Raw genomic sequence first — 272,059 nt, 5'->3', positions numbered from 1 at the left:
GTTATTTGAAGTCCCTTCACAGGCCCCATGCAAACTAATACCTTGACACAGAAGTGAACCACTTAGTGACCTTGCACAATTATTGCCACTAAGAAACACATTCTGGCCTTTATTACTGACACATGCGTGTGTATAGGGCAAGTTCCATGTTGACTTAATGTAACTTTTACCCAACCTTTCATACTGGCCTGCCTGTATATATTTTTGGCAGTATTGAAACCTGAAAGTTGATATCGGAATATTAATTATCCCGTGTATTATCCATTCAATGACAGGTCGCTCTGACATTGTCAATGGTAATCTCTCGAGTTTCTCAATGCTCAGAATTGTATAATCAGCACCCTTCTGTGCCATACTGATTTGTTTATCAGTAAGGTTAAAGATATTAAATAGTGACGTTGTGTTGATTAAACGCCAAGGCACATAGCCTGAACGCAGATTTTGTAACGTCCAGCCAAGCTGTACAATAGAACGCAATTGGGACTGACCGTGTTGTAACAACAGTAAGTCTTGCGATATTATGTCGATTGCTGAAGACACAATGCTGTCCAGAGAATAAATCCTGGAGGACAGAGTCATTAACCCATTGTCCACCACAGAAAGTGATTTTTCCAAATTAATACGGTCAATTTCCCGTATTTTCTCTGCTGTCTCAATTTGAATTACTTTCCAGGCTTCGTTATAAGCTGCATATATAGAGGCCGCTATGAAACGTTTTTGACGGTGTTTGCGTGGTCCCATGATGAAATCACGCAAGTCAGCACCTTCTGTAAGTAAAGTTAGGTGTTGCTTAATTTCTGCCAGTGTGGATGTTTGTAGCCATTGAAGGCAGAGCTTGCCCACACTGTATGTGGTAATTATCCCTGGATGTTGTCTTTGGGAATATCTAGGGTCTGGCCTGGTCAAAGTGAACCCCTGTATTTTGTTCAGGAATCTGTCTTGACAGTTATTTGTATCTGTGGGCCAGATCAACCATTGTTTCCAATCAGGATGTTTTCTGATTTGGTTTAATATATGGTTTACGTCTATCTCAACATCTATAGAGCTGTTGCTGTTTGTTGTTGGTTTAGGAATAGACGGTTTGTTTAAATCTTTGATTTTGGCTAAGCCAAGACAGGTAGTTTGTTGAATAGTGTCGTTCAAAAATATAATTTGTTCTGGGATCATGCAGGCTCTAAACAATGATTCTATACCTTGTACTTGCCAATCTTTTGTACCCCAAACTGTTTTCGTTTCAATGTTATTGTTCCAGAAATCAAACCCAAATGTATTCATTTGTTCAAAAAATGAATCTGAATATATCAATTTTGTGTTTGTAAGCATGGTCTTCATACCTGTCTTATTTGACAATTTGAAATAAAATGTTTCTGCATTACTTGTGTTAAACCCTGAAAAGTATGAATATTTATCATAAAATGTTTTTGAGCTCCCTTTCGGAGGAGTAGCACAATGTTCCCATTGATTATAATTTAAAACATTTCTAGGTTGTGCAGATTTATGTAGGTAATGGTTACCATAGTGGTTATAGCAGAACATTTCATCATAATTAGACGAACCCTGCAAATAATCATGTTCTGTAAATTTAGCAGACATCACTAAGTCAGACATCATATTATTAATACTTTCAAAGTCCCAATCATCAGCAAATGTGCTAGGTTTTACAAAGTCACTTAATGATATCTTAAATTGGTGTGGATATTTCAGGATCTCAACCGGACCATAGATTTCGTAATCAGTTTTGTCCCATGCTACACCGCCAGGTATAGGATTGGCTGTGAAGTTGACTGAAGAAAGTTCTCTTTTCTTGACGTGTGAAGATGTGTGTGGTTTAAGGACCAAGTTGATTTTCTGGCTTGCTGTGTCCATTGTAGCATATTTTCCCTCAATGAAATGTCCCAAGCATATTACCATGATGAGCCAAAATATGAGGACAAATGCACCTAATGCCACCCAAATTTCAATCCATGGAGAAATCAGATAAGTTGCTTTCAGTTGTTGAAAAAGTTCCTTTGCTTTCTGTTTGAAAGTTTTTGTTGATGGCTGTTTCTTAGATTCACTCTGATCTTCGGATGAATCATCGAAGTTGATGAAGTAGCCGGATGCTGTTCTGTCTATTGTTCCAATTGCTTCTGGATTACTTTTTGTTCTAGAAGTTTCCTTTGTTTCATCAGCATAGTCATATGTTACTTCATTGTAGGTCGGTGTGTCTCGACTAAAACTTTTTATTTGGGTTTTTAGAGGTTTAAGTTCCATTGCTTTGTTGCATAGTCCTTGTTGATGTTCTGTAGGCACTTCGAATGTGATTAGCCTCTTAGTTTGAACCTCTGTATTTGTAGCAAACCTTGGTGTTCTACTACTTATCGGGAGTCCACTTGGCCTACTGTTTGTTATCGGCCACATGATTGTGGTTTTACCAGGTCGATTGATACAACTCTGTTCTCCTTTTTACCAGCAAGGGGCGGTAGTACCACTGATCTTGTCCCGTTGCTAGACAAGACAGGAACTGCTTTTCTGTAAGAAGGCCCAAATTCCTTCTTTACCGCGATCTTCTCTCTGACTAGTCAAGATCTAAGATCAGCATTCTAGTCCCAAACAATAGTTCGTACGGACTGAAACCTTTCAGAGAATTTCTTGGCAGGTTATTTAGACTGCGTTGGACACTTATTAGATGTTTGACCCACCCAGCTCCCGAACCTAATACCTTTGCTGTTATAGATTGCTCTCTGCCTTTGGTTTTTTCTTTACACCATCCCGTATCCCTCAGGAAGGAAGTGAGAAGATTCCCGCAAATGCAATGCTCATTCTGGCCAGGCACTCCCCATAAGCCCGAGAGTTAATGGAAAGATATTGGTCAGTACGTAGCATGCTTCTAGCGTATATGCCATTATAGACTTGCAAATCTTGATATAACAGTTCTGGCGTCAGCCGAAAGTTGGGGTCTACATTATAAGTGAAAACTAGTCTCTATATGTTAATACGACGCATTATTCATATTGGCATTATTTTTTATTGTTGATCCATTCTGGTGTGAAACGCCAAGGTAATATACCGTTTCTTTCGCCACTGCGATTTCTGTTACAGTTTGGGCAGTTTTTTACAAAAATGTGATGATGCAGGCGCATGCCTGGCCACCAGTACACTGATTGTAATTCTTCCAGAGAATCTTTTAATTTGAGGTGTCTGAGACCCTCGCCCATATGTGCGTCTGCTATTAACAAGCCTCTCCTGTCCGTGTTTGGAATTACTCTATCCCCCACTCCAGGGATTCGAGCAAAAGGAACAGGGTTTGCATCGATTCTGTATGTATAATTGAGTGGGTAATTGATCGGTAGTGCTGAGCAGTCGCCTTTTGATGACGTTTTCACCGCCAGCATTGTTTCACCGTCAATGTATTTTACTGCACGCTTTTTTCTAGCTACGGAAGCCGATTCAGTTGCTACCGCTGTGGCTGTCTCAGCCAATAAATTCCCTGCAACGTGAACGCCATCACGCTGATGACTCAGTGAGTGTATCACGTGAGTCTTTGGTTGTTCTTTCTGTAAAAGAACTATTTGTTCCCAAAGCACTTTTTGCTTTATTGTTGCACCTGTGTCATCTTTGTAACCGTTTTGAATCCATTTCTGTAAATCGTTATTGTATGATTTGACGCAGTAATACGAATCGCACACTATAAGTGTCGGGAATTCGCGATCGGCATTATCTAGCGCCATTTTTAACGCTATGATTTCAGTTTGTTGTTCTGAATTATTTTCCACTGAGTGTGATTTTGTCAATAGAGGTCTTAGTTTACCTCCGCGCCACACTTCTTTTGTAATTTCACATGTGGCGTTGTATGCTTGTTCTCCCCACCCTGGTGGTTGAGCATAGCCGTCTGTATAAATTACATCATGCACTGGGACAGGAACAGACTAATTTGCATATAGCCAGGTTCTGCGCTGGGATGGTGCAGTGAGCTAAAAAACGGTGATGGATTAAAACCATGATCTCTTGACTTGGTAAGAGTATTCTGCATCATTCAGAAACTCTGTCCATCACCACCCCCCTTTTCCAAAATCGGTTTTATCCACACTATGTGTGGGAGGGTATACTGAGACGTGAGTCCCTTGCTCATTGCACCATCAGGATTCAAGCAAACCGGGCCGAAGAAGGCTGTGATGCCAGAAACCGGTCCCCGGGAGCTTGTTTCCTTCCCAGTATAAGAATTGGCTTGGTAGTTTGGTTTGCCCTGTTCCCATCATGCACTGGGACAGGAACAGACTAATTTGCATATAGCCAGGTTCTGAGCTGGGATGGTGCAGTGACCTAAAAAACGGTGATGGATTAAAACCATGATCTCTTGACTTGGTAAGAGTATTCTGCAGCATTCAGAAACTCTGTCCATCACCACCCCCCTTTTCCTAAATTACACAGGCGTACTGTCGTAAGGGCAGAATGTCGATTGGCAGAGGGTATTCTCTCTCATATTCTAGATATTTTAAGTCTTTCATTTCCGGGTCAAAATAGTATTTCACTTTGTCTGTAGCAACAGAATTTACCCATTGTAACCATTCTGGATTCAGTGCCGTTGTCGGTAAATTACATGGGGTTGTTAATGCCTCGAAAGCTGGTTTTGCTGTTCTGACTGTAACCTGTCTACCGTCAGCTAGGTATTTTTCTTTTGCTACAGCAGTTTGAACCGCATGAACAATGTTTTCCTTAGTGCTGAACCTTTTTTCAGCCTCTGTGTACAAGTGTGATTTGGATGCAATTGGTACCTTTTCTCCCTCATTAGAGGTCAGGTATGTGAATCCGCATCTACCTGGGATGACTCGAATCACAAGGTTGCGTGTGTTATCACGTGTTTGTAATTTTGTTTTAATTAACATGTCTGTTTGTAAGGATCTCAAAATTTCTGTGTGTTTTTGAGTCCAATTGATTTTTTTGAAATCTGGTTTTATTAGATCATAAAGGGGTTTGACCCTTTCTGCGTAATTTATAATATAAGTTCTTCCGAAATTTAGGAAGCCTAGAATTGATTGTAAGTTTTTTAGTGTTCTAGGTGCTTGGATTACAGCACATTTCTCTAGGAAATTGTCAGCCAGGCTTTTGCCTTCACTTGATAGTTCATATCCTAAAAACAGGACTGTTAGATGGGCAATTCTAGACTTTTTAAAGTTGAATTTGTAACCCTCTGCTGCGAACCCAAGTATTATGGTGTTCACTCTCTTCAAGTGAGTATCCAAGTCATCATCTGTTAGGTAGATGTCGTCGACATAGGATAATGCCTCGTCATCATATGTTTGTAGTAACTCTGTTACTCTCGCTGAGAATAATCCTGGGCTGTTCTTGAACCCCTGGGGCAAACGACAGAAATTTTTTTGAGCGCCATTTATTGAGAACGCGGTCAAATATCTGCTCTCTGGTGCTATATTCTGACAAAAGAATCCATTAGAGATGTCTAATGTTGTTTTGTATTTTTTGCGCACTATGTTATTCATTAGTGCAGCACTATGCGAGTTTTGCACTGCAAAGGTTTTTCAACATGAGTTAAGGTGTCTGTAGTCCAAAACAAGACGATATGAATTGTCTGGTTTGGAGACAGGAAACAAAGGATTGTTCATTTGAGAGGTGCAAGTTTCAATCACCCCCTAGTATTCAAGTTGATCTAGGATCTCTTTTACCTGTTTTTTAGCTTCTTGCTTAATTGGGTACTGCCTCTGTGCAGTGGGTTGTGATTTTAACTGGATTTTGTGAGGAGGAGAGTCCTCATCCCATCCTACATGATTTTTATATAAAGCAGGAGCTTGAGCTACTGCCCACTTTCTTGCAAGTGTATATTTTTTATGAATTGGAATATGATTTGAGAAGGCAGGCATAATTATTTCTTCGCCATGAGGGCACTCCCTGAAAAATTCTGGTGGCCAGTCTCTTTCAGCTAGAAGGATGTCATAGCCCTTGGAGAGATTATCCCAAAAGAGTCCCCTTATTTTTCTAGTCTTATCCCCCTCTATACGCAATGTTATTTCATATATTTTATGAGGTTTGCTAACTCTGGTATCTGCAGTTTCCACTTGAATGTATTCATTCGTGTCCACTGTCTCCAGATGATTCATAAGGACTTTGCGTGCTATGCTCACTTCTGCTGCGCTGTCTAGCATTGTCTGAGCCCATTCTCCGTTTTTCAGCTGTGTCCTCAGTATTCTCGGCATTGTTGAATACTTTAATACTGGCTACCTTCTTCTTTGGAAACTGTAATTTTTTATTTGGATGAGCAGGTTCCTTGTCTTTGGACTTGACGTGCCCTTCCCTGGGTTCCGATCGTCCTCTTCTTTCCAATTTCTGCGAGGAAGTCTGAAAAGATTGAGAGGGACGTGTATCAAAATCTTGATATCTATCAGGTTTTTTTATGTTATCCCTATTTCTAAGGTTGTATATTTTCACAGAGGGCTCCCTTTGGGGAGACTTGCGCCCTTGGTCCGGAGATCTTTCTCTCCGCCGAGGAGACCTTCCTCTGGACTGGAATCTTTTTTCTTTTGGATTGGATTGTTTATTTCCATCCCAGCTCTTCTTTTGACTGTTTAGATTATTTTTAATAAATACCTTTTCAGGACTTTCAATTAGTTGGGGCTTCACTGGTATTCCACCCAAACTATCTCTACCTAGTTCTTCATAGGATTTTTCTATAATTCTGGCAATTTCAGATGGTTGGTCTGCTACATCTGTCTCTTTTAACCTCTGGCGGATCGCCACATTTGCTCCTTCTCCTTTTATGTTGGCTAGTAATATTGCCGAGACCTGCTTGAAGTCTTTCAGTAATTTCATACCGAGAGTTAAAGCGGGTTCTGGACCGTATTCATCTTGAATTTGTTTTAGCACATCTGGTATTACTGACATGGATGGAACTCCATGTGTTTTTGTGTAAATGGAAGCGAAGACTGTACCCCAAGTGTCACAGTCCTCCACGTGTGGTGCGATTCCCATTGGAAGACAGATAGTCAGAATCCTGTGTTTCTCAAGAGGAGTGGTATCTGGAAATACCGCCTCTATTTGAGTTATTTTTTGTGCTAGCCAGAATGGAATTTGTTCTCGTTTAGCTGGTACTTTACCCAGACAGGACTGTATGTTCTGTGGTGTAATTTTATTTGTGTTCCCCTGATGAGGGGTCAGCTGTGGAATTTTAATTACTGGTTGGACAGTTGAAGTCCGCATTACATATTGGACTAATTGTCTATGTATTTTAATTAATTGTTTTAGATGTACTAAAAGATCTGGTGCAGGCATTTCTTCAATGTCTGGATGTGGTGTGTATCCGGCTAGGACCGGCCACGTTGCTCCTGGTCTACGTAGTGGACCGAGCCTGGTGATGTGATTGTTATGTTTTAGGGCGCCATTAAACAAGAGCAAATGCTCTTGGAATTTGAGTGGTACTTCCACATCCTCGAAAGGAGTGTACTCATCAGGAGGTTCCTCTATTTTGTAATAGTGGAAGTCCTTTGTTACAGCGTTTGCTGCTGGAAAATGTATCCATGAATAGAATACCTCTGTCTGCCGATACTCGTGTGCCTCAATTACGAATATGACTGTACCACCTCTCGGTGTCAGTCCATTTTCTATAAGTTTTAAAGTTATAGATTTTCTTATGTTGACCGGGATGAGTTTTATATCCGGGTCATTTTCCTGCAGAGTATTATCAGCTGCTATGAGTTCAGCTGTTACTCTGGCTGTCTCCCTTTCTTCTTCACTGTCTACCATTTTACTGACAGGAAGGTTATTCTGTTTGTTTGCAGATCAGGTTTCTTATGGAAACAAAGATTAGATGCACAATATTTTGGAACAGTGTATCCTTCAACGTTGAATAGACCAAGAACCTTACATAGGAGTTTCCTCTCTATGAAGTTTGGCGGATATGACCTTTTACCCACTCCAGACGTCTTTGGAGTATTATGGAAAAAAGGGGTTCTGTGTGAAAAAGCACGACTGAGTTACTCTAATGTCTTGCGTTAGTTTTATCGCCTATCCAAACGGTTGGGCGCCATTTAGTGTAGTTCCTATTATCCCAATAGGCTCTGCGCATTGGAATAATACCTTCAATAGTATAGACCTAGGGCATAGGTTAACTAGGTCTTCTACTGACGATATTAGACTTAAAGTTTAGTGTTTGCCAGCTAGCTCAGAGTTCACTAGAAACTTTCTCGAATAGGCAGGGAGGAGTTTAACCTCTCTGGATAGACAAGAAGGGATTTAGTTTCTGACAACCATAGAACATGACAACTTTGCTCTCCCCTAATCAAGAGTGTATCTCTAGAGTCGTGTGAAAACAAAAGACAACTTATTTTACTCAGTCAGTTCAGTGCATTCTTAGTTTCACCAGATTGTAGAGAAAAGGAAGAGACGGGCGTGTTCAATAAAGGATGTTATTTATTGATCAGTCTCTTTTCTCGTACAAGAGAAATGAATCGCTATTATTGCAATACTTATAGTTAAGTAAAGTGCATACAGTAAAAACAGAATTATAAAATAATGCTGGAAAAGCATTGATATGGTTTCTGAGCCATATGATACTTAAAAATGGATAAAATAGATATATACATATATACAGTTGCCTAAACGTACTCAACTGGTGCTTCTAACCACGCCTACCCCAGTGTACCTGACCTAAGCCTAATACGTGGGCGGGAGTAGATAAGTAGCAGTTTAAGTTAAGTTTGTTTTGCCAAGGGACTGACTCAAGAATTCTCTGTAAGGGGTTATTCAGTTCTGTACCTGAGACCTAGAAGTCTGGAGGGCTGGTATCTCTCATCTCAGGTCTTGATATTCCAGCTGCCTGCGAGGGCGGCTTGGAAGCGCCGGAGCTGGATTTCTCGGCAGGAGAAAGGCAGCGTGTCCTTCTCAGCGCGTCAGGAAGGCGGGGCAGCGTCTGTGGGCTTCGCTCTCAGCTGGGCTCCTCAGCACGTCTCGCTGCTCCAATCTCGTCACCACCGCGTGTGTTTGCTTAAGGCAATGTCGGTAATATTTATACCTGAAAGGTGCCGAGATTGACGTAAGGATGGACATATATACGTCAATAAGGATGTCATACGGACTGGTCGTTAGCACATTCTTTACTGAAGTTCTCGGTGGAATCAAAACAATGGCGGCAGGGATTTTCACAGGTTGTCATAGGTTTGATTTGTTATGAGAACTCCGTATGCCTATTAGGGGCTGGAGGAATAGTGCGTGCCTAATGAGGTGGCGTGCGCTATGACCTAATCAGATAACGCGCTTCTGTGCCGTGGTGTGGATAATCAGATAACGGGTTTTTGCGCCGTTGGGTGGCTGATAGTTAATTATTAACCAGACCAGGGTCAGAAATAGGGGGATCGATACAGTACCTATAGGAATACGCCACAATATTTCAGGCAGAGATCCCAGTTCATCGGGCCAGGCAGCAAGCGGGTCATAATGTTTTCAATCGCCACACATGAGTATTTCCGTTTTGGAAGCATTCAATTTGAGATGGCGCCAAGTCATCCACTGATCCATGGCTCTGAGACAACTGAAAATCGGAGAGTTTCCAATTTCTTTGGGGCATTCCAGTTGAATGAGTATTTGTGTGTCATCTTTATAGTTATAGCACTTGAGGTGAAATTGATTGATCAGTACAGGTAACAACTTCATGTAGATGTTGAAAAGCATGGGCGAGATGATAGAGCCTTGCTTTTGTGGAGTATGGTTTGGACGAGAAAGGTGGGGTATGGATGACATCAGTTCTGTTGCGAAGGTAGGACGCGATCCAGTCTAGAGCAGTACCCTCTATGCTGGCTTCGTAGAGTCTTTGTTTCAGAGTGTCATGGTCAACTGTGTTGAAGGCAGCAGAGCAGTCCAATAGGTTCTTCAGGTCATCCCAGATGGCAAGGAGGGCAGATTCTGTGCCTCTTCCCGGACGGAATCCTGTTTGGAAGTCTGAAAGTATGGCATTCTCTTCAATGAATTGTGACATCTGGGCGAACGCTGCTCTTTTTATCAGTTTGCACAGGAAAGGTCCATTTGTCAAGGGTCTTTAGTTGTCAGGCTTCAGTGTGTCCAAGTTTTTTTTCTTCAGTAAAGGGCGTATGTATGACTTTTTTAGTTCTGGAAATATTCTGGTAGTTAAGGAATCGTTAATGATGCTTCTTACTGGAGTGGCAGCAGAGGTTGTTAAAAGAATTGTCTTGAAAGTTTGCGGTGGACACTGGTCAGAAGGGCTGCCGGCAGGCCTGCTTGCTTTGACCAGGTCCTTAAATTCATTGAGTGAGATGTGTTGGAAGGAACGGAGAGGCTACAATGGTGTTCCAATTATATAACAACCAAGGCTACACACAAGGTGCACCTGACAAATGACTTCCCTCTTGGTTCACTAATAGCATTCTTTTCAGAATAGGGGCAGCATGCAAGTTTCCAAGATCATGTTTGAAAATTATCACTGCTAATAAATGCCTCTCAATGCAGTGACACTCTGATCTACTAAGGTAAAACTCTCATGCATGTAAATAAAATACACTTGTTTTCAGAGAGTTTAAAACTAAAGCTATCTTTAAAACTAAAGGTATTCCTAAAGATAAGTTGTCTAGGGCTCTTTCTTTTCTTTCTTATGGGTTACTTTAGCTAATGTGTAAAACGTGTAAATAAAATATGCCTGTTTGTTTTGCAGCTTTCTGAATTTTCCTGCTCGGTTAAATGAACAGCAACTCACTGTTTGAGTATCTCTGCTTCAATTTATAGGTAATTTAAGCAGAGCATTAATCTCTAATACAAGCAGCTGCTATTACAGTACAGCACTAATTTGTAAGCCCTTCTAAAACCTCACTTCCAAGGGTTTCCAACCTCAAACTATTTTGCTAATTCCAATTCAAACCAAACATTTTATTAACAATTTTGATTTCAACCATAAACAGTTCTCAGGGTTGTTCAAGAATGGGCCCAGCTGCCCCACGTGTTAAAATCTATATTTTTGTACAAAGAAGGCTTTTAACATGGATTTAGTGGAAACCCCTTCGAATTTCTGGGTGAAACAGTTTAATAATTGTGTCACTGCAAATAATCTAGAAAACCATTTACTTATTTTCCTTTGAATGTTAATTTGCATTCACATCGCTCGAAGACAGTTAGAAGACTCTTTGGAGTTTTAGGTCACTTAAATTCCAAACAACCTTTATATTTTTTACTAAGAGACACAGTTTGTGTTTTGTCAGTACAAATAAACAAATGTTTCATACTGTATATGTACTTGGTGCCTGAAGTTACCTTTGTATCCCAAATAAGGCAGTTTCGATGATTAACACATCATACGCATACAAAAGAACGTTGACATGACTACCATGCATTTTGGTGGATAGCCAAGGGCTCATCTTTTTGTGTAAGAGAGATCTGACAAAAAGAACAAAAGTAAAACTGGAGCATGAACACAACCTTGCTTCAGGTCATTGGTTCACTCCCAATTTTACATCATGATCACTTTAAACAGATATCAGTGAGAAGGGCAGTAAACATTGATAGGAACTCTTAGGGGATACCTAATCTGTTACATAAAAGATTATGTCCTACTGAAGCAATAGCAGATCAAATATCCTATGTCAGTGTGCTCCATTGACAGTCCTGTAACATATATAAAACAGTTCTTTCAGAACAGCATTCATATTGCAAATTAGAATTATCAATACTGGTGGAACCATTGCTAGAGATACACATGAAAAACTACCTTCAAATGATGTGTCCTCTGTGGTCATAGTGTCACATCGGGAACAATTTGTATGGTCAGGAGGCTCCTGTGAGGTCCAGAAACTTCTTTGTCTGAAGAGCTTTCAATCCTTGGGGAGAGGAGTTGGCCTAACGGCTAGGGCGCTCGTCCTCGGACCTGGGGATCTGGGTTCGAGTCTCGGTAACGACGCCAAAAACCTCCTGTGATTCTGGGCAAATCAATTATTCTCCCCGTGCCTAAAATCAAAGTGTGTCCTCATGTAACGTAACTGGAAAATATGTAAAGCGCTCTGATACCTGATTCGGATCCGGTCTAGTTCGCGCTATATAAAACTCTTCCAAAAAAAAATCCTATGTAGGCAGACAGGGGTGGTGGTTGTTTCCCACACTGCGGCACAGGAAGCTAGAAAAATAAAATGGTAATAAAAGGATCTAATTACCATTTTCTTTTTCCGGTTTTCTACCAAATGGGCAGGGCAGCTGATTGGCAGCATTGACGAGTGGCCCCTTCAGTATAAACTCTGCATGTGGGTTTGGCCGGGTACCTTGCTAGGGCCAAACCAACATGCGCAATTCAAACTCTGGGTTGGAGAGCAGGCCTTCAGGATTCTTCTGAGCACTGAGGCAGCGTGCTCCAGCCAATCCAGATGCTTCATTCATGCAGCATGAGAGCAGAGTCTGGATTGGATGAGGACCTATGGGAGCTGTGGGACCTCATGCTCGGAGAAGTCTGGAGCAGGGAACTTGAGAACACCAAGAACAGGTGGCAGGCTAAGGTAAGTGAAACATTTAATGTTTATTTGTATGTATGTTTTTTAATTGTAGTTATGTTGACTCACCATTTTTGTGGGTCACCAGCTGCCACTGCAGGCAGGGACCCTGGATGGTCCTGAAATAAATATAAGGAAACTTCCTTACAATCCACTGGTGTTATGTTCTGTATTTGTGTATAAAAAACAATAATACTGCTTCATAGGACCTTCAGTGGCGGGACAAGCCTGTTGTCCCCCTTGCATCAAGGTCTCGTCTGGTTTAGTAACCTGAGATCTATTCACCGCAGCCTGAATATTCAGTTTCCAGTGAGGAAATATCATGCTTTTTATTCATAAATACAGAACATAGCACCAAGTAGTTGCTTATTTGCATTTGCATGCAGTGTGTGTGAAGGCATACCACTTTGCGTTTTCAATGTTTTTGAAGTAGGGGTTGTCTCAGGGAGTGTAGTTCCTTGGTCCTGACCAAAGCCAAAGGGAAGGGTGGCTTGAAACATGTAGAGCGATTAGAAAGTAGGATCATTAAATCAAAACATACATTCTACTGTTCTTCCCCTTTTCAATCATACCATCTGAACGGTGGAATAAAACATAGGTTTTCCTACCAAACAGGTAAACGCCTCAAACTCTTATCCCCCATCACATTGTGTATACCATACAGTGTTCCCGTGTAACACACAGGTAGCAGCATGACCCATTCGCTCCAGAACCATCTAAAAACCTGGGTAGCTTGAGGTTTTCGCTTTCTCTAACAGTTTATTACTCACACCTTCAGACCTCCATGGTCCTACTATGAACCTATCATCTTTTGATGCATACAAATACCCAGCAGCCACCTTCCTACTTGCAGTTCCTTCATTTATTAAGTGTATCACTTGATTAAATTGGTTCAAAGACCAAACACTTGCCATCCCCACAGCCACCTTTGCTGGTCCAGTTTCACGTTTAAGTTTCCAATTAGTATTACTACACATTTGCGGTGCAGCGACTTCTGGACTCCAGAAACCATTTTAAATCTCAAGGGCTAAAAAAATTGAATAGAATGTGGCTGTAGTCACACCTATTTCAATCAAAAAGACAACAAGGATAATCTGTAGCGATGACAGAATACATAGAAAACTCTGGTGACAGCATCCTAAAACCCACGAAAACAGAATAAGCACAATACCCTGGGAACACATGCATCTTAAAATCTACAAAAACAGAAGGGAGACATCACTTTTAAGAAATTATAATATACTTTGAACACAGAAACCCTTTACACAGATCAATTGTAGGAATGCACTGGTGAAGCACTCAAAAATATTTGAAAATATGGGGAAGGTGGGAAGAGGATATACAAGAGCAATGAAGATTTAGGTTCCGTAAACCGATGTAGAAAAGTAACAAATTAAACTAATGAGTACAGATGACTAGTATCTACCCAAACGATGAATAATATGTGCGGCCAAGACAGAGACAGATGCGCCGCGTCTTGGCGAACTATGGAGAAGATATATAGGAGTGCAGCTGAGACAGTGTTATAAAATACTATGTGTATGAATTTAATTGAATTTATTAACTGTACAATTAATTAAAATCATTACAGTACAAACAATCCGCATAAACAGCTAAACAATGATACAAACGTTCATTTGTGATAAATAAACTATGTGTATGTTTTAATGTGAGATTCATCTGGGGTAGAAAACTTTGGTCTAATATGCCATCAATTGTAATGTTAATCCGGTGGTACTATCTCTTCAGTTACATATGTGTTGCTTTTAAATTTAGACAATTCTGCTCATAATTTTGCTGGAGTTTCATGATCACCTTGCTTTTGGGGACAAAAAAGCAAAGATTGCAAACAAAGGTGTTATAATGTTTGAAAAGCAAGAAAATGTGTTACAAAACAAATTGTGAGAATGGAATGCACAAAGCCAATCTCTCTCTCTCGCACCCACTCTTGTCCACCCCTCAACCCACCGTCATGGTATCCTGTGCACAGAAAACAAGGAATGGAAATCAAACACAGCCCCACAACATAAGGCTTTTGTACAGGAATATTAACTGCAAAATTAGACTCAACCCATCCCCGGGTTCTTGAGTGAAAGAACAGTAAATGAACGCACTCCAGGGCATCTTCTACATGAGAACAGCAATTATAACTACACTCAACAATGACAGTAGGCATTTGTGAGCCAAAGCTCCAGAACCACCTAACCTACAGTCAACACACAACAGGGTATCTTGTTGTCCAGATCAACAAATGCAACCAAAATAAGGATATCTTGTGCACCAGAATTACAAATGCAGTTCACTCTCAGTCCAAACAATATGGGTTACAAAGAACGTGCTCATAAGACCAAAGTCAACACCACTCTCAACAGTTAAAATACAATATAATGACAATCATTAAAATGAGAGGCGCAAACACCCAAGATAGCACATGACCTCTTTGCTGCTGCGCAATACCTGCAATTGCCGGTCATGTCTCAGAATTTGTTGTTATTAGACTCTGAAATGTCCCATGATGCCTGCAGTCAAATGGTGGCCTTGGTAGAGACATCTTGAAGACATGCAGCTCAGCTGCTACCTTAGCTCTTTTTACTTTTCCAGTCAATGGTATCAATTTAACATTTGCTTTTGTTACGCGATTACAGTGGATTTTATGATTATTTGGCTGGGTGATCCAGTAATCACATTTTTGGCAATTATAGCCATATTTAATAGTTTCCTAGCTACATTTGTCAGAGCGTTGTATTGCAAGGAAAAGGCAGTCAAGTATTTTGCAGAGTCTGTCATCCATTTCTTTGGGTACAAGGAGGAGGTGATTACGTCATTCAAGAGTGTCACTGGAGTTCCATTGCGTGCACTGGAGGTGCAATAGATTCTCGAGGACACTTCCACATGTCTAATAAACAGCAGTTTATGTGTTCCCTGGATTATGAAAGCATTCGTTTGTAATAATCAAGAGTTTCTCCAATTAATTAGTTTGGGATTGGAATTAGATAGCCACTCACATTTACACAGAAAAGACTTGAAGCCCAACAGATTAAATGTTCCAGCTCATGTGACTTCCAGAATATCGTGGTACAAGAACATAGAGGGACAATATATTGAAAAGTAATTGCACTTAGGGGCGCATAGGGGTACTATTCCTACCTCCACATCTACATACCTCGAAAATATGTGTACTGCATAGGTACATATATGTGGAGTTAGGTAGGAAATCTGAATTTACCTGTCAATTTTTTTTTCTAATAGCTTGCCCTCAATGTTGTGTCCCATCCAGTGCTTAATTTGAGCCGATGGTTTCCAATTAATCATCAACATAGCGCTTTTCATGAGCACCAGGTAAGGACACATTAATTTACGGGGAGAGTAAGTGACTTGCCCAGAATCACAGGATGTTATGTTATGTTATGTTATAATTTTGTTGAGCGCGCAGCTGCCTCAGCTAAGGGGCGTCCCGGCGCTGTCAGTCTAATTGTACAAGATAGCTGAAGAAGGACAAGGAAGCAGAGTCCCTAAGTCAGTGGAAAAAGGAAGGTCTTGATGGCTTTCCGAAAAATCAATATGTCCTCTATACCACGAATGAAGACTGGCAAAGAATTCCACAATTTAGCCGCCAAGAGCCGAAATGAACGGCCCCCGGTACGGCAAAGTTTAGTCCTTGGTATAGTTACCAGATGTTGACCCGAGGAACGCAAACTACGTTGGGGAATGTATGGGGTTAGAAGAGGGCGAAGTAGCTCAGGGCTGGTACCTTTTAGGATTTTAAACGCCATACAAAGAGTTTTAGACTGGATTCTTACTTCGATCGGTAGCCAGTGTAAGGCTCTAATAGTGGCTCTGGCTGAACATCTACTTGGGAGTCCCACTAGTGCATGGGCTGCCGAGTTTTGGACTCGTTGGAGCCGTAAAATCTCGGCTTTGTTTGCGCCTAAAAGTAGAACGCTCGCATAGTCCAGGCGCGATAAAATCGTAGCCAGGACAATGAGCTGCCGGACTGGCGCATTAAAGAACTTCAGGATAGGGTGGAGACCTCTCAACAAACCCACACAAGTCGCTGCCACCTTCTTCGTGTGGGTCTGAAAGTTGAGACCCGCATCCAGCCAAACTCCCAAGTTCTTAACCACTGGCTTAGATGTTGGCATGGAGCCCAGCGAGGCCGGCCACCAGTGCTCATTCCAGAGGGAAATGTTTTTCCCAACCAACATCACTTCCGTTTTACTGGCGTTTAGCTGTAAACAGTTGTCAGCCATCCACTGAGCAACTGCAGCCATCCCATCTCTGAACCTCATAGCTGCTATAAAGGGGCCTTCTGCTAAAGTAATAACCAGCTGAGTATCGTCAGCATACGATACCAGCGTTAGGCCCCAATCTCTTGCCACAACCGCAAGCGGTTGTACATAGAGATTGAACAGAGTCGGGCTCAACGCAGAGCCCTGCGGAACCCCTTGGCCGATGTAATAGGCTTGAGATAAGAATGGCGGAGCCGAAACCCGGAAGGATCTGTCAGACAGGAATGCACGAAACCATTCCAAAGCCCGACCCGTAATCCCTATTGCCTCCAGGCGGTACAACAAGATGTCATGAGACACCGTATCAAAGGCAGCGCTAAGATCTAATAGTATAAGCGCTGCACTCTGACCGGCGTCAAGAATCGTTCTTAAATGCTCAGTGGTGGCCAACAAGGCAGACTCGGTACTGTGACCTGATCTAAAGCCGTTTTGCGACGGGTCCAGGATGTTGTTAAGGGTCATGTGCCAAGATAGCACCTCGTTCACATGTGCCTCTGCCAGTTTGGCGACCCACGGAAGCAAAGAAATTGGCCTGAAGCTGTCTGGAGATGAAGGATCCAGTGTGGGCTTTTTAATAATAGGAGAGACCCAAGCCTGTTTCCAGGCCAAGGGTACTTTGGCCGTGGCAAAAGATAGATTAAGTATATATCCTAACAGCTGCTGAACAAGCTCCATAGATTCCATAAATTGCGACGGCCTCATAGGGTCCGCTGGAGATCCCGATTTGACCTTTTTACAGAGTTTCACGAGTTCCTCACAAGGAATCACGGGAATAGCAGTCAAGGTAGAAACCCCCTCACTGACCATGACAGAGCTCGGGACAGAGGAGAGCTGCGGGAATGTAGCATACATTTTCTGCACTTTATTTATAAAGAAAGAGGCAAGCTCCTCACATTGCTGTGCCGATTTTACATAGGAGCCCGAAGCTTTGATGTTCTTCAGCTCCTGGACAATCTTGAAAATGCATTTCGTGGGGTTGGAACTATCCCTAATTTCTTCGGCATAAAATTAGGCACGTGTGGAGCAGATCATTTTGTGATAGTATTTTAGTTTGGCCAGATAAACAGTTTTAAGGCCATCTTCATAATTCCTTCTCCATATCCGTTCGGCTCTTTTACATTCCTTTCTAAGGGCTCTCAGAGCCTCCGAATATCATGGATTGGAGACCGTGCTACGCCCCTTAACCCATCTAGCTGGAATGAAGGCATCAAAGACCCTCCCCATTCCAATCACAGAAGGCGGTATAAGCTACCTCAGGATCAACCAAATCCCCGACAGGAAACTCTCCCAGAAAGGCGTGAAACTCATTTAGTTGGAGTTTATGCCAAGGCCTTTTAAACGCCAAAATAGTCCTATCAATCCTAGGAGATTCGACTATCTTCCAGCTGGCTTTAATTAAATAATGGTCTGTCCAACCCATAGGTATAGGCTGATCAATCTGTACTGCTGGGATATTGGAAAAGATAGGATCCAGTATATGTCCTGCTGCGTGAGTGGCATCATGTACCAACAAGTCAAGTTGAAAGGCTGCCAAGTCTGCTAGCAGATTACAAATAGCCTGATCCAGTGTTTGATCACAGTGGAGATTTAGGTCTCCTAAAATAGAGAAATTAGCGGATCTCACCACTAGTGAGCTGACTAGCTCTAACAGAGCTTCGCTAAACTTAGAGGCAGGACCCGGAGGATGGTAGATGTAGAGCCCTGAGAATGTAAAGTGCGGGCTTATTTCAAGCCTAAAACGAGCACATTCGCAACCGCATAAATTCTCCATCACAAAAGAACAGGGATACTGCGCTTTGTATATGACAGCTATTCCGCCTCCCCTAGAGTCCCTGTTAAGAGTCTTAATCAAGTACCCTTCCGGAAGAGACAGACCGATTATCCCTGACGAATCGTCACGCAGCCACGTTTCACAAATAAAAAGGACATCAGGAGACTCATCACTAATTAACGTGTAGACTTCCATATAGTGTTTCGCAAGCGAACGCACTTTTAATTGAAGAACAGTAAACAGCGTTTGTCTCCCTAAGACTAAGGCCTGTCGGACCCGAGAAGGAGTACACGTAGAAAATGCACAGGACTGACAGTTCAAACTTGTCTCACCTAGCTGGGGTGGCAACTCCGTACAGATCCCGTCAGTAGGCTGTAATGTCATAAGCTCCTCTCTATCATATTTACGGAAAGGAAGCCGACCCCGACCAGGGGTACTGGCGATTGACTGGCGATGACGGGCGCAGACGGGCGCAGACGGGCTTGCCTTTGGCGCACCGCTGGAATGCCCGCTGCGCCCGCCCGCTGCGCCGTCGGGGCCACATACACATTATATAGAGTCAAGGGGAGCAGGGACGACGAACAACTATAACGCTGCACTGGTATCCACCCAAGATGGCGGCACCGTTTCTGCAAGCGCGCTAGTACACAGAAGATTCCTCTTAGTAGGAATCGGAGTTGGAGGTGCAGGTAAAGCGCTAAAGATAAAATAATGAACACAGCAGTTAAAATTGCCAAAAAGAACAAAAACACAGTCGAAATGAAGATTTTTAAATTTTACTCAATGTCAGCCTAGAACCCCCGGCTCAGGGGAGCAGAGTACAATTATGACAAAGCACACAAGATTTAGCCGAAATTTAAATACTACAGGGGGGCAACGTGGAGAATCAAACCAGGTTCCTCAGGTCCGAAGTCAGCAGCTCTGGCCATTATGCCATATCCTCGCCCCGCTTTCATGGTTAGGAGTTGTTTTCTGTTTTAGGCGGCGCTAACAGGAGAAATGGGCTGGTGCAAGCTGCCTCCTGATGAGAGCCCCGGCACTTATTGTTTTACAAATTAACCACTGGTCCCATCGATATTCTGGGGTTGGTATTCAGGGTGCACACCCTTGCACACTGGCGACAGGGAAGGTAATACACACCTATGTAGTCTGAACATGCTTTGGGAAGCTGAAGGACAGCTCCCTTGCCTGATGGCTTGGCATGCTGCTGCAGGCTCATGCCCAGACTGTGAGAGATGAGAAACCACACTTAGGGACTCATTAGGATGGCGGACGGAAGAGCTACCGCGGCCCTGGAGTACGCGGAAAATGCCTTTTCCGTGTCCGCCTGCCGCGGACACTCTGTCCGCCATATCAGGATAGGAAAAAGTGTCAAATTTCCGTCCGCGGCGGAAAAGCACGCACCGCCGCCCAACTACACCCGACCACGCGGTGGACGGAACGAATCCTGAGACTCCGCCGTACGTACTGACGTCTAAGACCGTCCCCCAAATCAAGATGGCGGAAAATACACATAAAACCGCTGCTGAAAAACAACCTGTCTGAACACGGCGGATTCCCCACAGCGAAGAAAAGATACATAGCAGAGATACCCACCACAAGCTGCTCGCCACCATGGACCCAGCGCTACACGCCTTCCCGATGCTCTTCGCGATCCACCACATCCTAGTCTTGGCCCACCATGGACGCCGACGCAGGTAAGGCACAAACCATTGGCTGCATGAAGGGGAATACCTGCAAGGGTCGTGACGTAGGGAGGGAGAGTGTCATGTTACCGAAACCACTGATGAGAAGCAAATAGAAATACACATTTGTAGTACGCAAACATGAATGACAACGACAAACCACGAGACATGATTGACTACCTTTATTGCACATAATAGTGGTATAATCCCAGTGTATGCGTGAGCATGGGCAAAGTGGGCACCAGAGCATGAACATCAGAGGCAGCACATCAGAGGGCAGAATGCAGTATCAGAACAGCAACAGGGCATTGTGGACAACATAGCAGGTACATCAGAGGCAGCACGTGAGACGTCAGAATGCAGTATCAGAACAGCAACAGGGCATTGTGCTTAACAGAGCAGGTACATCATTGGCAGTAAAAGAGAGGGCAGAATGCAGTATCAGAACAGCAACAGGGCATTGTGGACTACAGAGCAGGTACATCAGAGGCAGCACATCAGAGGCCAGAATGCAGTATCAGAACAGCAACAGGGCATTGTGGACAACAGAGCAGGTACATCAGAGGCAGCACGTGAGAGGGGCAAAGTGCATCAACAGTCCATTGCACTGACCATGTCCATCAGAGGCAGCACGTGAGAGGGGCAAAGTGCATCAACAGTCCATTGCACTGACCATGTCCATCAGAGGCAGCACATCAGAGGGCAGAATGCAGTATCAGAACAGCAACAGGGCATTGTGCTTAACAGAGCAGGTACATCAGAGGCAGCACAAGTACGTGTCCCAACCAACCCGTCCCAGGGACCACAACAGTGCAAGGCAGTTCTCAATGGACAATGGACACACCATGTGAAATAACATGTGAGTGAAGTGATCAGCACCTCACATCACAGAATCAGGTGGACTGCGTGAACTACCTGCCTCGGACACACTGCCAGCACCAGCAACAGGAGTGTGAGACACAGCCACAGCCCGAGTGACAGACACATGGGCCACAGACCCAGACACACTGCCAGCACCAGAAACAGGAATGTGAGACACAGCCACAGCCCGAGTGACAGACACATGGGCCACAGACCCAGACACACTGCCAGCACCAGCAACAGGAGTGTGAGACACAGCCACAGCCCGAGTGACCGACACATGGGCCACAGACCCAGACACACTGCCAGCACCAGCAACAGGAATGTGAGACACAGCCACAGATGTAGTCACTGACACGTGAGCCACTGACCCAGACAGACTGCCAGCACCAGAAACAGGAGTGTGCAACACAGCCACAGATCTACTCACTGACACATGAGCCATAGACCCAGATACACTGCCAGGACCTGCAACAAGAGAGGGCACAACTGAGACTGTGCTACTATATGATGCATGACAGCAAACAACAGACACAGTGGCACTATCTGATACATGAGAGTCAACTGCACCTGCGCCACTAGGACCACTGAAATGATGAGCCACAGGGCTGTATGGGCAAGGAGGCAGGGTGGCCCTGGGAGCTGGGGATAGCTGACCTTGAGCGACATCGGGGTGGGCAGGTGTCAATGGTGTGTGTCTGCGTTTCTTAGGGATATGTGAGTGCACCGTGGACAGGACAGGACTGGCAAGTGGTGGTGACTCTAAACAAATATCACCCACCATAGGTGGAGCATCTGCAGCCGGGGATCGGGTTTCTGGGGTCGTGCTGGAGCCTGCTTGTCGTTTGCTGTGTGCCTGCCGCCTGGACTCAGAATCATGTGTGATGGGGGATGCAACAACAGGGGACTCCCTCCTCTGCTTCTGACTGGCCTGGATGGGAGTGGAGGTATGGGGGGACTCCGCCGCGGAGACATCTGTTTGGCGTTCAGTCGAAAACATCAGCCGCAGTGCAGCCAGGGGTGATGTATGCCTGTCCTTGATTGCGCCATTGTCCATGGTAGAAGCCTTGTCCGTAGGATGTGCCTTATCCGTAGGTGGAGTGTTGTCTCTGGATTTTGCCTGTGCCCTGGTCGGTGCCCTGTTCCTGCCAGCAGACTTTTCGTTTGTGGTGTACCTGTCTCCAGTAGACACCTGCTCTCTGTGTGTGTCCCTGCCCTTGGGAGATGGACCTTGCTCTGTTGTGTGCCTGTCCTTGGGAGTCTCCCTGCTCTTAGGAGGTGCCTTTGTCTTTTGACTGTCCTTGTCCCTGTCCTTGGGAGTGGCCCTTTCCTCTGTTGTGGGCCTGCCCTTGGGAGTCTCCCTGCTCTTAGGAGGTGCCTTTGTCTTTTGACTGTCCTTGTCCCTGTCCTTGGGAGTGGCCCTTTCCTCTGTTGTGGGCCTGCCCTTGGGAGTCTCCCTGCTCTTAGGAGGTGCCTTTGTCTTTTGACTGTCCTTGTCCGTGTCCTTGGGAGTGGCCCTTTCCTCTGTTGTGGGCCTGCCCTTGGGAGTCTCCCTGCTCTTAGGAGGTGCCTTTGTCTTTTGACTCTCCTTGTCCCTGTCCTTGGGAGTGGCCCTTTCCTCTGTTGTGGGCCTGCCCTTGGGAGTCTCCCTGCTCTTAGGAGGTGCCTTTGTCTTTTGACTGGCCTTGTCCGTGTCCTTGGGAGTGGCCCTTTCCTCGGTTGTGGGCCTGCCCTTGGGACTTTCCCTGCTCTTAGGAGGTGCCTTTGTCTTTTGAGTGGCCTTGTCCAAGGGACTGTCCATGGACTTGTGAGTATCCCTTGCCTTGGGAGTACCTTTTGTGTTGAATGCCTGTGTAGCTTCTGAAGGCATGTCCCCCAACAACACTTGTGGATCTTGTGTGTGTACTCCAGTGTATCTGACGTTGTCTTCGTGAACAGATTTTGCTGACCTAGGGGATGGGGTATGTGCCCTGTGTGCCCTGACGTGCTGTCTGACGCTGCTTCTAGTGCAATAACCTGTATTTGAGTCCTGCTCAGAATAATCACTACCCCCTGAGACATCCAGTGGTGTAGATGGGGAAACAGAAGTAGCACCCTGTCCATGCGACTGTACTATTGCAGACGACACACTGCTTGCCAATGACTGGACTGTCTTGTGTAGACCAGCAAGATCGCCATGCATCCCTTCCATGAATGCCACCACCTGCCCCAACTTCCTATCATGGTCTTGGAAAGCATTTGTCATATTGGTCTGCCCCACACACAGCTGTCGCAGCAGATCAACGGCCTCAGCACACAGTGCATTTTGGCTCACCGTGGCAAGGGCAGCGGTGCCTGCACCGAACGCCACTCTGCTCCCCCTACTCCTGCGGGCACGAACAGTACATGGTGCAGTTTGCGGAAGTGTGGGCCCTGTGTGCTGTGTTCCGACAGAAGGTGATGATTGCCCACTCCCAGTCTGTGACAACAGTGCTGGCTCACCAAGATTTTCAGAAGATGAGGACGATGGTGTCTCCACATGCGAGTCCTCAGGGACGGTCCTGTCCCCCTCTCCAGCGCTGCCCTCCTCTGTGTCAGTCGGCGTGTGTGCGAAGTCTGACCCGGACTCATTTCCTCGACTAATCTCCTCCGTCTGTGGCTGAGTGTCCTCTGTCATAGCTGAAATGCACATAAAAGAGGTGTAAGTCATGGGCACACTCACGTACAGAAGGACAAGGATTCCCAAATTCCATAGCTGACAAAGTTCTTGTAGCCCCCATCCTGCACACGGCCCACCTCTACCAGTCATCCTCACATTACATAAGCGTTGGTGGCCGTGACACATGTACAGCATGCGGACAGGGCAGGAACACGTACATCTGCACACATTTCTTTCCATGGGGCCACGGACCACTAGGGCATGTGCTTCAACACTAAACTACTAAGCAAGTGGCGTGTCAACATGGCGGACCTGGATGTCAAATGACACCCACCCAATGGGACCAACATGGCATCACAGAGATACATACGCACCACGGAACTCAATACTGTGTCTGTGCACCAATACATGCATTGCACTCACAAGTTTCCTACACAGACAGTATGCTCACCGCTAGTTTGCTGTTGATCGACACTCAGCCGTTCGGACAGGTCAGGATGCGTCACTGCAATGATACGGTGCATGAGAGGGGTCATGGAGCGTCGGGCCAGACGTGGCGTCCTTGGAATCATCCCCAGTGTCACTTCCGCTACATTCTTGCTCAGCCTGGAAATGTCGTCCCAGCGTTTGTGGCAGTGTGTATGTTGTCTGTTGCACACCCCCAATGCCCTTACCTCACGTGCAATGCTCCTCCACACGTCCTTGCGAAGGTGCAGCTTGACCTACCATGATGGGAGACAAAAGGGTGTAAGGCAGTGGACAGTTGGCCTGTCACACAGATAGGGGCAACACGTATCTGTCATCCGCCATGCACAATCCGGAAAATATGTCGAGCCCACACTACACAGCTAAGATTGCAGTAGGCAGGATCATTTGGCCCCCTCATGCACACCAACATGTCCCACACTGCACTTACCACCTGTCCGGGTGCGCCGTAGAGGCGTCCATAGTTGCGGAGAACACCGTCCACGAGGACATCAAGCTCCGCGGCGGTGAAGGGACGAGACCGGATCTCTTTGCCTCTAGACATGGCAAGATCACGGAGTATGGCACTAGAACAGCAGTCAGTGGTCAGCTCAGCAGCAGCAGCAGGTCGAGGTGATGGTCACAGGCAGCAGTCGGTGGTCAGCTCAGCAGCAGCAGGTCGAGGTGATGGTCACAGGCAGCAGTCGGTGGTCAGCTCAGCAGCAGCAGGTTGAGGTGATGGTCACAGGCAGCAATCGGTGGTCAGCTCAGCAGCAGCAGCAGGTCGAGGTGAACAGGCAGCACTGGTCCCCTGGGTAGGATGTGTGCTTTTGGACAACACACATATATAGGGCCCTCAGCACGTGTCAGTGGCATACGTCGACAGCAATTGGTCAGCCCTGGATGCGTGTTCGTAAAAGGGCCAATGACTGGCCCTGGTGTTGAGGTGCACTGCTTCCGCTACTTTCGATTGGGCATACGCGGCCAGCGTCCCTCTTCCCATTGGCTGCATGTGCACGGACCGTCACGGTCACACATCGGCAACCGCACGTGCTAGCTTCAGGACGGATGCTTCAGTTGCAACAATGTTCAATCACTGGCGCCACCATGGCGGTGCACGTACTCAGCGGGGGAGGTGCAGGCCTATACACCCTTCAGATGTACTCAATGCACATGGCAGTTCATGTCCCCTCTTACAGTCACATTGCATCATCCAACGTACACCGGCCGGAGCGGGCGGGCCTAGGCCGGCCGTGCCGGCCATGTCCACAACCGCCGTGCCAGGCCGGGCCTAGGACGGCCGTGCCGGCCATGTCCTCAACCGCCGTGCCAGCCATGTCCACAACCGCCGTGCCAGGCCGGGCCTAGGACGGCGGTTGTGGACATGGCCGGCACGGCCGTCCTAGGCCCGCCCGCTCCGGCCGGTGTACGGTGGATGATGCAATGTGACTGTAAGAGGGGACATGAACTGCCATGTGCATTGAGAACATCTGAAGGGTGTATAGGCCTGCACCTCCCCCGCTGAGTACGTGCACCGCCATGGTGGCGCCAGTGATACAACATTGTTGCAACTGAAGCTTCCGTGCAGGAAGCTTGCACGTGCGGTTGCCGATGTGTGCCCGTGACGGTCGTGCACATGCAGCCAATGGGAAGAGGGACGCTAGCCGCGTATGGCCATTGGAAAGTAGCGGAAGCTGTGCACCGCCATGGCGGGGCCAATGATTTTATCTTGTCAGACGCTGCACCGTGATGTGTTGTCTGCAGTTGCGTCATGAGGGTTGTGAGCGTGATAGGGAAACTTCATATGTCATTCACTATTCCATGTGTGTCCATACTATGCCCATCGGTGGGCACACAATGTGCAACAGACGTGCATTTTGACGTGTTGACGTCGGCTGTGACCCTACAGACGTTATTACATCTTCACAACTACACAGTACATCACGGCTGTATGGCCAAATTATGAATCTGTTGTCAGTGTGTGGTTCTGGCGAGGTGACTACAATGGTGGTGGTAAACATGCATTCAGTGTATGTGTCTTGGATGTTGTGTCACCATGCATGTAATTACCGTATGCTCTACATTATTGGTGTTGGCATTGGTGCATGATGACATGGTGAGTGTGTATCATTTACGTTTGTGTGCATGCACTTGCATGTGTGTCTGTGATGTGGCTTCTAAACATTAGGGTCAAGACACACGTATTGCCAGTAATGTTCACATGTGACTAAGTTGCGTTGTACGTGTTGACACACTTCCTGTGGCAAGTGGCTGCACATTGTTAAAGGGCCACTCCGTATTGTATTAACTATCAGAGATGTCACACTTATGACCATACTCCTAAATATTTTTGTTCTTGATAATGTTGGCTTACATGTGATGGAGTTGCAGACGTATGCGTCGTTTGTAAGTTGACTCAAGTTATATCTCTCTCCCACACAGGAGGGCTCCAAATGTGCATCGGCCATACACTGTGCTGGAAGATATGGTTGACGAGGAGGTGATTAGGAAATTCCGGCTGGATCGACGTCGGTTGATGGAGCTTGTTGCCCAATTGTCTCCTCATCTGCAGCCACGTAGGACGTATCCTGTTCTATTACACCCACTGCAAAGGTTATGGCGGCACTACATTTCTTTGCTACTGGCACCTTTCAGTACACAGTTGGATATGCCGGGGGGATGTCACAGTCCATGTTCAGCACGGTACTTCGGGATGTTTTAAGAGCTATGATGCTCTACAAGAATGACTACATCCATTTCCCACGGCAGGAAGAGTTGCCAGCAGTCAAAGCAGACTTCTATGCACTGGGCCAGATACCACACGTAGTGGGTTCAATTGATGGCACACATATCGCTATCATTCCACCACGGGCACGTGAGCAGGTTTTTAGGAATCGCAAGCACTTCCATTCGCTGAACGTGCAGGTGGTGTGCCTGGCAAACAACATCATCTCCCATGTGTGTGCAAGATTTCCAGGCTCCGCACATGATGCCCACATCATGCGGAGCAGCATTGTCCCCCAACTGATGGCAAATCTGCGACCCGGTCAAGCGTGGCTTGTTGGTGAGTGTGCAGTGTGGACTTTAGTGATCTCTGTGTGGCATGGGGTACCCACCATATCTTGTTGTGATATTTGTGTCTGTCATCCCCCTACATAGGCGACTCGGCGTACCCAAACAGGCCCTGGCTCCTGAGTCCCCTACGTAATCCTACGACAGCGGGTGAAATGCGCTACAATCATGCCCATGGAAGGACACGTCGAGTGATTGAACGTACCTTTGGACTGCTAAAGTCTAGGTTTCGGTGCCTGGATAAGACCGGAGGGGCCCTGCCTTACTCACAAGGAAAAGTATGCAGGATCGTGATTGCCTGCTGCATGCTCCACAACCTGGCCGTGCGCAATGACATTGAACTGCTCTTGGACCCTGAAGACGAAGAAGTTCCTAGGCCTCCCATCCCACCCATGTCGACTGATGAGGATAGTGGTGAGGAGGAAGGTGTGGACCAGAGGCGCCAGCTCATTGATCGCTACTTCCCTTGAATGTGAGTAACTACCTCTTGTGCCTGTTGACAATGCCTTATGTATGTTTGCTGGTGTTGTGTGGATGTGGGGTGCATCAGCTGTGTGTTCTGGTTTGTGATGGTTGCATATGTGTGTCTTCATTTCTTTGGACATACAAGTCTCCATGATGTGTGTCCTCTCATCCCATGCTTTTGTGATGAGTGTAGTTTGTGGAATGTTGCTGTGCAGTGTGTTGTGATGTGTGTGAATCTGTTTCCTGACGTGTGTTTGCTGTCTCTGATTTTCCCTAGGTCACTCCTGCAGCGCCATGATTCTGTACGACTAGGATCCCTGCACCTGTTTACGTCTGTTTCTGAAGGCAATCTTGTGAATAAACATGGAGGCAAAACATCATTGAGTGTGTAAGTGACATTTATTTACAGGTTGTGCATTTGTGCTGGTGATTATTTACAAGTAGGTGGGGGGGAGGGCATTGGAGTTGAAGGTAATGGCAGATGAAATGTCCGTGCTGACACCACATTGGGGGGTGTCAGGCTAGTCCAGCAGACCAGTGGCAATGATAGTCTATGTGGGACAGAATACTTTGCAGGGTGAATGTCTGGCACAGGCAGTGACAAAGTCATTGGCGGCCCCTCTTGGAGCGTGTGGATGGCGCTCCAACACTGCTCTCACCCACTTCCAGCCTCGGGCGGCCCCTCCGTCTTTGAGGTGGAACTGAGTCAGCTGGGGGTGTAGGTTGTTCATGGGCCACATCCGTCGCCAGGGGCACAGGTGGTGGTGGCGGTGGCGGTGGAGGTGGAGGTGGAGGTGACGGTGGCGATGGAGGTGGAGGTGACGGTGGCGGTGGCGCAACGACAACTGGTGGAGGGGGAGTGGGGTTGTTCCGGGCAATCCATTCCCTCCACATTGTTGTCTGCTGGCCCATGATGTGCACTATCTGGCCTAGGTACCCCGAAATTTCGCGCAACATGTTCGTGTTGTCCACCGAGTCCTGGTGTGCACGATCTGCATGTTCCTGGGAACGGTCGTATGACGCCTGGCACCTGGCTAGGGCTTGAAGGTACTCTGCCACAGGATGGGGTAGCTGTCCTTCCTCTGTGCGGCGGAGTGTGGGTCGCCTGATTGCCTGATGTGCCGTCGCCTCTCTCCTTTGTGGCCCACTCACCCTACTTGGGTGTGAGGCCGTTGGACCTGCGTCGTGTGCTGGGTTAGGCAGGGTGGCACAGGCAGGAGTGGTGGTACTGGTGGTACTGGTGGTGGTGGTGGTGGTGGGGAGTCTGCAGATGACTGAGGCAGGTGTCGCTGGAGTCACACATGCGACGGTTGTCGGGCCCGGGAGTCCCTGTGAGCCAGATGGCCCTGGTTGTGTGCTTGGCCCCGCACCATCCCCTGCACCGGAGCTGCCTGTGTCATCGTCCCCAGAGAGTCCGGTATGTGTGGGAGGCGATTCTTGCGGCCGGGTGCTGGTTTCCCCAGTCAGTTCACGATCACCTGAGGGACAAGATTGAGCTGGCCAGTAATGTGGACATTACATGTTCATATCGATTTGTTAACATTTCTGTGTCCTGTCGCGCACACCCCACACACCCCACCCACCACCACCACCGCCCTCCCTGTGAACATGGGGGCCTGTTGGGACTTGTAGTTGTGAGCTCTCACACACCCCACCCACCACCACCACCGCCCTCCCTGTGAACATGGGGGCCTGTTGGGACTTGTAGTTGTGAGCTCTCACATACCCCACCCACCACCACCACCGCCCTCCCTGTGAACATGGGGGCCTGTTGGTAGCCATGTACATATTGGTGAGTATGTGTCCGACGTGCATGGGTTGGGGCGTAGGAGATGTGTCTACTCAGTTGTGTGAGCCTGACCATGTCGTACTGATCGTGGTGCTTGGTTTGTACTTACCAGCCTCTTCTCCTTCCTCAAGTCCGTCTAGGCTCTCTGGGTGAAGTATGACCAGCACCTTCTCCTCCCAATCGGTGTAGGGTATGGGCTCCGGGGGTGTTGCACCACCAGTATGATTGGCTCTTGCATTGTTTTTGGCGCGGATGCCTTTGACCCTGGTCTTCAGGTCATGCCACCGCCTCTGAATATTTACAACAAGGGGTGGTGAGGGACAGAGTCTCTGAATTAAGCAGAATACTCTCACCCAGTCAAGAGATCAGGGCTAGATCCAACACCGTTTTTTAGCTCACTGCACCATCCCAGTTTCAGAACCTGGCTGTATGCAAATTAGTCTGTTGCTGTCCCAGTGCATGATGGGAACAGGGCAAACCAAACTACAAAAGCCAATTCTTACACTGGGAAGGAAACAAGCTTCCGGGGACCGGTTTCTGGCATTGCAGCCGTCTTCGGCCCGGCTTGCTTGAATCCTGATGGTGCAATGAGCAAGGGACTCATGTCTGAGTATACCCTTCCACGCTTAGGGTGGACAAAAATATTTACAACAAGGGGTGGTGAGGGACAGAGTCTCTGAATTAAGCAGAATACTCTCACCCAGTCAAGAGATCAGGGCTAGATCCAACACCGTTTTTTAGCTCACTGCACCATCCCAGTTTCAGAACCTGGCTGTATGCAAATTAGTCTGTTGCTGTCCCAGTGCATGATGGGAACAGGGCAAACCAAACTACAAAAGCCAATTCTTACACTGGGAAGGAAACAAGCTTCCGGGGACCGGTTTCTGGCATTGCAGCCGTCTTCGGCCCGGCTTGCTTGAATCCTGATGGTGCAATGAGCAAGGGACTCATGTCTGAGTATACCCTTCCACGCTTAGGGTGGACAAAAATATTTACAACAAGGGGTGGTGAGGGACAGAGTCTCTGAATTAAGCAGAATACTCTCACCCAGTCAAGAGATCAGGGCTAGATCCAACACCGTTTTTTAGCTCACTGCACCATCCCAGTTTCAGAACCTGGCTGTATGCAAATTAGTCTGTTGCTGTCCCAGTGCATGATGGGAACAGGGCAAACCAAACTACAAAAGCCAATTCTTACACTGGGAAGGAAACAAGCTTCCGGGGACCGGTTTCTGGCATTGCAGCCGTCTTCGGCCCGGCTTGCTTGAATCCTGATGGTGCAATGAGCAAGGGACTCATGTCTGAGTATACCCTTCCACGCTTAGGGTGGAAAAAAATATTTACAACAAGGGGTGGTGAGGGACAGAGTCTCTGAATTAAGCAGAATACTCTCACCCAGTCAAGAGATCAGGGCTAGATCCAACACCGTTTTTTAGCTCACTGCACCATCCCAGTTTCAGAACCTGGCTGTATGCAAATTAGTCTGTTGCTGTCCCAGTGCATGATGGGAACAGGGCAAACCAAACTACAAAAGCCAATTCTTACACCTCTGAATGTCGTGCTTCGTCCTTGGCACGGCCCCTGACGCATTCACCCGACTGACGATTCTGTCCCACATGTGATTCTTTTGCGCCACGGAAGTCTGCTGGACTTGGGCCCCGAAGATGTGGGGCTCAACACGGATGATTTCATCTACAATCACCTTCAACTCCGTCTCCGTGAATTTAGGTTTTTTTTTGGGTGCCATGGTGTGTGGTGCTCAGTGTGTGGGTTGAGTGAGTTGGGGGGTGCAGGTGTGTGGTGTGTGATGTGTAGGAATGGTATGGTGGGTGTTTGTGTGGTGGGTGTGGTAGGGTGGTGGTTGTGTGTCTTCTATTTGAGTAAGCTGTATATCGATTAGGGCCTCTTGCTAGCAGCAATGCTGTGATGCAAAGGATTATGGTAGTGGGTGGGGGTCATTTTATAGTCGTGTCTCAATGGTTGTTGGCAGTCAGGTGGTAGGTGGGCGTGTTGACTAGTGTGCATTATTGGGTACGGGGGGGTGTCATGGTGGCTTGTGCTTGGTGTTGGTGTATCAGGTGGGGGGGTTGTCAATTATCGTATGTTGGCTAATAACTTGCGGTACACTTTCTGACATTTGTTTGACGTTAGGGATGTTGTGCGTGTTGGCCTTCCGCAGTGATGCACTGTTTATCGTTACATTCTTTCCGCCGCGGACGTGGATGGCTGTGCGTACCGTGGTACAGGCGGATTTATCCTAATTGCGGACACGGAGTTTTCACAGGTATGGCGGTAAATGTGTATTTTTCCGCGGTCATTGCCGTCCGCGGCCGTGGCTGTTCATTAGGCTCCGTCCGCCGCGGACGGAGTTAGATGTGTTCCGTCCACCGCGGGCGGTGTTTGTTATGATCCGTCCGCCGCGGTCGGAGTTTCGTGACATGAATATCCTAATCGCAACCACGGATTCTCCGCGGCGCGGCCGGTAGTAACATTTCCCCGACCATGGCGGACAGTGCCCGTTTCCGTCCGCTATCCTAATCGACCCCTTAATGCAGAGCTACAAAACACCACAGAACATTTCACTCTGTGGCTCCCAACGTTATGGAGACTCGTCGTGCCACACCATTATTTCTATCTAAGGTACCCATGAGCCTGTTGGAATAAATCGACATAATTAAAGCATCTGCCTTTCGTAATTAGTGAATTTGCTAGTACTGAGCTGTTATGGCCCAGATATTAGGAGATTGTTTGATTATATTTAATGGAAGGATTATTCGTATAGTGAATGTACACTAAGGTTTCTTGGCGCTGCAGAGGTTACAACAACAACAGCAATAAGATAAGAGCAAGTTTATCAAGTTAATGGAGTATAAAGAGTAAAGTTGCCAATGTCTTGCCAGCCATCCTGAGCGTTGGCCAGGAGCATCTCACGGGTCTGTAGCAGCTGAGACAACTGTAAAGAGCTAGAGGAAACAAGGTAGATGCACTGAAAGAAAGTTATCTAATCCTGACCAAAAGCCCCAAATGCTTCCATCTAGATTGAGCTCTCTCAGGCCATGCACTGGAGTTTTGACCACTGCCAGACTTTTCTCCATGAGTCACTTTTAAATCAGTTTAGATTAACCCTTGTTTTCTAACACCCAGGAAGGTTAATACATACCGGTTCATAGTGTCAGTTGTGGGTGCCTAATTGCTACTCTCCCACTACGGATTGTGGCAAAGTGTGCTGAATCTTTTGTTGTAGGTATTGTATTGTATTGTAATTGCATTTATATAGCACTTACTAACCCTGACGAGGCGTCAAAGCACTTTTTTGGCGAGTAGCACGCTACTCCGGGACCCATAGAGGATTAGTGTTGAATTATTATAGTGAAATACGAAAGTTATTTTTAGTGGCGGATAGGTTAGTCAGTTATTTGGATTTAGAAGGATAGCAGAAGGATAGAAGAGGAAAAAAAGTTTGTATTTATATAGCGCCTGTTACCCCTGATGGGGTGTTTAAAGTGCTTTTGTTTGGAGAGTAGCACGCTACTCTGGCCATTAAGTGTCCCTCTTGCCTTCCATTTTGGGGGACCAGGACTATAAGGGCCTAGAAGCCCTATGCCTCAGTACTTTACATGCACCATCATTTATTTATTTTCTTTTTGATGCCGTAAGGCCTGCAAAGCACCTTCTTGAGATCCAGCACATTCAAATCCCCTGTAACTCTTCGGTTGTCAAGACACTAAGGGGCACAGGCATCAAAATTTTTGTCATCGCAAACGTACTAATTAGCAGAATCGGCCCGTTTGCAAATGCAAAAAATGCTTTTCAGATGCAGCAAACCCTATTTTGCGCAAAATGGGTTTGAGATTCGTTATTAGGAAGGGGTGTGTTTAGGGACACCCTTCCTAATACCAAATTGCTTTGGTATGTAGGAATGTTTTGTCACCGAAATGAGGTTGCAAAACATTCACATTTTACCGCCGACTTTAAGTAGATGGTAACCCATTCGCAAATGGGAAGGTTGTGAATGTTTGTTACAGCGTTTTTTAAGAGCAGGCAGTGGTCTCACGGACCACTGCCTACTTTTAAAAAATGAAAAGAAAACTTTTCATTTTACTTTTTGTAAAGCATCTCGTTTTCCTTTAAGGAAAATGAGTTGCTTTACAAAAAGAAAGATTGCTTTATTTAAAAGCAATCACGGACATGGTGGTCTGCTGACCTTAGCAGGCCACCATCCCCGTGATTTTTGAGATTCCTGGGGGGTCGCAAATTGCGTTCTTCCTCGTTAATATTAAGGAGGTAGAGCGATTTGCGAACCCCTAGGAATTGCTATCTGAAACTCTTTGGGTTTCATACCTTGTAAATTTCGATTACTTAATTGCGATTCTCAGGAATCCGCAATTATGTATTCCCAATTTACAATTTTGATGCATGTAGCCCATAGCCCTGTAAGCAGGAGTGAGGCATTCTCACATTGGCTTTAAAAACTAAACAAATATAACCATGGTTTGCCCGATCTCAATTCTGTTTTACATGCATGAGGATGCTCTCTTGGAGGTTTCCTAGATCTCCTTCTGAGGTCACACATCTTTTAGAGCACACCAGTTTTTTCATCTCACAGAAGGTGCTGGGCGCTTCCATGAACAGAAGCCAAGCTGGACCAGAGAAGGGTGATCCTGCAGTGAGTCCAGCATCAACAGGAGGCGCCCCTTGTAAATGTAAATGTAAATGTACAGGAATTTATATAGCGCAAATCACCAAGCGGTTTCTAAGCGCTTGCTTAGGGAACCCGTCCTGGTATTCCCCTGTGAGATAACCCCGGCAGGGTATCCGCAAAGTGAAAGCCAGGCATCCCGCCACCCCTTAATGCCATGCCATAATCGTAGCCCAAATCCACGTTGCATGGTCGATTGTAAAGCAGTCTCCACCAGGATGTTGAGAAAGGGGATGGAAAGACAGTCCTTGCATTGCTAAGAGTTGCCAAGCACCAAGGTACTCACACCCGGCATTGGATGATGGACACCCACTTGGCTTCATACGGTACTCATTGTAAGGCTGAGAAAATCATAGAAGTTGTAGGACATCTTTACAAAGTAAAGGAAGCAGTCAATGTTGGCAATTGCCCAAGATTGTTTTCTAGCCCATCTTTTTTTTGCCATTCCAAACAGAAAGCAGTCATCCAAATCAGCCTTCGTCCTGTGCCAGTAAAAACAGTCCAACAAAGGAAAAGGCCTTTACAACACGGGCTAAGCCACATATGCTGTTTCCTCACAAGCGCAACCACGCATAAGCCTATCCCATAAGTCTAGATGCTGGAATGGGTGGGCCCAGGAACAGGAAGGATCAGGAGAGGACGCAGTGAGGGGATAGTTTTTAAGTGTTGGGGTAGTCTTTAGGGCTGGAGTCTGGGTTGTTTTCAGGACTCGGGGGTCGGGGACATTTTTAGGGCTCAGGAGGGTCAGGGTAGTTTTTAGGGCTCAGAGGGGAGGTCAGGGTAGTTTTTAAGGCTTGGGGTCCTGGGTACTTTTTAGGGCTCGGCAGTTTTTAGGGCTATGGCGGGGGTCGTTAGCTTTTAAGGCTGGAGGACAGGGTAATTTTTAGGGCTTGGAGGGTGAGGTCGTTTTTAGGGCTCAGGAGAGGTCAAGGTAGTTTTTAGGGCTCACGGGGGGCATGGGTGTGAACTTTATCACACATCCCTTTACCAGTCATCCCTTTACCACGAAATTGCGTGGTAGAAGAATGCGTGGCAAAGGCACGGATGGCCAAGGAATGTGTTGCTCAGACACATTTGTGGGGAGGGCAGCGTTGTAGAGGCACGCGTGGTTTAGCCACGCGTGCCTCTATCATACAACTGTCGGCCGACACAGGCCACCCCACTCAAACAGCTTGAATGGTGTGGTACAACGAGCACAAGACCCACGTTTGGGCATACCGTTTGTGCATAGGGCGTCTACTGCAACAAACAGCAATGTGATGAGGGGAAGTTAGAATTCATCTTAGCCAAACACATTGGACAGGAATGAGGCCTGAGTGATCGAGGTTTTTTTTGCAGAACCACTCGGAAAACCGATTAATACAAAATAAGTACACAGAGCAGCTACCACACCAAACAGCTGGTGCTCCTGTCATCAGCTTGCAGTGCAGTGAAGTCCACACCAAATCGCTGGTGATCCTCATCAGCTTGCAGTGAAGTCCACAACACTATTAGATGATTATTCAAAGCTTCTCGTAGGATGACTAGATGTTATGTTCACAAAAGTCAAAACAAAAAAAAGCACTGTCATGAGTTAGATATGACTGACTTGAGGTGATGGAAATCATATTTAAAACAAACGGATTTTCTGGTAAAAAAAAGAAGCATTGAAAAATTCTCCTTTATTAGCTGCTTAGCTGCTGGGTTTTACAGTAGAGACTCTCTCACCCCCTCCTTTTTTCCTCACCTGGCTCATCCTGGTTTGCGTTTCCAATCTTTCCTTTTAGCACTTTCAACTGTCCTTTCATCTTTTTGATATTTTATTTCTCATTGGTCCTCACCTCATCCATCCTGTAAATATCCCTAACACCGAACTCTTTCTTCTTTCTGGGTCGCCATGCCATAGACTTTTTTTTCGTCAACAATCTGTATGCCGAGTTGCTTTTTCATTGACATACAATGAATACATTCCCCACAGGATAACGAAGTGTTTAATGAGACATGTGCCTATTAATGTTTTTGTAAAGGTTGTGATTTCTAAAAAGGTGTCGCTAATGTGGTTAAGAACAGAAAAAATTATTTAGTTTAATTCTCTGTGGAGCTCTGAAAACTCCAATTAGAGATGCGCTCAATGCGCATGACCAACCTTATTATTAATTACTGGCCCAAATGGCGCTACTGCCTCATACTTAGGCTCCTAAACATTGCCAGTTGCACCCAATACTGCTTACAGTGGTCCATTTAGGACAGTTACAAATGGTACTTGTGCCCATCACTGAATCCTGAAAGACTCGGACCACCATCTCCCCAGTCTCTTGAACACGATGATTCTCAACGACGCCCACGTCCTCCCCTTAAGGCACAATCCGCATTGGGCTTGACAACCTTTAACCGTTTATACCCTTCCAAACCTTTTTGGTCCCCAATAGCACTGGCGCCCCTCTTCGTTCACTGCCCCAGGGTGTATTTACGGACCAAGGGCCATATTATGAAGAAAGGGCGATACGTTATCGCCGCTTTTATCGGCAGGAAACTGCCGCTAAAGCGGAGATAATGGGCTTGATAATATGCCCTTGTGAATTCCCATAGAGGTCCAGTTTCTGGTGTTAACCTGGGCTTCTATGGGAATTCACAAGGGCATATTATCAAGCCCATTATGGCCGCTTAAGCGGCACTTTCCTGCAGATAAAAGCGGCGATAATGTATCGCCCTTTCTTGATAATATGGCCCCAAATTCTAGACTGAACCAAAAGTCCACTCCCCAAGTCTACAAGCAACTGTTGGAAAAAGTTGACGCACACCGCTTACACACCTCATTTCCGCCCCTTGCAATGACGTCAAAGCAGCCTTTGACATTCATTTTTTCCTGTAATACTGCAACGCCCTCCTATGTGTTCATTTTGCGTTGCTATTATCTGCCAAATGCTCACTATCAACAAGGAGTTGCCTTTCCGGCTAACCCGGGAGTAGCACAAGGACCTACGCAATGGGGAGCATTGGAGAACAGATGTCTTTTCGAGGGGTTACTGACGATGAAGTGGTCCTGAATAAGAAACAGATGTACTGGCGAAGCAATCAACAGGTGACCATCTAGCATCATGCATTTCTTCCTTTAGGGAATCCTTTGGCATGGCCAGTGCTATCTGGCTGGTGTTACTGTGCCAGTGAATGTGACCTGCTCCAATCCAGTTATCAGGCAGCACAGCTTACTCTTGAGCACTGTCAGGGGCACCCAGCTCCCGACAGACACATTTTAAGTCCTAAATAGACTGGCAAAGGGCCATAAAACAGGGCGCCACCATCCCCCGTGCTTCACCGGTGTCACCTAGCAGGGAAAGGGTTAACTCTCTTCCAGTAGGTGCGGTTACCATTGTTTACTGGCTGTTTACAGGAAGCATCCCAACAGCTGTTCCCTTCTCTCTTTTGTTCACAAACGTCTGCACACAAATCACCTCCCGTCCACGGAGCCCCTTTTGTGTGGTGGCCATTGTCAGTCTCGGAGTGGAATTAAAGATTGCACCTGTTTGCTCGCATGCGGGAAACGTCCTTCAGGGCTGGGCTGGGCTGGGGGCGCAGGTGCTGAAAGGAGAGCGACAAATCACCCTGTCCGGGGTCTCCCACGTGGAAATTAAGATCATGTCTCGCACCACGGTGGGTATCATCCCTTGTCCTAAAAAGACCGTCTTTAATATTGACACAGTTGTAAAATGTGTTTTTCAGAATGACTTGGCACACGAGGCTTGAAAATTGCCTTCAAATTCCATCTTGCAGGTCTGTGCAGATCCAGCAATGGACCGCCACAAAGGGCCAGTTCTAAATCCTGACACCCCAACCACATTCACATTCTAGTCCGCAGACTTCAAGCACTACAGCCCTCTCGCACATTGCCGAAACTGCTCGCCAACAGGGACCTCGCAAACAACCCTCTGTTCAAGAACTGGCACCTGCTCCAATTCTTTGTAAAGGCCCCTCTGATTTGACTAGGACAATTCTCAGCTATTCTAGCACGGGCACACATTCTCTGGTGTGACAAAGGGACCATAATCCAAAATGTTTTGAAGAAATTCTAAAACCAAGACAAGTTCACTCAGCTCTGTCAAAGTATGCAGTGCTGACATGCAGACTCCTCTGATATTTCAAAACTGGACGTCTACTGAGCTCTGTCCAAACAAGTCTACTGAGCTCTGCCCAATCAAGTCTACTGAGCTCTGCCCAAAAAAGTCTACTGAGCTCTGCCCAATCAAGACTCCTGAGTTCTGTGCAATCAAGCCTCCCGAGCTCTGTCCAATCAAGTCTACTGAGCTCTGTCCACTCAAATCTGCTGAGCTCTGTCCAAACAAGTCTACAGAGTTCTGTCCAATCAAGTCTCCAGAGTCCTGTGCAATCAAGACTCCTGAGCTCTGTTCAATCAAGTCTATTGAGCTCTGTCCAATCAAGTCTTCTGAGCTCTGTCCAATCAAGTCTACTGAGCTCTGTCCAATCAAGTCTACTGAGCTCTGTCCAAACAAGTCTACTGAGCTCTGCCCAATCAAGTCTACCGGGCTCTGCCCAATCAAGTCTCCTGAGTTCTGTGCAATCAAGTCTCCCGAGCTCTGTCCAATCAAGTCTACTGAGCTCTGTCCACTCAAATCTGCTGAGCTCTGTCCAAACAAGTCTACAGAGTTCTGTCCAATCAAGTCTCCAGAGTCCTGTTCAATCAAGTCTCCTGAGCTCTGTTCAATCAAGTCTCCTGAGCTCTGTCCAATCAAGTCTTCTGAGCTCTGTCCAAACACGTCTACAGAGTTCTGTCCAATCAAGTCTCCAGAGTCCTGTGCAATCAAGTCTCCTGAGCTCTGTTCAATCAAGTCTCCTGAGCTCTGTCCAATCAAGTCTTCTGAGCTCTGTCCAATCAAGTCTTCTGCGCTCTGTCCAATCAAGTCTCCTGAGCTCTGTCCAATCAAGTCTTCTGAGCTCTGTCCAATCAAGTCTTCTGCGCTCTGTCCAATCAAGTCTGCTGAGCTCTGTCCAAACAAGTCTACTAAGTTCTGTCCAATCAAGTCTCCTGAGTCCTGTGCAATCAAGTCTCCTGAGGTCTGTCCAATCAAGTCTACTGACCTCTGTCTAATCAAACCACTCTTTACAAATGGTCTTTTGCCTTGCCATACCAACCTGTGCCTCACTATGCTATACGTGTCAATGCTTTTGTATTCCAAGAGGAATTTATGGGGCGCCGTCTGTGTAATGTATTGAGCATACTTGACTTAAGCAAGGTATTGTCTGCAAGCTCGTTTGACTGGCGGCAGCAAATGTGATCTCATTACATAACAGCCTGATCCTTGTTTTGTGACACAAACTCACTCTCTTAAAAAACGAAGTCTAAGTTGTATTTAGTAAAACAAACTTTTTAGCATCGGTATTCGTCACGTATGACGAAATAAGTGAAGCATTGGAGAATCACTTATCAGCTGAAAATTGATTAGTATATGCAAAACCAGCAGAATGGAATAGATCAGTCACACAAAAAGGCAGGTTAACAAAAATAGCACAGCTTTGATTGGAAATATTTATGAAAATCACTTTAGTACAGGGAAATTGCGACTCAAATAGAGATTTCCAAAAACTGTGGGAAGGAGGTGCCAACAATTAAACAACACCCAAAGTGCAACACTACATTTCATCAAGTACCCCACCCTCCCCCTGTACGCCATGGTTGGACAAATGTGAGCACAATGAGATCAGACGAAGAGAAGTGCAGAATAATTAAGCAGTGAGTTAATTTCTCACGCCAACGTAAGGAGTAATTTTAATGATAGGCCCAGGCTCGGTAAGTAATATTTAGACATCTTTGATTAACTGCAACTACTCCAAGGCAGACTGCGCAATCGGGAAATCGCAATCAATGTGCAGACCTTCTGTGGCCTATGTATGCTTGCCTCTGGAATCTAACACTCCACTATACCAGTGGCAAGTGGTGCATCCAGAAGTGGATTGTCAAGATCCTTCCACATGTCCCCAGATGTAAAGATATTCAGAATCAGAGCCCCTATCTAAGTCTCAAGAAAACCTGCAGAACTGCCGAACACAAAGTCCACATTTCATGGGAGAGAGTTCTTTGCATGTGTTAGTTGCTGTGTGGGTGGAACTCAGGGCTGGACTGGCTGTAGCAGGCACCGGGCATTTCCCTGGTGGGCCAGAGGGGTGAGGCCGGTTTTGTGCCCGCTGGCGCCGGTTTTGTCCCTGTGGGCCAGTTTTGCAGCAGTGCTGCAATATCAGCCCCCTGTAACAAAAGCAGGCGCAGCACTTCTTGCTAGCACCACCCCCCACTCCCAGGACCAGCCGTGCAGCATTCTGCTAGGGCTAGTTGCTGTTCCCAAGTCTGTCCCTGGTGGAACTCTTAAAATGAGATGCTACGCCTAGTGCGAACAATGCATTTATCAGACCAGGAAATCCCAAAACATATTTCTCACCATCTAATAGATGTTCCATGCAGAGCACATGCCCACAGATGAAGTGGCATGCTTTTTGGGGAGCATGCATGACGCATGCATGTTCTACAGTTCAGCACTATCTCGCTGGAAGCAAGAAGTGACCTTGGAGAAGGGCGACTTCGTACATCAAGATACAGTAGGCATGATACAACAAGCATATATAACACAAGTCCTGTGCACACATTATAATGAGTTAATCATGCAGGTTTTTTTCGATGAAGACTACAGAGCATAGATCATAAGTAATGAGACAAGGTAGACACATGTGGATAGTTTCTTTAGGTGTATTAGGCCCTCCTATTCTGGAAGGGTGACTTCAAGACAAAAAACAACCAGCCGACACGTGTTTCATCAAGCGAGCCATTAGCTCGTGACTCTTCAGGGCTGTGATCAATGAAAGTGTAACGAGTTTGGGTAGCCGGAGATAATTCCAACCCAGCGTTAACGGGTTAAATACCCTTGGATTGTCGTTGAAAGTTCACAGGAAAGTAAAACAACAGGCGGTTACATCCGTCGTTTATTTGGCAGTCTGAAATGCAGATGCCGATGGGGATAGAATCGTGGTGTTTCTCATCCGTGTGGGAGAAACACAGATGAGAAACACCACAACAATCCATGGTTATTTAACCCGTTAATGCCGGGTTAGAATTATCACCGGCTACCCATACCAGCATAGGCGCCACTTTTTCTTGTACACTCCAAAACCCTACACGGAATCCATGATACAACAAGCATTTGCAATGCAATAGGTCTCGCATTAGGAAAGTGTGAGCTATTGGTATTGTAAATGACATTTTTTTTTAATATGTGTTAGCTTTGAAAATACATAAATTAATAGCATTGTTATTCACAAAGCCAATAGCTTACACTTTCCTAATGCGAGTCCTATTTGGCTATGGCAATGCTTGTTGGTAGCAAGCAAGGACAGTGCTGTTGTGGTGCTGAGTGATGCTGTTGTGGTGCTGAGTGATGATGTGGTTGGGCTGAGTGATGTGGTCGTGTCCCAGACTGATGTGGTGGTGTCCCAGAGTGAAGTGGTGGTGCCCCCGAGTGATGTGGTGGTGTCCCAGAGTGATGTGGTGGTGTCCCCGAGTGAAGTGGTGGTGTCCCAGAGTGAAGTGGTGGTGTCCCAGAGTGATGTGGTGGTGTCCCCGAGTGATGTGGTGGTGTCCCTGAGTGATGTGGTGGTGTCCCCGAGTGATGTGGTGGTGTCCCCGAGTGATGTGGTGGTGTCCCCGAGTGATGTGGTGGTGTCCCTGAGTGATGTGGTGGTCTCCCTGAGTGATGTGGTGGTGCCCCTGAGTGATGTGGTGGTGTCGTAGAGTGATGTGGTGGTGTCCTAGACTGATGTGGTGGTGTTGTGAGGCATGCAGCCGTGTGAGGCGTGCAGCAGTGTGTGGCGTGCAGCAGTGTGTGGCGTGCAGCAGTGTGTGGCGTGCAGCAGTGTGTGGCGTGCAGCAGTGTGTGGCGTGCAGCAGTGTGTGGCGTGCAGCAGTGTGAGGCATGCAGCAGTGTGCAGTGTGCAGCAGTGTGAGGCGTGCAGCAGTGTGAGGCGTGCAGCAGTGTGCAGCAAGCAGCACTCAGTAATGCAGCCGTGTGCAGCCGTGTGAGGCTGTGCAGCAGTGTGAGACGTGCAGCACTGTGCGGCGTGCAGCACTGTGCGGCGTGCAGCACTGTGTGGCGTGCAGCACTGTGTGGCGTGCAGCAGTGTGAGGCGTGCAGCAGAGTGAGGCGTGCAGCAGTGTGAGGCGTGCAGTAGTAGAGAGAGAGAGAGAGAGAGAGGTAGAGAGAGAGGTAGAGAGGTAGAGGTAGAGAGAGAGGGGGAGAGAGAGAGGGGTAGAGAGAGGGAGAGAGATGTAGAGAGAGATGTAGAGAGAGAGAGATGTAGAGAGAGAGAGATGTAGAGAGAGAGAGAGATAGAGAGAGAGAGAGGTAGAGAGAGAGAGAGGTAGAGAGAGAGAGGTAGAAAGAGAGAGGTAGAGAGAGAGGTAGAGAGAGAGAGGTAGAGAGAGAGAGAGGTAGAGAGAGAGAGGTAGAGAGACAGAGGTAGAGAGAGAGGGGGAGAGAGAGAGGGGTAGAGAGAGGGAGAGAGATGTAGAGAGAGATGTAGAGAGAGAGAGATGTAGAGAGAGAGAGATGTAGAGAGAGAGAGAGATAGAGAGAGAGAGGTAGAGAGAGAGAGAGGTAGAGAGAGAGATAGGTAGAGAGAGAGGTAGAGAGAGAGAGGTAGAGAGAGAGAGAGGTAGAGAGAGAGAGGTAGAGAGACAGAGGTAGAGAGAGAGGGGGAGAGAGAGAGGGGTAGAGAGAGGGAGAGAGATGTAGAGAGAGATGTAGAGAGAGAGAGATGTAGAGAGAGAGAGAGAGATAGAGAGAGAGAGAGGTAGAGAGAGAGAGAGGTAGAGAGAGAGAGAGGTAGAAAGAGAGAGGTAGAGAGAGAGGTAGAGAGAGAGAGGTAGAGAGAGAGAGAGGTAGAGAGAGAGAGGTAGAGAGACAGAGGTAGAGAGAGAGGGGGAGAGAGAGAGGGGTAGAGAGAGAGAGAGGTAGAGAGAGATGTAGAGAGAGATGTAGAGAGAGATGTAGAGAGAGAGAGATGTAGAGAGAGAGAGAGATAGAGAGAGAGAGAGGTAGAGAGAGAGAGAGGTAGAGAGAGAGAGAGGTAGAAAGAGAGAGGTAGAGAGAGAGGTAGAGAGAGAGAGGTAGAGAGAGAGAGAGGTAGAGAGAGAGAGGTAGAGAGACAGAGGTAGAGAGAGAGGGGGAGAGAGAGAGGGGTAGAGAGAGGGAGAGAGATGTAGAGAGAGATGTAGAGAGAGAGAGATGTAGAGAGAGAGAGATGTAGAGAGAGAGAGAGATAGAGAGAGAGAGGTAGAGAGAGAGAGAGGTAGAGAGAGAGAGAGGTAGAGAGAGAGGTAGAGAGAGAGAGGTAGAGAGAGAGAGGTAGAGAGAGAGAGGTAGAGAGACAGAGGTAGAGAGACAGAGGTAGAGGTAGAGAAAGGTAGAGAGGTAGAGAGAGAGGTAGAGGTAGAGAGAGAGAGAGAGACAGAGAGGTGGCGAGAGGTTGAAATGCAGATGTTCACCCTGGTACAAGTTATAAATCTTTGCAGTGTTTTGGGCATTTTTTTAAGTGATTTTTTTTTTACATGATTGTGAACACATTCATGCCTCCCGCCCTGACGACTTTGCCACAAGTGCACAACGAGTCGATGTGGGTAAGACAAAGAATGGCAGCTCAGCTTTTCACGTCTTTCCAATAACAACAAACTGAGCACGGGTGAATTTTGACAAAACAAATCAAGTTACTTACTGGTTAGCGCTGAGAACAAGCTACACACATAGGGAGTAAACAACAGCGTTAGTATTTTTGAAACAACTTCTAATATTAGCAGTAGCAGCATTAGTATTTAGAAAGCAACTTATAATATAAGCAGTAACGAGTGAGCATACAAACTAGGAAACACTAATATTGGTGAGTTTCAGAAGCATATGCAAAGAGGAAATGTTTAAAAGAGGTAATTACTGTTGGCGGGACATGTTTAACACATTTTAACTATTTGCTTTGCAGTACAGAATGTGTAGTAGCGACAAATGAAGCAGCTTTAGTTGCAATGTGTGCCTAATCAAAGGGTTTTGTGAGAAAAGCAAAGCGATGAAAGGAAGAAATAAAGGAAATATTAAAAGACGAACTAAACTGCAAGCAGCAGTTGGTGTGTTGCGTGTTAGTGTAACATCCATATTTGTATGTACCGTAAAATAGCAGCCTTAAGTTAAATTTGCATAAAAAACTATAATTCTGCGACCAAAGAAGTATACTAGCTAGATAACAAATGTAGTAAAGTATGAGGAAGTATATAAAGTGTAGTATGTAAAGCAGGGAAAAATGGTGAGGAACGCTAGCGGTAGTTTGTACGTGAAATGCATGCTTGGAGCGAAAGGTTTTTATTAAAAGCAATGGAGTATTGCAACGGTAAAAAAAAGGAAACTGAAAACTATCTGTAAAGCTGTGGCATATTACTATCTGTGGGGGGGGAGGAGCGGCTTTGAAGTCCGATGCGAAGCACTGATGCGGCGGGCTGGGGAGCGGCAGCTTTGAAGTCCGATGCAATGCAGACAAATGGTGGAGCAGGGGAGCGGCGTTCATTTGAAGTCGGAAGGGTGGGGAGGGAACGAGCATATGGGGAAAAATGGTGAGGAACGCTAGCGGTAGTTTGTACGTGAAATGCATGCTTGGAGCGAAAGGTTTTTATTAAAAGCAAAGGAGTATTGCAACGGTAAAAAAGGAAACTGAAAAAAAACTTGGGCACATTGGTCCCTAGAGATCCCCCCCCCCACTTTGACATGCAGACGTCCTTTCAGGTGAGTTGAGTGGTGGCAGGATGGCCAGCAGGGTCGCATTCTGAAGCAGAGTCCGGAACGCCCAGGCTCCTGCGAGTGAGAGTAATGTCCCAGGAGAAAGAAGAAAGGAGTGATATCCCACGATACGCTCAAAGACATGGCCCATACTTGTAGGTGCTATTTGGGGGCTAATGTATTCACCGACAAATGGACAGAGAGAGTTCTCTGAGAGATGCCCTGAGAAAGTCACCAAGATATGGGGGATCGTTTTTTATTTAAAATGAAGGGCCATCACTACCATTAGTGCCACAGGTGCAGTGTTACTTGGAACAAGGGTGTAAGGCCACTGTGCCACAATTATGGTGGTTTTACTAGCAAAAGTCACCCTTGATGTGCAGGGAACAGGGCCCAAACAACAAGTAGAGGGGGCGGGGGAAGGTTGAGACGTGAGGCTTCTTTACCTTTTGTTTTTTTAATTTCAAAAAGGGGTAGACAGGCTGCTATGGGCCTCAGGCCAGGAATAATGGCCCTGAGAAGCGGGAAGAGGAGGTAGCCTTCATAGGGCTGTAGGTATTATTAGTGCAGCAGGTGTACTGGCACCGAAGCCCAGTGGTGGGAGGGGCCAACTAAACCCAAATTATGGTTGTTGTACTATTCTTCTTTGCTCGCATTAGGGCCCAGTGCACCCTTGCTATGCCAGTATTGCTTTGGGACTAGTACCAATAGCCCAAGGGAGGGGAATACTGAAGCACAGGAGACACCTTAGCCTCATACAGAGGGGGATGGGGCAAGCTCTGGGAACATGTTTTTAATAAAGTGAAGAGGAGAGGAGGCTGCCCTCTTCGTCAGAGAGTAGATATCATTCCTGAAGCAGGAAAAGTGGCCCTGGGGCCCACTGCATCACAATCATGACTGTTTTACTTTCGAAATGAGGCAGGGTGCCTTTACTAGAGCATAGGAAACCCTTGCAGTATAGTGGGGGCAACACATGGGAGCCCATATTTTTCAGGAAGGGACAGAAAGTTTGTTTCAGGATTGGATTGGCTGGCAAACAAGGTGCATGAAGGGGTGGAAAAGGCCGCGAAAAGACAGCCTGCTATTCTGGGAAGCACTATATTTAACACAGCAGGTGCATGTGCATTCCGACCAAGCCATGTGAGGGGCTCATAACACTCCAATTACGTAAGTAATGTTTATTGGTCAACTTTATTTGACATATTTGAACTTTTATAATTCTCACATTTAGTGCAGGTTGCGAGCTACAGAAAAGTGCCCCTGAAATTATTTCATAATCTCCACCCCCTGCGCTCAGCCCTGTCACTCCCACTCCCCCAAACCTTGCCTTTAGAATTCCGAATGAAACATTCTCCTGTATATACACACAAGTTGACTGGTCCTACAGATTGACACACAAGCTCAAAGATCAGAACCATAAGCAAAATATTACTTAGCATAGTAAATAACAAGAATATCACCTAATATGGACAAAGAAAGAGAGCTCCCTCTCCCTGGACAGGATGCAGATAGGGCTCCAGGGGGTGGGTTTCCTGGACCGATGTAACAATCTACATATTAGTGAGCAACATATCTTTTCAGCTATATACACATGGCCACTCGAAATGTATGGAAAAATGTTCTATCATTCACTGGTTCAATGTGACATAGCAAAAAGTTATCTGTGACCCATACTCCATGAGCACATTTAATGAGAGTGCAAAAATGTAAAGTGGTGTGATCATAACTGTTACAGAATACTTCTGGTGAACATATATTAACTTTTCTTGTACTCTTTCTTCCCCTACCTCAGCTTACAATATGCTTCCTATTTATGTGGCATGGGACAAGTCTTAGGGACTTATTAAGAGTCTGGTGGTCCACGGACTACCAGACTCGCGAGGGAGCAGTGGTCTTCCGCCTCCCCTATTATGATCAGGGTGGTCGGGCCACCCTGGGACCACCGCAACCGCCAGCCATCAGAGATCGGTGGCACAGCAGTCTTGAAGCCGCAATATGCTTTGCCCTGCCAAGCATATTACGAGTTTCGTCAAACTACACTTTCCGTTGTGGTGCGACTGCCATGTAAAGTGTCGCAGTGAGGAAACAAAGGGGGCCCTATGGGGCACTCTGGTGCCTCAAGCCTTGTGGAGGCACACAAGGGGGCATAACATGAGCCCCCTGTGTGCATGCACCCCAGAACCAGCATGGTATGGACTGCAGCAGTCCATGCCCTGTAGGTACTGCCTTTGCCATTCCATTGCAGTGCCTATGAACCGCCCGCCAGACCAGGAGAAAACTCCTGATCAGGCGGGATGTTCCGACACTGGTTTGGCGGTGTGGGAGCGGGATGGTCCCACTCCCAAACCGCCAAACTTAAAGACCCTTAGACTTTAATCAACCACTTGAATCTTGTGCATGATCCTGCACCTCCCTCTATCACCAATATACTACTTAAAATGGAAGCCTCCTGGCTCTCCACTGCTGGCAGTGAACGCCACGATCACCTCCTCCAAAGCGGATGTCACCTGGAAAAGTCACTTGATTTTACGCCCACAGTGTACAGATGTTTAAGTCAGTCTGCCTGCAGAATGATCAAAAGTAATTAGCAGTCGAAGTTTGTTGTGACCAACGTCACTCTGCAGCTGTACATGTACTACTTCACTGTTAGACCTGGCACCATTGGCGTGGGTCTCCCGTGCATTTCTTTGCTGTGCCTCATGTGTTCTTGCTGGTGTTAGATGCTTTAGGCACTGTGCCACTGCCAAAGTGCGAGTGCTCCCTACTGTAAATTGATGTATTAATTAGTGGTTCCATGATTGGATGTTTGGTTTACTTGTCAGACCCTAGTACAGTGCACTGAGTGTGCCCAGGGCGTGTAAATCCAAATGCTGCTAGTGGGCTTGCAGCACTGGTTGTGCCACCCACAGAAGCGCCTTGTAAAACGTGTCTAATGTCTGCCATTGCAGAGCCTGCATGCAGTCTGGTACTGTCATGCTGACTGGGCAAGTGCACCCACTTGCCAGTCCCTAAACCTTCCCTGTTCTTCATATTAGTCACCCCTATGGTAGGCCCAAGGGCAGGGTGCATTGCAAGTATAAGGTAGAACAAGCCCTGATGTGTGTGGCATGTCCGAATAGCGAATTACAGCCATTTTCATTTTTCACTATTGCAAGGCTACCTGTTCTCCATAGGCCAGAATGGGCTGTTAGAATTATTACACTTTAAAATCCTAGCAGACTCAGAGAACATGGTAGAAATTTGAGTTTAGTATGCCTGGACTCAGAATAATAAAATACATCTTTTAGTGAAGTTTATTTTAATCTGTGTTTGCAAATACCACATTTAGAAAGTAGGTATTTGCTTGCCTAACCATTTGAAACTGCTTCTGTGGGGTTGTGTATTCCTTGTCTGGGTTGTGTGTGATAGGGCTGGGAAATTCCAGGAGACAGTCTGGGGCTGCCCAGTGGTGAATAGGGAGATCTGCATCTAGATGGGAGGGAATAGTTGCACCCGGGACCTCTATAGGGCTGGGCCTTCCCTCTACAATGCTGGCTCCACCCCCTGTGGTGTGTATGATGTCTCCGTCCTGCACACTGAAAGAAGAGGAGGAAGACTGTCAACAAAGTGCTCCAGGACTGTACGTGCCTTCCCCAATGCTGGCTCCACCTCCTGTGGGGTGTCTGATGTGCCTGCCCTGTGCTGTGAAAGGGAAGGAGAAGTCTGGTAAACAGAGTGCTTCAGAACTGGCTTGAACTGGTCTCCAAGGGCTTGGAAGAGAGCTTCCCCCCTGACCGAAGTCCCAGGACCAGTGGACTTCAACAGCCTTTGTGAATTGCTGCTGGAAACAAGTGGCTACAGAGGCAGCAAGCTGTGACTGACTCTCACGACCGGCCCGGTGTCCTGTAAGCACTGCATCAAGCAACGTCCGCCTCGAACAACGCTAGCTCTGCGCTCACCGGCTCCATCAACGAGCCGTAGCCTGCACCGCGACTGGAAGGACACCGTGACGCGCAACGCCTCGCTACACCAAATTGAACTGGTCTGACCGACGCGGTCACTGCTGTGGACTTCGAGTCCTGTGACGGCACCGGAGTTGGGCACAACCTTGCGACGCACTGCCCGACTCGCACCGCTGTCCGGTCTGACCGACGCCAGCTCCCGAACTCCGACTCGTTCGCCGCACCGCAAGCTGCAAGCACCGCATCAAAGCACCGTCTCGCCCTGCAACGCAAGCCTTGGATCCACCGACTCTGTCAACGGGCCGCTGCCTGCACCTCATCGAGGGACAACGCGTCCTGCAACGCTTCCTTTCTGCAACGCGACGATCACCGGAACCGGCTCGCACGTCCGTGCCGGCCGCCCCAAGTAAAAGGTACTGTGACTGAGTCGGTTGACCATTTGAGTGGGCCCGTACCGACGTGGTCTGCTGGATTTGCTAGACTCTGTTATTTTTAACAATGCTGTAACCCATCAGGGCTACCGACTCGCACAGAACTTTGATTTAAGCCTTTGAACCTGAACTCTTGAAACTTAATAGTACTGTGGATTCTTTTTGTCGTTTATTGGTCGTGTGATAACTCAATATAAAGTATACTTATTTTTGATATAAAACCTGTGTGGTGTCCATTTGTAGTCTTGTCACTGGGTTACTGTATGTGGTCACAACTGCCTAACTTACATCGTCTCTGAAATAAGCCTTGACTGCTCGCGTCACGCCACCTAGAGGGTGAGCAGGCGTTATTTTGAGAGAGTAATTCCCTTGCACTGACTAGAGGAGAGGGTCCCTGCTTGTCACAAGTACCTACCTGTGCCAACCAGACACCCCGAATTCTAACATTGGAAGCCAAGTGGAAAGGATTCCAAATTTGCATTTGTGACTCATGTACAGTGATTGGTGAACACTACTTAGTGAGTGCAGACCATAACGCAGCCATGTACTTCTGATACTTGTTTTGGCCAGAGATCTCCATTTTTTTTAAAAGCCATGCCTGGTTCAGTCAGAATGGAAAAGGCAGCATCCATTGCATCTATTGACTGTGATTGGGAGGAAGAGAAACTAGAAAGCTACACCAACAACCAGCTCAAGAGCTTCTGCAAAAGTTTAAAATTTCAGTGGCCGGAATCTCCAAAAAGGAGCAATACCATAATGCGCTGTGGGCCTGGGTGGAAGCAAGGAATGCCCCTGGTGATTTAGTGAATTATGAGGATGCAGAGGAGCAGCTTGGTGGGCCACTGGGTCCTGAGAGGAGGGGTGTGCCCTCCCCAGTGGGTAGCAGTGTTTCTGCCCGAGGTCTGTCCCCAGAAGAGTTGGCAGACAGAAAAGAAAACAGGATGCATGAAATGGAGATGGCCAAACTCAAATTGAATGGGCAACTGGAGCTAGAAAGCAAGAAGATGGCTCTAGAGGAAAAGAGATTGCAATTGGAGCATGACAAAGTTTTGAGGGAGTTGGATCTGAAAACCAGGATTCTAGAGATTTCTCCCTCTGGAAGCAGCACGCCGTCAGCACCTGGGGAAGGTAGAGTGTACATCCCCAAAGATGTGGTAAAGGAGTTTTTTTAAGAATGATGATATTGGGCAGTGGTTCAGAGCCTATGAGGTAGCCCTATCTTCCCACTGGGACCCTGAGAGAGATTGAGGAGCGGGGTTGTGGGGAAGGTTCCTTAGTGAGGGGCAGGACACACTGTTGGACTTGCCTTCTGAAGTCCATAATTCCTATGGCCACATGAAAGAGGCACTCATGACTAGGTATGGTTTGACCCCTGAACTCTATAGGCAGAGGTTCAGGAAGTGCAAGAAGATAGAAAATAGTACCTGGGTAGACTATATCACTTTCTGTTGCAGAGCATTGGATGGTTGGGTAAAGGGCAACAAAGTTAATGATTTTCAAGGTCTCTTGGATTTGATTGCATGGGAGCACTTGTCTGATAATTGTTTTCCAGAGCTGCGGCAGCACCTGATTGATAGCAAGCTGACTAACCCTAGGAAGCTTGCTGAGGAGGCGGACCGCTGGGTCAGTACCAGTGTCCACAAGGGTCACGTGGGAGTCTCAGCCAAATGTGGGCAGGGTCCCCAGCAGAAGAGTGAGGGGGGGGACAGGGGTTAGCAGAGGGAGTTCCGCAGAGGGCCCCAAAGTAATTCCCAAGGGAACCAAGGGAAAGGTTCTCAGCCTCCCCCTGAGAAAAAGCCAGTGGTCCCGACAGGTAATCCTGTTCCAAAGGGACCCTTGAAATGTAACAGATGTGGGGACCTGGGTCATAAGGCTACTGATACCAGGTGCCGCTTGTTTGGTAAACCAGCACCCACTGGTGCTCCGCCCCAGCAGATGGCTAGTGCAGCCTTTGGGGAGAAGGTAGAAGTCCAAGTTGGGTGGGGTACCGCAGAGATGTCCCTTGTCTCTTTAGGAGACTGTGAGGTGGTCCAAAGAATCAGCTGCCCAACAACACTAAGAAATATGGGCAGTGGGTGACCATCAATGGCCAAAAGGTGGAGGCTCCTAGAGACACAGGAGCCAGTGTGACAGCTGTCAGGTGTCACCTGGTGTCTCAAGAGCAGGTTGTCCCACATGCATTCTGCCGAGTCGTTAACTCCGACAACACAGAGTCATTGTCCAATGGCTCAGGTTCCCTTTGAGTGGGAAGGGGGTCTTTGGTACTCTTCAGGTAGCTGTGAGGCCCGCCATGCCTGTTGACTGTTTGTTGGGGAACGATTTGGAGAGCTCACATTGGGAGAAGGTGGAGCAGAGTACTCACCGGAGGATGGTGGGTCTGCCTGACTGGGCCTGCGTGACCACCCGGTCAATGGCAGCCAGTAGGGGTGCTCAAGAGGACCTGGAGCCTGAAAGGGATGCCCATGAACCTGACTTAGAGAGAAGAGGCAGGGGGCACGGGAAACCAGCCCGAAGTTCCCGCGGCCCAGGAGGAGGTAGACCCTGAGGGGGCTGCCCTGGAGCCTACCGGGGAACAGGTAGCTGAACTGGGGGACCTGCCTGAGCTGACCAATTGGCAGCAAGAAGGAGGCCCCTCCAGGGAGGATTCTGCAGGGAGCAGAGAGAATACCCTTCTCTTGAGGGCTTGCGGCAGCAGGCTGCAAGCCAGGCAGCAGGTGATCAGTCTGGGTCACATTGGATCTACTGGGAGAATGGTCTCCTGTATAGTGAGCCTAAGTTTGCTGAGCCTGGGTCAGCCTGTGTGCTGGTGGTACCCCAGAGCTTCAGAGCCTTCCTACTGGGGCTGGCTCATGTTGTGCCATTGGCAGGACATTTGGGGCAGGACAAGACCTTTGAGAGGCTTGTCACTCACTTTCATTGGCCCCAAACGCGCAGAGTTCAGACACTCATTGCCGGACCGGTCAGACTTGCCAGGCCAGTGGAAGGAAGCAGATTTCCTTTCCAACCATTCCCTGTGGTCAGTACCCCCTTTGAGCGGGTGGGGATTGACATTGTGGGGCCACTGGACACCAAGACAGCCATGGGCAACAGGTACATCCTGGTCTTGGAGGACCATGCCACCCGGTACCCGGAAGCCATACCTCTGAGGACAGTGACGGCACCCTTGGTGGTACGAGCACTGATGAGAATTTTCTCACGAGTAGGATTCCCTCGAGAGGTTGTGTCTGACCGGGGCACCAACTTCATTTCTAAGTACATGAAGTCCCTGTGGCAGGAGTGTGGGGTAACTTACAAGTTCACCACTCCTTACCACCCCCAAGGAAATGGGTTGGTTGAAAGGTTCAACCGAACCCTGAAGGGCACGATTATGGGTCTTGAGGAACCCATGAAGCGTAAGTGGGACGTCCTCTTACCATGCCTGTTGTTTGCATACCTAGAGGTGCCACAGAAATCTCTAGGGTTCAGTCCCTTTGAGCTTCTCTATGGACACTCAGTCAGTGTCAGGTCAAGGAAAGCTGGGAGCAATCTCCCAGGAAACCTCCCCAGGATGTATATAGCTACATGCTGGCCTTCAGGAACCAGACTAGGCGTTTCAGGCAACTCGCTGAGGCGAATCTGGAAGCCACCCAGGAGGAGATGAAGCGGTGGTACGACCAGAATGCCACTCTGGTAGAGCTTCAACCTGGTCATAAAGTGTGGGTCATGGGTCCAGTGGAGCCCTGTGCGCTCCAGGATAAGTGGACCGGACCATTTGAGGTTGTGGAGCGCAAGAGTCCAGTTACCTACTTGGTGGACTTGTGGTCTCCCAGGAACCCCTTGAGGGTCCTGCATGTCAACCGCCTTAAACCCCACTTAGAGAGGTCTAAAGTGGGCATGCTCTTGGCGACAGATGCTGGAATAGAGGAGACTGAGCCTCTTCCTGACCTCCTGGCGGCCACAGAGCAAGATGGGTCAGTGGATGGTGTTAACTGCTCTTTCACCCTGACCCCTGAGCAACAGAATGACTGCCGCCAGTTGCTGGGACAGTTTTCTAATCTGCTCTCCCTGGTTCCTAGTATCATAGATTGGTGCGTCCATGATGTGGATACAGGAGACAGCTTACCTGTGAAGCACAAGTCTTACAGAGTAACTGACAGGGTAAGGGCTTGCATCAAAGAGGAGGTCTCAAAGATGCTTGCACTAGGGGTGATTGAGTCCTCCAGTAGTCCTTGGGCCAGCCCAGTGATCTTGGTCCCAAAGGCTGCGGTGCCGGGTGCCACACCCGAACTCCGGTTCTGTGTGGACTACCCAGGGCTCAATTCGGTCACGAAGACCGACGCGCACCCCATCCCCAGAGCCGATGAGCTTATTGATCGGCTATGGGCTGCACGGTACCTCAGCACGTTTGACTTGACGTCTGGGTATTGGCAGATCGCCTTGACTGATGGGGCAAAGGAGAGGTCAGCATTCTCCACACCAGATGGGCATTTCCAGTTCCGTGTTATGCCCTTTGGGATGAAGAATGCCCCTGCCACCTTTCAGAGTTTGGTCAACCGGGTGTTGCTTGAACTGAATGACTTCAGTGCTGCCTACCTGGATGACATCGCAGTGTTCAGTGTCACTTGGGAGGAACATCTGCGCCACCTCTGGGAAGTGTTGTTGGCACTGCGGAAGGCAGACCTCACAATCAAGGCGAGTAAGTGCCAGATCGGGCAGGGTTCTGTGGTGTACTTGGGACACCAAGTTGGGAGCGGCCAGGTGGCACCCCTACAACCCAAGATTGAAACCATCCTGGCTTGGGAACCCCCAAAAACCCAGACAAAGGTGAGGGCCTTTTTAGGACTCACAGGGTACTACAGGAGGTTTGTCAAGGGGTATGGCAAAATGGTTGCACCCTTGACAGAGCTGACTTCCAAGAAGCAGCCCAAGAAAGTGATTTGGACTGACACCTGTCAGAAAGCTTTTGAGGCCCTGAAAGCTGCCATGTGCACAGCGCCCGTGCTCCTGGCACCCAACTTCTCCAAAGAGTTCATCGTTCAAACAGACGGTTCAGAGCATGGTGTGGGGGCTGTTTTGTCACAGATGAATGAAGAGGGCCTAGATCAACCTGTAGCCTTTATCAGTAGGAAGTTACTTCCACGGGAACAGAGGTGGAGTGCTATTGAGCTGAGGCATTTGCTGTGGTCTGGGCACTGAAGAAGCTGATACCATACCTGTTTGGGACTCACTTCGGGTTCAGACAGACGACAGGCCCCTCAGATGATTGATGCAGATGAGGGGTGAGAATCCAAAGCGGTTGAGGTGATCCATTTCCCTACAGGGTATGGACTTTACGGTGGAACACCACCCTGGTACAGAACACGCCAACGCTGATGGTCTGTCCAGATGTTTCCGCCTTAGTGATGAGAACTCCCAGGAGGTAGGGTAGTTCTCCCCACTTTTCAGCTGGAGGGTACACGTGTTAGACCTGGCACCATTGGCATGGGTCTCCCTTCCATTTTTTTGCTGTGCCTCATATGTTTTTGCTGGTGTTAGATGCTTTGGGCACTCTGCCACTGCTGTCCAGTGCCACAGTGCGAGTGCTCCCTACCGTAAATTGATGTATTGATTAGTGGTTCCATGATTGGATGTTTGGTTTACTTGTCAGACCCTAGTACAGTGCACTAAGTGTGCCCAGGGCGTGTAAATCCAAATGCTGCTAGTGGGCGTGCAGCACTGGTTGTGCCACCCACAGAAGCGGCCTTGTAAAACGTGTCTAAGGTCTGCCATTGCAGAGCCTGCGTGCAGTCTGGTACGGTCATGCTGACTGGGCAAGTGCACCCACTTGCCAGTCCCTAAACCTTCCCTTTTCTTCATATTAGTCACCCCAATGGTAGGCCCAAAGGCAGGGTGCATTGCAAGTATAAGGTAGGACAAGCCCTGATGTGTGTGGCATGTCTGAATAGTGAATTACAGCCATTTTTGTTTTTCACTATTGCAAGGCTACCTGTTCTCCATAGGCCAGAATGGGCTGTTAGAATTATTACACTTTATAATCAATCAATCAAGACATTTATATTGCGCACTACTCACCCGGAGGGTCTCAAGGCGCTAGGGGAGGGGGGGGGGTCCGCTACTGCTCGAACAGCCAGGTCTTGAGCTGCTTCCTGAAGGCGAGGTGATCTTGGGTCAGGCGGACGTGGGTCGGGAGGGAGTTCCAGGTCTTGGCGGCCAGGTAGGAGAAGGACCTTCCTCCTGTTGTGGCTCTGCGGATGCGGGGGACGGCGGCGAGGGCGTGGCTGGTCGATCGTAGCTGGCAGGTGGGAGTGTAGAAGTTGATGCGGCTGTTGAGGTATCTCGGGCCTTGTTTGTGTAGGGCTTTGTGTGCGTGGGTGAGGAGACGGAAGGTGATTCTCTTGTTGATCGGGAGCCAGTGCAGGTCTCTCAGATGTCCGGAGATGTGGCTGTGTAGGGGGATGTCGAGGATGAGTCTGGCTGAGGCGTTTTGGATTCGCTGGAGTCTATTCTGGAGCTTGGCGGTGGTTCCGGCGTAGAGGGTGTTGCCGTAGTCCAGTCGGCTGGTGACGAGGGCCTGGGTGACCGTCTTCCTGGTCTCGGTGGGGATCCACCGGAAGATCTTACGTAGCATGCGCAGGATATTGAAGCAGGACGAGCAGACTCAGAGAACATGGTAGAATTTCGAGTTTAGTATGCCTGGAATCAGAATAATAAAATACATCATTTAGTGAAGTTTATTTTAATATTCTGTGTTTGCAAATACCACTTTTCGAAAGTAGGTTTTTGCTTGCCTAACCATTTGAGCCGGCCTCTGCGAGGTTGTGTATTCCTTGTCTGGGTTGTGTGTGACAGGGCTGGGGAATTCCAGGAGACAGTCTGGGGCTGCCCGGTGGTGAATAGGGAGATCTGCATCTAGATGGGAGGGAGGAGTTGCACCTGGGACCTGAATAGGGCTGGGCCTTCCCTCTACAATGCTAGCTCCACCCCCTGTGGTGTGTCTGATGTCTCTGCCCTGCACACTGAAAGAAGAGGAGGAAGACTGTCAACAAAGTGCTCCAGGACTGTACTTGCCTTCCCCAATGCTGGCTCCACCTCCTGTGGGGCGTCTGATGTGCCTGCCCTGTGCTGTGAAAGGAAAGGAGAAGTCTGGTAAACAGAGTGCTTCAGAACTGGCTTGAACTGGGCACAGGCCCCTCTCCCCTCAGAGAAGAAAGGGTTTGGGGGTATAAGTATTGGGACCTTGATCCCATGAAATTAGATCACTTCTGGACTTACAAGACAAAACCTCTGCTGAGGAGAAGGAACCTGAAGAAACTGAGGAGAGACTATTCCCAAGCTGAAATGTTGCTTGAGGGGGATTGGCCTGCAGTGGTTGCCAGACTGCCAAAGAGAGGAGAAAGAACTTTGTGGACTTTTCTTTCAACTTGTGCAAAAATCTCCAAGGGCTTGAAGAGAGCTTGTCCCCTGGCCGAAGTGCCAGGACCAGTGGACTTCACCAGCCTTTGTGAATTGCTGCTAGAAACAAGTGGCTACAGAGGCAGGGAGCTGTGACCGACTCTCACGACCGGCCCGGTGTCCTGTAGGCACCACACCAAGCAACCTCCGTCTCGAACAACGCAAGCTCTGCGCTCACCGACTCCATCAACGAGCCCTAGCCTGCACCGCGACTGGAAGGACACTGCGACGTGCAACGCCTCGCTACACCGAATCGAACTGGTCTGACCGACGCCGTCACTGCTGCTGACTTCGAGTCCTGTGACCGCACCGGAGTTGGGCCGATCTCGCACCGCTGTCACCGGAAACGGCTCGCATGTCCGTGCCGACCGCCGCAAGTAAAAGGTACTGTGACTGAGTCTGTCGACCATTTGAGTGGGCCCATACCGACGCGTTCTACTGGATTTGCTAGACTCTGTTATTTTTAACAACGCTGTAGCCCGTCCGGGCTACCGACTCGCACAGCACTTTGATTTAAGCCTTTTAACCTGGACTGTTGAAATGTAATACTACTGTGGATTCTTTTTGTTGTTTATTGGTCTTGTGATAACTCTATATAAAGTATACTTTTTTTTAAATATAAAACCTGTGTGGTGTCCATTTATAGTGTAATCACAGGGTTACTGTATGTGGTCACAACTGCTTAACTTACATCGCCTCTGAAATAAGCCTTGACTGCTCGCGCCACGCCGCCTAGAGGGTGAGCAGGGGTTATTTTGAGAGAGTAATTCCCTTGCCCTGACTAGAGGAGAGGGTCCCTGCTTGTCACAAGTACCTACCTGTGCCAAACAGAGACCCCCAATTCAAACATTCACATATTGAAGAAAGAGGTTGACTCTTGTTATCAGCACTGCATGTCAGTTCAGATGGGCCAAACACTGGCCAAGTTGATGTCACTACCAACATATCCAAAACAACTGCATGGCCTATAGCTGTCTCTGCTGCAGTGAGAACATTGCTTACTCAAACCCACTGGATTAGGAAGCTATTGGGGGGTCCACTGATATTAGTCAATTAGCAGTGCTTGTTGTGTATAACTTTTTCGAAAAGAGGATTAAACATTTATAAGTGACCTCATGACTTTTTCCATACCAGACTATTATAGTTAATTAACGACTTGGAAGCCACTGTAACAGAAGCGACGAAAGGTCCCTACCTTATTGGGCAGAGGTGCTCTAAAGGGAAAGGAACTACCAAATACACATGATAAATCCTCAGAGGCCTCAGAAGGGAGCTCTTGAGGTCCAAACCAAAGTCTGTATGTGCAACTGCATGTGACTAATGTACCATCAAATGCCTTCATTTGATATGTTCTCATTTCCTAGATTGATGTACGGTATGATTTTATTTCTGTGATCAATATATTTTAACATATGCATCAGATGACATAGCCTTAGTCACACACCAGAAATAATCCTGCTTTTGCAACCATGATAATGTTGATTGTACTACAGAATGTCAACAGCAACAACGTTGGGCAATAGTAATATCGAGGACAGAATATCGAGGGGCAAAATTTTGAAAAGGAGGTTTATACAACGAAGTACACATTTACTATTCTTGACTCCACATCTATGTACCTTGAAGATATATGTACTACATAGGTACATATATGTGGAGGCAGGTATGGAAATCTAGGCATATCGGTCAATATTTTATTTTTGATATTCAGCCCTCAATATTCTGACCTATCGATATTTTTGATTTGATATTCAGGGGGCACACCATAATGTCTATTGCTATTAATATGGAATCATATGCTCCAGTCCCCTTATGAAGAATTGTTTCATTACATGTGCTGCAGAAGCATCTTCCATATCGGAGAATGGAGCAAAAGTGGAACACAATATTAATCTTCATGTGTAACGGTGTCAAGTTTTGGAACGTGATCTGCATATGCGCTTTTTGAACGCCTACACTTACAATGAGATAGTACATATATATATCAAACAAACTGACAGTGTTGTTTTTCTACAAGTGTAGGAAGTACATCTATATCCGAGACTTAACTGTAGTATCTAAAGTCCATCAAGACAAAGGGCCTGATTTAGATCTCAGTGGATGGTTTACTCTGTCACAATGGTGACGGATATCCCTTCCGCCGAAATATAAATCCCATAGTATATAGGATATCCGTCACCTTTGTGACGGAGTAACCTGTCTGCCGAGATCTAAATCAGGCTCCAAAGCATTACCTTACTAAATCGTATCCACGGGCCCGATTCACAAAGGATTTTGTATACTTTGGTTGAAATTAGGAGCGAAAAACCTTCGTTTGAGTGTAAACACATGTTTTATATTAAAAAACGTGAATTCACACTCAAAAGATCTTGAACACTTTGGAACTTACATGGTGTAATACTATGTGAGAGTACATCAGCTCACAGGTGAGGGGATACTTGCCTTAATGCATGAAAACCCACAAACTAACAAGTTTGCGTGTGTATATTCACAAACGTTTGCGGGACCGTTTCCACACTGCAGATCGTCTAAGGTGTGTTATACTCAAGATCAAGATTAAAAAAAACTGTGCTTAATTTGTAAAAATACATAAGTACGTCCATGCGCCTCAAGATTTTCTCATGAGCCATTCCACCAGCACCACCAAATGTCGGGTTTGCAGAATACTAAAGCTGCCTATTCTTGATTCCACCTCATGCCTGTTTCTACCACCACTCTCCACTTCTCATCTCGCTTGAAGATTCTTTTTTTCCCTGCTTTATTCCTTTGTCACGGTTTTAACACCATCCTCTTCCTCCTTCTCACCATCGTTTCTGCCTTTCTCTTTTTCTAGGCCAATGTCTGATGAGAAATAGCAAGCCCAGGACCCCAAAAATGAGAGTCACTTCCTACCACAGACCAAATTAAGCACTTTGTACATCTTTGTCTAGGCAGAAATGGGAAAAGAGCCCCTGAATAACAGGTGAGTAGGAGAAGGAGTTTCTCCCCGTGAATAAATAGTTTCCTCTGGAGAAACAGAAAAAGTTACTAAGTGCAAATACCCTTAAGCAGGATATTCTCATGCAGCAAATGGACAGTTCCTACAATTAAGGCCTGCGAAATGCTTTTTCTGGGGCGTAACTTTAATTTCTCACAGGATTTCAGAGCTACTCCTTGAAGCTACGGCAGTCACAGTTTCCCGTAAGTATTTATGGTTTGTTTTGCGAATTTCAACATATTGGTATTTATTCACAACTTAGGAGCAGACCCATAGGAGTACATTTTTGACTTTTGTTAATAAGGTCCTATGTATGCATGTATTTAGATGAATTACTAATTTCGCATTCACTTTTTCAAGTTGTAACCATAAGGCGAAGGTTCATGTTTTGCTTTTTCGAACAAGCATCATATTAATGGCCGGTCACAAATCTAAATATCACTGATAGCTTCTGTTATGGAATTACTACGATGAAAAGCCCTGATGCCTGATCAGTCCTGGTCTGGTACTAAACAAAAATCATGAATATATAAATAAAAAATGTTGCCCGGATAATTTATTCTGTTTAAAAATAGATGGCTGCTTTTCCATTCCAATATGGTCCATGTTACAAATAAGAACATTTGCTTTATCTTTCAAAAAAAGAAGTTACTGTAACCCTTTACATGATCACTGGGATATCATTTTCATGTCTGATGCTAGGAAGCCTCATTATGTGCCCACAGAGAAGATATAGTAACTGATTAAAAGGCTCGGATCTATACAGTCTCATGTTCATGTATTACTTGATTGGACTAGAACAGACATACATTTAATTTAGGGTGATTTATTGACACGTAAATCAAAATCAGTAATGGAAAAGAAGTTACCCTTACAAAGGTCTAAATCCGCAAACCGCTCCAAGAGTGGGTTTAGTGACTGCTAGGGGAGGAGTTACAGGGGAAATGTACCCCAGTAATGTCACCATAAATAACAGCTGCCGTGGGTTCCACAGCCCCAGCTTTCCTCCTTCTGAAGTCTCAGGCTCCCTCTTAGGACTAGCATTGTCCTGTTTATTCTGGTTGGCCCAGTCCAGTCTCCATATAGCAGTTTTTTGGACATCCATGCCGTCGTAAGGTTGAGGGTGTGGATATAAAGCACCATGCTTCTCATGTTGACTGGCTGTCTGGTCTTCGCTGGTTTGGTCCTATATATTTCTGGGGCATGTATCCAGGTTTACTGATTATATCTGTATTCATGTAGGGCCGAAGGACCTCTGGAACTCGCACGCGCCCATCCTGTGATGAAAAGAAGGGATGAAGTGAAGCTGTCCAGTAACCCAGGAAGACCAGAATCTTTAGTTCTCAACCACCTCCTGAACAACAAGCATAACATGGCAATGTGAGAAGGCTACATTCGCCTAGAGTGAATCGGCTGTACTATAGCGAAAGAGGAAGTTAATTTCAGCACTATATGCAAACTATAGCCACTCTACTAGAAAATGTTCTATGTTCTCACTATAACATTTGAGCTAGCAACAGATTGCATTCTAAAAATATAACAGGGGCCCTTGACTAATATAGACATAGTTGAGATCAAGTGGGTGGGCCATTGCACTGTGGTCTTCAATTAAACCTTGCCATTCCCCAAAAATAATATTTTGCCACTCACAAAGACATCTGCACAATCAAATCTGAAACAGGCTCCAAAGGAGCACTACAAAAACCATGAGGTAGGTTGCCCGCTACATCTCAAAACATCACATTAGTAAGACCCTACGTGGGCTGCAAGTCAAAGTATGGCAAACAATATACAGTGAATTGTTTGAGGCCAGCAGGTGGAGGTGAAAACTGGCAACGCAATTGTGATACTTGGAGTAGTGGATTCAGGTAGATGATGAAAGGTCGCTTTTAAGGAGTTCCTTGAATTAGTGTAGTTTGATTTAGCTCCGACTTGGGGGTCATGGTTTTCCACAATTTGGGATCCAATACTCCATGGATGGTCAGCTACCTTTTAACCATTTGAATGGGTGCTGTTAGTTCATGGGCTACAAAAACTACAAAGGTTTCTATTGGTATTGTAGTGTGGGGCAGTTTTTGTAGATGTGTCGAGCCTTTGTTACTGTAGGCATTATGGCTAACGCAGTTTGTCTTGAATTTGATCTTAGCATGCACTGAGAGCTTTAACAATGCTTTTAGGGCTAGTGTGGTATGGCCAACCCATTGAAAGTCAAGCAACATCTTGTCAGTTTAATTTTGGAATCTGTTTATGAATTTGTTAATCAACATCTTTGGGAATACCAAGCAGTTCATCATACAGTAGTCTGTGTGTCCCATCAATAGACATCTTATTAGCTCATTTCACAGTTGAGGGAGAGAGACAATTCAATGTTTCCACCATTTAGGCAACAAGAGCTTTTCTTCTTCCATGGGTGCATGTAGTCCAGACAATTGGTGACGTTAGACAAACTCTTTGAATTGATTCCTAGATGGATACAGATTTTAGAGTAATCTGTGTTCGTCTGGAAATGGATCCTACAGTGGACTAATAATTATGACAAGGAAGAAACACACAAGTAAAACAGCAGGGATAGTGCAGAGCCTTGGGAGACACCACACTGCAGTTCATGGGAGGAGCAGTCTGAGTCTGTTAGACAAACCAGTGGAGTTTGGCCAGAGAGGAATGAAGTAATCCAATTTACAGCACTTTCAGAAATTCCGTACTATTCTTCAATTTTGATAAGCATAATACTATGGTTGACAATGTCATAAGCTGCCAGGAGGCAGCTTATGACATTGCACCCTTGAAATTGCATTCTCATTTTGCGATTCCTTAATTGCGAATCGCAAAATGAGAATGCCTTCACATTCATTCCTATGGGCCTCTAGGCCCATAGGAATCAATGGAAAGGGATTCCTTAATTGCGATTCGCAAATTGTGAATCGCAATTAAGGAAAATTAAGAAGTTACAAATAAAATTGCGATTTCTTGATGCATAGCTGTTTGCGAATTCTTAAATGCGATTCCTTAATTTTCGCAATTAGGAATTCGCAAACGGGAACATTGATGCATGTGGCCGGTAGTGTTTATTTCTAACCTTTGCTGGGTTCATCAATGTGCTGCATATTGATATTGTGATAGATGAGAACCCTTCTCCTACCCCCTTAAGCTTGTTTTCATAGATTTGACAGAGTAGGTCAATGACAAAGATAGATGTTGGAGCGGAACCGTGCTCTTCATGTGGACAGATGACATCATTGACAGCAAAGAGTTCAAGCTGGCTCTGATTGTTGTTTCAGTATCTGATTTTGTTATGCTGCTCGAGGGTTTTAAAAAAAAAATCTTAAGACTTCACAGGACAGCTGCACTGACTCTGTGTTTAACATTGACAGAGCCTCCTGCAGCAAATCCTTCTTGATTTTGAGGCAGACATTAAGAATTTGCGCGATTTCAAATTCATTAATGTTGAAAGAACACATCTATCTTTCAAGATGGCTGTGTCAAGTCCGGAGTCTTGTCTGAGATATGGGTTGACAATGGTTTAGAAGGGATGCTGATATTTATCAATGGTGAAGACCTAAGACATCTTGGAGGAAGAGGTCCAGTTGTTCTAGTCATCAATTCAGAAATAATAAGAGAATAGTTGTTCTTTCCTGCGAGTTATCTATTCTATTTTGGCCCAACTGAGGCAATGGAAACCACTCTTGAAGAATTGAATTTCACTTTGAGCACTCAACACAGGGGGATGTATTAAAACAACCTAGTCAATGAATTTGACTTATTGACACTAATGTCCCTCTGCCCCAAACTGTAAAACCCTGACTCCTACTTTCAAAGGGAGAGGTACCGGGTCTTTTATAGACCATATTTTAATTTCTTCCTCCTCCCAGTCCCATTTTCAGAGGTTTACCATCAAGGACAGCAGTTACAGTGATCACAAACCCTTTGTGCATACCTTTGCGGTGTATTTCTATCCAGCAAATCTAGGGGAAGGGTACTAGGAACTCCAAGACCTATAGACGGTGGGCGCCGCCTTAAATGGTCCCAGATCGACCCAGAGGCTTTCTACAGGGAGGTGAGAGACTCTTGTGTAGCTGAACTTGCCCTATGTGTCCAACCGGAGAGTCTACCAAGGGATGTTCTCAATGCTTTCAGCTCCATCTCACGTAATGCAGGGGAACTCTTAAGGGCTCCAGCTTGTAAGGTATTTAATTCAAACCCAAGATGGTTTGATTCCTCTTGCTCCCTGGCAGCACATAAGTTAAAGGAGGCCTTGAAAGCTGTTCCGAGAAACCACCCATTCACACAGGCTTGTCGTTCAGGATACAAGCAGGCCCTAGCTACCCGTAAGAGAGCTCTGAAGTAGACGGCATGGATGGAGCTGTTAGAGTCGAGTACTTTAAGGAATGGCACACGGTTTTGGGGCAATATCAACAGACCTCTGTTCTCCAAAGATACAGGCTATACCCTAGGCTCCCACATCACAGAAGAAGAATGGGTGGCCCACTTTCAATACATGTTCAAGGGTTCTATGGGTCACCACGACCAGTCACCCCAGGCAACAAACACTGACTATCTGGTCTTTGAGTTAACAGAGGTAGAGGTGGGAATTGCGGGCCTAACCTGTAATAAGGCTCCTGGACTGGACGGAATTCCGCCGGACCTTTACAAATCGGATCCTTCCTTTTAGGCCCAGATCCTGGTGGCTGTATTGAATGGAGTGGCCAGGAACAGTAGCCCGAATCCTGGGCCATCTCCACTATTGTGCCAGTGTTCGAAAAGGGGGACGAAACAGTACGCACTGCTACCGACCTATTTCTCTCATTGACTCTGTAACTAAGGTGGTGTGTGGGGTACTACTGCAAAGATTATCTTTATGGGCAGAGGAGCACAACATTAGCGCTGACACTCAATATGGGTTTCGTGCAGGGAGGTCTACTATGGCCCAATGTTTAAACCTTTATCTGATCCTTGGCAAGTACTTGATGGCCCGCCCAGGTACGATCTACATGGCCTTCATGGACCTTTCCTCTGCGTTTGACTGTGTAAACCGGGTCAAATTGTGGCAGTCAATGAGGGCCATGGGGGTGGAGACCCTATCGTGGACTTTCTAATAGATCTGCAAAGGGATACTATGGAAAACAGCAGATATGCACAGGATCTTCGGGTTTCCAGGGATTTCAATATTTAAAGAGGGGTGAGGCAGGGCTGTATTTTGGCCCCTTCCTGTTTAACCTATACATCAATGATCTTGAAGGAGCCTTGGTAGCCACGGGGGCCAATTTTTCGCATGTGGGTCGCCGGGGTCTCCCCGTCCTCCTGTATGCGGATGACTCTGTCCTGATATCGAGAACCGCTAGAGGACTCCAGTCTCTATTAGATGCATTCTTGAATTTTATGAGGTCCCGTGACTTAGCGATCAATAATGCAAAATTCTATGTTTTGCAGGTAGGGGCGCGTCCCACGAAAAAGTATTATTTTTCCGTAGGTACTGCTAAGGTCCCCACAACTTCAGTTTTTTCATACCTGGGGGTCCTGTTGGATGATCGTCTGAAGTGGGGCAACTTATTCTAAGGAAAAAGGGGTAGCTCATCCGAACAACTGCCGCTATTTTCGGCTTTTCTGCTAAGATGGGCAAGCGCCCAGTTGCAGCCATGCTGAAAATTTATCAGGCTAAGGGTGTGTCAACTGCATGTTATGGTAGTGAAGTCTTGGGGTATACCACAGCAAATGTGCTGCAGGTGGTAGAGAATAACTTTCTAAAGCGCCTGCTGGGAATGCCAACCGGTATATCGAACCTGATAGCTCATGAAGAACTGGGGGGGCCTTTTTTATGTGATACTCTTGCCTTGCATCCCCTGGTGTTTTGGCTTCAGTGCTGGCCAAACAAGGAGCTAAAACTCAACCAGCAGATTCTAACGGACTGTATGACCCAGGAACATATATCCAGAATTCCATGGTTGAAGTATGTTAGAGGTCGCTTTACAAAGTTGTGTCACCCAGAACACTTTTTAAAACTTTCAACCATAATAAAAAAGGACGTGGAACTGGGCAAGAAAGCATTTATTTGCACCAGGAAGCTAGAAAGAGATGAACCGGAACTATGCAAACCAAGCGTCTGTAAATTTCTGACCCTAAAAACCCACCCACTGACCGAGCCATACCTTTTGGGAACACTGACCCCCTATGAGCGGTTTTTACTGTCCAGGTTTCGCCTCGATTTTTTCCATCTTTTAATTGCTGTTCCGAAAGGGTGTAGCAGAGGACAGGTGTTAGCACCCTGTGGCTGCGACAACTTGTCTACACAGGATTTGCTACACTTCATGTACCTCTGCAAATTCTATGAAGTACCTTGGAGACATTTTTTACTCCCCCTTTTAAAGAGGCTTAACTTTAATCTGGTTCGCCCAGCACTTTTGTATTTGCAGCTGTTGAAACCAGACTGTATAATCTTCTTTGTAGGTTATCTGAAATCTTTGGTGAGAACCAGGGCCTGCCTGGAATATTGGTTATTTTAGGGGGAGGAGGTACTCATAGTCCCATGGTTTGTCTCTTGTGTGTTCTCTGTTTTAAGTACAGAAATATATTTATCGCACTTGTCATATCTTATTCGTAACCTTTTTTGTTTTATGGCTATGTACTGTTTGTGAGAAAGTGGCATCTTTTTTGCATTGGTATGCCTCCACTTTTTGCTGAACTGCTGATGTGCTTTGACTGAGTGTGTCCTGGGCTCCTGCCAATCAGGTGCCCAGGGCCTGTGTTCCTTCCCTAAAACTGTGTTGAAATCAAAACCCAAATGGCATCTCTGGCCACCTGTCTATGTTCAGAACCTTAACCTCACCAGTCGAGTACTCACCTGAAAGCAGATAACTCACTGTCCTTCCATAGTCTAACATTGCCTAGTTTTCACTGAAATTTCTTCTAAGTTTCGATTTTTGCAACTTTAAAATATTCCTCTAAAATCAGCCGAATAACGATTTCCGAAATACTCTCCTGGGATCAGGAGAGAAGCCAGTGCTGTACTTTCTAGTTCATTGCTAAACCGTGAAAGTAACCTTAACTGTACTTACCAGTTACCTGCATTTTCTTCGATAGGAAACCATTGACTGTTTTTCTCTGAAATTTCTTCTAAGTGTCGATTTTTGCAAATTTCAAATATTCCTTAAAAATCATACCAACTGCTGAAACGTAAATACTTACCTGTCTTAGGTAGAGGTCCCAGTGCTGGATCTAGGAGTCCAGTACTGGATTACAAAAGTAACGAGAACCTACTTTACCTGTGACTTGAATTTCCTTTCATAGGATAACATTGCTAGTTTTTCTCTGAAAAGTTTCTAAGTGTCAACTTTGAAAATACATTAATATCCTTTAAAAAGTACAACTGTAACCAAAACGCTTTTACTTAACTGTTAACAGCTTAGGTCTCGGGACTGAATCCAGGATCCAGTCCCGTGGTTGGTAAAGTAATCCTGAAAGTAATCTATTGCATATTTATAGAAAAACCCATTGAGCTCAATGTTAAATTGTGTTTAGAATTGTGTTGCCTATTGCAACCCCAGTAACTATTGTACTTACTAAGTCTATTGCCTGTCTGCAAACTAATTACCCAAAGTCACTCATATTGAGAAAAATATATTTTGATACCTGTTGGTTCTAAAATAAAACAACTATATCTTTTGATAGAAAAACAATTGGCCTAGGGTTCAGTTTTTGAGTGTGTGAAACCTTTTGCTGACTGAGTGTGTACAACAAATGCTTTACACTGTCCTCTGATACTGCCTTACTGCTCGACCAAGCTACCACATTAGAGAGTAAGGTCAGATCTGACTTTAACCTCTGTTATACCTCTGGGAATTGGGGACTCCATACACACTGTACCTTACTTTGGTCCAGTACATATAGAGCCACTTACTTACACTGTTAACTTTTTGAATGTATTTCTGTTATGAGATGTGTATATATACTGTGACTTTTATGGTTTTCACATTGTAAAACCGAATAAAGTTTTATGAAATGAAATTAATTTCTTCACAGCTCTCGCAAAGAACAATCTATGAAAATAAGCCTGATAATCTTAGACACAAACAGATGGTAAGCTGAGCATTTCTTCTCCTTATGCTCCTGTGGAAGGCATGAACAACAAAAATGATGGTTGTTCTTTCATGAGTCAAGCTATCCTGGCTGAAGACGGCTGATAGCCAGAAACCGGTCCTAGGATGCTTGATTCCGGTCCAGGAAAGACATGGCTTGGCAGTTCGGGCTGGACTGTTCCCATGAGGCACAGGGTCAAGGCTGATTTGCATATGGCCATGTCTGAACTGGGGTGGTGTGGAGTGCAAAGAAACGATGGATTTAGGCCCAGATCTCTGTACTGGGGTGAATGTATGACATTGTTCTGCATTCTGTCCATCAACTGTTGGTTTTGCTTTTGTTAGAGAGGTGGCATGGTAGAAAACATGTGTAGTCCATTACAGCTTCTGAGACAGAAAGGCCAAGGAAATCACAAAATAGAAGAACAGTTTTTGCTCTGCAGCCTAGCATACAATTCCTCCATACTGCTGCTGTCTCGAACTATGGTGACAAATGTCCTTGCAAGCCCACACATGCTTTGTTTAAACATATAAATTCAATACAAGACAATTAGATGTACCTTCTGCTCTAAATGGCAGACAATAACTAATGAAAAAGGGCACATTTACCTCTGCTACTGAAATAAAAATCAAGGTCAACAGCGTTTTTCAGAACCATGAAAGGTACAGACTTTACAGAAAAACAAGGAAGCATCATAGGGCTAAGCACACAAAGAACCTTCCTAGCGAGCTGGGGTGATGGGGCACAAACAATCCCTAGCGCTGGGAAAAAACAAATAAAAGACATAGGCCATAATGGTTCAATGGCAATGCGTTCAGTAAAACTATGGGTGCATGGAAAAAGGCTAGATTCAATGAAAATCCTACAGTCTTGAAACCCTGATGCACAGCTGTTATGTGGGCTTTTCAGTGATCACTAAAAGCCACAAACATTCAGACGGACTCACCTTCAACTGGTTGGATTCAAGAATTGCAATTATCATGCGGGGGACAGCACACGCGGTCCCATTCACCTGTGGAGAAAGAAGGCAGTGAGAATGTGGTCAACAGGAGTTACATAGCACAGATAGGCTACTTGAAGAGGCAGAAAACAGCAAGGACATTCACAAAAGCAGCAAGATTAAGTGATAATGGGCAGTCACAAGTGTGAGTTTGTGTAAAGGTGTGTTCATACAGGAGTCACCACTTCCCTCACTTCATTCATGCTCTATGTCCCATACCCACCCCCCACTGTGCCGCCTGATCCTTCTCCCATGCCAGGGTTCTGGAAGCTTGCTTACAGTATACGCGTATCGAAGATCCCCAGATGCTCCATGGTACATGATGTTCAAACGCCGGCTTTGGTAATCAGTGCAGTTGGATGCACTGGAGATCTGATGAGGAAAAAATGAACGGCCTTATTAAAAAATATGTCCTGAGTGTCTGACACAGACAATCTAACACCTGTTCTATGCAGCATCAGAGTTCTGCCACTGCAATCCAGAGGTTGCATGGCTGCACCAAAGGACACATATTGCTAGCAATTAAGAGCTTTCCTCCCTCTGCCTGAGAGGGTATCTTGCAGTGATAAATGAATGTGGGATACTAAATAGTTTCGGAATGTTTCTTTTAGGGTAGCATGATAGCCCAATACCCTCCCCACTTGTCTGCAGTCCCAACCAATTGTCCTCGGGATTCCTGCAGCAGCACCACAGCCCTGTCAGAATCTGATATTCTTCGACTGCCAACACATTTTTTAAAACTAGTGCTTTTTTCCACTGACCAACTAATAGTCTTGTGCAACAGTGTCGTGTCACTTTCACAAGGTCATGCTTTCACAGTTAGTGCAAAATAATTAAATTGTTGCAATATAATGTCATGGCTAAATTGATTAAATTGTCTTGTAAAGAACTGTACAAACCACATTAAATAAAGACTCAAAACAGGGGACAGTATGCTGTGGTTCATTTGGCTCATCTGATCTGTTCTGGTACCCTGCACCATGAGCTACGAGCACCAGGGATTAAATTGGCTGGTAGAACATGCAACTGCAATTGTCATGGTTTTGGTTTCCTCTTCTTAACCTTACTCATCAATTGGCCTATCCAGTGTGAAAGCTGTTTGTCTCACCTCTCCATACTTTCCTCTGCCAGGCATCCAGGCTTCGATATCATATTTCCTATTCGCGGGTAGTCCCAACTCCTGTGTAGGCATATCTAGGATCCTGTATGCAATAAGGCAAAATGTTTATTTACTAAAACAACACTGAATGTTCAGCTGGGATGAATAGCAAGAGCTGGCCTCAACCACATAAAACCTACAGCAGCAATTCAAGGCTTCATTCTCAGAAACAGACACTTTAAAACCATCTACATACAGGGTTCAGATTTTAAAAAGACGTGAAAGTGCTGATGTGTGTTATAAGAACCTAGCCTTTCATAAACAGGGCACACAAAAGAGCTTGTGAGATACTGTAAAATCTCCCCAATGGAGCAGGCAGACACGTTGGTTTCTGCTGATGTGTTGTAGGCCTCGATTGTCATCCTACAGGTAAAAGTACTATGACCATTTCCGGGTCACAACCTCTCACAAGGCAATGTTCACAGGTACCAGTGTTTGAAACAGTGCATTGCTCTCAGAGAAGCAGAAAAAGCAAAACGTTTGGGCGCATTACAATCTCTAAGAGGTAGAGATGAAAAAGTTACTTACTCTGTAAAAATATTTCTGGCGGATATAAAATCTTCCCGTTAATTCATCACCCTATGAATTCTCCCCAAGGCTCCTGGTAGATCCGGAACACTTTTCCCTAGCTGTGACTTTCCAGCACGGTCATATTATTCCAGCTACAAATCACACTCCAGCATGTGATATCACTATAGTATATTAGCAGCAACCGTCATCCTTGCGTCAGTTCCTGAATCTTTCTTGGTGCCCCCTTGATTAACAACATTATCAAATAAAGCAAGTAATGATAATCATAACACTCACTCATTAGGGAGGAGGGAGGGTGCTGTGGAATCTGCAGGAAGATTATGTACCCATGAGAAATATTGTTGTAAGTAACTTTTCCTACTGATGGATACATCTTCATGCAGATTCCTCACGAAAAGTTGAACCTCCGTCGGAGGACAGATTTGGTAATGTCTGTTAACTAAGGCAGTCATACAACATAGCGCAGGCAAAGTAGTGATTTACTCCATGCTTGGCAGAAGTATATAGAAGAAGGATGACCACGTACAATCCCTGCAGTTGTTGGTTACTGGGACACCTCCAGAAAGAGCAATGGAAGCAACCATGGCTCCTGTGAAATAAGCACGGATGCCCAACAGAGGATCTTTCTCCTCGAGCAAATCTTGATGTGGAAGAGGACCCAAGCACAAAATGATGTGCTTCATGACCTCATTGGCCTCTGCTCCAGCGAAGCCCACAAAGTGCTGATCATCAACTGTCCTGTCACATGTGGTCAGTGTAGTATCATACCAAGGCCTGGGATCCAGCCTATGCAGACGTTCCACCACCCTAACTGGATGTGGAGGAGGAAAGAAGATGGAACAGTGACAGACTGTACCATATGAAAAGCTGAAACAACCTTGGATAAGACAGATGGGCTTGTACGAACTCCATCTCATCCAGGTAGATACTGTGAAGGGTGAATGAACTGGAAGAGCCTGAAGTTCTCCAAGTCTACGAGCAGAATTAATTACTGCCAACAGAACTGTCTTTAGAGTAAGACGCTGAACCAGCGAACTGTGTATTGGCTTAAATGTAGATGCCATCATGAAAGTTAATACAAGGTACAAATCCAACTGAAGCACATGAACCACAGTGGGAGTTAGCAAGTAAAGCAAAACTTTAAGAAACCACGCTACTAGTAGGGACATAAGCAGGGGACGTTGGTCAAGTATACAAATAAATGCAGAAACTACTGCCAGGTAGCCTTTAATCCCAGCCATAGATATATCCAGCTGAGCAGAGAACAATGCAAATCATAATACTCTGGAAAGGTGAGAATTAAAGGGTCGAACGCCTTTCTCACTCACAATGAATACACTTGTTACAGGGGTCTGTGCAGATAGATTTGGTAGCAGACTTCTTGGCCACCAAGATGACCTATGGGACCTGATTAGGATGGAAAAAGAATTGTGGAAGGTACCTCTGAATTCCACGCATGCAACTGAAGCATGGTGGCCTGGGGTTGTGGCCCTCTCCAGCCTGCAACAAACACAGGTCCACTGTGTTCAAGTAGGGAGCAGGTGGCTGAATGTTAAGTAGCAACATATCAGTGTACCAGATACTCCTCACTCAGTCTGGAATGTTAGAAACAGCTGTGCCTGATCCTCTTGCACTTTACGCAGTAGTTTGGACAAAAGTGGGATCAGTGGATGTATGCATAGCAGGCCCAGAGACCAGGTGAACCTGAAACATCCCCCAGAGAACCATTAGGAGGGAAGTGTATGTCAAGTGAGGGCACTTAGTTGTTCTGGGTCTTTTCTAAGAGATTTTCAAATGGAGATCCCTATCCAGGCCCCTATCTGGAGTCACCTGCCTCAGTCATGTCGGGATGCACCTCCCACCTGTGGACCTTCAGTGAGAGGTGACTTAGTGCATCCGGTCTCACATCGATGGAGACTGCAAGATGAGCCGCTAACAGGCAGGTTCCTTTTGTTGCATTCACCTCCACAGGTGAATTACCTCCCTACATAAGGTCCAAGGTCCCACACCACCCTGTCTGTTGCTATAATTGACAGTAGTGATAATCTCTAATAGAACTTTGGTGTTGTTTCTCAAGGCAGAAAGAAGAAAGGCCTGCAAAGTGAGACAACTGCATGCAACTCAAGAATATTTATGTGTGGGATTTGCTCTGGCGTGGTCCAAAAGAACCTCACCGTGCTGTCACACAGATGAGCACTGTCGCATAGCAAAACTGCAGCTGTGACAACAGTAACTTTTACTGGTGTGGGCTAAATTGGCGGCCCTTCACAAGTTTGGAGGGGCCCACCCACCAGTGCAGATCCAGATGCACTGAAGATCTGAAACGGAGTGGAAAAGCTTTGCCAGTGCTGAAGCACGGTCACATCAGGGCTCACTGGCGGATTTTATCTGCCTTCCTGCATGAGGCACCAACAGGATGCAAAAGGCCATGATGCCCAGCAAGTGTATAACCTATTGGAGCAGGGTCCAAATTGGCGACAGAAAATCTAATTCATCACCTGAATATCTTTGATCCTCTACGGAGGAAGCAAGGCCTTCATCTCAATTAAAAGTACCACACCTGAAGGAATGTAGTGGTGGGGAGAAGAAGGGAAAGATGTAGCCACTGGGAATTACCTGGATGACCTAGCAATCTGTTGTGACCTTTGCCCGATTGATGACAAAATATGAGAGTCTCCCTTCCACCGGAAGATAGTGCGGAGAAGGGAAGGAATTAGAGGGGTTTATAAGTGGCAGAACCTGCAAATGATGCTGGAGGCTGGATCTGCTGATGCGGCTTGTGATGTTGTCCTCTAGATCCACTTTGGCTGTGAAATGAGTGGTACGGCTGTCTCTGAAGCACCTGTACTGCTGTATAGTAACCACAGAACTTGCAGAACTGCTTGTAGAACTGTGGGGAGACTAAGGTGTGAGTTGCAGACCTGCTGTTCTTGAAGTGTCATAGGGAGGGGTCAGCCTCTACAAGAAGACACTCACTGTCAAAGGAAATGTCAGTAAGTGTAGCTTGGATTTTCCAGAGAAGCCAGTGGAATGCAACCAGGAATGCTGACGCAGCATGCTAGCCTTGTTCACATATTGAACGATGTTCGCAGAATCTAGGCCACACTTTAAGATCTACTTTGAGGCATTCAGAACATCATACAGAACTTTTTTTTTCATATGGTCTGGCTTTAAAAACTGTGTTTTGCCAGCTCCTACAAAGTATGAAGATATTGGCCTAGAAGGCAGGAGTCATTAGCACTGCAGAGTGCCAAACTGCGAGGTAAACATTTTTCTCACTAAGGCATCACGTTTCTGGGATTTCCTTTTCTGGGATTTCCTGTCCGGGTGTGCCTTTGGAAAGGCACTGGCATTCTGTTTCAATGACTATGTCTGAACAACCACTCTCTATAGTGATGGGGAAAGAACAAAAAAGTGTAGAACACCTGGAGCGGATCTACGACACAGGGTAATCGGTCTTGACTGCTGGACCTGAAAAGGTCTTCTCCCATGCAGCTATGGGAGGCTCTGGGAGGGCATCATCAAACACAAGTAACGTCTCTGTCACAATGTTTGATTTCACTTCTCCTGAAGGTAAAAGCATTTCCAAGGCTTCTTCATCTGAGGTGGGGCCAGTGGGATAGAGAATGCCACCTGCTAGCGACGTATCCACTCCACTGTCATTTTGTAAGTGCAGATATGTACCAACACCTGTATTATAAGAAGGCAGGAGTTATCCATCCTCTGTTCGGCCATAGTCTTTGTCTTCCATAGCATAGCCAAGGCATCTGAATCTGAGCCCAGCATTGAGGGAGGGGCTCATAACGCTGAATATTAAAACTAACCAAGCTGATATTTTTCTTCTTATATGATCCCCCTTTTTGCAAGATGCCCCCTGTCCTTCTCCCTTCGTTCACTTAGATGTTTGCTTCTTCCTCATTACCATGATTATACTCACTACACTGCCCTACCCTTCTTTCTTCCCTACGCTGTATTTTCCGTCTTTCTTACCTTCTTTTTCTCTGTTCTTCCCTTCCTCTCTTTACTTTCTTCCTTCTACAGCTTACTCTCACATCTCCCACTTTCTTTTTCGACCTCTCTTAATTATTATTCATAAGTATTGTTTGCTGTTGGTGCGTGTATCACAATCAGTATTTGTATCTTTTTTTGGGTATAAGCTGAAACAGCATGTCACTGTATTTGCTGTTAATTCTCAGTTCTTAATTTTATCAATAAAAGAATTCATACATAAAACAAAATAATGAACCTTGATGCAGAAAGGCCCATGCAAATGTGGGATATCACATTAGCCAGGTTCAACATAGTCCACAGTGTTGGAGTCTATGGAGATGTGACATTGGGAGGCATCTGGATAAGAGCTGCCAGAGTCACCAAGCCCAGCCTCTCTCCTGGGGAGGAGGCCAGGTGGTGGCAACACAGTCCTGAAGATAACCAGCATTCCAAGATGTATTTCCTGAACAAGGTTGGCAAATGGACCAGGAAACTCCAGTCTCATCTTTTCTGATGCGAGAGTCTTGTCCAATGATGAGGGAGAGTCTGGCATCTGGGAACAACACTGAGACTCTGAAGGGTCCAGAGAGCAAAACCTTTTTCTGGAGGAAGAAGACTTCTTCCTATAGTGCTGCCTTTTTTGTCTCTTAGCAGAATGTTCCCAGGAAGGCAACTTTTCTGTACGAGAGGGCGAGCACTTGGGTCTCTCCCTACATGCCTTATTCAAAAATAACTTGTCCGCCTGCTCTCTAAAGTCCTTTGAGTGATGGAGGCACAGGGTCAATAGATGGTGTCATCATGCGCCGACCCCAGACACGATATGCTGATGTCAATGGGGGTCAGTGAAAGATATCGTCTTGTAATCTCTTCTACAAGGCTTGAATCCAAAAATCTTGAGTGGATAAATTTGACCTAGTTGTTGGGGTTAGCTGAGAACATGTTATGTTGGCGATGACGGAGGAACAGACCACATCAAAGAGGTATGGAAAAACAGGAACTGCAGCCAGTTGACTCCAGTGATGTCAAGTCCGCAGGTCAGGTCGAAGATGGAGCAGCAAGGTACCACCTATTAGCGGTGTATGAGCACTGTCACAGTTGTTGTGAAGCGGTGTGCTCCCACCCCTGTTGTGTATTTTTAAGGACTCCCGTGAGTCTCTGGGCTGATGAGCTCGTGGATGTTGCACCTGCGCGCCAAGGAGCGGTACCTGACCTGAAGATGATTTTGGCCACCTATTCAGCAAACCCCTAAAACCAGTCTGTAATCTCTACTGACGAAGGTTAATGAACCTGAAACACCGGTGTCTAGAGATCAGCACCATCTGCGCCAACATTGGCGAAACACTCGATAAACTTTTCAACATGGCGAACTACCAGAAGACTGCATTACCCAGAATGCCAGGGGCGAACCTTGCCTGATAGGTGAAGCGGTGTGCTCCCACCCCTGTTGTGTATTTTTAAGGACTCCCGTGAGTCTCTGGGCTGACGAGCTCGTGGATGTTGCACCTGCGCGCCAAGGAGCGGTACCTGACCTGAAGATGATTTTGGCCACCTATTCAGCAAACCCCTAAAACCAGTCTGTAATCTCTACTGACGAAGGTTAATGAACCTGAAACACCGGTGTCTAGAGATCAGCACCATCTGCGCCAACATTGGCGAAACACTCGATAAACTTTTCAACATGGCGAACTACCAGAAGACTGCATTACCCAGAATTCCAGGGGCGAACCTTGCCTGATAGGTGAAGCGGTGTGCTCCCACCCCTGTTGTGTATTTTTAAGGACTCCCGTGAGTCTCTGGGCTGACGAGCTCGTGGATGTTGCACCTGCGCGCCAAGGAGCGGTACCTGACCTGAAGATGATTTTGGCCACCTATTCAGCAAACCCCTAAAACCAGTCTGTAATCTCTACTGACGAAGGTTAATGAACCTGAAACACCGGTGTCTAGAGATCAGCACCATCTGCGCCAACATTGGCGAAACACTCGATAAACTTTTCAACATGGCGAACTACCAGAAGACTGCATTACCCAGAATGCCAGGGGCGAACCTTGCCTGATAGGTGAAGCTGTGTGCTCCCACCCCTGTTGTGTATTTTTAAGGACTCCCGTGAGTCTCTGGGCTGACGAGCTCGTGGATGTTGCACCTGCGCGCCAAGGAGCGGTACCTGACCTGAAGATGATTTTGGCCACCTATTCAGCAAACCCCTAAAACCAGTCTGTAATCTCTACTGACGAAGGTTAATGAACCTGAAACACCGGTGTCTAGAAATCAGCACCATCTGCGCCAACATTGGCGAAACACTCGATAAACTTTTCAACATGGCGAACTACCAGAAGACTGCATTACCCAGAATGCCAGGGGCGAACCTTGCCTGATAGGTGAAGCGGTGTGCTCCCACCCCTGTTGTGTATTTTTAAGGACTCCCGTGAGTCTCTGGGCTGACGAGCTCGTGGATGTTGCACCTGCGCGCCAAGGAGCGGTACCTGACCTGAAGATGATTTTGGCCACCTATTCAGCAAACCCCTAAAACCAGTCTGTAATCTCTACTGACGAAGGTTAATGAACCTGAAACACCGGTGTCTAGAGATCAGCACCATCTGCGCCAACATTGGCGAAACACTCGATAAACTTTTCAACATGGCGAACTACCAGAAGACTGCATTACCCAGAATGCCGGGGGCGAACCTTGCCTGATAGGTGAAGCGGTGTGCTCCCACCCCTGTTGTGTATTTTTAAGGACTCCCGTGAGTCTCTGGGCTGACGAGCTCGTGGATGTTGCACCTGCGCGCCAAGGAGCGGTACCTGACCTGAAGATGATTTTGGCCACCTATTCAGCAAACCCCTAAAACCAGTCTGTAATCTCTACTGACGAAGGTTAATGAACCTGAAACACCGGTGTCTAGAGATCAGCACCATCTGCGCCAACATTGGCGAAACACTCGATAAACTTTTCAACATGGCGAACTACCAGAAGACTGCATTACCCAGAATGCCAGGGGCGAACCTTGCCTGATAGGTGAAGCGGTGTGCTCCCACCCCTGTTGTGTATTTTTAAGGACTCCCGTGAGTCTCTGGGCTGACGAGCTCGTGGATGTTGCACCTGCGCGCCAAGGAGCGGTACCTGACCTGAAGATGATTTTGGCCACCTATTCAGCAAACCCCTAAAACCAGTCTGTAATCTCTACTGACGAAGGTTAATGAACCTGAAACACCGGTGTCTAGAGATCAGCACCATCTGCGCCAACATTGGCGAAACACTCGATAAACTTTTCAACATGGCGAACTACCAGAAGACTGCATTACCCAGAATGCCAGGGGCGAACCTTGCCTGATAGGTGAAGCGGTGTGCTCCCACCCCTGTTGTGTACAGTTGTTGTTATGTATTACCCATATAGAGGTCTTCCACATTTATAAACCCTTTTCTACATTACTGCTGGTAGCCCCGCCTGAATCACTGAAGTTCTCACGGCTGACTATCATGTATGGGGTGGCCACTAATGTAATCTTGTCTGATATGGTTACTATTACAGCACCAACAATATTAGTAGCTTAGGAGTATTTTCATTGAACATAAGTAGCTCCTATTACAGAAAAGGTTGGAAACCCCTCATTTAAAGGCGGGAGTGTATCTATAGCATCCCCTGTTTGGAGAAGTAGACGCAACATTTGTGGACAGATATTGACTCTCACATGTAATGAAGTTCCAAGTCTGAGAAGATCTCCTTCTGAAGAGTAACAAACTCATCTAGCAGCTCCTGGCTCTCTGTTCCACTCTCATTCGCAGTCACTGCAAACATCTCCACCTGGTCACACATCGGAGGGAAAGGGAAACAAAAAGTGTCATTAGAGTCCGCGTCTGTGTGTATCTACATATGCATGTTTAAGAAGCCTTAAACACTGGACTGAATATGCGTGCATAGGAAGGTCACTAAAGAGTGTAATTTGAAGAGATGGGATGACTTTCACATGTAGCGGTGTAGTAAACCTGGGAGAGAGAGGAGGGTGCAATCAATTAAGACCTGGTGTTCCTGTGAAGCAATCTCTCCCACACGTTGACCTGTGACTCACCTTGGTGAAGTGATGGACCCTGTAAAGACCCCAGGGTTCTCGGCCAGTATCTGTCTCAGCTCTATAACAGGTGCTGCAGCAAACAGTGCTAGACGAGAGACCAGGGAAAGAAAGAGAGTAAAATGTGAAATGGTCACTGACCAAAGAGAGGAAACAATAGACTGAATGACTACTAACTGACATCTCATAGAAGAGAAGAACCAGAAGCAAGCTCAGAAAAGCAGAACCTACAATACAGAGTGAACATCCGTCTCAGAAGCAATTAAGAATGGTGCCATCACAAGGAAGGAAAAGGGAACACTTCAAAATATTGCAAATTACTGCCACGTCTTTTGGAAATGATAGGAGAGTACAGCAGAGAAGGGCAACCCCCTACTGAAAGTGGCCAAAGCCTGCACTTTTACATGTGTGTATCACAGTCCTCTGGAACCCTGCAACATCTGACCAAGAAGACAGTGTTCTCCTAAACAAACTGCACTATTCTAGAAGGAAAGATGTGGCATTTCAGTTAAATGATTACGCGGATATTTCACAAATGAGGTAAGATAGGCATAGGCACAGTAGTTTCCACTGAATAATTTTCTTATGGTAAGAATGATTTCCTTGCACATTTGTGAGAGCCGTCCACTCTTAGGCTCTGATGAATTTTATTACCAGTGCACATCTGTAACACAATAGATATGTTTGTAAATTCATCTTTGAGTCCTTGGTTTCTGTAACCAGATATATGGAGTGATGAAGCTGCAACAGGGAGCAGTTGAGCCAAAACAGAGGATGGAAGTTGAAATTATCTGACTGGATCCAGCAAAACAGTTTGCAAACATAGCTTGGCCAAAATGAACAATGGCTGTAGAACTTGTGCCACGAGTTTAGTAATTAGAAAAGGCATGAGGAATATACCAACTTGAATAGGAATATAGGTAAGGGGCCATCAATTCGGTCATTGATCCTAAAAGAAAAACCCCTCTGGTGTGAGACAATAGTCAGGTTCTAGAGTTTTGAACATCCCAGTCTGAAGGGTGGTGAGGAGCACACCCGGTTAGATCTCCTCAGCTCCATGAGGTAAAGTGCGTCGCACCCCCGTCAGAGAAAAGGAGAACATTAAGGGGTCTCTAACTCTTTTACATGATCTCCTCCAGGTTGAAAGTGTTAAGAGCCTGACTAAGCTGCCAGAGAAACTCTTATCTGCTGGGGGATGGAGATCAATATACATGAAAAATAACATTAAAAATAGGAGTTGAAGTGAAATAAAAACCAGAAAAAAACAGAAATTCACCAGTTCAAGTTTAGAACACTTACTATAATCTGTACCTTCGTCATGCATTACTTATGACTTCACTTATATCACTCAAGACAATGTTAAACTATGTAAATGATGGCATCTCTAATTACATCATTCATGGCATCACTGAAGACATCATCGATTTAAAAAACGACATTGGTTAGTAAAGGGTCTCTAATCATAACATAATAATAATAATAATAATACGGCCATTTATTGAGCGCAAAACAGCTACCTGCCAAAAGGAGGTGTCCCGGCGCTAAAGCGACAAGTGACAGCAAGTAAAAAAAGTCAGACATGAGCCATCCAGCGGAATTAATCCAAGTTAAAAAGCCAAGTTTTAACTGCCTTCCTGAATAGGCATTCTGATTCAATTTGCCGCAAGGCAGGCGGTAAAGAATTCCAGAGTTTAGCCACTCTTGCTACAAAAGATCTGCCGCCCCAATGCTCCTTCCTAACTCGTGAGGTGACCAGCAGATTTTGATTGTTGGACCGCAATAGGCGAGTCTGTTTGTAGGCAGATAGTCGTTGTTTCAAATATCTGGGACAGAGAACATGGAATGAACGAAAAGCCAAGGTTAGTGCCTTAAATGTAATTCTGTTGGCCACGGGTAGCCAGTGAAGTTCCTTAATATGTGGAGAGATATGTTGTTGCATGGGTACGCGTCTAATCAGTCGTGCTGCCGTGTTTTGAACCAATTGCTGTCTCTTAACCATGTAGGCAGGTAGGCCACTTCTCAAACCATGAAGTAGCCCCTTTGACTAACTAGCGTAAGATTGAACCCTTATGTTTTTCTTTTGTACCACTGTGCACTACTATGTACAATTCGTGTTTTAGCCACCCCACTATCGTAATCAAGTGCGAACCCCACCCTAATGGCACCACCAGTGCCATTACACTCTAGCCGCTCATAGCCAGCACCTACACCGCTATAGAGCCGGCAACCAACTGTATATATATTATACAGCCAAGTGACTCTAACCTTTTTCCATGTATGTTTTGTCTCTGTCCTATATGTTATATGTATAGGTGTTTTCTTGAGATGGGAATTCCCCACTCACACATAGAAAAACACTTTAGGGCGTGTATACACATAGTCTGGATATACACTCACTAGTTTTAACTGCACACACCTTCTTATCTTTTTTACCCGTCCTGAAGAAAGCCAGCATAGTAATAAGGCACTGGCTGAAACATGTTGACACTCCCCAGGATGTGGGAGGTCGTAACTCGCCTCTAACATCCAATAGCCTTATTTTTAACCGCTGACGGTGACCCAGCTATTAAAGTGTATCTGCCCTCGGGCACTGGGATCCCCGCCAAGCCGTTTTAAATTCACAATCCTTAACAGTCTTCACCGCACACACAGCGACATACCTGCTCCACTGTCTTCAGGCGTCGAAGCACACCCGGGACACGCTAGGTGTCACTGGGTGGGCCCGATGATGAAGCATGCCACCAACTAGGTTGGTGGGTGAGGGCTTTATGAGCACACCTACCAGGTGCCACAAACCGTTGACAAAGCATACTTGAGTCCCTGATAAATTTAATACAATTTATTTTCTTTTGATTATTTAGCTAGTCCAATTTTGATTTATTGACAGGCCCGGATAAAGGCCATTCGCGTAGTCCAGCCTACACGTCACAGTTGCATGAATTACGGTTCAACAGCAGTTTTCTGGTAGCAGGTGTAAACATTTCCTCATGTACCTCAATTTCCAATTTTCCAAAGCAGGAGGATGTTCCTTGTTGAATTTGAGAGGAAAAAGACAGATCAGCCTCCCATTGTACTCCTAGATTTTTAGCAGTGCCTGTTGGGGTGGGTGGTATCCCTATTACCTGCGGCCACCACAGGTCCGAGTCTGGAGGCTTGTTGGACCCAAAAAACATCACCTCTGTATTTTCAGCGTTTAATTTTAATTTATTATTGTTCATCCAAACTGCAACATCTGTGAGACAATTCTTGAAACTTTTAATGGAATCAGCCAACTGGTCTTTAAAAGGGAACACCAGCTGGGTGTCATCGGCATAAGATATTGCCTTGACCCCTCAGTTGGCAATGAGTTAAAACAGGGGGACCAAATAGATGTCGAACAGTAGTGGGCTTAAACCTGATCCTTGGGGCACCCCACACCACAAGCGCCTCTGCTCAGACTGAAAAGGTTGTAAAGCCACCCTTTGAGTCCGCTCGTGGAGGACTGACCTCACCCACTCAAGGGCGGTTCCCCTAATGCCGAAGTCGTGAAGGCGTTGAACCAAAATATCATGATCTACTGTATCAAATGCCGCAGATAGGTCCAGGAGCACCAGCATAGATGATGCCCCCGAATCTCCCGCTGCCTTCACTGATTCAGCCACCTCTACAAGGGCCGTTTCTGTACTAAAGCCGGCGTGAAAGCCAGATTGAGTGTTGTGTAAAATGTTATTGCTCTATGAAAATGTAGCCAGTTGTCGCTGGACAACCTTTTCCAGCATCTTGGCTGGTGCCAGCAGTAGCGAAATAGGTCTATAGTTAGACAAAACCCCAGCATCAACATTGGGTTTTTTCTCCAGAGGCTGAAGTGTGGCATGCTTCCATTAATCAGGGAAGGTGCCAGAACATAGCCAGAAATTACTGTGATTACATGTGTCGGTCCATATAATAGATATGTACTAGAGCCAAGTGTGGTTGTGGTTGTGGATGGGCGGGGGTGAGATGGAGCATGGTTCCCTACGAAGATTTTGCCACAAATAGTACTGCTTCTTAAACCAGATGAAGGATAAACACACCCGGCGTGAGATGCAAAGGGACGTTTTAAAGTATGTTCTGCCTAAGTGGTAAAGCTTCTTGCCAAACATCTTTGAGAAAAGTCAAAGATTCTGTTCAGAATCGATTATCCATTTCTACACGTTTGGCCAAAAAACCAAGTGAATACATTTTCAAAGTCGCTATACATAGCTACCATCAAAGTGGATGTTAAGGGAAGATTTATAAGATTTTCTTATTTAGATGCAAGCTTCCATTATGTTTTTGAGTAATTTCGCATGGTTCACGAAAGAATGCTGCAGGAGCGACCACTTACACATGTTTTAAATCACAGTGCTATTTTAATCATGGCTCTGAAGTCAAGTGTAATCCTGTTCATCTCAGCAAGGTGTATAGTATACTTTACAAAACGAATGAGAGTTGTCCGTTGCACCTTGATAAAAGTGCCCCATCATGTCATTTCAGCAATATAAATCTATATATCTATAACTGCACTTTATTTTTTGTTTTTTTCAGTAAATTTCTGTGTTTTTTTCACATTCTATGTTGAGCATACACCTAATCCTTTGCGTGTAACCATCCCTCCATGTCAATGTAAATGTAAATGTCATGGTACTTATAGAGCGCACTGTCACCAGACGGTCACCTTGCGGTGTCGCCTATTCGGCTTCCTGGCGCTGATACTCATACCGCTGTGGAACCCCTCCTGGCTTTCTCTGTGAAGTGTCCACTCCTGGGCACCCCCAGGGTGAAGCCGGGCATCCTTAGCGCTGTTGGGGCCGGTGTGGAGGCTAAGCAAGCTATTGCCCAGAGTTGCAGCGTGGGGCCCGTGATTAGAATAGGCACCGAGGCGAGAATTAACAGGTCCGAGGAAGTTGAGCCCGAGACCCCGCCGAGGCGGAAATCGAATCCTGGTCCCTGGCCAGAACTTTGCATCAGGGTCTGCTGCTCTAACCATTGAGCCACACTCCTCCATGGCCCATAGTCTTTGGCTGACCTCAGCAGAGGGTTGGACACTAGGCCTTTACTTGGGATTGTGGGTGACCTGTGCCCAACATTTCATGGGCAGCCAAACCCCCGCTGTGACTAGTGTTAGGCCCTGTGAAGTGGGTGTTGGCTTAAGGGCCATGTAGTACTCACTCTACTCGCCTATGTGCCCCTTGCAACTTTTTTTCAGGACTCTGGGACAGGATCCCGAGTCCTGCAGTGACATATGCAACATTTGTCAGCTCTCCTGTTGAGGCCAGCCAGTCCACTGAGTATTCTACTCTGGATCTGTGGTATCGGCCAATTAGAAACTCACATTTTTTAATTTTGAGACCACAGCACTAGATTGCTCCGACATTTAACCCCTTCCTGCCCACTCAAGCAACTTTTTTAAATGTGAATTTCTCAAAAACCACAGAATGGATTTACACCAAATGACAAAAAGCATGCTTTCTGCGTAAAATTCAAACTTTGTGCCAAATTTGGTGCAATTCTGTTCAGTTGTTTTTCGATATCAGTGAGCAAACTTTCCTAGTGAGATTAAAATGTGAAATCTTACTCTGGGGTACACCTCATTTTCTTGACACCTGTCTGACAGGTCAGGGGAAACTTTTTCACAAAGGAGCCAAAGCTGATATCACTTCTTTTTATATTTTAAAGTTGTGTGAAAATTCTTCAAAAGTTGACAAGTTATTAACAAAACAAAAAGTGCATATGCTGTAGAAAGTCTGATATGTATAGTGCAACCCCTGAGCCTTCTCAGGGGAGTGTAAATGACAGGAAGGGGGCGAGAAGAGTTCTGCTTAGATTTCTTTAGGACAATGATCGAGACGACTCCGGGATCTCTAATGGGACCAAACTTTGATTTGGACTAGTCACATCCTGGAGTGTTCCAGTACTGGATGATGTAAAGTTTCGCCTTGCGGTCTCATAGGGCCTTCTGGTACATTGAGGCGGCAGTCTCCACAAGCCTTAGAGTCGTGGGTCGACTCCAGGCCAATCTGATGATGATCTGTCACAAACATTTGCTTGCAACAGTCCATACAGGCTTAAACTCTGTCGTTCTGGGAGGTGACAAGTACCTTGCACACTGTAAAAAGAAATTCTTTGATTGAGATAAGGTCTCAGAGAGACAAGTGACAGCTCTGGATCGCACATGGTGGCTCGTAAAGAAAGGAACTGGCATTACCAAGTGGGAGTGGCACCTGTATAAGCTAGGCATGTCTTTTCTGGAGTAGAGTAGAACGGTGTCAGTGCAGAGCCTCATGGCGCGACCTACAGCACAGGTACTGGTGAAACGGATTCGGGTCCAGTCTGGCACCTGGGGAATATTCAAAAGTCAAGGAATCTGCAGCTAGACAGAACTCCTACCAGAAATCCTCATTTACCATGGAAACTACCTCTGGTGAATAAACTAGATCTGAAAAAAAGTCCAAGAAACCATAACAAAATTACATTTCTACAGACCTAGAACCTAATGGGTGTCTAATCCCATAGAGATTTGTCTTTCTGAATCAATGACTGAATGAGGGCCCCCAGTTTTTTATGTGTAGATACAATACGTCAGCCCAACCCCAAAGTTTAAAAAGGTCCACAACAGTAGAAAGAAGATAACTTGCATAAAGACTTGATGTCGGCCTAAGGATTTTTGCCACCTCCTCCCAATTTAGATCTCCTTCGGCCTTTAAACGTGTGGGTTGCAGAGTGGAGAAAAAGACAGGGGTCAAACTGACCCTCTAGGGGTAAGTCACAGAGACTGAGTCAGTACTGAGACCACTTCAGACCTGGCAAAAAATAATTCAGGGCTATTGGCTTATGAGCACCCTTCCGCTCCTCTTTGACGTCTCATAAATCAAGAAATACGATAGCAATATCCTTATAAAGTAGTCATTACATACAGCATAGACATGAAATAAAATTTCATACAATATAAAAATGAAAGAAAATTATGGTAATGCTATTTAAACATTAGTACAGGTTATCATGAAGAATTTGACCTAAACAAATTTCATTACGGGGCTATCATATGATATCATATCTTCTCTCTATCAATATCCAGAACTGTGTTCAATTGCCCCTACCATTCCTCACGCTAGCCATGAGTTGGATAAGAGGAAAGTGAGAGCACAGTCCATGTGTTACAAATGTTACTTGCTCGTAGGCAGGGTACTGGTCAATTAATCATAGTGTCACAGGCCATCTGATATATTATCCCCCGAAGGTGATAAGTCCATTGATTTTTGTGCACAACCGTGTGTAGAAACACATCCCTGGACAGTGTCAATTTGAAAGGTGGTGTACACCACATAATCTTACTTTCTCACATTTCCAAGGTTGTGTCTGGAATCCAGGTTGTGAAATACTTAACCAGAAGGTAAGGAAATAACAGTGTCTGAATTCTACATTCTTCAAGCACAATGTTGACCCTCTTGTGACATGCCTAAAAATGAGCACTAGTAATAATCATTCACAAATATATCATTTCTCTGTAAATAGATTATAAACATCCCACATCAATTAAGCCTTCATATCCTGATAATTATGGATATTAACTGTAAGGTTTTTCTGTGTCCCAAATCAGGGGTCAAACAAACTGATTTATGATGGACAAGTACCTGAAGGCCACAGGTGGTCCTTAACAGTGTCAGTGTGAGGAGCAAAAAGACATGAACAGCGTAGCACTCATGATTAAAAAATATAATCCAGAGGGCAACAGAGCCTTAGAAGCCTGTTTTGTGGTTCTGTTACCATTAGTAACAAAGGGCCTTTTTTGGGAATTAAGCATTTTAAATTATTCCAAGTAAACCTACTAATCTCTCACAACATCCAAGTAGTGGTAGTCCTCTCTTTTTTAGAATATTAAATATAAAAAGAGGAAGGTGGTGTATGTAAAAATCTGGATAAGCACCAGGCTTCACATTTACAGAACATTGCAAAAAGTTTAATTTTACATTTAGTTTCTTTATTTATATACACTTTATTAATATGTTTATATCACTTTATTTCCTAAGCGGTCGCAAACCTCCTAAATAGGCTTTGTGGACCTTAGTGGTTATCGGATCACAGGTTAAGAACCCCCGTCCTAATCAGCTCTAGAAAAATAAACTACCCTATCTTACTGAAGAAGGCGACATCTTGACTACTCGAGTGTGGTAGGTGGGTGCACTGCCATTAGTATTGGAATCTCTGACGTTAAGACATTTGCAGGTGATCCCGAATGCAGCTGCTAAAACTTCAGGGGTGCTCCTAGATTTTGTTATACCACCCTTATGGAACACCACTATATTTAGTGCAGACACGTTATAAGAATATAGGCTGCTAGGGCGTAGGTAAAGAAATGGAGTAAGAAAATGTAGGGTTCCTTTGTTTCCACCGGTGGTAAACAAAGCATTAATATCAAAGTGCTTCCAAGTTTTACAGTGAACGGGCAGTAACGTCATTCGCCGCAGTAACTATAGAGGTAACAACATCTCATGTGAAGTCAGCTGCTTCACTTACAACATAAGAGATGGAGTTTGGTGTAATCAAGGGGATACACGAGGATGGCCAATGGTTTACATGGTTAAGATGCCTCCAACCTCAAAGGGAGTCAAAGCTATGACATTGAAGAATTGGTGGTTTGCCCAAAAATGGAGACTGGATGCATTTTAGGTACTTACCTTCCCAGGGTTGGATTGGGATAAATAAATTGGCCCGGGCACACCAAAACAAAGTGGCCCACATTTGCCTATTGCCTTTCCACAAAACACTGCTTCCAAGAAGTTTTATGAAAAGAAAGGAGGTGGGGGGGCATGTTTTATAAACTTCACATAGATAAAAAAAAATGCAGAGATTAGTTCACACTGCTGAGCCAAACATGAATGCAAGTGAGACCACTTCTGCTCAGTCCCCCTGCCCCATCCGGCTGAGGCAAGGATGCCTCAATTAGCATACATTGATGGGACGGCCCAGCGAGAGAAACGGAGTGACACCTCCGCCCATCTGCCTCTGGAAAGGTCACTCAGGCATCCACTGGGCCGTTGGTGGCATCCTAACAGCACAGACAGCCAAAGGCTGCCCAAAAAAAGCAGCGCACAGGTAGAACTCGGCTACTGGCCCTTCGGCCATTTCCCGAGTGCCCGTGTTACCAATCCAACCCTGTACCTTCCTATTTCTGACAGGTTAGCAGCTGTGGTAATATGGCAGGATACTCCTAAGAAGGTGGCACACCGTAGGGAAGTAGTAAGGAACCTGCACAATACCAAAAAGCCGAGAAAGCAAACGAGAATGTCCACACTTTGAGCATCTATGTGACAAGACAGGTGCGATGCCCTTGGACAGTTTCTGAATTATTAAGAATATATTTTACTTTACAAAAAACTCTAGAACATCTAGGTGGAGCCTCCAAGGAGGTTTGTGGCACTTAATTAATTTGAGGGGTTTGCAAGTGTCTCGTCTGGTTAGCACATGAGGTTCCATAGTGTGAGCACTTGTAAATGAAGGCGACAAATAAGAGACTGTTTACTCACATACGTTGAGGCACAACAATGGCTTCTTTACCTTTAATATTAGTTATTTTAAAGAAGATAGCAGTGAATACTACCAGCCATCTTAACTTTCTAATTCTGCAAAGTATAGGTATAACTTTGAAAGTGGATGACTCTCAGGAAGCAAACCTCACTTATGAGCGCATAAGGCTATGTGGGAGGAGTGTTTATTATATTCCAAAGAAATTCATTGACTACCCCAATTTAATCAATTTCATTCTTTCATTTGTCTGGAATGATCAACTGTTCCTTTGTCTTTTTTTTCATTTTTCTTTTATCTATTCGAGATCTCTATCCAAAGTGCGCCCTTTTCTCAGATCTCAAATGGATAGACTGTTTTTTTTGTCTTGTCAAACTTAGCTAATAAATCGAGCTACTCTGCAAAATACCGCTTAGATTTCTAACACAGTTAAACCGACAACGTGCTGGAAGGTCTTGTGATTTTTCATGCACAAATCCATCTTTTCCAGTAAAAACAACACATTTGTTTCTGCCTTCATGTGTGCCGAGAGAATATCAATTACAGGTAAATTACTGAATACATGCAATCAAGGTACAATCAGCTGTTCTCGATATTCTTGCCCTAAATGATTGATACACTTTCATCACTTCATCCATCTGCCTGGTCAACTAAAGAGCCATGCTGTTCTCCATTCCTATGGCACACTAATTTGCAACCTCTGGGTTTATTCTAACAGGATAAAATTCGTGCTTCTTCAAATTCAACTGGAAGCTGAGAAAGAACAGCTAACCACATGTGAGCAAACGTGTCTTCTTACCGGAGGGGAAGGTCAGCAAGAGGTACAGCATGGTCCATGAAATACCCTGAAAAAGAAACGTGTGAAACTAAGGGCCATATGCATGAACACATTTTCCCATAGACACAGAATGGGGAAAACCCTTTGATGCATCTGGCCGTAGGAGACCTGGATTTACAACACAAACTGGGGAACTTGCAGCATAGATTGAAAGAAGACCTAGCTGGGTCTGAGAGGAACTCATACCAGAATCTGGGTAACTCTGCAGCATGCACTGATCAGAACTCACAGTACACACTGGTCAGAAGTCTCATACAGTGTAAGATGAACTGAAAGCACTGACGGAGAGCTTTCACACAAGCCCTTAAGAATTCACAGTACTGACAGAGAAACTTACAACACAGGTTCAGACTCCTTCAGTAAAGAATGTAGCCATACAGAACAGACTTATGCACATCATTGGCAGTTGAGCACATAACACTGAGGAACTTGCAGAAAAAGACTTAAGCAATTATATAGACTGTGGTTCCAAAGCACAGAGGGGAACTCCGAGCACAGGCTATGAGGAATTAACATGCTTGAGTGTGAAACTCACAGTGGTAACTGAGGCACTTATAGCAATTACTGGGGCTTGGAGCAGACTTAGGAACTCACAGCAAATACAGAAAGAAACAAAGCAAGCACAGACTATGAGAAGCTTACAGGAAAGACCAAAGGGAAATTATATTCAGAGTATCAGTAACTTCCAGCACGAATGGTGAAACACTCAGCAGTGACCAAGGACCTTATGCAGGCTAGGCTGAGGCCAAAAGCAGATAATGAGTAATGTGTCCTAAAATTGGTGCCCTAGAACTGGCACCCTCTCAACGTACGTAAAGGAACTTGCGAAAAGTGACAAAGGAATTTTCGGCACAAATTGAGGGGCCTTCACGTCACTGATGGGGAAGAAAACGTTGCCTACTTGTTGTAACGAAATTTCTGGCGGACATAATCTTCGCACAGAATCCTCACCGTAGGACGTTCTTCTAGGTGCCAGACTGGATTAGCAAGTTTTTCCACAGCAACAACTCTCCAATGTCGCCAAATGGTGCAATTTGCTTTCAAGTTCAACTGCGACTCTGCCTGCCAGAGGTGGCAATATCAGAGTATATTACTTACCAGCCAGTTGGCTACCAACAGTTTCTGGCACTTTTTGCACATCCCACCGTGGCATGGGGAGAAAAGCTGACAGAGCATCATGAGCACCAACAAAAAATACAGCACAAGATATTTTTGCATACCTTGGGATTTTAATAATCAAGGCACTAAATTGTCGAGGACGGGGTGGAATCTGCAGAAAGATTTGGGGGACTATTACGATGGCGCGCGGACAAAGTCTGCCCGCGACCATACAGGTAAAAGGGACCGCCCGCCATATGTGCGGCGGTCCAATGGGGAAGATTATGATGTGCCCGCCACACTGGGGGGCGCATATCGCATTTTTTACATTGCAGCGGGCGGTGCTTTCAGCAGCACCGGCCGCAATGAAAAAAAGGCATGTTGTGCATTTGCATCCACAAAGTGGCAGGCACCGCGCGGTGGCTGCCACATTGTGCATGCAAATGCAGCGGGGTACCATAAGTACCCTCCCATGTGCACCCCACACATCCCCAACACCCTGAGGGCCCGCAACAGGCCCCCACATGCAGACACTGCATGCCTTCCCATGGCGGCAGAAAGGCACATCACCGCCTGCATCTTAATATGGATGGAGGTGTCTTGCAGACACCGCCACCAGTCGACGGGCGGAAAACCGGCAGACGGTCTTTCCGTCTGCCGGGGTCCCCACTGCCATCATAATATGGTGGGGGGAAATGGGATTTTGTTACCAAAGGTAAGTAACTATTTCTTCATACACCTTCCTGCAGATTTCCCATATAATGAATGAGTCCCAAAGCAATACTCTCCAAGAGGCAGGACTCAGTAGTGCCAAATTACTAAAGAGATCATTCAGCACTCCTCTGCAAAGTGCCTGTCACTACGAGGTTGGGCTGTGAGTTAGTAATGTTTAGCGTTAGTAATGAAGGGATGACCATGTGGCCGCAAAACAGATATCAACTACTGAGACATCTCTGGTGAGAACTGTAGAAGCATCCATGGCCCTAGTTGAGTGGCGACAAACACCCTCTAGTAAAAGTGTAGAAGATTTTGATACAGAGCATAACCCAAAGTGAAATAATGAATTTGGTCACCACCTTGCCATTCTTGCCTTCACAAGGCAAAAAGCAACAAAAAAAGTGCTGATAATCCACTCTGTCCTGTCAAGTGACATTAATGTAAAAGAAAATAGGGCTACACCTGCCGCCTGGTTTAAGCACCAGTTTTTTCTCCATACTGGGATGAGGAGGAGGAGTAAAGAAAACTGGAATCGCGATGATCTGATCCATGTGAAAAACAGATACTACCTTTGGTAGAAAAGATGAGCAGGTGCAAAGAACTCATTTATCCGGGTTTGATACGGGGAATGGTGGTCAACCAAAAATGCCTGAAGTTCACCAATCCTTTGGGCGGAAGTCAGTGCCACAAAGAAGACAGTCTTCAGAGTCAGAAGCTGAACTGGCCAACTGTGCATCAAATCAAATAGTGATGCCAGGAGAAAATTCAACAGAAGATTTAAATCCCGCTGAAAACAATGTACAGAGTGTGAGGAAGAAAATGCAACACACATTTCCGATAGCAGACCTCTATGGCAACTTAAACAGAAAAGGCTAGTCATAGAGACACATGAAGGAGGATAGGGCTGCAAATAACAAGTTACCTACCATAATAACGCTCTTTCTGGTGGGTACTCTAATGTGTGTCTCACCACATTTTACGACCTCAGTCAGTCCATCTGTGTTCACCTCCATGGTTGGAAGTGGGAGGTTAAGTACCTCAGCTGCCCTTCACATCACCACTGCGAAGGAGGCACTGTCCTCTGTAAAAGGGCCAGGAGCAGAAACCAATCCAGTGTCTGGACAAGTATCAGACCACTGACATCTTGTAATTGTTCATAACAATGGTCATCAGTGCACTTAGGTTCCAACTTATCCGCATAATCATAGTGGTCATTGTCAGAGTCTGTTTGAAACAGACTGTGATTGACTTGGGCCCTCCCACGACGAAAGGGCAAAGTGTCAGAGTCTGTTACCAGAAGGTTGCGGCCCAGTCAGATAGAGGGTGGCGGCCTACGTCAAGACAAGTTCAGCTTGGAGTCAGAGAGCACGATCAGTAGTACCTCATCCTCCAGCATTGGCATCGATGCTCCAGGGTCCTTTGCAGGCCGTGGTGCTGGAATCGAAGTTGGTGCCAAAGCCGGTGTGGAACCCACAGCGTGTTCAGCGGTTCAACCTGACACTCAGTGCCAAAAAAGCAGTTTCGTTTCACAGAATTTCTCTATCTGCTGCGTTGTTGTCGATGGTCCCAGAATATTTAGGCTGCCTTAAGACAAGTGGTAGATCAGGCTCCGAAGGAGATCGATAACTGGAGTGAGACTGAGAGGCCCATTGACATTCTTGTGCCTTTTCTATTGTTTAAGAGTGGCGGAAAGCAGCAGAGTTCAGCTTGGACGTCTTGTACTTCCTTCTGGACTTACTAGGCAACTGTAAAAATGACCTGCCAAGGGAACGAATGAGCGAGCAGGAACAGGACCGTCTTGTCAACCTCGACCAGTCACAGCACTGGGTCTTCCTGTGTTCGGTGACATAAAGCTTTGTCTCAAAGTCCCAGATAGCTTTAGAGTTAATCTGGGAGCAATCATTACAGGCCTTGGAATCATGTTCTGAGTCCAAGCACCAAAGGCAAACTTAATGGGGATCTGTTACGGACATTATATTGCGACAGTCCCTATAAGATTTGAACCCTGTACTCTTAGGAGGTGACATTTCCCTTGCTCACTGGTAAAATATATTTTTTAATTGCCTCGTCAGAGACGAAGGGGTAGCTCTGGATATGCGCCTGGTGGCAAAGAAAGAAAGGTCTGACATTGGTGCACATAGGTGGCCCTTATATGCAGCTTCCCCTGTCACTTTTAGAGCATAACGATGGTACAGAGCCACGCGGAACCACCAACCGGCACACTGGTGTACTGCTGAAAAGTTTCCGGATTCAGTTTGATGCCTGGAAGGATATCCAAAAGGTGAGGAAGCTGCGGGTAGAAGCATCCATCAAAAATAATATTTAACAGTAGTGACTGATAGCCCTTGCTATCCAAATGACAATGTAAAATGCAGACTATTGAAAGAAAGAATTGGAAAGGGATTATAACTTCCTACTTGCACCACTGGACAAACTTGTTCCAACGACCTGCATAAATAGATTTTGCTGAGGGTTTCCCTTTGCCATGATGATATCCAAAACTTCAGAAAGCTGCAAGATATTTGTCAAGATGTTAAATGTCATCTTTGCAAAAGGCATAGTCGGTTCCAAAGATTCTGCTGCTTTTCGTACCACTATATTGAACAAAAATACTTCCTCTAAAGGGTTAGATATCCTCTTCTGGAGAAGTATCCAGAACACTTGCATTTTAGAAATAAAGGTGTAATTAGTATTATTAGGAGGGAAGAGACTGTCAGCTGCTGAGTTATCTTCAGTAAGCTATAATTTTTACCTTTCAGAAAAGGGGGTGGTGATGGACAGAGCATCTGAGTTAAACAGAACACTCATACCCAGTCAAAAGATCAGGGCTTGATCCATCACCGTTTTTTAGCTCACTGCACCATCCCAGTTCAGAACCTGGATACATGCAAATTAGTCTGTCCCTGGCCCAGTGCATCATGGTACAGGGCAGACCAAACTACCAAGCCAATTCTTTACTGGAAAGGAAACAAGCTTCTGGGGACCAGTTTCTGGCATTGCAGCCGTCTTCGGCCCGGCTTGCTTGAATCCTGATGGTGCAGTGAGCAAGGGACTCATGTCTGAGCATACCCTGCCACTCATATAGTGGCCAAAACGATTCAGAAAAGGGGGTGGTGATGGACAGAGCATCTGAGTTAAACAGAACACTCATACCCAGTCAAAAGATCAGGGCTTGATCCATCACCGTTTTTTAGCTCACTGCACCATCCCAGTTCAGAACCTGGCTACATGCAAATTAGTCTGTCCCTGGCCCAGTGCATCATGGGAACAGGGCAGACCAAACTACCAAGCCAATTCTTTACTGGAAAGGAAACAAGCTTCCGGGGACCGGTTTCTGGCATTGCAGCCGTCCTCGGCCTGGCTTGCTTGAATCCTGATGGTGCAGTGAGCAAGGGACTCATGTCTGAGCATACCCTGCCACTCCTATAGTGGCCAAAACGATTCAGAAAAGGGGGTGGTGATGGACAGAGCATCTGAGTTAAACAGAACACTCATACCCAGTCAAAAGATCAGGGCTTGATCCATCACCGTTTTTTAGCTCACTGCACCATCCCAGTTCAGAACCTGGCTACATGCAAATTAGTCTGTCCCTGGCCCAGTGCATCATGGGAACAGGGCAGACCAAACTACCAAGCCAATTCTTTACTGGAAAGGAAACAAGCTTCCGGGGACCGGTTTCTGGCATTGCAGCCGTCTTCGGCCCGGCTTGCTTGAATCCTGATGGTGCAGTGAGCAAGGGACTCATGTCTGAGCATACCCTGCCACTCCCATAGTGGCCAAAACGATGCCAGAAACCGGTCCCCGGAAGCTTGTTTCCTTTCCAGTAAAGAATTGGCTTGGTAGTTTGGTCTGCCCTGTTCCCATGATGCACTGGGCCAGGGTCAGACTAATTTGCATGTAGCCAGGTTCTGAACTGGGATGGTGCAGTGAGCTAAAAAACGGTGATGGATCAAGCCCTGATCTTTTGACTGGGTAGGAGTGTTCTGCTTAATTCAGATACGCTGTCCGTCACCACCCCCCTTTTTGAATCGTTTTAGCTACCACAAGTGTGGAAGGGTATGCTCAGATGTGAGTCCCTTGCTCACTGCACCATCAGGATTCAAGCAAGCCGGGCCGAAGACGGCTGTAATGCCAGAAACCGGTCCCCGGAAGCTTGTTTCCTTTCCAGTAAAGAATTGGCTTTGTAGTTTGGTCTGCCTTGTTCCCATGATGCACTGGGCCAGGGTCAGACTAATTTGCATGTAGCCAGGTTCTGAACTGGGATGGTGCAGTGAGCTAAAAACGGTGATGGATCAAGCCCTGATCTTTTGACTGGGTAGGAGTGTTCTGCTTAATTCAGATACTCTGTCCATCACCACCCCCCTTTTTGAATCGTTTTAGCCACCACAAGTGTGGAAGGGTATGCTCAGATGTGAGTCCCTTGCTCACTGCACCATCAGGATTCAAGCAAGCCGGGCCGAAGACGGCTGTAATGCCAGAAACCGGTCCCCGGAAGCTTGTTTCCTTTCCAGTAAAGAATTGGCTTCATAGTTTGGTCTGCCCTGTTCCCATGATGCACTGGGCCAGGGTCAGACTAATTTGCATGTAGCCAGGTTCTGAACTGGGATGGTGCAGGGAGCTAAAAAACGGTGATGGATCAAGCCCTGATCTTTTGACTGGGTAGGAGTGTTCTGCTTAATTCAGATACTCTGTCCATCACCACCCCCCTTTTTGAATAATCTTTACCTAGCATAGCAAAGGTATAGGTGTCCACTCCCCAAACAATTTTCCTTTGGGCAAATCTCAGGAAACTAGCAAGAAGCTCAGCGAAGGGCTCATCATCACAACATACCTTAATCGTTTCTTTTGTCACTCAGATAATGTTATCCGACTTGAGGGCAGGACAAAGATCTGCTCAGAGGGCCAGCGGGTCTGGGTCAGCATCGTAAGCAATGCTTGACTAAACAACCCCATGAGCAATAACTTCTTCTTGGGCAATGAGGCAGAGGCCTGTGGAGGCACAGAGTTGATACGAAAAAGTTGTGGGGGGGGGTTGCCAAATCAACAGGATCAGACTCGTCCTTGGTGAGGGGTAAGAGGGTAATGGAGCCATCCTCAACAAGTCTAGCATGGCTTGCTGGAAGACCTTGACTTGCAAAGGGTCAGCTGATAGAGTGGGAAATTCCTGCTTCATCATTTTAAACACTACGATCAGCTCTGGTGTGGAGGAACGGCCCAGTGTTTGGGAACGACACTGGGCCTCCTAACAGTCCTGGAAGTAGGACAGTTCAAGTGACGACAAAGTTTTCTCCTACGTACAACAGTTTTTGTGGGAATATCTGGGAACATCGATCCATTGCACATCAGGAGATTTACCTGAAGGGGAACATTTCTTCATATATCTGTGGACAGCGGGCAGAAATATTTTGGCCTCCCACTTTATGATTTTTTTTGATGCATCAATGAGCAGGAGTTGAATGCTCCTAGAGTCATAGTTGGACTACAGAAGAATGTGCAGATAGTATGTGGGTCTGACAGAAGGCAAATGCTACTTACCAGTATGCATCTGTTCTTGGCATGCAGGGCTGCTGACGTTCATATCTTAGCATAGATCGCCGCCTAGAGTTGGGTCCGGATGTTTGCACCTTGTTGTCTTGGAAGAGTCTTCGAAGTATCACAAGATAGGTGACTCCTCCCCTGGACTACAGTGTGCATGGGCATCTTCTCCATCTTCAGATTGTTTTTCGCCATTGTGGCAAAGATGGAGTATAGGAAAGTAAGAGACGACCATGTAAATGTATGTAAGGAAGATAACCATGCAGCTGTGACAGGCACCGGGGAGGAGGGTGGGTATATGAATGTCAGCAGCCCTACATGCCAAGAACAGATGCATACTGGTAAGTAGCATTTGCCGTTCGAGGCATGTGGGCTGTTGAATTCATATCTTAGCATAGACTGTATAGCAGTTTCTCCTCTAGCGGTGGTCGCCTGTATCAGCTGCAGTGGTTTGAAAAAGAATTTTAAGATCAGCCTGGCCCACAGCAGCTTGTTGCTTAGCTTGCACGTCAACACAGTAGTGTTTGGTGAAAGTGTGTATGGTAGACCATGTAGCTGCCATACATATGTCTTCTAAGGGAATATTTCCTAGGAAAGCCATGGATGCCCCCATTTTACGCGTTGAGTGTGCTTTTGGGGGAACTGTTAAAGTGCGCTTTGCCTTTTGATAGCATATTTGAATGCATTTAACTATCCATCTGGCTATTCCTGCTTTGGAAATGGGATTACCCTTATGTTGTGGTGAAAAAGCGACAAATAGTTGCTTTGTCTTTCTGAATGATTTTGTTCTGTCAACGTAATATAACAGAGCTCTTTTAACGTCTAGTGTGTGAAGAGCTCTTTCAGCCACGGATTGCGGGTTTTGAAAGAAAACTGTCAATTCTATGGACTGATTGATGTGGAAAGTGTATATACATTTTGGCATTAATTTAGGGTTTGTACGAAGCACTATTTTATTGTGGTGTATTTGCAAGAAAGGTTCCTGAATGGTTACTGCCTGTAGCTGTCTCACTCGCCTGAGGGAGGTAATAGCAATTAAAAATGCCACCTTCCATGTTAAGAATTGTAGTTCACATGAATGAAGTGGTTCGAAGGGGGGTCCCATGAGTCTGGTAAGTACTATGTTTAAGTTTCAGACTGGAGAATGTGGATGCTTTGGAGGGATAATTCTTTTGAGTCCCTCCATAAAAGATTTGATAGGTGGGATTCTGAATAGGGACACATGTTGTCTGTTTTGAAGATATGCTGCTATAGCAGCAAGGTGTAGCCTTATGGATGAGTATGCTAGATTACATCTTTGAAGATGTAGCAGGTAACATTTTACATTTTGGATGGAGGCATCCAAGGATTGATTTGGTTATTGTTACAATAAATAACACATATTTTCCATTTAGCTGCGTAGCATGCTCTGGTAGTGGGACGCCTTGCTTCCTTGATAATGTTCATACAGTCTGGAGGCAAGTTAAGATATCCGAACTCTAAGACCTCAGGAGCCAGATCGCTAGGTTCATCTGATTGGGATCTGGGTGCCTGATTTCTCCATGGTTCTGTGTTAGCAGTTGTAGCGAGAGGCGCAGTCTTTGGTGAGGAACCACTGAGAGTTCTAGGAGCGTTGTGTAGCATGGCTGTCTTGCCCATGTGGGAGCAACTAGGATCATTGTGAGTGACTGTTGCCTTAGTTTGCGTGCCACTAATGGAATCATTGGGGTTGGTGGAAAAGCGTACGCAAATCTGCCTGACCAATTCATCCATATCGCATTGCCTTGTGACAACGGATGTGGGAACCTGGCGGCGAAGGACTCGCATTTTGAGTTTTCGTTTGTGGCAAACAGATCTATGTCTGGATGTCCCCACTTTTGGAAGAAAGGTTGGAGAACTTGAGGATGAATCTCCCATTGGTGTACTTGGTCTGCTATCTGGTTGTCGATCCCTGGGAGGTGTTCTGCCTGGAGATAAATGTTTTGTGGAATTCGCCCACTTCTATATTCTCTGTGCTAGGAGATACAGTTGCAGAGAGTGTGTCCCCCCTGTTTTTGGATGTAGTACATGGCTGTCATGTTGTCCGTCTGGATTAACACAGCCTTGTTGCGTAAGTATTTCTGAAAGGCTTTCATTGCTAGGAATACTGCTAGTAACTCTAAGTGGTTTATATGTAGTGTCTTTTGTTTGACTGTCCAGAGTCCTTGGACTGTATATTGAAGGAGATGGGCTCCCCAACCTGTCAGTGACGCGTCCGCTGTTAGTACTACCTGTGGAACCGGATCTTGGAACAGTCGCCCCTTGGAAAGATTTTGTGGGTTCCACCACTGCAGAGAGCGGTAAGTGCGACTGTCTACCAACACTAGGTCTTTTAGTTGTCCTTGAGCTTGGTTCCACTGGCTTACTAGGCATTCCTGTAAGGGGCGCATTTGAAGCCGAGTATGAGGGACGATGAATATGCAGGAGGCCATCATGCCTATAAGCTGCATGAACACTTGAACTGGTAGGGAATGTTGTGGCTAAAATTTTTGAATGAGAGATTGTATGTATGCTCCCAGACATTGCTGTAGGTGGGAGGGTTGCGGATGAGATTTTGGGTAATTTATTAAAAATCCTAGATTGTGCAGTAGCTGGATTGTCTGTGAGGTACGGCTGGCACACTGTGCGTATGAGTTGGCTTTTATGAGCCAATCGTAGAGGTAGGGGAACACATGGATGTGTTGCCTTCTGAGGTGTGCTGCTACTACTGCTAGGCATTTTGTAAAAACCCTTGGTGCTGTAGTTACCTCGAAGGGGAGAACTTTCAGTTGATAGTGCTGACCCTCTATTGTGAACCGGAGGTATCTCCTGTGAGCTGGATGTATGGGGATGTGAAAGTATGCATCCTTGAGGTCTAATGTGGCGAGGAAGTCGCCTTGCTGGAGTAGTGGGAGTACCTGTTGTAGAGTGATCATATGGAAATGATCTGAGAGTATGTATTGGTTCAAAGGTCTGAGGTCTAAGATTGGTCTGAGTGAGCCGTCTTTTTTGGGAATGAGGAAGTATAGAGAGTATACCCCTGTCCCTTGATGTTGTAATGGGACTGGCTCTATGGCACCCTTTTCTAGCATGGATAGCACCTCCTGTTGTAACAGCGTGATGTGTTCTTTGGACATTGGACGGTGTTTGGGCGGTATGTTGGGTGGAGTAGAAGTGAGTTCCAGCCAGTAACCATACTGGGTAATTTGTCTCACCCACCTGTCTGTAGTGATAGCGTTCCAGACGGGTAGGGATTGTGTTATTCTGCCTCTGACTGGTGTTAAGTGGTCTGGAGGGAGTGTGAAAAAGTCACTGTTTGGTGGGAGTGGAGGCTCGGGTGTTATTATTATCACGTCCTCTGCCTTTGTTATTGTTCCCTCTATAACCTCCTCTATTGGAGCCTCTATTAAAGGTGCCTTGTGTAGTGCTCTTGAATGATGAAGAAGTTTGGGATGTGTAGCCTCTGCCTGAGCCTTGAAAGGAGGAGCGACGAAAAGAGCTCCTAGATTGTTGAAATTGAAGTGCACCCATGGACTTAGCGGTGTCAGTATCTTTTTTCATCTTTTCTAAGATGGTATCAACTGCAGGGCCAAATAAGAAATCCTGATTAATAGGTTGATTGAGTATGGTAGATTACACCTTCAATTTCAAATCCTGAAATGCGGAGCCCGGCATGCTGGCGTAGCAATACACTCGTGTTGACAGACCTAGCGGCTGTATCAGCTACATCAAGGGCGCATTTTATGGATGCGTTAGAAATGAATTTCCCTTCCTGTATTAGGTCATTTGCTTTTGCTTTATAGGGTTCTGGTAGGTGTTGTTATAATCCCTCCAGTTGGTCATAGTAGCATAGGTAATACACGTACACTCTTCTCTGATGTTGGTAAGGTGTTAAATAGAAAGTCCTCCTCTATAGGGTCAATGTGCATGTGTACGCCATTATACTGAGCTGCTCTGTCCACTAGTTGGTTAAAAGCGACAGTGTCGTCAGTAGGAGATTGTTTTTTGGGGTATGGAGAGTGATCGTGTATGGGTTGTATGTAATCTGTGTCATCAGGATCATTATGGTCACTCCATGTGTCATCCGGGTTTCCTTGATCGTCAGATTCTATAAAATCATCCTGAGGATCTTCACCCATGTCTTCTTTCTCATCATAATCTATAGGTGGAGGAGAATATGGAACATAAGGCATGTTAGGAGTGAAAGGAGGTGTGAAAGGTCTTGAAGGGGATGTGCCAAAGTCCTTTTTCTTAGGAGGAACAGGAGAAGGGGCTTCAGTGTCCAGTCTTATTTTGTTTTTATTGTAGACTGTTATATGTCCTGTATCGGGGTCAATATACAGTCTTTGTTGTTCTGGGTACACTGGATCTGGATGAAAAAGCTATTCCTCTACTGTCCGTGGCTTTGGCGCCAAGGATTTTGGGTCGGTCGCCTGCTTGTCTTTATTCTTTGTTTTCGGGTTGAGTGTCTCTTTAGGCTGGACGTCTTTTGTGTGATGGGCAGCCTTCTTTCGCTCGACGACCTTTTTCGGCTCGACGACCTTCTTCGGCTCGACGACCTTCTTCGGCTCGACGACCTTCTTCAGCTCGGCGGCCTTCTTCGGCTTGGCCGCCTTCTTCAGCTCGACGGCCTTTTTCGGCTTGACGGCCTTCTTCAGCGCGACGGCCTTTTTCGGCTCGACGGCAGTCTTCGGATCGACGACCTTCTTGGGGTCGACGCCCTTTCCCGGATCGACGACCTTCTTGGGATCGACGACCTTTTTGGGATCAACGGTCTTTTTCGGATCTGCGACCTTCTTAGGGTCGACGGGCTTCTTCGGATTGACGACCTTCTTGGTCTCGACAGGCGGTTTTGGGTCGACTCCCTTTTTGTGGTTGACGACATTTTTGGATTGAGCGTCTTTGCCCGATGGTGAGGCCCCTTTGGGAACTGTTTTGCTCGTTCCCGGGGTACCGGAAGGCTTGGGTGTGGTCTTCGGAGCCAAGCCGGAAGGCAGGGCTTCTGAAACGGTGTTTCGGTCGCGGCTACGGTTTTTAGGCGATGTTTTGAACGGAGCCTTGTGTGGAGGTGGAGGCGGGGTAGAGGCTTTGGTACTCACGATTTGCCCCGGTGTGATCTGGTCATCGGAGTCCGATTGGTCCTCTACGTTGAGTATTTCCAGATCTTCGGAGCCCTCCGCCTCTGGAAGTTCATGTTTGTCGTCGAAAATGTTTTCCGGTTCTGGTGCCTGCCGCTGCATCTCTTGTCGAGCAGCTCTTCGGTTCCGGATAGTTTTCTTTGACCGGAACAGAGCACAAGCTGGAAAGTGTTCTTCGTTGTGCTCCGGAGATAGGCACCTGTTGCATACTCTATGCTTGTCACTGTGTGGAAATTTGGATCCACACTCTGGGCATTTTTTAAACGGGGTCCTTTCCATTAGCAGGAGGCCAACGTGGGGTGGAAAAGGCCCAACGGCCCGCGTCGACGACTGGATAGAAGTGGAAGTGTTATCGAGTCGAGGGATACCGAGTGGAAACAATACCGTCGAATGTAGAACAGCGCCCTGTTTGCTATTTTGCACAGTTTGTTGCTAAATTTTGTTTTATGCTGACATTTGCACAGCCTCTGCTAATATTTTAATTGTGAGGAGAGTTACATTTTTAATACATCGATTTTAAGGTGTACTATGTGTGTGTTTTTACTCACTTGCCAAACGCTGGTCATCAGCCCCGTTCCACCACGGCTGGTGCCGCATGAGTGGAGGGCTCATTGACCTATAGTCGGGCTCCCCCCATGTGACGCACTTCCGGGGACGGACAGGCAGGCCTTCCCGGGTGATTGCTACTCGAAGGGAATGGCGGCACCGTCGCGCAGCGGACGCACGCAGCAGGTGCGCCATGGGCGCGCCAAAGGCGAGCCCGTCTGCGCCAGGACCGGCCCAGGGCCCAGGGGCCAGGACCCCTGACCCCCCCCCCCTTCTCATATTCTAGGCACACCTTGATGTGCTGTGATTCGGCGGCTTGTCCGCTACCCGACAGAGTAAAACTGAAACTCAAACGGGAGGGGCTTCTGAGACCTGATGTAAGCTCTAGGTTGGTAATCAGGGCCCCGTCACCAGCCTCTCCATCAATGCAGGTGAGCAGGCAGGGGTGTAGGTTCTCATTACTTAACACCCGGTCCCTACAGAGGCACTGTCTGGAGGTTTTCTCCCTTTTGCATGAGGATAACCTGGACCTTCTTTGTGTCACTGAATCCTGGTTGAACGAATCATCGACGCCAGATCTGGTGGCAGCCCTGCCCCCTAAGTTTACGGCTATTTATGCCAACCACTCAGATAACATGAGGGGGGGTGGGGTTGCCTTTCTTTTCAAAGACACTCTGAAAACGGAAACACTCTGTTCGGAGTGCATTGAAGGTGCAGACGTCCTGGATGTGAAGTTCTGTTCCCCCACAGATTGTGTGGTATTCCTCTTAGTATACCGTCCACCTAGCACAATAATTAAGTTCATGGAACCTTTCTTGAAAGTGGTTTATGACCTCCGCACCCATTATGAAGGATAGGCGGTGCTTGGTGACTTCAATTTTCACTGGGAAATAACCCCGAAGGACGGCCAGGCTAAACAATTTGAAGAGGTTCTAGCTTCTCTGGGACTTACACAGCTGGTTGGGGAGCCTACACATGAGAAGGGCCATACTTTGGATCTGATTTGGTCATCCTGCCCAATTTTGGCCCCGCTTGTGATCTCCCCATGCTCCTGGTCCGATCACTACCTGAATGAAGGCCATTTTCCTCTCCTCACAGGACAGCGGGAAGTTAAACCAGATTGGAAACTGCTGCGTAGCTGGAAGCAGGTCAAAGCTTCTGACTTAACAGCCATTCTATCACAATCTGACTATCCCCCGTCTCTGGTGGACGATTTGGACACTGGAAATGCTGCCTTGGTGTCTATACTTAAGGAGGCTATTGAGGTAGTTGCTCCGGCCCATACAATTAGAATGAGAGATAAGGGCAAGGGAGCATTATGGTTCAACAAAGCTGTCAGGGAACAAAAACAAGTCCTCCGCCAATGTGAGAGAGCTTGGCGAAAGTCTTGCTTGCCTAGTGCGCGAGAGGCCTATACTATGCAGCTGGCATCATATAAAAAAGCTATTCGTTTGAGGAAGGCCGAATACTATGAAGCAGCAATCCAAGAGGCTGCCAATCCACAGAAAGAAGTATTTAAAGTCTTAAACGACCTACGGACAGTTAAAGGGCCAAATCCGACTTTTAATTTAAAGGACTGTCAAGACTTTCAAAACTTCTTCATGAATAAAATAAAGGATCTGATGGTAGAAATCAGGCTGACCCCAAATCTTCCTTGCTCTATCGATCCTCCCTCTATCCCCTCGAGGATAATAACGAACGGCCTGACGGGGCTGCCAGCCTTCACCAAGGAGTCTCTATCTACTATAATGAACCGGGTGAAATCAGGTTCTCCAGCGGACCCCTGCCCGCCTAAGATCTTTAAGCTGGGATGGTCTGGGATAGAGGACAAAGTTCTTGCCCTGCTGAACCGATCCTTGGAGATGGGACTTGTCCCCTCCAATCTCAAAGAGGCAAGGGTGGTTCCCCTTCTAAAGAAACCAGGTGCCGATCCAAAAAACCTAAAGAACTTTAGGCCAATCTCTCAGCTACCTTTTCTAGCCAAAATCCTGGAGCAACATGTGTTGCATTCTCTCACCCACTTCCTCGAAGGTAATCATCTTCTCGAGCCCAATCAGGCGGGTTTCAGAGCCCATCACAGCACGGAATTGGTGATGCTTTCCGTGCTGGACGACTTGAGACTCAAGGCTGACAAAAAAAACCCTTGTACCCTGGTCCTCTTGGACTTATCCGCGCCGTTTGATACCGTCAATCATTGCCAACTTTTATCGCGGATTAAGGATCAAGGGATACAGGGCACGGTCCTGGCCTGGCTGACGTCCTTCCTCAAGGACCGCTCGCAACGAATTCAGCTAGCACACCTAATGTCAAAACCAGCAAAGTTGACATGTGGTGTGCCCCAGGGTTCGGCTCTTTCGCCCTTGCTCTTTAACATTTATCTACAGCCTGTGATTGCAGCACTGAACAGGATGGACTGTAGGGTCTATAATTATGCCGACGATACGCAAATTCTAATCCAGATTGACCACTCATCTACGGCCCACTTGAGAATGCAAGACATTCTCAAGTTTACGATCAACTGGATGTCGGACAACTCTCAAAATAAACCCGGATAAAACGGAAGTTCTGGCAGTCACTACAGCTGCCAATCCGTGGAGCGATCTGTTCTGGCCGGCCGAACTAGGGCCACTCCCAAAACCAGCAGTAGCAGTAAAAAGCTTAGGCATCAGAATTGAAGCCCTGCTATCCATGACACAGCAGGTATCGGCGGTGGTGGACACCTGTGTTAGTCTGCTGCGCCAGCTGCGGAAACTATCTTCACTGTTGTCCTTTTCCACCATCAGGCTGGCCGTCTCTGCCTTGATCCTGGCACGGCTGGACTATGGCAATTCCTTATACTATGGCATCCCAAAAAACCTTCTGGCCAGACTTCAGACTGTAATGAATGAGGCGGCCAGGCTCATTTTCAACAAACCTAGGCGAACCCGGGCCTCCCCTCTACTACGCGATCTACATTGGCTGCCAATCGCTCAAAGAGCTAAATTCAAGAGCCTCTGTATTGCACACAAGGCCGTCTATGGCTCAGCCCCCAGCTACATCAAGGACCGGCTCCTTAACTACACCCCAAGTAGGACCCTTCGGTCTGCGGAGGCGTGTAATTTGATATGCCCTCGGTGCAACTTGGCATCCAAGGGTGGCAGAGCCTTTTCTAGCACTGTCCCCCTGGCATGGAACCTTCTCCCAGCTGAACTTAGGAAAGAAACCAATCTCCTATTCTTTAGGAAAAATCTGAAAACCGTGCTATTCTTGGAGGCATGGGGGCCCCTGTGATCGGGTGGTCTGGTATCCCACTGATGTTGTGTGTTCGCTGATAGCGCTTAGATACCTCTGGGTGATAAAGCGCTCTACAAGCTCATAATAACATAACATAACATTTTGGCCTTAGAAAGTCAGAAAACTTCGGTCCCGAAGTTGGAGCTGTCGAAGTACAGCCGAACCCAATGGCGTAAAAAAACAATCTGAAGATGGAGAAGATGCCCATGCACACTGTAGTCCAGGGGAGGAGTCACCTATCTCGTGATACTTCGAAGACTCTTCCAAGACAACAAGGTGCAAACATGTGGACCCAACACTAGGCGGCGATCTATGCTAAGATATGAATTCAGCAGCCCACATGCCTCAAACACATATTTTTGCTGCATCTGCGACAGGGTTTAAAACCCTGAGATCTTAGGAGACATTTCACCTAGTTGTGGTTAAAAAGCTAAAACATTTCACTGGTGAAGCACTGAGAGCTCTGCACCCATGCACCCAGGGAAGAGGTGTGGCGCCGCGGCTAGGGCGACGGACTCTGGAATCTGGGGATCACAGTTCGATCCCCGGCACCGGCGGCAGATTAGCTCAGCACCATGTAACTCTGGGCAATAGCTTGCTTAATCTTCTTGACGGCCCCCAGCGCCTAGAGACCTTTACGGGTGATTGTGCGCTTTACAAATGTGGATTATTATTATTATTATGTTGCTGTGGTGCTTAACGTCAGGAACTGATCGCAGCTTGCTGGTTGCCTCATTATAAATTCCAATGTGCTCACATCCGATGTGTGGAGTTGCAGTTAAAGTTGCATGGTGCCACATGGAGGATATACAGCTAATGCTGGGAGAAACGTTTTTGAATCCAGTCACGAACCTTAAAAATATTTGCAAGGTGAGGAAATGTGCAGGGGAAAGTATCCATCAGAAACCAACAGTACTCAAGGAGGCATTTAAACAGACTCCCAAATGTTTAAAACACAGAGTAAAACGCTAACAAAATAAAGATACACGTCACAGACTACGTGGAACACACAGCTAAGCCTGATAGAACTTCACACCGATGACACTGAGGATATAACAGTATAAACACAGTTCAAGGACAATGCCAATCTTGAAGCGAAAATGTAGAGCACTCTGCAATGAGCCCAATAGAAAAACACTGAACACAATTGAAGAGAACATTGAGTACAGATCACCCGCTAAGAACAGGCTGTACTGGGGAAATTTGAGATTAGATGGAGTAGCAGGTTGTAAAGCCCAAGGACATGCCTTTAGCAGAATTGATGTTTAAGAAGAAAATGATCTATTTGCAAATTTTACATCTCACAATCAAGACCACCACTCGTCCCCCATTATCCCTAGGGGTGGTATTAAGTAGTCTAGCTTGTATTGATTAGCGGTGTCTGAAAGGATCTCCTCTTACCAGCAATGCCCACTTCTGCGGTTCCCGCCAGATTCAGATCTTCAAACCGTGAGGGATCCAGGCTATAAACTTGGGAAGAACTGGCATTTGGGCGCATTCCACAGCCTTCCTGGTAAGGAGCAATACAAATGGTACACACACATGAATAGCTGCACCTGAATCCATTCATAAAGCCAAAGCATGACCCCCCAAAACTCAGACGTTCAGAAGCCAACTATCCGTTCCAAAATACACAGTTCAACAAATGGCCTGCCAGACTATCTACAAAACAAATCTTGCAAGACTGACCACACACACGCAAGAATGTAGCATCTGATCTTTGAGGCCCAATGTCTCGAACACAGCAGAGCAACAACTGGCTTACAAGTTCCAATCACATTCACATAGAAGTGCAGCACAGGAAGGAATGAAAGATGAAAAAATTTAAGAAATAGGGAACTGAAGGGACAAATAAGCCTGAGAATGTGCGAGATAGAAGAAATCCTATGTCAGGCTCCTCAGACGTCAGAGCCCTCGATGTAACAGGTACAAGTTTCCCCCTGAAGGGGTTACCTTTTAACATTTAAAGATGAACTAAAAGTAATTCTACGATTGCATCATACCCTCTTTCCGGACGTTCCAAATCGGTATCAAAGAATAAGAGAGCATGACAGAGGAACTTCACCCACCAGACGAACAACAGCTATTGATTGCTTTACAGAAGCCTCACAGAGCAGTGTCTTCACCCATGGGAGCTAGATGGGGTTGCTGGATTATGAGGCAAGTGGCATAGATATGAAATCCTTTGCTGTGTCAGAGGTTTCTAATCGTTTGCTCCAGGTGCAAGGTTGGACGTTATTCTTAATGCTGCAGATTGTTCTTCGGATTCTAGCTTTAAGATGATTTATTTCAACCCAGTCACAGATGTGCTTCTCTGGTGGTAAGTAAGCTTTGACCCAGCTTAATCCTTGCCTCTGGTACTCACGTAGAATGCAACATTCCCTAGCCACCGTAACAGAAAGTTTCAATTCTATTAAGGCCAGAGCAGTGAAAATCATCCCACCTGTGTACTGAATGTTACTCCTCCCTCCCAAACAAGTAGGGTGGGATACAAATGACCAGAGGATCGTTCTCCTGGCAAGGTAACCTCTTTGTGCTTTGAGGTACCGGCTAGAAAGACTGATTTCTGGCTATATTTATGACAGCAATGTATATATGACACTATGTCATTTTTCATGTGATGTGTTGGTGAACTATATCAGTAATGTTCATTCATCTCTTCCCAAGTGTTCATGGGAAATGACGTTTTTTTAAAGTATTTACATTGCTGCTGGAGAAAATAAAGTGAAGGACGTTTGAGCATAATCCTCGTCTCCATGTCCTTAAATAGAATTAAAACTTTCCAATACGATAGGTAGGAACTTTTTCATTTAGAAGCAAAGACAGAAATCCTAATGAGAAAGATGGGATAATTTGCTTCGCTCATTCGCTGCTCTCCCTCGCTCCTTCAGGATAGTTTAAAGTGGGGGGGGGGGGGGGGGGGTTATTTTCATGGCCACTCAGTTGGCTAACTCTTAGGGGCTCAATAAAAGTCTAACAATAATGGGATAGACAGTGAAAATCATCGGTTGCCCAACAGACTGGTTACGCCCACCTCATCCAAAGGCGAAGGAACTGCATCATTTCTAAAGGAGCCTCATCCAGCTCTGCTGATGCCATCAACATCCTGATGGGCAGCTACCGGAGAACCGCCATGACGCCGGAATTCCAGCCCTACTTAAGGTGGACCATTCAACGCAAATTATTCCTGTTTGCAACCATCATGGGGTGGGACTTCTAACTGATTCTTTATGTTCCTGGCTGCCATGTATGATATAGCAGCTGAAAGCAGGAAAACAACAAAAATGCTCCTAGTGGGTGAAAACTCCCAATGCTTTAGGGACATTCATTTTTCAATTTTCAGTAAGAACCCCCCAGCTTTAGGGGCCTGTTTCTGAAAAACCGAATAAACAAGCTGCACTGGCTGCCTGGATAACATTGCAGTTTTGCAGAGAGTGCTCCTGTCGTGTCCGAGGAAGCACTTTCAGTGGAAACTGAGTCAAAACCAGCAAAGGCAGATGAGTCACTGCAAGACTGATGGAGACAGGGCCTCAGCTGTTCGAGTGCTCTGTTGGCTTGTCCTTCAACTTGAAATGATTCCCTAAGACTTCGCTGTTAGCGGTTAATGGCTTGCTCAAATTTACCTGTGCTTTACAAAATGTAATTTCTAAGCTTCGCTTTCATTTAGAACCTTTCAAAGTCCCATTTCCATCAAATGTATACTGCTGGAACTTAGCTCTGTTCATCTCATTTATGGGAACGCTGCCTTCACTCCTGAAATCTCCTAGGTGAAACCCAAATGCATTGATAACAAGACCTGCTGGAATTTGACAATTTAGAAAAGAAATTATAATCTACTTCTTATACTTGCCATTTTGGAAACTATCTCTCGTTACCTTCCTGAGCCACTGCTGCACATGAGAAACGTGTGCTGCAGGGAATTTGAGATCTTCTGATGACTGAATACTTTCCTAGGTTTGTTGGCTTGGCCTTCCATTTATTAAATGCAAGATTTATCAGACTTCATATTTTAAGCCCTTACAATAACGGTTTCATTTTCATTGAAAGAGTCCAGATTACCTTCTTGTCAAAAAAGAGAGTAATTGTATTCTACTGCATGTTTGTTGGCAACTAATTGTGAATTAGACTTAGCAGTCTATGTCCTTGAGATCCTTATTTTGATTGGATACATTTTATTATTTTGGCTAAGAAGGTTCATCATCAGGAGATACACAGATTAATTTCCAAAACAATTACATCGGTTTGAAACTTTTTCCTTCAGTAGCATCCAAGAAGGACCGTGTGACCGCATAAAATGTCATGATATCAGCATGGAGACCGGGGAGGTACAGCAAGATGTAAAGGCAGATTTAAAGCTGGGAGGAAGGACAGTGCAGCATCCCATGGTGGTAGAGTTAATACCAACAAATATGTGCAGGATAGTCTGCTGCATTTAAACCTCCATTTTTAATCCAGCAGACCACTTTCACTCACAAACGAGGCTCCCACCAGTATTACAGGAGCTCGCTCGGCAAAGGAAGGCCTGTAAATATAATTCCACCGAGCCATTCTGGTATGGTGGAATTGCTATAACGAATATCATTGCTGTGAATATAAGCTCTGAGTTGAGGTGCATGAGAACCACTATGGTTTTCATGGGGGTCTAGCACAGAGGTGATCCCCTTCAAATGCAGTGGCTGACCGGTATTCCTAAATTGGATGGCCACTCTGATGCAATTTCTGCTGGTGTTACAACTGCTAGATAGTCTTCCCTAAAGTTTAGCAGGGATACGGTCTTCCCTCATTATCTAAATAAAGCAGAGGTGATGGGACAGGACACTCACCCTTTTTTGCTGAAGTCTTTTTATCACCTACCTTTAAGTTAGGCCCTATGGTATCTTAGCTTGGATAGTGAAAACAGGTACAGCAATATTTACTATCCTAAGCTACGCAGAGAGGATCAGTAGGGTAAAAATAACTGTCAACGTGGAAATTGGAATTTCCTGACAATAATTATTGATCATAGCACATTTGCATTTTCAAGCAATTTTTTACGTATATGGTGGTTATATAGCACAAACCTAGCCGAAAGGCTAAGCTCAGCTAGGTTTGACTTTCGACCATCACAACAAGCCAGGTGATGGATAGGGCAGGATGGGAACCATGGGATCAGGGTGAATCAGCGCAGAGGAGCAGGCGGATGAATAAGACGGGGTGAAGTAAGATAATTTTCGTATGGTCATGTGAAAGATGGTGTGGTTGGGCATGACAGTGAAAGGGAAAGGACATAGCAAACTTATCTGTTCCAAGCCCTAAACATTGGATGGGGAGGAGCTAACAATAAGACATGAGGCAGTGCCCTCCAGAGATAGAAGAATAAGACTTTTAAACCTCAGCATGAGGTCGGCAAAGCTCATGCATCCAGAAGGTGAAGTAAAATAAGGAATGATTCTCTGTCCTTGTACTGGCGACAAGGAGGGAAAGCAAGACCTAATGTACTCATCCAGCAGAGAGGAGAAGTACAATACATTGTCCTCAGTTTGACCACAGCAGCAAAGGGTAATATGGTTAAGATCCACAAATCTAGACTCAAAACATAACAAAATGAAATAAATTAGCAACAAAAACCTTTTTTTGACACAGGTAGTTTAAATGGTTGTAAGAGGGTATATTTTACAGCCAGTCTCCAAAAAAACAGAAAGAAAAAAATTAAGTGTTTGGGACGATGATTATGTGAAAGCTGTGTTCTTAGCCTGTGAGTGACATTGTAAACTTTCTTCCTTAAGCTTGGAGGTGACAATATGCATAGGCAGACTGTCTCCAGGCTGAAGGAAGGGGAGGAGATCTGAATTTTTAACTGAGGAACATTTATGGGAAATGTTAACACTAACAACCTGTGTAGGAAAGCTGGTGAGCAATCTATTTACTGGGGATTGAGTACAACATTCATTATCCTTTAAAGGTCGACCAGCTGTTGTGGGTAGAATTACTATCTTAAATTCTGACGCTGGAGATTATTAGGCAAGATGCAATGGAAAAATGATCTGTGGTGACATAGTGGTCATGGAAACACAGCGCCTTCAATGTGAACAATAGAGGTGCATCCAGATTGATAGCAATGTTATCTGTGCGTCACAGAAGTAAATAAATGGTGCTCGAGGAAAGGAGACCGAAAGTGGATCACAATACTCACGAACACAGCACCTCTCAGCATGTCGGGCACCGTCATCGGAATAAAGCCCTAGGTGGAAAGCGAAAAAAGGAAAACTATTAGCCACACAACAAAAGATGGAAAATACCCATCCTCCAGCTCCCACGCAGAGGATTCCCCCAAAAAGAATGACGCTATTGTCAAAGGATAACATACATTTTGGGAGCTTCACATCACAAGGATGGGGATGCGGGGGAGGGGGGGGTTCCTGCTTTTGGAAGGGGATGAACCAGACAACAGAAGGCTTGGCTCACCAACTATAGTACAGATTGTTCGATTAATACAATTGTCCTTTGTGAAATGTTCATTACAGAAACTGGAGCCAAGCTTGAGGAGGGTGAGTAGTATAAGCAGTGCTGAAGCCTATACTCTCCTAGGAAATGGTGCATCATTCTTGTGTTAGTGGTCTAGTATTCTCTCCTTTAGGACTCCATTTTCCTGGGATAGGCAGCCAAATAATCCCAAACTTAGAATGGGGCATTTCCCTGCAACATGCGATTCTAGCGTCACTGGGTTAGGTTGTCTTGTGGACCCATGAACAGTTGGTGTGGCTTGCTCGGAGTATTGTAGTGTAATTCAGGCAAGGGTACCGGAACGAAAACTGCCAATGATAGCCATACCACCACCAGTCTCCCTGCATTGAGTTATCAGTTGGCCCATTAATTGATCTCCCCTGGAAATGTATTCTGTTAAGGATGCTGACTTTTGAGACCTCATGAGTTCTGGACACCCAGACATAGATTAGAGTTTACTGGCCAGGTAATATGATCGGGAAAATGCACAGACACCATGTACTTGTCTGATTGGTGAATTTCGGAATTAATGGTATTTTGTGTCTGATTGAGTTGGACATCCTGCCACTGGGGCTCTAACCCACCGAGTTGTTTTTGCATTCAGGGCCGCTGACAGTGGAGTGATCAAAGCAGTCGCAATACATGGTGCATTCTGGCTGGTAGGTCTGCCCAGAGAGTGGCTGGGGACAAAACAGAGGCTGTAGTAATTGGAGAGGTCAGGAAGCTTGCAGAGGCCATCTACAGCTTATCTCAAGAACTAAAACTGACCCTACGCCCCCCTATTGTTTTGCATATTGCCTTATTGTGCAAACACTATGATATTGTTTGGGGTCCTATATCAGCCCCAGATGGATTGTCTAGGCGCTAAAACAAATTATGCTATTTATAACAGGTATTGTTCTGAAGGAATACAGAATGAATCAAGAGCAATTAATGGTGTTATACTGTAACTGAGTTCCAAAGCCTTTACCACTCCCGCAAGTATATCCTGTAGAGTCAAGTGTCCAAAGAAAGTGACCTAGTTATCCCAGTAAGCCCTAGGATACCAGCGGCAACCCAATCAAGAAGAGGAAATGCATTAGTCGTCACAGTTTCACTGGTATTTGCTGGTGTATTTATATATTTTTTTTTAGTGTTTTATAGAGTGCAAAACTGACCCGTGAGGGTATTAGAGCGCTTTACAAGATATACAGAGGTGTACAAACAAAGTCCAAGGTGCAGAAATATACAGAACTATACAAAGGGATGGCGAGGGGCAGGGGTGTAGGGAACATAGGGGATACTGGGGATACAAAAGTAAGGTTGCAATCATATTTAAAGTCGGTAAAAAAAATTACAGGCCCGTATATTCTCTGCGGGGAGAGTTGGTGATCTGGGGAAGAAGCGATAGTCTTAGAAACATCAGATTTGTGGCCAGGCATGGCAGGCATTAGGCAAGGAATTTACCCATAAGAAAGGTTTTGGCCTCCTTCTTGAAACGTGCTAGAGAAGGGATTCTTCGAATGGCGGTTAAGAAAGAGTTCCAGATTCTAGATGCTGCCCCGGTGAATGCCCTATTATAGGTTCTTTTTTTCTGAAAAAAGGTGGGTTGAAGTACGAGGTTTCTGGTGGACCCGAAGTTCCTGTTTCCTCCAGATACCACTAGTTTTTGTGCCAGATAAGCAGGGGCATTTGAGTAAAGAGCCTTGTGTGTGATGCTTGCCAGTTTCATCTGAATTCTGGCCTCTAGGGGGAGCCAGTTCAGTGTTGTCATATGTGGAGAGATGTGGTTGAATTTCCTGGTACCTGTGAGTAGTCTGGTGGCCGCGTTGAGGCAAGCTTTTAAGGATGCTAGGGAGATCTTAGGTAGACCAGTGAGGGTGGAGCAACCATATTCCAGTCTGGAGATGACTAGTGCTTGACCTGCCATTTTTAAGTCAGGAGCCTTAATGAAAGGTTTCTGCTTTAGCCATTGAGTTGATGTGGTCCCGCATGTTCAAGTTACAGTCTAGGATTATACCCAGGGATTTGGCAGAGTCCACAATGGTCGGCGGGCAGTTTAGGACTGTGATGGCCTTGATCCACATCTGAATCTCGGGGTTGGCTTTAGAGGGGGAGAATAGGAGAAATTTGTTTTTCTTTGCGTTGAGTTTTAGTTGGTTAGCGGATAGCCATTGGACAGTCAGTTTCAGGGTCTCGTTCAGGGAGAGGATCTCCTCAAGCAAAGAGATACTGATGTATATTTGGGTATCGTCCGCCGACATGTGGTAGGAAATGTTGGCGGTACGAATAACTTCGGTGAGTGGCTCTAAGTAAAGATTAAAGAGGGTGGGGGACAGGGTTGAGCCTAGGGGTACTCCAACAGTGACCGGGGTGGGAGCTGATAGGTTGCCGTTGATTAGGAATCTCTGGGATCGATTATGGAGGAAGGACCTGAATCATTCTAGGACCGCACCATCCAGACCCATCCTGAGTTTGAGGCGTTCAAGAAGTTTATCATGGTTGACCGTGTCGAAGGCGGAGGATAGATCAAAGAGGATTAGAAGGCAGGTTTTGCCTTGGCATAGGGCTCGGAGGGCATCGTCCACTATGTGGAGCATAGTTGTTTCAGTGCTATGCCCCGGTCTAAACCCAGATTGGCAGTCATCAAGTAGGTGGAAGTTATTGATGTGCTGACTTAGTTGTTGCTGTACACATTTCTCGAGTACTTTGGCTAGTAGCGGGATATTGGAGATGGGTCTGAAATTGTTGGGGGAGGTTGGATCCAGAGATGTTTTTTTTTAAATAGGGAGGACTTGGCCAGCTTTCAAGGGGTCCGGAATCAATCCCTGTTGTAGAGAGGCATTTATTATTGCAGTCCAGCAAGGAACAATGGATTGAGAGGCAGCAGAGAGGCAGTTGGAAGAAAGAGGGTCATTGAAGTGATTGTTAGGTTTTAGGGTAGAGAGGATTTTGGAGATGGAGTCTTCGTCATAATATTCGAAGTCAGACCAACGGGCTTGGTTTTTAGGAGAGGCCAGATGGGGTGGAGCGGAGAAAGGTGGCGGGTCCGGAAGGGGTTGTGAGTAGGAGGCGGTACTGAGTTCAATTCTTAAAGCCGTGGTTTTATCAGTGAAGAAAGAGGAGAATTCCTCTGACAACATTAGAGATTTGGGGGATTCTTTCGGTGTTTTAGCCAGTTTGTTGGATTGGTGTTTGACCAGTTCAAAGAGTTTACGGGGTCTATTCTTGGCGTTGCCCAGTTCAGATCTCAAATATTCTTTTTTTGATTTGAGGATCTGCTTGTTGTAGGAGTTTCTTGCCTGGCGGAGAAGTTTAAGATGCGTCGCAGAGAGGTGTTGTCTCCAGTTTCTTTCACATTGTCATAGGGACCTCCTCCACGTTGAGGGAACCAGTGAACCAGGGGTTCCTGTCTTTGACTTGTGTTCTTTATAGCTTTAGAGGGGCAAGGTCGTCCAGAATGATTGATATATTGACGAGTAATGCTCATTTAGGTCGCTGACCGAGGTTATGTGCGGAGGGGGGGGGGGGGGGGGGGAGATCAGTTTTGCAGCGAGCCTCCAGTTCCATAAGGTCGAGGTTTTTAGTGTCTCTGGTCCATTGTTTGGGAAATCTCGTGACTGGTGGTCGTAATTTACATAGGTTGCCTGGTCCCATTTTCTCTTATTTGGTGGCCTCACTTTCCTGGTTTTGGTAGCCCTATTTTCCCTCGTTCAAGTGGTTTCCTTTTTCCTAGGTTAGCATGTCACCCTGTCCCTTAGATTGCAGGGTACCATCCTCATTTGGTTTGGTGGTTCCTTCTTACTATGGTAAAACAGATCCATTGGTTAAGTGGTGGTACATTTGCTCAATTTGGTTGCCTCCTCTTTCCTGAGTTAAATTATCTACTCTTTCCTCACTCCGGTGGTGCCATGTTCTCTAGGTCAGTAGGCTCCATCGTCCCTGGACTGAACTGAGGTGCTTTAGTCGATCACATTTACCTTGTGACATGAATATCTATTTTTACTGGGTTGGTTCATTCCATCCATTCAACTCCAAGATGTCCCATTTAGCCTAGGTCAGGTAGCCCCATCTTATGTGGTTTCTGTGGCTTTCCCGTCTCTGGACCATGTGGTCTTACCTTATCTAGGTCAATTGGTCCACAGTTACCTGGTCAATTGGTCAGCTCTTCCTTGGGCTAGATCTTATCTTTGCTGATGTTCGCACCAAACTGGCTTAATATGTCTAGTCATTATGAGTTTGTGTTCCTATCGTTGTGGTCTAACTACCCTTGATTAGCTCAGATCTTAATTGGGCTTACATTGATTTCTCCACCTGTGTAAAATAAACCCAGAGGAGCCTATTACTGTAAACTGACTGACGGTGCTAGTTTGTGCCAAGCAAACATTCACCTGTTGTACCTGTAACTGATAGGGTCTATGTGCCTTTGGGAATAACGCAGCATTTAAAGACGGGATAGCAGTTAGAATTTGTCAGTCTTTTCATTACAGGGGTCTCATTAGGACTTTAAAGAGGAGTCAGGAATTCTCCTGCAGATAAGGGACCACATCACATGTGGGGGACTCTTGTAGGGTGTGCGTGCCCCGATCCATGTGACGCTTCCCAAGCCGCGGTCTCTAGGGGCGCATGAACTGACACAGTATTCCAGATGTTAATGGTCCATATAGTAAAAAGACTGTACCCAACTGAGGCATTACCTAGAAATTAAATAAATGCATTTAGTAAAAACACAACTACATTATAGTCATTCAATAAACTATATGAATTGTAGGACTTCTGCAACAACCCATACATTTCTCAGAGGCTATGTTTTTTCTTGTTTTCTCAACATTTCTTATTAGTGAAATTGTCACAAAACAATAAATACATAAGTGCAAGTGGCACAGTGGTCTGTGTTGTTGTGGGTACAGAAGCAAAATAAAATGAAAATGAAAGCAACCCAACAATTTCACCTAGAATTCAAACAGTTCGCTGGTATACATTCAAGTTCAATTCAAAAGAGAAAACAATGGACAATTAATTAAAATTAAAAACAAATCCTTTGAAAATGAAATCGGATAATGGTGAAAAAAGGAGTCTTTAATGTGCTTATTGCCCTTCTTGCCCTTGTGTCCTTACTGGTACGAGGGTGTTAGTGAAGGGCAAAGGAGTTTCCCATTAGTGTTAGGCTTATCCCATACACAAATAAGCGCATGCCCCTCTGAGATAATATGGGTGCAAAATGTGCAAGTGGACAATCAGTATTGCATAAAGGGCGGCATCTGTTGTTCATTCGATTAAAAGGAAAGGCCTAAGGGGTGCAAAAACGGGCCCAAATCCTGGTTATGCCCCATGACAATTGAGTAATGTGGTCTCGGGTGTCATCCCTTCCTCGAGGTGTGTGGCTGTACCACATATTATGGAGGATGGGTGTGCAGGAACTGTATGTTGGTTACCTTTTTCACCAGCTTGTTCATGGTAAACTGCACAAGGGCATGTTGGAGCAATGCACCAGCTCCCCTCAGGTAGTATGACCGGTGACCAGAAATATGAGAGAGGCGCCTACAGGAAAGAAAAGAGATGAGGCAAAGATAGAGATGTTATTTTGTTTGTCGGTAAAAGTCTGAACTCAGAGTGTTCTGCGATGCAGCAGAGACACTGCCACAAGTGAGGAAGTAGGTTATGTACAGCTCCAACAGAATTATATTGCAGTATATGCTGCACACCCCTGATGGCACACAGGCATACATGAAACAGGCCATTTGAAATGCAAAAGGTCGCACATTGGGGAAAGTTTGAGCTATTGGCGTTGCAAATAAACGCAATGCAAATAGCTCAATTTTTCAGTTATGCGAGACCTATTGCACTGCTGCTTGTGGCGGCATCCACCTTGCGGGAGCGTGCAGCAGCGCGCAGGGGCCATCTGTTTGTAATAAACTTGGCCGCGCCGCTGCTCGCTCCCGCAAGGTGGATGCTGCCACAGGCACGAGTGCTTGAAAAGTGAAGACCGATACCTAAAGGCCCTCTCCTAGAGCAGTGCATGTGGGCTGCCTAGGCAAGACCTAAACAATGAAACCAACAAACAACTTCCACTTTTAACACAATTATTGTTGCTGTACTACAACTCTACAACTGCCATACCAAAACTAGACTGCTGCCATGCAGTTTGTTTCCTGCTGACATACCACATCTTTACAGCTGACGTATAAGCCTGAGGAATCGATCTATCATTTGTACTCAGCGACTGAAGACTCATTGACTATTGCAGCAAGTTTATGGTTCTGTGTTGACAGAACAGCGTTCCGCAAGGTATACTGATTACGATATATGTACATTGGGCTTTGAGTCAGCCTCCTTTAACAATTGGCCTACTATTTGGATAAGCCTCTTTGAGTCAATGACTTGAGACATTGTTTATCACATTTTGCAGGAATGTTTCTTCCTCAACATCATGCTACGGGCTGTTGGGGTATATCATTCCTCCTCCTATAGAGTGCTAGCATGGTGATGCATGAGGAGCTATTTTGCATTTAAAAAGTACACTGAATTATCAAGCTGTTTGTGTGATATTCAATTGCTTATCACATACATGCATAATATACAGAAATAAATCTTTTTTTCCCATTTTAAATGCATGCAGACTTTTGTTGAAAATTATGGCATGACCTTGATTTGACCTGCCAATTTCTTTATAACACACAAACAAGATAACCGCCACCAATATCAGATCCAATACAATACCACGTCACCACCACTAATAACACCACCATCGAATATTAAACTGCATCACCAATAAACACCATCACCAATATATTCACCACCACTACCGCAGCCACTAATACCACCACCACAACACCTGTTCCATCAGTACTACTACCACCACCAGTAACCACACCACCACCAGCAACAGCAAAGCCAACAGGCCTGGTTTTATTTGCTATTGCATAGAATTATCATTTCTATCTTTGCTTTTTTGTCTTAATGTATAATGACTACACTGGGTGGAATATGTAAGTGAAATTTTCAAGTTGACATGGCCAAGTATTGGGTAAAGTTTTCAAAAAGCAATAATAACACATTGGATACACGTCATTGGCTACGATACTGCCACTGCACAATTGTTGCTGCAACAGATTTTCCCTTACCTGGCCCTGAGGAGGGGCCATGACAAGCTCGGGAGGCACCAGAGTGCCATAAAATGGAGAGAGGCGTCCCGCAGCGCCCGTCTGAGACTGGAAGAGACTGGGCTGGGCCACCCCTCAATATCTATCATATGGACCACAAGTCGAGCAAGTTCCATGCTCAAGCCAGCATTATACCACAGGCAGTCAGACGAGGATTGGAAAGGAGGAGACAGCCCACCAGTTTAAGGTGAGACCACATTGCGTCAAGGAGTCAGGGCGGTGAGGGCTTTCCTCGGCGTGGGGAGGGTTTGTTTGCCTTGGTAGTTGCTTGGAAGTTGCTGCCCTTGGTCATAGCTGCTTTCAACATAAGCTTACCTTTTACATCCTACATGAGTTATTTGAACTTTCTTTGTTCTCTAATGTGACTGTTGATCTGAAGGCCAGAAGTTGCAGTCACAGGCACAGGTGTCACTGAAGAGTGAGGGCAGACTTCAACCCCCAACCATCTCCGCAGCACAGGAAGCCGCTGCCATCCTTTTCGTGTCAGGAGGTGCTTGTGATAAGTCAGTTGGGCTCTCGTGGGCCCGCCTGCGCCTGGTAGAGGCGGGGCTGGGCCAACTCTCTTGGTTGCCGATATTGCTTCTTGCACTTAAAAACTCTGCTACAGAATGTTTGAGGATTTAAGTAGAGGCGAAGCTTCTTACTGCAGCTTTTAAAGAGCCCTGATTATTTGAGGTGGCAGGCTTGATTTTTTTACATATTGGCTTGTAATAAGGGTTTTAATAAAGGGGAGACAGAAAGCCGCAGTAGTTGCAACCCCTGCTAGTGCTACACTGGATGGGTTTCTGCAGAAGGCTGTGGGAGTAATCAACAAGGAGAGCAAAATAACGGAGCAAAGACTATCACTTGTCTCTATTTCACCAGATTCTACTCTGGCCTCTTCGGTCATTTTTATCAGTGATATTGAGGCTAGGCCCCGCTACCACTTTTGCCAGAGATGAACATTCTCACTAAAGATAACTGTTGTAAAAACGTTGGCTCAAATTTGACAACCCCAACCCTGTCCATGAGGGAGCCCAGATGCCAACAGGTTGTAGAAGGGAAAAGGAAAAGGGCAAAAGGGCAGCAATAGATCCCAAGTCAAAGGGTCAGTGTCCTTTGCTTTAAAAAAACCAGGAAGGAGCCTCCAAAGGGGAGTGCCAATAGGGCAAGAGGTGGTTTGGGGAGGACGGGGGGGGGGTCTGCAGGAGTCACAGGTTACTCCCTCCCTCACCAAAGTAAATCCCTCACCAAAGTAAATCAAATGATAATAGAGGCCATAAACCCTATTTTTGAATGTCTGGTCCGTATTGAAGAGCAGCTCTATTTACTGGTGAGGAATTCTAAAAACACACATTACTTCACCCGGTAAGGGATGGAGCTACCACACTGATGCCATCCCCGTTGAAAGAAGCACTTTCACGACGACTACCACTCACTCCGCCATTTCGAATGTAGTGGACCCCAATAAGTCTACTTTTTGGACCAATCAAGATCCCTGGGTAACTGTTCCATCTAGGAGAACACGGGAGGATCATCAAGGGGGTGGCACTCTTGAACGGATCAGGCGGGCCAATGGGAGAGTGGGCCTTGTAAACACCAACTGCTTACCACTCTCATAAACTGATAGGGCAGGGAAGATTCTCAAGATTTATTAAATCTCCCGCCGGACTGCACCCCTATACCCTGGTATTAGCTGGAGTCCCCCCACTGCCTGTGGGGATGCACGAAAACTCCCAAAGCCTCATTAACAAATCTGCCCATTAGTGCCATAGTAAAATTAATTGCCAGATTAAGTTATTTGATAACATCATTATGGCAAGACAGGTGGGCTGGTTAGGCCACACACCGAAATCTGTGGTGGTGCCTGTGTGGTCCTCACCTTTAAGAACCCAAAATGTACATTCTTTGTGAAACAGTGTATTAAGGATGTGTTGGGGGAGAATGGGCCCATAAGGGTATATCCCCTAGGGTTCTTTTATGCTCCTCCGGGGGACGCATATCCCCTTGAAAGGCAAACCCAATCCAAACCCAAACAAGGCAATTTAGTAATGCCCAACCTATCACTCTTTTAAATCATTATGATTTGTTTTCCGGTCTAACTGATATTGATTGACTGCAGAATTAGTCCTATCAAACAGGTGATGAAGGAAGCCTGGTTAACTTTGGAGAAAATCTTTGGGCATAACTTGTGAGGAGGTAAACATATCTGTAGAAGAGGTCACACCAGTTGACATATTGGAGGTGCCTGCTAGCATAAATCAGGGCTTACCTCAGCAGGAATCTGCTGCCACTGATAACTTTAAAATATTGTCTTGGAACATAGCAGGCATCCGCTCTAAATTGGGGGATGAGGACTGGGTGGGTTTCATCAAAGGCTTTGACCTTTTATGCTTACAGGAAACCTGGTCATTAGAAGAGATTTTTATAGATTGCTATTGCTCCTACTGTGTTCCTGCAACTCAATCTTCATCAGGGAGAGCAAAGGGTAGTATTCTGTTGCTTATGGCAGTTCAATATAGACCAATAGTACTGAAATGCATAAGTGTATCTCCTTGGTTCCAACTAATAACTATCTCGGGTCTGGCAAAAGACAAAATATTATTGGTAAATTGGCTCCATAATATTTTCAACAAAGGAAATTGCCAAATAATTGAGTCCCTGCAAGTGGAAATTACTAAAGCAACCATGAAATGGCAACCAATATGTCTTTTATGGGTTGGGGATTTTAATTGTTCAATTTGTAAGTATAGTTCACAGTGTGTCTGTGGGATGGAAGATACTGAGAGGAAACCCCTGACACGCTTTATCCACTTTCTGCAAGGCGATGCACTAAGTTCTTTTCTAATGCCTAATGATTAAAGTTTTTTAGGCAACTTTAGTTGTAAACCGTTTTTGGATCAACCTACCTTTATAGGATGTGCTAGGGCTAGTTCGATTGATTTTATGCTAATGTCAAAGCATTTCACCACCTTGGTTCAGAATTTTAAGGTTGAGCCTAACTGTGTGAGTGATCACTACTCTCTTATTGCCTCTTTTGACTTGCATCCAAATAGAGGATGTGGTGATAATCCCCCAATCCATTTCATTTCTAACAAAGGATGTAAGTTGAATTGGGGACTTGTAAACCTGGTTACATTTGAGGAAGAGACTCATATTAGAAAATATAACCTAATAGATAGGTGTTTACAGCTTGATTCCTCCCCAGTGGTTTGGGATTTTGATCAATTTTGCTGTGATGTAGCTCGGAGTCTGACCAGGAAGGTCCCCCAAAAGCAACCTCTTGAGGTGTGATGGTTTAATGTAGAATGCGGTAACAACAAAATGAGAGAGAGGTTCTTGCAGAAGACACTCTTGGTCCCCCTGGTCAATCTATTTAAACAACGGAAGAGTGTCGTTAGAAGTAACGCAAAATATTGTGTGCACAGGACACAAAGAAAACAAAATCAACCTTCAGGAGTCACATTGGAGGCCCGCAGGGATTTTTAGGAAGCCCTCACTCATCACCCTGGGTGATGACATGCTTCATCATCGGGCCCACTAGGAGAAGCCGAGTGCCTCCCTGGTGTGCTGCAACGCCAGATTACTGCGGAGCTGGTTTTTGTGGCAAGAGTGTCAAAAAAAGGTGTAGTTAAAAATGTCAAAGGCTGTACCATACAAAAATTGTATTCAATGGTCAGACTGACATGGATAAAAAGTATGTGTGGGAAATCTACCAAATAGTGGTTTGGTTGTTTCCACTTAAGGTGGGGGTCGACATGTTTCTGCCCATCTATGTGTCAATTACTGGGCTTTCATCAGGACCGTAAGTTGTGTACCTCGGCGGTATGGGCACGCTAAGGCCCACCCTAACCGGAGGACGTGAAAGTTAAAATCAGAAGTGAAAAATTAAAGTGCAAAAAACAAACCATCAAGTTGTCAGATGCCTCACGTTCGCGGTAACTGTATAGTTTGTAATTAAAATGATCCACACCCCATAGGTCTCGGGAGGGGGTGGAGGCGACAATGGCACACCGCCTGCTACGCCTGGCACCCGCTCAGCACCTAGCGTCTCCTACTACCGGACCTCGTGGATGTTAATGTAGAATGCTCCTAAGCTCACAAGGAGTAAGAAAGTGCTCTACGTAACACCCCTCATGATAGGGAGCTAATCAAAGCCACAAGGAGCAAATACAAAAGGGTGATTGAAAATAGAAAAGAGGAATTAAGGATTAGGGCGTGAGAGGACTTGGAACAAACTGGCTCACTTAAAGATTCTAAAAAAAATTGGGAAATTATTAATCGGCCATTGTTTACTGAAGATGGGAGGAAGATGGACTCACTAATTTTAGGAGCAACATGGGAAACCCATATTACAGGTATTTTTAATCCCTCACATAAAAGACCAGAGGATGAAATAGAGAAAACAGCCATTGACCTACCCTCAGTCACTGAATTAAGTCTGTCTATTACAGTGGACGAGGTGGAGGCTGCACTATCTCAGGGCATTTGTTTGAAAGCCCCGGCCCCGATGGGGTGTCCCTTGACCTTATTAAAAACAATGTTAAACTTTGGGCACCATTGCTTACGAATATTTTTAAAGCAGCCATTATAGGCCCATTACCTCCGTCATGGAAGGAAGCAACCGTGGTCCCCGTTTTTAAGAAAGGAACAAAAAGTGACCTGGTGTGTTATAGGCCCATTTAATTGATAGATGCCATGGCTAAGGTTTTGGGCAGGGTCCTCCTTGCTTGCTTGGAAGACTGGGCATCAGAAAATGAGATTATGTCCAACACGCAATATGGCTTCAGGAGAGGGCGGGGAAAAAACGAACAATGTCTCAAATTGTTAATAGGCACATAAGGTCCATGAAGAGGTCTATCCATCTGGCCTTCATGGACCTATCCAGTGCTTTTGATACTGCTAACCGAGACAAATTATGGGCCATGTTGGAAGGTATGGGCGTGGAAAAAGCACTTGTAACTCTACTCCGTAGACTTCCCTCTGGTACCACAGTCAAAAAAAGATAAGGCAGTAAAGGGGAAAAACACACCAAATTCTTTCTATGGAGGGAGTCAGGCAAGGGTGCATTTTAGCCCCCTTCCTGTTTCTAATTTACACAAATTGGTTGGAGGCTCTTTTATTAATTAAGGAACTTGATTTTCCAAAAATTGGTAATAAATCTGTCCCGCTTTTATCTCATGCAGATGATACGGTTTTATTAGTAAGGGCTGCTATGAGTTTACAGAAATCCCTTGATGCTTTTACTGATTATTTGAACTTGCTTGATTTAAAAGTTAATTTTATAAAATCATATTCAATGGTATGTGAACCTAAAACGACTAAAACCAAATGTTTTATTGTGCAGGGGAAGAATATTGAAAAGGTTAGTCATTTTTTATACTTGGGTAATCTTTTTAATAGTCAGTTGAGCTGGGAACCACTTCAAACCCTAAGGGCACAGCAGACAAGTAAGGTAATGGACACGCTATTTCGCTTTGCCTGCAAATTGGGGCATTAGCCTCTGAAGGAACTAATCACCCTCTATAAAGCCAAATGTCTTTCTATTGACTTATATGGAGCTGGGGTTTGGGGCTATGCTAAAAGCCAAGGGCTTGCAGTAATTGAAAACAAATTCATAAAAAAGCTGTTGATGCTCCCGAAAAGTGATCCTACCCTTTTCGGCCATATGGAACTTGGCCTTGAATTTATTGAAAATCGTATCGGTAGTGCCCCTCTGCTACTACTGGCCAAGATAAGGACCTCTGAAGACTTAACGTTCTACCGTGAGGGTATTAGAGACTGCTTAAAATTAGACAATTTTTATTCAATGGTTTCAATATTTAAGGAGGAAATATTATGAGATTGGTCTTGAAATATTTTTTGATAACCCGGAAGGTATTCCCTTGAATGCTAAAGGTATTATCAAGGAGGCGTACCGTTCCAGGGACAATAGGCTTATCAGCAACCAACATGACGATATGGGAGACCTCAGTTTGCCTCCTGCCCCGGCACAATTGTATTTATCTTTTTCTACTAAGACTCATTGTCTAATTTATTTAAATAGGTTTCGTTTAGGTACAGTGCACTTTTTGATGACATTTCCCCGCCAAGGAGAGTGGTCAAACAAGCTTATTACCTGCCCATGTGATAATGTCTCCGTTGAAAGCACTATGCACTTTATATTATTTTGCACATTGTACAAATCAGAGAGAACTAGATTTCTGCTCCCACTATTAAGGAATAATCGCCCTTGCTCGTATATTGATGGTTTTAATCTTTTACAGTCTTTGGTCTCAGATGAAATTTGTATTGCAGTAGCTAATTATATAAGAGCCTCTAGAGTGATTGGAAAGCATCATGAGTAAAATTTGTGTGGAGATTTTAATGTGTAACTGTGAATCTTGTATGTATTGTATTTTAACCCTTTTTGTTCTGTAAATCTTTGTATGGTTCTTTGAGCCGAAATAAGGTTATTCTTGACTTGGCTTGACTCGTAGTGTAAAACTGATCTATGAGAATGAGAGGTTCAATAAAGTGTAATGCATTGATAGAGAGATAAAAAGACAGTGAGAAAGTTAGCATAACTATCAGCACCTCTTCCTAAACTGTATCTAAGCTCAGGGTAAAGCAGCAACTAAGGGGAAATTTAGAAATGCTACATAAGTCTAGAGGAGAAAGAAAGAAAATGTGTATATCATAGAACCTAATAAATGAAGAAATTGTTAAAGAAGTTTGTTATTTTGGCACCTGCCTGTGGATAGTACTGCTTCAATTACTTCTGTTATTATTGATCAATGCGTTTATTACTCATTGAAGCTGCATGGTGCAATGTATTTGGGACCTCTCTAATACTTAAAATTAAACTAGGATCTTTAGGCAATAGCAAAATGATGAACTACAAACTATTTGCTAATGAGGCAGAGGTAAATGACTCTAGAATGCCAGCGCTGATATGTTAGCATCAGCAATGCAAAATCTTCCCACAAGTTATAGGATACTTTTAAAAATATTTTTATATTAGTCTCATCACTCCGATAGAGTCTGTAAGGGCAAGGCAACATTGAGAAATTGTAAAATCCAATTGCTTTTCGCCTGTAGGTTGTTCTGACATTAAAGTACTAAATTGCATGATGGTTTTCGACTTGATTGACAGAGCGATTTGACAGGCTAAGTCACATCGCTAGGATATGGATTGATCCGGGGCTTCATGACTTGATAACACGGATATGTACTGATGCAAGGTTGGATGTCTGGTTGTGGCACTCTGTAACCCAAACCAGCAGGATACTCATACAATATTTTACAACTGGCTCCCTTAGTGTATATACAACGTGCTGCAATTCATTTCTGGAGTTTCCTTCTCTCTGAAGCTTGGTTAGCGAAGACTGCTTTTACACACAAACACAAGGTATACAGTGCTAATATCTCAAACTCACATTTTCCTGCAAAGAGAGCAATATGCTCCAAAATCCGATGGAGGTGAAAAATGAAATATGTATTATGTTATGGCAGTTTGAATTGTCCTTTTAAATTACTTGTTCTCAGTTATAGCTTATGAAGAAAATATAAGCTGCTGCAACTTGGTTGTGGAACAATACAAACTTGTGTTTTGGTGAAAGTAAACCTTTCAGGGTCTTAATTAGTGTTATGAAGGCTATTCCAATATAGGTCCGTCAGTGGTGGTCCCTGGATTCCAGTAATGATTCAGTGGGGGCCCACAGAAGTCGAAAGGTTAAAAACCGCTGGCTAGCATATTGCTTTGTCTTTCAAAAATTAAACTACAATTTGATGAGCTCCAAATTTTATAAAAATGTAAATTCTGACTTCAGGAAATTTTAATTACCATAGGAAAGTTAATTAAGCGAATTTCAGCAACGAGTATAATCGCCTTGTTTGAGGTGTACTGCTAAACAATAATGGCAAGGCGGCAATATTGATCTGAGTTTAGCACTAGCCTGCAAGTCATGAATTCGAATCCAAGCAAGGCCAAAAAAACGATGGATTTAGGCCCAGATCTCTGTACTGGGGTGAATGTATGACATTGTTCTGCATTCTGTCCATCAATTGTTCTTTTTTGCATTTGTCACCCAGAGTGGGACGGCTATGCCTAGAAGTGAGTCCCGTGCTCTCCGTGCCACTGGAGTCAAGCTATCCTGGCTCATGAGGTCTGAAAGCCCGAAACCAGTCCTAGGATGCTTGTTTCCAGTCCAAGGGGGACCTGGATGGGCAGTTCGGGCTGGACTATTCCCATTGGGTACAGGGTCAAGACTGATTTGCATATGGCTGGGTCCAAACTGGAATGGCATGGTGAGCAAAAAAATGATGAATTTAGCCCAGATCTCTGGACTGGGGTGAATGGATGACATTGTTCTGCATTCTGTCCATCAATTGTTCTTTTTGCATCTGCTAAGCAATAATGCCACGGCGACAATATGGATCAGAGTTTAGCACTACTGCGGATCTCTGTGTATCACCTGAAGGTCATGAATTCAAATCCAAGCAAGGCCTATTCAGCCTTTCATCCTCCCAAGGATGATAAACTGAATAAGATTTAAACTGCATACCAGTAACTTTCTATAGACAATATTCATTATATCCACCACCAGTTCTGTTGACCTATTGCAAATGTGCCACATTGCACCCTCAGGGCAGAAGACCAGTTCACCTAACATTCAGGATTTCAATCGTTAAAATACAGAAAGATACAAAGAGCACCCATGCACTGCGGACAACACCCCCACACCCAGCCCCTTCCCTGTGAGGTGTGTGAGCTAGGAACAACTGGTCTTGACGCCCAACGTACCGGCTGCTCCGAAGCACGCACACATAATTATTTTCAAGTGACGGCAGGAAGGGTGTTAGTTTAGTTACTGTTTTGGTGGAAAATAGCCGGAGGGCTGGACCATAACAATCAAAACGGGAGGGGTGGCAGCAGCAGCTCATGTAATATTTAAACCGCTGCCGTTCCATGTCTGGCGGTGGGAGCTCCCAATCTGCTAATGGAGGCGGAGAACAAAGCAGGGTGGGGGCAGGCAAAGGTCACAGCACTGCAGGGGCGCACTGCAAACAGGGGGGAGGGCGGCTGGCCATGCAGGTGGGGTCTAGACACCTCAACGCGGCACCTGTTGAGCGGAGGCAGAAAACAAGAAGTTTCTACGCAGTGCACGGACATTAACTAAACGGCGTGGCGTCACCGCGTCCGGAGGGGGGTGGGGGGCAAAGGCTGGGTGGGAGAGAGAGAGTATGTGCGTGCGTGGCATGCATGAGTGTGTGTTGGGGGGCACTGCCATCCCGCGTGTGCCCCCCTCAGCCTATATGTGCGCCTCCACAATGATGCCTAGTGCCTGTATTTTTTTAATGCAGAAATGCTATATTTCTTGCCTGGATCATGAAGGGCAGTGACAGCTATTCTCAAACTAATCCCCCAAAGTAGGTTTTTCGCCTCAGCTGCAAAATGAACAAGCATTGGCAAAGCCTATAGTTCTGACTTTAATTTGGTGCCGGCAAGCATCCAAACCAATTCATGCACAAATGCTGTTAAGATGATGGGTCAAAGATAATCGTGTTAGTGGTAATAATGGTGGTGGCGGTGGTAATGGTGGTGGTGGTCTTAGTAGCTGTATTTGTGTTAATGGTGGTTGTTGGGTGTCTTGAAAGCTGGTAGTGGTTGGGGTGTCTTGTAAAGATGGTGGCGCTAATTATACACATATGAGATAATAAATGTACGTGTGACAACGGAATATATCTTTCCTTTGTAAATAGTTCCTTGTGCAGTGCAATGCAAACATTACCTATGGAATAGTAGGCAGAATAATACACCAAACACTGAAAAGTATGAGGTGGAAAAGTCATACTTCTTTGGGTGAAGCAAAAGCCCCCATAATATATATTTTGAAGAATTGGTGACAGTTCGTTGTGTAGACAGCTGAGCTATTGAACCAGGCCTAAAAAGGCGTGTCTGTATATGTGTCATCATCCAGCTAGACTCACCTTTTGTACTTTTAGACCTGAAATGGGCAGTGACCATTCAACAAAGAGTGTGCCCCTATTGTGCTTGCAAACCACCAATAACTTCCAGAGATAGTATAACCCCAAAACATGTGTTAACAGAGACATTCAGAACCAGACACACTGGCAGAATTTGGCCAGAACTGATTGGCCTCTCTAGGCCGAGTGGGATAGTGGGAAAGTATGGCTCGCTTTTCACTGCCAGCTTCTCGGGGGGAAAAAACTAGGGGTGTGTGAAGTTTTTACTGCGCAAGAGAAGTTTTGTGTAGATCATGATTATTGGGATACATCTAGTTTAAACAGATTCTCATTTTTCATACAATTAGGCCCTGATATGGTTTTCCCCAGCAAACTCAATATTTCTTTGCAAGTGCTTGTTGTCAGTGAAAAGGAATGGACCGTTTTCTCATAAGTTTACTTTTGTACTGTTTTTGCTCGCAACTCTGCAACTGAATGGATGTTGGTGATGTCAGTTGACGAAGGCCTGAAAGGGCTGATTTTCACATGAGAATCCACATGCAAATGCAGGGAATTCACAACATAAGGGTAGAAAATGTTGCATTAGTGAAAATTATGGGTGAGAAAAGCTTTGCACCCCACTAAATACTAATTACTACAAAGAATGTAGAAGTGCCAAAGATTCCCAGGTTTTGCCAGGTTTGCCGAATTCTGTACCGGGATTACCAGAAACGATTCATTGAGTAAGGAATGAAGGAAATATTTCTACAATGAATACTATTCACCCACATATGACAGGTCTGCGCCTACAAAGAGTTGGCAAAAAGAAAAGGGCATTTAATCACTTGGACTTAAGGTGGCTGGAGTATTCACCTTGGGAAGCCAAGGGTGTATATGCATGCTCAAAAACAGGAAAGCGGGAGGAAATGGATCCGAAGAGAGGAGACTGAAAAGGAAACACAGGACCTCAACTGACTGAGGATGAACTAAGGAGTTAAGGACCAAGCAACCACAAAGAGTAAGCTAGAGAGAGAACTTAAGACCTGTACTCGTGGCTAAGAGTGCCACCAGGAAGAAGAAAGGCCACACCTCTTGGTAAGGAGCAAGTTCATGAGACTTAGGTCCTCAGCCCAGGGCAAAGAGTGTGTTGAGCAGAAACATTTTGCACACCGATTGCAAGGAGTATGTTATAGGAACATTGGTCCTCCACCTATGACCAGGAGTTGGATCAGTAATAAGCAAGGCATCTGTAGTATATACGAAAAGAAATAGTGAAGAAGGAAGCAGGGCTTCTACAACACCTTGCTGCTCCAGAAGGAGAGAAGAAACAGGAGCCAAAGACCATAAGACACTGAAAGATCTCTCACTGAGGGAAAGGGCACCAGCTCCAACAGAGAAGAGGAACAACAGGCAAAGGCACATCACCTATGCATAAAGGTGTAGTATAAGAGGAAATACCATGCCTGTTAAATCAGAGAGATAAGTTGAAATGACCCTGCCTTAAAGATCTCAAAGTAAGCATATTTTACCCTCATTTTAAGTCCAAGTAGACAATTTCCTGTTGTGATTCCCTAAATAGTAATTGAGCTCAATGCATATCAATGTGCAAAGAGCTTATATCAACTTGGCCCTAGAGTGGAAAGAGAGCAATTATGTGGAGAAGAAATAAAGCACAGAATGTGAATGGAAGCCAAAACTCCTGTTAGACCAAATATCCTCTCAAAGACAAGAGGGTAAACACTTCCATTACAAGCCTGGATCATGACAAGAAAAAGAGGAGTATCCTATTACATGAACAGAGAACAGATGGGAGACAAATTGAAAATAGGTGCAGAAAAACCGGCCGAGAACTAGGGTGCTGCCAAGCATGTCTATCTCAGTCAGGTGTACAACTGGGAAAAATGCTATTGAGATTTGCTATGTTCACGAAGGCATGGCAAAAACAGCACAATGGGTCTTTTGCCTTATGTGAGAATGACAGTCAAGGTGTACGTTGGTGCACTACACCGTCCAAGAGAAACTCCTATCTTCTAAAGACCAAGGCCATCTTTGCACTTTCAACCTGGTGGACTATTCAGCAGCGTTTCATCCCAATGACTATAATGTGCTCATTGAAAACATTGCATCATTTGCGGGCATCAAGGATCTCACTCTAGCTAGATTATTATCCATCTCAACAACCACATTCAGAAAGGGAACACTGGATCCTTTTCAGCCATGGCCCGTGCAGGTAAGAGCGGCGGGGCCGAGTGGGGGTTAGGATTTTGACAGACAAAAAAAGTGGGAAAATTAAAAAAATAATTAATTTTTCCTCGTCGTCATCGTCTGTCAAAATCCCCCCCACTCGGCTTTACTGCCCCACTGCTCTTACTTGCATGGGCCCGGCTGATACTTTTGCTTCTAAATTCACCCCAGTCAAATTCTCATAGGCCACAAGTATTACTCCTTCCCGCAAACCTTTTAAATTTGCATGTGGCCTTTAATAGAGTTCTCAAGATGGGCATCACATTGGCTATCCCCTATATGTGCTCGAAACCAAGATTAAAAACATAGTTGTACATTACGGCCACTGGTTTCATATTGAAGGAGTAGACCAAGGGTAAAGCGAAATCGTACACGAAATACAATCTGTGGAAACTGCAAATTGGTTAGGCAATTGGAGGTCTGAGCAGGTCAGGCTCCTGAGTGGCCACATTGTACACATTTCCAGTTGCTCTTCCACTTCTGAAGTACTGCAAGGGATTAACACTAAAGAAAGAGGTCAATACCTGAAGGAAAGTAAGAAGAATATGGGGTCCAGTCCACAGCCACAGCCAATTACAATTTAAAAGCTTCCACTTTGAAGACCCTATGAGGATACGAAGTTATTTTCATACAAGAGGACAGTTGACTGAAATGCAAACCACCTTGGCTGATGTCATCCACAGATCCACAAATGAACAAGCATACAGATGCATTAATAAGGCTGATGTACGCCTCAAGAGCGAGGGCCACAGTGGCTGTTGCATGAGCTGAAGATGGCAAATACATCTGATATGGCCTGGCATGAGAAAGGTGTGCCATAAATTGCTGAATCTGAGGTAACTAGGTAGCCATGTCCTCCCACAATTGGATTTACTGGACACTAAGTATGGCAATAGGAAAGCCCAAATCTGTTTTACTTGTAAAAGGAGTGTATTAAAGTTGATAGACCGGTTTATTGAGGCTTTACATATCCAATCTATTAATTAATAAAGCCGGAATTATTTGAAGTGATGTAAGAGCTAAAAGTTGGATTTTTTTCAGTATGAGTTAAGGCATGGGAAGGGATAGCGCTATAAGTGTTGCTGCTCTATGATCTGCATATGTATTGAGATTAGATGTAATATAACTGAATTGCTTTCTGTTTTTAATAATATTTAAACATAAAATACAGGCTGGCATTACCAGACTGTGTAAGAGACTATGCAGGTAGATACAATCTATAATTATTGGATGCACACAATGAGATCAATAATCTAAAACTTCAAAAACAAAACACCTCATCTCCAAACTACAGAATCCTCTGAATTGCATATGTTTATTCCAATTAACCTCCAGTGACCTTACTGTCCTCAAGGCCTTCACTAAGAGAGGTTGCAGCTCTTTCTAAAGGTAATCGGGCACACACCAGCATGTCACCAGCATCTCACACATAGTTTGTAAAACCTTGATATTGTATATGTCGACTGAAAGAGCGGGCCCCTGGCGAACTGGGACGTTGATGACTAAATCCAATGAGTAATAAATGATGATCATTGGATCAGAATATGACTGACTATCTCTATTTCTGCTACATGACTTTACAGTAAGAATTGAAAGGTAGTGATGTTATCACTTTGACCTCTTACTTTTGTCTTATGATGTCCAGGTCCTCTCCGATCTCCAAGTGACCTTTGACTCTAAAATCAAAATCTGTAAAGGAAAAATTTAGAGGATGTTAATTTTGCACATGTTCTATGACTACCTGTTGCCATTTTCAGTGTTGTATGATTCTCTAACCTACACTGTAGCCCTTCTCCTTACTCTCGTCATCAACTGTTGTTCCTATTCTATTTTAATAATGATTAATACAATAATAAATTGTTGATATTAACAATGCCTGTCAAAACATTGTGTCTATGAGGGTGTTTGTGCTGCTATCACCCATGGATGCCTACATTCAACAAGTGACACCAGACCTCCATCTCAGCGTTTGCAAAGTTCCAGTATTGCATTGCGATACCTGTGTGAAAAACAAGGACTGTAACACCTACAAAGCAAATGGCACATTGCGAGAGTACAATTGTGGTCCTTTTCTCCCTCTGTTGCCCACAGCTGGCATTCATACAGTAGAAGTTTTCTCTAACAGCTTCCATTTTGAGAATGTTTACTAAATGACCTGACTAGTCAATGTCTTAGAACTAGGCAATGATACAAATGACTTGGGAATCGCAAGAAGGAGATGGAGGCATTTTCTGTACCCTCTTGTGGTACACAAGGAATCGCAATGTTGACCATGTGTATCGTGTAACGTGATTTGCACCTAGCAGTGTCGATTTGATACAGTGATTTTTGTTTTTTTCAGAGAAAGCCAGCTACACTGTGCATTGCAAGCTCTGCAAGAGAATCATTCGGTACATCAGCCCCCACATCCCCAACAATGCCCCTTAATACGTCACTGATCATAAACCCTATGTTAACCTGTTACACTAATCCTAATACGAACCCTTAACCTAACCATAACGCTACTCTAATTAGTACCCCTTAAATGTATCCAATAACACTTTTTAAATAATAAAGAAAACTAACATTGATGCATGGCTATTATCATTACATGTTCCTACAAACATACTTCCTATTTTTGTTTTTATTCGTTTCTCTTTTTCAATGTAATATACTTTTATTAAAAGAAGACATAACTTGATAAATTATAGGGAAGGAACTATTCCTAGTGAGCAAGGTGTCCTAACGTTTGTAACTCCCTTGAACAACACATTTTTGAGCAGGAGTCTTCAGAAACGCTTAGTAAAGGTTGCTTCACCAAAAAGGCACTGACCATCGGCACTCCCATATATCTAGAGATCTCTTGCATGGCCATCACTATGAAATAGAGTGTGGTGAGGCCAATTTGCTTGCAGATCTTTGTGATTTTAATACTTTAAGTATAACAGTGTCTAAAATTTTCATTGGGAAGGACATTTCAAAGTTAAATTCTGGATGACGTAAACTGGCTGACCCATCCCTACTTGTAGGAGCTGCTGATACTTAGGCACTAACTGGGGCAAGATCTCACTCTTGGCCATCATAATCAACTAACAAAAATGATTAAATATTGCTGTGGTCTTTAACAGACAGCAGTCCCTCATGATTGCTTCTGAAGAACTTATTGTGATCATGGCTTATTTTGAAATGAGTCAATCAGCTTTGGATTCAAAGTATTGAATCATATAAGAGGCTAGTTTTGGAGAAGCTACGGTTACAGAAAATGTACTACTAATCTGGATCACTTTTTCTATAAAGGTGATTGCCTTTGCACATCTGACCACCTTACTGGCAAACAACTTCTTAATATGAGAGGATTACCCCAGAACTGATTTCAAGGACTTGCATCCAAGTATTGTTTCCCGCATAGAAAGCAAATTTCACTGGAAATAGAGGACAGCCCTTCTTGCCCCTCACTCCATTTTAAATGGGATAGAGATTTCTGCATTTACACATACACTAGTCTCTGTGGTAGAGTACAATATACCCTAATTCAGAAGACGCCCTTGTGACTAATACCAGTCCATTTCATTCCATACCATGGAATGGCTCAGAGGACAATCAAATGCTCTAGCAACATCGAGCGATACTGCAATTCTGTCCTTCCCCAGGGCTACCTAATCTTAGCTGGTACTATTTGTGAACTCTAAAAGTGAATTAGCACTCTTTGGGCTAGACGTACGGAGCATTGTTGCAGTAGGAAATTGTCTGATTCGCAGAATCAGGCCGTTTCTAACCACACAAATTATTTTTGGTATGTATTAATCCCAAATTGTGATTTGTTCACATGTCACCGAATCGTTATTTGGAAGGGGCGTGTTCAGAGCAACGCTTCCAAAAACGGAATCAGAATGGGATGTAGAAATGTTTTGCGAACGATATGTGGGCGTGAAACATTCGGAGCGGAGTGAGGAGACGCTGTTAGTGTCACTGCTGCCGCTCATGTTACACAGAGTCATTCAAAGTTGTTAGGTTGTAATCGCTTTGAATATCTGCTTTCAAGTAAGACTTTTAATTGCTTTTAAACTTACTTCTTTCTGTGTATTTGCACAGCACTGCCAAATACCTTTGTCCCCTCACCCCTGTCCACTGCGGCGTGTTGCCGTTTGTGTGGAGGGCGGGGCTGACATTAACATTTCCTCACAGCTTACTCCACTTCGAGCTGGGAAAGGGCGGATCTACTCTGCCACTCTCCTATACCAGCTGATGGGCCAGCGGATGAGCAGCGGGCGCGCCGCTGGCGCACCAAAGGCAAGCCCGTCTGCGCCCGTCCGCGTCCGGCTCTCATCCAGCGCCAGCTATGCTGCCCGTTATAACCCAGCTACAAGAATGGTTTGGTCCAGGAAACAAATCTATGAGTTAGATTCAAAAGGATGCCCCAGGCCGATGTGCTTGGATCCTTGTACACTGCAACGGGAGCTACCCGGCCAGGAGCCACACTGGGAGACATGCTCCTTCGAGTTTGACAGAGAGATCTTGGGAAAGACGTGTAAGGGCATTAACATGGTTGTACCTTCAAGAACACGGACCTCAATTCCCAGGCCAACTATCAAAGCCTGTCTAATCAACTGCAGATCCCTTCCCAAACATATGGATGATGTCTGGCTAACGCTGGAATCAAATTCTTGGGATCTCATATTCCTCATAGAAACATGGTTAAGAGATAGCTCCAACCCCGACATAATGATGGCCATCCCTGTGGGCTATAAAATAACCACGGTTAACCGAGCTGGCAATAGATTGGGGGGGTGGGCTTGCTGTGATCATGAGAGACAGCTGGAAGATATCGCACAAAAGAATTGAAAGCACTGGTCTGATTGAAGCAATGTCCTTCAGTATTAAAATCTCCTCCATCTTCTCTATTGCTGGAATGCTGGTATACAGACCCCCTGACTCTAAACCCTTTGAGCTATTGGAGCTTTGCGATTTGATCACAGCTCTGTCATTGAGACATGCAAACTTTTTGGTCCTTGGTGACTTTAATGTCCACATGGACAATAATCAGTGTGCCCTCTGGCCTCCCAGCTGGCTGACACCCTTAAGGGGTTAAACCTCAATCAAAAGGTTTCTATGTCTACCCATGTGGCAGGCCACATGCTGGATCTCATTTTCACCAATATCCACACCCTAACAATAGATGATCCCATTCCCCTAACATGATCGGATCACAGTCTTATACCATTAAACCTGACCACTACCATGTGTAATAGCTCTGTGAAACCTGAATATGAAGATAGAAGAAACTGGAGAAGAGTCAACCCTGAAGCAATAGGCCCAGCACTATTAAACACCCCAATGCTGCTCACCGGAGAACCCAACGGTGCAGCCGCCACTCTTAACCACTGGGTCACGTCAGCCCTTGACAAAATAGCCCCTATGAAAACCATGAAACTGGCTAGAAATAAACCATCTGCCCCCTGGTTTACACCAGAACTCCGTCTAGAGAAAAGCCTCTGCAAGAAGCTTGAGCGTGTTTGGCGGAAAACCTACAACACAGAGTCCAAGAGTGCATACAGAGTAGCACTAAAACAATTTCATAGGCTAAAGCGCAACTCCATCAGGAATTAAGTTGCTAATCAAATGAAATCCTCGGACAACTCTGCTAAACAAGTGTTTAAGATTGTTCAAGGCTTCATTAAACCAGGGACGATGAAAAGCAACATAGCTCCCTCAGCTACTCTCTGTGAAGATCTTTCGGCCTTCTTTCAGGAGAAAATCAAAGCTATCCATTCTTCATTCTCCTTTATTGAGCCACCAGCCGCACCTCTACCCACCTCCCGCCACCTAAGTATATGCTTGGAATTCCGCACTTTTAGCCCTAAAACAGCCCTCATTCAGTTGAAACGACGAAATCCGGTTCTCCAATTGATCCCTGTACGGCTAGGTTTTTGAAACTGCTGGCCCCCCACTTAATCCCTCTCTAAACCTGCTTTGGAACTCATCCCTGAAATCAGGCATCTATCCTTCTATTTGGAAAACGGCACTCGTCCAGCCAATCCTCAAGAAAGAGGATGCAGATCCGGCAGAACTAAAAACTTTAGGCCCATCTCCCTCCTGCCAGCACCAGCCAAGATCCTTGAGAAGGAAGTGCAGAAACAGCCATCTGAATTCCTAGAGTCCAACAAACTACTCCATGACTCCCAGTCTGGCTCCAGGTCAAGGTACAGCACAGAGACAGCTCTGCTTGAAGTAGCAGAGACAGTACGGGAGACCATGGATAAGGGTAGCTCTGCAATGCTAGTGCTGCTGAACCTGTCCTCAGCGTTTGATACAGTGTCACATAAGATCCTTTTAGACAGGCTTAGGCAGCTGGGAGTGATAGGGACCACTTTAGCCTGGTTCGGCTCTTTTCTTGAGGGCCGGTCCCTGAAAATACTCCTTCACCCCTATATCTCATCTCCCCGCCCCCTGGTTTGCGGAGTCCCTCAGGGCTCGGCCCTGAGCCGGATTCTATTTAGTATCTACCTCGATCCCCTTGCCCCACTAGTAGAGCAGCACGGTGTAAGTGTTGTTTCATACGCTGATGATGCTCAGCTTGTGTTCTCTTTTAGGGATCACTCTAAGGCAGCATTTACCAACTTCAAACAGTGTCTGATTGACATATCATCCTAGATGACTGACAACGGATTGAGGCTGAATACTGATAAAATGGAGGTTCTGTTTTTTAATCAGCCATCCCCTCCACAATCCGACCTCTGGTGGCCGTCAGAACTTAATCCGCCCCCTCTTCCTGTTTCCTCTGCTAGGAAACTGGGGTTCAAATTTGACTCCACCCTCTCATGCAAGACCCAGATAAGCCAAGTCACCTCGTCCTGTTTCTGGAAAATGAAGTCTTTACGGAGATTTCTTCATTTCCTACTCATGGACTGCAGGAAAACGGTGGTCCATGCACTGATTAAGTCTCAGCTGGACTACGCCAACAGCCTGTATTTGGGTCTGACAGTCTACTTGATTAGGAAACTATACAGAACGCAGCTGCCAGGCTCATCTGAAATGTACCACCCCGACACCACATATCCCCCTCCCCCCACCTACGCAGCCTGTACTGGCTGCCCGTTAAAAGGAGGATAGAATTCAAGGCACTGACTCTCACCTACAGAGCAGTCAGAGACACTGGCCCTCAATATCTGATGAAGATACTCCGAAAAAAACATCAGACGAGGGTCCTGAGGTCCAATCGTCGGGAACTCCTAGTCACTCCCAGCTTTGCAAAAGCCAGACTAGGTGGCCGGTTGTTCCCCGTTAGAACCGCTTCTCTTTGGAATTCCATGCCTGAGCACAATCAGAAGGCCAAGTCAGAATCTGAATTCAGGAAGATCCTGAAGACCTGGCTCTTTGGCCTCCCTTAGCAATTGGTAACCTGCCCCTACCTCTTTGCATCCGCTGCTAGCGCTGGGACACCTCCGTTGGAGGTAGCTGTGCACTCTACAAGCTGCAACAATATTAATAATTTTAACACTAACTCAAAGTTGGTGGCAAACCATTTGCTAATAGGAAGGGGTCCCCTAAGGGCCCCTTACCTTTGAGAATCTTTAAAAATATATTTTTTAAGAGCAGACAGTGGTCCCATGGTCCGCAGCCCACTCTTAAAAAAGAATGCATCCTGTTTTCTTTGAAAACGGGCTGCACTTTAAAAAAAATTATTGCTTTATTTAAAAGCAATCACAGATATGGTGGTCTGCCGACCCCAGCAGGTCACCATTCCTGTGATGGCAGCGAATCCTAGAGGTACACAAATTGCGACCAACCTCATTAATATTCATGAGGTAGGTCTATTAGCTGCCCAGTATTCATCATCACTAATGGGCAAGATATTAACTTTGTACATTGGTAATAGCGATTTTCAAATAGTTATTCACAAAAAAAATTGCTATCTGATAATCGCTATCATTGATCTTCATCTAGCCCTTGGAGTGCTGGGCCTGGGTTCATCTACCAAGTTAACACAGAAAATCAAGGAGGTTTGGAAGGTCAATTTTCCTTCACAGACCATGCACCCAGTGTCGTCGTTATTATGAAATATATGCAATCTAAACTTTAAAATTGCTAGGTTGTTCTTATGACCTCTGGAAACATGTTACTGTACAACAATATAGCACAGTTGCTCACCCTTTAAACAATAAAAAAATGTAACCAATTGTGGATTTCAATGACTATATGTGAGTTATATGTTAGATCTCAATTCAAGTACATTTTGTTTGCACCTTAGTTCCAGCAACAGACACTGCTTCTTCTTATCCTAAAGACAAAGAACTGTCAGAGTGTCTTGTGCAACAAAGATTATGTGTAATTAAAGTACATGTACATCAAGGATAGGCCTGGATGCATCTAAACATTGCAGAATGTAATGTAAGAGAATGCATGGTATTTGTGTGCGGCCTGTAAAAGCAGACTCACTGCATGGATGGTAAAAAACAAAGGGGGCCTCAATTGCCATGTTTTAAGTTTAGAAACGTGTGCTACAGTTCACAAAGATACATTACATGTGCAAATTACTATGACACTAGAGTAACTGCACTACATTTGGCTATTCACAAAATCAGAGTGCAAAATACTCAAAAGTGTAGACTGACAAGTCTCCACTTCCGAAATAGGAGTGTACGGTACTGCTGCCACAAAGAAACAGTAATTAATCTAGCATCACACATGGCCATCCACTGGAACTGCCGCACCCTCCCCTATAAAATAACAAAGGTAGGGACCGAAACAAAGTCTACAGTAAATAATGCTAAATTATTTAATGTAGGTAAAAATAGAAATACATATAATTTAAGGTTAAAATAATACCTAAAAATAAAATATATTTCATTTTAACAACCTTTTTGAATTATAAATTAATGTAACCTTTTTTAAATATAAATAAACTACTTTTCATTAATTTTATACATCACCTTTAATAATTATTCATGCACAATAAAAAACGTTTTTTTTACTTTCGGTGGGACGCTATTTTATAAATTTAAACTTCAGGAAATTCATTTTAATTTAATTTATTGAAATTAACTAAAGATTGAATTAAAAATGTAATCAATAGTACTTTCATTTTTTTTCATTTTGCTCAACATTAAAAAATATATAAAATTAATGTATATTAATATTTAACATAAACATATTTTTAAAAATCTAGTGTAAAGTGTAATGAACTTAAAAAAAACATTCTATGCTTCGTCACAGGGAGATTTTCACTTTGACTCCCTATGTTAAAGTTTAGGAAAAAGTAAAAAGTTTACTTAACAAAAAAAATTTAAATAGCAAAATTTTAAAATGCTGCAGAACTAAAAAGCTTAATTTTGGAGTCAATATTTAAATATTTCAAATATATTAAATCAAATAAAATGTATTTAATGCAGAGGTAAATTTGAAAAAAATATTCAAATTGTCACAAAGCACTTTTTCTTTTATAAAGCAGCAGCCCGGCAGCTGCCAAGTCCTTCAAAAAGTGAGATAACAATAAAACACATTTGGGAAGAAAGGAGGAATGGTGGAGCGGACAGTTTTAGAGGAGGCGCATATGCAGGCTGAATTAAACACCGACAGAGGCTGGAGCAGCAGAGGAATAGAACTGGGTGGAAGTGCGAAATTAAAAAAACATAGAAGGTTAGGCAGGGACGGGGGAAGCAATGGACCAGCAAGGGAACAGCAACATGGATATAGCAGGATGAAGTGATTTGAGTTGGATGAATCACATAAGAAAGAGAGTCCTGAATATAAAAGAAAAAAAGCCAGTGAAAATAAGCAGTGGAAGGATACAAGTTATACAATAAAAAGAGGAAAAACAAGCTATGCTCCAGGGGAGAGACAAACACAAGAAGATACATTAAAGTAAATGAATAAGAAACAACCAAATCTGATGATAAAAAAGCCAACCAACAGTAAGGAGTGGTTTGATCAAATGCCCCCTGTAAATATTTGTTTTTACCTGCAATTAAAACATTGGCATGTTGGGTGCCCCACTGAAGATAACGCAGTGGCTCAGGGCTGATAAGGGCTGGAATAAACCTTCCAATTCCAATGTTTGTCTTTCTGTTTTCCCTTTTTAATATAGAACATTCTATCCTCAGTAAGTGGAATGTTCTAATAGTCTTCAGCAAATTGAAAATTTTACTTTACAATATCCCTTTTCTCCAAAACTCAAAATATTTCTGCGGTCTTCCAGTGCAGACTCGATGAGCCACTTTATGAGGAAGTAGGCATGTCTAAGGTATAGCTTCACATCAAGACCTGTGCCTTTCTCTTGTCAGCCACTGCTTTGTCTGCAGACTGATGCATAACCTTTGCCAAACTGCATCCCATAATCATGTTAATCCTCTTGAAATATCATTAGACCTGAAAGGATCCATGTGTGGTAAGTAAGCTTCATAAAATGTCAGTCACCTGGTTTCTTCCCAATGACTTCGACTATTCGGGCATTGCTCTCGTCACCAACTGGCTGGAAGAAGGAAGAAAAATCATAGGGTGAGTCCACAAACAGACTAAGGAGGTGTGACCAGACCTTATGAATCAGACTCCAACAATTACCCACCATTTTCCCATCCCAGAGTATTCCCAGACGGTACACAAATAAAATCCTTTGATTCCTCTTACCACATCAGGGTGCGTCCTGTTGGGCAGCTCCAGGGCCTTCAGGTAATACTGCTCGTCCAGCTCATACTCTTCCTGATACAGACTTGTAATCATCTGGCGTAATTCCCTGCCACGCTGCCGGAGCTGAAGATGATGAGGGTGCTGTGTGACAGACAGCGATATCATGTAATCAATTTATCAGTAGGATACTTAATGCTGGGGGCTCAGACAGTTCAACCGTCAGAGAAGCACAGAGAAGGAGATCACCAGCAAAGCAGGAGAGACATTGGGTCAGAGCTACAGAGAGGAACCACTCAAGCAGCACTGGGGGAGGGAGGTAAATGATGCCATGGATAAGCGATGCAGGGCACATCACAGATACCACAGAGAGGGATGTTCACTGATAGTGGAACAACACCCCCAGGGCAGCACTTAATAAGTGTTTTTGTTGCCACAAACAGACCTCAAAACACGCTTTTTACTGGCAGTTTCACTAATCACTGTTAGACTGCAGTGCTCTGGGGCAGCACTGAGGCCTGGTGGGGCAAGAGGACTGACTTGCAGGCATGCAGTTTGAAGTTGGGAGGATCGTGGCAGGTCAAGTAAACTCAACGAGACATCAACGGACGTGACACACGAGAGAGTTGAGCCCGCCATCATTTTCCAATTTGACCATTTTATTTTCTAACTTGCTAGCCCCACTCCTAACTGTCTATTCTACCACAAAATAGGTTGCACAGAGTTTACTAAAAACTGTCTTTGGGATGTGGGAAGAGGAAGAGATTGTTAGTAAATGTTGTGATCAACTTTTTCTTATGCACAAGAGCGCTGCGTACTGAAATGGATGGGAGAATTGCTTTTGCAGAGCTTTGTTTTGGGGGCATCATACATGTGGGGCTGGGAGGTCAGTGATGGAGGGACATCATACATACATTAGCGAAAGAGAATCACGGACGGAAGGGGTCATCACAAGTATAGGGGTGGTCAAATGAAACATCACATGGTACCGCAAGAGTTATGAAAAGGCATCCTACATTCCGCTTGAGGGAGTCAGTGAGCAGGGGAGGACATTAAACAAGCAAGCACTGAACAGCCAGAGACAAGGAGGAAGTATCAAGTATGAGGCGCTAGCCAGTTTTTAGCGATGGAAGGAGACATCACATTTAGAATGCTGGGCTGTCAGTGAGGGAGAGAGAGCAATATCAAATGCAGCACTGAGGAGGTAGAGTCTGTCACTGCCCTATGAGGAGCTCATAGCTACAACTGTTCTGGTGGCTAACAAGCTGTAGCTTGCATGTGTGGGAGGGGCATTGTGGGAGTGTACTTGGTCATACAAGTGCTTTTACTGGGTCAGAGTGCACTTAATGACACTGCCAAGTCTACTGAAGCCAACAGAAGGTGGACGGCTAGAGTAGGACTGGGAAATGAATGGACAGCTTGAAGATACATGCTTGCAGACATCCTAGATTGGAAACGTTGGGCTCCATGTGTGAAGGCCAGAGATGCGCTCCAATCATGTAGCTGTGATCGCAGTTATGCAAGAAAGGTTCAAACAGGTGAATTAGTGAGGACTAAAAACCATAATGGGTGTGTGCAAAAAAGCTTTTGCTAGGAAAGTTTTTGGAAGTTACCAATGTTCCCCCCCACCCCCATGAAGGTTGCAAAGTTCCACAGTTTTCCTTCACCTGAGCAAAGTTTTTTCTCTCTGCACCAAGATCATTTCCAGACGACTAGAACCGACAGATTGCAATTCACTCTTCCTGCATATCTACACCATAAATTCAGGTAAGAAAATGCATGCAGACAGTTTTTTCTGCAAGTCAACATTTTGAAGAGGGCACAAAGGTCTTAAAGAGGAGATGGAAGCCCATCATCCTCTTTATAAACATCTGCGTCCCTTGCAGGTAAGAGTGGTGGGGCGGTAAGAGTGGTGGGGCGGTAAGACCGGGTGGGGGTGGGGATTGGGGGGGGACGTTCGACAGACGACCACGAGGGAAAATTAAATAAATAATTAATTTTTCCTCGTTGCCGTCTGTGGAAATTTCTCCTCCCCCCAACCGCACCACTCTTCCCTGCATGGGCCGCGGCTGTTTATAAACTGCCTGATAACCCATATTCGACCTTAAAAGGCAGTTTATGTCTGAAATGGGAGTGCCAAATAACCAGAATATTTTTCCCACACAAATTTCGCCAGATGATACAAGTCGGATTTGCCCAGGGAAAACAGCAATATTCCAAGTTCCACAACGACGAATAGGGTAAAACATGCTGTGTAATTACGATGTTCCTTTTCCGAGATGTGGAACTCAGAATGAAGTACCACTGCAACCTGTAAATACTGCACTTTGAGGGCCTCGCAAAATGAGGGCCAAAGTGTTTTCTGCGATCACCGTGTTTTTATTGTTAAACAAGTGCAATATGCACAGAGATGGTCACAAAAATAAAAAAAATTATTTGGATGTCCCTATGTAAAAAAAAATAATAATAACTAGTTAAAGTTTTCCATAAGCCTTCACAAAGGTTGCAATAAACACAGCTTTATACCAGCACACGGGCTTTAGCCATACATTCTCTAGTGGGCATATGAGATCTAAATTGGATGGTGGAATGATGAGCAGTACCCATGAGAAGTCCAGAACCAGGATATGAGGCATTCTCTGGTGAGAATGGTGGTATGAAGAGTTGCCATCTCAATATTGTTTAGAGCATGGGAGACAATGGCCATGTTTCAATATCAACGCAGGATGGTATTGGTCATTGTTTTTTCAGAGGTAGGCTTCAAAGTGTTCGATAGATTGCCTGCTTCGGTGGGGAAGAGGCTGGGATCAACAGCTTCGTTGAAACACGCTCAAAAAGAGGGTGGACCTCTAAGGGGACGGACGGAACTGGGCTGGAAATGCTACTTAATGTGCAGTGATGGAGGGGTTCATCATACATGCAGGGTTCAGTAAAGGAGGACCACCAGACATGCACTGCTGGTAGATAGCACAGGACCGGAGAGGATTAATGAAAGGTGGAAAAGGAACATTGTACATCTGGCAATTGGAATTGTGGCGTGGCTCACCGAAGAGTCTAAAGTGCATGCTGCGCATACAGAGCTCATTGGGTTCAATGATGCTCTGGGCAAATTAGTGGCGGTCAGGTGAGGCATCAACATACCCATCTCAATGGTGATAAGTAGTAGCCAGAAGGGACGCAACACACATTCAGTGCTGAAGACTGAGGACCCCAACTTGATGTGGTAGCCTCCAACATACAGCATTTGATGGGCAGAGTGACAGGAGGAAGGGGGGTATCACACATACATAGACCAGAAGATGCGTCTTTGATGTGGAAGCATACACAGCACTTAATGGAACATCATAGATAGGTGACTGGGAGGCATCGAAAAACTAGGCTCTGCAGCTATACCTCCGATTTCATAAATCTTACAGACTTGCGTCTAACACATCCGCCCCTCATGTAACACAACATATAAGCTTTATAGGACGCAGAGGGTATCTCATAGATTATACAAATCTTAGACAAATTTTCTTCAGACAACTAAGCTCCTGTTTTGCTGATATAAAACTTACAGGCTTTTTCCAAGACTGAAGAACAGTATACCAGCCCACAAAGAAGATACAGGTTCATTATTCAGATAGCAGAGCAAATCCTCAGGTAGCACATTATACAAGCTCAGCCATCAGACATTAGAGCTGTTTCACATGCTCTGTTCTTCACTGCACTGTCACTTGTGTTTCATTGTACTGATTACATGACAACACACAGACAGCACCAAATCCGAGCTATGTACAGGCCATCTGAGCAGCCATTCCAAAGGAAAACATAGGTTGAACCAGGGACAGAACTAGACGGTGCCATTGAGGCCAACAAGTGCTCATTGGAGATGGACACATGCAGCCTTAGTAAGAGACACTCAGTACTGCACTAGAGACAGTACACGCGTGTGTACCAGAAACAGACCCTGAAAGAACTAGCGAATGAGACAGTCTTGCCCTGGAGGCAGCACTAATCAGATGCACCACTGTGTATAGTACGGAGAGAAAGAAACCCTACCTTTAGTGACTCGGGGTGCAGTTGCCGTGTGAACCCGTGCCACGCCTTTGTAAGGTTCCGACGGCCTCCAAGAACATGATTTACAGCCCTGTTTAGAAAAACAAGCTTCTCCCATCATGTGAACGCGCACAGGAAGAAAAGCCAAGAACAATGGCCCGTGTTTGCAGCATCTGCACTCCCCAGTGCTTCTGGGTAATTGCCGCCAAGAGGTCCATTGGAGGTGCCACTGCTCTTGGGACTGGTGGTGAAGATTAATGCAGAGTTTGCTGGTGTTCATATCTGTAGAGACTTGGGGCCTAAATAAGAGTTTGGCAGTCCATCGGACTGTCAAACCCATGGTGGAGGTGCTGGGGCCGTCAGGGACCGATGCACCAGTGGTCTGACCGCCGTATTACGACTACGGTGGACTTACCGCCATAGGACCACTACAACTGCCGGGAATCAGCAATCCCTCAGTGGTGGAGCGGCAGCCTAGAGCAGCAAATACTGGCGGTGCCACTGTGGCCTGGTGCAGCAAACGCTGGCAGTTCTGGTGGTGATCCCGTCATGAAAAGTGTGGTGGTCAGGAAAGCTAGGGGTGCCTATAGGGCCCTCTGGTGCCCCTGTGCATGGGGGTGTATGCACCCCAATTCCTGCACGGCATGCACTGCACAGTCCATGCAGTGCAGGAACTTGCTTTGCTGCTCCTTCGACGCTGCAGTTCAAAGGCTCACATATGAGCCTTAGAACTGCACCACGCCTCACGCCCGCCAGACCACGAATTGACTCATAATCTGGAGGGTGGGCAGTTGTCAACTTTGGGGGTGTGGGAACAGGGAGCATGCATGGCAGCCCGCTTCCACTCTGCCAAAGTCATAACCGGGCCCTTAATATCCTACCAGTTTCAGTATTACTGGGCATTATCAAGCAAATGCAAGGTTTTGTCATAAAGTCACAGTTTCTAGTCCAATGCTTTTCTTATACATTTTATTATGAAAAAGGAAAGTTGGAAGGTAGAAGACTTTGCTATTCATCAAGTAACACAAATTCATTTTGCTGTTCTGGCTTGCGAAGTGACACGGTGGGGGGGGGGGGAGTAAACCTTCCTTGCTTTATTAAACCCTCCCTAACCTCTGCTAGGCCACTTAGGAACATTCTATCGGTGTTTCCAGTTCTCACCAAGGAATCCCTAGTGATTATTTTGAACCGGGTGAAATCTGGTTCACCAGCAGACTCCTGTCCGCCTCAGATTTTCAAGCTGGGGTGGCCCGAGTTGGAAGACAAAGTACTGGCCCTGCTTAATCACTCCTTGGAGACGGGACATGTGCCATTCAACTTCAAGGAGGCAAGGGTGATCCCTCTACTTAAAAAACCCGGTGCCGATCCAAAAAAATTTAAAAAAATGAGGCCAATTTCCCAGCTTCCTTTCCTTGCCAAAATTCTGGAGCAGCATGTGCTGCACTCCCTCACCTACTTCCTGGAAAGCAATCATCTCCTTGAGCCCAATCAGGCGGGTTTCAGAGCTCACCACAGCACGGAATTGGTAATGCTGTCCGTGCTGGATGACCTGAGACTCAAGGCTGATAAAAAACTCCCTGTGCCCTGGTCCTCCTGGACTTATCCGCGGCATTTGATACTGTTAATCATTGCCAACTTCTATTGCGGATAAGGGACCTGGGGATTCAGGGCTCAGTCCTAGCCTGGCTGACTTCTTTCCTTGAAGATCGCTCGCAGCGAGTCCAACTTACTGACCTTGTGTCAAAACCAGCTAAGTTGACTTGTGGTGTACCCCAAGGTTCGGCCCTGTCACCCCTGCTTTTTAACATATATCTTCAACCTTTGATTGCAGCACTGAACAGGATGGATTGTAGAGTCTATAACTATGCTGACGACACACAAATCCTGATTCAGATCGATGACTCAGCCACGGCTCACTTGAGAATGCAAAACATACTCAAGTTTACAATTAGCTGGATGTCGGATAATTCGTTAAATATAAATCCTGACAAAACCGAAGTCCTGGCAATTACGACAGCTGCCAATCCATGGAGTGATCAGTTTTGGCCGGCCGAATTAGGGCCACTCCCAGAACCAGCACCGGCAGTAAAAAGCCTTGGCATCAAAGTTGATGCCCTGCTATCCATGGCACAGCAGGTATCATCAGGGGTGGGCACTTGTGTAGGACTGCTACGCCAGTTGCGGAAAATCTCCCCACTGCTGTCCTTTTCTACACTTAGGCTGGCGGTTTCCGCTTTGATCCTGGCGCGGCTGGACTATGGTAACTCCTTATACCACGGTCTCCCAAAAAACCTTCTGGCCAGACTCCAGGTGGTAATGAACGATGCGACCAGGATTATTTTTAACAAATCTAGGCATACTCGAGCCACGCCTTTACTTCGCAGCCTACATTGGCTGCCAATCACTCAAAGAATAAAATTTAAAAGCCTATGCATCGCGCATAAGGCTATCTACGGTTCAGCCCCCAATTACATTAAAGAACGGCTCATCAAGTACATCCCAAGTAGGACCCTCCGGTCTGCTGAGGCATGTAACTTGGTATGTCCTCGGTTATACCTTTCATCCAAGGGTGGCAGAGCCTTTTCTAGCACCGTCCCCTTGGCATGGAACCACCTCCCAGCAGAACTCAGGAAGGAAATTAACCTGCTAGTGTTCAGGAAGAAGCTGAAGACCGTGCTGTTTGAGGAGGCGTGGGGGCCTTTGTGATCTGGCAGTCTTGCCTACCGATGTTGTGTGTCCGCTGATAGCGCTGAGATACCTCGGGTGATATAGCGCTTTACAAGCCAATAATAACATAATAACATAAACAAGGAAAATCTTATATATAATAACATTTTCTATAATCGTCTAAGATCATTGCTTGAATGTTGTATCCAGAGGCATTACTGCCACACCTGGTGAATGTAACTATTTACAACAGTTGGCTTATTGTTCTGATATGTTGGTTACTTAAACAGATTCCCTGATTACTGTTGGTTTTAACTTGTTTAGTAGGGTGCAGAACAGTTATACAAGAACAATTAAGGCAGCTGATAAAATGTGTGATGGAAATGTACATGCGTTTTGTTGAACACAATCTTTTGTACTTTGTAGAATTAGGGATTCATATGCATACATTGATAATGTACAGAAATGAAAAAGAAATTGAAATCATTACAGATCAAATAAATGAAAAGCATTCAGACAAGACGGCACTATGTGAGGAAGGAATGTGATTTGAGCTCAACTGTATTATTAGAAGAGTAACCTTTTATAAGGTACAATACAGGAAGTTATGCTACATTTATGAGTGATGATGTGTTTTCGTACCTGAATCCCAGACTAGTGGAGCACTGAAGTAGCACAGTAAGCAGAAGAAAACACTTGCATAACCCACGGGTACAGGAGTGCAATGCTTCAGGTCGATTTCTGTTTAAGAATGTATATTACACCCCACAGAACTTTCACGGTAACTGACAAGATTCACAATACACCCAACAGCTCTAGCAACGTATGCTACAGCACTCACACCAGGCGCGCAACACCCATTGGACTCAAAGGGCTTCAGCCCCCCCCCCCTCCTCCGTCGTGTATGGCAGCCCGGCTGAGACAGCTTTCCGGGCCCACACACAGCCGCACCCGAGCACTTCACAGGTCTTTAAAAGACAGTTTGCATGTTAATGAAGCCTTGCTGTTGTTTCACCGCTTCTAAGAGCCCCTGGAGCTCCACTCTGCCTATTGCTTAAAGATTCAGCCCCCCCCCCCCCCCGAAATTATTCTTAGGCCCCCCCTACATTTGGCTCTAGTGGCGCCTCTGACTCACACTCTGCCTCCCACAAAAGCAAACTTCACTACCAAAGCACTGTCAAAATGCATATTGCCTTATCGGCTCCCTGTCAGGATCACTGTGCCCAATTTCAGTCCCCTTCCTCCTCCCAATAGTGGAGGGCCTGTGAGGAGGAACACACATATTAAAAAGAAAAGCCAGGGAGCGGGTGGAGAAACCAATGGAAGAGCTGGGGGATGAGGAATGAAGGAGGAACACAGAGCACACATGGGTTGGGAGTGTTTGGGCAGGGGAGAAAAGGCAGTCACATGAGGGTGAAAACTAGGAAACACCTGAATTTGCTTGCAGTGTGGAAACCATAAGAAGAAAATAGTTCCCTGAATAGTTTCGTGAACGTATTTTAAACACAGACGTGCCAGCCGGTTTGGGTGTGCTGAAGCAGTGTAGTGACTCCCACCGCTCTGTAAGGCAAGAGTTCACTCTACGTGGCTCCTCTGCAGAAAGAGGTGTATCCTTCATTGCCAACCAGGGGTGTAACACAGGCCCCTGCAGCCCCTGCGGTGCGGGGGGCCCTCACCCTCCAGGGGGCCATGTCAGCACTGCACTTCTGCTGGGGGGCTCTAGATTGAGCACGGAGGGGCCCCCTTCACGTACCCTGCAGGGGGGCCCCCTCAAGGTTCGTTACGCCACTGTGGCAACCCTCCGTCAGTTTACACTCTCCCGAGGCAGGCTCCCACCTGCACCTTCGATTCAGGTGGCCACTCTGTGTTGACAAGTAGATCGTACAGAATGTCTATCTCCTGCTCATTAATCTTCTGGACTGCGGGCGCGGCCATCTTTACTCCTGGCAAGCTGGCAAGAGGACTTGTGACTATGGTGCCCTGACCAGCGCAAAACTCTTTAGTGTGTGAATCTGTCAATGGTGACTAAAGGAGGGAGGGTTTGTTCTAGCTCTGTAAATGACAAAACTGAATAGTATAGTGCTCAATGGTGTCAATGTCAGTCGGATGATACCAGTTCACAGAGCTGCCCCCAGATATCCACTTGAAACTATTTCTAGGATCGAACGTGAAAGGCGCCTACTTTTTAGGTCTCGGCTAAAGACGCGCGGAAGCGCGTCTCCGCCGAGATCTTATGTTAGGGAGTGTGCTCCCCAGGAGACAGTTTGGGCCGCGCGCATCCCTGGAGCCGATTTGAAACGGGAACGCGCGCTGTGGCCAGGCGCTGTCTCCTGGGAAGCGCAAGCACCACACACGCATGCGCATACACACACAAGCACTCATGCACGCACGCACATACATACATACATACAGAGACACACCCCCCCTGACACATACGCGCGCACACACACAAGTGCACCGAGGCCCCCCCCTCCCCCCTCCCCCCTCCCCCGCCGTCACCGTCGCATACACACACGAGCATACACGCACACACACACACACAAGTGCACCAAGCCCCCCCAGCCTTTTGAAACTTACCTGGGCAATGTCGGGGACTCTTCTCTCAGCACGCGGCGCCCAACCTCCTGCTAGCGCGGCCCCGGGTCTCCACACCGCTCACAGGAGCCCCGGGCCGCGAGACGCATCGACTCCGCCTGCCTCCTCTTCCGGTCTGGACGTGGCCCCGCCCCCGTCACAAGCGACCGTGCCTGACTTCCGGGGCGGCCTCCGTGTATTCCGTCCGTGGATTCTTTCCGTCTTCTGTTAGGTCTCGCCTGTCGATGCGCATGCGCATCGAGCAAGCGAGAGTATTGGGACTTATCCACTCTTTATCCACACTGCAAGGAATCGTGGCGATTCCTTGCAGTGCCCGTGACTTTTAAGCTCAATGCGCATGCGCATTGAGCTTAAAAGCGCGTGCACGTCCGTCTTTGTTTACCCGCTCCGCCCCCTCCCCTTCCCGCCGTCTCGCATTTCCCCTGCCGCATCAAAGGCTTTCACGGCCGGCCGGCCAGCCAGCCATGCTTTCAGTTTCACGACCGGCCGGCCGTGTCAATTACATTCCAAAGCCCGCTCTCCCTGCTCCGCCCCCTGCTCCGGCCGAGACGCATTTCTCCTCCCCCCTCCCCTCTCTTCCCTCCATCTTGTCTAACGAGTCTTGAGGTGGTGGGGGGCCGTCATCCACAGTGGGAGGTCAGCGCACGTTCACCATTCAGGTGATTTGAGGCCATTAGTCACCCTTCCTGACTTTGATTGGGGGATGGGGTTGCTATCATACGTGCGTTGATTGATCTGCCCTGTCCATCCGCAGCTCCTTCAGGGCAGGCACTAGTCGAGGGACAGAAGGAGCTACGGGCAGCAGCCACCATATGAGAAGGATAACACCTTGCCAAGGGGTTCCCAAATGCTAATCATCTCACGTGGGGTGCCCTGCTTCTTGAGCTGCTTCTCTAGACTCTCTCCCAAAGCAAGTATTTATAACCACGGACAAAGGCAGAAACAAGGAGCATTTGGCTTCTACCTTTTCCCAGCCGGACTCTTCCAAAAATAAACCAACATATTTTCCTTAAGGGCTCATTCCTGTACGAGTTGATGGTTGTTATTTAAAGTGCCTGCCTAATACGAGCACTTCCAGTTTAGAAATAGGGCGCTTTATTTACTTTTCTGTTAGGTAAACCCGTAAATGTGTGTTCGTAAAGCTGAAATGCCTGCCTGGCCGCAGTATGGGTGCCTCGAGACAAGGGGCTCCGGTCAGCATAGTCCCACGTCCCCGTTCTCCCAGATCTGCTTCTCTCTCTGTTCATGTGTGTGAAACGGAAGATAATCGCCACATGTAAAATACGCATTCCGGTTGTGTTGCTGTGTCTGAGCAGGGTATGTGTTTGTTTCCTTGCACACAGAAGCTCTCTAACCCGTAACCTAAAATGGCAGCTCTAATTTGACTGCGGCCCATTCATTGACGGTAATAACAGAGGGCCTGGGGCACGCTGCTCGGCTCCGCAGTGGAAAGAAACTTTCAGGCCGTCCGCTCTCTGTATGATTGACAGATTTTCGTGTGTTTTCATTGGTAACAGCCCCTCGTGCTCTGGTAACGTGGCAGTGGGAGCCATAGCCGTTCTGACATCTAAGCACGTTCAGGGATAGATCGGTGTTGACGTACGTTACTCAACTTGCGCTGCACATCCAGCTTCATGCCCCCCGCCCCCATACTGCATTTGTTCATGCGACCGGCGACACAATCAGCTTACTAGCTTTTATTTTTAGTTGTACTAAAACAATGCAGCGTCGATATTTACTCGCGGCCATTTACATTGGTACTGGCCAATGAACCTTGTAAAACAAAAATTATAGTTTTGTACCGTGATTGTGACATGACTCCTAAACTAGTGACGCACTGGATTAATGTATACCAAAGGCTACATTGAATAGGAAAAATCATTTGATTTGTTATGCTTTGACACCTACTGCACCTGTCCCTTTTATTATATTGATATGTCAGTTGGATGTCCATTGATAATCGTTCTTGGCTGTTAAAGGTGACTGATTTTAGCTATAACCTAGTTTGAATGTGACCAATCAGACCTGAATTATGCCTTTGTGTCCTGGGAGAAGTATATTCATATCTGTGGAGCCCCGTTTGATCTAAGTACCCCGTTTCACCAAAAACTAGCAATTTTGCATCTATTTTCAGAAGGTTGTTGATGAACACTGCCATATATTTTATGCTAAGTAATCTACTGCACAATAACTATTTAAATATCAGAAGTGTTTCACATCCATCCATGTGATATGCATACAGTTTGAGCATCATTTTAGGGTTACTAGTTACAGGAAAATGTTCCTCTAAGCTGCTCATAGACACGTCCTGCCTTGTTTACAAAGGCAACAGGTTGCATAACAAAGGCTTTGTCGGTCGAAATAAACTAGTGTGGTCTTGTAGTGCGACTTGCCATCTGTTTCGCATGTTTTCCCTTTAGCAGGATATCAAGAGTGTATTGGGTTCTGTGCCTATTCCCAGTGGAATACGTTTGACAGCCCCGTCTCCATCTATCGGTAGATAGATGACTCAGTGGTCGTTTGAATTGCACTTTATCTGAATTGGCATCCAGTTATTTTACTGGGCAATTGTGTTGTGAGGGTATCTCGAATGGAAGTACTCTTGAAAGCCTCGATGCGTGTTTGTTATTTTCCTTTCACCTTGTTAGTGTTGTGTTCTTCAGTGGCCCAGAAGCATCGGAGGAATAGTCCGAATGATGGTAGAGCATCGGGCCGTTGTTGTCACAGAGGTTTGAAAAGTCTGTACTTTTGGTAGTTCACTGTATCAGTCCATGCCCTCCATGTTTATTAAATTCAGAAGCGTTCTCCATAATGATGGACGGTTAGCTGTAAGTCTTGTCCCTCTAGCTGGGGTTTGATAGTAATAAACAAGGGCACGTTTACTGAAATGTGCATTAGTTAATTTTATTTTTTCCCAGGAGGAAAATATCCTGGTATAGTTGCCTATATTTCATGAATTTTGGGTTAGTTCCCGCACCATTCTCTGTTGTAGATTTGAGCGGTCATAGAAGCAAAACCTTACTAAATACCATCAGATTTAGGTTTGAGTGTTTTTTTGTAATTCTTTAGCATTGGCTACAGGAAACAAAAATGCTAAAGATTTACAAAAAAAACCCATAAACAATTCTAAAAGCACTAACTCTAATGCTGCGAGACCTATTGCATTTCCAATGCTTGTTTCTTGTTCCTACGTCAGCAACAAAGTCACTCAAGAGAGGCACGGAGTGCATGTCTAGGTGAATACGTGCTCTTGTTATAATCAGTGATGGTAAATTATGGCATACGGCTTGTGTGTGCCACACCTGTCATTCACCTTTTCACAAGTGCAAATTTAAGTGACGTGTTGGCGCCTAATTTGTTTATCAGTGTATATGTGGAGTCTTGAAGCTTAAATGCTGCTGCATTGTAAGATTAAGCCTGCGAACTAAACTGCTTTCCTCGATTCTAGGAAGCTGAAAATGTAAACACTTGTTTCTGGTCACGTGACTCGGTTGTATTTCCTTGTAACTTGCTGTTGCGTGTGGACAAAGGGTGTGTGACCTCGGACTCTGATGCTTCCTCATGCTTACTTTCTCACTCAAGTAAATGCTCTCGCTGCCCGCAACGCACGATTCTTTCCTTTAGTGCCACGCACCACCCCTGGCGAGGCTTGAGGAAAGCCTCACAGCCTAGAAAGTTGGCGTCGTGAGTTCTCTGAGAGGTCACACATGGCAGAACCCCTCCCCGTGTGCGGCTTGTTATTGGAAGCACAGGCCTGAGGTCTGAATACATACAGGGCACACAGCACACCCCGGCCTTGCCAGTTGCAAGAAATCTTGGGTCCATACATCACCAGAATACCGACTTTTACTTTAGTAGGTTTCATTTTAAGCCCCAGTTCCTCTCGTGTGGAATCAAGGGGGCTTTTGCTGTCACTGGATGGGCTGATAGTTGAGGTGTTGGTTCATTTCTGTTATCTCGCATTCCTTGAGGGCTGTCCCCGTTTCACTACTCAGCTGTAGAAGTGGGATCTTCTGTCGGTCATGTCGCGATGGCCTGCTGATGTGTGTCCCGTCTGTTCCAGCCTGCTGCCAGAATAGAGGGGGTGGTGAGTTTTTGTGTTACTCGGGCCTTTTGTTGGATTTAAAGTATGGCACTTGGTAGCAGCCAGGGACTCCGTGAGGTTGACTGGTCCCTTTGTGTTTCTTTGAACGAATTCCCTCTAGCGTCTGCCGGCTGCCAAGAGCCGAAGTTGGAAATGTGCGAAAACATGAACGCCGTGTTTTGTGTGTTTTTCCCCACTGTAAACTCAAGTTACAGAACACTAACCATTTGTAAAACCAAATTTCACGAAGAGGCACAGCTTAGTTACCCTTTGTTTTTTTCATTGTATTCAGGGGTCACCCACTTAAGGTGCATGAGTAAACGTCTTGTGCAGCCAGCGGTGTACCCTGAGCTGGCCAGCTGCAGAATGCAGTAATGCGAGCTGATGTGCTAGAGAGAAGCTCCTGGCATGTTTGTATTTTTTTGCCCTGAATTGTAAATCAAACAGTTGTTTCAGCCGACGCACGGGCTGTTGCTTTTGTTTTCACTGCAGATTGCTTAAGTCACTTGAACTCCCCTGGCTGGCGTCACACACCTGGACTCTGGTTGCAAGCTGTTTATTTACCTGGGCGCAAGCAAAGGCGAGGGTTCCAAAGCGCCTGCGCGTTGTTCACGCTCTCCTTCGTGGCACACCTAACTAGTAAACGTACCTGCCATTATCTTAATCGATAGTTGAAGTGAGGTGACAGCACCGCCACTCTCGATGCTCTTGGAGGGGGAGTGGGGAGGTCAGTTGTAGTGCCACGGAGAGCTAGAAGGCTCACTCATCTGCAGGTAGCTTTTTGCAGCTAATTGTGTGAACACATTTATAATCAGTTACGTCAATCTTAATTCGAATATTTAAAAATAATCATTAGAGAACAGCGTAAAAATACATGTTACAAAAAAAGTGGTAGAACAAATAAATATCTATTAAATAAATGTTGATTTATGCAAACTACCGATTTGAAAATGCATCCCACAGATTAGCAATTTTTTTTTTTTACATTTTTAACATTTGAAGAAAACAAAATGCTGATCTGCATTTCTCTAAACTGTAGTTCCTCAAGGTTGGTAAAATGTACAGAAAAACAAAGTGCAGCAACGTCTGTTGTGAGGATTCGTCACGGACAAACAAGGTCGGGTTTTGACTCCTATTGTCCCAATGGGAAACTGAGAAGACTACGTATAGTTCCCACTCTAAATCTGGTCAACCCCTTTCCAAGGGGTTAAACTTATAACCATAATTAAATACGACTTGGCCCCATAGAATAGATCTCAAGACTGCATAGTGGCATAAGAATATTTTTTTTAAGTTCTCGGCCGCTCTGATGCAATTTGTATCCAGTCCAAAGTTGTCTTTGACCCATTTGCCACCCCATGGATGATAAAGGGTAGGGTCTCATGAAGCCCTCGCCTGTGCAGACGAGTGCTACCTGTGTGATCTAGCAAAGCGGTGAACTTTTATATCCAAATCACAGCCTCTGCTGTTCTCAATAATCCACCTATTTAGACTATACATGTAAGTCACGTAAATACAATACATATTGCATTACAAATGCTATAGGTGTCACATTTGCGAAAGTTATAACTATTGGCATTGTAAATGACAAAGCTATTAATTTCGCTATTTTCAAAAACAAAACATAAATACAAAAATTGTCATTTACAATACCAAACGCTCAAACTTTCCTAATGCGAGACCTATTGCATTGCAAATGCTTGTTTATTTAAGGTTTCCAGCAGATTTTTTCTCTACACTGTCTTTTTGAAAGATCATTTAAAAACTCTTAACGTAGAAAATGCTTTTTGTAAGTGCCCCACAGCTGCCAATATTCCAGTACGTTTGTGTGTGACAGTTCCATGGTATAAGTGTATCAGTATGTGATATTTTGCTGCATCATGTCATGTGTGATGTATCGGGAGATGTTATAATCATGTAATTAAGCGGACTTAACCCATTTTGTGTAATGCATTCTATGTAATACAATAGCCTGGAAGTTCACTTAAAAGTGCTGTGATTGAAGCGCTCACTACAAATTCAATGATTTACGGGTGTCATCTTAGAGTAATTTGTGGCGAAAATAAACATTTGTAACCTCAATACTATCAAGGGTCAGGGGTAGGCTTGCCACAAGGTGTCTAGTACTGTGAACATCAGCAGTGTATGCATTTTTCTGAGTGGGGGGTATTTATTTGGGCAACATGTGCCCTCAGCATCATAAAATATCAATTTTAACATTTGTAAAGTCTGTAAAAACATGATTATGTACGTTTCCATATTGTTATGATTACTTTGGATTTCAAGGAATGCTCTGTTGGCTTTCCCATGGTAACATGGTAAGTGTCACATTGAGAGAGCAGTACTTTGGGCGCCACTCACAGAGGCCTGGCGTTTCCCCAAGGTGCTTGTGGTGGAGTGGAGAGAAAGAGAGAGAGACCTGCACTCTTAAGGAACAAGAGAGCTTTTGTGATGCCAGAAAAGGTCTGTTGAAAACGTCAGGCACTCACCAACTGGGAACAAGCCAATATAGGTAATCTGCATGCGCGGACACACACAATGCATAGGTGCGACAAAGTTCTTTTCACGCCGTGTGGGCATGTACATTAAACAAGAGCGTTGGTTTGTCTACCAAAGGGTGACTACAGGGCATGAAGCAGAGAGCACGTACTTGCACATGCGCTTAACAGTATCACACTCACATTTTGAAGAACCAGTAAAATGCAATAGAAGCCGACAGGAACGTACACATTTATCGTCTTTCAGCTGTGCAGAAAAAAAGAAAGGTGCTTGGCCTACCGAAGCGGCTACCATGCCGAAAGATGAAGCGTGGCGACCGTGAAGCGAGCACCGCACTGATTGAAGGAAACACACTAACGCTTGTGTTAAATGCTCTTTCGAAATAAAAAAAAATGTTCCTGAGCTACTAACTAAAATGGGGCAAGTGGAAGTCTACATTTAATGGGGCACTGCTCTGTGGTAGTGAACAACCGACAAAAAGGAGGGACAAATAGGAAAGTTTAACCATGTAGAAGCAAGGATTTTTAAAGGACACTGAAATTAAAGGAAATCAATGGGCGGGCTCTAAGCACAAAAAGTATATACAACATGTTACGAAGAAACAGCGCAAGCGCTGTTTAGGATTGATCTAAAAAAAGAGCTATTAGGGTGTTCAGTGACAAATAAATGGACTACTATATGCTTAATGCTTATATAGTTGGCTTTGATGATGGGTGGAAGGTTGTCATCCCTCATGGAGTATTGGAATATAAAGGATGGATAAGAAATCAGTGTTAATTTTATATTTAGATTACTCTGTTACCAAAAGGAGTTGTTATCAGGGTATACAGAAGAAAATCCCAGTAGATTTGCTACCCTATCTCTAAACCCATCTCTGCAGTTGGATAACAGGCAAAGAACTGATCCAATTCAGTACTACATCCAAAACTATGGCACATGCCTGACAGCCATGGGATGTTGTCAGTGGTACCATGCATAGTAGCAAGGGAGGACCAGAGCTGCCACACGCAGTTATGAATGGATTGAGGCCCACCAAGATGTACGAGGTCACTCTCTGTGCTAGGCCGGGCTTGGAAACCAGGGGCTGTAAGCTAGCGATATCCTCAGAAGGCGTTCCCTAATCTGCATGGAGGCATGATACCATGCAAATGAGGGAATCCCTTTGCCTCTGACCCCATGCAAATGAGGGAAACCTTTTGCCTCTGCACCTGCTCCATATTACAGGCGCGAGTGTAGAGGCAAAGAAGCTGTCAGGAAGCGTACTGACACTGCGCCACCTAAAAGGTGGTGCACTGTCAGAGCACCCCCTGATGGCAGCCCTCTGGCTGGGGGAAATGGGGTCCCATGTACCCCCTGACATCCCTTTGCAGGCCGGTGCAGCCACTCACTGCACCTGTCTCGACTCAACACTCTCCATGACCAAGCAAGTCAACACTGTCTCGTCCTCCTGCTTCAACACTCTCCGCATGCTCCACAAGATCTACAGGTGGATCCACATCGAAACAAGAAGAATTGTCACCCAGGCCCTCGTCAGCAGCAGGGTGGACTATGGAAACGCCCTGTATGCAGGAGCCTCGGCCAAACTCCTGAAACGACTCCAACGCATACAGAACGCCTCCGCGGGCTTGATCCTCGACATCCCTCGCCGCAGCCACATCACACCCCACCTGGGAGACCTGCAATGGCTTCCTGTCAACAAGAGGATCACCTTCAAGCTCCTCACCCACGCTCACAAAGCACTCCACAATACCGGACCAGCATATCTCAACAGACGTCTCACCTACTACACCCCAAACTGCCAGCTCGGCTCCGCCGACCTCACCCTCGCCACCGTCTCCCACATCCCAAGAGCGACCACGGGTGGCAAATCGTTCTCCCACCTCACAAACCTGGGACACCCTCCCCATCCTCCTACGGCAGACCCAGGAACTAATTACCTTCAGGAGGCTACTCAAAACCTGGCGATATGAGCAGTAGCAGCACCCCTCCCCCCAGCGCCTTGAGACCCTCACGGGTGAGTAGTGCGCTTTATAAATGTTATGATTGATTGATTGATTGATTGTCTGCAAGGGAATCTCTCATCAGGATTGCCGCCTGCACTGCGAAACACGAATCGGCTTCAAAGAAGCAGCTCTGTTTTTCACATGAATGTGCAGTGCAAGTTCGCGTCTGCCCTGGGGGCTACGCATTCATCCTAATAAGGCGGATTTTCCTAGTTTGCACTGGGCGCAACATTTTAAAGGTGTGACCGACGCAAACAAGGAAAATGGCCTGTATATATGATACGACCCCAGGTTGCTAACAAGTGAGGAAACGGGTGCTAGGCATGGTTCTAGCTGGAGCTGCATGCACTGTTAGAGTTGGGTATACAGAGCAGTTTGCACATGTAGCAGGGGCAAGATCAGTGCCATTTGAGGGATAGATAATATAGATATACTAGAGCGGGTGGGAGCAATAAGTGACACTTTAACCCCTTCGACGCTGATGACGAGCTGGGCTCGTCATGAGGTAGCCTCCTGCTACGCTGATGACGAGCCCAGCTCGTCACGTAACATGCGCCTTCGCATATCTCAGCGTACGAGCGGAATTCCGCCCGCACGCATGCGGTTAACAGCGCTCTAACACATATTACCAGGTAGACCCTGCTTCTTTCCTCTTGAATACAAGGGAAGCAAAAGTTAGTTTGACCACCTCAAAATTAAACATTGTGCGTGAGGGGATGATAATAGGAGGTGGTGGTGGTAGATTCATACCTCTACTTAGGGAAACTAATAGCGAGCAATGCGAAAAATAAACTTCATTTTGAACACAGTACGTGTAAAGCTATAACCCATGCTAATGGTCTGTGCATTTTTTATAGTGCAATGGGCTGAAGGCGTTTTTTACATCTGCTGACAGTTTTTAAAGCAAAAATTCCTCCAACCCTGCTCTACTCTATTGAATTAATCCCTGTAAAAGACTGGAGTTTTTTAGATAGGATCGAAGGCCAGATTTCATGTAAATTGTGCAATTTTAATACGTCAGTTCCATAAGCTGGTATAATACTGAAATTCAGCCTGATAAGCTCCTATATTAAAGGTATATCCAGGGTTCGTCGTTGGGGATACCAGTTGAAAAATAGTGACACTTACTCATTAAGAGGTTTCATGTGTCAAGAAATGTTTTGTGGCAATGGGGGAAATATTCCCAATTTCATGATTTTTATTTGGCTCTAAATCTCTTTTGTGTAAAAGAAGCATTAGTGACTTCCCTCCCGCCAGTAGAATTCAAATCCTCTTTAAAAACCTTAAGTGGTAAAATCAGCTTTAATAGAGATATTAACATCTGTAATACTAAAGAGAGATTAAAGATAATAGTTGGGACGAGCCCCCTGAGAATTTCCCAGAAATACTTATCTTGGAACCTAGAACATGGAATCCGACGTTGGCTCATCCTATGTCGAATTAATCTCTTACCTTTAAATGATTTAACAGCAAACTGGTCCCAGAACTTGGACAATGAAAAAATGTGTCATTTTTGCGAGCTGAGTATTCAGAACATGGATCATGTTTTGTTTGTATATCCAGCATTGGTTTTGAGTCGTCGCCGCTGGCTTAGGCCAATGTTTATACAAAATGGTGTTAAAAATGTAGCTTCAACCCGTGATTTTCTCTTTTGTCCGAAAAATTAAGTAGTCTGTGTAAAATTCTTTACTTTTTTAAAGGAATTTATGTATATATTTTAATATCTTATATAAATTATTTTAATTGGGCTGCTTCCCTCGTGTTTGTTGCCCTATTATGGAGTTCTAATATTTTCTCCTTCTCCAGATAGTATTTTGCACACGTTTTGATTACTACTTTTTGTACAACTGGATTATGTCTTGCTTTTCGTCCATTTTCTTGTTGCTAATTTTGAAATTCTATTCTCTATTGAAGTTGGATTTCAGAGCGTATTTTGCACATGAATCTGATGTAACTCAACTGTTTTTTGTAGCACATGTGAGCATATGCTTTTCTATCCGTATCTTCTTGCTGCTAATTTCAAGTTAATTTTCAGCTGAAGCTGGATCTTTTAATTGTATTTTGCACATGAATTGGCTGCTACTTAAATGCTTTGTTGCACAATGTGGGATATCTTTAGTTACCTCAATCATTATGCTGCTAATTCCAAGTTCTATTTGCAGAAGTTGCTATGTATTGAAAAATCTGTATATGTGTTATGATATTACTAGCAGCCCGTCCCGACGTTGTCCGGGAGCAAAAGGCTGCTTCAGGGCCGCAGCCCGTCCCGACGTTGTCCGGGGGTCCCCTGGAGCGCAACCGCCACCTTCAGGGCCCCCAAATAGCCAAACCGCCACCTTCATGGCCCCCAATCATCCGCACACAGTTCACCGCTCCTCCCCGCGCTAACGGGCCACTCCTCCCCGCGCTTCACTTAGCCGCACACGTTCCGCCTACTCCCAGCACTTCACTGAGCCGCACACGTTCCGCCTCCTACCAGCGCTCCCGCGCTTCACCTACCTCAGCCCGACTTCACCGCTCCTCGTTCCACCTCCTCAGCCACACACGTTCCGCACCTACCTCAGCCCGACTTCACCGCTCCTCCTCCGCCTCCTCCCATTGCTTCAGTCAGCCGCACATGTTCCGCTCCTCCCCGCGCTTCATCTATCTCAGCCCGACTTCACCGCTACTGTCCGCCGCTCCTCCCCGCGCTAGATGATGTCAGCACGCACGTCCACGTTGTTTGCTCACACGGCCGGCGCTACTTCTTAGGGACTACTTTTTTTATTGTTTATTTTTTAAATAACGTTTATTTTTATTTTTTTTATAGCCTATGTCCATCTGCAGGACCCCCCCTTTCCAACGCTGTATTGGGTGTTGCGATTGGTTGTGTACTTTTCGAGTTTACCTGGCTCAAAGGACACAGTTCTCTCTTTATAATAGTAGTATAGATAGGTAATAATTGTATGTACTTTTATTGTGGACCTCATTGGAGTTCCAAATCTTTAAATAAATATTGAATTGAAGAGTGTTTCTCTAAATCAAGTGCTCATAGAAATGTGAATTGGGGTAGGCGCCTGAAGATTTGCTCCCACCTGTCAACTGGAATCTTGATGTCAGAGAGGGAATAAATTGCCATAAATCAAGCCAGAATTTAAATTTGAGAAAAAAGTATTTTAATACAACAAAAATAAGATGAACATCCAAATTACGTTTTGAGGACCGCAGAGGCAATTTTCTTATGATAGCTGTTCCGTTACCATAAGAAAGATTTAAACCGTGCGACATATTTCCCTAACTGTCCGCAATGGCATTGGCTAGCCAGTATATTGTCATTAGTTAAAAGCGCCCGTTACCTTAGCGTGGCAGCGGCACAAGAAAATAAAGTTCATGGAACAACAGTGCCATCATGTGGAAACTGGAAGAAATGCTTTTCCAAGATGTTACAGATATCGGAGCTATCCCTCTCATTGTATCCATCCACAAAGGACCTTATCGCCTGGGATGCAGAATTTAAGAACATCAGATTTTCAAAGAATGCACTCATTGTCTCACAGGAACATTTCCAACTTTTATATTACATCCTCGAAAAAGGCCCATACAATAGCATTTATGCTTTCTTCCATCTCTTTTGGATGTTCTGTAGCCAGGCCTGTCTGTAGCACTTCCCAATAGTCTCCTTTCTGATGAGTAGTTTTGTGCCTATTTAAACTCCTCAATTCTGTGGTACTTTAAAACTGCTAAATGCCTACGGGTCCTTATAGCACTATTGCTACCAGAGATATTGATCGGGCATTCTAGGGATGTTTTAGACTCAAGAGCGACTGGTGAGGAACCAGCTTATTAAGAGGTCCGAATCCGGCTATGAATTAACCACATCCATGCTGGTGACAGAACCACTCCGTCACCAGCAACGGACGTGCTGTGCTGGTGACGGAATGTTTCCGTCACGGCCCGGCCGCCGCGCCTGCGCGGCATCAATTTCGTGCCTGCGCGGCACATTCTATGAAGCGGGCGGGGCCATGACGGAACCACTCCGTCACAAGCACAGCGCGCCCGTGACGGAGTGGTTCCGTCACGAGAATGGCGTCGCCGCGCGGCCCCTCTCCCCCCCAGTGCCGCGGTGGAATTACCGCCGCAGCCAAGGGGTTAAGGCAACGGACGTTTCCTTGCGAGTGCAAGAGACCGCAGTGAGGCCAACACACAGGGCTAGGGAGTGCGGGGGTTCCGGAAATCAGTGATGAGTGGATGACAAATAAACTTAACAAGGAGCATCCGTGATGCGGAAAGGGACGACATAGAGGAGAGATAATTGGTATTAAGGGTCACAGGACTGGCCTCTCACGTGCAGAGCGTGCAAGGGTGAGGGCAAGTCAGCCAGTCAGCGCTGGAGGCAGCTGGACGGAGGACATCCGGTCATTGCGCTGGACAAAAAACAACACTAAAGAATGTGACGGCAGCACCGAGGTGAGCTATTTAGACATACTAGGGGTATACCTAGGGGCACGGACACATTACGAATACCATAAATGTAGCAGGATGAAGACATGTGGCGTAGGGGTGACAGACACGGGCATAGCTACCATTGCTGCAGCAGGTGCAGTGGCACCGGGGCCCATTGAACCCATACAATATTATACTTTACTACCCCAACACCAGTCAAAGAGGGCATTTTCCTTGCTTGCACCAGGGCCCACTGTATCGTTGCTAAGCAACTGCAGAGCAGTGGTAGAAGTGGGCGGGATCGGAAGGGCACTGTGTGCCCCTACTTAAAAAAATTATTTCAGCCCGTTCCCCTACTTCTTTCTTTCAAAAAAGCATCCCGGGACGGCAAGAATAGTCCAACTTCAAAACAATAACTTTTTCATTCAGCTTCCAGGGGCTGCTCGCACTTCTCTTGAACTCCAGAGACTGCAGCAGCCCCTCCCTGGGCTCTCGCAGACCGAGGGCTGGCCCATTGTCATTCCGATTGAGGCTGATTATCCCCTTTCGAATGACAATTCACCGCCTGCCATTAGCATGAGTGATTACAGAGGAGCTTTCCCAAGACAGAGTACTGTGGAGAACTTGCCACCTTGTGAAATGTGTCAATGTTATACACAGAGTCAACTGGGCAGGAGCAATGAAGGGACAGAAGAGGAGACAGGAAAGGAGAGGTGATGGGGCGGGGGAGGAGACCAGGCTAGAGAAGTAATGGGCAGGAGAAGTGACGGGGAGGAGAAGTGACAGGGCAGGAGAAGTGAATGGGCAGGTGGAAGTGACAGGGAAGGAGAGGCAACAGGGATGGAGAGGTGACGGGGCAGGAGAGGTGACGGGGCAGGAGCAGTGACGGGACAGAAGAGGCGATAGGAAAGGATAGGTGACGGGGCAGGAGAAGTGATGGGGCAGGAGAAGTGATGGGGCAGGCGAAGTGACGGAGCAGGAGCAGTGATTAGGCATGTGCCGGAGCGGTAACCGGGCAGGAGCAGTGAACGGAGAGGAACAGTGAACGGACAGGGGCAGTTAACGGAGAGGAGCAGTGAACGGGACAGGAGAAGTGATGGGGCAGGAGAAGTGATGGGGCAGGAGAAGTGATGGGGCAGGAGAAGTGATCGGACAGGAGAAGTGATGGGGCAGGAGCGGTGATTGGGCAGGAGTGCTGACCGGACAGGAGCAGTGAGAGGCAGGAGTGCTGACAGAACAGGAGCAGTGAACGGGCAGGAGCGGTGAATGGGGCAGGAGCGGTGAATGGGGCAGGAGCGGTGAATGGGGCAGGAGCGGTGAATGGGGCAGGAGTGCTGACCGGACAGGAGCAGTGAACGGCAGGAGCAGTGAATGGGCAGGAGTGCTGACCGGGCAGGAGCAGTGAACAGCAGGAGCGGTGACCAGGCAGGAGCGGTGAACGGGGCAGGAGTGGTGAACGGGGCAGGAGAGGTGAACGGGGCAGGAGAGGTGACGGGGCAGGAGAGGTGACGGGGCAGGAGAGGTGACGGGGCAGGAGAGGTGACGGGGCAGGAGAGGTGACGGGGCAGGAGAGGTGACGGGGCAGGAGAGGTGACGGGGCAGGAGAAGTGACGGGGCAGGAGAAGTGACAGGGCAGGAGAAGTGACAGGGCAGGAGAAGTGACAGGGCAGGAGTGGTGATTAGGCATGAGCAGAAGCGGTAACCGGGCGGCAGCAATGAAAGGACAGGAGCGGTGAAGGGGCCAAGAGTATTGAATGGGGCAGGAACAGTGAACGGGGCAGGAGCAGTGAACGGGGCAGGAGCAGTGAACGGAGCAGGAGCGGTGAACGGGGCAGGAGTGCTGACCGGACAGGAGCAGTGAACAGCAGGAGCAGTGAACGGGCAGGGGCGGTGACGGGGAAGGAAAAGTGATGGGGCAGGAGCAGTGACGGGACAGGAGCAGTGACGGGGCAGGAGAAGTGAATGGGTAGGAGCAGTGAACGGGGCAGGAGCAGTGATCGGACAGGAGCGGTGATCAGGCAGGAGCAGTGAATAGGGCAGGAGCAGTGAATGGGCAGGAGTGCTGACTGGACAGGAGATTGGAACGGCAGGAGCGGTGACCGGACAGGAGTGGCGACGGGGCAGGAGTGGTGACGGGGCAGGAGAAGTGACGGGGCAGGAGAAGTGACGGGGCAGGAGAAGTGATGGGGCAGGAGAGTTGACGGGGCAGGAGAGTTGACGGGGCAGGAGAGGTGACGGGGCAGGAGAGGTGATGGGGCAGGAGAAGTGACAGGGCAGGAGAAGTGACAGGGCAGGAGTGGTGATTAGGCATGAGCAGGAGCGGTAACTGGGCGGGAGCAATTAAAGGACAGGAGCGGTGAACGGGGCAGGAGTGCTGACCGGACAGGAGCAGTGAACGCCAGGAGCAGTGAGCGGGCAGGAGTGGTGACGTGGCAGGAAAAGTGACGGGGCAGGAAAAGTGACGGGGCAGGAAAAGTGACGGGGCAGGAGCAGTGACGGGGCAGGAGCAGTGACGGGGCAGGAGCAGTGAATGGGTAGGGGTGGCGGAGTGAGCTAAAGAATGATGATGGATTAAACCCAGATCAGTTGACTGTGGGTGAGTGCTTGCAATGTTCAACACTCCGTCCATCATCCCCTTTGGTTTTGCTTTGTTCGCCCTGAGTTGGCAGGGTATGCCCAGACGTGGGTCCCTTGCTCACTTTGCCACTGGATTCGGGCTAGCCTGGCTGATGACGGCTGATTAGCCAGACACCGATCCCAGGATGCTTGTTTCCAGTCCAGGGAAGATATGGCTTGGCAGTTCGGGCTGGACTGTTCCCATAGGGCACAGGGTCAGACTGATTTGCATATGGCCATGTCTGAACTGGGGTGGCAGAGTGAGCTAAAGAATGATGATGGATTAAACCCAGATCAGTTGACTGTGGGTGAGTGCTTGCAATGTTCAACACTCCAACCACCATCCCCTTTGGTTTTGCATGGCACAGAACCTGTCATTGTACAAAATGGCATGGTATGGCTTGTCATTGTACAGTATGATATGGCCTGCCATTGTATAGTATAGTATATGTTTGGCATGGCATGTCATTGTACAGTATGGTATGGCTTGTCATTTTACAGTATGGTATGGTATGTCATTGTATAGTATGGTCTAGTGTGGCATGGTATTCTGTCATTGTATAGTAGGGTACGGTCTGTCATTGTATCTTGTTGTTATGCTGCACCAAAGGGTGGAAGTGGAGAGAATGAAAAGTAAAAGGGAACAGCCACTAACACAGGAAACAAGCAGGTGAAAGCAACAGCACAGAGAAAAATCAGAAGACAATCTAAAAATGCATTGCAGTAATAATCTTGCAATTATGCTGCTTTATGTTTCTCCTCCAGAGTAAACCACATCCTGCCAAAGTGTACATATTTCAAATCACTGAGACTGGGTATGAAAAGCAAAAGGGAACAAACATGAACACGGGAAACCAGCGGGTGAAAGCAACAGTGTGGAACAAAACCAGGAAGAAGACAATCTAAAAATGCATACCCACTTGGGCGCTGCTACATGCAAAAGAAAAAATAGGCTGTGGCAGAACGTGAAAGAAGTGGAAGGACACTTCTAAAATAAAAAGTACTGCTTTGGAGAAAACAGAAACACACAAACAGAAGGCGGAGCGAGCATGCGCTGCCCAAACAGGAGCCATCAATTAGGAGTGACAATGAAGCCAATAAATGGTAAGCAATGGGTAGCCTTCAAACCCCATTTAAGCTAACAAAATGTCTCACAATCAACAATGCAGTCGTTGTCTCACGCGAGACCTACATTGGAACCACTACACTGTCATCAATGCACACCACTGTATAGTATTACACATTTTGAAGGAATTGTGCCTTCTTTATATCACTTATAATAAATCCTTAGAAGGTAGAAGGCATATCTGTAGCCCTGCACCAAAAAAGTATCATCCAACTCCAGAAGGCACTGTGGAATCTCTCCCTCACTGTGATCCTTAGACAGGCTTGTTTTATGGGACTCTGAATGTGTAGAGTCATGCCTGCCATTTAATCAGTAGCACAGTCACCCGCATCTCTTTGAGCTTAGTACAGGGCCAAGCTAGGATAAGGCAGAGACTTTGGGCTGGGGTCTGAGAATTTGCATGAGAAAGGTTGCAGTCCTCAGTTTTGTCCACGTCTCCAGGTAGAACACTCAATTTTATGGAAAGCATTGCGAGACGAACTGGAGTTACTGTCCTGTGACGTCAAGCGATATGAATACCCCAAAGAGCACAATGTGCAGCACATTTAACAAAAAAGCTTGGAAAAACATTTTCAGAACTCTGACCCCATTTGCTAAGCAGCGTTACTACCTGATACTTGCTTACCGTTTAAACCGCACATGCACAGAAGATAGACTCAAGAGGTAAGGAATTTCAAAGGATAAGAAAACATGAAATAAAATAAAATCAAAATAACAGTCTGCAGAACTAAGGAGAGTAGAAGATGGGAAACACTGAATGACACCGAGCCAGGACAATACCAGAGATCAGATAGCAGCAGATGGCTGAACTGTCCGAGGGCCCATAGTAAGCAAATGTCTCTTTCATTCTTTCAAAATGAACTCGCAAACAGATTTTTCGCATTTAAGAAGAATCAAGATTTATTCTCACCGCCTGCACATTTTCTTTTCCGTGCTCCAACTGTGGGATAAAGAAACGAAGAATTAGTCTTTTTGTAGAAAGGTAAGAGAAGGTGATATTTTGAGTTCAGTGGAGTTTCTAAAAATGCTGCTGAGTTTCAATGCCTTTTATCCCATGCCTTAATGCATGTACGGAAGGGGTTGATGACGTGGAGGTTTGTGAGGATATCTGTTAGTTTCATCCCCATGCCTGAATTCTGTTCTGGAGGGGACCTGATGATGTGGAGACATGTGAAGATATCTGTGGGTTTCATCCCATGCCTCAATGCATGTTCTGGAGGTGGCCTGATACCTTGGGTGGGTGTTTGAATATTTGTGGGATTCTTGAGGGGGACTTCAAGATGTGGACATGTGCAAGGATATCTGTGGGTTTCATCTCATGCACGAATGCATGCTCTAATGGGGATGTGATGGTGTGGAGGTGTGTGTGCATATCTGTAGGTTCGATCCCACACCTGGATGCATCTTCTGGAGGAGGCTTGATGATGATTGTGGCGTGTGAATAAGTGTGTTCCATCCCAATCGTGAATGCGTGTTCAAGAGGAGGCCTGATGATATGGAGGTTGTGTGGTGAACTGTGGGTTTCATAGCACACAGGTGTGTGCGTTGATGGATTTGAAGGTAAAGAAGAATGTGTGTATAGATTAGTAAGCACTGGAAGCAGCACAGGAGAAGGCGTACAGTTTTTAAAATCTGAAAATTAGTATGGGATACATCTACATGTTTAATGTTGCGTAGTAAAGTATCAGTGAAGGTGTGAATGAGTGTCTGTGTATCTTTAAAGCTTTAAAGGTGTGCAACAAAGAGTTTATATCATTAAGATGTGATGCAGTGTAGGGTTCAGTCTATATCTTAACAGCGTGCGTCTGTGGGGGTAAAATGGTGCACAAGAGTGTGATCAAATTTGTGAATGAATGTGGAAAGGCGGAGATACCAGTGTATGTCTGTGTTGGAATGTGTGGCTAGGGATGTGTATAGGGGCACATGAAAGAAAAGGTAATAACAGATAACTGTTGTTTCCAGTGCTTTAGTCATCCATAAATGCACAAATGTAAACAAGCCATAAACCGGAATCAGACATGGGTCGAGAATCACAGGCGTCCGCACAGGCGTCCGCATGTAAGATATGATGAATGTTCTATCCACCCACAGTGCACAATTCCCTGAACTTGTCCTAAATTTCTCTCCACTTCTTGTCCACTATGCACTTCAAGTTTATAATGCCTCGCCTATAATCAAAGAGCACATGTCTGCCGATAAGTGCCGGTCATATTTTACTTTTTACTACCCGTTATTGCAATATGCTTGCTACCTTATATTCATTACGTTCAGAGCTCTGTCGCCCAGAATGAATCAGAAGCACCATATCAAAAACTGCAAATAGATATGTAGAGCTTTGAACTCACTGTTGAAGTGGACAAAAAAAAGGACTTCATGGTGATCATTTTATAATGATAAAAATCAAGACGGAGCAAAAGGGAGAGTCTGCACAACATTTGTTGGAATGGGACATATACAAACTCTTTCTTCTAATGTTAGCGGGTTAAATATTAAGCTGATGCATACGGTGTGATATCTTTGGCTGAATATTCATAGTCCTTCAATAGCTGCATTTCAAGAGGCCAGATCGAAATGTCTTTGTGACTGGTAGTCCAAATGTTCGTTGGATCAGCAGGGATTCCTTCCTTTTTAGGTCGAACCTAGCGCAGCGTGGAAGTGCTGCTTTAGGAGAGGACCTTTAGAAATCGGTGTGCACTTTTGTTACACTCGTGCTTGTGCTGGCATCCAGCTTGCGGGAGTGAGCAGCGGCGCGTAGGCGCCATTTGTTTTCAATTAGCGTGGCCGCGTGCGCTTTTTTTTATGGAACATGGTTTATTTCTCGATAGTAGAGACGACACAGACAAGCACAAACAATGCACCATGATGACATATTTCTAAAAGTATCCTCCAGTTTATGCACTAATTCAAATTTCCAAATATAACTGCTAATGTAATATAGTTTACCTGACTAACTTCGTTGCGTTACCATGTAAATATATTTGCCCAGTCGATATGCACCGTTGTCCATTATACATATATGTCCTTTACAGAGACAACATCTCACCTTTGGCAGGAAAGCCCCTTTTTAATCCATTCGATGCTTATGACGGAACGGTTCCGTCATCAGCGTCGGTTGGGCTGTGCTGATGACAGAACCGTTCCGTCATGACCACACCCATTTTTCGAATCTTCAGCACAGCGCGAAAATTCGCGCCGCGCTGAAGAGGTTAAATCTGAGCTGTACTTCACTTAAGACTTCACTTTACGGGGGTCACAAAACTGCTCATAACGATTTGCATTTGCCAATTAAATTTTGGGGCTCAAGCCATGGTACTTATTTTACAGAAGTGACGATTTTGTAACTAACACAATGAGGTTCGAGTCCCGGCATATGGTCCACCTCCTGTAATTCTGTGATAACCAGTTAACCTCCGTATGCTTTAAAAAATACACAAAACAGCTCTGAGCTTATATAACACCATTGATGCTCGAGTAAAGCACTCTATTGCCCTTTGGTCGTGTTCGCGCTCTATAAAAGCTGCAAAAATATAAACAAAACATTCTTGCGGAAATAATCTGTGCAGCCTATGAAACATATTTACACTAATAAAGTAATTAGTTTATTTCTGAGTTTTTGTACATTTTGGTCTGAAATAGACTGCCAGAGAAATGCAGAATTTCCCTCACTCTCACGGACACCACATGTCATTAAGGTATCCAGACACTCTCGGCCACTTTACAGGGGCCTTTGAGGAAAACGGAAGTGGGCCTGAGGCTGTTCAGTACAAGAAGAACAAGCATTTGCAATGCAATAGGTCTAGCATTTATTACAATTTGATCTATTGGCTTTGTAAATCACAAACCCATTTATTTATGTGTTGACCTAAAAAGGGGAAAAAAAAGCCTAAGATGCAGCCAGACACGTCACTTTAATGGAGGAAACTGAGCAGACACAGTAGAGCTGTAAGATAGGGGAACCATAAAGGAGGATAAGCTAAAGCGTGGCATGCCGATATTGCTACAAAAGTATACAAATGGGAAAGAAATGCGGCATCTGCCTGCTTTTTTTCTATTTATTTACTTTTTTTAAAAATTTAGCCCCACGTTCTTGGCTGCCCTTCCACCTTGCATGAAACGTTGTGCTTTCACGCTACGAGTTACAAATGAGAATAAATCTGCATATGCAGACTTGATGTTCAGGATGAAGAACCGGGTTTTCTTAGAACCCAGCGGCGCCAGGGACACGCCCAAGTCTTCGGGTTCTCCTGTCTTGGCAAACAGAGACACGGAATACTTCTAGGTGGCGTCAGAGATCAAATTTATTAGCAGTAGCTAGTAACAGTAAACCAAGCAATACCACACGGTGTACAACTCAGGAGACTGCTCAACTTTCGTAGAGCAAGACATCACTTTTTATGGTATTTTCAATTAATTACAAATGCACACCCACTGCTGCAAATTCTGACCAATAGAACACATTTCACATACATTATTACATTCCAAAAAGCTCACTTTACATCGTACCAACCCACAAGTTAATTATTAGGACTGTCCCAAATTCGATTACCACAAGCCGGACAAATTTATAATTGAAAAGCACAACCCATGTAATGTCAGAACATAAAGGAAACCGTAATAGATGCTGGACAAGATAAAACATGTGCAAGGAAACTAAAGGTTAACGAGGTCCTGAACATTAAGTGGCAATCTTAGACAAGGATCAAACCAAGGGAAATTGGCTTTGCGAGGTCAGTTTCAGGTGACGGGGTCAGCGTCCTGCAGTTCACTCACAAGTCAGAAAAGGGCCTGTTAATGCATACATGAACAATGAGGCCCATGCAACTTTGTTCGTTCGTTTACCACCTAGGCCTACGTGAGGGCAACACAAAAATGGCGTCACGAACAACGCAAACAAAATGGAGTCCGGTTCCGAAAACCACGGAACCTCAAGGAGACTCTCCCCTTCAGCAATCAAAGCACAACAATCCAAGCACAATATAAAACAATGAAATAGTTAAAACCTGTTTTGTACACACTAAAGTGCTCTACCCAGACAAAAAAACGGAATTGTGTATTTCCGTATAAGTGTACAACAAGCAGCACCAAACGACGGGATGAGCCGTGGCCATCTGTGTATTTACACCATGGTTGGAGGATAGCGACTGACTGGGAGGGAGGGACAAAAGGTCAGCTGGAGCGCTTGTTTGCCTTTTTCGTTTCGTAAAGGGTAAATGTATATTTTGGGGTAGACTTTGGGATTTTGCAATTTTTTTTATCATGATACTCATTTTAAAAAAATAAAGAAATGGTCATAATGTAGTTTTGCGTATTTTTTCCAAGCTTGTGTCAACGGTCCAGTATATGACGTGTAAAATATATCTGAAGTATGTATCCATGGTCTTGCTTGAACAATTATGAAAAATAGATCTTACGTGACATGCAATTTTTCAGGAACAAATATGTTTTTGGCGACGGAAAAGAAATAAAATATCTACTGAAATACACATCTTGGTAAAGACAATGTTGTAAGTTTAACTCTGGTGTCACGCCAATACTTCAGTAAGACGAATGAGGTACTCGTCATTCGTCTTACTGAAGAATTGGTGTGACACTGGACATCAGCTGGATGCGTAAGCATTGCCAATGACTGGTTAACTCGGCAAACTACGGAAAACTTGTGTAACAGATTCTAAACACAATCACGGTTACATAATGAAAACTCCCAGAGCCCTGGCTGTGGCTCATCTTACAGTCCCTCCCCCTCCAGCAAGAAAGGCATAACTTCAATATGTTGGAAACATACCCCGTTATCCTTAATCTATCTATAGACGGATTAAGGATAACGGGGTAGTCATCATGTCACTGTTATATATTTGAGAATAGATGGGTCGAGGTTGACGAGATATGAAATAGACAATATGGCATAGAACAGTGGGATAAAGCATGAAATACAATGCTGTGGTTTCTCAGATAACACTGTGATATAAAATATTAGAAGTTGTTCTTGATAACAGTGTATGTACTTGGATAAACAATTGCAAGATGTAAATGGATGATGATAAGTCTCTGCCAAATTATAAAGGACATTTTTTTAATTATCTATTTGTCCTGTATAGGATTAAAGAAAATTACTATCAGGAATATAAGAACTGGAGACAGAAATATTTTTGGTCTTGAAAAAGATGGGAGTATAAGCAAGATACCATCGAAACGCATCGACGCAAGGGTTTACACAATTCAAGGACTAACCTTACCTGGTTGAATGTTGATGAAATCGAAACATTGATTAGGAAGTTTTTTGCAAGTGGTCTGGAATGTGTTCTAGTAATTGACAAAGGGTTAGGTCATACTATCAGATTGTCTCTTCTTCTTTTTATGCTGGCCATAACTAGAAATTGGAAAAGTCATTAGTGTAGAGCTTTTTTGTGTTCGAATTGTAACATTTGTGGAAAGGCATAATTTGTTTTTAGGAAATGTATTACAGGAAATGTTTTTAATAATTTGTATGTTGGAAAGATGTTTATCTTTCCTTTTTTAACTTTTGAATAAATGTAATGATTATATAGGTATCTTATTTTTGTGAACATGTTTTATTTGTTAAATTGATTCGACTATTGTATGCATATTTTTAATTGAGCCAAGGGAATTGAATCTTTTTGCTTAGGTTTGTACCTTATTTCCTTTGACACTCTTAAGGGGTCCCTCTCTCATTTCCAGAGGAAACGTATAGAAGCCTCTATTATGTATTTAATATAAACGTAAACACTTAACTACTGGACATATCAATGTACAAACCCTTTGTGTCAAAAAGCTGAATGACTTGCTCGACAAAATCGTACCAGAATTCGCTTTCTTCAAGAGTTGCAGCAGATTTAGTGCTCGGTGTAGCAGAAACAATGCTGATACTGAGGATGAGGCGAGGCCTTGGAGCTAAATAGCTCACCTAGAACCAAGGGACGGTTCTAATCCAGGCTTCGACTCCGGAAGGAAAATAGTGGGCATTTGTGCAAAGCTCTTAATGCAATTGTGAACAAGAATTGTTTAATTCACAAATATGTCCATCAATTTCATTTTAGTCAATAAGTAGCTACAATGCAACAAGAATAACATTTGCCTGGATGTAGTAGCCTAGAGTTGAGCTTGTTCAGGAGCATGAGTATAAACTGCAAAGACCACTCACAAAAACACACCACTTAACTCATGATTTCCATTGTTGGAATGGAAACCAAGTACCAGTGCTGCTGTTGTAACCAGGAGAAAGGCACAGCTACAGTCCTGGGTGTTTGGCGTATCCAGAGACACAGCTCAGGGTGACCAGTAAAAGGGAACATTATTTTACATCAAGTTCAAACGGTCAAAGGATATATTGGGTAAGAGGTGGCAACAGAAACGTTTCACCATCTTTAGAGCTTGTATATCCGAGGTGGTCAGTTGTAGATACACTCAGCATGGCACCCCTCCAAAGGCAAAAATGTTTAATGCTGAATAAAGTAACATTATACAGACTATTTATCAACAGAACAAAGACAGACCCGTGGAAAAAAGCACTTATGGAATGAGACCCTAAATGAAGGCGGCACTTTGATGAAAGGGGGCACTCTAGTGTGCATCTCAGCTCTGGGATGAAGGCAGAAAGATGTCTAACTTTATTATAGCAGTGACAATGTATACAGGACTCACCAAAACCTGAACTGGTTTATGACATCTAAACAAAAGTTGTATTATTAGCTAGCTCAATGGTACTCGTTTTATCAACCTCGGAAAAGTGAAATCGCTGAATGCGCCGAGCTAAGCCAAACTTTGTGAGATAAGGGAGTTAGTTACATCACTGCGCCTTTCGCACGGGTGTATGGGTGTGGGACTGGCGGGTGGCCCAAATTTGGTCTAAAGTCTAAACATTGCTACTGCAACAATGTTAAAGCAATGCAAAGAACCGGGCTGGTAAAGTGGAGTGATGGTGAGAGGTGCGTGTCCGTTTTTCACAACTACCGAAGAACGTTAAAATTAGAAACATATTTTAGTCTCTGGCGAAAAACACCGGATGAGGATTTTGGACCCCCAACAAATTTTTCGTCTATATTCAGTAAGTCTGCGAAGGAAGCTCTGCATTTTGGTTGATAAAAATATAACGCAGGGGTCACATTTCCTCTCTGTGCCGCACATTTCCTACCACTGCCGCCCACTGCCGGAGGCGGTAAATCTGACTGCTCGAGGAGTTAACACAAGAACCTGATCAGAGGAATGAAACACTGCTCCATTTGTGTGCTTTAAGCCTCCCACTCTCCGCCACCGCTGTGTGGAGGGGGACTTGTCCCCATTATTGTGGGCCGCAGTGCAAGAATCCGCCGACTGTAGCCAAGCTTAAAAGACACACTCACAAAACAGAGCGCACCTTTGTGGTCCGTTAGCCAGGGGTTCCAGATTAGTTGCTTCCCTGTGAAATGGATCCAAAAACAGAAGAAGCCCGCGAGTGCTACGTGTGCGAGTGCTACGTGTGCGAGTGCTGCGCGCGCGCGCCACAGGGAGACATGTGGTTTCAATTATTGTGCCTGTGTCTGGGCACGATAATTGAAACCACATGACAGTTGGTGCGCGTAATAGACACCAATAAACCATGGGCGGAGCAATGCGCCCGCCTTTGGCCTATTGCGTGCTCTCTTGGTAAAAAACAAGCATGCAAAGCCCAATAGCGTGCCCCTAAAGGAAAAGCACACACTTATGCGTGTGCCATTCCTGGGTCAGCTTCTGAAACCCCATTTTTACCTACTAAATTTCCCACGCTGCGCGAGGAATGCTGTGCACTGCAACGCTAGGCGCAAGACCTAAAAACACGCACGCAAAGCCCAATAGCGTGCCCCTAAAGGAAAAGCACATTCCATTCCTAGGTCAGCTTAGTCTTCTCAACCTGTCCATCAGACATGCCTCATACACTGTGCCCCCCAGAGTCTGCTCAACCTGTCCCTCGGACATGGCCCATACACTGTGCCCCACCCTAGACTCTGCTCAACCTGTCCATCAGACATGCCCCATAAACTATGACCCACATTTGAGTCTTCTCACCCTGTCCCCATTAGCCCGTCCCTCAGACGGAGAACAGCCATTACAACGCTACAATGCGGGGATTACACCGAAAGTCGTTACAACGACTTACGCTGGATGGCGCTGTTGGATAGGGAATAGTTTAATTTTCTATCCAACACCTTCCCTACTGTCAATGTGGGCTGGAGTTGGAATAGAAAATTAAACTATTCCACTATCCAGCACCCTCCAGCGAAAAGTCGTTGGAACGACTTTCGTTGTAATCCCCGCGTTGTAATGGCATGCGGGGTAAATGCAAGCGTTGTAATGACATACAACCCTCAGACATGTCCCATATACTGTGACCCAGCCACAGTTTCTGCTCGGCCGGTCTTAAGACATGCACCATAGACTGATCCTTCCAGGGAGTGCCCTGTGGGTCTCTTATAGTTTCATACTGCGGGCTACAATGATGTCCATGTTGTGAGCCATGCTGTTCTCCTCACCAGCCCTCCAGAGCTCCACACAACGATGGGGGTCCATCCTTGCTTCTCCCCTGACCTCCGGGTTGAGTCTCAGCAGGTGGAGACCTTTGGATCACCAATGTCTCCTTGTGGGGGGCCCCAGCCTCCGGTCGCTCCACAGCGGCTCGGATCTCAGAATAGAGGGACAGCAGATCCTGGCACGTGGTCCGCCTGCATTCTCCTCTCGATGACCTCCCCCTGGCCGCAGGGAGTCAGGGCGCTGCTGTGGCACAGGGTCCTCTGAAGCACAGCCACAGGACGGAAATGAGACTCACTGGAAGCAGAAAGATGACAGGCGTCAACACCCTGCCCTGCTGGCACGGGCTGAACACACAGGCGAGGTCTCACAAAACACCACCATCAACCTGACAAAGCACAGGGGCGCCGCATAGCCCCATCAGACACAGTGATGGGACTGGGAGAAAAGCAACATGTGAGTCCCACAAGATGACTCATACTTATTAACATAGCACTTGCTACATTAAAGACCCCTCGCCGTCTGGGGTTAGAAAGCTGCAACCATTTTAATGTTTACCATATTAATGACTTTGAACCTTTTAACAATGAATGTCCCAATTCTTATAAATAGTTTATCGCTCAGCAGTCTTCAACCTATACCTCGCCCCTTAGCAAATTCAAAGGGCAGCGCACTGCCCCCGCGCAGTGACCCCCAGCTGGGGCACCACAGATGCTGGTGCACTGCCCCCTGCACGGATCTCACTGGCACCGCCCTTAAAGGCATCAGCCTAACCACCTGCCCAGCCGTGGGTGGGCTCTCTCATGTCAAACAGGGAGGAGCGAAGTGTAGGTGAAAAGAGCACATTAAGAACTTGTTTCTCACCCGTCGATACACTCCGCTGGGTGCCACCCTGCCGGGATGAGGTCCAACAGACACTGGAGGCTGTGAGTCACCCAGCCTCGCCCTGTGGTACCCAGGGTACCTGACCCCTCCTAGCAACGGCAACCAACTGAAAACATAGAAAAGGAAGGCTTGCTGAGAAGATAAGCACGCCCTTCACTGGCCGCAGTCCAGCACTCCTCAGGGCTGGTGTCGAGCTGTGTGCCTTCACACACAGGCACCCCTCTTACACTGGACGATACCTGCGCACTGGCACCGCCCATACTCGGGGCCTCCAATACTGGCACCGTTCTACATGGGTTACTCTCGGGCACTAGCAATGCCGCCCTTCGCGCGCTGCTCCTTCACACACACTCTGTGAACTGGTGACCATGGAATACTGGCAGCCCCTTTAGATTGCCATCCTCCATGCACTGCCTCCTATACAACAAGTCCAAAGTACACCTGCGCGCCTTGGGACTTCGGCTTGTGGTAGAAAGGCACCCCTTGAACCCATCCCAGACATCTGCAGCTTTAAATCAACCCCCTCCCCCCCTTTTCAGGCCCCATTCTGCCACCCCCATCCTTGGTGACACTAGTATACTGTCACCACTATTAGGCTGGCATCCTGCATGCACAGCCCTTTCATAGGTGGCCCTACCTCACGTATCATCCATCCTGGATTCTCAATCTCACCTAGCGCCAGGTTCTCGTACCCATAGCTTTTCGGCGCTCTGTGGATCCCTGGTTCTTCATTTGTTTCGGATTCGTCCATCCTCAACAACGCCTTAAATAAACAAGGAGGTTTCAATGGCTATATTAAAGAAACTAAAAACAAGAAGCACACAAGACGTCAGCGGTTCTTTCATTTAGATGCTTCCCCGTGAAATGGATCCAAAATCAGAAGAAGCACCGCGAATAGTGCGTGTGCGCGCGCCACAGTGAGCCATGTGGTTTCAATTATGGCGGCCGTGTCTGGGCACGATAATTGAAAGCACATGACGTCCGATGCATGGAATAGACACCAATAGGCCATGGGCGTAGCAATGCACCAGCCTTTGATCTATTGTGTGCCGTCTTAGTGAAAAAAACACACGCAAAGCCCAATAGCATGCACAACGAATAGTGCGTGTGCGCGCGCCACAGTGAGCCATGTGGTTTCAATTATGGCGCCCGTGTCTGGGCACGATAATTGAAACCACATGACGTCCGATGCATGGAATAGACACCAATAGGCCATGGGCGTAGCAATGCACCCGCCTTTGTCCTATTGCGTGCCGTCTTAGTGAAAAAAACACACGCAAAGCCCAATAGCATGCCCTTAAAGGAAAAGTGTGGTGTTTAGAACAAATAAAAACAAGATTAAATGCCGATTTTGTGAGTTCCAGGCTTTATTGTAGCAGTAAAAAGCCACCGCTCCTCTCATCAATCCTAGGAGGTACCAACTGACACATAGAGAATCTTAACATCAGAAGTACTATGACAGTCATAGCATTCCAGATAAAAACAAGCATTTCTAAATACAACATTATCTCTTTTTTTTTACCAAGAGAAACAAAAGAAAAGAAAAGAAAACAGAACAATGTAAAACAAATTGCAGAAGAACAAAAGGTAAATTCAAACAAAAGTTACCACCTACAAATTAGAAGAAGCAATAACTCTAGGACAGATAAATTGTGAAAGGAATGAAATGACTACAAAAGTAGCCCACCTGTTCTCAATTCAACATAACTTCAGGGGAAGACGAGTCACACGTTCAGATTTCCTTATAGGGGTAATATTCAGATTTTTCAAAGACAGATCACACTTTGCCACATTCTCACCTATACCTACATCTGAGGGAAGTGCAATACCACTTGCTTGAGAATCACTCAAAGTTGAATTTGTGGATATAGTAGAATGGTCACCATGAGGATTGACCTTGACAACCTTACACAAATTCCACCAATGACCACCTTTTACCATTACCGCATTACCACAAACCCTCTCAACACGCACAGCTTCACCAAAAGTGTCACATCCTTTCCTGACAGTCCTGTAATTTTTGATGCGTACAAAGTCTCCAGGAGAAACAGTGGAAACGTTAACAGACTTTTTCTCATTATACCTCGCAGCCATTTTCTCCTGAGCAAACCTAACACGTGTTTCCAATTTCTCATTGTCAATACTCGAACTAGTTTTTTGAGAAACAGTTCTCAACAACCAGGCAGGATAGAGGGTAGAGGTGGGCAATCTACCTCTAAGAGAAACAAAAGGAGCAACCTTAGTTGTGGAATGCGGTGTCGTGCGATAAAACCACAACATTGAATTCACAGCACTCTCAACATCAAAATTGTTATTCTTGGCCCATTTGATACATTCAACAATAACACGGTTCATTCTCTCAGCAAGACCATTTGTTTGCGGATGTCCAATTGAGCTTCTCAAATGTTTGACACCAGATTCTGACAAAAATAGTGACCTATCATGATTGACGAATTGCACTCCATTATCTGAAATTAATGATTCTGGAAACCCTTCTCTCATGAATATTTCTCTGAGAAAGATTATAGCACTCTTAGCAGTGGGATTTGCACAGAATCTAACTTCAGGCCATTTACTATGAAAATCTATTAGAACAAAAGCAAAACGAAGATGAAGTGGTAGAAAATTGAACGGCCCAACTAAGTCAATACCAACTTTCAGCCATGGTTTAGGAGGAAAAACAATGGGTTGAAGAGGAGGAGTCGAAGTTTTTAAGCTTTTCTCTGCCCCAGCACAAACACAACATTCTTTAACCTTTTCATCCACATCACTATCCATGGATGGCCACCAATAATGTAATCTTAGCCTCCTTTTTGTCATGGTGATACCAAGATGCCCATCATGAGCACAGTCAATCAACTTAACTCTTAAACTAATAGGCGGAATGCACCTGCTGTCTCTCATAACAACACCATCTTCGATGGATAAATCTTCTGAAACTTTCCAGAAAGCTTGAATGTTGAATGGAACACACTTCTCTCTAGGCCAACCATTAACAATGTAATACTTCACCTTTTCCAGAATAACATCACTGTTCATAGCTTCATTCCAATCATTCTCATTACAACCAGCATGTTCAACAGCATCAATCGCAGCTATGAAACAATCTTCCTTGTCATCATCCAATATAGGAAGCCTAGAAAGTAGATCTGCAGTAACATTCACTTTGCCTGGAATATGTTTAGTTTCAAAATTATATTGCAGCAATTTTGTCGTGAGCCGTGCTAAGTGTGGTGTAGCGTATCTTATTCTGTCACCATTTAAAATGTAAACTAATGGCTTGTGATCAGTCTGAAAAAGAAACTTTCTTCCCCAAATATAAGTTCTAAACTTCTCACAAGCCCAATAGCAGGCCAAAAGTTCTTTTTCTATCACAGAATAATTAACTTCAGGGTCCCTCAACACCCTTGAAGCATAACTGATAACGACATCTTTGTCCTCAACTCTCTGTGTAAGAACTGCACCAAGCCCATAGTTGCTTGCATCAACTGTGATAATACAACCAACATTAGGATCATAAGCCTTCAAGGTCTTGGCATTGATCATCTCAGATTTAACCAAATCAATAGTTTGCTGACAATTTTCATCCCAAACAAAGGCAATGCTAGACCTCAGCATATTGGAAAGAGCCTTCATCTTGGTGGCATAATCTGGAATAAATCGTGAATAAAATTCACACATTCCCAAGAATGAACGCAGCTCGTCTTTGTTTTTGGGAGTGGGACACTCTACAACAGCTTTCACTAAACCAGGTCTGGGAGAAACTCCACAGACAGAAACTAAATGTCCCAAGAACTCCACCTCTTTTTTCCAAAATTCGCACTTGTTTTTCTTTACCACAATGCCTCTTTCTTCAAACGTTTTAAGTACCAATCGGAGAGTAACGTCATGTTTTTCTAGAAACTTGTCAAATATCAACACATCATCTTGAAAAATGACCACGCCTTTGATATCCTTTAAGACCACCTGCATGACTCTCTGAAATAAAGAGGCAGCAGAAGCAAGCCCAAACGGCATTCTGCAGAATTGAAACGTGCCAAAAGGAGAGTTGAAAGCGGTGTAATGTTTCGAGTCATCATCTAATAAGATTTGATGATAGGCCGAAGCCAAATCAATTTTAGAAAACCACTGTGCATCCCTTAGTTCCTCTAACCAGTCTCCAATTTTCGGAAGAGGATGGGCATCAACCCATATTTCTTTATTGAGACTCCTGAGATCAATACATAGACGAATCTCACCATTCCTCTTCAGCGCTACGACCAATGGACTAAGCCACAAACTAGACTCAACTGGTTCTATGACGCCATTCTTCTCTAGTCTATCTAATTCAGTTTTGAGGTCTGCTCTCAAGCTGAAAGGAACCAATCTGACCTTGTGTTTCACAGGTATAGCATTGCTTTTGACTTTAATTCTATGCTTGAAGCCAGTAATCAGAATCAGAAAAAACACTTTTTCAAGACACAATGAATCAGGAAAATCTTGTACCACCAACACCTGTACCTTAGCACCTGGTCTCAAAATCATACCAAACAATCCCTGATGGTACCAACCAAGAATATTGAGACCACGCACAGCTACATAAATTTTACCATAACTTTTCCTTTCCCTGAAAACCAAAATGTCTTCTATAAAACCCTCGAGATCAATTTTGCGACCCTCATAGGAGAGCGGCGCTCTGTCAGGTGGAAACAATTTCCTATCTTGCCAAGATTGTTTGAATAACTCTGAGGTAATCATCGTGATCCTAGCACCCGAATCTGCCAACAACTTTAAACAGACATCACCAACAAAGATATCAACATAAGGGTCTATACACTCAGAAGGATCACCTGTGACCACATCATCATCTCTAACCACTGCTATCATATCCTTGAAATTTTGTACTAAATCACAGTCCGTAACACGCTCATCTTCAACAATACAATTAACGTTTTCAGCTTTACTGACATTGCTCTGGCACACTTTCGCCAAATGACCCATACGCCCACACTTGTAACACTTGGCATTCTTTCCTGGACAAAACCTATTTTCTTTGCTGTGAGGAGCATAACCACATCTGTAACATATGTTGGGTTTTTTAAAAGCACCTTTTTCAAAAACATTTTCTTTTTTTGGAAGACTAGTCTTGGAGATAGAAGAAACAACAACATTCACCCTTTCCTTACTAACATTTACTGAACTCAATTCCTTAATAGAATTTTGAGCTAGTTCAAGACTCTTTGCTACTTTAATTATTTCTTCAAGGGAGGGATTACCCATAGTGAGTAATTTCTGTTGAATGTGTTTATCACAGCAATGTGCAATGAACTGATCCCTAACTAATTGGTCACGAAACTCCCCAAACTGGCATTCAGCACACAATTTGCGCAGAGCGCTCAAGTAAGAATCCACATCTTCACTCTGTAATTGGGCTCTTTTGAAAAACTTGTGTCTTAACACAACTAAACTAGGTTGAACATCAAACTTGATGACAAGTTTTTTAACAGTTTCTTGATACTCATCAACCACTTGCCCCTCATCCAACACCAAGTCTGGTAAATGTTTATAAACCTCTCTTCCTTCAAACTCTAAACAATTTAACAATAGGAATTTTTTCCTTTCCGCTCTGTACCTTGACGCACCAATTGCCCCAATATAAGTCTCAAAGGCGTCAAACCACTGCCTCCACTGTATTTGAGGGGCACCAGGGCTCTCCAAGAAGGGAGGAGGCTGATTCACTGACTGCATTTAGCTAGGAACAAAAAAAAGTTTTAAGTTGAAATAATACACTTTGAAATACACAAATAGTGCACCTACTAGACTAATGGATGACAAAAATTAAACATGTAGTAAAACATTATCATCATATAATAGAATCTTTCAAAAGTGTTCACAAATTAAAAAGAAACAAGTTAACTAATAAATCAAACTTCCGATGTTCCGTGGAGCCAGTGCCAAAATAAACACTTCGTTCTAACTAATAAATTAAACTTCCAAAATTCTGTGGAGAAATCTGTGAAAATAATCACTCTGTAGCGTTTCTTTAAAGTACTTGCGAAAATAGTTGTCTGTCAGCAAAGGTTGGAGAGATCTGCTGCAGCCTCATGTAATTATATAGTTATTTCTTTTTGCCGTGATGTTAGAAGCGAAGGAGTTATGAGGAGAAAGGCTGAACTGTAGACACACACAGCGTGAAGGCGTCTAAACGTGAAGAGCGTGTAGACACACACAGCGTGAAGGCGTGAAAATTGCAGAAAGAAACAACGGATGCCGAGAGAACACCGTGACGTTGTCCCACACAATCACCAACTCCTTTGCCACAATCTAATGCGTCATCATTAGGATTCCGTCCTGACAGGAGACAGATCAGCAGCGTTAATGTCTCCACAGAACAAGTAGGCACTGTACACGGCACGAATGACCAGATTGTGCACAAAACAGAACTTCCAAAGACGGAGGGGACATAAGTCGAAGAACTGCGCCTCCCACCACCGCAACACACTCAGACCTCCTCACCTTAAGATTTAATTAGCCGCTGGGGAAAGGTATTTTCCCAAATTAATCAAACTGCCGCAGGAGGAGGTGAGTGAATATTTCTTTGTGCCAAAATGTTCATTTAAGCCAATAAAAAAAATGAGAAAAGCTGCAATCTCCAAATCGTCCAGAGTAATACAAATGCAGTTTGTGGTAAAACGTTGCAGTGGTTTACTGCTTAAAACACCTCGTCGCCAAAATAATTGTGGTGTTTAGAGGAAGAGGTGTGGCGCCGCGGCCAGGGCGACTGACGCTGGAATCTGAGGATCACGGTTCGATCCCCGGCTCCGGCGGCAGGTTAGCCCAGCACCATGTGACTCTGGGCAATAGCTTGCTTAATCTTCCCGACGGCCCCCAGCGCCTAGAGACCCTTACGGGTGATTGTGCGCTTTACAAATGTGGATTATTATTATTATTATTTAGAACAAATAAAAACAAGATTAAATGCCGATTTTGTGAGTTCCTGGCTTTATTGTAGCAGTAAAAAGCCACCGCTCCTCTCATCAAGCCTAGGACGTACCAACTGACACATAGAGAATCTTAACATCAGAAGTACTATGACAGTCATAGCATTCCAGATAAAACCAAGCGTTTCTAAATACAACAAAAAGCACACACACGTGCGTGTGCCATTCCTAGGTCAGCATCTGAAACCCCATTTTTACCTACTAAAAGTCTCGCACTGCAACGCTAGGTGAGAGACCTAAAAACGTGTGCCCTGATAGTTATGAAGTTCAATTTAACCGGCTAATGAGTAGTTCAACCCAAGACTTCTAAGGGAGTGGTTCTGAAACACCTCACCAGAGATGTTCACTGCTCCCTATGCATCACCGTGCCCTGAAGAGCCGTGGCACATCGTGAGCTCTTCCTCCGGCACCACTGCAGTGTCTGTGTGGAACTACTCCGGCCTTCGGTGCACAGCCCAATAGAGTGTGACTCAGCCTGGGGGAGATCAGAGAGGGAGACTCGGGACGCAAGGACGCGCACATCTACAGCCTTGCCGGAAAGCTGCTCTGGGACGCCTACAACACTGTCCCCAGGCGCTCAGCCCCACAACGAGAGCAGGATCTCTACCATCACCGCGGCTACCGCGTGGTGAGGACCTTGTGACTTGGTGCGCTGCTCGACTGGGTGAAGTACTGCCTGGGGGTAAGCGGCGTAAACGACGCCACATACAGAGGACTACAAGCCCACAGCCACGCAAGCGAATCAAACTGGGGCCATTCTTGTAACGTCGACCCCAGGGCATGACTAGGGAGATAGCGTGCCTAGAGATATTTATTTATTTATTATAGTGTTTTGTATAGCGCGAACAAGACCCATGGGTATCAGAGCGCTTAACATCGAGATCGGTTACAAATTGGCAGTACAATAATAATTATAGAACAAAACAGATATGAGGTAGAAGAACTTAAGGCTATGAGGGAGTGCATAAATATATATATTCCACATGCATGTGCAATTAAGGCTAGCTTATATCCCTATCTATATCGATAAATAAGAAGAGGTAGAGGTTATATAGTTTTCTGCTATAAAACAGTTATCGGGGGCGTGGCCAAGATGGAGGGCTGAACGGACGCTATCGTCTCGAGCTCCCGAGACCCCAGTGCCCTTGTGCCGTTCTGCACCGCCTATCTCCCCCGGATCTGGTGGCGGAGAGGCCCGGCGTGGCTGGGGAAGCAGCGGAGCGGTTTGGACCCCCTGGCGGCCCCGTAATTGCAGCGCGGCGGCTCGCCTCGGACATCTCTGAAGCCGTCGGGAGCTGCGAACCCGGCGAGGACACGGGACCGGAAACAGCGACCCGCAAACGCGGCCGGGGACATTCCGGAGCGCTACTGAGAACCGGCGGCCTGACGTGGCACCTTTCCCGGGCTACCGCTGCGGCTTGCGGCGGAGGGCTGGTGGGTGCGACGATACACCTCCCGGACTGAGGCAGGGGAGGAGCCGGAGAAGGGCCGCCACGCAACTCCGGGGATTGTCCGGGCCGCGAGGCCTACCCTTGAGCGGCGCTTCTACACTTCCCCTGGAGACCCACGTGCAGAAGCGGGACTGCTGATAGCGGGGGACGACGGGGAGGGCACAGCTTCCCCCTCGTGCGGGGCGGGAGCCTGACTGGCCCGGACCTGAGTACTAGTGCCCGGCCTGCGCAACGGAGCAGGCCTGCGTGCCGGCGGCCTGCATCACATCGGACCCTCGTCCCCCCGGCCCTCATCGGACGCATCGCCAAGTGCGAGGGGCGCCCTGGGACACGCTGAACATTGCCCCGGCTGCCTGAGACGGCAAATTCAATCAGGAGGAGACCCGGCCCATATTGCTTTTCCCTGTGGCGCAGTGTGCCTTTCATTAGCCCTTGTGGTGTAGCGCTTCAGGCGTCGGCCCGTAGTCCAGCACTGGGCCATATCAAACGGGGGAACGCCTGCCACTCCTGGACACTGATCTTTCCCGCGCACCTGGGTTGGGCTCCTGCTGGGGGAGTCCGTGGCCCCCCCCCCGACGCCTTGGAGCCCCGAAGTCCAGCTGACTTGTCTTGGGCTGCACAGGACACCGGGAAAAGCGAGAAGGCGCAACCCCGATCTCGGCGCCACTGCGCCCAGCTGAATCTCGTGGCTACCCCCCCACGCCGCACCCCCACTCCTGTGATGTCGAATAACAGAGGGGGCAAGAAAGGAGAGCGCACCTTGCCCGAAATGCTGGGCAGGGGGGCGCCGAGACAGGAAGACATAAACAGACGGTCGTGAAACAGATTCGCGACGCGATTTCTGAGTTCCGGACACATAATGAGAATGGGGATACCTCATGGGCAACGCAATGGGCTACCCTGAAGACGGTGCTACGGGGTGAGTTTATCGCCATCTCCTCCGCGGAGAATAGGGAACGTCAACAGAAAAGGGACGAACTTACGAATAAGGTACGAGAACTGGAACGAATGCATCAGAGGACGGGGGCCCCCAGAGTCTGGAGGCAACTCAAAGCAGCCCGGAAGCTTCTCTCCGCACTCGATATGGACAGGGCGGCGTACGCAGCGCTGCGTCTGAAACACGCTTATTACACTGGCGGTGACAGATGCGGCCGGCTCCTCTCGAACAAACTCCGGGCGAAACACCAACACCAACGGGTTAAGGAATTGTCCCTTCCTGATGGCACCTTGGCCTCGGAGGACCACCAGATCGCGGACGAGTTCCGTCGATACTACGCTAACCTATATGCGGACGCGCCCTCCTCGGCCTTGGCCGAGAATGAATATCTGGCGTCGGTCGACCTCCCTGTCCTTAGCCCGGACAGGCAGAATACATGGAACGTGAAATTAGGCCGGAAGAGGTGATTGCGGCCATCTCGCGACTCAAACCTGGGAAAGCCCCGGGACCCCACGGTTACATCCCCCTTTTCTACAAAACTTTCTGTCAGGAGCTAGCACCACTGTTGACACGGCTGTTCAACTCCTTTGCTGAGCCGGGAGCGATACCCCCGGACTTGCTGCGGCCGACGGTATCAGTTATCCCCAAACCGGGGAAGGTCCGAACTGAATGCACCTCCTACCGGCCGATCTCGTTACTGAATGTCGACCTCAAGCTTTATACGGGGATCCTAGCGGCAGGTTTGGCGCCATATTTGCCGGGCCTGGTGGACCCAGACCAGGCCGGGTTTGTTCCAGGCCGAAAAACGGTAGACAATACTAAGAGGGTGGTCCATGTACTAGAAAAAGCCTCCCGTACACCCGGGGAACGCACGCTGCTCTCGGTTGACGCGGAGAAAGCGTTTGATCGGGTGCACTGGCCTTACCTTGAGAAAGTGCTCTGCAAATTGGGTGTGGGAGAGAAATTTCGCACCTTCATATTTAATTGCTACAAATCTCCCGCCGCGACGGTGCGGGTGAACGGGTGCAGCTCCGAACAATTCGTGATTGGGAGGGGTACCAGACAGGGATGCCCCTTATCCCCGCTGCTCTTCGCTCTATACATGGAGCCGTTTGCCCAGAGAATTCGCCGAAACCCGGCTGTGACCGGCGTCCGGATGGGGGGCCACATCCATACCATTAGCCTGTATGCGGATGATGTGATCCTGATGCTTGATGATCCGAAGGAGGCGCTCCCCGCTTGCGTCGCCGAGATGGATGCCTTTGCCGCGGTTGCGGGTTTCAAGATGAATATGAGAAAGTCGGCGGCCCTGGATGTCTCGCTCACCACGGCCACGAGACTTGAGCTGCAGGGACGATTCCCTATGCAATGGTCTAGGGAGCTGGTCCCGTACCTGGGCATACTCCTGGCTCCTTCTTTGCCCGCCATGGTGACCGCCAATTACGCAGCCATGGGCAAGAAACTTAAGGAAGAGCTCTCCCGCTGGAGCAAGGGCACGCTGTCGTTGCTGGGACGAGTCGCTGCGGTAAAGATGACCCTCTTGCCGCAGGTGCTATATTTGTTCCGGGCCCTGCCGCTCCAACCACCGAAGGGGTGGATCCGACAGGCTCAGTCCGACATCGCCCGCTTTGTCTGGCAGGGCCGCAAGCCCAGACTTAAGAGGGCCCTTTCCACGCTGGCACCTGAGTCTGGTGGACTTGGCATTCCGGACCTGCATAAATATTTTCAGGCGGCGCAGCTACGGTATTTGGTGGAGTGGAGTGAATGGGAATCAGACAGACACTGGCTATTCCAGGACCAGGCTGTGGCGGGCAGGACCCTACAAGAGGTACCCTTCATGCGCAGAAGTCACCGCCCCTCTAATCTCTATGCGTCTTTTGTCACGTAGGTCCCGCTTCGTGTATGGGACGCCGTGAATGCTGCGCATGACCTTACCACCTTCCCGTCTCCACTTACACCACTGATTGGGAACCCTGACTTCCGGCCCGGGATGGAGCCTGGCGCTTTCGCGCTCTGGCAGACAGCCAGATGCTGCGCTCTGTTTCACGTCTATGGCCCGGAAGGAGCCGTGTCGTTTGAAGACCTTCGCCGGGACTACCATCTGCCCGAGACTGAGCGTATGCGGTATTTACAGGTACGCCATTGGGCGCTCCAACCACAGATACGGGCTTTGGCTGACCGGAAACTTACCCCGTATGAACTGTGGCTAGCGACGCGTTCATCGGACGCCAAGCTCATCTCGGACCTGTACCGTCTCTTACAACCCCCCACTTACCACATCCATAACCCGGGGAGGGTTCGCTGGGAGCGGGAGTTGGGGAGGGAATTGAGTCACAAGGAATGGGACGATATCTCCTACCGGGCACGTCATTCAGCATACCACACAGGACTCACCGAAACCTTTACTAAAACCTCCACATACTGGTACTACACACCTCAGAGGTTGCACGACATGAATCATAACATCCCAAACACTTGTTGGCGCGAATGCGGACAGCCCGGCACGCTTACACACATCTTGTGGGATTGTCCGAAGCTGAATCCCTACTGGAAGGAGGTTTTGGACGAAATAGACCAGTGCTTTAACATTGAATTACCCCGTTTCCCAGCTTATGTCCTACTAGGGCTACCTAATGGCTTGATGTACCCTTTACGATCCAGGAGGGGTAGACAGATAGCGATTGCCTTGGGCTCAGCGGTCCAAAACATACTTATATATTGGCGCTCCACCAACATTCCTACCTCCATAGGTTGGCTGCACAGGTTATGGCACGTTCTGGGAATGGAGAAACTGTCCCTCACGGTGGCGGGCGAGGTGGACAGATTTGAGGACTTGTGGCAACCTTTCCACACTCTGCTACAATCGGAATTTAAGGAAATTACTTGCCCCGATACCTTAGGCTGCTAGGGCTGACATCCCCGAGTGCCTAGTTGAACTGGAGATAGGGGACGTTAAGAGGCGTAGATACCTTGCGATGGGGACGAACGGGTAAGACATTTGCTCAGCACCAGGAAGGGAGGGGGGAGGGTTCTTCTGGGTGGGGGAATGGTGGGGGGGAGTTGGTTTTGGAATTTGTCATCGTGGCGCTACCGCCTAGCCTAAGGCTCTCCAAGTGCTCAGGTGATACTGTATGGCGCTCTGATGGCGCCTCTGGAGCGAAGATTGCGCATTTTGTTATTACGATGACTGTATTCATTGTATGTATTGTTTCTCCCTGTTTCTTAAACTGCAATAAAAATGCTTTAAACCTAAAACAGTTATCGGTTCATCTAGTAAGGAGATGGCAGTGAGGACAAAGTTCAGTTCCGATTAGTGGGTGAAGTCATTCACTTCTCGATGATTTTGTTCATGAAGATGGCCGCCCTTCATCGGAATAAGAATATTCGTCTTAGAGTTCCGTTAGCTTCCCTAGTCAAGGTATTTCCTCAACATATGACTTTTCAATTCCCGTTTGAATTGAACAATATTTTGAATCTTCCTGATGCTTGGAGGGAGAGAGTTCCAGACTCTAGGGGCAGCTCCAGAGAATGATCGGTCATAAGACTTTTTCTTTCGGAAGATGGCTGGCCGCAACAATAGCTCCTTGGCACTTCTGGTTGGTCTGATTCCACCCGATAGCTTGATTTTCTTGGCTAGATATCTTGGTGTGTTATAGTGCACCGCTTTGTGGGTAATGCATGCTATCCTCATTTGAATTCTAGCCTCATAAGGTAGCCAATTTAGAACTTTCAAGTGAGGAGATATATGATCAAATTTCCTAGACCCCGTGATGAGTCTTGCCGCTGCGTTGAGACAGGCTTTTAATGGGGCTGTGGAAGTTTTTGGTAGGCCGGCTAATGTGGAGCAACCGTATTCGATCCTTGATATAACTAAAGATTGAATAGCCAGTTTTAAATCTGCTTCCGAGATGAATGGTTTTAATTTTCTTAAGTAACTCAAGTGGAAGCGGGCACTTTTCGCCATTGAATTAATATGAGCTTTCATGTAAAGATTTTTATCTTAAGTAATTCCAAGTGATTTCGCTGAGTTGACTAGCGTTGGGGTGCAGTTTAGTGCCGTCAGCAGTTTGGTCCATTCCTTTATTTCAGAGTTGCTCCTTGGTGGTGAAATTAGCAAGAATTCTGTTTTATGGGCATTTAGTTTCAGATGATTGGAGGTTAACCATTCCAGAACCAACTTTAGCGTCTCATTCATTAGGTCAATGTCCTCAAGATTGGCGATCTTCAAGTATATTTGTGTGTCGTCTGCATACATGTGGTAGGAGATCTGTGATTTCCGTAGAATGTCTGTAAGAGGTTCGACATATAGGTTGAATAGATCTGGGGATAGCGTTGAGCCTTGCGGGACCCCAATTGTATTAGGACATGAGGGTGAGATTGCTTGGTTAACCAGGAATCGTTGGGTTCTGTTGCGTAGGAAAGAATTGAACCATTTCAGTACATTTCCGGACAATCCCATCCTGTCCTGTAGTCTGGACAATAATGCTTCATGGTTTACCATGTCAAATGCAGCTGATAGGTCTAAAAGAATCAGTAGGCAAGCTTGCTTTTGGTCTAGGGCTTGTAGCGCATCATCGACAATGTGCAGGATCGCTGTTTCCGTGCTGTGCCCTGCTCTGAAACCTGATTGGCATTCGTCTAGTAAGGAGAACTTGGTGATGTGTTGATTCAATTGGCTCTGCACGCATTTCTCAATAAGTTTGGCCAATAAAGGGATGTTGGTTACTGGACGATAGTTATTCGGATCTGTTGTGTCTGGTGTTGGTTTTTTGATTATTGGCACAACTTGTCCTGTTTTTAGGCAGTCTGGGAGGATCCCTTGTGCAAGTGACGCGTTTATTATTTTGGTCCAGATTGGGACCAGGATGTGGCTGATCTCTCTTACACACTTTGCCGGTAAAGGGTCGTGATAATGGTTGTTCGGTCTAATTTCCGAGAGCGTTTTGGCGATCTCGATCTGGTCATATAATTCAAATGTGTCCCAATTCGCTTTATTTTTTGCTTTAATCCTCTCAGTTGTCATAGGGGCCGCATTCGTCGGCATATGTTGGGTCGGGAGGATAGCCGCGGCCTTTGCGAGCTCTACCTCTAGCGATTTGGTCTTTTCCGTGAAAAATTTAGAGAATTCCTCGCCGCTTAGGGGGGTCTTTGAATGTTCTTGTGCCGATTTTGCCAGTTTGTCTGATTGATGTTTTAGGATCTCGAAAAGTTTTCGTGGTCTGTTTTTGGCATTGTCAAGTTCTGCTCTTATATATTCTTTCTTCGAATTGATTATCTTTTTGTTATAGTGACTTCTGGTGGTCCTGAGGGCTTTCAGCTCAGGAGAGGAAGGGTGTTGTCTCCAGTTTCTTTCGCCCGTTCTCAATTTGCGCCTTTCCTCATTCAGTGAACCATTGAACCAGGGATTTTTTGGTTTTTCTGCGACTCTTTTCAGTTTTAGTGGCATGGTGTCATTGACGATATTTCCAATTGAGGTAAGGTAGTGATCAGTCAACTCGTTTACATTCTTCATGTCGTCAGGTGACTTTAAATCCTTCTCGCACCTTTCAACCAGTAACTCAATGTTCGCTACTTTTGTATCTCGTATCGCTTTTTTGGACCTGGGGGGTTGCACAGTCCTACCCTTTTTCACTGTGGGAATGACGAATGTTATGGCGTGATGGTCCGACCAATCACAAGGATCAATAGCGAGTATTGATGTCTCTTTCTTATTTGCAATAATCCAGTCAATCGTCGCTCCTTGCACATGTGTGGGTTGGGTGCAAGCTTGTGTAAGGTTTAGTTCTGCGAGGAACTCTTTAAGCAGGTTAACCGTTTTGTCATTTGCGTCGTCCCAGTGTAGATTAAAGTCCCCCAGGAAAATGTTGTTGGCAGCAGAGTCGGAGTTGGCCGTTATGATCTCTATTAGTTGCTCTGTAAACTTTGCGTTATCTCCTGGTGGATGGTAGAACGCATGCAGATTGCATTTCTGGTTGCTTGCTGATCTTATATTCAGACCCAAGTATTCACAGGATTCAAGGGGGTCGGCTTGGATTTGGTTGACCTCTATTTCTGATCGGTGGATGCAGGCTATACCTCCTCCTACTTTTCTTAGCCTATCTAATCTCACAATGTTATATTGCGGTGGTACTAAGAGGTCAATGGCGGGCGATGATGATTCATTGAGCCATGTTTCCGTAAGTATTGCTAGGTCAATTTCCTTATTGAGGATGAGGGCTGCTATGTCTGATGCATGTTTGGTTGCCGAACGACAATTGAGTAGAAGGCAACTCAGAGGTTTTTCACAGTTACTGAGGTTCCCATTTTCAGCTTCAGTTGTTGTTAATTGGATAGGTTGTAGGTTGAGGTGGATTGCTTTCCTGTCATTCTTTCTGGATGTTCTGTTAGCATCTATTGGTACTGTTTTGATTCTCTCAGCACTTCCTTCCCCGTCCCTGTTGTTCATATGTTCGGAGTAAGGCTAGGGTTTCTTCATCTGAAAGGGGATTTGTCCTATCTGGTCTACTGAGCCTATTTTTTTTTAGACCAGGCCATCTCGTCATTCCATCTTTGTGTGGATAGTACCAGATTCTGAATATGAGAGACCTTTGAGTGCGTGCTTACCGTCATCTCCCACATTTTATCAATTACTTTTGAAATTTCCAGTGAGCCTTGTGTCAGGTTGTCTACTATTTTCAGGAGCTCCTTAATTTCTTTCAGGATTCGAGGTGATTTCTTAGTGAGGATTGATCTGCTAGACCAAGTTTTGCCTTTTGCTCTTCTCCGTGATTGATTTGTTCTCACTCCCACAATTCTTTCTTTCGTATCCTTCGTTTGATTTCCACTTTCAACTCTATATGAGAGGTCACGAGTATTATCACTGTTGTGTGGTGTTATTAGTGGATTTGTGGGTGAGGATCTATAGGACTCTGGTTGTGTATTTGATTGAGGTGGCGGGTCAACAGGTGACTCGTTAGATACTGAGGTACCCTCTTGCAATAAATTCACCCCGAGTTGTGGCGACATCAACTCTACTCTTTGTACCTGGTCCTGATCTTCGTTTGCAGGATTGGTGGAACTCTCTGTCCTTTCTGTCTCTTTCTCTGGTGTTGCCATTATAGTTTCAATAATACCTCCAGAGCAGGAATTTTGAGTGTAATGACCCCCCGTTTGGTTGGCGTCTCTAATGGTAGTAACATTGTTATCAGGAGTGGCATCAGCTGGGGTCTTGGGTAGTTGGTGTCTTGGTCTATCTAGGGAATCTTTTAATAAAAGGAAAGATTTCTCAAATTCCTCAAGGTCTCTATTGGCCGCTTGTATCAGCACTATTCCCGTTTTATATAAGGTGATGCATAGTTCTGCATTGCATCTTTTTGAAGGTGAGGTCAGTAGTTTTGTGCCATGTGGAATGTTTTTCATATCTTTTATGGGCAGCAATTCCGTGAGGGCATTGCGCCATTTAGCTGTTTTATGCGTGTAGAAAATTAGGTCGTTCACTATAGTGCCTTTCACTCTATCAATATAAGGATCTGCGAACATCATGTCTGGGTTTTTTCTAAGGGTGTTATGTTTGAACTTTTTGGCACCATTTTTGGATAACATAGAAGGATATTTTATTCTCTGTGCATTGGAACCTGACATCACTCTGTGGCTTTCCTCCATTTTCCCTTCCAGTATTACGTCTTATGATGATTTGATCTTATTTGATCTCTTCTTAGTGTGCCGTAATAGTAAAGGAATGGAGAATATAACATATATCGATATACTGCGACGACGACGACGCTGCTGCCGCCTGTAGCCCTGGGGTGAGTCACGCTGGCAAGCAACTGTGTTGAGGGACACAGACTGTCCGGAGCGCTTTGGCGCGGCCCTGCGGTGCGCGTTGAGACTTCGCATCCTGGGAACCCACAGTGACGGCGCCGCCCATTGAGTGCCAGGCCTGATTTGCGCCATTACAGGAATTGGATACCCCAGGAAGATTGCACAACTCTACTTCGGGGCACCTAGACGGGGTGTGATTGGAAAGTCCCCAGCCATACACCGCGTGCCCAGCTCGGCAAAGCCCGGAGGGATCCAGCACGAGCGCGGCCTGTGCTATCAGCCCCCCCCTTCGACAACATGGGAAAAGGCACAAAAGACCCAGAGCAAGCTTCCATTTGAGCAACGCCGCAACAAGACTCCGGAGTCCCAGGAGGCAGATACAGCCATCTCAGCGAATGGAGCGGGCAATTCTGATTATTCGGACATTAAAACCATGCTCTTAGCCATGGAAAAAGGCCTACAAGAAAGCATGTCATCAATAGGCACCAAGATAGATGCCCTCACCTTCCGGGTTGGATCGCATGGCGGAACGCGTCAACAAACACGCGGAACGCTTAGACATGTCCGAAAGACGCCTCACGGAGGTTGAGGAGGCACAAACGGAATTGGACCCGGATCATAAGAAAATAGAGAAACTTATGCAATTGCTCCAAGAGAAGACCGAAGATTTAGAGGCCCGCTCGCGACGCTCTAACAGACGCATCACGGGGGTACCGGAAACGACACAGACTGGCACCATGGAGAAGTTCGTTGAGAAGCTCTTTGTCGCTTTGCTGGGTGAAGGCGCGTTTTCACCAATGTTCATAGTTGAGCGCGCACACCGTTCGCTGGGCCCTCGTCCACGCCCGGGAGCCCCACCGCGTCCTATTATCGCCAAGCTCCTAAATTACAGGGACAGGGACGTGGCACTCCGGTTAGCCAGAGATAAGAAATCATTGCAGTTTGAAGGCTCGGAAATCTCCCTATATCCGGACTTCACTGCTAGGGTGCAGGAGGCGCGCAAACACTTTGCCCCATATAAGAGACAGCTTCGGGAACTCGGACTAGATTATGCCATGCTGTATCCTGCAAAACTGCGTGTCAATCGGCAGGGGCATTACCACCTCTTCATAGACCCTAAAGCACTACAGCAGGTCTTAAAGGGGTGGTTCAGGGACCACCGCAGGGAAACCAACAGTCAGGCAGACAGCGAAGACCGGCGAAGCCAACTGGACGAGCAGGAGTGACATTGCCCTCTTGCCTACATGTGGAGTCGATGGTTTTATAGATCTACAACGAACATATAGACCGGGCTTCTTCCAGAGGAGACATTGGAGATGACATCCTTGAGGCTCCTTAATCAGCAGGCCGGCAAAGATTTCTATACCGAGATCTGACGACCCGGCGAAACTACCGGTGGGTGAGATAACTCTGATGCTTGAGTCAAGTATCTGGATTGCCTAGTGGGGACGTTAATTGGTAGACGGCCCATGAAGGGTATAGATATGTGAGGAGGGGGAGAGAAGATGTCAATGTTATGTCCCTGCGGCTAGTGCAGTCAACGTGATAATTAATGTCAGAATCTAAATTTCAGCTGATGTAGTTATATGGTGCAGCGAGTAATTGGAGGGGGACATTTTGCAAGCATTGTAACCAAATCACTTGTTTGCTGCCCGGCAACCTTGGCCCCCGCGCGCAATGCACCTTGAAAGCCCGACGGGAGGTCCAATAGTTGGGTATGGAGTTGGGGCGTGGGGGGGGGTCACTCAGGCGAGGCCTTGTTGGGGGTGGTCTGCTGTCGGAGGGGGGTAGCGGGGATGTTGGGTTGGGACTGTTCAGTAGATAAAGGGGGGGTACTGTATCTGACTTTTGGCGTGCTAAAGATTTCGTACACAAGTAGCACATTCACTCTTAGGAACCACTTAGTTTACCTTAATGGCTGACACAGCTCACAATAGCAACAATACATACACACCCAAACTCAGGGCACTTACATGGAACGTGCGTGGTCTGAATGACCACCGAAAAGTTAGAAAGGTTATTAGTTACCTCCAGCGCCAACATGTGGACGTGGCACTGCTGCAGGAAACGCATCTCCCCATGACCAGTAGAATGCTACACAGCAGGGGCCTAGAGGGCAATATAACAGCGGCAGGCTTCTCGTCGCACGCCAGGGGAGTGATTACCTGGGTGAACCCGAAATCGAAACTATCCTTACAAACTCAAGGGCAGACAACGCAGGCAGATTTGTCATTTCCAAATGCATTGGGCCTGGTATAGACTTTGTGATAATTAACGCCTATGGCCCAAACTATGACTCCCCTGATTTCTTTCAAGCCATAGCTGCCATTGCCAGACAATATGACACTGATCGTATACTGTGGGGAGGGGACTTCAATCTGGTGCTTGACCCCACTCTGGACAGATCGGCTGGCCCACCCCGTAGACCCTCGATGGCTGCCTTGGCACTGAGGAGTGTGATCACCAGTTTGAGTCTGGAGGATGTATGGCGGATCAGAAACCCAGAGAGAGGTGGGTACACTCACTACTCTGCCTACTATGATATTCATACCAGAATAGACTATTGGTTGGCATCCGCCTCCAGGTTAGGGCAGATTAGGGACTGTAAGGTGCTATCTAGGACCTTGTCTGACCACTCGCCGGTGCTACTGGTGCTGGACGTTCCGGGGTAGGCCATCCCGCCCTTCACGTGGAGATTCCCCCCCTTATTCTCTCCTAGACCCAGCATTTAGAGGAGAACTGGCGGAGGCCATTGATGTGTTTATTGAGACCAACGTGGGTTCAGTAGACAGCTTCCAGGTTGTATGGGAAACATTCAAAGTTTATATCAGGGGTATAGCAATGTCTAAACACTCGGGAGTACTCAAGTCCATCAGACAGAGACTAGCTGACCTTGAGCGTCAACTGGCTACCCTAGAGGAAAGACAGAGCAGACAAACGGACAGCGCGACAGGGGAGGAGATCAAGTCACTTCTAGCTGAATACCATGAGGAAGCGGACAGAGAAGTGAAACACCTGGGAAAATACGCTACGGCTAGAACGTATGGGGAGGGAGAGAGACCTAGTTCAGTCCTGGCCAGAATCTTAAGCGGGAAAAGGGGACGACAACAAGTCTCGGAAATAAAGTCGGGGGACGGTGCGGTACTAACGGAAGAAACAGACATAGCGCAAGCATTCAAGGCCTTCTATACTGAGCTATACTCGTCCAAAAGTGGAGACCTTGAGGATGATATCACTGACTACACCTAGACCACATTAATATACCTACATTGACTAACACACACAGGGAATTCCTGATGCTCCCGATAGAGAAGGACGAAATAGTGGAAGCCCTGGCGAGCATGCGAGCTGGCAGCGCACCGGGAGCAGATGGCCTCATGGTGGGGTTCTACAAGGCGTATCAGGATAAATTACTCCCACACCTCTCTGCGCTCTTTGAAGACATCTGCGTAGAGGGCAGTATGCCGCAATCAATGAGGGAGGCGTTACTGGTCACGATACTAAAGCCAGGCAAGCCACGAGATGAGTGTGGTTCGTATAGACCTCTTTCATTGCTAAACGTTGACACTAAACTATTTGCTAAAGTTCTGGCGAACCGCCTGGCGCTTTTGGCGCCACGGTTAGTTGCGCCGGAGCAGGCTGGCTTCATCCCCAGCAGGAACTTGGTATACAACATTCGCACAGTTTTAGGCACGATACAACATGTCCGGCAGGATAGGAAGGCACTAGCGGTGTTCCTTGACATGGAAAAGGCCTCTTTGACTCAGTGGAATGGCCTTTTATGTGACTGGTACTACAGCGGATGGGCCTAGGGCTGTCATTCCTCCAGATGATAGGGGCCCTGTATAACTGCCCGCGGGCCAGGCTCCGACTCGGTAACCTGGTCACTGACTCCTTTCTCATCAGCAGAGGCACCAGACAGGGGTGCCCGCTATCGCCCCTCCTGTACGCCCTGGTTGCTGAACCATTAGCCTGTGCGCTACGAGAATACCATGGCAATGAAGGCATAGGTTTCCCCACATACAAGATATTGGTGTCCATGTACGCCGACGACACTTTGCTGTACGTCCGCGACCCAGACAACAATTTCACATCGGTACTAGGAGAGGTGGTCCGCTTCGGCGCCCTATCGGGCCTGAAGGTCAAATGGACGAAGTCACTGGCCTTCCCCTTAACCCCTATAACGCAGAATATCGAAATGGAATATCCACTGCAGTGGACCACAGACACAGTTAGGTACCTGGGTATACAACTCCACACTGATGCTGAGATCCTATTTAGAGCAAACTATGGCACCGCCTTCAGTAAGCTGGAGGACGATGTTGAAGCCTGGTGCAAGCTCCCACTTTCTCTTCTAGGACGGATATCCATAATGAAAATGGTTGTGCTGCCTAGATTACTGTTCTTATTCAAGACAATTCCAATAGTACTTCCCCAAGTCCTTTTTTCTACGACTAACGCAACTCATGGTTAAATTGGCATGGGCAGGGAAACAACCCCGAGCCAAGTGGACGCTACTCACATTGCCTTACAGCATGGGTGGGCTCGGTGCCCCTAACTTGGAGCTTTATTACAGAGTAGCTCAGGCTGGGCATCTGCACACCTAGCTCCACGGAGATGGCTGTATTCCGCATGTCCGCATGGAAACACTCTTTGCTAGCCCTCTCTCGCTTCCGACCACAATTTTCCGACCGGTAGATCGAAGGACTGGCATACTGGACTCGATCGCAGCAACGAATCATGCGTGGCACACTATTCTGCAGCTGCAGGGTGGTGCATTACTATACTCTCCAATAATGTCGGTAGATTGGGCACGATGGATGCCTCCATCAAAGAGAGAGGAGTGATACATGCGCTACACAGGCTGAACGTTAAATTTGCCGGAGATCTGTTTCAGGATGGAGTGGCCAAAACATGGGAGCAGGCAACAACAAGTAGTGAGAATACTCCCCTATTGACCCGCTTCCAATTCCACCGGGTGTGCAGTGCTCTCGCAGAGCTTCTGGGGGAGGTCATGGCAGAACCGCCTGAAGTTCCGAAACTCACGTATGTAATAAAAGCAGAGGCCCCCCAAAAACTACTGTCTAACCTATATAAGCTGTCTCAGGGACATAGGGAGCACCCGTACACGAAGGCGCAGCTGGCATGGCAAACTGACCTACAGATAGTGATTGATGATGACATGTGGAGATACTGTTGTATTAATACTAGAAAGCTATCACTTAACGGCAGACATAGGCTAGTTCACTTCAAGTTTCTTAACAGGGTGTATTACACATCGGCACGGCTACACAGGTATGGCCTTCGTGACACTGCGGACTGTGAGAGATGTTGTGCGCCAGACGCAGGTTTCCTACACCTGGCATGGCAATGCCCAAGTGTATGGGATTTCTAGGAGAAGATCTTCACGGACATAAGTAAAACAGTAGAAATAGATCTCACACCTGATCCCACGCTGGCTCTCCTAGGGTACACTAAGAAGCTACCCAGAGCCACACGGCGATTGGTGGATATGGGACTGCTCATAGGCCGTAGGGTGGTGGCATGTTGTTGGATGAGAGGCCCCGCACCTACACCTAAACGCTGGGCACATGATATGTTGGATTGTTGTACACAGTCGGAGAACTACAGCGAGTTGCTGCCTCCCACTAGTCGTCCTAAAAACTTTTGGGGGTTATACCAGACATACCTAAATGGTAAAGAAGATGCTCACGCCACAGTGGAGGACCAGGGACCTTAGATTGCCACCGGGAGGAAGGGGACGGTGTATCGGCATGCATGACGGCAGACATAGGCTAGTTCCTTAGTTCTCAGCGCCAGGAAGCCGCTTGGCCGCAGTGCGCTTTAGCAAGTCCCTTTTTTCATTTCATTTCATGACAGGGATTAATATTACATTATGAGATATGGAGGGGTACTGTACGAGGGGTGTGGTACAACTCATCTGCGTTCACATCAGTAGATATTTTCAAGATCGCCGCCTGCCCTGCTATGGGTTGTTGGCTAAATGGCTGTGTACACACCTGAGAGGGGGGCGTCACATTGTTGTCTGGACAGGATTTGCGACCAAAGGCAGATTGGTGGGAGGGGGGTATGTTTGACTGTAATGTTTTATGTATTACAAATATTTTAAAAAAAAGATGTTCACTGCTATATTCCAATCATTTTCCCCCCAAAATAACTTTTTGAACCAATATCGAAGGAGTAGTATATGCAGTGGCAGTAACATGTTCTGGTTAGCAGCTGGTACAATTTAGTTCAGTTTGGATTCCAATATCACATTTTGTTTGGGGAGTCCGAACAGAAAAATCTGTATTTACTTGAGCACTGAGACATTAACAATGTCCTTTCAGTAAATGGTTCTCAGTATTCTCTTGACAAAGAACAACTAAAGAAAACAGATTGACAGATTCGTTGTTACAGACTAACACTTTCAGTAAGCACTTCTCAATGTAGTGATTTAATGTGCCTATTAGTGTCAAAGCTACTTTGTAAAAGAAATACACTTTTTTGAAATTTGAAGAGACTTAATCCCTGACTACCATTTGGGTATTGGTGGTACATTCGCGGGACTCGCGCGGGTGGCGCCGGGAGAAGCCCCGGACAAGGGCGGGGCTGTCTAAGGCCGTCCGAGGATGAAGGAGGCCGGGCCGGGCAACCCCCCTTACATCCAATAATGGGTAAGCGAAAGCAACAAACTAATGCTGAGGAGGGGGGAAAGAAGGCCAAGGTCCCGAGACACTCGGAGTCTATTATTTCATATTTATCATCTGCATTGGGGGCTCTTACTAAGGAAATAGCCAACGCAGAGCAGGAGCTTGGTTTGGCGCTCCCTCTCGCTACAAACAGCACACATAACTTTGAGACTGCAAAAGAGCCTAGTATCCCCCTTGAGCCGGAAGTGGTTGTGGTCAATCCCAATAACGATATTGTTTCTAAAGATCTTCTACTGCCTGGTAACATTATTTCCCCGACACTGGTGCAACTACCTAGGGCCCTCGGCAAGGGTCCTAAGAAAAACATTAAAAGGACTGAAAAACAAGACATTGTACTGAAAAATGCCACGGTGAATACCGATAATCTAGGCGATCAGCTAGTGGCATTGTTTAATGCACGCATTGAACCTTTGCTAGTGGGCATAGCCAAGGATATTGTGGAGACTTTAAACACCTGTCTTGCTGGTTTATTGAAAAAAATTTCATTAATCGATAAACTTGTAAATGACCATATCTCAGTGCTGAACAGCCCTAGGACGGGCATGGTTTCCTCACAGGACAGAGCTAAGGCTGATGTTGTACCAACGGTTCCCATTCCCCCCATCAAGGGGGCGGCTCATGACAATGCCCGGACCCAGGAGGGTCACCTGGGCATAACAGGCCATGGGGCTCCCCGCTTTAGCGCTGGCAGTGTAGGTAGCAACTTAGTGTTACAGTGCCCAGTTTCCTCTGCTGGGGTGAAGGGTTGTCCTGTGATCTTAGACCTTCCACCGGTTGCCGCCCCATTGCTATTTTTATTGGAGTGGACCCGCTCCGAGTGGGTGAGGTAGAACCAGTTAAGGATCTAATGAATAAGGCAAGATCATGGTGTGCTGACTCATGCAGTGGAGGAGTGGACATCTCATCAAGGGTAATTATAGCCAGAAGGGTGGGATGGATTGGGAATTCCCAGAAGAAAATCGAGGGGGACTGTGCCATAGTCAATTTCAACAGCCCAGACTTGGCAGAGAGATTGTCTGGGATGGGTCAGTGATAGCGCGAACAGGGATGAGACCGGTCCCCTTGGGTTTTTTCTATCCTCCTCCGAAAAATTCTTATTGGGCTCATAGTTTGGCAATGAAAAAGACGGCAGGGAAAGTGGACGTTAGAAATACTAGGTCCCCCCAGGTCCATTGCATGCAGCCATCGACGGGGGCTGAAGGGGGTTTGGCGACCTCTCAACCCAGACCGTCGTCCGGCATCCCTGAGGATAGGGGGGTATCACTGTCTAATCATTTTGCCCCCATATCGGATATGGAGGAAAACGATTGACAGCTAGTCCCGACCCACCCCGGTTTGTCTTGCCCATCCAACACTGACGATGCACCCTGTTGTAAACTCATCAGCTGGAATGTAGCCGGCACCAGAGCTAAGAGGGGTGATGCTGCCTGGGTGGAATTCATCGCTAGCTATGATATAATTGCCATTCAGGAATCCTGGGATCCTTCTGCTAATTTCTGGATGGATGGCTTTGCTAGCTTTGTTGTCCCAGCTATCCCAAGCACGGCTGGTAGGGCGAAAGGGGGGTCTCATTTTCCTTTTCTCCTTAAAACTAAGGGGGTCTCTAAGATTGGTGGAGGCTGGCTTGCCAAACCTCTTAATAGTGGAACGGGTAATTGCGCCGACCTGTAAAATTATTTTAATACATTTATATAACTCGTGGGAGAGAGACGATGGGTCTCAACACATTGTCTCCCTGGAAACATTTTTGTGTAATTATGGTCAGAATCAAAATACTGCTTTCGAGCTCATTTTAATGGGTGATTTTAACATACACCCCTGTAGTAACATATGTTACGCAGGGATGCAGGAGGGACCGCCTGGCTCTGCTGTACCGCACTTTGAGCACACAAGGCAAGGAGAGGTACTTGAAGAATTGTTGGCCAATTTTAATATATTCGAATCAAATCATATTGAGGGTGAGGGAAGGGGGGTTACTTACAAGGGCACAGACCCCGGCACAGTCATTGATTATATATTTATAACATCTGGTATCCTAAATAGAGTGGTGGCCTATAATGTAATTGTATCAATATTTAGCGACCATAACCCGGTGTTGCTTGAGCTGCAGTTGGGAGACTTAATGGGCATTAAGATCTGCCCTTCCCAGTCGGGGCCTGCTATACTCCCGAAAGATCAAGGTCGTAGGCTTAGGTGGGCAAAGGTTGTCCTCGAAACCTTTTTAAATGAACTCCTTCCTAAGATCGAGGGTAACATGGCGACTTGCATGGATTGTAATGCAGACCATATAGAGATTATTGGCGCTTTTGAGAGTCTTTGTTCCCAGATCTTGGAAGATTTGTCCACTAAAACACAACAGGGAGGTACCTCTCAATGCAGATGGTTTGACTAGCTTTTCTAGGGCCCATAGAGCTCTTTTACAAGCCTTGAAGGCCACCCCAAGAAATAAGGAGCTTGTTGCCGAGCTGAGGAGGGTATACAAACAAATAATAGCTAGACGGAAAAACGAGATAAAAAATGCAGCATGGGATAGTTTACTCTCAACTGATGTCATGCGTGATAGTGGACAGTTCTGGGCAACGTTAAATCACCCTTTTTTCATCGACTCAGAGAATACCATAATGGATTGTGTCATTCCTGACGATAAATGGCTTAAACATTTTAAAGAGGTTTATGACGACCCAGGCTCGGGTCCCCTGCTTACTCCCTTAGTGGTACCAGATTCTCCACCCCTATTTTTTTATCTCGCAGAAGTAGAGAAAGCGATAGTAGAGACCTCAAAAAAAAAGGCCCCAGGCCCAGATGGAGTTCCTGCGGACCTTTATCGCCACTCCCCAAAACTCTGGGCCAAAATTTTAACAAATGTTTTTAACGCTTCCAGTACTAAAACCTTTCCTGCCTCGTGGGCTACCTCAATCATTGTGCCCATTTTTAAAAAGGGGCAACGAGGAGACCCCTCATGTTACAGATCCACCTCCCTTTTAGACTCTGCAGTTAAGATCCTGGGCAGAGCCCTATTATATAAACTAAGGGAAAACATAGAGCGTTGTGGAGTTTTGTCTAATCTACAATATGGGTTTAGAGAAAAGAGGGACACTCTGGACCAGTGTTTGAACCTTCACCTCTTAATTGCCAAATACACGGTGACGAAGGAGGGGCCCCTATTCTTGGCTTTCATGGACCTCTCATCGGCTTTCGACTTGGTGAACAGGCATAAGTTGTGGTCGATGCTTTTGGAAATCGGCATTGATCCCTTGCTTGTTAGTTTCATGGCGTCCCTTCACCAGGAGTTGTTTGCCTCAGTTAGAGTCACCAAAGAGGGTAGGTGCACAAGTCATTTTAGATCTGAGAGGGGGGTCAGGCAGGGCTGTATCCTGGCCCCTCTCCTTTTTACCATTTACATTAATGGCCTGGGTAACTTCCTAGACGTACCAGGGGTCGATGTACCGCGTGTAGGAGACTCAACAATACCAGTTCTCCTATACGCGGACGACGCAGTTCTGTTGGCCCGTACTGGGGTGGGTTTACAGAAGTTGCTGGATTTATTTGGAGTTTTTATGGATCGGTTGGATCTAAAAATTAATATAAAAAAATCTCACACCATGGTGGTGGGTAAAACCCGAAACAAGTACAAATCTAAAGCCTTCTTTTGTAAGGAAGAGATGGTCTCCAGGGTCTCTGCATTCCCCTACCTAGGGGTTCTCTTTGATGAGAAGGGTACGTGGGGCCCTCAAATTAAGCTTAAAAGTATCTCTGTGGCGAGATCTACGTCAGCCCTCATGGGTTTTTCATAACGCTTGGGGGCACGTCCAATGGAGGCCCTCTTGAAGGTATATAACACAAAATGCATCCCAATTGCTACATATGGTTCCGCCATATGGGGTTCCGTATCTCAGGAAAAGATACAACTAGCGGAAAATAGGTTCCTGAGATACCTTTTGACAGTCCCACAGTCTACTCCCACTTTTTCAATACATTCAGAGGTAGGCTTGGACTATGTCACAGATAAACTGAAAATGGCCCCTTTAATTTTCTGGGTTAAAACTTGGCTTAACCCTGAAATAACCTTGAATCACGCTATTTTGAATGACGTTGTAGCATTGGAGTATGCTAAAAGGGTACCCTGGCTGGAATATTTGAGAACATCATTTGAAATGCTAGGTCGTCCTGAGTTGTACCTAATTCCATCTTGTATCAGAAAGGAGGATGCAAATTGGATTAAGCAGCACTTTGTACGTAGGATCAGATTAGACCGTGAGGCGCGGGAAATAGTAAAACCTACAGTTAGATCTCACTTTATGTTACTGACCTCCCCCTCAGTCGAGCCATATCTGAAGATTGTGACTAAACCCTATCACAGAGTTTTACTGATAAAATTTAGATTTAATCAAATACATTATTCCCCAAACATGGGGTAATCCTGATCATTCCCCGCCCTGCACCTGTGATCATTTTTCATCCCAGGACACCATGCATTTCCTTATGTTTTGTGGGGTTTTTGTAGAAATTAGTAAAAAATATTTGCTCCCGATCCTGCGAGAAGCTGGCTTTAGTCAAGTCAGGCCTGCTCTCATGTTTCTTCAGATGTTAGGCAGTCCCTCTATTACCTTCTGCGTGGCTAGTTTCTTAGTGGCAGCATTAAGAATTAAAATGAAAAGTCTTGAGACAAATGTATAAACACGCCTGTTTTTATAAATTAATTGTACCTTATATGTCTTTTATGGGCTCTCGCTGAAACTGTATATATATGAAATGTTGATATTTTTGTATGTTTGTTGTTTCTTTTATGATTTTAATCAATCGATTAAAGTATTTTGACTGGCTGACTGGTGGTACATTCTTATTTAACCAGTAGCGAGCTATGTTTCTTTTTACTATTAACAGTTCAGACCTATCAATGTTCTTGTATTTCAACCATCTGCTTCCTCTTCTGCTATTCCTAATAGTGCGGTTTGCGGTGTATGTGTGATAGATACCGTAAGTACCAGAGTGAGTATTGACTGTATTGATGAAGTATCTATTAATGTGTGCACAAGCCCATACTTCACAATAAGATTTGCGGGTAACTGCACCGCTTTTCGGGAATAGTGCATGTAGCTGTTTCCCCATTTTGTGTAAGATAGAATATCAATGCAAGTAACTGAGCTGTATAAGGCACAGGTGGATTGAAATGGCGAGTTCTCTGCTGGCTATTTCCACCATAATCCATTCATGATCTTCTAGATGCCAATGTCCTCCTCTCAATGTGTTATAAGGGGCTACATTTGATCAGGAGTGTTCCCTATCAAGGACCGATATCTGACTTGTAACCCTTTTTTCCCTGCAGTGGTTCAATGGTAGCCTTCGCTTCAGAAGGGCTGTATTCATGGAGTGCATTCAAGTTCAGGCCATATACATCAAAAGCGTGTCTTAACTGTAGAAATCAAAAACATTTGACTTTTATGTAGAACTCATGGGCGTGTTCATCAAATGACTTAAGATGTGAAACATCCCAAATGTCTCCATTATCTTGAGATCCCAATTAAATGCCAGCACTCTAAGCCCTTTAGTGCAGCCATGTCAGGCAGCTGAGTGCCACACAATACCGGTGTTTCACCAGAAATGTATCATGCCATGTGATCTCCAGGCAGCTAGAAGCGCCTTAGTGGGCAGCACCAATGATTCAAGGGTTTTCATTCCATGTACAAGATTCAATATCCCAACGCTCTCAAAGGAATCCAGTTCAAACTGCAACACCAGGTCTCCTCTAGCCCCAAAGAATCGATTATTAATCACAGACAGAAGAGAAGTTCAATAGTATAACTTCATATCTGTCATTCCATGAACGCCATTGAATGCAGATTGTGCACATTTGTGCCCCATGCCGCTTGCAGGTCCATGTCATATTATATGACCGAGCTTATCCCGGCCTTACTTTCAAAGAAGAATCTTTCAAGCATTTGCAGTGGGTAATTTTGCATAACTTATAGAAACTTGGGAAGACTAAAAAATGTAAGAAGGGCAACTCGACCCATTGTTGATATAGGAAAGGCATTACAATCATCAGTATCCCTGCAAAATCTGATCAATGGCAGGGGCTGATTAAGCTCCATAGCATGGATTAGCTGTAACAAATACACCCAAATATTTCAAAAGACTCTGTTGTACATTAACTTGTGGGAGGTTTGGGGATAGGGTGATATCCCCTCTTAATGGCGCAAAAACAGTTTTGTCCTAATTGGCTCTGAGAACTGAAGCCATCTATATACCTCGAAAATTGACGCCAATCTTTCCTCAATCTACCCTGGATATTTAGAGTACAACAGCAAAACATCTGCATATAACAAAATACAATCTTCTATGCTACTGTAAGTACCAGAGTGAGTATTGACTGTATTAACAAAGTATCTATTAATGTGTGCACAAGCCCATATTTGTTATGTTGTTATGTTAATTAAATTTAATATATAATTAGATATAATTAACACAACCAGTATGGGCCTGTGCACACATTAATAGATACTTTTCAACACTGCTCTAACTGAGGTTCTGGACAAAACTGCGCCACTCAAGAAGATGAACAACACAAAACTGAGATCCTCTGCTCGTTAGTATACAACAGAACTAACATCAGAAAACTCCACATGTAAAACCTTAGAGAGAAGATGACGTAGAGCTAACAATCCTCAAGACAAGGACTTTCATAACTTAGCTCTGTATAGTTATCATGTAAACATCAAATCTACACAGAAGCGCTTTATAAATAACTAAATTCACCAAGAGCGCTCTACAAGATCACTCGTGATTTTATTAGCCCTCAGGCGTGTGCCCAGTCGTCATTAGGAAATGTGCAACTCTCTCGCCACTTTTTTTCAGTAGAAAATTTCTCTGAGCTACCTAATCTTCAACACTCCTACAATTACAGATACATGTGATATCAGCAGTGCTGCTGATATGAGAGCGGAAGGGACACCTACAATGAACTTGTTCGAACCCTTCTCTCTGGAAGAGGCCCAGAGATCCTTTAGCTCGGCGAAAACAGGCTCTCCCCAATATATCTGTGCTCCTAGAGTCATGGCTACACTCTCTAACCATCTTGCTCCAGCTATTCAATGTATGATTAATCTAACCATGGAAACGGGTACTACTCACTCTGAATGGAAAGCCGCGCAATTCCTACCTATCCCAAAAAAGCTCATTTGGATCCGAAAACCTTATCTAATTACTGTCTGATGACATTGTTACCCCTTTTGGGAAAATTGATTGAAGGCTTATTCAACAAACAATTAACAGCCTATCTTGAAGAGAATCAAATTCTGGATCCTCCGCAGTCCAGATTTAGACCTGTGCATAGCACGGAAACGGCCCTTCTAGCTGTCACCGACTCTCTGAGACTCCCACTGGATGCAGGAACTCCTTCCATGCTAGTGCTGCTGGATCTTACCGCAGCCCTTAATATGGTCTCTGCCTCGAGGCTGTTGAAGGGACTGCGCGAGTTGGGCATTAAGGGGACAGCTCTCAAATGGTTACATAATTTTCAGGAAGACAGATTCCAAACTATCACTCTTGGCCCCTATACCTCTCACAAGATGCGGCTGGACTAGGGTCTTCCACAAGGCTCATGTTTGAGCCCTACCCTTTTCAACATTTATATGGCACCCCTTGCTAAGAGTATTGAGCCTTTTCGCTTTGGAATAATATCTCACGCTGATGATATTCAGCTGACCTTTTCTTCTGATAAAGATCTGCCCGTAACCAAAGATCGCTTTGCTAAGGGAATGTTAGCCATCTCAAGTTGGATGACTGATAATTGTCTGCAAATGAACGTAGACAAGACCAAGATTGTGCTGTTCGGCAATGCCACCACTCTGTGGTGAGATGAGTGGTAGCCCCTTCAATTGGGCTCAGTACCGCCTCCCAGGCAGTCCATAAAGAACCTTGGCATAAAAATTGACCAAGCCCTCTCCATGAAAAATATTCCCCATATTCCGATTTCCACCGTAAGACAGTTAGTTCGAGCCCTGGTAGTGAGCTGACTAGACTACAGGAATGCTCTACTGGATGCAGTTAATGAGACACTTATGGCTAAACTACAAGTAGTTCAAAACACCGCAGCCAGGCGTGTCCTCAATTTTCTGCCTGTTACCCTGACGGCCCCTTCGATTAAAGCTCTGCATTGGCTGCCAGTAAGGAAGAGGAGAATTTTAAGATCTGCTATCTCACCTACAATTCCTTAAGTGGCAAAGGCCCCAGCTGTCTCCAACAGAATGTCAAACGTTATGTACCCACCAGAAGCCTAAGATCAAAGGACAAAGCCCTGCTGAGCTTACCCCATATCCAATTGGTCAGATGCTGTGGGAGAGCCTTTTCCTATTTGGCGCCTTTTTATTGGACCAGACTCCCTGTGCATATTCTTATCTGCATGAACTATTACCAATTAAGGACACCGTTGAAAGCCTCCCTATTTTAAAGTGATCTCTTTTCTTGTGGATGCTTGCTTGCTGTACTGTAGGCAGTGCCGAGATGCCCTAGGGTGATTTGTGCGCTATATTAAACATAATTAACATAACATATGCTGCTCTAATACTGAAATACATGTATCAGCGCTTCTCTTATGATCCATACCGAGCAAGGCTCTATGATGAGCATGAATAGTAAAAGAGATAACAGGCATCTCTGTCTGGTGCCCCACTTGATGGGAAATACATTTGATAACTGCCAGGGTCTACAGCTGTGTATAAAATAGATATACTCAATTAATAAACTTGGGGCTGAAGTTACATTATCAATTGTTAAGCACTAATTTGACAATATCATCTTGTAATACACATGTATAAAATGAAGAGTAAACATTCCTGGAGCGTGGAAACAGCGGCAATGCGTAGCCTCAAGCACCGAAGTCACTGGCCCACTGGAGACTGCAGCCAGACCAATCTGCCTAAACCTGCTCCTCCCTTCATTGCCTAGTCATCTGGGGGCATTGGAAACCCGTGTCCTTGGGCTATGGGCCCTTGGGAGCCCTTGATTTGAAGTGAGCAACTCCCGGATCGAGGGCTTATGCCCTGCTGCCGAGAGGACCACAGCCTGGAGCTGGACCACACTGAGGAGTCAGGCTGGCAGCTGCGTAGGTGCCGGGGTGCCAAGGAGCCAAAGTGAGGCTGAATGGGCAGTTGGAGGCCAAGGGAGTGGTGTTGCCAGGCCACCGCTTGAAATCCCGGAGTGACCGAGAGGAGCCGCAATCGCGGACAGCGGCATCCAGCCATTATGTGAGGAGGACAACGACGCTTAGCAGGTGCCAAGGGCCTAGAGTGTGTAGAGTGTGTAGCCCTGCTCCTGGTGGAAGTGGTGGAAGGCCCTCCCCATTAGGGGGGCTTGGACTGTGTATGGAGGGGTTCACTGCTGAACTGGGATCTGTCCTGGAAGGGATGGCTGTGCGGGCCTACACACTCAGGACTTGAGAGCGGAAGCCGGTGCCCTAGAGAGGGCAGGGGACTCCGGTGACGGGCCTTGAGGTGATCGAGGGGTCTTCAGTAAAGGCACCCTGTGCATTAGTAGCCCCAGAGTGGCGAGGACCCAGGAGGGCAATACTGACAGTATAATGTTAGGTCCCGAAGAAGGCAGAGGACCTCTAAACAGAGCTGTTTGTGGATCAGTGGCTGGCTTCAGAGGTACTGGGGGCACGGTACCTCCGCTGTTCTCGGTGGAGTCGGCGCACAGGGTTCCAGGCTGGCCTCCAGCCCAGGTCCATCGTGGCTTGTTTGCTCAATTTTAGGGACCAAGACCAAATACTTCAGTTGGCTCGTGCTCATGGGTCTTGGCAGATTGAAAACAACCTGGTAAGCATATAACCGAATTGCACGACGGCAGTCCAACATAGGAGTCAGTCATTTCTGGTGGTTAAGAAATATTTGAAGCACCTCAACTTTTTACGGCCCGACTCTGGGTGGAGGTGGGCCCTACGGTGCACTTTTTTTACAGAGGCGCAGGAGGTGTGGAACTGGCTGGAATGGCAGGGTCATCCGATGCTGCAGGACCTGGCCAGCGACAAAACCTTGGAGTGGTAGGTTCAACAGGTGTGGCTGAGTCTGTGTAGAGTGTCAAAGGTCAATCCGACCAGTGTCGAGGCACGTACGGAAAGGGACACTGTGGCCGCAGAGATACAGTGGGGGCTTCTACAACCCTCAGTGAATCGCTGGCAGGCTCCAGCTCTGGTCTAGCAGTCATCAGAGGATGGATCGATGGGCTCTGGTGCGGATGAGGAGGGGGCTGGACCTACCGAAGGTCACTCCGATTGCAGACAGGGTTGCTTAAAGAGCAGTCTTGTGGGAGCAGTACAGATGGACGTTCTGGGCTAGGGTGGTGGAGGCAAACATTTTCTGGAGGGCCTTAATCCAGTGGTCATTCTACTTCCACTGCACAAGGTATGGGGGGTACAGTTCTAGGGGGCTGTGGCGGGGTGAACTACACTGAAGACATAGTGGTAGCAACTGAGAAGAGGGGTCGCGCAGAGCGAGCGTGGACATTGATGGGGGTGGGTTCTCACCAGGCAGCAGATGGCTAACAAGTCTTGCTTATTGACGCGCCTGCATCATTTTCTGTTACCTGTGTCTCAATGATATAGGTTCAGTAATTTAGTCTACTGGACTAACGGTATCTCCGATTACTCCTAAATTGGGACAGACCATGGGTTCCTGGGCCACATCCAGGTTCTGGTTGGCGGATGGGCCCGCGGGAGCTGACGGACTGAGACACTTACCACCATGTTTTGAAGGAATAGGTCCATTACTTCCGGGAGAACGCAGAGTAGGTGTCCTCAGGAATGACACTCTGGGAGGCGTACAAGGCGGTGATCAGGGGTCGGCTGAATGTGCATGTGACAAGGAAGAACAGAAGAGACTTCATAAGATGCTGGAGAGGGATTAGTCGGGTTGGGGATACTGAGTAGGTGGAGTGGCCTGACACAGAGCGTGCCCAGCCATTTACCCAGCTGCGGGAGCAATATAAGCAGCTGGTACGTAAAGAGAGGCACAGACCCAATATCTGATGCAGCAGAGTAGGCTTTATGAGCCAGGAAACAAGGCGGATATGATGCTGGCCTGACTGGCCAGGAAGGATGATGGCCAACAATGGGTCCCAGGGGTTAGTGCGCCGAGGGTTAGTGGGCCAAAATGCTCATGCCGATAACTCTGGCCTTTGCTGGTTATCTTTGTAAGCTCTAAACTTCCTGCCTCTCACTGGAGGCGATGGTGGGTATGAGAGGATTAGTGCAGGATCCTCATTTTTGCCATGTCTGGCAGGTGATGCCCCGGATTCACTTGAGTTTGCAACTACGGAGAGAGGGAAAATTCAGAAGTGATGGCCCAGCTTTACAGTAGGAAAGCCTCCGGTCCAAACGGCTTCCCTTCGCAATATTTTTAAGTGTTTGCAGAGCAAGGTGCTCAAGCCTTTACATGCACTGTTGTGTAATGCTCAGTCAATCGGCGAGCATCCCCGGGATCTTTGGCCGGCGCAAGTTGTATTGATCCATAAACCCAGGGAGGCCCTTGGAGAATTGCGCCATATATTGGCGGATTTCTTTGTGAATGTGGAGACTAAGCTGCTTGCTATGTTTCTGGCAAATCGCCTTTCACAGGTGATTGGGGTGGGGGAGTTTATGCCGCACACGTCTACGTATCATAATCTCTGGATGCCTTGATCGGTGGCTGTGTATCGGCGTACTGGCCCTCCTCTTGCCTCTGGATGCCTAGAAGGCGTTTGACTCAGTGAAGTGGCCCTACCTGTAGGCCCTACTTGTGCGCCTGAGCTTCGCCCGGAGTACCAGGCATAGGTGCGACTCCTAGATCATAGGCCGATAGAGAGGGTGAGGATCAACAGGGCACTAACGGAGGGGTTTGAACTGGGTTGGGGCACTCGGCAGGGGTGTCCCCTTTCTTCATTGCTCTTTGCTGTTGCGATAGAGGCTTTATTGGGCTGGGTTCAGCAGGGTGCACAGCTGAGAGGCCTCCACTGGGATGAGGACTGAGAGGATGTGGTCTCAATGTATGTGGATGATGTCTTGCTCTACCTGGCTGATCCGGACCACTCGTTGCTGAGGGTGATGAACATCCTGTGCATCTTTGGTTTCTTTTCCGGTATAACGGTCAACTGGGGTAAATATATTGTGTACCTGCTGTCTCGCTGGATGCCACTGGATGTCTGGCGTTGGCGGTTCATGTGGGAGGATCGCAGCTTTACCTATCCTAGGGTCTTTGCGACTGAGACCACACCCTATTTTATGAGAGAACGAAGGGCAAATACTGCAGAACTTCCATAGGGATGTGGAGTACTGGCGGTAGCTGCCTTTGTCCCTATTGGGTGGGGCAGCCTTATACAAAATGATTTATTTCCCTAAGTTTCTCTATGTGTTGCAGAATTCCCTGTTTGAGGTGCCAGAATGGTATTTCCGAGCGGTGAAGGTGGTGGTACAGGTCCTTCTCTGGGAAGGGGGTGTCCCAAGGATCAGTCAAGGGACAGTGGCTAGGTGCTCGGCAGATCGGGGTATCACCGTCCCGGAACTGTACTAGTATGACAGGGCAGCTCGCTTCTAACTGATCAATGATTGAAAGTTTGCAGACCAGTGGGAAGGCCTACAGGCAGGCATTGGAACCCAATGAATAAACACAGTGGATTTATGAAGCAAGGAAGGTGACAGCCTTCCTGGAGCCAACCGGCATGGTGGTGGGGACATGGAGGCATGCAACGTGTAGGACCCTGAAGAAGCAGTTGTGTGGTTCAGCGGCATTGGCTGAGCTATGAAGGCTCGCGGGTCACAGATGTTGGAATTTAATAGACATCTCTAGGGTAGGAGACATCTGGGGAGGCATGCAGTGGCTGATATTTGCTGGCCTGCAGCACCAATATAAAATGCAAGGGGGCAGTTTCTAAGATACCTGCAGATCAGGGAGAATTTGAAGCGGGGAATCCCATGTCCCCAAGATTTGGAGGACGAGAGTCCAATGAAGTACCAGTTGCTGGCCGCCCTGCTTTACTGGCATGATATTTCGCAGCTGTATTCTACACTACATAGTAATATGTGGGCTTCGGCTGTGGGAGCAATTGGAATGTGACCTGGGTTGCCTGGAGGGTGATGAGTGGGGAGCAGCCTGTAGATATCCTGGGGAGGTGGCTAATTGGACGGGGTTTAGGTTCACTGAGCTAAAGTTGTTGCACCAGGCTTACTACTTACGTGCCAGGATTGGGGTGATGGGGCGGTGACTGAGGAGATGTGGGCAGCAGGGTACACTTATACATACATTCTGGAGATGCCTACATCTGTGGCCCTTCTGGCAGGGGGTCCAGGATAGGATTTCAGGGGCAGTGGAGGACGCCCCAGTGCTCACTATACGTCTGTTCTACCTGGGTATATAGGGTGAGGTGACGTTGGATAGATATACTCTCCTGCTCCACAATGTGCAATTGTGGTGGCAGGAGGGATGTGGTGCAGTTCTTGGATTGCTCATTGCTTCCAACAGAGAGGGACTGGGAGGCAAATATGGAGAGCCGGAGGGAGGAGGAACAGGTTTACCGGGCAGTGGGCTGCCTCCAGAAGTTACTCCCATGGCGGTATTGCAGTCTACTCTGAAGAAAGTATATTTTTACAATAATACTTAGGAACACTTATTACTGAAAATTATGAAGATATAAGATTTAAATTATACACCACTCTTGAAGAGGAAGCCTTAGTCCTGACAACTTTTAATTTCAGTAGTTTTTATTGTGTTTTCCACAAACAAAATGAATATTAAAAACTGCTGCTGGATGCAGGCCCCTGGAAACTTTCCCCAAAAGCTCCCCCACAAAGCGCCAAGGAGAAGTCATATGTTTTTGGTCTTCAAAGGTCCCGGGGGAGGCGAATCTCAAGATTGTGGAGCAGTCAGTTAGCCCTAGGTTTTCGAAGTTTAGGGGCAGGTCAAGCATCTATAGTCTTTGTTAAGGTATGAGATAAATGGCTCCAGAGTCAGGGAAGAGGCTAGACTTATCCACCAGATTGTAGGCCAGTTTCTGGTGCTCCAGTTTGGGCCAACGTTTGTGGAACCATTTTTCGTATGTAGGGGCTTCGATTTTCCTCCCAGAGAGAAAGGATGATGTGTATGGCAGCTAACAGGAAGGGAGACATCCACTTACATGCCGCCGAGTGAATTGGTTAGAAACCCTCCGACGCTCTGCTTAACAAGGCCACCTCGGGGAGTGTATACATATAATAGCCTTGTTTCTGACAGATGGCAAGGAAACTTTTGTTCCAGGAGTGTCCCAGAAGGGGACAGAACCACAAGATGTGTAGGAGGGAGCCTGTTTCCCCACAGCCTCACCAGCAAATGTCAGGACAGGTGAGGCATGGAGTTGGGCAAAAGTGAGGTGCCATCAGAATAGCAGTTTGCATAGAATCTCTCTGCCCTGGGTGTGGCGAGCAAAGTGGTTGGTGCGAAGGAAAATCTTGTGCCAACGCTTGGAATCAAGTGTAATGTTGAGGACACATTCCCATTGGGTTTGGAAAGAGGCTTTGAGCGTGGTGGGTGAAGAGTTTAGGATGGTGTAAATCTGAGGGACCAAGTGTTGAGTTGGAGTGAGGTATTGAAGGAAATGTTTCGGAAGGCGTAAGGGCCCTAGTGGCGCCAGCTTTATAAGTGGGGTGGGTGATCTAATGTTTTCTTTGTAGGTAGAGGAAGCACTCGGATTCCGGGATCCCATGTCGGTGTTTGAGGTATTAAAACAACATCAGGGTGTCCTCAGCATAGAAGTCTCAATGGCGAAAGCAATCCCTAGTTTGCCACACCTGACCTCTGCCAAATTTAAAATATATTATTAAGCTTCTTTTACTTATTAATTTACATAATTTCAAATTACATCACCAATCGTTAAGCACCAATTTGATAATACCATCTTCAAATATAAGAGTTCAAAATGACATGTTAAATGACAATACCTCAATGTTCCAAAAAAAGGTTTACTCATTATTACCCAAAGCAGAAATGCCTTTTTCCCCATTCTGCCTTCAGACATTAAACTGGTAGACTACTGGTCTTCGTTTTGGTTTTATTTTATTTACTGTCAGAATGTAGCAAAAAGTGGTATGATCTATCTAGCAGATTTCTCAGCAGAAATCTAAGACAAAAACTGGAATATATATGAACCATTATTAAGAGATCATAGAGGGTTGTGCTGGTTATCTTATATACACATTGTTACACACAGAGAACCCTGTCATTAAGGGAGATTTGGGAATCGGTCATTCTTATTAAACTGCATTAAAAAAAACAGTTCTTGGGTGGAATTGGGCAGTGGTATTGGTTAAGTAAAACTACATATTCCACTGATATTAGTGACACTCTGTCACAATGAAAGAGATAAGTGGTAGACCATTCAATTACAAATCTGTACTTAAGGCTGTATATGCAATTTTGAATGCAGTTGCAGGGCTAAATTAAGATGGGTGCATCGGTGTGGAAAACCGATGCTACATTATATACCCAAATTTCTGCAGATTGTCAATGCCAATATTTTTCCTGAAGTTTCCAAGAGTCAATATAAAACTAACTGAGACTGCCTTCATATGGGTTGGACCTGCCCAAAACAAGAAATACTTTATTTTAAAACTTTGTTTGCATGTCCATCAATAGAAATGAATAAATAAGCAGGAGTGTTCGCAGTCCATAATCAAAAGTGTCACAGCCTTCCAGAATCAGCGTCTACAATGTCAAATAGCATGTTCGACAAAACACCTAATAAGCAAACCAATGGCATCAAAACAAGAAAATACTTGATACACACTTAAGGCTTTATAATTGTTTGTATACATTACTATATCGAACAAAGTTCAATAGAAAGTTTTTAGGTGCAACCTTATGTACCCTTCACTATATGGTATGCCCCTCTGTAGTAATCTGATGCAGCAAAAAGTAGGCTGCTCAAAAGTTAGTGTAATTCTTCTTCAAGATGCACTGACCATCACCCACCAAGCTGGTATGCTACTTCATCGGTCATGCTCCTTGCTGAGCACTTTAAGGAGATCTTTTATTGTGTTCAGGGTCCACAAGGACGCACATATCACCCCATGGTAGAAAAAATATTTTTCTAAAGGAATCAGAAGAATAGATTGGGCCTAGTGTTTTAAAATGATTTATGTATGTTCAACAATGAGAGATTTTTTAAAAACTGATGTTGGGATCCATGATAAGGTTAAAAAACATACAGGATAGAATTATCTAAGGAGTCACTAAAGAGTGGTCCACTCATTTGTGGGCATCCATAAATACCCCTGGTTTACCAGCTAGGGCAACCTCAGTGCAGTGCGGCAGTGACATATGCATCGTGAGAGATTGGTAGAAACATATAAACATGAGAAAAAATGGCCTGTGGGCCCCAAATGGATAAGTCAAGCCTTAAATTGGACCAGACCGCTGGCGGGCTGGCCAAGTTCTATAGAAATTCTTTTCACAAGCCTGTAAGCCCAGTCATAGAGATCTATAAAACCCAACTTAGGTGTGCAGCTTTGTATGGAGCTGAACTCTGGGGACACAGTCTCCCCAGGTCCATTATTAAAATGGAGAACAGTATCCTTAGACAGCTGTGCGGCTTACCAGTGAGTTCCCCATTAGTCCCACTGCGAATGGATCTAGTGGGGATACCCATCGCAGAGAAAATAGGTTGCAGACCCCAACTATTTTGGTGGCGCTTATCAGTGACCCCAGAATTGGCAGTGTATAGGTCTGAGCTCCAAGAAGTTCTGAGAATCCCTGGTATAGGTAAACTGGCTTCGTTTGCACGCATCAGGGAAGGTCATAGGTAGAGATAACTTATTGAACAACCTGTCGGCCTGTGTGGCAATTACGCACAAATAACTAGTCAGTTGTTACAGGGGGACAAACTTGCCCAACTTCACGAAAACGCTGCCATTGGTTCCCTTACAGTACATTTTTTGGCAATAAAGGATATTTATAATATAGAGCCATACTTAGATGAAATACGACTGGCTCTAGCCAAAAACTGTACATGCAATTTAGGCATGGCTCTCTCCCCTTGCGCTCACTCACTAATAAATGGTCTGGCAGTGCTGCCCTGGGGTGTCCAGCCTGTAGCAGGGGAGAGGAGACTGAACTTCATGTATTCTTTTTTTGTCCTAGTTATTACAAAATCAGACACAGCCGCGGTGGGCAGTAGGAGTTCCTGCACGGCGGTGACGTGGGGAGGGGGTGGGGCAGGGTGGGGGGTAGTAATGTATGGATTACGGAGTTTAAAAGGTAAGTAAACATATAAATAAATAAAACTAATTTTGTTGCGCGCAATGCATCGCATTTGGTGATGCAGTGCACGAAACGAAAATCGTTTTATTCATTTATATGTTTACTTACCTATTAAACTCCGTAATCCATACATAACTACCCCCCCCAGCCTGCCCCTCCCCCTCCCCACGTCACCGCCCTGCAGGAACTCCTACTGCCGACCGCGGCTGATCAGACATAGATGGCTGGTCCAATTGTGCAGGAACTTAGACACACAACACTGCAAAGAAGCATTCAGGCTCCTAAAATACAATACTGAACTCCAAATTGTTGATGCTGTATCCCGTTTTTTAAGTTTTATGCGGTGGGCACGAAAAGTCTTCTTAGGAACTAGCAATGGATCGAATATTGACTGATCTTTTTATTCTTTTAAGCTAATGTTATCTCTTATCCAATCCTGTTTCATCTGGGTTTTAGCTCTTTAATCTGTTTTTTATTGTATATATTTGTGCGTGTTCTTTTGTGGTCCATGGACTGAAATAAAGAAAGATTGGAAAAAATATTTCTCTAAAGGAATCAGAAAAATAGATTGGGTCTAGTGATTTAAAAAGATTTATGTATATCCAACAATGAGAGATTTTTTTTAACTGATGTTGGGATCCATGATAAGGTTAAACAAGCATTGAAGATGCAATAGGTCTCGCCCTCGTTTAAGTTAAAGCAATTCTGTTTGTAATTAGGTGGCTTTTTAGTTTTGCTTTTATTCGTGTTTTTCAAACTTCCCTATGTATATGTATGCATGCATTTATATTTGTATTTATATAGATATGCAGATGTATATATATATGTTTATATGTGTATGTATGTAGATATATATATATATATATCAAAAGAATCCCGACCGCCACTCGCTGCGGTCATGAACGGGCGCAGACCTCCTCTCCTCTTCTCAGATGAACTTAATCAAATATCATAACGCCATCACACCAATGAAGTGTCAGCAGTGCAGAATTTTATTTTCTGTTAATATCAGAGCGAGTGCCCTCCCTGACGCGTTTCGCTCCGCGGACGGAGCTTGGTCACATGACGCGTCAGAAGTAGGCTGGTAAATTTGTAGTGAATAAAAGCCCATGTGCCTAAAGACACACACACATATATATATATGTATATATGCATATATATATATATACATATATCCAGTTAACTCCTTGGCACTCCATCGGAAAACACAGAGCACAGACCACAGATAAGGTGCAGATTTTCTTTATTTGCTCGAGTCCACCATCAGTGCTGGCAGCATTACGCGTTTCGGCACTACATATATATTTGCATATGTGTGCAGGTAGAGAGGTAGAGAGAGGCAGAGAGGTAGAGAGAGGTAGAGAGTGAGTAGTAGAGAGTAGTAGAGAGAGAGAGAGAGAGAGAGAGAGAGAGTAGTAGAAAGTAGTAGAGAGTGAGTAGTAGAGTGTGAGTAGTAGAGTGTAGTAGTAGAGTGTAGTAGTAGAGTGTAGTAGTAGAGTGAGTAGTAGAGAGTGAGTAGTAGAGTAGTAGGGAGTGAGTAGTAGAGAGTGAGTAGTAGAGAGTGACTAGAGAGTAGTAGAGAGAGAGTAGTAGTGAGTAGTAGAGAGTGAGTAGTAGAGAGAGAGTAGTAGAGTGAGTAGTAGAGAGTAGTAGAGAGTAGTAGAGAGTAGTAGAGAGTAGTAGAGAGTAGTGGAGTGTGAGTAGAGAGTGAGGAGGAGAGAGGAGTAGAGAGTGAGTAGTAGAGAGTAGTGTAGAGAGAGTAGAAGAGAGTAGTAGAGAGTAGTAGAGAGTGAGTAGTGGAGTGAGTAGTAGAGAGTGAGTAGTAGAGAGTGAATAGTAGAGTAGTAGAGTGAGTAGTAGAGAGTGAGTAGTAGAGAGTGAGTAGTAGAGAGAGTAGTAGAGTGAGTGGTAGTGAGTAGTAGAGAGTAGCAGAGAGTGAGTAGTAGAGAGTAGTAGAGAGTAGTTGAGAGAGTAGTAGAGAGTAGTAGAGAGGGAGTAGAGAGTGATTAGAGAGTGCAGCAGCAATTTATTCACTCACCCATCACCACACCCAATTACGCAAACACACCCACTGGATAACACACAAAGCGCAATACTAGCAGCTGAAGAGTACTTCACCATAGACGCAAACTGAACTACACCTGAAGCTGTCTTCTGCACCTGCTCAATTTCAAACACTTATTTCAGATGTGGAGCCAGCTGCTTCTGGCCTATGCATGCATTGACTTTGAGTATTTTCATAAAAGGTACACTTTATCTCTGGGTATTGCAGCTTCAGGTGTGTGATAAATTCGCAACTGATAAGTCACACTGAAAACTGAGCAGACAAGGAACTTCTTGTACTTTGCAACCCGAGTTGTGTTCGCAAACCAGATTTCACCTACTGCTTGGCATGCTCTCTCCATGAGTCCTCATATTGAATCTCAGTCGGTTGCAAAGGACAGTTTGCAAGTCGGAAGGTCATTTTTAACTTCCTGGTCTCCTTTGTAAATCGTGACTGCCCTCTGGCAGATGCAAAGCCTGTTATTTTGAGAACTACAGGCTTTGTAATAGCGCTGTGAAAGCTAACACTTACTTATTAGCTGGAAACATAAGGAAAACTGCCGGAAAACAAAGCGCAGTGAAGTAAAGCTTACAGCAAGCGAAAAAATGTAAGTTGCCCGCGATAAAAAACGCATGCGATGTCTTTAAAAAAAAGTTCAGCAAGCTTACAATAAACCTACTGTGTTACACAGCTGATGAGAGATCTAATCCCCCAGGGCGTGGATTAAAGGAGACAGGGTGGCAACAATCAGCGAGTGGCATGCCTTCAGTGCAATCATTGCACTGCCTTTTGGCATAATTTGAGACGCAAAAGGACGCGCACAAATCAAAACTTAAGGCGGAGCTGGGAGGAGGCTTCTGGAATCGTATTGATTCCAAGAAGCCTTGTATGACGAGACAGCGCATGCGCTGCCTACATCAGGCCGAGACCTAAAAACATACAGGATAGAATTATCTAAGGGGCCACTAAAGAGTGGTCCACTAATTTCTGGGCATCCATAAATATCCCTGGTTGCCCTCTTGGGCACCCTCGTTGCAGTGCGGCTATAGTGCTAAGAACTTTTTTGATGTCCCGGCTGTTACATGGGAGTAGTCCACAAGAACGTAGACTTTAGGTCTGTCCTATGAGATGGGATCTTTGTGCTTCTTAACCGTTTGTAGAATAGCAAACATCTGCTTGTGACGCAAAAGGCAGGCATCAAAATTCCTCAAGATGTTCGATTTGCGCCAGTCAAAAGATCAGAGTTTGTGTGCTCGCTAAAAATAGAGAGGCAATGTGAATTGTAGATCCAGAAGGTATGGGAGAAAGTCTCTGAAGAATACAATTGCATTCCCCTTCTCAACCTCTTTAACGAATGCCTTACAGGTGGATGTTGTCCCTCCTAGACTGGTCCTCCGTATCTGTGATCTTAAGCCTAAGAAGTCAAAAGGTTTGCCTGCCAGTCCGGCTGGGAATTCAGTTGCTTTACCATTCCATCCAGTCTTCTGTCCATGGGGTCTAAGCACCTGTGAAGTGATGCAAAGTCTACTATCATGGACTTGACTTCTGAGGAGATCTCAGATAGCAGAGTCAAAAGTGCCCATCTTGGTGTCAAAGGCCGAATTTCTCTCATGATGGTATTAAATATGACTTCAGGCATTTTGTCTGGATGTTGGCAGACGTTTTGTCAGCTGCAAGCTATTGTCTCTGGAAACAACATATTTCTTGACGATTTAATGGAAGGCATAAGGACAAAGTAGGCTAAAACTACTGGTCAGATTAGGACCAAAGATCAGGGTCACCACTTCTAGACATTTCAGCAAGGAAGTGTGGTGCACTGACTTGCCGAATGAGAGCTCACCAATAAGCTCGATTAACTGGAAACAGGCAATCCAGCAAGTAAGTCTCCTATTGGGTGATCAATTCCGGAGTCAAAAGTCGGCGAGTGATTACCTACCAGGTGGTTCCAATATATAGTCTAGGTCATGAGTCTCCAATCAGGGGAAAAACATGAGGGGCAGAGTGGACCTCAGGAAAGAGATATGCACAGGTGCAGAACGGTCTTAGGTGATGCACTCCCTCTCATGAATGAATGAATGAAATGAAATTTATAAATGCGCTACTAAGCCCGAAGGCATCAAGGCGCCTAACCAAAAAGGAATCATAAAAGGCAAGTCCAGAGCTAAGGGTAGGCTTTGGCAAATAGCCACGTCTTAAGGGCCCTCCTAAAAACTTGCATTGAGGGTGAGGATTTAATTTCAGCCGGCAGGATGTTCCACAGCTTTGGAGCTAAACTCGAAAAGGCTCTGCCACCCCACTTGGCTCTACGCACTCGGGGGACTGGTAGTAGGGATTTATTGGCGGAGCGCAGAGTTCTGGAAGGGGAATAAGGAACCAACAGGTCCCCTAGGCCTCCAGATCTGTTTGTAGCCAAAGCCCCATAGATCAAACACAGGGACTTGAAGGAGATCCTGGCCTCAATCGGAAGCCAGTGCAGTGTCTTTCTAGCAGCAGAGGCTGAAGCCCGCTTAGGAAGATCCAATACAAACTTGGCGGCAGCGTTCTGCACCATTTGAAGTCGTATTAACAGACCCTTGTTTATGCCTAGATATAAGGCATTACAATAGTCGAGTCTTGAGCCTATTAGTGCTATTACCGTTTGCTTTCTAGCTTGTGGTGACAGATAGTGTTTAATCTTCCGCAGGATGTTTATTATGCCCCAGCATGTGGAGATAGTCTGTTGACTTGCTGACCCATCCCCAGGGTAGGGTCAATCATGACTCCTAAGTTCCTGGCCAGGGCAGTGGGAGTCGGACACACACCCAGGGATGTAGGCCACCATTCCGCCGACCAAATGTCCTCCTTTCCTCCAAACACCAGAATTTCTGTCTTCTCGCCATTGAGCTTCAATGAATTGCAAATCATCCATCGAGCAACTGCCTCCATACAGTGTCTAAAATTGGAGGCAGCAGAGATGACAGGTTGGGCGAGAGACATCAATATCTGTGTGTGTCATCGGCATAGGAGATTACCTCCATCCCATATGATCTAATAAGCCTGGCAAGTGGGGTCACATAGATGTTAAAAAGGGTCGGACTTAATGCCGACCCCTGGGGGACCCCACACTGCACAGGAAGGGATGGAGATAGGAACTCCCCCAGCTTAACTCTCTGTTCCCTCTGGCCTAGGAAAGAGGCCAGCAAACTGAGTGCGGGCCCCTCAACCCCTATCTCCCTCAGTCGAGATGTTAACACCGAGGTAGACAGAGTATCAAACGCAGCCGTAAGATCTAACAGGATAATGAGGGTAGTCTGGCTCTTATCAACTCTAGTGCGGATGTTGTCAAGCACAATGGTAAGGGCCGACTCCGTACTATGCCCTCTCCGAAATCCATGCTGCGAGTGATCCAAAAGGCCAGAGGTTTCCAGAAAGGCTGCAAGATGCTGGTTAAGATGTGTTTCCAGCATCTTCGCAGGGGCTGGGAGCAGCGAAATGGGGCGAAAGTTTTTGAGAACCCCCGGGTCTAATGTGGGCTTTTTTAGAAGTGGCTTAACCACCGCTCTTTTCCATTGTAGGGGGAAAGTCCCATCCCTCATTGCCCTGTTCATGATCTCTAATAGCAGAGGCAGAAGAGTCTCCTTACATTGTTTAAGGAGTTTCAGGGGGCAAGGGTCTAAGGGAGACCCAGACCTCGTCTTGATCAAAAGGACTTCAAGTTCCTGGAGGGAAAGGGGTGGGAAAGTGGACAGACACCCTGAGGACACCTCCTCGGATGGTGTTAGCGGTGGTATCGGTAGACACGGAGAGGTAGATAGTGACGACCTCTGTAGCTCTAACGCTGAGTATATGTCCACAATTTTAGATTGAAAAAATTGTGCAACATCATTGCAGAGCTGCTGTGAGCTGACGACGGGATCTGGCACCTTCAGTGATGTAACCGTGTCTACGATCTTGAACAGCTCTTTCGGCGAGGAAAGTGAGGTGGTAAGAGTCGTAAAATACTCCTGCTTAATCCTTATCACCTCCGCTTTATAATTCCTCAGGAGGATTCTATGACTATCCCTATCACGTATATCCCAGCTAGTCCTCCAGAGACGTTCCTGTCTCCGTACTCCCTGCCTAAGAAGTCTTAACGGTTCCCAAAACCATGGTGCCGATGGACTTTTCCTAGCGGAGTAGCGCAAAGAAGCTGGTGCAAGATAATCAATAGCTGTTTTGATGGCACTATCCATCCTCAGTACTGCCGAACCTACATCCTCCTCTGGGATGATCGCCAAACAGCCTAATCTAGGGGCGAGCGCGTCATTAGTTATACTTTTGATGTTACGCCTCAATTCCATTTTCCTTGGCTCGTTCCCCTTGCTATTAACAGTGGCAATCATTAATTCTAAAGGGACAGCGTAATGGTCCGACCAAGAGAGAGGTATGGGAGTCTCAATGGTCAACCGGGCATCGTTCGAGAAGACCCCATCCAACGTATGGCCCGCCTTATGAGTGGGCCCCTTGACTAGCTGTTGCATCCCGCAGCCAGAGAAAATATCCAATAGGGATAGGGTTTCATTTGATTCCAAATTTTCCAAATGAAAATTCAGGTCCTCCAGAACAGTAAGGTGCTCACTGCCAAAGTGTGGCTCTAGAATGTTGAGCATATGATGGCCAAAATCTGCTCTGGTCCCCGGAGGTCTATAGATGAGGAAACCCGTAAACGGAACTACATATGATCCGTTAATCGAGAACTGAAGGGCCTGGAAGGAGTCTTGAGGTTCTGATAGTGGGGTAATATGGCAGGAAAAACAGTCTCTATAAAGGATACCCAGCCCCCCCCCCCTATGCGGCCCACTCTGTCCTCCCTCACCAACGTATAGCCTTCTGGAACCGCCTCCACCAGATCGGGTCCCGAGGAGTCCTTGGCCCAAGTTTCAGTAATGAAGACCCAGGAAGGTTTTCTGGCCAGTACGAAGTCCTTAAATGCGAGATTATTCTTAATCAATTACCTCGCATTTACGAGAAACCCCTTTTCGCTCCTCAGGCAGCTACCCAATTTAACAGTCGGACCTGCCAATGTGGCGTCCATAAACAGAGCAAGCACCCTGGGTGTAGTCCGAAAGCAACGGTAGCCGGGGAAAGTCTGGAGCGTCTCCGGGGCATTCCTATGGTGGCATGGCAGCTGAGAAGGCCTGAGAGTGATCAAATCCTGCCAGGAGTACCTGATCCCTGTATACTCACCTTCGATATGCCCTATCACCCAGCCATCCAGCCTGTCCTTAGCACGGACGGTCGCAGACGGGCTGGACTCTGGCGTGACTCCGGCGTTACTGCGGCACACACGTCGCGCGCACACGCTGCACGGCTTCATATTGGGCCTATATGGGGCTCTAGCCAGTCAGCCTGACTGCTAGAGCGCTACCTGAAATGGCGTCCTATCAGCGTCCCCTACCTACCCCCAAGATGGCGCCGATTTTACCAGAAAGCGCGAAGCACGCTAAGAAGGACCCGCTGAAGCCGCGGTGAAGGGCACTATTATGGTGCAAGTAAGTGAACAGTAATTTAAAAGCAGGGGAAATGTATCAAATGATTTTAAATTAAAAGACAAAAACGGGGTATATTAAAATATTACACAGCGCCTAAATGCCACAGCGCAGCGCGCAGCAAAGGAAAGCCTTAACAGGCAGACCCACCTTCCACTGCCCCTTAAATACGTTTCATCTAAATGCCTCTAGCCAGTCAGCCTGACTGCTAGAGCGCTACCTGAAATGGTGTCCTATCAGCGTCCCCTACCTACCCCCAAGATGGCGCCGATTTTCCCAGAAAGCGCGAAGCGCGCTAAGAAGGACCCGCTGAAGCCGCGGTGAAGGGCACTATTATGGTGCAAGTAAGTGAACAGTAAATTAAAAGCAGGGGAAATGTATCAAATGATTTTAAATTAAAAGACAAAAACGGGGTATTTTAAAATATTACACAGCGCCTAAATGCCACAGCGCAGCGCGCAGCAAAGGAAAGCCTTAACAGGCAGACCCACCTTCCACTGCCCCTTAAATATGTTTCATCTAAATGCCTCTAGCCAGTCAGCCTTACTGCTAGAGCGCTACCTGAAATGGTGTCCTATCAGCGTCCCCTACCTACCCCCAAGATGGCGCCGATGTTCCCAGAAAGCGCGAAGCGCGCTAAGAAGGACCCGCTGAAGCCGCGGTGAAGGGCACTATTATGGTGCAAGTAAGTGAACAGTAATTTAAAAGCAGGGGAAATGTATCAAATGATTTTAAATTAAAAGACAAAAACGGGGTATTTTAAAATATTACACAGCGCCTAAATGCCACAGCGCAGCGCGCAGCAAAGGAAAGCCTTAACAGAACTGACCAGGAATCTGCCTGGAACACCCCGGGTCTCTGTTTCGAAATCACAGTAAATACCAACAGCTATTGTGAATTCCAAGTTTCTAATTCGTGAAACTATTTGGACACTTTACATAACAGGGGAATATTTACGCAACCCAAAATACTTGGCTAGAGGAACATCCTTTGAAGTGCCTAACTAAGATTAAGGCAGGAATCCCTCGTGGATTTTTCAAAGAGGAATTCAGTCCAATCTCTTACTTTGGTTTTCAAAAGGTCTATGCAGAAATGTAACTGATAAAGTTTGTTTCTGCAATAAGCATTGGCAAAGAAGAGCAATTAATGTAAATTGGAGAAATTGCCCCGCCCATTTAAAGCATGCTAGAAAAACAGCCATGAGGATGTTATGAAAGGGTAGGGAGTGCAAAGAGAGGAATTGGTGGGTATTTTGTTTAAATACTTTTATTCTGTATTTTTAGTGTTTTTGATTTCCAGATCCTTTGTGTTTTCTATTTTTCAATGTGAAATTAGGATCACATTTCGAAAGCACCATTTTTCATTCTTGACAAATATTTTGACTTAAAATTCACAATAATATCTAGAACCATTTTGTATTGTTAAGAAGGTTTCAGTCGCATGACTACTAACGCTAAAACATTATTCCAGTAAACTTGCCGATGTACAGAAGCTCCAATACTGGGGTAAAATGTGGATTGGAATGTGTGCACCTTGTATGCTTGTAGATAAGGGTTCAAATGTATGTAATAGCATTTTGAGATGTTTTAAGACGCTCCGGAGTATGTGTACATAGGTGGAAAGGTGGGAAAAAGACTGTGGGGCCAATTACAATGTCGTGCGGAAAGCCTACGACCGACAGTCAGATTCCCCTAGACCATGTTGGAACCCATCCGTCCGACTCGGTCAGAAACAATTTCGACCGACCGATTACAATGCTCACGGTTAAAAGGGAAACCGTTCCATCATTCCAAATCGGTTCCGACCGGCACTCGGAGAATCCGAGTCGGTCGGAGCTGATTCGTACAGCTCTATGGACAGCATTTCCGACCGACTGATTAAGATTTCGGATTCTGACAGCCATTCCGAGACGGACTGTCCAACACAAAAAGACTGTCGGAAACTGACTTTGGGGGCCCCTAGCAGGCCCCACTTCATCTTGAGGCATCTGGGTTGGACCCGTGGGAGTACCCAAGGGTCCCCCCTGTAAGATAATGCACTGTGTGACAGGCACCATGGGGTGCCTTCAACAAGGTGCAAGGTTTTCCACTAACACCCCTTTTCCCTATAGGAGTCTGTGTTGTCGGTCAGAACACAGGCTCCCATAGAAGTCAATGGGAGTCCTTCCAAACGTTTTTCAGAAGTATCGTAATCAGTCGTGCGGATCCACCGATCACGAGTCGGTCGGAACCGAATCCAGCAAGGAGTCGTGAGGAAAGTTTCTGCACGACATTGCAATCGGCCCCTGTGTGTATTCATCACCTTAAACATGTTCACAAGTGTATATTTGCAGAATTAACAATGTTTGGCATGGTATATAAGTATAGCTGTGTTAATGAGGGTATGCAGAAGTCAGAATATATGTATGTCTGAGAGTGTGTAGGATCGGGTTTATATATTTGGGATTGAAGGCAACTGATAGCTATGGTTATTAGAAAGAGCAAAAAAGTGTGAATATATTTCTGGCTTGGAAAACAGACCTGTGCACTGCAAAATGTGCATGAGTGTGAGGATATCTTTACAAGTTTATAAAAAATCCCGGGTGTAGCCACTAGCTCCCCTCAAGAAGTCTTCATCTCGGTTTCTTTGGTACTCACCACAAGGGATTTGACCTGCATTGCGACTTTGACTTTCTCCTCTTCCAGTCTCCGAATATCTTCCTTCACTTTCTCTAGCTTCTTCCAGACGGAGAGCTGTGGAAAGAAAATAAATTAACTTACCTTGGGTGTAATTATTCTGAATGATACAAACTTAAATAACAACTTACAACTTGTAGTAGTCTCAAGCCTTTTGGTCCCTGGGACCACCCACATGTTGTGTTTCACACAAAGTATGTCACCTGCAAACTCATCTCAATGGAAGTGCATCAGACCTAAGTGCTTGCAGCGGCTCCTGTCCATTGGCGTTGAGCTCTGGATTGACAGATGCTGGGTAGCCTTGTCCTCTCTGACAGCCAATGCTGATGGATGTACAGCTTCAATATTAAAAGAATAGGCTAAGAATGAATGGATGAATGGAATGCTTTCCAACTTCCGAACTTTAAGTGCTGTTCGGCCGAAATGACTCACAGTCATTTCCCATTACGGGCAGAGCCACAGACCTTTAGGGAACGCTCTTTTCCTAAGGAGCTAACATTAATTACAGCCCACAGCAGTGTGCAACCGCAAGCATACATGGAGACACTGGACATCATTCACAGTTAGCAAGTACATACTGTAAGAATACATAAAGAGGCGGCTTATGGAAAATGGTGAAGTGAAAAGAAAGACTGCACATATATTCTTCACAGGATTTAAACATGCACCCTCCTTCATGCAGCACCCCTTCCAATCCCTAGAGCATAGATCTTCAAACTGTGGGGCGCGCCCCCCTGGGGGGGCGCAGCATCCCCTCGGGGGCGGGGGGGGGGGCGCGCACTCCACCCCACCACTTAAGCTTCCATTGTTCCTTCCAGGCCCATTAGTCTTCGAGTGTCTCAGTCCGAGCAGCTTCTGCAGCTCGGGGCTGCTGGGGGCTCGGCTGGGCAGTGCCTGGAGTCTATTCTCCGGCACGCCCGAGCTTTTCACGGGTCTTTAAAGACCACGTGCAACCCATGGAGCACAAAGAGCCAAACAAGAGCTCAAAGCGAGTACAGACTAGTAGTTTAAAAGCTCAAAGAAGGGTACAAATAACACAAAAGGGCACAAAAAAGCAGAAAATAGCAAAAAGAAAAAAGAAAAAAGAAAGGAGCACAAAATGCACACCCTGAGTGCGACATGTTTTACGCTGCCTCGATAGGGAATTGTAGAATGGTTAATGGCTGCTAAACTGTTCAGGTTATTTTAAATATGCCTAGAGGTAGTCTGAACCGAAAACCGACATATTGATAGCGAACCATTTAAACTTTCCTGTTACATTTGAATGGCATTCATCTACGCTCTGGTCATAAAAGGCATGTGCAGGCTTAACACATTCAAGTGTTCCAACTGTAAATCTTGTCCTCACATTATAGAAGGAGAATCGTTCACTCATAATGGCTATACAGCTATGGCTAACAACATGTGGAACTTCAAAACTGCCAATGCAGTATACTTCCTTTTATTCCCCTGTTCTCTGGGGTATGTGGGAGAGACTGCACGACCCATTCAGGTACGTTTAACTGAGCACCGCTCTGCAATTAGAACTGGCAAAATTTTGGCACCAATGGTGAAACATTTTCTGGAATTCGGACACGACCCTGATGACTTTAAGTGGCGCATTCTAGAAAAGGTCAATGTACCAGATAGCAAAGGTGGAGAGAGGATCCGCAAAAAACGGGAAGTGTTCTGGATATTTTCCATGGACACCTTCCGCTCAGGCCTGAACAGTGAAATCCCCTGGGAAAACGCCATTATTTAAATGGAGCCACCATGGGATACCTGGCTTAATATATTTATGCAGTTTTTCTTCCCCCCCTGCATTCTATGCTTCGGTAGTAGTCTTAGTTTATTCGCTACATGATCTTGAGCGCCCGACTGTGACTTTGCACCTAATTGGCATTGTCTTCTGAATTGTAGTTTGTAACTTAATATTATGCCACACTATAAATGTATATCACATGATAGTCTGCTCTTATTACCATATCGCGCTATACTATAACTAAATGTGTGCTAAATGCACACACTCCCTTATTGCGAACGTTCATTAATCTGTGTCATAATTATTAAATACTTTATTCAGCAACTTGCTCGAGTAAAAAAATGTCTTGTTTTATATTCTTTTGAATATTTTCAGATTATTGAATTAAATAAGATTGCCTTGTTATCCGGGTATGGTCCCTATATTTATTTATTTGGGTACTTTATAGTGAAACCTAGCGCACATCACCAACAAAAGGGAGTCCTACTTTTATCTTTACGATTCTTGAATCAGAAACATGTGATACTGATTGACTAGGATACACCTATTTAAAGGCGGGTTCACGCTAACGCGGGTGTTTCCTGTGTATTCCGTCGTCGATCGTGACCCGGATACGATTACCGAATTAGCAAGCCTCCACATGTTGATCCGTATTTTATGAACAGGTATGTGTATCTGCCGCTTCGCGCCATTCGTTATGTGCCCCATATTGAGTGAATTGCAAATTCTAATACATTCCTTCTACACCATTTTAGTTCTGGCGCGTTTATCCTCGCTAGCCAGTAACGTAGGAACTGGCAAGAAAATATCCTCCGAAAGAAAAGTATATGCCTGGAGGTACGTCGCAACAAATTAAACAGTACCGTTTCGGCTTATATGTACAGCTCTGCTAGCCAATTATAGCTTCATTATTAGGATTATTGATACCATCTTGTTTGTCCTTTACCCTACAGTAACGGACAACGCGAACTAGAGCTAACCTATTAATACCGGTTCGGAATAGTGGAGGCGTAGCATACTTTTTGTACATTTACGGTATGTCCTTTGGTTTAACGAATAGTCTATCACTCTTTCAACAAATCGTATGTACATAAGACTTGTCTGATATGGGCTTTTGTTCTATATCCACAGTAATTCCTCTTTTTTTAAAAAAATTTAATCAGGAGAGTGTGTCTTTATCGACTTTACATTCGTCGCTAGTGAAGTTTAACACGCGAACATTCTCTGTTAAGGTAGGGAATTCCTCTCCAGCAATACTGTCTATTAGAATTGAAATCATAATTGTAGTTTTCAACCCTAATCCCGTCATTGTTCACTTTTGCCCATTAGAGATCTTAAAATCTATGAAGAATATCCTGGTTGCATTTATAAACCATTAATGCTGAATTATCAACACGCATCAACCGAAAACGCCGTGTAAGTCTGCCAATTCTTGTTCGTTTAAACATGCTTTTTAGTAGCTATGCACTCTCTTACGACACTGCAGGAAGCGCAGGGTATTGTAAGTCTCATTAGATGAGTTTGTTAAACATAGTAGCTTAAGAAACAAACTAGGAGACACTGTTCTCTCCCCTACTATTGCAGCGAATAAATTGTCGCTCTCTACGTTAACACATTGCGTTTCTTTAAACTAATAGCGTCCTTTCATTTTTTAGAGCATTTTCCTTTATGTGAGAAGTCGTGCCAACAATACAAACTGTGTGCATGTACTAGTTTTGCAAGTAAGTATTTCTGTACTTGTCTGTTATCATTCGAACCTATAGGTAGTTGATCAGATTAATACAATGTATGTAGCAGGTAGTATAGCTTATTAAGAAACGATTAAGATTATGAACATGAATTTGTGTTAGATATACATCAACACATATAATTGAGTAGAAATTATCAGCTAGAATATTGTGAGAGACAAATGAATAGTGACTATTGCACTCTCCCTGTACTCTCTCTATCTATAATACACCTACTTGCATCCTTTTTCGACCTGATCACTATCATAATGTCTGCTTTCAGCCTAGTATTAATGTCCCATTTTGACACTTATACCACGTGATATCTCGTTCAAATGAGCACCGAAGTCTGTATTTATTATTCTTTTTCCATTTTTGGGTACAACTTGCTTTTAATTTAGGGCCGCATAAACCCTTCACCCACTTACGTTGGTACTATTTTGACAGTCAATATATGATGTTATATTATGGTGTTTGTTTTAATTATTGTACTTATTGACAATATGAGTTGTTGTCTCCTTTCATGAGATAAATTAATGCACTTCTGGATCAGTAATTATGTCTTTATATCTAGGAACCTGAGAGTTTGTTTGTCTTGAAGAAGGCGCTGGTCGCCGAAACGCGCGTCGACAACATATTTCTTAATCGACTCAGGAACTGATACTATGTTTTTATGAAATTGTGATTGTTGTGTATTATTGTTTCCATTGTATTTGATTTTATTGTTTATATGTTTGCATGTCTGTACATGCTTTTTATTTTAAAATGAATAATTGCCATTGTAGAATTTTATGAATTTTGTTTAATTAAAATAAACTGTCTTTGCTACGGAAGTGGGTTGTGGTGTCCTATCACTATTATGTGGGCAAGTCTTGTTTGTTACCGCCTGGGTTGATACCTACACAGTGCTTTTTCCCTGACCTAGGGGTGATTACTATCCTCATTACAGGGAACCCTTGTTTGCTACAAGTATTTTACCCACAGCTTGTCTGTGTAGGGTTTTTCTTTTCTACATCATATGGGTTTCTTTTCCAAAAAAATAGTGATTTCTGTGCTCATTGAATCAATATTACCCGTGAATCACTAATCTCTGGTTTCTTTCATTCATCCATCTCTCTTTGTGTATCTATCGCTTGTTCTTCCTTTCTCCAGCTTAGCTGAATATGGCCCAACTCAAAACCTTTGGTTTCACAGACGAAGAGTTTGCCTTATTGGTAGGTACTTCAAGTTCATTTGGTACCGCCTCAAACGACACCACAAGGGGGCAAAATGATCTAAAAAAACTAATTGAACTTAAGAAGAAACTACGAAGAATGGAGGCTCATGGGGAGTTGATGTTGGCCTATCTTAGATCAGGCATTATCCCCATGGGGCTCCGTGTCCGTAATATCCCAGGCCTCTTCGTCCATCATCATGCATTTCTAGAGAAGTGGAGCATGATTGCGAGCCGTTGCTCGTGAGACCTTATGATCCTGATAGTTGAAACTGTCAAGGAATTGGCAGTTGACATCAAAACTGAGATTGAGACTTTAGAAGAACTAATCAAACAAGCAGGTAGTGCAGACGAGGCTATGAAAAAATTAGAAGAGGCCAACAAAGAACTAGAGTCATTTGCCAACTATTTAGAGAAACGTAAAAACGATAAGCTTAATAAGGACAAGCGGTTCTACTCTATAGAAGCTGCCTATCCATATCTGAGAGCAGACTTCTATAAACAGAACCACTATACAGATACCAATAAAAATCAACAACAAAGAGTAAATACTTTTTCCGAGACCTCAGAATCAGGAGGTGAGAGTGATGATGCCCTTTATGAGCTTGAAGGCAATTACAATTCAGCTCAGTCAAAGCGAAATCAACCCCAGCCTTTTTTAGGCAACCGCGGGGCGAATCGCGGTCGCCCCCGAGTAAGATTTCAACCACAGAACAGAGGAGGCTACAAGCCCCAACACCATTATCAACAGGAGCCTCAACATCACTACCAGCAGGAAGAGCCTCATTTCGTCAGGGAAACCAGGAATCGCCAGTATTGGAAGGCGGGAATGTGATTCCCATTTTTAACTTATCGAAATCCGTATTAAATGATCCTAGTATTAGTCTCCTTTCTAAAGGTCTGTCCTTTGTTCCTCACTGTGGTGCCAACATTTTCGAACTACATAGTGATATAATCTCCTTTTTTCGTAAGATCCGTCTTAAAAAGTATTTTCAAACAGAGGGCTCGGATAGTACAGCTTGTGAATCTAACTGCTTGTGCCTACCATCAACATTCAGCCCCACCCTTGATCAACTTGGCACAGAAGTAGCTACGTTTGAACTGGTGGTTTTGAAGAAATTAGAACAGTCTATTCAGTTCATTCCCAAGCCTATATATAGCATCAATAAACATGAACATGATGCCTTGAAATCTTTAGCATCCAATAAATCTATAATAATCAAGAGCAGTGACAAAGGGGGCGGAATTGTTGTTATCGATTCCGATGCCTTCGAACGAAATATGTTAAGAATGCTGGACGATCCTATGTTTTATGTTGGCATCACCTCGAATCCTCTAAATAGAATAAACAAGGAAATTAATCATTTGACCACTCAAGCACTACATCAGGGGCACATCTCTAGAAAGGAATTTGACTATTTGAACTTCAATGCAGGGAAAACTGCATGCATATACGGTCTCCCGAAAATGCATAAAGATCAAGTAAACCCTCCATACAGGCCGATTGTTTCAACCATAGGCACGCCGACTGAACCTCTATCCAAATTTGTTGATTCATACTTATGCCCGCATATCCCCAATATACCTTCATATGTAAAAGATACAGGAGCGATGATTGGGAAAGTTGAAGGTATTTCTTTTAATCCAGCACGAGATCTCCTTGTGACTCTCGATGTTGAATCCTTGTATAGTAATATCCCCCTGATAGAAGCTATGCAAACTGTAGATTGGTTCATTGACTTATATAGGATATCGTGCCCTAAAACTTTTTTGCTGGCATGTCTAAAAATTGTCCTGACGGAGAATATCTTTGAATTCGGACCACGTCTTTACCGCCAGATTAGGGGGGTAAGCATGGGAGCCTCGGTGGCTCCCTCGGTCGCAAATATCTATATGGCCGCATTTGAGGCCAAGTTTATCTATAACGATATTGCTCCCTTTTAGGTGTCTGTCTCCCATTGGTCCAGATATATCGATGATATTTTCTTTGTCTGGACCGATGGGAGGGAGACTCTAATGGAGTTTATGGCTTGGTTGAACGCTGGTGATCTGAACCTTAAGTTCACCTCTCACATCAGTCCCAACAAGATTGAATTTCTGGGTATTACGATAGTCGCTGATGATGGCAAGCTGAAGGTGGACTTATACGTCAAGCCTACAGCTAGGAATACATTATTACATTTCCAAAGCTTCCACCCTCACAGCCAAAGACAGAGCATACCCTTTTCCCAGTTCTTACGGGTTGGAAGAAATTGTACTAACCTTAAAGATTTCGATAGACAAGCAATAGAAATGAAACGGAAATTCCTTGAAAGGGGTTACCCTCATAGGCTTGTCAGGGAATCCTATAAAAGGGCTCGCTATTACGACGAGACCATTTGCTAAAATCCAAACCTGAGAAAGATCTGAAACAACTGGTCTGTATAACAAGGCATTCAACCTTAGATGCTAAAGTCAAACAAGTGATTAATTCTTCGTGGCACATCTTGAACAGTAACAGTACTGGAAATTTCAAACTGGAGAAGCCCTTGTTCGCTCATAAGCGAAATAAGAATATAAAAGATCATATAGTGCGTTCCAGATTTCAGGGCCAGTCCAACTCTGACTGTCTAGTCCAGAGGTCGATACACACAAATCAGGTCTTGAAAGGTACATTCAAGTGTTCCAACTGTAAATCTTGCCCTCACATTATAGAAGGAGAATCATTCACTCATAATGGCTATACAGCTATGGCTAACAACATGTGGAACTGCAAAACTGCCAATGTAGTATACTTCCTTTTATGCCCCTGTTCCCTGGGGTATGTGGGAGAGACTGCACGACCCATTCAGGTACGTTTAACCGAGCACCGCTCTGCAATTAGAACTGGCGAAATTTTGGCACCAATGGTGAAACATTTTTGGGAATTCGGACACGGCCCTGATGACTTTAAGTGGTGCATTCTAGAAAAGGTCAATGTACCAGATAGCAAAGGTGGAGAGAGAATCCGCAAAAATCGGGAGGTGTTCTGGATATTTTCCATGGACACCTTCCGCTCAGGCCTGAACAGTGAAATCCCCTGGGAAAACGCCATTATTTAAATGGAGCCACCATGGGATACCTGGCTTATTATATTTATGCAGTTTTTCTTCCCCCCCTGCATTCTATGCTTCGGTAGTAGTCTTAGTTTATTCGCTACATGATCTTGAGCGCCCGACTGTGACTTTGCACCTAATTGGCATTGTCTTCTGAATTGTAGTTTGTAACTAAATATTATGCCACACTATAAATGTATATCACATGATAGTCTGCTCTTATTACCATATCGCGCTATACTATAACTAAATGTGTGCTAAATGCACACACTCCCTTATTGCGAACGTTCATTAATCTGTGTCATAGTTATTAAATACTTTATTCAGCAACTTGCTCGAGTAAAAAAATGTCTTGTTTTATATTCTTTTGAATATTTTCAGATTATTGAATTAAATAAGATTGCCTTGTTATCCGGGTATGGTCCCTATATTTATTTATTTGGGTACTTTATAGTGAAACCTAGTGCACATCACCAACAAAAGGGAGTCCTACTTTTATCTTTACGATTCTTGAATCGGAAACATGTGATACTGATTGACTAGGATACACCTATTTAAAGGCGGGTTCATGCTAACGCGGGTGTTTCCTGTGTATTCCGTCGTCGATCGTGACCCGGATACGATTACCGAATTAGCAAGCCTCCACATGTTGATCCGTATTTTATGAACAGGTATGTGTATCTGCCGCTTCGCGCCATTCGTTATGTGCCCCATATTGAGTGAATTGCAAATTCTAATACATTCCTTCTACACCATTCTAGTTCTGGCGCGTTTATCCTCGCTAGCCAGTAACGTAGGAACTGGCAAGAAAATATCCTCCGAAAGAAAAGTATATGCCTGGAGGTGCGTCGCGACAAATTAAACAGTACCGTTTCGGTTTATATGTACAGCTCTGCTAGCCAATTATAGCTTCATTATTAGGATTATTGATACCATCTTGTTTTTCCTTTACCCTACAGTAACGGACAACGCGAACTAGAGCTAACCTATTAATGCCCGTTCGGAATAGTGGAGGCGTAGCATACTTTTTTTACATTTACGGTATGTCCTTTGGTTTAACGAATAGTCTATCACTCTTTCAACAAATCGTATGTACATAAGACTTGTCTGATTTTTTTGTAAAAAATTTGTTATTGCAGAATCAGGAGTTATACAAACATTTGGACTATCCTGTCAGTCTCCACATATTGCTGGTCGTCAGTCACAAACGCTATCGTACACAGCCAATTAGCCCACATCCCGAAGGTAGGGCGGCGACATCCAAAAATCCACACAGAAACCAGGTGACAATATCCCAGCAACAATACACATTTGACAGCAATAAAAGTAGGCTTGTTTAAAAGATCTGCTTTTTTCCCTACCTACCCAACAAAACCCCGATCCCCCCGGCCATAAGAAGGAGCAGTGAGCCGGTCCCACATCTTCCACCCCACCTGCTGGGATCTAGCCTGCGAGCCCACCATTCTGCCACTGGCTCTTGACTCGCTCTGCTGTCAATGTCACTCCGCCTGCAGCGGTCGGCCATCACCCCCCCCCCACCCACTCCCTGGTTTTTCGCCGGTGTGAGCCAAATTCAGGATTTAAACTTGTCAATCAGGAGCCGAGAAAACAACATTCGTACATTCGTGCATCATCCGGAGTCCCCCATTAGCCCTCTGCTTCCTGGATTGCCTCCCGTGACCGATACTCCTGCAGAGCCACCACTAGGCCTTCCCGAACCCTTGCTGCGTCTAGACCCTTCTCTTCAGCTGTGCGAGTCGCCTGTCTAAGCCGGACCATACTTTCACTTCTAGCCCATTTTTCCAATTCCGTCGCCCAACGCCTACTGGACGGGCCCTCCGACGACTTCCAGTGCCAGGTGATCTCTCTCTGAGCTAAAATATGTCCTAGGTCCAGGAATTTACTGGTGATCTTCGTTTTCTTCGTGTGCGGGAACCACAGAAGCAGGCAGACAGCCTTATCAAAAGTCAGCTGTCTTTCTGTAACCCCTGTCAATAGTTCTCCCACTTCTGTCCAACACAAGCCCAGCTTCGGGCAATCCCACATCATATGATCCAGTTCCGCCCCGCTAAGAAGCACCTCGGGCACACTGCCCCCTGCGCGTGGAAATGCCTCTGTATCTTGCCAGGTGTTAAATAGGCCCTATGTATCACAAAATAGTGTATTTGCTGGAAGCGGGCATTCCTACAACCCTTCCACGCCCTCCTCAGGATTTGTTCCCACGTAGCGTCCGGTATGGGTTTCCCTACGCTCTCCTCCCATTTCGTTTTCAACACCGTCAGGGGGGTCATGCCTTCATGAAGCATTCGGGAATGCAAGCACGTCACCGCTTTGATCGTCCCTGACGACATCACCACATATTGGCACGCCATCGTGGTCGTTGGCTCCGAAAGCCCCACCCTCCAATGTTTTTTAATCGCCTTGGTCACTGCCATATGCAACAGGAAGCTCCCAGCCGGGATGCCAAACTGGTCCTGCACCGCTCGGAATGGAAGCAACTCGCCATCAGCGTATAGGTCGCCCACCATGTGGAGCCCCATCTCTTCCCATTCCATGAGGAGCGACCAATCCCCTCCATGAGGCAAAGCTGTCAGCATGCCCAGAGGTATTTCCGGGGCATACGGATGTCCCACACCTGCTCGCTTTTGACTCCTATTCCAGCACAACCTCAACGTCTTTTCCTCGAGCGTCAGGCCTCCTGCATCAAGGTGTGGTTGCAGAACAATATAAGACAGTACATGCCTCTGTATCCCCGTTCCCCTGCGCAGGTCAGGGCCCCTGAACTCCCTAGCTACATGTTGCGTAAGGATCTGCAGCTGCGCCGCCAAATAATACAGTTCGAAATCCGGCACTGCCATTCCCCCATCCGATTTCGGCCGATACAGGGTATCCAACGCCACCCTTCTCCTCCCGTTCCCCCAGAGGAACCCTATAGTAAGGGTTCGTAGGTCCTTAAAGAGCCGGGGCGGAACCCACACTGGTAACGTCCTGAAATAATACAAAAGGCGCGGCAAAGCCACCATCTTGAGTAGCGCCACTCTGCCGACCACCGACAGTGGGAGTGTGGCCCCAAAAGCCACCGAGCCCCTCAGCGCTCTAATGCAGCGTCCGACGTTGCCCTCCAATAAATCTTCCTCCCTATGGTAGATCCTCACTCCTAGGTAAGTAAAGCAGGATCCTTCCCAGACCACAGCCTCAGGCAGTGGCGGCTGGGGCGTGTTTGCCCTCAGTGGGAAAACACAGGTTTTGCGCCAGTTCACCCTGAGGCCTGACACGGCGCCGAATGTATCTAGCAGAGCCACTGCATTCTGCAACGCCCCTTCAGTGTCCTCCAGGTACATCAATAGATCATCCGCATAGAGTGATATATAATGATGTTCACCCCGGCAAGCGATCCCTCCATATACCGCTCCCGTCCGGGCGCGAATCGCTAAGGGCTCGATCGCCAGTGCGAACAACAGTGGCGACAGGGAACAACCCTGACGCGTACCTCGCTGAACCGGGTACGCAGCTGATATCACTGATCCCAATCGCACCCTAGCAGTGGCCGAGGCGTATAGTACCCTCGTCCAACGCCGAAACTCGGCGCCCATGCCGAACCTCTCTAGTACGGTATCCAGATAGGCCCATTCCAAGCTATCAAACGCCTTCTCTATATCAATAGACAATATCGCTGGCCTGTCACCCGGATCCAAGTCACTCCCCATGACATGTATCAAACGACGGATATTAGCCGAAGTGGGGATAAAACGAGCCTGGTCCTCGTGAATCAGTGTCGTCATATGTGGCAGCAATCTAGTAGCCAGGATACGGCTCAAGATTTTATAATCCACCGTCAACATAGACAGCGGCCTGTACGCCGTCACGTCCGTGCTATCCTTACCCGGCTTTAGCAGGGGCACTACCAAAGCCTCGCGCATAGAGCTAGGCAAACAGCCTCGCTCTAGTGCCTCATTATAAACTGCCAGCAACCGGGGTGCTAAGGCATCAGCATACACGGCATAAAATTCAATGGGGAAGCCATCCACCCCAGGAGTCTTCCTCCTCGCCATCTTTGCAATAGCTCCCTTAATCTCAGCCAGCGTAACCGCAGCGCCCAGGGTCTTAGCAGTGGGAGAGGTGTGGCGCCGCGGCCAGGGCGACTGACGCTGGAATCTGGGGATCAGGGTTCGATCCCCGGCTCCGGCGGCAGGTTAGCCCAGCACCATGCGACTCTGGGCAATAGCTTGCTTAATCTTCCCGACGGCCCCCCAGTGCCTAGAGACCCTAACGGGTGATTGTGCGCTATACAAATGTGGATTATTATTTATTATTATTAGCGTCTTCTTCCTCTAACTGCGGGAACCGAGTATCCGCCAGGTAGCTCTCTATTTCCTCGGCTCCCGCCCTCAGTCGACTCCGGTACAGGGTCCCATAATACTCCTCAAAGCGCTTAAGGATCGCCATCTGGGAATAGACCGTGTCCCCCAATTCCGTCCTCACGCTCAGAATCGAGCACCCCCTCTGTTCCGGGTTCGCCAGCGTCGCCAGCAGTGTTCCCACTTTGTCACCTTCATCATGGACCCTCGCCGTGTACTGCTTATAGTCATAGCAGCGTAACCTCTCAGTTTCCGTCGCCACTAACTCTTTAGCCTCTATAAGCTGCGCCTGCACCGCGCCCTGCTCAGGTCTTTGCTGTTCTAATTTCCTCAGTGCCTCCTCCGCCCTCAGGACCTCTCCCAAGATCACCTTCCTGACCCCGCTATGCTTACCAATACACAGGCCTCTCGCCACCACTTTAAAAGCGTCCCATTCCAGGCCCCTAGAAGATGCAGATCCCTCATTAACTGCAAAATACGTCTCCACTCCCTCTCGCACAGCAGCCCGGAATACCTGATCTTCTAGTGTATTCGGGTTCAATCGCCAGTTGGGAATCGCTGTTCTCGCTTGCTGCCAGTGGAGGGAAAGCATCTGGGGATTATGATCAGAAATGGTCCTGGCCAAGTATTCAGTACTAGATGCCAGGTTGGCAACAGCAGGATCACATAGGATTGTATCGATCCGGACATGCAGTTCGTGAAGCGCGGAGAAGTAGGAATAATCCCTGCTATCGGGGTGCTGCGCTCGCCACACATCTATCAGCCCCCATTCAGTCTGCCATTCTGCTCTCCGCCGTGCCACCCTACGCACCAAAGATTCAGCCAGCGGTGGATGTGACCTGTCCAATGCGGTATCCGTAATGGAGTTAAAATCGCCTCCCAGTATTATCGGACCCGCCAAATAATGTGCCAGGACACCTGATACGGCATCAAAAAAAATCGAGGCTGGTCCACATTTGGCGCGTAAATGCTGCAGAGCACCACCTCCCTGCCACACAGTCTCCCCCGCACTCCCACATATCTACCCTCTGGATCAGTTATTTGAGCTGTAACCTGAAATGGAGTTCCTGCCCTCACCCAAATCAGCACCCCCCTCGCATATGCCGAGTACGTTGTACCAAATACCTGCCCCCTCCAGCGTCGCTGCAGCGCCGCGCATTCTGATTTGGTAAGATGGGTCTCCTGGAGCATTGAAATCTGAATCCCACGTCTCACCAAATATGCATGTACTTTATAGCGTCTGGACATAGTATGCAGCCCCCGGACATTCCAAATGATGCACTTAAGTTCAGGTAAAGTTCCCATTGTTATCCTCCCACAACGTTATCCCCATCATGTTTCTCCAGCTCACACCAGCTGCAAATGTACCAACCCCCCTAACATCCCACAGAACACCCAACGCCCATACCCCCAGAACAGGAACCAATAGTCTCTCATCAGCCCCACATCCAAACCTCAATAAGCATGTAAACAAGTCTACCCTGCAGTAGCCACCACAGGTTGCCTTAAGGGCAAAGAAGAACGTGGCAACGCGCCGATAGGCGGCAGCTCCCGCCTCCACCCCCCGCTCCATGATCCCGCCCAGTGGCATGTGATAACAACAGTAATCAAAAGGGTACCACACATTCCTGCCCCGTCAGTAAACGACTCCAGGCCATAGTGCACCTCAAGGACCCCGCTCAGCACAGATCATCCGCAGTGCGAGGTGTCATCTCCGGTCCCGCATTACTATCTACATCAGACAGTTCAGTCCCAGATTGTCCTTTTTCTTCTTCCGACGCCGATCTTCCGATCAGGTCTTCCACCTGCGACCCGGTGATCGCTGCCGTCGCCGCCAGTGCTCCCTGCTTGTCCGCCGCCAATTGCGCTCGCAGCAGGGCCTGTTGTGTTCTGTGCCTCTTGCGGATGCGTTGCGACTGGCGCACCCTCACCTGTTTGGGCCTACCATCCGCCGTCTTGTCCCTTCGTTCCGTTCCCGCCCTGTAGGACTCAAGCCAAGACCAAGCGTCGTCAGGCGACAAAAAGAACTGTGTCGTGCCATCTAGGATGATTCGCAGCTTGGCCGGGAACAGCAGTGAGTATTGGATCCCCTCCGATCTCAGTTCCTTTTTTACCGCCAGGTACGAGGCCCTGCGGCGCTGAATATCCTGTGTATAGTCCGGGAATATTGTGACCGAACTGTTCTCCACTTTGAAGGGCCCCGTGGAGCGCGCATTTGGATCAATAAGTCCCTGTCCTTGTAGTGGAGGACACGCGCCACCACAGGTCTAGGAGGACGTCCCAACAATGGCGGCGCGGCCGGGACTCTGTGCGCCCGCATAAGACTTGTCTGATAAGGGCTTTTGTTCTATATCCACAGTAATTCCTCTGTTTTTAAAAAAATTTAATCAGGAGAGTGTGTCTTTATCGACTTTACATTCGTCGCTAGTGAAGTTTAACACGCGAACATTCTCTCTTAAGGTACGGAATTCCTCTCCAGCAATACTGTCTATTAGAATTGAAATCATAATTGCAGTTTTCAACCCTAATCCCGTCATTGTTCACTTTTGCCCATTAGAGATCTTAAAATCTATGAAGAATATCCTGGTTGCATTTATAAACCATTAATGCTGAATTATCAACACGCATCAACCGAAAACGCTGTGTAAGTCTGCCAATTCTTGTTCGTTTAAACATGCTTTTTAGTAGCTATGCACTCTCTTACGACACTGCAGGAAGCGCAGAGTATTGTAAGTCTCATTAGATGAGTTTGTTAAACATAGTAGCTTAAGAGGAGACACTGTTCTCTCCCCTACTATTGCAGCGAATAAATTGTCGCTCTCTACGTTAACACCTTGTGTTTCTTTAAACTAATAGCGTCCTTTCATTTTTTAGAGCATTTTCCTTTATGTGAGAAGTCGTGCCAACAATACAAACTGTGTGCATGTACTAGTTTGCAAGTAAGTATTTCTGTACTTGTCTGTTATCATTCGAACCTATAGGTAGTTGATCAGATTAATACAATGTATGTAGCAGGTAGTATAGTTTATTAAGAAACAATTAAGATTATGAACATGAATTTGTGTTAGATATACATCAACACATATAATTGAGTAGAAATTATCAGCTAGAATATTGTGAGAGACAAATGAATAGTGATTATTGCACTCTCCCTGTACTCTCTCTATCTATAATAAACCTACTTGCATCCTTTTTTGACCTGATCACTATCATAATGTCTGCTTTTAGCCTAGTATTAATGTCCCATTTTGACACTTATACCACGTGACATCTCGTTCAAATGAGCACCGAAGTCTGTATTTATTATTCTTTTTCCATTTTTGGGTACAACTTGCTTTTAATTTAGGGCCGCATAAACCCTTCACCCACTTCCGTTGGTACTATTTTGACAGTCAATATATGATGTTATATTATGGTGTTTGTTTTAATTATTGTACTTATTGACAATACGAGTTGTTGTCTCCTTTCATGAGGTAAATGAATGCACTTCTGGATCAGTAATTATGTCTTTATATCTAGGAACCTGAGAGTTTGTTTGTCTTGAAGAAGGCGCTGGTCGCCGAAATGCGCGTCGACAACATATTTCTTAATCGACTCAGGAACTGATACTATGTTTTTATGAAATTGTGATTGTTGTGTATTATTGTTTCCATTGTATTTAATTTTATTGTTTATAGGTTTGCATGTCTGTACATGCTTTTTATTTTAAAATGAATAATTGCCATTGTAGAATTTTATGAATTTTGTTTAATTAAAATAAACTGTCTTTGCTACGGAAGTGGGTTGTGGTGTCCTATCACTATTATGTGGGCAAGTCTTGTTTGTTACCGCCTGGGTTGATACCTACACAGTTAACAGAAGAGGAATCCATTTAGAGAAAACCGAAAATAAAGTAACTTTTTTTTCTTTGTATGTAGTGTTTTTTGTTCAGGCTTTTGTTTGACCTTTACTGCTGTTTCGATGTCGCAGGTAAAGGAGCAGGGCTTTATGTTTAGCGCTTTACCCAGGCTCCACAACCTCAGTGAATGGACTTGACCCAACTTCAAAGCTGAGGTGAGCCTGGTGCTTCCTTTAATTAATTCTGAACATTCATGTCCATATTTCACCTATGTTCCTATGTGTAGCCAGCTATACACCTTGTGTAATTGACCTGCCAGACAAGAATTGAGCACTGCTAAACTTGATAAATTTTTTGGGGTGGGTTGCATATTTCCACCACTCAAATTACTTTCATATTACACTGTACTAATTCACCGCTAATCCTTTAATCCTTTATTGGTTTCCCGAGTAGGGTGCTAATCACCCCCCCAAAAAAAGCGCTTCAACACCTCATCAGGGGGAACAAGCGCCATATAAATGCAAACCTTTTTTCCCCTCCTCTATCCTTCTGAATCCAAATAATTGACTAACCTATCCACCACTTAAATCACTTCCATATTTCACTGTACTAATTCAACACTAATCCTTTATGGGTTCCGGAGTAGCGTGCTTCGCTCCTTTACCCTTTATCCCACTACTAGTGGGATTGTTGGAGGTGTCAATTAGGAGCGGATTTGGAGATAATGCCATAGGTGCTGACTTTGGTTCTGGGGACCCAGGTTCGAGTCCTGGCATTGACTCAACATCATGTGATCCTGGGCAAAATCACTTAATTTATCAGTGACTTATGAAAAATAAATTTTACCTTGATTAAAGTCGCTGGTGCTTTTTTCAATCCCTAGAGTTGAGTACACAAACCTAATATAACAATTATTGTGAAGTATGCCTACCATCTGTCCTCACTTCTTTCTTAGACCAAATTTAAATGCTTTCTTGTGCAGTTATTTCTGAAACTTTCGACGGTGATCTTCTTTCTAAGCCAACTATGCTAACAAATTGACTGTTGATGCTGCTAGAGAATAAAGATGTATATAGCCTCTTGAATCACTTATACCATATGTGTTTGATGTAAATGTCCCCAAGGCCTTCTTGGAAAACTGTGGCTGGCCTCCTACTGACACGGTGACACCTGGCCACACTCCACATAAACACAGATTATTGAGTTGTGTCAGTAAACATGTTTTGTGGTACCCCTTTTTCTGATATCTTGTATAGGGGCAAGGATGTGGCGCAACAGCCAGAGCTGAAGACTGTCGAGCTGGGGAACCAGGTTCAAAGCTTGATGTCTGCTCAACATCCTGTGATTCTGGGCAAAGCACTAAATCTCCCTGTGCTTACAAAAATTAATGTGTGCTTGTGTAATGTGAAAGATGCTCCTGTAAGGCGCTCCAATACCTTTGGGTCATGTTCGCACTATATAAAACAGCAAACATATATTAAAAAATGTTGTGAGCACTCCCGTTTCCGGGTGCTGCTCAAGACTGGAAGTGGCATTACCAAGACAGGGTCTGGGCTCACTGGCAATAAGGACAAGCCTCACAATCCAATAACTATAAACCAAAACGAGCACCACTATTGCCACACTACTTATACAATGGATCAAGATTGATCGCTCGAATTACTGAACCAAACAGTAACTCTCAGGAGATATATTTATCCGGAGTAAATCCAACAAATTTTATTAATTTTGCATCAACAATATCATATAAATGAACAATTTTTCTTGTTTAAATACGAACAACACATATTTGGCTCCACATCACATATAAAAGAACAATTATTTACTAACAAAAAGACAATTTTAAACAAACTACCAGCTTTCATTCGAACACTCATACGTAACAGCACATTGATATATACACACAAATACAAATTACAATTACACAACAATATTTACAATTTCCTGAATTAGAAAAATAGCATTGGAAAAAGCAAATGAGAAGTTTTAGAATGCTTGATAAATCAATAGAATATTCCTAATGCTGGGTAGAGGGGGTCTACGCTTTTCGATAACCCCTTGTTGTGGGGAAATCTCATCAGGACCATGTGCCTCTTAGGTGCTTGGTTGTTCTCTTGCTTGGAGAAAATATTTTAACGCTTGCCGCGATCTAGTCGGAATCCAAGTTTATTCAGAAATGGTGGAAGTGGAGATTTATTTTCAGCGTGTGCGTCGGTCGGGTTGTGGTTCCCGGGACTGACGGAGAATCTTCTCGTTTCAGAATTCTGAATGGTTCTCTTGTGCTGAATTCATCAGGGGGTCCACAATCTTCGGTCTCTGACAGCTAATGCAGGGGCCGGTTCCATCCAGTCGATCCACATCCATCCACAAGAGAACCATTCAGAATTCTGAAACGAGAAGATTCTCCGTCAGTCCCGGGAACCACAACCCGACCGACGCACACGCTGAAAATAAATCTCCACTTCCACCATTTCTGAATAAACTTGGATTCCGACTAGATCGCGGCAAGCGTTAAAATATTTTCTCCAAGCAAGAGAACAACCAAGCACCTAAGAGGCACATGGTCCTGATGAGATTTCCCCACAACAAGGGGTTATCGAAACGCGTAGACCCCCTCTACCCAGCATTAGGAATATTCTATTGATTTATCAAGCATTCTAAAACTTCTCATTTGCTTTTTCCAATGCTATTTTTCTAATTCAGGAAATTGTAAATATTGTTGTGTAATTGTAATTTGTATTTGTGTGTATATATCAATGTGCTGTTACGTATGAGTGTTCGAATGAAAGCTGGTAGTTTGTTTAAAATTGTCTTTTTGTTTGTAAATAATTGTTCTTTTATATGTGATGTGGAGCCAAATATGTGTTGTTCATATTTAAACAAGAAAAATTGTTCATTTATATGATATTGTTGATGCAAAATTAATAAAATTTGTTGGATTTACTCCGGATAAATATATCTCCTGAGAGTTACTGTTTGGTTCAGTAATTCGAGCGATCAATCTTGATCCATTGTATAAGTAGTGTGGCAATAGTGGTGCTCGTTTTGGTTTATAGTTACAAGACTGGAAGTGGAGCACAACCTAAGGATGGCAGAAGCAAGAATCCATCCAACATTGACTGTCTCTGTGGAGAAAAACAAGCACACCCCTCACCTGTGTTTTGGGAGTGTTTTCACGAATCTATCCTAAATTTTGTTTTATGTGAAAAATAAAGCACCAATATAATTTTTGGGGGCTAATGTATTCTTAAGACTTTTCAATTAAACTTTATATAAGCACAAGCACTACAAAAACTTCATTTTACCAAACACTCCTAATTTATTTAATATTATTTGCCCTATACGACGTGGGCTCTGCAGGAGGGAATCGCCATCAATGATGCAGAGTACCAGCTTCCAGAACGTTTTTCTCAGGTGGTAGTGGTGGGGGGGCTCGACGTGTAAAAAGGTTTAGATGGGGGGGCTCAGCCGACAAAAGTTTGAAGACCTCTGCCCTAGAGTATGGGCTGTCCTCTGAACACTCAGTCCACTGTTTGTATGCTCCTCCTTTCTTGAGAGAATTTTGTTCTAAGTGAGTAATATATGTACAGTCCATAGCTTGTCTTTCTGTCCCCAAACTCCTCCTGCAGTGTACACTTCAGGGTGTTCCCATGCTTGCCAATGTCCACTGTCACTCCCACCTTCTTATTTATTTTTATTTATTTTGAAAGTTTTATAGAGTGCGAACAAGATCCTTACGGATATCAGAGAGCTTTACACACAAATGGGATAAAAAGACAAAGGAATAATAATTAAACAAGTCATTTTGTGCAAAGATCAGCAAATGGTTAACAATAGAAACAAGGTCAGGTAGAACGGTACATAGGTGGTCTGGCTGTACATAGTCATGGGAGGAAAAATAATGAGATACGAGATTTCTTTAGTCTATATTCAGGTGAATTTAGCTAAGAGGAGCGATTTTACTTCTTTTTTGAAGGATGCCGTGGATGAGATAAGTCTGATTTCTGGAGGGAGGGCATTCCAGATTCTGGGCGCCATACCTGAGAAGGAGCGTTTATATGTTTTTTTCTTGTGGAATCTTTGAGGTTTCAAAAGAAGATTTTCTGCTCAGAAAGATTGTCAGTTTCTGAGCGAGGGAACTGGGCGAGTTGTGGTGTATAGCCTTGTGTGTCATGCATGCCATTTTCAGGTGTATTCTGGCTTCGTATGGCAGCCAGTTCAAGGATTTTAAGTCGGGAGAGATGTGTGAGCGTTTTTTTGAGCCCGTGATTAGTCTCGCTGCAGCATTAATAGAGGCTCTTAGGGGTGCGGTTGTTGACATGGGGAGGCCACAGAGGGCAACACTTCCATAATCCACTCGAGGGTAACTAGGGCTTGGACTGCAGTCCTGAAGTCATTGGCTGGGAAGAAGGGTTTCAGCTTCAGAAATATCTTGATTTGGAAATTAGCTCCCTTCGTTGCATTGCTGATATGATGTTGCATATTGAGATTGCAATCGAGGGTTATGCCTAAAGATGTCACTGAGTCCACGATAGTAGGTTGAACGTTGTGTGCAGTGAGATGATTAAGCCAGGCCTGAGGGATGGGGACTTTGGTGGGAGGTGCTATTAGGAGGTATTCAGTTTTTAGAGCGTTACGTTTGAGATGATTCTCTGCCAGCCAAGTCTGTGTGTTCCTAAGTGTTGTGTTGAGTAATTTGATGTCTTCAGGGGTGTGTATTTTAAGGTAGAGTTGGGTATCGTCTGCGTACATGTGAAATTGCACATTAGATGCTTGAAGCAGTGCAGTGAGTGGTTCCATGACTAGATTGAACAATGTTGGGGATAGGGAGGATCCTTGTGGGACACCTAGTGTTACAGGAATGGGTGTGGACATAGTATTGTTAATTTTGAATTTCTGAGTCCGGATATGCAGAAAGGAGGTAAACCACTTGAGTACTGTCCCTGATAGACCCATTCTGAGATTCAGCAGATTGAGTAAGTTCTCGTGTTTGACCGTATCAAAGGCTGATGAGAGGTCACGTAGGATGAGGAGGCAAGTACCGTTCTGATCAATTTGAAATGCGTCATCAATTATGTGTGTCATGGCTGATTCTGTACTGTGGCCTGCTCGGAAGCCTGATTGGTGTGAGTTGAGGAGGTCAAAGTGCTCGATGTGTTTTGTCAGTTGGAGTGTACACATTTTTCTAACAGTTTGGCCAAGGTAGGGATATTGGTGATAGGGCAATAGTTTCTTTAGTATGGGGGATACTTGTCCCACTTTGAGGGAGTCCGGGATGTATCCTTGTTGAAGTGAGCTATGAATGATTTTGGTCCAGAGCGGGAGAAGCCATGGGATAAAGTCCTTTACAGGGTTTGCGGGTAGAGGATCAGTGAGGTGATTGGAGGGCTTCAGTGTACTGAGAATCTTGCCTATAGATTCTTCCGAGTAGGTTTCGAAGGATGACCACAAAGCATTGTTTTTTAGATCAAAGGGCGTTTTGCTGTGGGGGCTAGAGTATAGGCTTAGATCAGTGAGGAGATCTTTCCTGATGTCTGTCTTTAGATTAAAGAAAGTAGAGAATTCTTCACAGGTCGGTAGTGTACTAGAAGTGTTTTTTAGTCGTTGAGGTTAATCCTTGGATTGAGTTTTGATTAACTCAAACAGTTTTTTTGGTCGGTTTCTTGCTTGGTCAAGCTGGTGGCTAAAGAAAGCTGCTTTCGAGTGTTTGATTTTTCTAAAGTAAGCGTTTCTTTTTTTCTTAAGTGTTTTGAGGTGCATAGCTGAAGGGAGTGATCTCCAATTGCTTTCCGCCAGTCTCATAGCTCGTCTGTCTTCGTTAAGAAGCTCGTTGTATCATGGTTTAGAGTTTTTAGAGGAAACTCCCTTTAACTGAAGGGGGGCAACCTCGTTAATAATAAAGGTCATCGACTTGAGGTAGTGGTCGGTGAGAACCTGTACGTCAGAGGCGCTGGTAGGGGGTAGAAGAAGATTGTAGCTGGGAGAAGGTAGTGAATTGGGACTGAGTTTCTTCAATTCTCTCTTCCAGACCTTTGGACTGGTGGATTGAACCGGTTAGATTTCACTTTTTCATTGATGAAGAATGTGATAATGTGGTGGTCAGACCAGTCACAGGGTTGGATTGACTCGAGTTGGATGGAGTCGTCTTTGGAAATGATTAGATCCAGGATAGAGCCTTTATCGTGAGTAGGGCTGTTGCAAATTTGGGTGAGGTCTAGAGTGCTGAGGAAGTTTTTGAGACTATTGACCACAGAGTCATTGTGATCGTTCCAGTGGAGGTTGAAATCACCAAGGACTATTTGTGTGTGTTGTCGTCTAGAGTTCGTTGTGATCATGTCCATGAGGTGTTCAGTAAAGGTGAGGTTGTCCCCTGGTGGGTGGTAGATAATATGTAGGGAGCATACAGGATTGCCTTCGCTGTTGATGTCAAGGCAGAAGTGTTCACAGGAGGAGAATATAGGGTATATGGCTCTAATTACTGAGAGGTTGCTCCGGTGAATACATGCGATTCCACCCCCTATCTTGCCACTCCTATCCAGTCTGATGATGTCGTAATTAGGGGGAACTGGAATGTCAATGAGTGGCGAGGAAGATTCTGTTAACCAGGTTTCGGTGAGTATGGTCAGGTCTAGGTTATGTGCGATAATGAGGTCGGCAATGTCTGATGCGTTTCTAGGGGCCAATCTACAGTTCAAAAGTGTGCATTTAAGCTGGGGAGTGATAAGGGAAGGAGGAGGGGTCTGGAGTGAGTGTGACTTTTTAAAGATTATTGGCAACGATACATCTATCATTCTGTGTGGAGGACCTGTGAGGGTTGGGGTGGATAGTAGGGATGGGAAGGTGTGTGGGGGCTATATGGGTCGTGAGTGCGAGATCATAGGAGTGCAGGAGGGAGCGTATGTCGTATGCCGAAAGTGGATTGATGCTTCGCAGAGGACGGGTGGCAGAATTACAGGAGGGAATTGAGGTCCAGTAAGGAGGATTCTGATTGTATGAAAGTGGAGGATGGGTGGTGGGCTTGTTGGGTGAAAGGGTTCTGGGGGTGTGGGGTGCCTGGGTTGATTCGAGATCAACTCTTTGAAAGTATGAAGTTCGTCTTTAATTTGGAGAAGAGTGGACATAATCTTGTCCAAAGTGTTGTTTGGAACGGTAGTGGTGGTAGACTGAGGCATGAGGTGAGGAGGTTTGGCTCGGTTCGGTGTGAAATCTGATGAAGGTAAGGGGGGAGAAGGGGGGGTGATGAGTAGAGTGTTGGGCACATAGTTGGAATGGAAGTATGGGTAGTAAGAGTGGTTGGTGGTGGGAGAAGAGGTGTGGTAGGTGTGTACAGGAGTGAAGTATGCTCTGGTGTAGTAATTGGTGGAAACGTATGAGAGGGTGTAGCGTGTGTGATTAGAAGAGTTGTAATTGCAGCTAACTGGGTAGTGGGAGGGTTAGGTAGGAGAAGGGAAGTGGGAGGAGTAATAGGGGGTGGGAAATGTTCTAAAGGCGGGTTAGAGGGTGGTGGGACGATCATTGAGTGGTCGTGGTGTGGAGAGCTATTATACACCACCTGGTGATCACAGGTGTGTTGACTGGGATGGAGGGGTTCAGAGTTCGAGGTGACCAAGTGGAATAAGGAAGATGCAGGGGAAGAGAGAGTTAATGTGGGAGAGTTGTTAGAGGGGGAGTGGTCTCTGATTGGAACCCGAGGGGGAACAACTTCTATGGAGGGTGCATGAGTGGTTACAGTACTAGGTTGGGGGAGGAAGAAGGTGTTGTTGTGGGGCAGGGCGGAGGTAGGGGGAATGATGGTGATGAGGGGGAGGGACTAGAGGTGGGGGGGCTATGGACGTTGCGGGGGACCTAACAGATTAGGTAAGAGGTGAGTTTGTTGTTACAGTCGTGCAAGTTGGAAGTATGTGAGGGTTAGGTGAAGAGAGGAGAAGTGTGTTGGAGGGTGGAGTAGAAAGGTTGAGGGAGGTGTAAGGCGTAGAGCTCCTTGAAGGCAGGGGGTAGGGGGTGGGAGGATGGCATAAGGGTTAGGAGTTGCGGTGTCCGGGGTGCTAGGTGTAAAGGTCAGTTGGGTGGAAGTAGGTGGATACATGCTCTTTAATAATAGGGAAGATGTTATCAAATAGGTTTAGACTGCGGTCTGTGGACTGAATGAGAATAGTTCTGTTGTTGTAAATGGTGATGGTAGCTGTCGCTTGGAAGAGTTGTGATGGTGCAGTGTAGATCATTAGACCATGTGCGGATTTCCTCGTGGAGGAAATCGCGAGTAAGGCTAAGAAGGCTTTCCTCCATTGAGCTCTACGTTTAGAGAAGAAAATGATATCGGTGGTCGTGATCCCATTGTGTAGTGAGAAATATGGGTCAGCAAAGGGCGTTTCTGGGTGAGATTTTAAAAAGTTGTGTTTGAAGCGTTTGGCAGATTTTTTAGTGAGTTTGGGGGGGGTAAATGATTTTGTAGGTGTGAGTGTGAGTGCCTGTGGGTTCCATGCTGTGAGCTGTGGTGTAGGTGAGGGGAGTGTGTTGTGGTGTCTGTAGTGGTGTAGGCTAGAGAGTCAAAGCTGGCTGGAGTCAGTATTAAGTCAAGGCTAAAGTAATAGGGATGTGGAAGTGGTTGAGTCAGTCTGAAATACAGGCATTCTTAAATACCAGCAGTGATAGGTCGAGCCAAAAATTGGGGGGGGGAATGCACTAAGGTTCTGATCTAATGTGTGCAGGAGGTGAGGTCGGTAGCCGAAGAAGCTGAAGACGCTATGATTTAGGGACTAGTCTAAAATGGCCGACTCCTTAGGAGAGGTAAAGAATGTCTGTGTAGTCCTCTGTTAGTTTCCATGAATAAGAGAAAGAGTGTTGTCCTGTTTCGCTTTCTATCCTGGGGCTGAGGAGATTAGTCCTGTTTCAGTTTGGATAATTAGGTCGTGAGGAAGAGGAGTCAAGACCTATTTCAGTTTTGAAGATCGCAGGTCAAAAACATAGCTATTACACTGGCTTAGTAACGGTCATTGTAATTTATGACTCCAGCCATCCCTCCTTTCTTATACAACATTGTCTTTAAAAGGCATATTAAATGACCAATTAATAAAATCACCATCCCAAGTTTCCATATATTATGCACGTCTTTCTTTTGTATGCTGTTATGCAGCTCCAGTAGGTCAGAAGGATTTCCAGATCGAAATCATTCTTTAAAGCAGAAGTAAATTTGAAAAATGCACATTTTAATAAATTGGTTCTGTATCTCTTTACAGTCTCTTTCCGTGCCTCACATGCAAGTCTTTAGCTCAACTGCAGCAATCCCATTTTGGTTATTAACTCTCTTCATCAATTGTTCATTTCTAATAGTGCCCTATTACCTACTTCCCTGTGTTATACCCGGATAGTACCTTCTTCATGTACACAGTAAACCCTCCATTCCCGAACATCTTATGCAGTTTTGTTAATGTACAACAGTAATACCAGTTTGCAGCAAAAAACTTGCCTAGTGTCTCACGCTTTGCATTATTAAACCATTTAGTCGTGGGATCCAGATATTCTGCAATTTACAAAGGTTTTTATTTTTTCGCATCAAGCTCAGGCTGGCCATATGCCATTGAGGGTAAGCTCACAATGCCCTACTGCATGGTCTCCATCTTTATCTTCTATTTTCTCCCGTTTTAAAATACTAGTTTTTCTAGTAGGCGTAGGCGAGACCTAAAAAGTACAGTTAATATTCTCTTGCTATCACTCAAGTTAAAATCACAAGTACAGGTAAAGCCATAATTACATTTGGAAGGAGCACATACCCAATATTTATTCTCTAGTATTTGCATGCGTTCTTTCAAATGACTAACGTTTTTTTGTTTTCATGTCATTAAGAAAATGCTTTTTCAATGTGATAGGTCTCGCATTTGTGAGAGTTTAAGCCATTGGCATTGTAAATGGCAATGCCTTTTATTTATGTGTTTTTAAAAGCAACACATATATAAAAGACATTGGTATTTATAATACCATTGGCTCAAACTCTTACAATTGTAAGATCACTTTAATGGTGGCCACGCCCCTTTCTTTAGACGCTGCTCGCAGTATTCAGGTTACAGTGAGCAGCATCTAAAGAAAGAGGCGCAGCCAACATTAAAGTGCAAGCGAAGTATGGGGCACTTTACCCAAAAAGAACAAGATAAATAAAGGAAGGCTCTGTAGTGCGGCCGCTAAAATTAAAGTGGACCGCGCTGTCAATTAAATTAACAAATCAGCGCGGCTACTAAAGTGAAAGCGGACCACGCTGTAAATTAAATAAATACATTACTATTAAACATATAAAAGCGGGTGGCATGCTACCTTGTACGAAAGCACGTTGTTGGCAGGATAGTGTTAGATCATTAAAGAAAATAGTGCTCACAGCTTCGATAAAGCAGACTGTGTGACAATACAAGTAAAAAGGCCAGCCTCATGGAAGGTTACAAATGGAGACAAGGCGGTACCAGGGAGGGACTACTAAGCCTACTTATCAATCAAAAGCAACAATTTTAAAAGGAAAGTAACAGGAGCCAATTGAAAAGATGGGCGGGAAATGGGCGGAGTTTCTATGCCATACCTGAATACAGCATGCCTCACAGAGCAGCGCTTGCACTGTCCAAGTTCGACCTAAAAAATGCATTAATTATGGATACTTTGGGAGTAAGGTGTATTGTGTCTTTCCCCTTTAAAAAAATATACAAATAGCTATTTTTTTTATGAAAATTTGAACTTACCAATGTTGACTTTTGTAAACTTTTAATTAACTTACTTGAAAGGGAAAATCACAAAAGCAAACAACAAACGTGCCTTTAATGCTATTGAGGCAGACTTTCATTCTTGGAAAATAAAGTAATGGCTTGATTGGTGGTTTCACATACTGTTAGTTATGCTAATTTACTCTATGGCTTTGTGCCTGAAAAAAACCCACAAATGGTGCTTGTCACCCTGATAACAATCTTTACAGGCATACTAATGTAGTGCCTCCCATATTTCAAGTGGGCCCCTTTGCAAACAAAGTCAGCAAGTACTCTATGTCACATGTCAAACCATCCCTGTGCCGGTTTGATAGAAATGGTGAGAGACAGCAACATTCTTCAAAAGTTCTTAAGGCTGGTGAAAGGATGAAAGTCACACTACAGTGCTTGCTAAACATGGCAGACAAACGTTTTCTCAACATCACACTTTTATTGTATTGCGGATTTGAACTGCAATCATTATTATGCTTTATTTTGGGTATAAAAGGTTTAGTGGCTCTTAAAATCCCACAGTGAGTTTATGCAGCTGAAGTAAGTTTCAAAAGGTAAAAACAGTAAAATACACTAACAAAAGCATGCTACCTTCCCGCAGTAAAACATTTTGCGTAAAAAATGTGGTTCTATATCATTTGATTGCAATATCGCTAACACAGCCCACATAGCCACAAAGTACTTACAATGCATTGTAAAATATTTTTGTTCACAATTATTAAACACAATGACAATTTACTGCAAGCGTATTCATACTACTAACAATAACACAAATTAATCCTGCATTGACTAAAACACTGCAGAAATAAGCAACAAAACAATGCAAGTAACATTCATGTCACTCCTGCCATTAATCAATATAGGTTTCTTTAAGTTGCATCACAAACTGGGGCATTTAGTGAGGGCTTTATTTCTATTACATTATTATTAATCATCGTTTAAATTCTTTTAGGTACAAGCTTACCTTGCCAAGAGATAAACAGCATTTTCAATAATCAATACATTGCATGGAAACACAAGCTTAAGTGTGTCTGTCTCTTTACCAGTGGCACGAGAACTAACAGTAAATCTTGTAGCAGACAGGATAATTTGATGCATACTTAAAAAAAAAGTATAAGATCCAAAAGGTGAGACCTATTGGCTATGCCAGTGCTTGTTTTTTTCTTTAAGACTACTGTGCAGTGATCAGCTGCCTAACCCCAACATGGCCGCCGATCAGGACATAAGCATTTACTCAAGCTCTCTAGGTGCCATATTATGACCGCTATTACGTCACTTCCGACTTACTATAGCCCGCAGGTCATGCCCGTTCAGCGTTCCTTTCCGGTTTTCTAGCTCAGTAATGGCTGCTTCAGTGTCCTGGTTTAATGCATCCATATCCAAAACAGGACGCGCACTATACCCATCGCGTGCATGATCGTACAGGCGGCTGCGTGGCTCACGGGCCGAGGCTGCGAGGCCACGCTTCCACAGGCTATTTCGCCACCCACATGGAAAAGAGAGAAAACGCCGCAGCAAAAGAGCATTACGCGCAGCCATCTTCAACTGATGTAGCAACCACTCTTTAGCCAATGGAAATGACCCTTGCATAACAATGTCACTGTAAAGTTTTCTCTCTCTCATTTTATTGGTTAACAATCGATAGGTTGTTTCCCTATGAATAATGTTCCAAATAATCTTGAGTTGTTGGAGAAAACAACTCTTTTGCTTTTAAAGGTAGTGTTAACATCTTTGCGAGCATGCTGGGAATGGAAAATGCACTTTGGGATCCCGTGGATTGATTGATTTTTGTGGGAATAACGGGGTGGCAGTCGAATTAGGTATTTATATATATATATATATATATAATCCTGGCCTCAAAGAAATTGGTACCAAGGACAGGCCCAATTAAATCTATGCTGGATTACTTTATATGCAAACAGACTATTTTAAAACAGTTTAGGGGGCTCAGACACCCGTTGCAAAGATCTGTGTACCCAGCAAGTTCCCGGGTTTACTAGTAATAACGTAACTGGTGATTATCATGCTGAGTAGTCTAATCACGGGTTTGATTAATCGTATAATAGCATATAAAGTTAATGTGCAACAACCCCGTGTAGCATGCGAGTCAGATATATGTTTTATGGGGCTTGCTCAGTAGGTTACAGATTTGTTGCAGATATCGTTGTGTTAAATGAAAGTTACATTCCCTTATAATATAGCTTTGGGTGTTATGATCCGAAACAAAAGAGCTGCAGGTGAACTTAAAGGAATAAGTTAACAACCATTATTTTTTTCTCAATCTTTTGTTATTCTAAGTTACAGAAAAATATTAATTTGCAAAGAAATAAACACTTATCCTAAGTCCTGTATAGATGGTTTTTAATGTAATTTCTCACAGATTAATACATCTGATGTTCTTGTAGTACATGCATATCACTATTCTGCAAAGTGTGCATAAATTAAAAATCTGGCTCCATATCATAGTTTCATTGAAATACTTGTGAACTGGGAAACTTGGTTTATTTGTTTTCTCATTGGCTATGGCGTCACAGTGATGGGCTCCAGCCTGTTCCTAGCCAGGATGAGACTCAAACAAAGGGTGTGTTGATGGCCCTTGTTTAGCACCCCCAGTTTGCATCGAAACACAAAATGTGCATTATTTTTGTGGCAAAAAGAAAATGCAAGTCACAAAAATACCACTTGCCTGTGGTCTGTCCTTGCAGACGACTCTGACAAGTCATCGTATGTGGTTTAAGCAAACTCTCTAGCAGGACTGGGCCTCGGAATAGTAGGATGTCTTGTGTCACGCTTTTTTTTGGGGGTGGGGGATTTTTATATAGCGCTAACTAGACCCGGAGGTATCAGAGCGCTTTACATGAGCACCAATTACGTTACATACGGACGCATTCATTTTTGTTAAGCACAGGGAGATTAAGTGATTTGCCCAGAATCACAGAATGTTGAGCGTCCCTGCTGAGAATCAAACCCAGTTCCCCAGCTTCGAGGTCGACTGCCCTAGCTGTTAGGCCACATTCTCTCCACACTGAGGAGCTCAGCTGGTTCCCAATACACAGATGCGCTCATTGCAAACTCCTCACACACATATTCAAGGCACTACACAACTTAGGCCATACCTAACTGAACAGTCACATCTCCTACTATCCAATAGTAGGATGGCTTGTGCCACATAGTGCAGATTGCAATTTGAAAGCTCTGCTCTATTTACGTATTTTCAATGAAGTGCACAGGGCAGCAGCGGATACGGTGAGTCAGTGGTCGGACTGGGGGTCAGAAGAGTATTGGGGTGAGGTGTAGGAGGATCAGGAGTCGAAGCAAATTAGGGTGGTGTTACGGACAGATAAGACATGGGAGCAGGGGAAATGGAGGAGAGTCCGGTGACAGTGCAGCAAAGGGAGAGAAGTCCAAGAGCGTAGTAGGGTTCAAAGAAGGCAGGCGACTGCAGAAAGGTCCATTTTTATTTTTTTGGGAACCTATTTACAAGTTGCAAATCCTGGGGGCATCTTCTCGAGTGAGGCATCTATGTAGGCTTACAGATCATAACATGGCAGCAAAGTTATTAACTAGACAGCAGTTTTTCAGTGGAAATCCTGATCTAACCTATCACCTGCTGTGTATTATCTATATTATCTGGGGGTGGTATGTCTTAAAGGGTCATGGTCAAACAACTGTAACTAGAAATCTGTTACATGGGGCATGGCATTTGTAATTCTAGGTGTTGCCAAAATCATTAACTAGAACCTGGTGCTTGACACAGTGTACCACTTGCCCAGGGTTCAGCTGCCTTTTTATGTGTTTTCTATTAGTGCAGTCTAATACATCACACAGCAATGAACACATCCACCTAAAACAAGAAAGATCTATTGACCGTATTAATATTTTTAGCACTGATTTTTATTCTGCACCAGAACATGAATAACCACTCCCATTCTTGTTATGTGTATTTGTAAAGTACACTATCACCTGCAACAGTATCCTGGCACTGAGCAGGTTTGTGGGGCCAGCCATGCCAAGGGTAGGTTGGTTAATTGAAAAGCCAAGTCTTAGCTTCTTGCAGAATTCAAGAAAAGAGGAGCATGCTTTGATTTGGAATGGGAGGTTGTTCCTCGCTTTAAGACCAACCTTCTGATCTGTTTCTGTGTATGCATGGGATGTGTGTGAGTTGTAGTCCTGAATAGCGGAGGTGTCTTTGTGGTTGGTGGAAGGAGATTCAACTGATCAGTTAAGAATGGCCTAAGTTGTGTAGTGCCTTGACTGTGTGTGTGAGTAGTTTGAAATGAGCACATTTGTGTGTGGGAGTTAAGGATGCTTCTGGAAGGTTTGTAGTCTTCTGGTGAGTTGTTTGGTGATCCTGGCAAAGAGAGTGTTCCAGCATTCCAACTTGCTGCTCATTCGGGCATGAGTGACTGTTTTTCAGTTGAAGATCTTCCTCAGCACCTTCAGGGTATGGAAGCAGAATGCATTGACAGCTTTGACTTGTGCAGAGATGTCCAGTTTGCTTTCAGTGGTGATTCTGATGTTCATAGCATGAGTGCTGGGTGGGAGAGTGGATCGAGTTTGCCCTGACACCAGTTCTAGTTGAAATCCCATGGCAAGGTGTTGTTGCCTAAGATCACTGCTTCTGTCTTGTTGGTGTTGAGCTTGAGACACTTTGCTTTCATCCAGGTAAGGATTTCGGTCATGCAGGTGGTAAACTTACATTCGGTTGGGCTCTTGTCCGAGAGGCAGAGTATGAGTTGAGTGTAGCTGGCGCAGGAGCGGATGTTGCTGTTGTGTGCGTGTATGACATTGGCCAGCGGGATCATACTTGCGTTAAAGAGTGTGGGGCTGAGCGATGAACCTTGCAGCACTCCACAGATGAGTTTTCAGGCTTCCGTGAAGTACGTGCTAGGCTAATAGCTTGTGTTCTATCTGTGAAGGAGCTGGTCTAGCGGAGAGCAGGTCCTTGGATGAGCATGGCAGTGTCAGTGGATGATTTTCTTAGCAGGGGGTTGATGGTGGTGTATTTCAAGGTACCTGGAAATGTGCCTAACTCGATGGTGGCGTTGAGGATGGATGGTCGTGCTTTGCCACTCGGTAGGAGTCCTATGGTGAAGGTGTGGTGGGGGCAGGTGTCAGATGGGGTCCCGAGTGGATGCTCTTCATGGTTGCGATAGTTTCGACAGTGGTGACGGAGCGCCACAAAGTTAGGGTTCATTCTTTCAGCTGAGGGTTGAAATTTCCATATACGGAGGTGATTTTGTTACAGAATAATTCAGAGATCATGTTGCAAAGGTCTTGCGAGGAGATGATGTTGCTGGAGGCACAAAGAGATCTTTGATGATGGGGAAGATTTCTTTGCTTCTGTTCTATTTGTGTCAGCGTTGATGCCTGCAAGAGCTGCACGCCTGGTTCCTTATCTGCTTGTTTTAGCACCTTAGGGCAGATACGAAGTTGTCTTTGTCTGTGGTGTCTTATGCTCCAGTTGCCTGCAATTGTATTTTGTCAGCCTGAGTTTCTCTGCGTACTAGCGGGCCGTGGTCGAACGTTTGCTGCTGTTGGGTTGTACCTGAGGGGAGCCACGGTATTGGTGCATTCCCAGTGTAAGAATTGGCTTTTGTAGTCTGGTCTGCCCTGTTCCCATGATGCACTGGGCCAGGGACAGACTAATTTGCATACAGCCGGGTTCTGAAACTGGGATGGTGCAATGAGCTAAAAAACGGTGTTGGATCTAGCCCTGATCTCTTGACTGGGTGAGAGTACTCTGCTTAATTCAGAGACTCTGTCCATCACCACCCCTTGTTGTAAATAACGGTATTGGTGCAAGCACTGATCCAGCTGTTGAGGTTCTTGATCGCTTTATGCAAGTTACGGGTGTGCTTAAGCCGGTGCATGGAGACAAGAGGCCCAGTTTTCTTATGTGATGCAGTTTCAGTTGCGGGAGGCGGGTCTGGTGGTGATACGTCTGTGGTAGTGATGGATGGGTATACTGAAACTGACTGGAGCCTGTCTGTCCAGGCCATTCTTCCCTTCACATCACTTTCATCTGTAATTTCTCACTTTGAGTTAGTTATATAAAATCATTTTCTACACACATCTTTTTCTGAATTCCCTCCATCAGCATTTCTCACTCTTTCTCCTTCTGCTGCAACATTGTCCTTTCACTCTTTCCCCTTCCCTTCTGTTTCCCTTCCTTCAACATCCCCTTTCACACTCGCAGACAGACACAAAAGAAGGGCACAATATTTTCCTTAGGCGCTGGCAGGATTTCGCCAGCTGTGTACCTAGTTCATGCATTTCCCCACAGAATCTTAATTAAAATGAGCACATATGTGACTATCGCTTTGTGCAGGCTGCACAGAGGCTAAGGATTGGTAGAGTATGTCTTCTGAAAACCTTTATGGCACAGTGACAGGAACTGTGAACAAGCATTGGCAAAGCTAGTAGGTCTCGGCAATGTCGGAGCTCTGAGCTATTGGCTTTGTCATTGGTATAGATCGAATAGGAGCGTGTGTTGGTAAAGGTATTAAGCTTGTGGGTTGGGGCTTATTTTGGGGCACAATAGTAAGTTGTGTTGCTGAAGGCAGTCTGAGTTTTTCTCAGTTTCTGCCGGTGGGTCAAATAAAGGGGTCCAGACCATAACACGGAGGAAAGAGATGACGTGTAAGATATACAGGTTGAAAATTTCAGTTGCACTAAAATGAAGGAATAACATTTGTAAAAAGGTATATAAGTATTTATGTATATATAGGTATATATGTTTGTAGCATCTTCTGATGTGCCAGTACGTGCAAAATGTCTCATATCATGCAAAGTGTCTCCACGCATTGAAAGTGTATCTCCGGATGAAGGGATTGATTTGAAAACAAACAAGACTATAAATAACCCAACCTGTAGTAAGGCACATCCTTTCTCCCTAGCGGTGTGCTTTTTAAGTACATGTTAGAAGCGGCTGTCTCTAGTTGGCAGAGGTATACACTTCTGACAAATAGGGACACACCTTTTCTAGTCAGGGCAAGGGGATCACACACTTAGATAACCCCTGCTCACCCCCTTGGTAGCTTGGCAAAGCAGACAGGCTTATCTCAGAGGCAGTGCGTTAAGCATTGATGACCACATACAGTAATAAAGTGAATACACCACAAATGGACACCACACAGTAGTATTATTAAAAATAAGGATTTTTATATAAGGCTTAGCACAAGACCAAATAACGACAAAAATATACCACAATCTTAATAAATACTCTTGGAAGGAAAAATAATAGTTCAAGCGTAGTTTCTTCTTAGCACACAGTCTTTAGTATCAAAAGCAACTCTTCTTCTTTAAAACACAGTTCTTGGCAACAATGTAACCCACACGGGAGTCGCACGACGTCGAGGCAAAGTTAATCCAAAGGTTCGGCGTCGACCGCGAGGAGCGCTACGTCGAGCCCGGAGTCGCACAGACCCCCACAACACAGTACCTTGGAAAAGTGAAGCACTCGATGATCAGCGGCGTCGAGATGTCCGGCGTCGCGTCTTCGGCGTCGATCGGGCCTCGGAGTCGGGGCGATCTGCAGCGGCGTCGACCGAAGTCAGGCAGGAGCAGCGCTCACGAGATGAAGCAGGATACGGGCGTCGTTGATGTCGATGTTGCAAGAGTGAGCAGCGCTCACGGCGTCGAGAGGGCTCGATGTTGATGCGATCAGCAGCGGCGTCGACACAGGGTCACTTGGAGCTGGAGCCGAACTCGCTACTCACTGGCGTCGCTACTGGCGTCGATCGGGCCCGGCGGCCGGCGTCGAAGGTGCGGGACACTGGAGCCGTTACTCACAATGTCGAGCTGGATTCGGCGGCGTCCGTCGGCGTCGAGATTGCTGGATTCTTCAGAGGTGCTGGATTTCAGGTTCCAGCAACAAGCACTTTTAGCAAATAGATGAAGTCCTTTAGCCCTGTGACTTCAACAGGAGACTGGCACTTCTTCCAGCCCTTGGAGATTTTCTTGAGCAAAGTTTGAGAGTACACACTCAGTTCCTCTCTCCTGGTTCCTTGGCAAAAATAAAGAAGCAACTGCAGGATTCCCCCAACAAACAGCACTCTGGCAGAAGGGGTAGGCAGTCCTTAGATCAGCAGGCTTCTTGTCCTTGGTTCAGGTTTCCTTGTCAGAAGTGATCTAAATTCTTGGTTCAGGGGTCCTTCTCTTATACCCCTTTTTGGCTTTGATCCCTTTGTCCATGCAGGGGAATTTCCCCCCATCTTGGGTTTGTTGTGGGTGTTGCCAGGCCGAAGCACCTGGCCTATTCACTGTGCAGGGCAGAGTCTTCAGCCGCCCAGCAGGAGCGGAGCCAGCATTGTCACTGGCAGGGGCAGGGCCATCAGTTGCCCGGCAGGAGGTGGGCCAGGAAAGTCCCAGGCAGGCACAGAGTCATCAGTCGCCTGGCAGGGGGGCAGAGCCATCATTGTATCAGGCAGGGCAGGCTATCAGGAACTACTCTTTCCCTACTCTCAATGCAAATGTCCCACTCATCCCACACTGACTCATTCAGACCTCTGGAGCCACCCAGCTCCTGTCACACGCACACCAGAACTAGCAGAGACCGGTAGACAGTTAGACAAGAAAATAGCTACTTTCTAAAAGTGCTATTTTCAAACACAGAGTCCAAAAACCATCCACCCAAACGGATGCGTTATTAAACCCTGAGTTCAGGGATACCAAACTCGACATTGCACCATGCTCCCCGAGCCCGCTAGGATTATAGCATTAATAATCCTGGCAGCCCATTCTAACTGATGGAGAGCAGGTTACCTTACACTAGTGAAAAACGAATATGGCTGTAATTCACTATTAGGACATGCCAACTTTGTCAGGCTTGTCCTACCTTATGCTTACAATGCACCCTGCCCGTGGGCCTACCATAGGGGTGACTAACATGAAGTTAAGGGAAGGTTTAGGGACTGGCAAGTAGGTGTACTTGCGCAGTCTGCGTGACAGTACCAGACTGCACGTGGTCTAGCAATGGTAGACCTTCAGACATACTTTTACTAGGCCGCTCTTGTGGGTGGCACAACACGTGCTGCAGGCCCACTAGCAGCATTTGTATTTACAAGCCCTGGCACTCCTGGTGCACTCTACTAGGGACTGACAGTAAACCAAATAAGCCAAACATGGAATTCAATCAATACAGCAATTTCACATAGGGAGCACTTGCACTGTGGCACTGATCAGCAGTGGCACAGTGCCCAAAGCATTTACCAGTAAAAACATCGTAAACAGAGGAGGCAAACAGAAAAAATGGAGGAGAGGCTCATGCCAATGATGCCAGGTCTAACACGTGTCCCCTCCAGCTGAAATGTGGGGAGAACTACCCTTACCCTAGGGAGTCCTCATCACTAAGGCGGAAAAATCTGGACAGACCATCAGCATTGGCGTGATCTGTGCCAGGGCGGTGTTCCACCGTGAAGTCCATCCCCTGTAGGGAAATGGACCACCTCAACAGCTTTGGATTCTCACCCCTCATCTGCATCAACCATCTGAGGGGCCTGTGGTCTGTCTGAACCCGGAAGTGAGTCCCAAACAGGTAGGGTCTTAGCTTCTTCAGCGCCCAGACCACAGCAAATGCTTCTCTCTCTATCGCACTCCACCTCTGTTCCCTGGGAAGTAACCTCCTACTGATGAAGGCTACAGGTAAGTCTCGGCCCTCTTCATTCACCTGAGCTAGAACAGCCCCCACGCCATGCTCTGAAGCGTCCGTCTGGACAACAAATTCTTTAGAAAAGTCGGGTGCCTGGAGTATGGGTGCTGTGCACATTGCAGTTTTCAGGGTGTCAAAGGCCGTCTGACAGGCGTCAGTCCAGATCACAAGTCGTGGCTGCTTCCTGGAAGTCAGCGAAGTCAAGGGGTGCACAATGTTACCATAATCCTTGACGAACCTCCTGTAATAATCTGTGAGACCCAAGAAGGCTCTCACCTAAGTCTGGGTTTTGGGCGGTGCCCATGCCAGGATGGTATCAATCTTGGGTTGTAGGGGGGCCACCTTGCCACTCCCTACTTGGTGCCCCAAGTACACCACTGAACCCTGCCCAATCTGGCACTTACTGGCTTTGATTGTGAGGCCTGCTCTGCGCAGGGCCAACAACACTTCCTGGAGGTGGTGCAAGTGTTCCTCCCAGCTGGCGCTGAACACTGCGATGTCGTCCAGGTAGGCGGCACTGAAATCCTCCAGTCCAGCCAAGACCTGGTTGACCAACCTCTGGAAGGTGGCAGGGGCATTCTTCATCCCAAAGGGCATAACCCGGAATTGGTAGTGCCCATCTGGTGTGGAGAATGCTGACCTCTCTTTTGCCCCATCAGTCAAGGCGATCTGCCAGTACCCAGACGTTAGATCAAACGTACTAAGGTACCGGGCAGCCCCCAACCGATCTATGAGCTCATCAGCTCTGGGGATGGGGTGCGCGTCAGTCTTGGTGACTGAATTGAGTCCTCGGTAATCCACACAGAACCGAAGTTCCGGTGAAGCACCAGGCGCTGCAGCCTTTGGGACCAAGACCACTGGGCTGGCCCAAGGACTGCTAGAGGACTCAACCACCACTAAGGCAAACATTTTGGAGAGCTCCTCCTTGATGTATGCTCTGACCTTGTCAGTCACTCTGTAAGCCTTGTGCTTCACAGGAGTGCTGTCCCCGGTGTCCACATCATGGACACACCACTGCGTGACACCAGGAATCAAGGAGAACAGATCAGGGAATTGTCCCAACAGTTGGCGACAATCCTGCTGCTGCTCAGGGGTCAGTGTGTCAGAGAGGACAACACCATCCACTGACCCATCTTGCTCTTTTGCATACAGGAGGTCAGGAAGAGGCTCACTCTCCTCCTCCATTCCAGCATCTGTAGCTAGGAGCATGCCCACTTCGGACCTTTCTAAGTGGGGCTTCAAACGGTTGACATGCAGGATCCGCAAGGGGTTCCTGGGAGACTTTAAGTCCACCATGTAGGTGACATCGCTCTTTTTCTCCACAACCTCAAATGGTCCAGTCCACCTGTCCTTGAGCGCACAAGGTTTCACAGGGGACATGACCCAAACTTTCTGTCCAGGCTGAAGCTCTACCAGAGTGGCCTTCTGGTCGTACCACCGCTTCATCTCCTCCTGGCTGGCCTCTAGATTTGCCTGAGCAAGATCTCTGAAGCGCCTGGTCTGGTTCCTAAAGGCCAGCATGTAACTGTATACATCCTGGGGAGGTTTCCTGGGAGATTGCTCCCAGCCTTCTTTGACCAGACTCAAAGGTCCTCTTACCGGGTGACCATACAATAGCTCAAAGGGGCTGAACCCTAGAGACTTTTGTGGCACCTCACGGTAAGCAAACAACAGGCATGGCAAGAGGACGTCCCATTTACGCCTCATTGGTTCTTCAAGACCCATAATCATGCCTTTAAGGGTACGGTTGAATCTTTCAACCAACCCATTACCTTGAGGGTGGTAAGGAGTGGTGAACTTGTAAGTTACCCCACACTCCTTCCACAGAGACTTCATATAGTTGGAAATGAAGTTGGTGCCCCGGTCTGACACCACCTCTCTGGGGAACCCCATACGGGAAAAAACACCCATCAGTGCCCGACTCACCACGGGGGCCGTCACTGTTCTGAGAGGGATGGCTTCCGGGTACCGTGTGGCATGGTCCACCAAGACCAGGATGAACCTGTTGCCCATGGCTGTCTTGGGGTCCAGGGGCCCAACAATGTCAATCCCCACCCGGTCAAAGGGGGTACTGACCAAGGGAAAAGGTTGGAGGGGAGCCTTCTGCTTTCTACCGCTTCGCCTGCGTGTCAAGGTGCCTGCGGGCCCCGGGTTAGACTTCAGTCAGGCCCCCCCCCTTTGCAGCCCCGTGCCCGAGACCCAGCTCAGGGCTCTAATGAGCCCCAGGGAAGCAGAGTCCCGAGCTCTGCATGGGCAGGTGGGAGCCCTGCTGGGATGGCTCAGGGCGGGCCGATTGGTGTACTTCGGGCCCGACCATCTGGTCGCGCGCAATGCTTTCCAATGGGGCAACCAGATGGCTGGGCCGGCCTGGAAGTCCCGATGAGGGCTCGGCCGCCTCCCTGATCCCAGCCAGGGCTCCAGGAGGTCGGGCGCCCCGTGCCCTGGGTCCCCTCTGTTACTCGGTGCGGATGGGTTACCAGAAAGACGGGAAGCTTTCCTCCGGATTATTATGGATAGGTTATGTCGGATCGGCTCCCGGGCTGGCAGTTCCCAGCCGGGGACCAGATGGGCTGGAACACAACACCACCTTCCCCCCCTATTCCGGGGCTCCGTCCTCCTGCCTGCCCTGAAGCAAAGTGCCTGGGTCAGGCTCCATCGGTTCTGAGCAGTTCTCCCCTGGGAGTCTGGGCCCGAGAGCTCTGGCTGGGCGCTCTCACCCATGGTTCCGTCCCACGCCCCGGGCCTGGGCGGGTCTTCCCCAGCTTGGCTGGCTTCAGGAGCTTAGGTCAGGGCCCTTGGTGGCCTGACGCAGACCCGTGGAGGCCTCACAGCGCAGCCTTGCCCTAGACTGCCGGGTGGGTCCAGGATGGGATGGGTTAAGCTCCGCCATTGGCCCGAGTCGGAGGTCTGCCGGGGACCCCCATTCTGAGCCCTGGGCCTGAGGCCCAGCTGGGGTCTCCGAGCCCCCTTGGATGCAGAGCCCCCGAGCCCTTCATGGGCAGGAGGGAGCCCTCCGGAAAAGGCTCAAGGTGGGCAGATTGGCCTCCTTCAGGCTTGGCCATCTGGTCGCACCTTTCCCCTTCACCATCTGGTTGCGCAATGCTTTCCAATGGGGGACCAGATGACCGGGTCAGCTTGGAAGTCCCGATGAGGGCTCATACCCCTCCCAGATCCCAGCCAGGGCTCCAGGAGGTTGGGCGCAACTGTGCCCTGGTTCCCTTTGTCACTCGGTGAGCACGGTTTACCAGAAAGAAGGGTATCTTTCCTCCGGATTACTAGGGACAGGGTATGCCGGAACAGCTCTCAGGCTGGCGGTTCTCAGCCGGGGATCAGATGGGCTGGGACACGGCACCACCTTCCCCCCTGTCTGGGGTTCCAGCCTGCCGCATTGCAAAGGGCCCGGGACAGGATCCATCGGGCCCAGGTGGTCTTCCCTTGGACGTCCGGCCCGAGAGCTCTAACGGGCGCTCCCTACACTGGGCTTTGTCTTCCACTCCGCCATGGGCCCGGGGCCCGCCGGGCGTTCCCCAGCTCAGTTTGGGTTCAGGAGCTCCGTCAGGGGCTCTTGGTGGCCCTGGGGTGGAGGGGACAGGGGTCCGTCGGGCCCGGGCAGGCCTCCCTCCTGCTTTGTCTGCCTGTGAAGGTGCCCCTGGAACCCCTGGTCGAAGTTCTGTCGGGGACCCCCGTCCGCAGCCCCGGGTCCGAGGCTCAACCGGGGTCTCTGAACCCCCGGGACGCAGAGCCCCGAGCCTTCAGAAGGGCAGGCGGGAGCCCTTCTACGAAGGCTTGGGGTGGGCAGACTGGCATCCTTCAGGCCCAGCCATCTGGTCGCGCTTTCCCCCTCGACCATCTGGTCGCACGCAATGCTTTCCAATGGGGCAACCAAATGGCCGGACTTCTCTGGAAGTCCCGATGAGGGCTAGTTTGCCTCCCCGATCCCAGCCAGGGCTCCAGGAATTAGGGCGCATCCGTGCCGTGGGTCCCCTCTGTCTTGCAGTGCGCATGGGTTACCAGAGAGGGGGATACCCTTCCTCCGGATAACAAGAGACAGGGTACTCCAAAACCCCTCTCGGCCTATCGGTCCTCCGCCGGACGACCCAGGACGCACCCACCCAGCCCGGGGCCTCGTCCCCCAGCCCAACGTGTGGCGTGGTGCCCAGGATGGGAGCCAGTGGGTCTGGGGAGGCCTCCTCTCTGTGCCCGGGAGCCCGACGGGGTCCGGGGGCCCCAGGCTCGGTCTCCTGTCCTGCCGCTCTGCAAGCAGCCCGAGAAGGAGTTCTGCTGGGCCCGGGGAGCGTCACCCTGCTTGGCTGGGTGCAGGAGCTCCAGCCAGGGCTAAGTCCCCACCCAGGGCTAAGTCCTTGGGGCGGGCGCGTAGCTGGGTGCCTTGGACGGGGTCCCATGGCCCCGGCAAGGCTTCCCATGTGCCTCTAGGCCCGGGAACCCCGGCTGGGTCCAGGGGCTCCGCTGGTACCAGGGCCAGGTGCTCCAGCCCTGGGTCCCATCCCTCGGCCTGCCGCTATGCCAAAGGCACGAGACGGGGTTCCATCGTGCCCGGGTAGCCCCCCTCTCTTGGCTGGGTACAGGGGCCCCGGGGAGGGCAGTCTTCCCACCCCGGGCTCCGTCCTTGGGCCTGCCGCGTGGCAGGGTGCCTGGGACGGGGGCCCGGGGAGGCTTCCCCTGTGCCTCTGGGCCTGGGAACCCCATCTGGGTCCCAGGCAGGTGCCTGGCCTTTCCCGGCAGCTCCCCCGATGCTTTGTTGTTTTTTCCGACTACGACCTCAGATCAGACGTGACGACCTGCTGAATTTAAGCATAATACGAAGCGGAGGAAAATAAACTAACCAGGATTCCCCCAGTAACGGAGAGTGAAGAGGGAAGAGCCCAGCGCCGAATCGTCGCCTGGCGGCGGATGCTGGAAATGTGGCGTACAGAATACCGACTCCCCGTCGTAGCTCAGGGGGCCCAAGTCATTCTGATCAAGGCTCACCCCACGGACGGTGTTAGGCCGGTAGCGGCCCCCAGTGCGCCGGGATTGGGTCTTCTCAGAGTAAGGTTGCTTGGGAATGCAGCCCATAGCAGGTGGTAAACTCCATCTATGGCTAAATACGGGCTCAAGACCGATAGCCAATAAGTACCATAAGAGAAAGTAGAAAAGAACTTTGAAGAGAGAATTCTAGAAGGCGTGAAACAGTCGAAACGTTAACGGGTGGGGTCCGTGCAGTCCGCCCGGACGTTTCAACACGGCGGGAAGGTTGGTGGCCCGGGAGTTCTGGATTCCCTCCCCGGGACAGGTGCCTGGGCCCTACCCAGCCCCTGAAGGGCGCATTTTCTCTGTGGCGGTGCGCTGCCACTGGCTCCAGGGTGGCAGGTGGCCCTCTGCTCCGGCGGAGGGTATTGCAGCCCCCCTGGCAGCAGTTTCGCTGTGTCTGCGGGGCTGAGGGGGGCGTCGATCACCACGTGCCCTCCCCGGGCACCTGTTGCGCGCCGGGGAGGGGAAGGGGGGACGGGCCCCCTGCTCCCGGCACGACAACCGACTGGGGCGAGCTGTGCTCAGTGCGCTCCGACCGTGTTACGCCGCCTGGCAGGGAGGCCCACGCTGGGCACCAGGGGTGTATCGGGATGTTGGTTACCCACCGACCCGTCTTGAAACACAGACCAAGGAATCTAACACGTGCCCGAGTCGGAGGGCCGGGTGAAACCCAGAGGGGCAATGAAGGTGAGGGCCGGTGCTCGCCAGCTGAGGTGGGATCCTGCCGCCCTTCCAGCGGCAGGCGCACCACCGGCCCGTCTGGCCCGCTCCGTCGGGGAGGTGGAACATGAGCGTTTGTGATAGGACCCGAAAGATGGTGAACTATGCCTGGGCAGGGCGAAGTCAGAGGAAACTGGTGGAGGTCCGTAGCAGTCCTGACATGCAAATTGGTTGTCTGACCTGGGTATAGGTGCGAATGACTAATCGAACGATCTAGTAGCTGGTTCCCTCCGAAGTTTCTGTCAGGATAGCTGGCGCTCGGAGCCCCCAGTTTTATTTGGTAAATCGAATGATTAGAGGTCTTGAGGCCAAAACCATCTCAACATGTTCTCAAACTTTAAATGGGTAAGAAGCCCGGCTCGCTGATGTGGAGCTGGGCATGAAATGCGAGTGCGTAGTGGGCAACTTTTGGTAAGCAGAACTGGCGCTGCTGGATGAACCGAATGCCGGGTTAAGGTGCCCAATGCTGACGCTCATCAGACCCCAGAAAAGGTGTTGGTTGATATAGACAGCAGGATGGTGGCCATGGAAGTCG

The 272,059-nt window shown here is 46.0% G+C and overlaps 1 protein-coding gene and 1 pseudogene across 2 annotated transcripts; one reads left to right on the top strand and one right to left on the bottom strand.

The window, feature by feature from the left end:
• Positions 1 to 60,308: 60,308 nt before the first annotated feature.
• SARS2 (seryl-tRNA synthetase 2, mitochondrial) lies at positions 60,309 to 257,765 on the bottom strand. Of its 2 annotated transcripts, XM_078662238.1 has the most exons (16): positions 257,409 to 257,765; positions 229,402 to 229,497; positions 168,603 to 168,632; positions 141,646 to 141,786; positions 141,436 to 141,490; positions 132,669 to 132,732; positions 117,145 to 117,250; positions 111,420 to 111,467; positions 106,649 to 106,757; positions 88,905 to 88,950; positions 78,584 to 78,671; positions 78,206 to 78,318; positions 69,946 to 70,039; positions 69,117 to 69,209; positions 68,784 to 68,849; positions 60,309 to 61,044 (listed from the first exon to the last, which is right to left on the bottom strand). In XM_078662238.1, exons 1-16 carry the CDS (start codon positions 257,742 to 257,744, stop codon positions 60,916 to 60,918), a joined length of 1,614 nt encoding a protein of 537 aa, XP_078518364.1. In that variant the 5' UTR covers positions 257,745 to 257,765; the 3' UTR covers positions 60,309 to 60,915. The 2 variants fall into 2 exon arrangements, with proteins under 2 accessions (XP_078518364.1, XP_078518365.1); XM_078662239.1 differs by lacking the exon at positions 229,402 to 229,497 and having other exon boundaries at positions 257,409 to 257,762.
• A 12,783-nt stretch (positions 257,766 to 270,548) lies between these two features.
• LOC144783676 (28S ribosomal RNA) overlaps positions 270,549 to 272,059 on the top strand; it is a 4,257-nt pseudogene continuing 2,746 nt past the window's right edge.

This window comes from Lissotriton helveticus, chromosome 9, assembly GCF_964261635.1.
Source record: "Lissotriton helveticus chromosome 9, aLisHel1.1, whole genome shotgun sequence".
In the NCBI taxonomy this organism is placed as follows: Eukaryota; Metazoa; Chordata; class Amphibia; order Caudata; family Salamandridae; genus Lissotriton; species Lissotriton helveticus.
Note: the sequence above shows the minus strand (reverse complement) of the source record. Positions and strands in the feature narration are given on the sequence as shown.

Excerpts from the sequence above, each read along its gene's own strand:
- SARS2 (XM_078662238.1), bottom strand. The coding sequence starts at position 257,744 with ATGAGAGAGAGAAAACTTTACAGTGACATTGTTATGCAAGGGTCATTT. Across the intron at positions 106,758-111,419 it reads TGCTGAGAGGTGCTGTGTTC|GAAGGCTGTGGAATGCGCCC; the intron begins GTGAGTATTGTG and ends GCTCCTTACCAG. Across the intron at positions 88,951-106,648 it reads CGCAGAAGTGGGCATTGCTG|GGTATTTCATGGACCATGCT; the intron begins GTAAGAGGAGAT and ends TTTCTTTTTCAG.